This window comes from Fundulus heteroclitus, chromosome 22 (assembly GCF_011125445.2).
Source record: "Fundulus heteroclitus isolate FHET01 chromosome 22, MU-UCD_Fhet_4.1, whole genome shotgun sequence".
Lineage (NCBI taxonomy): Eukaryota > Metazoa > Chordata > Actinopteri > Cyprinodontiformes > Fundulidae > Fundulus > Fundulus heteroclitus.
Genome location: NC_046382.1, coordinates 20,013,222 through 20,268,656, shown reverse-complemented (window position 1 = coordinate 20,268,656; position 255,435 = coordinate 20,013,222). Strand labels below are relative to the sequence as shown.

At 38.5% G+C, this 255,435-nt stretch overlaps 7 protein-coding genes across 12 annotated transcripts in view; 3 read left to right on the top strand and 4 right to left on the bottom strand.

Moving 5' to 3' along the window:
- Positions 1-31,640: 31,640 nt before the first annotated feature.
- fam83b (family with sequence similarity 83 member B) lies at positions 31,641-41,286 on the top strand. Its single transcript, XM_012877739.3, has 5 exons — positions 31,641-31,760; positions 33,392-33,877; positions 36,500-36,664; positions 37,984-38,108; positions 38,425-41,286. Exons 1-5 carry the CDS (start codon positions 31,701-31,703, stop codon positions 40,328-40,330), a joined length of 2,742 nt encoding a protein of 913 aa, XP_012733193.2. The 5' UTR covers positions 31,641-31,700; the 3' UTR covers positions 40,331-41,286.
- Positions 41,287-78,338: 37,052 nt separating this feature from the next.
- Positions 78,339-133,804, top strand: hcrtr2 (hypocretin (orexin) receptor 2). The gene is made up of 8 exons (XM_036126862.1): positions 78,339-78,738; positions 116,766-116,944; positions 125,885-126,128; positions 126,842-126,957; positions 130,286-130,506; positions 130,737-130,858; positions 133,112-133,294; positions 133,592-133,804. Exons 1-7 carry the CDS (start codon positions 78,522-78,524, stop codon positions 133,279-133,281), a joined length of 1,269 nt encoding a protein of 422 aa, XP_035982755.1. The 5' UTR covers positions 78,339-78,521; the 3' UTR covers positions 133,282-133,294; positions 133,592-133,804.
- A 2,110-nt stretch (positions 133,805-135,914) lies between these two features.
- On the top strand, positions 135,915-146,921 carry gfral (GDNF family receptor alpha like). Its single transcript, XM_036126016.1, has 10 exons — positions 135,915-135,926; positions 136,927-137,095; positions 137,286-137,408; positions 138,969-139,124; positions 139,296-139,355; positions 141,581-141,896; positions 144,794-145,053; positions 145,141-145,221; positions 145,333-145,414; positions 145,547-146,921. The coding sequence occupies exons 1-10, from the start codon at positions 135,915-135,917 to the stop codon at positions 145,608-145,610; spliced, it is 1,323 nt and encodes a 440-aa protein (XP_035981909.1). The 3' UTR covers positions 145,611-146,921.
- A 646-nt stretch (positions 146,922-147,567) lies between these two features.
- hmgcll1 (3-hydroxymethyl-3-methylglutaryl-CoA lyase-like 1) lies at positions 147,568-162,786 on the bottom strand. The gene is made up of 9 exons (XM_012853626.3): positions 162,529-162,786; positions 160,183-160,260; positions 159,738-159,845; positions 159,304-159,399; positions 158,994-159,142; positions 158,556-158,619; positions 158,068-158,256; positions 148,944-149,069; positions 147,568-148,604 (listed from the first exon to the last, which is right to left on the bottom strand). The coding sequence occupies exons 1-9, from the start codon at positions 162,622-162,624 to the stop codon at positions 148,500-148,502; spliced, it is 1,011 nt and encodes a 336-aa protein (XP_012709080.2). The 5' UTR covers positions 162,625-162,786; the 3' UTR covers positions 147,568-148,499.
- Positions 162,787-170,948: 8,162 nt separating this feature from the next.
- bmp5 (bone morphogenetic protein 5) lies at positions 170,949-182,714 on the bottom strand. Of its 2 annotated transcripts, XM_021311178.2 has the most exons (8): positions 182,393-182,714; positions 181,734-182,294; positions 178,380-178,572; positions 173,992-174,140; positions 173,520-173,717; positions 172,294-172,370; positions 172,036-172,146; positions 170,949-171,950 (listed from the first exon to the last, which is right to left on the bottom strand). In XM_021311178.2, the coding sequence occupies exons 2-8, from the start codon at positions 182,242-182,244 to the stop codon at positions 171,801-171,803; spliced, it is 1,389 nt and encodes a 462-aa protein (XP_021166853.2). In that variant the 5' UTR covers positions 182,245-182,294; positions 182,393-182,714; the 3' UTR covers positions 170,949-171,800. The 2 variants fall into 2 exon arrangements, with proteins under 2 accessions (XP_021166853.2, XP_012709077.2); XM_012853623.3 differs by having other exon boundaries at positions 181,734-182,714.
- A 3,618-nt stretch (positions 182,715-186,332) lies between these two features.
- Positions 186,333-228,472, bottom strand: col21a1 (collagen, type XXI, alpha 1). 4 transcript variants are annotated; one of them, XM_036126538.1, is made up of 29 exons: positions 228,373-228,472; positions 222,565-222,701; positions 221,826-222,386; positions 221,581-221,746; positions 221,271-221,499; positions 218,532-218,705; positions 217,620-217,697; positions 214,984-215,055; positions 213,868-213,930; positions 210,517-210,570; positions 210,371-210,424; positions 210,212-210,265; positions 203,739-203,792; positions 203,574-203,627; positions 203,437-203,490; positions 203,087-203,140; positions 199,175-199,219; positions 199,045-199,098; positions 198,916-198,969; positions 197,343-197,396; positions 197,098-197,169; positions 196,018-196,053; positions 195,697-195,741; positions 189,035-189,067; positions 188,796-188,942; positions 188,650-188,704; positions 188,385-188,567; positions 188,233-188,310; positions 186,333-187,378 (listed from the first exon to the last, which is right to left on the bottom strand). In XM_036126538.1, the coding sequence occupies exons 2-29, from the start codon at positions 222,668-222,670 to the stop codon at positions 187,191-187,193; spliced, it is 2,871 nt and encodes a 956-aa protein (XP_035982431.1). In that variant the 5' UTR covers positions 222,671-222,701; positions 228,373-228,472; the 3' UTR covers positions 186,333-187,190. The 4 variants fall into 4 exon arrangements, with proteins under 4 accessions (XP_035982431.1, XP_035982433.1, XP_035982432.1 ...); XM_036126540.1 differs by having other exon boundaries at positions 218,532-218,702; XM_036126539.1 differs by having other exon boundaries at positions 228,389-228,472.
- A 2,685-nt stretch (positions 228,473-231,157) lies between these two features.
- Positions 231,158-255,435, bottom strand: part of zmp:0000000760 (collagen alpha-1(IX) chain) — a 26,991-nt gene continuing 2,713 nt past the window's right edge. For both annotated transcript variants that reach the window (XM_012853622.3, XM_021311177.2), the window contains exons 3-27: positions 255,375-255,435; positions 252,218-252,611; positions 252,045-252,122; positions 250,589-250,684; positions 250,451-250,504; positions 247,002-247,055; positions 246,861-246,914; positions 246,728-246,781; positions 246,563-246,616; positions 246,411-246,464; positions 246,282-246,335; positions 245,846-245,899; positions 245,689-245,733; positions 243,390-243,443; positions 243,249-243,302; positions 243,108-243,161; positions 242,895-242,966; positions 242,774-242,809; positions 240,062-240,106; positions 239,936-239,968; positions 239,087-239,233; positions 237,415-237,591; positions 236,725-236,815; positions 233,895-233,972; positions 231,158-233,605 (exon numbers count right to left, since the gene is read on the bottom strand). The exon at positions 255,375-255,435 is cut by the window's right edge and continues 63 nt beyond it. In XM_012853622.3, the coding sequence (XP_012709076.3) occupies positions 233,403-233,605; positions 233,895-233,972; positions 236,725-236,815; positions 237,415-237,591; positions 239,087-239,233; positions 239,936-239,968; positions 240,062-240,106; positions 242,774-242,809; positions 242,895-242,966; positions 243,108-243,161; positions 243,249-243,302; positions 243,390-243,443; positions 245,689-245,733; positions 245,846-245,899; positions 246,282-246,335; positions 246,411-246,464; positions 246,563-246,616; positions 246,728-246,781; positions 246,861-246,914; positions 247,002-247,055; positions 250,451-250,504; positions 250,589-250,684; positions 252,045-252,122; positions 252,218-252,611; positions 255,375-255,435 (2,150 nt within the window). In that variant the 3' untranslated portion in view covers positions 231,158-233,402. The remainder of the gene's footprint in view (positions 233,606-233,894; positions 233,973-236,724; positions 236,816-237,414; positions 237,592-239,086; positions 239,234-239,935; positions 239,969-240,061; positions 240,107-242,773; positions 242,810-242,894; positions 242,967-243,107; positions 243,162-243,248; positions 243,303-243,389; positions 243,444-245,688; positions 245,734-245,845; positions 245,900-246,281; positions 246,336-246,410; positions 246,465-246,562; positions 246,617-246,727; positions 246,782-246,860; positions 246,915-247,001; positions 247,056-250,450; positions 250,505-250,588; positions 250,685-252,044; positions 252,123-252,217; positions 252,612-255,374) is intronic.

Sequence of the window (255,435 nt, the reverse complement as noted above, 5' to 3'; positions counted from 1 at the left end):
CATGTTTCATGTTCCATTCCATATCAGTGTCGGGAGATGATTCGGGTATGAAAAACTGTGACACCGGTGCTTGGGTCTCGTGCATTCTTGTGTTTCTGCAGTGTTGCTCTCCTGATCTATGCTGTCTAATATCAGACAGCCCCCCCATGAGCTTCTTAGAACGCATGTGTAACAGAACAAATAGCTATTGGTTCATACCCAAATGCTGAATAAAGGACCATTCCATATTTTATGGGATGGGTGGCAATCCTACCCAGAAGTGAACCACCCCTCCCCATGACCTTTCCTCGTCTCATTTGGCCTCCAGCCTGTCAGCCTCTGTGCAGTGTGCAGGGCTACAGCATCTTCTCACAGCAAGCAGGACGCCTGCACCTGCTAGGGGCGCCAATTCCTCACACACTGATATGATAATGGAACCCTCTTTTGGGGCACAGAATATTTTTAATTTCTTTTCTTTTTATAACTGCTTGTGCCACCCCGATGTGTCATTAAAAAAGTGTCGCCCCAGCTGGCTGCTGGTTTGCGCATGCCAAAAACCGCTACTGTTTGCATATTTATTATTTTATTTCTGAGGGGGCAGCGCCCCAGTGTGCCCCCAATTGTCGCCGTGCCTGGTTGGGTACGGTAATGATATACGGCTCTACCTAGTTAACTTCACTCTTGATTGGCTACAACCACATTTGGGTTGTACTCCAGTCACACTTCTCTTCTCTGTGCAACACCCCGACACAAATCCAATATTGTGGCTGGTTGAAATATTTGTGTTGCAGGATGTCGGACAGGTGAGGCCAAGCTGACCAAAAGCTTAAACCTGGTGGTGCGATTCATCACCCATACTATTGGACCAAAGGCCAAACCCAAAGGACAGCGGTGGAGAGCTCGCTGCACAGCTTCTACAGGAGCGTCATACAGCTTGCTGCATAAGAACCAGTGATTTAGCTAATCAATCAATCAATCAACCTGATTTTGATGACAGCATTGTGGTTGACACCTTCAGTGTTGATACAGAAGTATTTTTTCAAAATCAGTTTGTTTGAAAACCCTGACTTGAATTGCCCCATGTTCAGGAGACGGTCTTCAGTAAAGTGCGCTGAACACAGTCTGAAATTGGGATTAAAAGTGTGTGTTGCTTCCCCATAAATGAGCTTCAGCCACTCTGATTTTATCATCCTTCGGGAGTAAGTGGAAACCATCATACATTTTTGAGCACCCTCAGACATTAACAGCTCCCTTTTTTTAGTAGACATCCTCTTCTCAAGTGAAGTAGTCAAACAGGCTAGCACAAATTACGGCATTCAGTTATTCGGCTGGTGTATCAGCTGAGAGGGAGGAGGGAGAGGGGAGGGGGGAAGTCTGTTGGCTTGATGGTGTACTCTGATTGGAGAATGTGAATTACGTAAAAAGACAACCTACGTAGACAAATAAACAGCTCTCTGATTTATCTATTTGTGAGCAAAGAAACAAAGCTGACTGCCCATGAGCAGGGCCTTTGGTACCCGCTCTTGACAGTCATACGGCCTCAAGAGTGCACAACAGATTATGTTATACCCCCAAAAACACAAAACCTTTTCATTAAATAAATGAATTTTGAGAATTGTATTTTACATTTATTCAGGACTCTCAAAGCATTAGCCCCTTTTCATATGACCAACTTTCATCATTTTCAGATAACAGCTAGACCTCCTGTCATCAGTGTGGGAAACTCCAGAACTTTAAAGTTGACAGCACTGGCATCGGACTCATCTCACATTCGAATGAATCTGCCTTCGATGTAGGATCGAAAACCCATTGACCTGATGTAAAAATAACAACCTGAAGCTCTGTACTGTCAAAGCAGTCAAAATGATTGCAGACTTTGGGAAGAGCCCGGTGTTACCTGTTCTCATCATCCTAAGTGAAATTTAACCTGCCAAAAGAAACTGATGGTGCATTTTTACATCACCATCACCGAGTCCATCCTCCCCTCATCCATCACTGTATGGTACATGTCTGCCACTCCTAAGGACAAAAAGAGGCTCTCATGTGTCATTCAACTTGTGGAGAAGGTGATTGGACATAATTTGGCCAAACTACAGGACACGCATTTCTCCAGGACTTTTAGATTGACAGAGAAACAGTGGCCACCCACTCGGGTCATTAGCTGTTTGTCACTTTGCTCTGAGATGAGGCTGCGGCCCAACAGGACTTAAACCCACAACACAGCAATACATCCATTCCCACTTAGCTGTTTGGACTCTTCACACTTAGGTGGCAAAACATGCACACTGCATTTATATTTCATGATTTTATTGTTATTTTAAGTGTTATGTCTACTTATGGTAATATGTTTAATATGTTTTTGGTTAATTGCATTTTCAATGCAATCGTACAAGGCAAAGGCAATACAAGGTAAATGTATTTATGTAACACATTTCAATACAAGGACAACACAATGTGGTTTACATGCATAAAACATAGGAAAATAAAGACAGAATAAAAGTAAGTTCAAATAAAATGTAGAAAATTTGAAAAAAAAATAAAACATGGGAAAAGACTAACTAAAAGCAAATGTTTATGATTTTTAAAAACAGTGGAACTACAAACTTAAAATAATGTTTCAGTAAACAGCTTAAGTAGAACAGTCAAACACAATCTTAAACAAATGTGTTTTAAATCTTGATTTAAAAGAACTCAGGCTTTTAGCACTTTTACAGTTTTCTGGAAGTTTGTTCCAGATAAGTGGAGCATAGGAACTAAATGCTGCTTCTTCGTGTTTAGTTCTGTTTCTAGGTATGCAGAGTAGACTGGAGCCAGAAGACCTTAGTGGTCTGGAGGGTTGATACGCTGATAACAAGTCTGTGATGTATTTAGGTGCTAAGCCATTCAGTAAGTTATGGACTAACAAAAGTATTTTAAAGTCTATTATCTGAACTGGGGTGATGTGCTCTACTTTCTTAGTCTTAGTGAGGACGCGGGCAGCAGCATTCTAGATCAGCTGCAGCTGTCTGATCCACTTTTTAGGCAGACCTGTGAAAACACTGTTGCAGTAATCAGTTTGACTAAAAATAAACATGGATTAGTTTTTCCATATCCTACTGAGACATTAGTCCTTTAATCCTGGAAATATTATTTAGGTGATAGAAAGCTGACCTTGTAACTGTCTTTAGATGCTTTTGGAGGTTCAGGTCTGAGTCCATCACTACTCCCAGATTTCGGGCAAGAAAGGTGAAGCAGCTGAAGTGGTGTACTAGCTCTTGATTGCTCCTCTGTTAGTTCAAAAATGATTACTTCTGTTTTGTTTTTATTAAATTGAAGAAACTGGTGGCACATCCACGTATTGATTTCTTCTAGGCATTTACTCAGTGCTTGAACTGGTTCATAGTCACCTGGTGACATGGTGATGTAGAGCTGTGTGTCGTCTGCATAGTTATGGTAGCTGATGTGTTTTATTTTTTTTACCTGAGCTAGAGGGTGTCATGATTTTGTCTTAGATGAAACCCAGACACAGCACACACACACACACACAGAGCTGATTTCCAAAGTTTATTGAGACAGCAGGTTGTGGATGATAAAAGCCAGAGTCATTTTACCAGATGAAGGTTGCAGGGGTACAGGAACTGGCAGACGGGAACAGACCGGAGCAGACGGGAACAGGACCAGGAGACGAACAGGACAGGCATGGTGTTCAGGAGACTGCAGACGAACCGGTGATAAGGGAAAGACTAAGGTGAGTATATATAGTGGAATGAGCAGGTGGAATGAGTCCAAGATGATTGCAGCCTGCAATCATCTTGGTTCCCTGGGGGAGGAGCCAGCACTGGGGGAGGAGCCAGAAAATGTTCAGAATGCAGCCTTCAGGCTGCATCATGACAGAGGGAGCGTGTCAATATTGAATTGGTGAAAACCCAAGATGGACCCTTGGGGAACTCCACATGTGATTTTTGTCAGATATGTTCCAATTGGAGACAGCTTTGGTTGTTAACTTCATATGCATGTACAGACTGCCCCTCTAATCTTTTGAATTTTCTCAGTAAAGAAGTTAGCAAATTCATTGCAGGCCCTGGTGGAGTGGAGTTCAGAAGTAACAGCCAAGAGTATTTGCCAACCTGTTAGCAAATAAGGCAAAAGCATTATTAATGTTTTTGCTGATAATCTCAGAGAAAAAAAAGATTCTCTTGCATTTTTCAGTTTTAAGCAGTATCTGTAAAGGCTCTGTTTTATACAGTTGTAGTGAACCTGGAGTCTAGTCTTCATTGACCTGCGTTCAGCTTTTAAACACTCCCTTTTTTCACTTCTCCATAGAAATCTTTCCTTCCCAGAAACAACCTTCATTTTAATTGGAGCAATGAAAATTTAAATGCAGGTTGTCTGACCGAAGACACCTATGTACTTTCTACATTTCCTCGGTGGTAAGAAGCCAATAATTAAATGTCGAGACCTGATACCAGCAGATGCAGGGTATGTGCAGGTAGGATGTATTTATTTGGCTTTTTCTCAGTGGAATTTAAATGTCATACAATTCATGAGGGGTGTTTATGTGAGCTTCAGTGTTGCATAATCTGCTTGTTGTAAGCAACTTGTTTTTCTCTAAAGTTGCTTGCAACTTTCATGAGTCGGCAGTTTTTTTTGGGTTTGATTTAGAACTTGAAGTTGCTTTTTTGGCTCCACTTTTTTTTTCCGACAGAACCCTTCTTTCTAGTTATTGCGCGGTGGAGTTGTTCGCCCAAGACGCCACAAAGGCTAGGACCGCCACTGCTTCTGACCTTCAGACAGACTCAACATTGAGAATTATCAGGAACCAGAACTGAAACAGGGAGCCGCACACTGAGCCACTTAAGGCTGCCCACCTCCCCATCCCAGGAAAAAAAAAATGCTACACCCACTCCAACATTCAAACAACTCCTAGACCACATAAGACAATAAACACCCAGGCTGAGTCCCCCTGCCTGTGCACTGTAAGCAGGTATTAGACAATACAACACCCATCCTAAACAACCATTGACCTGTATAGTGTACTCGCTGAAGGATTTTGTATTGTGTTAGCTGTGAATTTGGGTTTCTAGTCATTTTGAAAGTTCTTAGACTTATCTGGGACCAGAAGTTTTGCTCAAAGCTGACTGATAAATCCACCTCCCATTTCATAAGCGGAGGATATATTGAATCATCTTAGCTTTGACAATGAATAATTTAGACAATACTTTTGTGCTGGTTGAGATCAAGGAACTCTAATACACTTGATGTTTATAAACCAACTTTATTGAATCTAAAATATTTTTTTTTCATTATGGATTTAACTGGTAGATATTCTAAAAAAATATATTTTTGTCAATACCATACTGTACCTTGGAAATAGCAGCCAGGGTATGGGTTTGGATGGGTTGATGTGATCTCTGAGGAGATGATAGGCTGCAGTTCATTCATAAAGAGAAGCCAAACAAAAAGAGAGAGACATAACCTTGGAGCTCCATGCAATAACCCCTGTGAGTTTGTAAGGAAAAAAAGGAGAAATCCTGCCAGGATTTGCAAAGATTTGAAAAATAAGGATTACAGAAGTGCGTCTGTAGATGCAAGTGACAAAAGGTGACTGATGATGACCGCAATCCTTTAAGTACTAATCTATCTAGGATTTGCTCACAAAGAACTGGACTTTTCATAGTATATTTTAATATGGTCTTTGTTCATGAAACTTTGTGAAGGCTTTTCAGATATTGTCTTTTTACTTTGGCTGATTTCAGACCAATTTTTAGTTCCCTTATTATTTTTGATCTGTTGTACATTATTTTCTAGAAATGATGCTACTTCTTTCATCCTCTACTTTGTCACTTCACCAGCACACACTGCACAATTAGCTGTCAGCATTCATTCTGAAGTTTGCTTTACATTTGGTTTTGCATATTTGTCTTTAACAGGAGAAAATGTTTTCTCTGTTTTTAATATATATATATATATATATATATATATATATATATATATATATATATATATATATATATATATATATATATATATATATATATATATATATATATATATATATTCTACTTTAAAGTTTATCACTGTGCTTAGGAAAACAGGAAAATAATTGATAACACAGAGACATTGTTGTTTATTTTGTTCCATTGTCAAAGTGATGAATTCATTATAACCATTCTTAACAGACATGCGTTAAGAAAATATCTAAAACTAAATAATCCAGGTTCCTTCAGTGTTTGGATGCAAAATATTGAACAAAAAATATTGTTGGCTTGTCTGCTAGTAGTACTAAACATTAAAACATTTAGCAAATTGTAATCCTACCCGCAACTAGATAATGCTCAAGAGATCGGAGCTCTGAAAACAAATTGGTGACATAACATAAAGGTGTTAAGTTCAAAATGACCAGTGGTTCTCAAATGTTTTCTGTTGCACCCCCTTTGAAGAAGGAAAGATTTTCAGCCCCTCATCCCCAACCTGTCGGATGAGAGGCATTTTATTTTTATCCCCAATAAAAAATGGATAATTTTGTTTTACTTTTATCGTTTTCTGTTGTAATGTATTCAAGCAGTCATTTATAACCTATAACAATGGTTTCTAACAAGTAGAATGTTTCAACATTGCCACACTTGTCAAACTATATAATGTTAAAGGGGCCATGACAACAAATTAAATTTTTCTGTTGAAGGTTTTTCCTTCCCGTTAATGGGGAGTTTTCCTTTCCACTGTCCCTTCATGTTTCCTCAGTATGAGGGATTGCTGCAAAGTCATCAACAATGCAGACGACTCTTCCTGTGGCTCTACGCTTCTCCAGGTGTGAATGCTGCTTGTCAAAACTTGATGCAATCTACTGGGTTTCCTTAGATAGGATTTTTTTTTGACTAATCTGTATAATCTGATCCAATCTGTATAATCTGATTGAATTTGACTTTGGAAAGTGCCTTGAAATGACATGTATCATGAATTGGCGCTATATAAATAAAATTGAATTGAGTAGAATTTTTCTGAGCTTTTGGGGGTATAATATGATCTGTTGTGCATTGATAAAGCCATGTGAATGTCAAGAGGGGGTCCCAAAGGACCTGTTAATGGGATGCCAACTCTGTCTCTTTCCTCAAAACAGTCAGAAAACAGTTTATATTGTTACGTAGGTTATCTTTCTACGTAATTCATATTCTTGAATTAGAGCACACCATCAAGCAAACAGCCTTTCCTCTCCTTTTCCCCTCCTCCCACCAGCTGATACCAGCCGGCTAATTTAATGGCGCGAGTCGCGCTAGCGTGTCCGACTGTTCCTCTTGAGCAGAGGGTGGCTGCTAATAAGAGGAGCTTTTATGTCTGAGAAATGAAAGAAAGTTAGTTTTAGGTTGGATAATGTTTATCCCCCTCCTATTCGCATAGTGAAGGGGGGGGCTGATCTCGGGCTGCTGCTCTCAGTCTGCTTGCTGGCCGGTGAAGTTGTGGAGCGTAAATATCCAATATCCAAATGAAGTAAATTTAAGTAAATTAAAGGCGGGGATTTCGGACTAACTGATTTTGAGAAAAAAACATCTGTACCAACACTGAGGGTGGTGACTACGACGGAGTATTAGGGCCACAACATTTCGAGAATCTCAAATTCAGAACTGCGAACCCGGGTAAGCATCACTAGGGAAAGACGCTACGTTATTGGTAGGCCACCGCTTCCAGTGATGATTGTACAGTTGCAGCACGGCAAAGACTACCTTCACACTTAATTAAAACGCAGAGACTGCAGCTGTGGAGCGCAATTGCTCTTTTCTCCAAACTTTGGAATGTCGAGATTAAGGTCGCCATGATATATCAACTTTATTCTCGAAATGGCGAGTTTAATGTCAACATGGCAACTTTAAAGTCGACACGTCGAGATTAAAGTCGACATGACATTTCAACTTTATTCTCGAAATGTTGAGTTAAATGTCGACATGGCAACTTTAAAGTCGACATGTCGAGTTTAATCTCGTCATGGCAAAAATATTTTTTCTCTTCATGTGTGGCCCTACTACTCCGTCGTAGGTGACCACAACCCTGTCATTACCTGTAAGTTTATTTATTTTATTTTTTTGGCTCTAGTGGCTCGCTTTTTCTGAAAGTAGGCTGACAGGAAAGAGGGTAGAAGAGGGGGAGAGACATTCGGCAAAGGACCGCGTGTCGGATTCAAACCCAGGTCGACCGCGTCGAGGACTAAGGCCTCTGTATATGGGTTTCGCTACCCGCTGCGCCACATGCGCGCCCCTTAAGTTTATTATTTCTAAATGCTATCTTGTCTGATAAATGTATGAGTGCTGTCTGAAGTGCTGTCTGGAACAGCAGAGCATTGCGCCGCGGAGGGCGCTCTACTCTCCAGCCTGCAGTGGAGAACAGAGCGTGGCCGCCGTGTTGAATCGCGCCGGCGGGGCGTTTGACCGATTTTCCAAATGTGGTTGTAGCCAATCAGAGTGAAATCAACTTGGTGGAGCTTTATATTATTACCATACCCAACACTTTTTATTGAGAAGGGACATTTGGCCTGACAAGACAACAACCTGGAATTATTTTTTTATGAAATTCTTTGGAAAATTTACATATGTAGCAATATCAAGTACATGAAATGGTTTGTACTGTGATGTCATGGCACCTTTAGCAACAATGTAAATGGCTTATAGCCCGAGTTGAACCTGCAGTCAACGTTAAACTAGCTATGACCCTCATATGGCAAAAATAATTCATCCATTTTCTAACACGTTTATCCCTTGTGGGGTCGCGAGGCGTGATGATGTCTACGTCCAGCTGTCAATGGGCGAGAGGCGGGGTACAACCTGGACAGGTCGCCAACCTAATACCAAGCCATTAATATTAAATACATGTAATATCAGTTACATTAAGTTTTGTACTTTCCTTGGAGTTTTCTAGGAGTACCCTGCATCTTAATAATTACAGTTTTCAGCGTGAGAAGTGGCTGAAAAGACAGTATTTGGGAATAATATCTCTGTTTCTCAATATTTATTCCGAAATATTTATCCTGAAAAAAAAAAAAAAACATATAAAGAACTCAGCGGTACACAACCTTGAAAAAGTTACAGTTTATACACTACACTTTCTTCATATTAAAATTTCTGAAATGAAATCAGTCAAAACATCACTGTCTCAGTCCTGCAGTCCATTGCAGCTCTGCATTTGTATTCCGATGTTTAGCCTTTAAGAAGTACAGGAGTAAAAGGACAGCTTTTCAGAGGACCTGTATTATAATTATAGCATTGATCAAATTAGTAGTGATTTACTAAGAGCACATTTTGTTTATTGAGGCTTAAGAGTAGGAAAGAAGAAGGGCCTGGCCGGTAGAAAGTTGCGTCTGAAAATCAAACCCTGAAAATCAAACCTTTATGTTCCTGATCAGTCTTATTGACATAAATGATGTGAAGGTTGCCAGAGGAGGCATTTCTGTGAGTTGCCAAGGTAAGTGTAATGACTCCATCAATGTAGTGACCGAACAATGTTTATAAATTCAGCTGACAAATCTAAAAATACCGTGGTCACAAGTAATCAACAAAAATGTATTTTCTTAGATTTTCTTGTCTTCTTATACTTGAAACAAAAAAGGTTAATTAAGCCATAATTTGCTGCCTTTTTATTCTATAAATTGATTTTATTTTAAAGATGAATGAAAGTCTTAATTTGATATGTAAAAAGTCAACAAAAACAGGAAGTATGTGAGCTCTGTTTATTTTCTTCAAATAGTAATTGTTACTAAAGAGTGTGTAATCAGTTTAAAAGATTTGAACAATCTTTCAATTGACACTGTAATCATTATGTGTTTTTGTTTTGTTTGGTGTTTATGTTCATTTATCTAGTTTCTGTTGCTTATCATCTATGAGCGAAAATCTTGTTTAAGGATTAATGTGATTCTTGATTCCATAAATGATTATCTCCTGCTGTGTCTCTTATTTTTATCCTTCGTTGAAGTGAAATTATCTTGGATGATTGCTAAATAAATTAAAGTCGTGAAAAATACACCAGAAGCTTATGATGATTCTTTTAGGTGATAGATTGTGCAATGGAAAGATAAATAAGTCACAGCAATTCAGTTGGTGGCCACCAATAGCAGCAGATCAATGGTTTTATGCATGTGGGGAAGAAGGGGGATTAAGGGAAGCTGAATGTGACAGATTGTTTGTTCCAGACAAGCGGTGGTGTGAGCATTTCAGACACTCTTGATATAGTGGGGTTCTTAGACACAACCATCTCTTGTGTTTGCACAGAATGGTATGGAAAACAGATATTGTCCAGCGTGCAGCAGTTACGTGGTGGAAAATACTATGTTTATGACGAGGGCAAGAGGGGACTAGGTAGACTGTTTGGGTTGCTCAAATAGCAGCTTTTAACACGTTAAACCTCGACCTGGATGGCCTGCTGCAGCAAAAGCATTCACCAAATGCCACTTCTTTTAAGGTAAGAATAGGATGGAATTGAGATGGAGATGGAACCATTTCTTAGTTCCAGTAGGCTCTATATTTAGCTGCAACATTTAGATAGTAGGTTCATGCACCGGAAATTCTGTATTTATTTAAATCATGGCGTTAATAATAATTGCAATGACGTTAAGGAGGAAATGCAGCCCTTGCCATTTACTTAAAGGTAGCACTGAGGTCAAAGGGAGTCCAACATTGCACTAGCAAAGTGTGGCTGACAAAATGGCTGTTGAATGTTTTTTTGCATCTCCTTGAGAGAAGAACTGTATCTCTATAATTTCTTGGTGCGCAAGCAGCAGGGAAACAAGCTATAATTCATTGGTCAACAATATCTCCTCAAGTGCCTGCAGCTAGAGTCTCCATGGTAACTGATTGTGATGCAGATATGCATCACGAATCTAGATCCCACAAAGAAACATCATTTACAGCAAAGCCCGTGGTTTACCACCAGCATAAAAGGATGCTGGCGGTGAACAAGTTCATGCAGCTGCAATAAGAGGTTACTGAGGCACCAGACAATAACAAAAACATACCAGTACCATAACTACAGATGCTGCATGCACATATTTACATCTTATCTAAATGATAGAAGATATTTGTTGTTTGGATATTTGATAGTAACATTTAAATCATTTGATAACAAACATTTCATCTTAAATACAGAATTCATGTTAGGTTAAGGATTCAGTTTGAATCTGTCAGGTAGATGTCTTCTGGAAGATGTCTGGGTTGATGGTGTTGAATGGCAAGCTGAAATTCACAAACAGGATCCTGGCGTGCGTTCCTGGTAGGTTGTGGTGGAGCAGGATGAAGTGATGTCCCAGGTTGACTGCAGTTTCTGCCGACCCGTTTACCCATTAAGCAAATTGCAGGAGGTCCAGCAGGGGGCCTGTGATCCCCTTCAAATGCTTCCCCAGCAGTCACTTACAGGAATTCATCACCACTTAACCCCATAATTGTTCATTTCCTGAGGACTCTGTGTGCCCAGTTAAGAAGTAACTAACTAACTAAATAATGGAATGATTTGTAATATGTGAACTATTCATTGAGCAGATTTTTTTCCCCTCATCATCAAGTCTCACAACCACTGATGATCACCTGTGTCAGAGGACACCCTGTTTTTGCTTGTTAAGCTCCACCAGTACATCATAATACTTGAAGACTTAGTTCAGGCAAATCCCAACCATCCAACATGCAGTCATTAGTTGTATCAAAGGAATAGAGGATACCTAAAGGCAGGCTGAGATAGTGTAATACTTTAGATGTCACACCAGCATTAACAGCATGAAACAGCATTTCATCATAATCCTACAATTAGACAAACAAGTTGGTATTTAGTTACAGGCTTATACATACGATCTATGACATTGCCGTATATTACAGCTCTTTGTATCTTATTTATCAAAGTCCTAGTAATGTACATTAATCTGGTGAGTGAAAATTTATTTTTATGTATACATATTAAAAACTGGAAATAATAAATCTATTGTTTTTATTTTTAGTATTCAGCAGTGGGTAGATGATATAAAATTAAATAAAAATGTATGGCTATGAATTTTGGAGAGTTAAATTAAGAATATAGTGTTTCTAATGAATTGTCTGTCAAGCCACATGTTTGCACAGTAAGAATGAAATCAATCAGTTCAAAAATATCATTTTGTCTATATATTTGTAGATGATTGATTCATGAGAAGGTGGTGCTGTAGTGGTGATTATGCACTGTTATCTGGTACATTAATTTAAAAGATAAATGTCAACGTAATGTCACAAGATAACTCCACGGTATTTTGTAGATTTACCTATACAATGTTCTGTAATGGCATTTGATAAGATAATAGGATCGTATCCACTGACTGTGGTGAAAATTAAGTAAGCATAAACCTTTATGTTCTTCACCCTATTGGAAGAATATTGGTAAATTATTGCATTCAGATATGATATCATCTGAGTTTTTCCATAGACAAACTTAGTTTTTTTTCTGTGTAATTGATCAACATTTCACATGAGTCCTTAAAGTCCAGTTCTTTTTTTTACATCAAAGATTGTATTTGTGTATATGGTCATAGCTTGCAGGTAAACTTTTTATTGTAATTTTTTTGTGAATATAAACGTCTGGAAAATATCATTAAAAGTATAGTGGATGATGTTTATTTCGGCTTAGAGTCTCGGGTGTAGGGTGGGGGTGGGGGGGTCTAAGTGCGTGCCCGTTCCTCGCTGGTTTCCTCATACCACTCATGTATCCTGTTAACTTTTGTAGTCATTCACTGTAGCTCAGCTGCTCTAACCGTATACTTTGAAAATGGCTGAGAGTCGCAAGAAGTAAACTGTCTTACAGGTTTATGAGAAGAAGATGAAGGCTTCAGAAGAAAGAAATAAGACCAGATTGTATTTGGATGATTCTGTCACGCGATCCCCCCGAGGAGTGGAAGAGCAGGTAGGATAGTCTTGCGGATGAAGAGTTATTCAAAAAGTGACTTTGGCGTTTTTTTTAACCTACATTTATGGGAAAATATCCACTCTACCTTTAAGAGAGAAATAGAAAAAGACACATATTTATTGACTTTGTCATTCAAGGTTTGCTCCCTCTAAGAACTACTGAATGAAAAATATTTTTGTTTGATCTGTACAGGCATGGAAATGTTGAATCATGGTAAAATAAAAAAAATAAAAAATGCCTAGAGCGTAACAATCCAGGTTTTTTTTGGGTGTTCGTCCAATCCTAACATCTATCCATCCATCGATACATTATACACCTGCTTACTGTCATGACCATGCACTCATACGTGAGGGCAATTTAGAGACTAAACCTGTCATGTTTCTGGACTCTGAGAGGAAGCTGAGGTACCCAGAAAGAACCCATGCATGCACAGGGAGAACATATAACCTACATGCAGAAAGACCCCAGCTCAAACCCAGGGCTTTCTTGCTGCAGGACAACAGTGCAACATCCAAATGTAAATACTTGCTAATTTATAGCAAGTATAACAGTTTTACCTAATCATTTAATTCCATATTATCCTGCCGTTGTCAGTGAATATTAAAGGAAACAGGCACTGTCAACTAATCAGCTTCAATTAGTGCTCATTTGCTTATATTATTAATTACATTACAGGTCTCAGTACAATCTGTCCAGGACAATATTATCAATATTCTACAAAGCTGCTGAGACTGATGAGGGGGTGGGGGGAACTGATTTCAGAGCATAACAATGGTAAAAATAGGGTGCTGCAGCCAATAATTTATTTAGATTTATTGTGTAAAAGGCTAAAATAGTCTGAATAGCCGCTGCATAAAGCGAGAAAACATGTAAAATGCTTTTCTGCCATCACCAGTGGTTAATTATCCCTCAGTGGAGTGTTAACCATATGTTTATGTAAGCAAAAAATGTGTTTTAGTCAAACACAGCCAAGAGCATTTGTTGGTGACATTTTAGAACAGTTTTTAACAGCTTTCACAACCAATTAGCACAATTATGGGACCTACTGTATCTGTCAAATCCTTCCAACAGGAAATTAACATTTCCAAATAATTTGAGATCAACAGCAGATGGAGGTTAAAAGTAAAAAGGAAATAGAATAAGAATAGTATTAATAAAAGATAGAAACTCATTGTTTAACGACTAGTGTCGGTGTTGTTTGCTGATATTGTTTGTGCCTCTCTATAAAGCAGAGGTTTCTCCTCAGTTTTTATTATTGTAAGTAATGTTCACCTCTCAATGTTTACATAAATCACATACCATACAAATATTGCATATTAATCTTTTGACTACTAAACCGTCTCAGAAGATGCAACTATAGATTTTATTAACACACACAACAATTTTTGAGTGACGGCTAAAACATCCATAGGTAAATTAGTGTAAAATATGACCTCCAGCAACAAAAGACCACACTGTTTAGATTATTGGATGCATTGACTGCCTAAGCCTAATATACAATCAAATAATGGCAGCAGTATTGGCTCTGTCACAGATACTGGATCAAATTGCGTAATATTTAGCTCTAGTAGATAAACTGCACACAGGCAGCGTTTCAATGCCGTCACAGCTCAGCTTTTGAAACAATACCGGTATGTTCTAACTCCCTGTCTTGTTAATAAGAAAAAAGAATAACATACCTTCTATAAATTCTTCTTGTCTCGAAGTTGAAGGCATGCTTGAAGCTGTGTTTCATTAAACTTTGTAAACTCTCAATGCTTTTTGAAAGTAAAACATCCAAGTTATCTCTGCCAGGTGAAAAGAATAACTTTCCAATTTTTTTCAGTCTGACTTACTGAAATGTGTGCCTTTAAAGTTTTTTTTTTACAATAAAACGAGCACCACCATAAATTATAATACTGTAAGGTGTGATCCCTTTTTTTAAAAAAAAAAACAAACCAAAAAAATTATTTTATATCTTCAGGCCTTCTGTTCTTGAAAACCATTCTAAGGAGCAAGCCATGGTGCAATTGCAAGACATGCTTTGTTTCTAAGAAGTTCTTTACCTCCATGAAGTTGAGCATCGCTAAAGAAAAAAAAAGGACAGCTAGAATCCCACCTGACCACGCCAGCTCACAATGTTCTGATATTTTACTATTTGTGAGTAAGTTAATGCTTAGCCTCAGTGAAGATGTATGTGACAGGCGTTTTAGTGGTTCTGAGCAACGTTTCAGACCCCCAAAAGGGCATGTCTTCCTTTTATAAACTTCTAGAAGCAGCTTCGTCTGAGGCTAAATGCTAAATGTGGAAACTCTGGTTGTCTTGAAGACATGTAGAAAACAATTAATGGCCCAACACGCTTGGTTTGTTCACCATGTTATTAGTTTTGTTACAAACACTAAAAACTGATCATGCTTTGAAGCCTGGTTATGCATTTGTATGTTTTAAATTAACTTTTTTGTTTAAAGATAAGATTTAATAGTGGTTTATTTGTTGCATTGACTGAAAGGATAAATTTCACGTTGTAGAACATGAAAACTTAAGTATTTCGCTACATCGAAACATACATAAATACTTAAGCTCATTTATTTTTCTAGAGTGGATAAATTATTCTAATATGCTGTTTTCTGACACTAAATGTCATGATCTTGCTGTGAGCCAGAGTTCTCTCCATCACCGGAAGATCCCTGTTGCAGGGCGGCGTACCTGCGACAGGTAGCACGCCTTGGTGCCATTCTAATCATCACCTGCAGGGCTTATAATGAGCAGCGTGACTACAACTCACCACCTGATGATCCCACTTAGAGGCATTATAAGTACTGAAAACTTGATTCTACCAACTAAGTATTAAGTGTCCTGGGCTTTATTGTGGTTTACATCCTCATCAGCGTATGGTTTCCTCTGCTGACTCCAGTTTAATCACCTCCAGACCTTCTCCTTTCATTCCCAAAGACCTGCTCATTGTCAGCTACTCCTGCACTGCAAAAACGGAACAAAAAATAAGTACAATTTTCTTAAAATGTGTTTCTCCCTTTCCTGATTTCTTATTATTTTGTTTAAGAACATCATATTAAGATATTAGTCAAAGACAATACAAGTAAATACAAAAGTGAAAGAAATCTAAACCTACACACCCGTGTGAAAAAGTGACCCGTTAAAACATAACTGCGGTTTATCACAGCTCTAAGAAATCACTTAGATCGCACCTGTCTGACAAAGTGAAGTACACCAAAGATCCTCAAAAGCTACACATCATGCCAACATCCAAATAAATTCAGAAACAAATGAGAAAGAAAGTTATCAGTCTAGAAAGGGTTACAAAGCCATTTCTATAGCTTTTGGACTCCAGAGCACACACAGTGAGAGCCATTAGTCACCACTGGTAAAACATGGAACAGTGGTGAACCTTCCCAGGAGTGGCTGGACAAACAAAATTACTCAAAGAGCGCAGTGGTGACTCAACCAAGAGGTCGCAAAAGAACTGCAGGCCTCCCCTAGTTCAGTTAACGTCAGCGCTCACGCCTCCACCGTAAGGAAGAGTCTGGTCATAAATGGCAGAAATCCAAGACAAAAACCACTGCTGAGAAAAAAAACAACATTATGGCTTGCCTCAGTTTTTCCAGAACACATTTTTGATGATCCTCAAGACTTTTGGGAAAATAATCTGTAGATTGACGAGACAAAAGCTGAACGTTTCAGAAAGTGTGTGCTCAATTCTGGAGTAAAAGTAACACCGCATCATTCCAACAATACAATATGGTGGTGGTAGTGTGATGCTCCGGGACTGTTTTGCTGCTGCAGGACCTGAACGACTTGCTGTGATAAATGGAACCATGAATTCTTATGTTTACTAAAAAATCCTGAAGAAAAATGTCAGACCATCTGTTCGTGACCTTAGGTTCTGCAGCAGATAATGTTCTAAAACACACCAGCTAGTCCTCCTCTGAAAGGCGGAAGAAAACCAAAATGACTTTGGAGTGACCTAGTCAAAGTCCTGTCCTGAATCCTATTGAGATGCTGTGACCTTAAAAAGGCCGTTCATGCTGAAAAACCATCCTAAATGGCTGAATTACAACAATTCTGCAAAGATGAGTGGGCCAAAATTCCTCCACAAGATTCATTGCAAGTCACAAACGCTTGACTGCAGTGGTTGCTGCTAATTGTGGCCCAACTGGTTATTGGGTTTAGGGGCAATGTAGGTTTGGGTTTTTCTCTTTTAATAATAAAAACCTTCATTTCGTGTTTGTGTTGTCTTTAACTGCTATTTAAATTTGTTTGATGATCTGAAACACATAAGTGTGCTAAACATAAAAAAAAAATCTGGATAAACAGTAACATTTTTTATGTAGAGAAAAAAGGGAGGCTGTAAGCTGTGAAAGTGCAATGTACTTTCCATTAATAAGAAATAAATAGATAATAATAATAATAATTTTATTTATACTACATTTTACATTTACAAACAAATCTCAAAGTGCTCCAGTCATTAAAACAATCAATGTAATAAAAACATCAACAGAAAATGCAGATAAAATACACTAGTAAAAGTTGTGGGTAGAATAATAGCAAAGAAAAATAAAACCAGAGTGAGCTTATTAAAAACACACTTGGTACAATAAAATGTTTTAAGCCTGTTCTACAACCAGCACAGGGAAAGGCCGGTCTCCTATGGTGCGGGATCGAGTCCTGAGAATGCAAAGACGGTGAATGTTGGAGGAGCGGAGAGTGAGTAAGGGACAGGTAAGGGTGCGGAGGTCTTTTAAATAAGATGGCCCTTTACCTTGCTGACAGTGGGAAGTGAACAGGGAGATTTTGTAGGTGAGCTGGACACAGACAGCAACCCACTGTTCATGTTCACCCACTCTCATCAGGATTCTGACAGCGCTGTTTTGAGCATACTGTAGTTTTTTTTTTTTTTACATCGTTGCCAGGGTCTATTCTGGTAATCGAGTTGTTGGGAGAAATGGGATCCCATGTCAGAAGCAACAGAAATGTACAGTTTCTACCTAAATGCTGCCATTGCTGTATGCAATTCATACAGAATGCTAACAGTCTACAGTACTTAACTTTCAGAGTTAGTGATTGGTAGCCCTGCCAAAGCACAAGCAGGATCTTTGGAGCGGCATGATGAATTGAAGGATTTCCTTATTGCAAAAGGCAAAAACTGACCGCATGGCACATGACGAACAGAACATGGATATAAACAAGCAAAGTTACGGACATGGTAACAGATGGATCTGGTGGGAAAAAAAAATTAGCAACAGAAAGCTTATATGCTTAGGGAGGTGTGGAGAATGACACTGGAAGCCTGTGTGTGAATCAGGAGAAAATATGGAGCAGCTGAGACATTCACACTGCAGGGAAAGGCGACCCAAATCTGATTGTTTTGCCCATATGTGACCCATATCCATCTTTTTCATGGCAGTGTGAACGGCCCAATTCCAATCTTTTCACACCCCGCCCCCCCCCCAAAAAAAATAAAAATCCAATTTGTGATACATATAAGATTCTTTTCAAAGCCTCCATCCTTCACGTTGCTCTCCTGTCTCTCATTACACATCAACACACAGCAGTAGCAGTTAGCGCTCCAAAGAAGGCTGTTGTTCTGCTTTCTTCTGACTTACCATGATCTGGTCTTAATAATGTCGGCTCCCATTGCTCAGCAGCTTTCTGTCATGATTTGTCGAGATGAACCGAACACACACACGGAGCTTCTTTCTGAGAGTTTATTGAATGAAGGATAAGTTGTGGAGGAAGGAGACCAGAGAGGCTGTACCAGACTGGATCTGGAGAATGTAGATGGAAGCAGGAGCTGGTGGACCGGAGAGAACTGGAGAGCTGCGGGTGCTGCGCCGGGAACCAGCTGCTCAGCAGAGAAACCATGACACTTTCTAATAATAACAAGGAGAGATGCCGACCAGTATCCACATTTGTTTTTCCTTTCGAGGGTTTATTATAACAAAACTTTATTGAACAACACTTCTAGAAACAATCACATTAACTATTACTTCCGCAAACAGCGTGCTGCTCTGTGACGTCTCCTTCTGTTATCTGCGCATGCAGGTCGCTTTGCAGACCACAAAGCGTTCAGACAGAAGTCTGATGGCGGTCGCATTTAAAAGTAGTATGAACGGCCACCTAAAAAAAAAGTGGACCATGAAGACCTGCAGTTAGAATGTAGCCAAATTTACACAGACGAGTTGAACAAAGACACAGGAAAACACCTAATCAAGGGCAAAGGACAAATAAGAACCCAAGGGAATAAATTACAATACACAGGGAACAGAACATGGGAATAAACTAAACAAAACAAATCAGACAGATGATGAGAAGACAAATACAAGTGAAAACCGAAACCTAACACCCAAAGATCATGACACTTTTGGCTATGTTCTTGGATGTCCTGCGCAAACCCAAATACAACGTAAAAGAAAAAAGAGCTGAAATGATGATACACAGATCCATCCATCCATACATTTTCTAACACGCCTATCCCTTGTGGGGTCGTAATGATACACAGTTGCAACCAGATATTTGCATAAACAGCAGGAAAACATATATAACTTAAGGGTATGAACATAACCTCAATTCTCTTATGACTGCATGAGTGTCTCACAATTGGGAACTCCTCCTGTATGGCCGTATAGGGAGCTGAATGTTATCAAAGCAGTCCTGAATGGCGCAGATGGAATGAGCCATTGTTCAATTGTCAGAAGCTTGAAGAAGGAGACCTGAGGCTGAAGAAGCCTTTTGGATGAGAAGTGAAACGTTTTTTTTTTTTTTTTTAAAGAGTTAAGTTGCCTTCAACTTAAGCATAATTGTCAATTCCAAGCTGTCTTAGAATCTATATTAGTGTGATACGTGAGTCATACAGTTTATAGGCAATGCTACAGATTACTAAGAAAATGTATGTAAGTCATTTACTTTGCTTTTACATCTTATGCTGAAGTACAAGTGAAAAGTGACGGAAAATGCTGTGCCCCTTATTATTTATAGAAAGGTCTGTCACCTTATAGATGACAAATTTGAAAATAGCATGATAACGTACGTTCAAAAGCATAAAAGGCTGCTCCGTGTCTTTGATTTACTTCCTACCTCTATACAATTTGTTTACAGGAATGGTTTAAAGACTTGTCAGATCCCCAAAAATGCTGTGGGGTGATATTATAAAAAACATTAAGGAAAAACAGCAAACAATCTGTCATCTTTCAACATCACAAGCTTCAAGAGCGCAAGGTATACTGTGAAGAAAGAGTAGAGGAATTTTCTTCAATCTTTTTTTTCCACCAGTGCCCCCTGCTTGTGTACTTAATGTGTTGATGAAACAATCCTGTTGCAATTTACCCTGGCTGCGTTTTTAAGCAGTTCTAATTTTGGTATGAGCACAACCAAATCCCTATTTGTCATTGTAAGAGACTAGAAGAAAAGAACATGGTGTTCTGGCAGAGATAGTACAGATGAAAAGGAAAAGGACATCTACACTGATGATGGCTACAAAACTGTTTTTTCACCCTATGTTTTGCTTTAATGAAGAAGCTGTGCAGTTTTTTTTAAATAAAGGTTTAGACATTGTAAGCACAGCAATTTATTGTTGCATATTGTTTGATTAAGAATCTGATTATGAATAAAATCATGCTAAAAAACCCCAGATGAAATGAGAAAACAAAACAAATCTATGGTTTAAGCGCACCTTACTAAAAATGGACCTGCACTCCACCCACTGAGTGTCAAACTGTGCTTTGATGCTCTTCTTTCTAACAAGGATTCTCAGCGGGAGATCTGTGTTTTCTGACAGAATGAGTTAGTAATGCTGTTTGAGAGCACAGCTTTCCATACCTGTAGCACAACCTAACAGGAATTTTGCATGTTTTATCTGATTTTGTTTCCCTTTATTATTTTCACATGTATTATTTTGTGATAAAAATGTATTTTAAATCAAAACTAATCTCAGAGCTAGACCCTTCCTTTAGTCAGATGAGCTGAACTTTTTATTCTTTGCTAGAGGCACGTGTTTAATTCAAACACAGGCACTTTGGAAAGCAAAAAGCCACCACCCTGATTATAGTATTGGATCTTAGGATGACAAGTCCTATACTGATGGTACTATCGAAAAACTCATTATATGCTGTAAATATCAGGGATCTTACAAAATTCCAAGTCATCTACATATTCCTTAGTACGGAGCCCTAGAGGGGTCATCGCAAAATGTGTTGCATGTTGAGAGGATGTGCGCTCATTTTACTACATTGTGCTCTTGTTTAACTATATTGTGCACTCGTTTTACTAAATCGTACGCTCGTTTTACTAAACTGTGTGCACAATTTACTATATTTTGCTCTCGTTTTACTATAGTGTGAGCTCATTTTACTAAATTCAGCTCTCATTTTAAGCATAGTAAAACGAGGGCACAATTTATTAAACGAGTGCACGTTTTACTCAAACGAGCGCACGATTTACTAAAACGAGAGCACAATTTAGTGAACATGGTTATAGAACATTGTGTGCACGATCTACTTAAACGTGGCCACAATATGTAAAACGTGCACTCAATATTGTCTTGACACATGTAAACATGAGCACGTTATAGTATATTTGAGATCTCGATCTACCAAAACGCACCCACGAATAATTAAAACATGTGCTCGAATAAATTGTGTGCACGTTTTATTAATTCGAGGACTCAATAAAAAGAAAACGTGCTCACAAATTATCACGACCTGAAAAAAAATATTACTTAAAGTGAGCTCTCCCCGGCTCCGTACCTTAGAGGAAATATTATGAGCTTTCTTTGGATCGCTTATTACAGATATTTCTTAAGCAATTTTTGCTTACTAAACATAATAAAGCAGCCACTGAATTTAATTGCGGCTTTAAAAAGAACCACCAGAACCAACAGTAAAAATAAAATCAGTGGCATGAAACATATTTTGTGAGAGTAAAACTGATTGTTTGACTGGTAGGACACTTTATCTGCTTGAAAAAAAAAGCACAATCCACTTAGTTAAAATATATTTTAGTTTAATCACTGACTCGCAAATGTTTAATCAGCTTAATCAGCCAGGATAGTTGAAAGTAATGCATAGTAAAGGCATCTATCTTATAACTTGAAAGTTTAGGAATTTAAATACCTCGGATATATTTTACCAATTTAAAGTTAATCCCACATAATCTGTATGATTTATGTTTCAACTGCTCTGAAAGGCTGTGGTTAAATTATCCTAACCATACATTTGATCCTGCAGCCATGGTTAAGTTAAACACATAATATTACATTCCTGATGCTCTGTGTTGGTCCTTGTTAAGCCTTTGAGTTCAATCAACGTGTTTCCCAAAAGTTGTCACATCGCCTATAAAGATCAATAAAAGAGATGGCTTGAATTTCCTCCTTCCCTCCTTTCTTCTTGCTCCTGCTCTGCTTCCTATATTAATCTGGGATTTGAGATATATAGTTCAAGTATTGTTGCAGCTTTTGAGATGTTAATTAGCTGCTCCTAGTTGTAAAGAAAAATATAAAAAATGGTTGCATAACAAATGTCCCTAAATAAAACAATTCTTTCAGTTGCACAGCATCCAGCACCAGAGAAGGAAATTGTCCAGAAAAATCAATTTTGATCCACAAAAGAAGGAACAGAAATTATTTAAAAAGAATAAATCAATGAAAACTAACAGAGCTACATCAACATGCAAATTTAGAGAATCCAGCCAAACTAAGATGCATCCTTTTGTTCCACCTTTCTTTCTTGAATTATAAACAAACTGACATGCAATTTCAACTATTGTAATGACAACAATAAAGCAATAATCACATTATTGTTGTGCAACAGTTCCTCCCTATTCCCCACCTCCCTGAACTCACCCCAATCTAGGTGCTGCAGACACTAACTGTCTAATTTGCCTTTATGTCAGGGAACAAAATGATGGTTTATACTGAAGACAGAAAAGGACTCCACGTTTCCCTCAATGTACTTATAGAACCCTTAAGTGATAATCACAGTTTTTATAGGTTCAGGTTGTAGAGTACTTCCTTCACCCAGGGGTCAAGGGATGGAGGAATGCTTATTTTCCATTTAAAGGGACATAGCATAAGTTCCAGTGCCTGTATTCGCAAAGATTCTCAGAGTCCTCTCAGAGAGTTTCTATCTTAGCGTCCTACTTAGGAGTCCTAGCATAAAAGAGATCCAGATAGCTGCTGAGAGTGACTATGAGTAAGGAAATGAAATAATTTTTTTTATCTTAGTGAGGAGGTGTGGTTGACCCCATTTTTAGGTGTGACGCTGTCTTTAAAGAGGTGCGATTGGTTCATACTACATGAAGAAATAAACAACACAAATGCAGTCCTACGGATCAAAGGAGAGAAATTAGACTGGATTAAGAAATGATGATGGAAACTAGCAAAATGTATTTACTGTCACACAACATCAATATGCTTTAAAGCACCTTATTTACATTCTCATCATTATTTTGATTTGCTTACTATTATATTCAGTCATTTTACTACCTTATCTATTTGATAGTAATGCACACTCACCTGTCAGCATTTTACTGGGATTGCCTGCTTGTATAAAGCGGTTGTGTTTAGCAAAATGACCAACGTGAAATGGAAAAAAACTGAAAAAAACTAACAGCAGCGCACCTGTCCGTTCTGCTCTGGTAGGAAAAGGATTGTTGAAAGGGAACTTGGTCCCTGGATCGTGGCACAAATACAAACTTTTAATCATCTTGCCACATATCAATGTGCTTTTTTCCTGCATGTCATTGTACTTTTACGCACCAGCCTGAAAAGTGAAAACGCTGCAGCAATCAGAGCGAGGAGAAGGCATCAGACAAATAAACTTGTAGATGACCATGGGCTACTAAAATTATCATGCAATATCGCAAATTATTTCTCACCTCCTTTATATATATTTTTGTAAATGTATCCACTTCTTATTAATGATTATCCAACATTTTTTCTATTATTTATTTATCCTCAATAACATTACATTAGGTAGAGCCATCTTTAACCCGATTTGGCTGCTGAAACCAATTAATTTCCTTCTATGGGAATGATGGAGTTTAACTTATCTAAATATTATAATTGTACGATTGTTATGAAAGTTTATGTCCTCATTCCTCCACTGTTTAGGTAGTGGATCAGCTCTCTCTATTTCTACCATCTTCCTTGCTAAAAACACACTTAGGCTGGCTAAAGGTCCTCTTTACTACTCCTAACATTTTTTTTTCAGTTTAGGAGTTCTCTTATGGCCCATGATGCTTTGTGAATAACTTTTATCTTACTGGGGTAAAATTCTAAGAAAAATGCTAGTGATGTCATTTTAGGAAAAATCGTAGTATTTCCTGAATTCTGAGAGCTATTTTTAGTCTTAGGAATCTTTGTGAATATGGGCACAAGATATTTGCACACATCTGCCCCCTATGGCAATAAGCTGAAATGACACCAGTGTTGTTTGTGCACACGCATGGGAGAAGAAGAAAACCATCTGCCACTGTGACAGCACAGGTTTTTGTGTAGAGGCGTGCCGTCTTCTAAGGTATTTTTTTTAAATAAATATTAAATATCACGTGTTCTCTCGCAAATGCTTCGATTACGGAAGAGTAACCAGGTGAACGAGAGTGTGTACGCCAAGCACACGCCCAGATGATTCAGCCCAAATCACTCTCTCATAAGCTGAATATCCAGCCTATAGAGGCAACTGCTGAATACAGAGGATAACTCATTTTACTCATTTTAATTCTAAGGACATGAGGGAAAGAAAGTACATAACATTTAACTTCAAAACTTGCACTATGCACCTTTAAGTAAAAAAAAAGTATATGAACCAAAAGGGAAGTAAAACCCAGAGATTGTTTCAGAGAACCAGAAAGGTTTGAGTGAGGAGGAATGTCGAGTATATCTGAGAGTGGATTGGGAAGGATTGTCTATCATATGTTTGACTGAGTGTCTGAAAATTATTTTCCCAGAACCTACTAAACATAGGGCAAACCAAAACATGTGGGCATGATTAGCCGGCAATTGTCCTCACCTACAGTGTCATTAACTGTTGAATAAATTTTAGATAATTTTGGATTTGTATAATACACTTTATAGAATATTTTTTCTCTGGATTAGACTTAGACTTAGACTTAAGACAACCATTCGTATGTGCAGAAATGATAGTGCAAAAAGGCATTTGTGCAAAAATGGACACGGGGCACAAACTAATGACGAGTGAACTAACTTCAAGGTGGCATCCCATTGTTCCTCTAACAAATTTGTACAAAGTTCTTCTTTCCATGCTATTTTAGTGAAAGAAATAGACTTTGAGACTTTCTTATCCGGTGTATTATACAATAATAATATACACTTCTTCTCTTGTCAATCTATTGCCAGGACAGTATCCACTAGCGTTTCAGGGGGCCTGTCAGGGATGTGGGGAAAAACATTTAAAAAAAAATCTCTAGCCTGAAAAAAAATGAGATGTGAGTTGGGCTGTTAATATTTGGATGAAAGTTCATATAAGGATAACAAGACACTTTCCCGATGCATGTCAATAACCCAGGTAAAAAAATCAATAATATTGAGGAGGTCCTCTGGACAGGTTATCCTTAGTTGAAACGTTTTGTCTCTTCGCCAAGAAGTCTGTGGGAAACAGACTGCCTGGTCGACTAAATGCTGCACCATCAAGGTTTCCCATCAAAGGCTCCGGGGTGAGACCAGCCTGTCAGTGGAGTTCTGCCACTTCTGACAAGTCAGAGCAGATATAAAATTGGCTCTTAGCCTTGATGAACTGACTGTACAGATGCAGTTTGGAAATGGTCCTTTTCACCTAAACACATCTTAAAACAACTTTTTGTGATAAATTATGAGTATAAAATCAATAGGTTTCTAAGCTCCTCGTCTCCTTACTGCTTCCGATACCCCCTTATGGCAGACAGTTTTTGTTACTGCACACAACCCCACCCATTGAACAAAGGTTCAGGGTTATTGAAAAGTCCTACCCACTTTAAATGATGTTGTTACCAAGAAAAGCTTTATAAATAAACTTGCCTTGTCTTGTCTTACCCTCAGACAAGGAACTTTTCCCCATGAAAGTCAGGAAAAGTGAATTCCCCCTAATGGAAACGCTAGTTGGGCTTTTGAGGTCTAATGGAAAAAGGCCTACAGTATGGTGATTTTGTTAAAAATTTACTGCAAATTGCACTTATATATTGCAATTATTTAAAGTTGCTAGGACTAGACAAATCTGAAATTCCACCACACGTTAGAACATCCAAATGCTTCTGGTAATTATTCATTCTAATATGTAAATAGCTGTTAAGTGTTGGTAGCCCAATCAGCTCATACCCTTAGTGTACATTAAAAAAAATTATTTGTAGTGGATGATTTTTGGTTGGGGTTCCAAATTATTAATTAGGATTTTTAATTAGAATTTCCGTATTCATAGAACCATAATAGCACAACACTGGCCAGAGACTACAATATCTCTGATTCCTAAAAAATTGAAAGATCCCTCATTGGCTATGTTTACATGCACTAAATTTCATAATCTGGGGTCCGTTCTTCGTACGTTGCTTAAAACATCCAAGATTAAATGACACATCCAAGCTGATTTCATCCGGATAATTCTGATCCGGCTAATTGGGTTCTTCCAACACACCTGTTGTTTACGATTAGTATGGCTGGATTGAGTTATCTGAGACAACTGCACGTTCATGCGTTTGTTTAAAAGGGGAAATGTATCGATAGTAGAAACATTGATCAGCAACGCTGCTATTGGCTGTTCAGCATTGACAAAGAACGCCCACAGTTTTTCTCCCAAGCAGAACAAGAGCTTTTATTGTAAGGTTATGCCGAATTTGAGTCATTAATTAAAACACCTAAAAATCTGTTAAAGCCAGGAGAGAGGGCTGGCAAAAAGCAGCAGACAAATTAATGCGTAAATACTGTCCATGGTAGATGTTTCTATCACTTTAGAATTTTGCATTTTAATAATCTCATATTTACTTTGTTCTTTTATGTCAGCGCCCCCACTGGACCCACTAGAACATGGGGACAAGTAAAAGTGAAATACAAGAATATTCTACAAAATGGTAGCCTTTAATTATTATACTTTATTTTAAAAAGGCACTTGTTATGTCAAGAGATCCAAATTTCAGTGTCATTCCTTAGACACTGGAAGTAAAGGACATGTGCAAACTGGGTATTTTAACAAAAGAAAAAATCTTTATCCATAAAAAATGAAAATTTTCCTTTTCTAAGTCATACACAGTTTACACGGTAAAACTGTATTGCTCAGTGGCTAGATAATCCATCCATAGTTTTTTCTAATACAATATACGGCTCGACAGGAAGCAAGCCTTTCAAAGTAAACTAAACTTCACAATAAAATGGCCCGAACAAATCTTCTTACTGAATAGGATAAAAATAAAAAGCAAACCATCATACAAATAACTTAAATATTTTAGATTTATGGCTCCAACACCACTTTTTCCTCTTTAAAAGCCACTGTTCAATGATGTGTTTGTCTGTTTATAACAGCCACCAAGAAAAATCTCTCTACAATTACACTGTCGCGCTGCGCTAAAGGATCCTGTCTACTGCGCAATACACGATTAATTAGAAAAACTCTGCAAATTATTCTTGCATCTTCCGCAACAGGTTGCTGTCGTAAATTCCAATTGTCGTGTTTACATGATGCATTTTTGTTCCGATTACTTTTGTCCATGTAAACATAACTAGTGTGTAGCAGGTACAATCCTAAAATATAGGTTTGGGAATTCTCTCTAAAGTCTTTGCATCATTTTGTTTTGTGAAAGCAAAACAAAAAGCAAAATCAGGGACTACCGTAACACCAGTGGTTGTGATGGTGGGGTTAACGAAGAGCCCAAATGCAGAACGTAGTATTGGCAAAAGTTTAATAAATAACGGAAGTCTTACAACACACGAGGAAGCAAGGCAGGAAACTTAGGAATTAAACGTTTCGGAGAGAGAAACTAAGTGGCTTGGAGCATAATGGAAAAAAAAACAGCGAATGTGAAATGACAACCAGGCAGCTTATATACAGGGGATGGAGTGGAGAAAAATGTGAGAATGAGAAACAGCTGAGATCAATGAAGGTAGAGAACAGGAAGGAAAATACTGAAAAGAGTGAAAAATCAGAAATAGTACAAAATATAAACAGAAGGAAATCCACCTAATCCACAAATATATTATCTAAACTACCAGCACTAGTAAATATAAACCGAAAAAAATAGAAACCCCAAAACATGAACATCTCAAGATAAGAAGCATGAAGGCATAACTAAAGAATGCACGCTCCAGGAAACTCAACAGCAAAAAAAAACAGTCCAAACTACACAAAAGACAATCAAAACACCTGAAGATCATTACTGTGGTAAATATCTTGATACATCTTAAAATTGCCTTAGGGGAATGCTAAGAAGTTAAACAAAAAGAAGATTTTTTTTATGTAAGGACTTTAACTGTGACCGTGAATAAAGCTGTGCACATAGCATACCTGTTCTATGATGTCCCCATGCTTTCAATTTTCAAACAACACAGAATGAAAATTAATAACTCTGCTTCTTCAATTTGCAGATTCAAGCGTCAGTAGAATACTTAAGTATCTTCCATTTGAGCTCTACAGCCATTATTCAGTGCAATTTGGATTTGTAATTCTCCTGGTGTTTCTGAGAGGTGTATGGTAAGTGAACCACTCAGCCTTACAACAGGTCTGTGTGCAGTCACTTTAGCCAATGTTCCTCTTGGGTCAACAAGCAGGCCATCTGATTTGGATGTAATTACTGACCAAGAGAGAGAAGAGGATATATAATGAAAAACTAAAGTTAACAGTAAGTGTGTACATTGCTTTCTCTTTATTAATTTTAGGTATTGGCAAGTGATCCCGTGGTTGTCTACTTTACGGAGTGCAGTCTTTCCACAATTACACAATGTACAAATCTAAGCCGTTCACATTCAAACCACTGTGCAGTCTGTGCCAACCATGTGCAGTAAACCGGTTAAACAGCTTTTGTTCCTGTATTTAAAAGTGCGCTCAGCAGAGAGGTACAAATTAAGCTGTGCCTCTTTCACAGTAATTGCAGGAGTCACTGTCAAACTTATATTTTACATTCGCTGTCATCTTTGATCGTGCTGTTTTTTATGGATTGTAAACAATACTCTTGGAACTTTAGGAATCATAATAAGTAGGATGGCATTCCTGAGTCTGTTATGAAGTCTGCAGAGGATGCATTTGTTTTTGCTGTCAAATACAAATCGTCCCAAAGAAGAGCAAATGTTCTACACAAAATGAGACACTCCCTTTCTGTTTCCTTACAACTTCATTAGAGCCATGTTTACCCAAATGCCAGTGCTGTAGGTTAACTGATCATAGGACTTGCTAAGACTTGCCCACAAACAGCCTGAGGACGTGATGACGACAGAGATCGGGTGTCACTAGAGGTGACTCATAAGGAAGACGCTTCAGGAGAAAAAAACTCCCCTTGACTTTATCAGCACACACCCAAGATTAAAGACATAACCCAGTGGCACTGCAGATGTCTTAGTCTTTCTGGCTTGTGCGTAGCAATACACCTGAGGTGCTTGAAGCACAGTGAAGGAATAGACAGCTGACAATATTACTGTTACTAATCTCACACTTGACTGAATTAAAGTGATTGAACGCTTCATGCCTGATCTTTATCATACAATTACCAATCAATTTTTGCCATAATTCTTACTCAAAACCGTGGACATCATCTACAGAATCAAACATTTCAGACTGATGATGTTTTAGGAAGAGCTTTGAAAAGTGTTTAAACGTATTGTTTTGTCTGTGCACTCAACGAGCCACTTAATGTGTCAATCTGTTTACAGTGGCTCACTTATCTATATGTACAATAGGAATCTTTATGGGGTTTCAGCAAGTAAGGATTCTACTTTTCCAAAATGTCAAAGTGCTCTTTTAATTATCTATTTGAACCTTCAGCTGCAGCCAGGAGGAGTGTCTGCATAAACCACCTACACTATCACTTCTCAGGGCATTTCATTGGGAGTTGAGAACGATAGTGGGTTATTTAACCACATGCTATGTGGAGCCTCTGGAGAGTTTAGAAATTCAAATCTGCATCCTTGCCCAAAGTGGGGTAGGGGGTCTCTCTCTCCGGTGGGGTTGGGGTGTTGGGGGGGGTAGTCTACGGGGTGGATAACATACAGAAGATAAGCATTTTTTTTTTTACCTCATGATGTTACAGAATTCTCCTTAGACAGCTGTCTTTTAAAGCAGCCTGTTCAACAGGTGAAGTGTAACGTGTTGAGTCATGTTTTGATTTATCCCTTTGGCTTTGTCTGTGTGTCTGTGTTTTTTAATATCACTAATTTAGCAAAAATTAAAACCTTGTGCTGATTTCTACCATAACTGTAGCAAATTCTTGAATAATTTGAAATTATCAATGAAAAGAGTCTAATAAACAAATCGGGCACAAGACCATGACATTGATTATCTTATCATCATTACAGCCGTTGATGAGTCGGATATATAAAGTAGCAAATTAATGTTATGTTCTCTAAGTTAATTTGTTAAAGATACAAAAATGGGCAAGCTTAAAGGAGCAATAAGCAAAAAATAAGCAAAAAATACTTTAGTGGAGAACTAAAGGTATCTTTTTAGATGGACTATGGTCAAACATCACACACTATCTCTCTGCGCTGTTCTCTAATCTCCTGTTTACAAGCCGGGCCGGCTGCTCATGCACGTACGTGTACGTGAACAGCTGCCTCTCAGGTCTTACCCACTCCCTGCCTATGAAATGACACCACCAGGCACAAAATGGCGTACTGGGCCCGAGTGCTGGAGCCAGGTAATGTATGTATATATTATATATATATATATATATATATATATATATATATATATATATAAAATAATGGCTGTGTGTGTGTGTGTGTGTGTGTGTGTGTGTAGAGAGGCAAAGATCCCTCAGATCGTCATGCAGGTGTGCAACCACAAACACAATATCAAATAATCTTTATAACTGAGGATGTTGTCAGGTAATGTGTTTAAATCGTATCAGGGTTTTATTCGGAAGAGGTAATTTGGTGAAGGACCAATATATGTCCAATATGTATAGACCCCATGAATTAATGTATTATTTAAAGTAAAAGTTTAGTTGATTAATATTTAGAAATGAGAAACACTTTTAGCACTGTTTTTCAATTATAGGTAATCTCTCTGTGTACAAATGACAAGATCAGGTTGTGCAAATCTCCTCTGTCCCTTCAGCAGAGCCACGTCAAGTGAAAAGGCCTTAACGTTTCCACGAGGAATGCAAATTCAATATCGCTCTGTCCCAGTATTGACAAGCTGGGACAAAAATGTCAGATAGGAATTCAAACATTGACACTTTTATCTTTTATTTACACACTCATGTGAACAAGAACTAATAAACAAAAACAAAAAAGTTACAGAGGTCATCTAGGATTTTTTTGTAACCAAGATAAATTATTCACAGCCTTGTGAACTAAAACATTTTCTTCATTGGTTAAAATAAATTCCTGGATTAATGATTTTAATTCCCAGTAGTCTCAGAACAGAAACTGTACACAGCCGAAAAGAGCTAATGCTGAGCCATTCACTCAAACCTCTTTATGCTGTCATTATCTGGATTTTCCTTCAAGTGAACTTTGTTCTTGTAGACAAGAAGGGGAGTGGCTTAATGTCTCAAACAGGTTTATGTCTGCCTGGGAGCCTGTTTCAAGCTGGGTCATTTGCATGCTGAAACAGGCATCCACACCCTCCCACTTCAGACTGCTTATCATGTTCAGTTACCTTCTGTCTTTGTCTCTCCTAGCTGGCTCTCAGAAGCTGCACCAAACACTGAGCACAAGCTAAATGGAAGTGGGATATTTTCCGAACAGTCAGGAGGATTTCCACAATGGTCTCTATCAAAATGTAAGTGATGTAAAGTGTAAGAACTGTGACTAGCTCATTGTGCTTTGGGAGTCTTAAAGAAGTGTTGAACAAAAAGTAACTACCCTTTTAGGTTGAGCAATTTCTGTCTCTGAACTGTGACAGTTTGAAATAGAATATCTGACTACTAGAATATCTAGTAGTCCGCAGGCTGTGTTGTAATTTGAGGCTAATGTTGCAACAACTTACAGACTGTTTCTTTGGACACTAAAAATTTCTGCTTACAAGGCGCATAAGTACCCCGGCCACCGTACATAAGAGATCTTTGACAGCTACAACTCAGCTTGTGTTTAAAATATGCTGCTAAATCAGAAAATGTACATAACTTCTCATCTAATGACCACTAGATGAGCTCTGAACAATTTTAAATCTGCTGATTGGCTTTGCCTATTTTGGCAGCCAATTTAGTGCAACATAATTTTGACATACAGATTAGCATATTCTCAAGTAACGTACCCTTACATTAATGGACACCAACACCAGCATACTAAAGAACAAGGCACCACTGTACTGACTGGAAAGTCAAAAGAGTGATACAACAGGACTTTGATTAAAATAAAGTTTTTATAATTTTGTTTTTTTTTAACATGTTGTCCGGGGAGACAGAAAGCCCCTAGTGGTCTGAATGTTACGTGTAAAGGTTAAGGAGGTTATAACCAATCTTTACCACTAAATCCAATATGGCTGCCGTGTGTTTAAAACGTAGTGGTAGCCGCAAAAAACAAAGTGGTTCATTGCCCTTTTTATGGTTTTTGTTTAATTGAAACTTTCACACCCATAGTATTGTACAATAAAACAATCATAAAACACAAATACATTGAAAATCAAAAGTGTGCTTTATTATTATTTGTAGTATTAGGTAGTAATTGAGCAGAGCAGTTATTATACTATCCCACATGTTTTTTGATGCTGAAATGTGATCTAGATGGGTTTGAAGTTACTCCCAGAAAGATCACAATTTGGACATTAGTAGTCAACTTCAATCTAAACTTGGAGTCCTTTAACTGTTCTTCACTGCACTTGGCTTTGGAATAGTTTCTTAATGATCAATGATTGTTTCTTGTTTTAAAAGCTCCCCTTTCGTGCTTACAATAATTATTTGTCTCAGAATTTAACCTGTAAATGGCTGATAGTGCTATGGGGTGGACCAGGTACAACTTATTTTAGTTGTATTCAGGAACAACAAGCTAACAATTCAGTAATTAGCTGAGATCTTATTGTTTCTCTCACATGTGAAAGTATTTAATTCCTGTATTCTTGGTAAAATGCTGCTATTTAAAAAAACAATAATCATCATTATACTTTTTTCAATAAATTGTTTTGAACAGGGCTGTGTTAATTTATATTTACCTGTATTAGAACTGTTTAGTTTTCTTCTCAAATCAAAACTATACACTGCACTAAAAGCTTAAATGGGTTTCTTTTAAAACCCTTTGTTGCAAAAAAAAAAAAAAAAAAAAAAAAGGATTAAAGAAACTGCAAGAACAATTTTTGTGCACTTTATTTTGTAAAATCACGACCACGGTTTTCTTCACACAGAGCCAACATTTTTCACCTTGTTTTGATGTTTGTTCTCCTCTGACATCATCCTGTGTCTTCATTACCTTTGACAGGTCCTAAAGAAACAGTCTGGGGGGATGGAGTCTCCAGAGTTTTCCCTGCTGTCATCACTGAGAGGCGACTTTAATCAAGAGATTTTTATCCAGCCTCATTATAAGGAGTCGTATCGCCTGGCGATCGATTGCCTCATTAAAGATGGAAGAGACCGCTACCAGGAGTTCCTCAAAGAAGAACACATTGGGAGCTTCCTCTCGGAAGAGGAGATTCTCTTCATTACATCCAAGGCAGAACAGCCGGCATCCCAAAACCTGACAGAAGAAGTCATTGGTCCACCAGATAACTCAACAGACAACCAGTCATCCTCTGGGACATACTGGCCCACTCACTCAGATGTGGAAACACCAAATTTGGATTTGGGTTGGCCAGAGCTATTGTATGATAACCACCCGACTAATATCAATCTGCTCTACCATCCACCTAGACATAACAGCCCGACCATAAAGGAGGTGATCCTGAAGAATATTCAGGAAGCAATACAGGTAATTAAAACAGTGTGCAACGGTGGACTTAAAGAGGCAGAAAACCTAAAAATGTTTTACAGTTATTTTACGACTGAGACTTTCTACTCTGTTTTCATCTGTCATCCACACCTAAGACAGTTTTTGATGGGAACAAAGTATATATTCAAGGTTTTTGCAATTGATCCTGATAAAGATGTTTTAAATGAGTTGACTTTCTCCTGGTGTTGTCTAGGAAAAAAAGTAATTTAACCGGAAAGGCAGGATTAGTAATACAGCTGCATTTTGTAGAAATACCTCCAACCTTCTTAATATTTACAGATTATTCATAGCATAATAAGACAACTGTAGATGCAGACCAAACAGTCATTTTAAAAAGCACCTACTTTGAAATCTTTGGCTTTGCTGATATCTGATATGGTCTGAAGAACTGCTACAATCAGCAGAAAAAAAAAAAAACTTCTGTAACAGTGGTAGCTACCATCAATTATAATTGATCATTCATGAGTGAACTCTAAATCATGTGTACAGGTGGGGTTAACAGAGGTAACTCCACACAGCTCAATAAAGGAGACAAAGTCAACATCCATCCATCCATCCATTTTCCAAACCGCTTTATCCCTCATGGGGTCGCGGGGGTCGCTGGTGCCTATCTCCAGCGTTCACTGGGCAAGAGGCGGGGACAAAGTCAACAAACGTTGATAATTACATTTTTTAGAAATGTTTTTTTTAAAAACAAGACATTATTATTTCATATCAGAGTCTTCAAAGAACTTCCTAACATTCAAAACTACGAGAGCTCCATGGTTGATAGACTTTTAAAGTAAAATGAAATAAAAATAAAATAAAGATACATTCTATTTTTGACTTTTCTCTCGTTGTAACTGTAATAGTCCAACATGACTGTTCTAAATGTTAGCAAAAAAATCATAGACAGTGTCAACCAACACCAAACTGGCATTTTCTCCTTTTCAGACCCAAATTTCAGACCAAGCTGATTCCAAACACAATACAATCACTGTCAATCTGTGTGTGTCTATATAACAGGCTTACCTCCCATGTTAAAGTATCAGCACAATCTCCTAAATCTAAAACGTTATGTCTATTTATATATTTAAAACTTGTCTATAGATTATATAGATTAGCATGTATATTTTATTCACGTATGCAACAAAAGCTTACACTTCTCCCTTAAAATTAGTCAAAATATGACCTGAAGTGACACACGTCTATGGTGTCTGGATTGGTGGATGGAGCAGTGGTGTCAGTCTGATATTTTTTTAAAAACATTTATTTAAGTATCAGGTCGGATAATCATAACTGGAGTGGTCCCATCTTAAAAGGATCAAAGCATGCATGTAGAATGGTTATCCAGAGATTATCAAAAACATAAAACAGTATACCGGTTAGAGGCCCAGTTTGCACATTCCCTCAGATTTTCTTCTCATATTTGTGTCCCATTTTGTATCTGTTTCTATTAAACTTGTCCTGTAATCAGAAGCCCTTAATGCCAATGTCATTCACTAGCCTTGCTCAGCTTCTTCTGAATTTTGATGTTGATAATACCTGCATTATCCACACCTGGAAGTCTTGCAAAGGTATTACAGATTGCAAGAGTTTAGATGCAAACTTTTGCAATAAATATATATAAAAAAGAGTGGTTTAAGAAAATATCCATAGTATTGTAGGTGGAGCATTAACGTGAGAGCTCAAAGGACAAATTCTGTCTCAGAGATCACCCAATGTGTGTTGTAAGCTCTTTTCTACTCTAGGCAGCTACCCAGACTACTGCCGTTCTTCATTTCAGAGTAAAGGAGTGTCTGCCGGGATGGTCCAGGGAAAATCTGGTTTTGCAACTCAGTTTCTTAAAGCAAACACAGATAACCATATTTCCAGAAAAACCACATGGTTACAAAGCAAAATCCTTTTCAAATTCCCATTGTTTGCCTTCAGACTCAGTCAAAGGAGCTTATAACCCAATTCTGTTACACAAAAGTGTAGTTAGGAGATGTGGGGTATTCTAGAAGTCTTTTAATTACAGCTCGAACTTCTGAACTAACAAACTCCTACGGAAGAAAAGGCTCAATTCTGCATGGATCAGACAGCTTAAAAACAACCTTTTTTTGCTATTGGTGAGGTAATCCAAATCAATTATTTGTATATACATATAAACAATTTCAAATGCTCAGTTTTCTGATAATGATTAATATCTGTTAAGGAATATAATCAAGAGGGACTGTCACTTCTTGGTCTACCAGAGGGAAAACTTAAACTAGACTCAAACAAAAAAGCAATACATTAGTACAACAAATTTTCACTTTACCCACAACAATAAATTATATGCAGCATATTTACGATTATTTCCAAGCTTTACTCTAACATGTACTACTTGTAAAAATAATCTTGTTACGTTTTACGCTACTGAAATAATTAATAGTATTTGGTTTCAACAAATACTCTCATTAGTGATACAAACACATCTATCACCCTTTCCTATGGTAAACTTTAGCTTGTTGTATGCACTGCACATCCTCCTTTGCTCTAGACTAGAGCAAGTTTTCATTTGTTATTCATTGTTCTCGTTTTCTGCTAATTGTTGAGTGATAAAATGCTCTTTACTCAATCTGCTCTCTGTCTTTAAAGGTCATTGCTATTGTGATGGACAAGTTCACCGATGTCGACATATTCAAGGAAATCGTGGATGCTTCTATACGGGGTGTACCAGTCTACGTGCTATTGGATGATAACGATTTGAAAAGTTTCCTCAAGATGGCTGATAATCAAGATATCAAAATACAGCAGCTCAGAGTGAGTTCGTCAAAATAATCTTGTGTCTAACAGTCTAGTTAAGAGATTTTCTGCTTCCTCTTCTGCTTCTTCTTAGTGTTCTCATTATAATTATGTGGTAACTATGGAGGACCAACACTGAAATATATTAAAAATAAATACATAACTAAATGCTCTATAAATAGTAAGTATACAATTAAATGCACAAAAACGCAGCAAATAAATGAATGCAAGCACTGTTTAAATCATACAATGATAGATAAACATAAATCTGTCTTTTAATTTGCTTTTTTATTCACGTTTGTAATAATTACCTCATTTATTTATTATTCGTTAAAACGTTCTGTCTGCTGCGACCAACAATCCACCCTCCTGAGTGCATCAATAAACAGCTGAAAACAGCTGTCGGCTCTATTGTAAAACAGATTTTTCTTTCTAAAAAATCTTTCTAGACACGCATAAATGGAACATATGAAACAGATCCCAAATCTAATAAAATAAACACTGAATAAAGTTAGACCCAAATTATTCTTAACTCTGTCAAATCTAGATTTAATCAGATTTTCATTCAATCAAGAAGTAGATAGGAAACGAGTTCTTCAGTGGTATGCTGTTATTGTTTACTGCCATAATAATGAAAATACCTGAAGCATATTCTGGCTGTTGTCTGGAATGTCGTGACTCCTATTTAGTTTTACAAGAAAGTGTATTTTGTTTTGATATATTGCTCAAAAAGAATGATCTCTTCTTGCAATTCCTATTTTATAGTCAGTTTTAGCCTGGTAATTTTGCAATAATTTTCAAGTTTCAAAACATCTATTTTTTTAATTGCTCTTTTATTAGAAACATAATAATAATCATATCTACATCAATACATTAGTGTTCAATGTTTTCAGATGTTAACTTCTTTTAAGTAATTATTATGCATTTTATATTTGATAATTGAATTCCGTACTAGCTCCAATGACATCATCCAAATTCATTGAGAATTTAGATAATTAAAAAATAGTTACTTTTGGAGGAAGTAAATAGTAACAAAAGTTGGAGAACTGTTCTCTGAATCAGGCCTTCTGTTTTTATTATATGATGAGAGGATTAATTATTTGTAGGCACATGTTTTTTTCTACTGGGTGGAGTCATAATTATTGGCAAGGCATTCAAAAGTTTGAAACACACCCTTAAAATTTTCCCACTGAGAGCACGTTACACGCCAACAACAACGGGAACTCTGTGACTCAACAAACTGACAGCAGCCTACTTCTGCTCAATGTGAATTTCTGTTTGTTGTTAACTGCGGTGATTTTACCAATGACACGATGCTTTCATTTCTCCGGCAACAGAACATGAGGGTGCGCACCGTGAAAGGTCGGGATTACCTCTGTCGATCAGGAGCCAAATTTCATGGAGCAATGGAGCAGAAGTTTCTCTTATTCGATTGCTACACAGCAATTTATGGCTCATACAGGTAAATAATGCAACAGTACAACTGGGGAAGTGGGTGAGTGCATTGAGGCGTGTGCTGGGCACAGTATTGCATTCAGTGGCTGTGTTCAAACACTGCAGACATGATTTCTCACTGATCATACAAAAACATATATATATATAGAACTTTTAAATATAAGTTATGTTGTTATTTTTGAGGCTTTAGTAATTATCTGAAAAAAAGGTTGTATAAACTAACTTTGCACCTAAAACCTCAGATGGGTCCATTTAAATACGTACTTGAATTTGCAAAAGCTCGAATCAATTGAGTTAATATTTGTTTTGTCATGTTTTTACAGTTTCACTTGGTCATCTGAGAAGATCCATCTGAGCATGGTACAGGTCATCACCGGCCACCTTGTAAGGTCCTATGATGAAGAGTTTCGGACACTCTATGCCCAGTCAACTGTACCGGCTGAACTAGATACCCCGGTGGAAGGGTTGCACAGCAGCGGTCTTCATGGGCAACACATGTTGCCAAGATATTCTGCTCCAAAAACTGGATGGAGGGACCAGGTGCGGCATTCTTTGGATAGAGTCAATCGGAAAACCTGTGAACTAAAATCTAGCATGACAGGCTTTGAAGAGAGGCTCATTAAAGAGGATGGTAAAATATTCATGCCCTTGATCAAGGAACCACAATATGACCTCAATTTCTTAGATGACACAAATTTGTTGAAACGACACAGCTATGCTGGGGAAAGACAAGATGAATGCATCCCACAGAACACGAGGGCCAGAGGAAGCAATTGGAATATCCCTAAAGACGCTGGAGTTTTTCCAAACAACTACTCGATGGATAATTATTTGCAAGTGTCACAGCTACACAGAGGTCAAAATATGCGTCAGTCTTACAATGGCATTGACAAACAAGTCCTCTCCGTGCAGCAGAACATGCCAACATTGAAGAACACTTCAAAGGCGTTCATGCGCACATGGAGGATAGACTCATACCTTAATAACCCTGACACTCAATATCCGGAAACCTGTGACTATTTAGACCCGTTTGAAAACCAGGATAACACCAGCTCCTTCCTTCAGGGACAAATGCGAAACTCTATTGCTCTCAAGTACTCCGTACCAGGACAAACAGAGCCAAGCGGACTCAGAAACCCCTCTTCGCGCCTTGCTGGTTCCTCAGCAGCACCCAACAATTCTTTTCACTCAAATTCAATGCAGTGGCATTCTGCTGCAGCATCTGAGAAAAAAATCTACTCCAAAATGTTTACGTCAATGTTGGACAACAGTGATAATGCAGCAGGCCATGGCCCAGGTAGAAAATCTTACCACTCCACGTACTCCAGTTTAAGCAGACATAAACAGGAAAATATAATTGCACGCCCAGACATGCTGGCAGACAATTGGCAAAAGAGGCACAGCGTAGCTGATCCACGGTCAAGAACGGAGCACACATATGAACCCTCAGGTCACATGTATGGGCATCTTGTAAGGCCAGAAGTAAACAGGAGCACTGTGGAAGTCCATGCTCACAATGGAGGATATAGAGCAAACATTAATGAAGATCAGAGATCTGTCTCCCACCATGATGTTAAGAATGTCACACATAAAATAGTGTCAAGTACTCGTATCTGGCAGGAACCCCCATCCAGGACTGTCTCTGCAGCAGCCTTGCACCACAATAGCAAAGATTTGCCAAATAAATCCAGGAATGGGCAATCTTTGACGCACATATCAGAAAAAAAAGAGAATTACCCGAGGACCATGGATACACCAAGTCTAAATTCAGGTGACAGTAGTGACACCATTACAGCTGAGGATGACACTTCAACAACTGTAGGGGGAGAAAAGCATCACCAAAGTGCAACCAGTTCTGACAGGTCATCATCAGAAAGCCATCTAAAGTCCTCAAAGCCGCGATCCGAAACAGAGGAACATAAGCGCCAACCATCGAACTCTCCCTCCAAAACCACCACACAGAAGAAACCCTCGATTTTTACAAAAAACACTAAGCCTGCTGCTGAAAGTCGCGTATACAGCAGATTTGAACCTTTCTCCTCCTTTGAAAAGAAAAGCTCTCTGCTGACTGGCTCCAGGCGCACACAGTCTCAGGAGAGAACGAAAAGCCTTTCCAAAGGCGAGGCAGCTGCTGAAACCAGCCACACTCAGGCAACACGAGGACACCAGGAAAACAAGCTGGGAAAATTCTTCAACAGAGTAGGAAATCTGTTAAATAAGAACAAGTAGGGTCGGCTGCTTCAGTGGCACATTCAAACTACGTGGGTTGCCTATTAGAGATGTTCATTAGATTGGCAATGGTTCTGAGCGTGGCAGAGCAGCTACGTGCATATGCTTCGCAGTTTGAATTTTGATTTTCTACCTTTTGTTTTGCACTGAAATATCACCCTGATATGGCGATTACAGATGGGTTTTACTTGATGTAGAAATACTGCTTCTACGTTCTGCTGTTGTTCGTTTGTTTGTTCTTTACTGGGGTTAGCCTCTGCTATAAATTGAAATGCTGTCAAAATGTTTACATTGGCAAATGGTGGTGTAACAAGGTCACATGTGTATCCTTTATTATCCTGGACCTGCAAGTGTGTGGGCTGATCATACCTCGCTAATCCCCGCACAACATTGGTCCGCTTGAGTGTCGACAGCTGCTGCAGAAACACACAGAACAAATACATTAGGCATTCAAAGTGTTCATCGGACATCTGAAAATGCATTTCTTACTTGTTTATGTTTCACAAAGGTTTCACAAAGGCTGTGCAGAGTGTATTGACATTAGAAAGTGTTCACATTGTGTATTATGCTCAGCAAATTCGGATCAGGTCAATGTTCCATTAATTTTAGGAAAGATCAAGGAGCTTGTTAAAATTACCTTTTCTCCAAAGACTTCAGTAATGGGATTGTTTTTTACACAGAGTGCTGCACCTTGATATCAAATTAAATGACTGTGCAAGCAGAATAGAAAACACAACAGATCGACACATTGAAGCGTCTGTGAGATGACTTAACAATTTTAGAGGAATTCCATGCCTCTCTTATGAGGTTTCACTGGATTAACAAAAAGTAATATAATTGACCACTGATTGTGTTTAGAGGTAAGGCTCTTTTGAATGAAAGTACTGTAAAGGGGTGCAGGTGTTTGTGAGGGATTGTGTAAAAATGTTGCTGTATATTAAAGAGACTTATGTTGAGTTTATTTATTATTTCAGTAAAAATGTCCTAAATAATTTTGGATCTCAGTTAAAATGTTCATCTTCTTCAATGGTGATTGATTTTTCTTTTATAATCTGTGGCCACATTAAGTGTAAAACACACTAAAGGAGCCTGTACATCACAGGCCATTGGAATTTAGTGAAAATGAGGCATACACTGTGTGCAGTCAGACTTTTGGATACAGGTGAACTTGCTTTCTGCCCAGAATGGCATTCGGCTTGGGGTGTCACCAGGGAAGAAGAATTAACTGTGATTTGCACATGGAATGGGTTTTATAAAACCTATTTGCCTGTTGAGTCAATAGACACCGGGATAGGCTTTACTGGGAACTTTAAATTGATCTTAAACCAAATCATAACAACACTGAGCATTGATACAACTGTTACACTAAAGTCTTAGCAAACCAGACAATCATTGTATGACACAGTCATTTTCTTTAGAATAAAGTGATATATAAAAATATCAAATAGTTTTAAAATCGCTACAGAGGATTCTTGAACTGCACAGTTAGAATCAACAATTTACTGAAGATTTTTTGCATCTGTCATCTTTAATCCCATCACATGAAGATATAACTTGTATGTTGAGTCTTACGCATTTAATGAAAAGAACAAGATCCATTTTGTTTTATATATTTGCACTTTAAAATGTATTTACATTTTAGGGCTACTTTTGGTTCCATGTAGCAATTCAAACCAATTGTTAGTTAATAATCCATTCTTTCCTGCAAGTGCCTGCCAACAATTTTCTGTATTTTTTATGTAAAAATTATAACTCTGGGTCAATTCACAGAAGCATTTGTACTTACACGTTACGTTTTCATGGAAATTGTTGTCCATTTCAAGCTCCTGAACACACCGTTCAGTATCTACAGTTTGAGTTGAAACAGAGTGTCTATCATTATCTTGACAGTTAAGTCATATAATTATTTTTTCAAGATAAATAACAATAAAAAAAGCTCTAATCACAAACAAAATATGTTTTCTTCTCTGTTAACTGTGGTTCTGATCTCTTTTTGGCCCAATTGCTCGTAGGAAATATGATAGAATATAACTGCTAATAAAACCAAAATAGCTCTGAGTTACTGCCATGATATATTAAAATCATATATCTGTATTCCCTTACAGTGGACTGTGAGCCAATTATAGGAAATTATTTGAAATGAAGGGCTGTAAAATGTGAAATGTCACCTAGGTATTTAAGACCTGATGCATGGGCAGAAATAAAAAAACAAGATAAGAAAGTAAGAAATGGTGAAGGAGCAAAATAAACGTCTGGTAACAAACCTTTAATTTGATCGAAGGGGTACATCTAAAATACGTGCCGTCCAGGGACTGGACTCAGGGAGCAGTATGCAAAACTATTCATACCTCTTGAATTATTTCACATGTTCTTATTTTACATCCACATCCATAACTCTTTTTTATTGGGGTATAATAATAATAATAATAATAATAATAATAATAATAATAATAATAATAATTATTATTATTATTATTATTATTATTATTATTATTATTATTATTATTATTATTATAGAAAACAGCAAATAACAACATATATCCATTGTCAATACAATAACTGCTAATCCTTGCAGGATGATGCAAAAGGCTGGTGCCTATCTCCAGCAGTCATAGGGTCAGCGGTAGGTACACCCTGGACCCTGGACCCTGGACCCTGGACCCTGAAGTCAGCAGGCATCACATTGCAACACAGAGATACACAGGACAAACAACCATACATACACACTCACAGCTATGCGCAATGTAGAGTAACCAATTACCATAACAGTCATGTTTTGGAGTGTGGGAGGAAGCTGAAAACCCACAACTGTATAAAGAAAACATGCAAAGTCAATTCAAACCTATGGACCTTCTTCTGCATTTTTATTTATCGCTCTTTACTCAGATACCCCTTCACAAATTCCACCGTGATCAACAAGTTACAAGTATTATTATTATTACTACTGTATTATTACTACTATATATTAACAGTACATAGACTCCATCTCTGTGTTATTTAATTTCAGTATAGATATTATAGCTATTAGCTACTATAGCTATTCTGTAAGACCTGAGCAATTTCTATGGAGAACATTGTTGACATACAGCATCATGGAGAAGAAAGAACACATCAGAGACGTCAAGTATAAAGCTAAGGAGAATTTTGGGTTAGATTTTAAACAGTATCACAAGGTTTGAACATCTCACAAGGCTCTGTCTAGACAGGCTACAAACAAAGATGGATTGCCACCTGAACTGACAGGCTAGGCAAGAACTGGCTTAATCAAAGAAGCAGAAAATAGGCTTAACGTAACTCTGGAGAATCTGTTAGTAAACCACTATTAGTCATGCACGCTATAGATCAGGCCCTAATGTATGACTGGCAAGAAAAAGCTATTATTAAAGAAAGCCATAAGAGGTACCTTTTAAAGTTTACTACAAGCCATACATATCATGAACATGATCTATTTTGGTTTTCATTTATGTTCATGTTTTTCAGCATTTTCTTAGTTATTTACTAATTTCTACACGTCTTGTGATATACCGCTATTTACCATATAGGTTATTTCCTAGTACTCATTATTGCCAGGTGTTTTTAGTGTCTTTACTATTCCTGTTTCTTTTCCTCTCTCTTATCGCAGCCATGCTTATTCAGTCGTTCTAAATTTAATTCTCATTTGGTATAATTTTATGTTAGATTATTTTCTGTGTTTGTTTTCTTCTCCCACTCTGTGCTAATCACTTCCCTTCTCCCTTAGCTCTCTGCCTCTTTGTCTTCAGCTGCAACTCATTCCCTCTGATTAGCTCCTCTGGCTATGTATATATATATATATATATATATATATATATATATATATATATATATATATATATATATATATATATATATACATGCACCTAGGTTTCTCTGCATTTCACTGCTTTGCTTCTGTTGCCTGCTCCATGTCTGTTTAGTTTCTTTTCATTAAACTCCCTCCGCTGAACTTTGCTCCTTATTTGGGTCCTTTAAAATACCGTGACAATACAAAGTTGATCCAAAAGTAGTCTTGCCCCTGATAGATTGAAGTTTATAATAAATAAAAAATAAATATTTCCGGTAAGAAGTTTATTTCCTAAAAATTACAAGACAGGAAAAGTCCTCGAGAACTAAACTCTGTGCTGTAGGAAAAATGTTTTGCATGGACAGAAAACTAACATTGTACATCCTAGATATAGGATAATATTTGAGAAAACCCTTTTGAGCATGCAGATGTCCCAAGATTGGGCCTGAAATTGCACTTTCCGCAGGACAAGAAACCTGAACACAGAGCCAGATCTATATTAAAGTTGTATAACACTACATGCAGTGACTCACTCAAAATGCCGACTTGAAAACAACGGCACTTGTGTGACAAAACTTAAAAAAAATTGATGTTCCTCTCCAGCCTTGCTGAGCTTGAGCTATTGTGCAGAGGAAGAGCAGAAAATATTTTAGTCACTAGATTTGAAAAGTTGGAAGAAGCAGACATGCAGCTGTAATTGCCGACAAATGAGGTTCGACAAAGTATTTGCCCAAGGGAGGCGAATACAGACGTACATAAAAACTTTCAGACTTTTATTTATAAACCATTTTTAAAACCATGTACAATTTTCTTCCATTTACAAATATGCTCTACTTTATCTTGGTCTATCAAATAAAATCATAGTAAACTACACTGAAGTTAGTGGTTGGAGTGTGACAAAGTAAATGTGATTGCTTGAGCAAGACACTGTGTGCTGGAGATAGGCCCTGAGCTCCATACTCAATTTAAAGGATTATACCAGAACACCAAATGGATGGCTGAGCAAACTGAATGTTTGACTGTACTGTATGGTCATCAGGAGCCCACACAGTGACATTTGTTAAAAAAAAATATATTCACTACATCTCCCATATAGACGAACCCCCTCCCCTCTTCACTCTCAGTGCACTGGAGTCTTTGATGGTAATTAAATGTTTTAAACAGGGAATTTGTAAAGTGTCTTTCAAATCACAGTCAGAACAACATAGTCTTTGGATATGTAATTGCATTTTTTCCTCGTTGATTCAATTCAAGAATTTTCCTCTTTAATCAGTATGTTGTCAGACATAGCAGTTTAAGATCATTTAAAGTTGAGGGTAAAGTAGTCTTCAGACAAAGGTTAATGCCCTGCATTTGTCTGACAGGGTTTGATTCGGTTATATTTTTAACTGAAATTTCTCACTTTGTTAAGTTCAGGGAATAAAAAAACCCTAAATTAAATATATTTCTAAAAGAAATAGCCAGGCTTAAACACTTTGAAGGAGTTCAGACTCAGCAGAATTACATTGTACGGGTATGTCCTGTTTCAATAATGAAAAACAGAGAAACTCCCCAATTTGCAAGGCAATACATGGAGGATGAGGAGGAAGCAAAAGCACTGGTTAATAGTTATTATATGATTCTATAATGGTCATAAGGTGGCCCAAAAAGTTACCTAAGGCTTTAGACCCCCAAATGTTAAAATAAATCCATTTTGGATTTTATGTACATGGTGACTTCTGACAAGATATCTCTACTTGAATTCTGATGGTTCTTACTTATCCATAGCCAAGCTGAAACTAATAGTGAAACTAATAGTCCCATATATGTACAAAACCTTTGCAGTTTGTAAAAATAAAATAAAAAGCAGTAGGTATTTTGTGACCCAGTTACATTTGAACATTTTTATAGATTAAGCAGACAGTAGAAGTTTCCTAATCAGGTCCAAACGGGGGCTAAGAAACAAGGATCAAAAAGAAGCTTAGAAGCTACTGCAGAGGGCAAATGTTTAAAACATAATAAACGGTTTGATGGATTTGTGAAGAGGGCCCTAAGATGATTAAACTGGTAATTCAACTTAAATAGCCTGGGTGAAGATGTTTTTAGGTCTTTTCATCATTTTTTTTGTGAGTTAAATCTTTCTTTGACTCTCTGTGAGGCACTGTGAGTGGTGTTTTATGGTAAACATTTTATTTCAGACTCTTACTTTGGTACAGATTCATTTACAAATTCATTCTCGGTCTTGTTCCATTATACTTGTCATGCTACATCTCACATACAGGAATTTATTGCATTTAGTGTTCCATCAGTGAACTCGGCAAAAAAAAAAAAAAACATTTTCCTTTTCCGACCCTTCCACGTGGAACATGACCTGAAGCTCTCCAATCTCGTCACACTTGGGGAGTTCAAAATTTGAATAAAAGGATTGGTAAATTTGTTTGGGGCACTTGGACTTGTTTCCAGTGAAACCCCTGCTGGTGTTGTATGGTATTTATCTTCAGAAGTACTTAGCAGTGGATTGAATTATTATTGTGTTTATGTTAGTTTTAATATTGTTGTTTTACTATCATTACATGTTATTGCAGTTAATGTAATAGGTTTCTCTTGTAAATGAGACCACGAGTATCAAGAGATTTTCTCATATAAATAAATAAAAAAAAGTGATATTTGTAAATATGTGCTGTACCATAAATGTAAACCAGCGGCAATCCAAGCATATGGGAGCACAGCAGAATCCCAACTACCTCTGATTTTACATTACATTATCTTAAGAAATCTTTGGGTATTCATACACTGAAAATTAATAAGTACTGCCATAATACCAAAAGAGTGCAACTTCTCAACTGCACAATCCTGATTCAAAAGAATATATGTAAGTCAATTACTGATGTTTGTGCAAACCAATCGTTCTCCAAGAATCCGTCCGTCCAATATCTATACCTGTTAACCTTGCAGAGTAATTTGCCGCTGGTGCGCCTCACAGGGCAACACAGAGACACACAACCAAGCAAGCACACTCAAACGTATGGTCAATTTAGACTAACCAATTAACCTGCATGATCATTATTCACGTTTTCGAGTGGTGGGAGGAAGCTGGAGCACCCGCAGGGACCCACACAGGTGAAAGGAGAAGATGTGAGACTGCAGGCTGGGATTAGAAGTCAGGACCTTCTTGATGCATGGCAAAAGTGCCACCAAATGTGCAATTGAATCTTTCAAAGGATGCATACATTAATCATAACAAGTTTGGTTCTCATCATCTGTGTACAAGAGGAACTGCATAGGCAAAAATATTTAACAAATTCAGTTTGTGAGGCAGCCCAACCAGAAGACGTCATCCTGATATACCTGTGAGCAGAAAATGTGGATCCTCTGCTGCTGCTTTACTATTGAGCTTTAGTTCCCATAGGGTAAATGAGACCTGATTGTTGTAACATGTAAGGGAAAGGGGAAAGACAACGTGCTGCTCAAAAAGTCTCCTGGTAGGTGGAATATGCAGGGACCACAAGTATGTTCCAAAAAACAAAGTAGACAGCAAGAAAAGGCCATTTTAGCCTTTATTTTAATATGTAAACAAACAGCTACCATCTACTTTTTTTCCTCACTATGCATTGATGTGAACACAAAAGCTATTTCTCCAACTATAATCCTGAATCTTGTCACAAAACTCAGTAATCACCTGAAAAACACTGTTCTTAAAACTTTGCTTATAACCAACCAATGTTCTGAGATGATTTCGGAAAGCAGTCGAAATGAAAACACAGTGTTCACTGCAGGGCACATTTCTCCTGGCGAATGGATTATCGATTACAATATTGTCATGGTTTAGCATACAACACTCTGGTGGAAGCGACAATTATGGACACAATGATGAAAGTTCAGAAAATCATTTGATATAAGACATGTGTAGGAATGGTGTTCTGCAGTTTTCGGGACAGGGTTCCAGTATGGCTCTAGGAGGAAAAGTAGGTGATTAGAAATGGTTCAGGAAATGATGAATAACCATAATCAGTTATTCAATAATTGAATAATTGCTATGATGTGAGTGGCGCTTACTGATGTGGAGGTAGTCAGAGTTCTTGGAGAAGATGAGTTGTTCTCCAGAGCAGAAATTTTAAAGGTGTTAGATTTCTACCAGGTTGGAGATGGCGAGTGATTACATCAAAGGGAGAGGGATCCAGGTAGATGTTCTCCAAGCAGACGCTAGGAACCAGGAACAGGATCACTGGAGTTCAGATATCTCAGGGATCCTGTTTCTGTCAGGAAAAACAAGGGAGGGAAGTATCGGCACTTTGAGGAGCAAAGGACATAAAGAGGTGAGTCTGATTACCATTCATGTGAGCACAACAATCTGGCATCTATTTTAGGAAACCAGATCTTCATCACACTAGTCCTGATGAGTCTTAACCACGACTGTGGAGGCTGCACCCACTGGTCACACCCAGGAAAGGAAGGAGGAGGAGAAAAAAACAAAACAACCTGCATACATCTCTGGGAATATGACAACTATATAGTGTCTAATAAGAAGGAATACCAACAAAAAAAAAAGCATGCAGGGTAAACAGACATAGTTCTGAATTTACAGAAATGCAAACAGAAAGTCTTGTGGGATCATTGGGAAATCAGACTATATTAAAAGATGGCATAATAGTAATTGCCTACTGGCCTTCATGGCGTTTTTTGGCGCATCAACACACAATCATTTTGTGTTTCATGTTTTACATTCCTGGGTTAATTGTGCCTTATTCAAAACATGTTTAAAATGTGAGTTTTACAAAAGGCACTAAGCTGGAATCAAATCTGTTGTCTTGGCAAAACAGAGAATAACTAAACAAATCTGTTCATGCCATTGGTTCAAAGAATAGGGTTTAACATTTATGCAATTGTAAAATGTGTGTAGACAGTACGTATTGAACATTTATTCAGATTCTTTTATTGTGGATTTTTTTTTCCACAAGAAAATTCTGGTTTTAACTCGTACATGCCTTCAAAGTAATCTCAAATGGTCAAGCCCTAAAAAAAGCAATTTTGTTGAAGATAATACATTTCTGTCTCTAGATCCCACTTGTGAATATACATTCCTGCTGACACTTAGTCAGTTTTTCTTGTTCTGCTCGATATAATGTGGCACTTTGAGTCTTGCAAAATTCGATCCACTCTCAACATCCTGACGGTGTGTGGGAAGTCTGAAATTGCATTTTCCATCAAAACGCTTCCTTTTCTGCACAAACTCATACTTTCCTCCTTTTGATTTTCCATCACAGGCTTTAACTTTTTGAACTTCTACAACTTTTAGTTTTTTTTTCAGTTGCCCTTTTCTCCACTTCAGGTGTAAATCAAGTTTTCACGAAGTCTGCAAAGGTTAATAATAGTAGCTCACCAAATTATTCATACACCTGGGAAGGTTAGATTTAAGTTTAAGCGAAATGACTTTGATTTAACCAATACATTGTTATTTTAATAGGAAATTAAACATACTGATTGGCAATTTTAATGAGATTATTCAAAACTTTAATCTTCTTAGAGCATAATTGTTTTGGGACTTATTCATAGGGAGGGAGTGATGGCTGGTACAAGGTCCACATCGGTCTAATTATTATACTGAATATGTTGCAGTTGTATAGGCAGCATGACTGCAGGGAGCTGAGGAATGACCTACTGATGCAGAAGCAATACAAATGGAACAAGGGGACCAGGGAAACCATTTAAAAAACTGCAAAACATTGTTAACAAGATTGAACAACTACGTAAAATTCTGAGGATGAACAGAAATACCAGCATAACAAAATAAATGAAAGCAACATTGTCAAAACTAAGTCCAGTGGATTATGAATTACTTAATTGTGGGCCTTCCAGCACTCACACCTATTGTACTCAAAAATCTTGAAATATGGAGCACACGTTGTATTTCCGGTGTATCTAATTTGCCTCATCAAACACCTATCTAGCTAATCTGTTACATTTACTAAATAAGCAATTTCACTGTGAGCAGTACATGAAATCACACACAAAGTTGAAATAAAAAGGTGCACAGTATGAGAAATTTCTAGTTTTTACATGCTCTTGGTCATACCCAGATGGTGGATTTGCAAAAGAACAAGATAAAAGTAAGACTGTGATGTATCGCCAAAGAAATTTCTGGAATGTCACTCAACTTTCGCTCTTTCTTCCAGTTAACCCAGAGTGGCCTTCACCATGTTTAGCACAGCAGTCATCCACTTTAAAAAATGACGGTGGTAAAGCAAACAGAATTGTACACATCTGATATTGCCTGCAGACTTCAGAAAACAGAAAGAGCTGCTGTAGACTGCCTGCAGATATGAAATCACAGATTGAACTTCACTCTACTCTTTTCACTTGACGTCTCTGGCCATTATGGTAATAACCCTGTGAAAACACCTTCTGTAGAATAATCAGCAAACACATGAGAAATTTAAATTTGTTCTGCATGAGTTTAATTCAATCCACGAGTCCCATCAATCGTCAGCGAGAACATGACTCTTGTGGTGTATCTGATAACGGACATTTTCATGAGCTCCCATCAAAATAAATTTAGATATTCTTGATAAGTGCAAGGCAGCTGAGATACTGATGACAAACTGAATAAATAGGGTGGATAAATTCTTATTTAAATAATAGATCACAATGCTAACCTTACAATGAGCAATGTTGCAAAAAAGGAACATTTACAACCATTAAAAAAATGTTTGGGACAATAAATCATCATTTTTGTGTTTAAAATCACTAAAACTCAGTTCCAGATGTCACATTATGCTCTTATAAGACTTCCAAGTTAGAAACAAAATGCAAAAAAGAAAGCAAACTTTGCTGGTGAGATTCCTGATGCCAGTTTGCAAGAGTACATGCTGCATGTGCCCAAGTTTCACTTATTCCTCCGAGGAGCTACAGGAGACCTTTCCATGGTATTAGCTGGTTCAATCTTCCTGCTGAACTCAATTTGTGTCAAGCAAAATGAAAAAAAATATGCTAATATTTGTTTTAGACTTTAGCAGCTTACTTAGCATAATTGGTTTCTGCAAAACTGATCTGGGGGTCCTCAAGCATCACTCTAATTGACTGGAAATTTATTGGTGTTTATCTTTAAAGGCTGGACTTCAGAACATTACAAACGTCAGAATCTCCAAGTCCTATTCTTGACTTTACACTTATTGTTGAATAATTTGTCTTAAATAGCATATTTGTTTTTAGGAATCAAAACTGAGCTCATGAGTAGAATTAGATGGCTACATTTGATATTTTGAAGAAGTGCGTAAAAGAGGTATCCTGTGGATTTAGATCATTATAATTTGGAGATAACCTCCTTGGACTTGTGCTCATCAAACCATACCGGAACTTTTTTGGCAGCCAGCATTCTACTGAAAGAGAAAATGCACTTTCGGCTAAAGTGTGTGCATGCACTGCAACAGTGCTTAGGAATGTGATGAAAGTAAAAGTGCAAGCCAAATAAATGGCAGGACTCCAACAGCAGATAATCCTACGGCCTCCATCTACTTCCCCTGTTCTTCCAGTGTGCTGATGCGCCTTTGTCCATTGTTGGAACCAGCATTAACTTCAACAGTTTGACCCAGTGGCTCAGCTTCTGCATTGCACCACATGTGCCAGACTTGACATCTCCTCCTTTTGTGCATCAGTCAGCCCATGACTCGCTGCACTTTTGGACATGGCCTGACCCAGTCCTCTGCCCATCGCCATTTTTGTCCATTTCTTCTGCTTACAACAAATGTATTAGGAGGATAAAATGTTGTCTTTTATTCTGTGTTCATCTACTTCAGCTGTCAGTGGCCACAATATCCCTCACCGGTGTACAACACAATGCAAAATGTATTGAAAAAAGGGGAATGTTAATTGTAAATAAATGTTTTCTTTTCAATAATACATATATTGTACAATAATTTCCTTTGACAAAACCCTACTTATTTTGCATTACATACATGTGTAATGAAGGAAAAACAAAATGTAACAGCTGGGCCCATCATAATTGCAAGTAATTTGCTCACATTCAGTTTAGCGCAGGAACTGCAATTACTGAGTCTGCAGCCTTCACGGGAACACTGTGTGTAGAAGCATATCTGGATTTTTCCTCAAATTTATCTTTTGTCTGGTCTTGTTTCCTTGAATCGGTCGTCATGCTGAGTGCAAGTTATGCTGAGAGAACAAAGATCCCAAAGATTACAACTTGTTTTCCTTTTCTAAGGCTGTTGACACCTCACTTTAGTGCATGGTATATTCTATATTACACCACACAGTATTAATGATTGTGGGGCTTTAGTGACCTCTTTTAGCTGAAAGACAGAATGTCGACTAAATAAAGTCAAGTTTTCAGCATACTTTTTCTGTGTTGAATAGGAAGAGCAATTGGTTGTCTGAAAAAGGCATAAAACGATGTCTATAGACATCCAGCGTTAGGAGAAAGTTACCGTTGGTAGATTCTGTGTTACACAGTTTCAATTATTCTAGAGCTGAAGACCAGCTGAGCAGCTTTTTCATAAAACCTTCTTTGAAAAAGAAAAAAATGTTTCAACTAATGTGTTGTATTACAACGTATAACAATGTATTTTTTTTGGGAATCTGTGTGACAGGCTAACACAAAGTATTGTGTTAGCAAAGTATTGTGTTAGCCCATTTATTGTGAAACAGGAACTGATTAACTTATACAAATCTAAAAAAGGTAGGCATGTATTTGTATGCAGCTCCCTGAGTCAGTACTCGGTAGTAGTGATGTTCGATGCCACCGTTTTCCTTTCCAATTCAATATTGAATAAAATACAGCATGGTGTCAACGATACCAGTCTAATACTGATACTTTGTGCAAATACATCTAATGTGCCTCGTAAATCTTTAAAAAAAATGGTGCTGTTTTATGATACTGGGTGGCTCCAACTGAAATTGCCATTAAGATATGTAATTAATAAAAAAAAAAAATACATTATTGTCCATGCCTACATTTTTAAATATTTTTTAACCACTGAGAATATAATTTTCAAATTTCACCATAGCTTTTTTATTCATAGATGCTCTGTATAATTCAATGACAACTAATACATGTAATCCACTTTAAATAATTGATTCTTTGGGAAACCATACCCAACATTTGCCTGTGTAAGATGACCACAGTGATAAACATATTATTACTCCACGCTGAACAGTTGCAGCTATTTGTTAAAGCGTTTATTCCTTTTGTAACTTATTTCACAACCATATTTATCAATTAATAATAACAGTGCTGCTTAAAGCTCCACATGTTCTCCCTCTGTAACTTAATTATACCTGCCTGCAGCACGGACTCCCCCAGATGTTGGTCTTGCCCCGGTAGCCGATCCTCACACAGTGCTCTTCTCCACTGTTTTCCTCATCATGAACGCCTCATGTTCTGTGTTGTGGTTCAACCGGAGGTGTTTCAAAATGTTTTGTTGTCACAACACTGTTTTCCTGTTAATGATATACATCACCACCAATGACTGACCTAATAAAATCATCAATATTTGGATATGAGAATCGTTTTTAGGCCATGAAGATCTGGTATGAGATGCATTGATAGCATCACTACTTGGCAGAACCACCTTTCATCACAGTTTCAGCCACAAATCTTTTTGGGGTATATCTTTACCAGCTTTGCACAAGTAGATTGAAAATTAGTGTCCATAATTCTTTGAAATATAGCTCAAGATCAGTCAGAGAGTGTCTGTAAACAGCAATCTTTAAGTCAAGCAACACATTTTGAACTGGATTTTGGTCTGAATCTAAATGGGCTTTTTACCACATGGATATACTTTAATCTAAACCATTCCATTATAATCCTGACTATATATTTAATGTTGACGCCCTGTTGAAAAAACAATATTAATGTTCCATACTCTTTCCACTTTACAATTTTGCACTTCTTTCACGCAAGTTCCCAAAAAATGCACTAAAACGTATGGCTGTAACTTACAAACACACACACACACAAAAACAGCAAGTATCAATTATTTTTCAAGGAAATAATTTACAGTAGGTTAAATTAACATACCTTGGAGCATTTATTTTTATGTTGTTTATGAGAATTTCAAAGAGAAACACTGATAGAAAAACCTCACAGAAAGCAGGGTCTTGAGGGCTTGACATTTCAATAATTGACTTTAGAAGCCCAGAGAGCCAAACCTTTCTACCTCATCCAAAGAAAATGCCAAATAGTGAAATCACCCATGCGTTCATCCTTTGACAACAAAAGACAGAGTGTGATAAAAATAGATTAATAGAATAAGCAAGTAAATTGCATAGCAAGCAATTATCTTGTTTATTTGCAACATCAGAAATAAACAACTTGATTATGAAGCAGGGGAAGAAGAGGAGCTGAACTGAGCCTTCTTTACGCATATAACATCAAGTCTGACTCTGAGCATTTCTGAGGGACAAACTGGGGAACTCTGGAAAGGCAATGCATGCTTTGGTCTACTGGAAATCCTCATATATTCTTATGCGTGTTACCTCATATATGCTGTAATACACAGCTAAATCAGGTTTACTTCCTTCATGGAAGCTGATGCTTCCTGCAATAGGATCACTTGCTGAAAATATGTTGACCTGATCCAAATTCTTCAATTCACAAGACAATCTGCTTGACATAGGTTAAACTCTCAGACCCCCACCTCTTAGTGTAATGTAGAGGATTTTTAGGTATAATTCCTAAAGTACAGAAAATTGTTACCTGTGATTCCCCTAACTTTCTACACCTTTGGGTCTTTGACATTCCTTCCACCTTTCATCCCGCTTTCTTCAACCGCTCTTCTTAGGTTGCTGATTGAGGTCAGACATCCTGCCACAATCAAGCAAGAACTACATTTACTTGGCCCTACCGTGCCTTTAAATCATACCCTCTGCTGTCTGTCAGTAATACTCTGTTCCAGCCACCCATTTTGCTTGTAATTTTCAGAAGCGGTATTTTTTCCCTTTTTGAGTTTTCCTCCATACAGATTTCCCCATATAAAGTCCAGCTCACAGCGATGATTTTCTCCAGGGAATTCGGACCCCTCTACTCAGGAGCAAAGCTTTTTCATGCTTTATTGGATCCCACTTCATCCAGCATCACAGTTTCTTCCTCTATGTGAAGTTACATCGTAGCATCACCTGCTGTTTATGGATTACAGTTCAACCAGACTTCTTTCTTCAATCCTTACCCCACAGAAATTCCCTGCAACATGTATTTACATTAAATATTCTGACAAAATTATATGGCTTAACCCCTTATGATTATTTCAGGCTGTGTAGTTCGACATTATGACATGATGAAAATGACACAGAATGAAACAAACAAGGGAAATCTTAGATCCATGTTCAAAAAACAAATGGCAAAAAATATATATCCAGTTTTTTTGTACAACCTTAAAAACGAATCATGTTGCTGAATACTTTTCTTCAACACTTCAAGATCTTCTATCGTGTACCGTTCATGTCAACAAAATTTAATGTTTTTCTTTCAAAGCAACAGCAAACATGCCCTAAAAACAGGATTTTATTTTGCTGGTGGAACTGATGAAAGTGACTGAAAATTATATTTGTGACGTGATGCTGGAAAATAATTTCACTTGTTTTCTTCATGTGGTGGTTGAGGCATGTTGGGTGAGTTTATACTTTTTGACGTATTTTTTTTTTTATAAGCAACTTCAGTTTGAATTCAAAAATACATTCTTGGTCAGTCTGAGATGTAAAGAGTGAAAAGGTGCGGTGCTGTTGACCACCTGGTTAGACGCAGGACTCTTTTAGTCTAAGAAAGTTGTCTGTCTTTTTATCATTGTCTCAGGGGATTTCTGAGGCCTTTTAAAGTTGTTTCCCAGTACTTCAAGTGTTGCTGGAGTTTTTACTTCACCGGATCTTTGGCCCTCTCTATACTCCTTGGGGAATCTGTGAAGTTGTGCCAGAAACTTTTGTATCTACGTCAGTTTTTGAAGTAGTAAATCACGGTGAGTTATGTTAAATGCTGTGGAGATGTCAAAAAATATGGTTCTCATAGAGCTTCATGTTTTCTCAGTGGGTTTGTTGAAGCACGTGTAAAATGGAATCTTAACATCCAACTCTATGGCAATAAGCAAACTGCTGGGGCTCCTGAACTTTTCCTGTTTGCTTAACAAGGTAGGCCAACACCAGTCTCTCCAGGACCTTTATGATGTGCGATGCCAGGGCAACAGGTCTATAGTCATTAAAATTTGATGGACAAGCAAGCTCTCTTTGATGTTGGAACAAGGCGGGATGTCTTCCATAGCGCTTGGATCTTCTCCTGGGTCCGGCTAAGGTTGAACAGGTGCTGCAGGATCCCACTGAGCTGGTCTGCACAGGACTTCAGAACTCTGCTATTGACACAAATTGGACCTGGTAGGCCTCTCTAGCTGCTTCTTTACCTGACATATAGGCATGCTGAATGTTATTGTTAACACCCGGGTATTTTGCGCATGTGCACAACATTGGAGGGCAAAAAGCTGATTCTTTCACTTGCCAGCCATAGCCGCGCTCAGGGCCGGCCCGAGGCACAAGCGAACTAAGCGGCCGCTTGGGGCCCCTTTGTGGCCAGCCCCCCCCCCCCCCCATTAATTAATTTATTTTCATTTTTTTGTATTATTTTTATTATTTTCACATTTTTACAATTAACAATTCAATAACTCAAACAAGTGATATAAATGAATGAATGAATGATAATAAAAGAATTTATTTAATATGTTTTGTGACAGTTTGTATTCAGAAGTTTAAAAAAAGATTGAAGTATTTTTTTGTATCATTTATTAATTTATTTTATATTAATACATAACCTCACTGTATTCGTTTAAAATATTCGCTACAGTCACAGGCTATGATTTCGGTGACCCTTAAAAAAAAAAAAAAAAAAGCCACTTAAATGTGAATCATTTCATCCAGTGAGTCTATTCGGATGGCATCCATCCATTCCATCCATTTTCCAAACCGCTTAATCCCTTATGGGGTCGCGGGGGTTGCTGGTGCCTATCTCCAGCGTTCACTGGGCGAGAGGTTGGGTACACCCTAGACAGATCGCCAGTCTGTCACAGGGCAACACAGAGAGACAAACAGGACAAACAACCATTAACGCACACACTCACATCTAATTTGAAGAATTTGAAGAAGCCAATTAACCTAACAGTCATGTTTTTGGACTGTGGGAGGAAGCCGGAGTACCCAGAGAGAACCCTCACATGCACAGGGAGAACATGCAAACTCCATGCAGAAAGGCACCAGCGCTACCCACTGCGCTATTGTGCAGCCCCTGTTTGGATGTCATTATAGGATATTGACCAAAGTACTAGCAGCAGGGATTGAGCCTGTTGTAAGTAATATAATACATCCTGACCAGACAGGATTTGTTGCTGGTTAACAACTTCCCATTAATCTCCGTCGCCTTTTTAATTTGATATACACTGCTGATGATAACATTGATTAAGAGATTGTAATACCCCTAGATGCCCAAAAAGCCTTTCATAGAATACAGTATCTTAATTTGCTTAACATCCTTGAGAGATTGGGATTTGGTCCTAAATTCCGTTCGTGGATTGAGTTAATATATGCGAATCCCCAAGATATGGTAAGAACGAATAACATAATATTTGACCCATTCCCTCTGTTTTGGGGGGAACAAGACAGGGGTGTCCTCTGTCACTCCTGCTCTTTGATGTGGCAATCCAGCCTCTTCCAGTAATGTTGAGAAATGCTGCTGAACTGGGGGGAATACGCAGGGGGATGAAAAATCATAAACTTTCGCCATAGGCTGACGGCCTTCTCCTTTTCCTGTCACATCCTGCCACTCTGGTTAAATATGTTGCCATAGTTCCTGTTCTTATTTCAGGCAATACCAATTTTTATTCCTACATATCTTTTTTAAATTAAATAAATGTACATCTACCTTTATATATATATATATATATATATAAAAAAACAGTCCCCCGGATAAGAAGGGAGTTTCTAGAGAGACAGAGAGAGGAGGGGGGCCTAGGCCTACCAAATTATATGCATTATTACTGGGCAGCTAATCTACATAAGTTGCTATTTTGGGTCTCGCAGCTAGATGATGAGGAAACCCCAGTATGGGTACATATGGAAAGATATGCATCTAGCCCAATATCCCTGCGTTCCCTGATTTGTACCCCTCTGCCCCTAAGCAAGCACCTATACACAAATAACCCTGTTGTATGAAACTAGATCAAAATCTGGGTCCAATTCAGAACTAATTTTAAAAACAGAAATGCCTCCTCTCTGCTTCCGTTTACGGCAATCACCTGTTCTCTCCAGCTCCGGGGGGAACAGCATTTAAGGAATGGTATAGAGCTGGGGTGGAATCTGTTAAAAATCTGGTTAAAGATGTTGTACTTATGTCTGCTGCTCAGCTGGAAAAGGAATATGGAATCCCCTTAAAAACTAATTACTTCAGATACTTTCAGATTAGAGATTTTGTGAAAAGACATTCTCATCCCTTGAATCACCACAGAGTGGGTGGATAGATTGGCTATTGGATATGAATCTGACTACTAAGGGGTCAGTTTATATGCTCTATGTAAATATCCAGAGGGTGGCTTCCCCATCCCTTGACCACATAAAAAGGAAATGGGAGGAAGAATTAAAGCTGGACATATCAAATAATGAATGGATGTGGGCAGTAGAATATATACATTCTTCGTCTGTATGTGTTAGACATGGACTAACACAGTTTAAAGTGGTACACAGACTTCATTTCACAAGGGACAAATTGACAATAATTTACCAGGGAGCTGATCCGACATGCCCTACATGTAAACATGTTCCAGTCAACACATCTCAAATGTTCTGGTCTCTTCCCAGGCTTAAAGAATTCTGGATCAAAAATCTTCAAAACCTTTTCATCCATTTAAAAGAAAATTATTGAAGCCGTTCCTCTGGTAGCCATTTTTGGTGTGGCACCGGTGGAAACAGAATTAACGACTGTCAAAGGAAAGCAATGGCATTTTCGTCATTGTTGGCAAGGAGATTGTTTTTATTTAATTGGATAAAGGCAGCACCGCCAACTCACAAAAGATGGGTAGAGGAGGTGATGGCACACCTAAAGTTGGAACATCTTAGAATTACTTTACAGGGCAACACTAAGAGATATTTCAAGGTCTGGCAACCTTTTATTTCCTATTTTGAATCTGAATTTTCATCTGCTTCAGCATAACTAGCAGCCTCGCCACCCCCATTTTTTCCCCTCAGGTTTGAATGGCAATAACAACCACAATGATAATAATTATATATATATAATTTTAACTGGAACCCGGGTGGTGTGTATGGTAGTAGGATCTGTCTTGTTGTTAGTTTGGCTGTGTTTTTTGAGCTGTTTTTGTGATGTAAATTTTGAGTCCTACTCTTTCGTTCTGTATGTTGTGAATGGGGTGTCTTTTGTTTCAATATGAAAAATCAATAAAAACAATTTGATTATTATTATAATATTCCCTATAACATTATAGCATGACATTTGTATCAATTATCTTCTAGCATAGGTGATTCTGCATGGTGGGAGGGGGGCCCCCAAATCAAATTCTGCTTAGGGCCCCCAAGAGGCTCGGGCCGGCACTGGCCTCGCTGATGCGATAGAACAATCCCGTGAACAGAATGAAACCTGGAGATGTAGGTGTTATTACTTCAGATCATCTTTGTGCAGATTATTGCAAAAGATACACAGCAAAAATAACTGTATTTAGCATAAAGCTTCCAGACCCATTTGAAATAGCTATGGGGACACTTACAATTAGCACATCAACATGCCTGGGCTTTACACAGCAGAGGCAATGAAGTCATACAAGTCATTAAAAGGCTATAACTTTTTTTTATGTTGGGCAGATATTTTACCATCGCATGAACGCAGTGTGCTTCATGAAGTGCGCTGTGCTGCCAGATAGCTAACAAGAAAGGGCAGCATGACGTGTGGGTCTGCTTGGACAAATTAAAAGGCTACATAGTGTCTTCCCACTGCACATGCAAAGCAGGGTAAGATGATTTAATATTTGATTTGAATCCATATGAAAATAATAGATGCAAGGCATATGTTTTCCTGTTTTATTTACCGATTGTGATTACTAACTGTAATACTGACTTTTAACACAATGTGAATAAATTTAAAATGACATGTACCTACATAGACCGAGTATTAATTTCTGTATCATACAACTTACTCTCTACTTGTTTACAAATGTAGTCACATTGCTGCAATGCTGTTCCAGACTGACGCAGCAGTAAAGCTTGGACTCAACCGTCCAAAACAAGCGCAGCATGTGTTTGGAAGTGCTACTACAAAGAAAAGGAGAGAAAGGTTATCTTCTTTTGTCTATCATCATCTTAGAGATACTAACATTATCAAAGTGAGTTTTTTTTTAATTATAATGCAACTATTTGAATTAGCCTTTTGTGGTTACATGTGTTTAAAGCTATATTAGTCAATTACTTGTTATTAACTGTGTTTGAATTAATATTATACATGTACTGGTTAGTCTGTGTGATATGATAGCATTCATTTTATTTGTTTTATGATGTTTCATGGAGACTTCAATTGCGTTCAACACTGCATTCTTTTGTATTGAGACACTCTACATTGGGCTGAGGAGTAGAGAAGGAATGTCCAAGGTTTTCTCTCTAACTGTAGGTCTGTTGCAATTAGATACCCGCCTGAGACCAACACACACTTTTTGTGTATAATCCCCTGAAAGAATGTGTGCAGATGCTTGCCTGCCAACCCTATTTGCATAGAGCCAATTAGACTGCGTTGCGTGCCTAAGCCCAGCCCATTGTACAGGGTGCTCGGCCCAAGAAGATAAATATGCAATGCATTCTGGTGACAATGCTAATTCTACGGAGAGAGTCCAGCGCTGTACAAGTGTATATGTGGCCAAAATAAATTAGACTCTGGCTTCTAAGCATTTAAGTCTCTGATTCCATTCCTCAGGCTGCCAACAAAAGTAATAAAAGCTAAAAAAAAATTATATATAATAATAGCAGGGTCAATACATTAAACATTTTATGTGAATGCTTTTCACAGGTAACGTCTAAAGGTGCTGCAGACGGGTGGGTGATGAAGGCAAGGCCGAATAGAAAGAGAACTGTGTTCAGGTCTTCAGACAGAGAAAAAGAGCTAGCTGCACTTTGTGGATTGAAACAAATCTGTCCTGAGGCGGGTATCCTGACCAAGGAGGATTCCGACACAGACACAGCTTCCGAGGATGAGGATATACCTCCAGTATGTCAATTTCTATAAGACATAGGTTGTTCCATTCTAAAATATATAAATAGGAAGTTATATGGAGTTTAATAAGTTCAAAATACCTGTGTGGTCCTTTTTTATTTTTTATAATTTATTAACAAAGTAACGATCATACTGTGCTTTTGAAATATTTAAGTCTTACTTATTTCATATGAAACACTTTTTGCACGTCTTGTTAAGAACATCCCAAATGACAAAGGCTGTGAGCAGTCAGGGAGAGCTGATGATCCAGTGTAAGGATGTCCTAAAAGACGTCAGTGTGAGTGTAGGACAGGTAGCCAGCATAGAAGCTGCAACAAGAGGACAGACAGAGTACACTTTGTGGAAGTGACATCGGGTAGGTCGAATAACATTAACAGTGGCACATGATGTTAAAGCAGCCCGGTAAATTGTTTTAAAAAAATATTTAAGGATACCCAAAAGGACATTTCTGGGCTCGCTTCCATAAGATATGGTGTGTCCAATGAACTAAAAGCCAGATAATCAATAAAGTATCAGATAATCAATTCAGACAGAAAACAATAACTTTATGTGTGAAATCCTTGAAAACTTCGCATAACGACACTGTGGGCTGGTTGTGAATGACGCTTGTTCATTATTTGCTGCTTCACTCAACATTGTTAGACCATAAACATGATACAGTGAGGGTTTACTAGGGGTCAAGTGTGCCTTCTCGCACAGATGAAACAGTGGTAGAAGCAGTCAAATGTGACAGGACCCTTTTATCTGAATCTGGGATCCTTAGCATTGAAGGAAAACCATCGGTATCGTACGCAAATTCAGTGGCAGATGTATGTTTGCAAAAAAAAAATGTTGTGACTTTGTGACAATTCTGTACAACTCTGAGTTTGTACAAGAGCTGGCCAACTAGTTTTTACAGTTTTATTATAATCGCCTTCTTCCAAAAATAGTGCAAATAACACTGACAGACTAATAAACTATTGGACAGTTTATTGTGCATTCTCCTTATTTCTCTAAATTCTCCTTTGGTGTGAGTGTGTGCGTGAATGGTAGTTTGTTTCGTTTGTCTCTGTGTTGCCCTGGGATAGACTGGTGACCTGTCCAGGGTGTAACCCCCCCTCTCACCCATTGACAGCTGGAGATCGGCACCAGCACCTTTCGCGACCCCACAAGGGATAGTCGTGTTAGAAAATGGATGTATGGATGTACCTTTGTGTGTTCCTTGTTTTTCTTTAAGCTATTTTACTTAACAAGCCTACCCATGAGATTTGGATCTGCACACACTGTGACAATGTCATCTGCATATTTTACCAGACATATTGGTATTGTGTGTTGAAGTATTTGAAAGTTTTTCATGCACCCAGTGGCCTGTTCAACATGAATCTGCAGCTGGGAGAGCTTTCTTGCAGTCTCAACTTCTTTTTGTGACAACTGCATTTTAGCCACTGTGAAAGGTGTCATTGCTAATGAGGCCCCATAACAGCTAGTTTTTCAGATATAAAAAAAAACTTTGTCTGCTAAAACTAAATGTCCATATTGAAGTTTGTTCAAAAAGCCAGACCGTATTGTTAACTACTTATCTGATATTCCGCCTCCCCACGCTTGCAGCATAAAGCTTATTGTACCATTTAGTGTTATGCCAACTAAAAACTTGATTGACTTGTGGCTTTTGTAGTTTGAGTATGAAGTCTGATGCGTGTTTAAATTTGTTGGTCGCTGAATAAATATTTCTGTACAACCAATAATTACTCTATTTTTTTTTTTTTTTTGTATTGTGTCAAAAACAGCTAGGTACATTTTTAAGTACCTTTGCTTTACTGGGCTACTTGATCAAAAAGTGAAGGTTTTCAGAAATTATAGACTTATGTCGGACAAAATTTTAAATCTGGAGGTAAGGTCCGCATTTGTTAAACAAAGCCTTAATTTCAACACCAAAAGAAGTTGATCACCAGGGCAGATTTTGGCTGTGGGTTTGAGAAACACTGAAATAAGCGATAAAAGTCATGCAAAAACAGCAAATGGTTTTAGACCAGCAAGTGTCCTTATTTCTGCATTGATCAAGTTTGTGTGCATGAATTGTCTCTTCTGAACATTGCACTTCAGATCCTGGTTTTCTGAAAGCAGTCGCTGGTAGTCTGCCTGAAGACCACCGTGTGCTTCCTGCAGTTCTGTGCACTGGTCTCTCTCAGTTGTGTCTCTGAGTGATCTGGATCAGTTCCTAAAAACTGAGACCTATGTTCAAGCAGGACAGAGATACTGTTTAAATCCTAATGAAAATAAAGATTTATAAAAATAAAATACTGTTTAATTTTTATTAAAATAAAACAGTATTTTATTTAAAACACATTTGTATAATACATGTACTTATATTGCTCTGATATTACTAGCTTTGGAAATTATATTTTTGCCTTTTCTAATTTTACTTTTGTCACAATATGGTGTATTTTGAAGATCCAGGGGGGGGGATCTGCTGCTGGCTGGACATTTTCATTTACTGACTTGAGGACAGCTCCCGGTGCTCGACGCTTCATACACCTCTCATATCGATCAACAGCAAACACAATTTAGCCAATGTTGTGAAGCTAAATGTGGAGGAAATGTAGCCAGGGTTCTTTGGATCATCAGATGGCTGACCTGAACACGAATAACACACCAACTGTTATCCCTGATTTGTGACACATCTACAATGATAAAGACATGTATGTATTACGCAGTTTCATGGCCTTATAAATGTTGCCGTGTATCTGATGAATATAGCTAATTCTTAGTGTTCCATGTTAGTAGTAGCAGTGGCTTTGCACAATAGCTGACTATTTTGAAACATTTAAATGTTCTCATTATATGATGTTATTTAAACTTAAACATACCTCCTGTGAAGTGAACTGAGCAGATTCTATCATGAGACTTTGTCTCCGAGGGTTTGTATGGATCATCCAGTCGAACTCTCTTCATGGCTACAAACCATTAACCTGATTATCGGCAAATAGATTTTATTCCACAGAGCTCCACATTTCCATCTGGGAAAGCTCCATTGGAGATGTATTTCAGAAAGAGGGGCCTTATGAAAAACCCTTGCATGTGACTGTATAAACCACTTGTCCGTCATCTTTACTGACGTGCTACTTCAACCACTCTTATCAAAACCAACATTAATACCGAAGCCATCATTTCCACTAACAAAAGCCTTCAAAGCTGTTCTCTGGTGTCCTTTTAAAAAAAGTATATTCGGTAGATTGGACAACACTGATGAAATAGCAGTATCAATGTGACCAGATTTCTCGAATGAAAACCAGGGACGTCTCTGATTTTGCCAAGTGTGCAGATGGGCTCAGAGTCTCTGTCAGAGTTTAGTTTGTTTTGCCCGATCTGCAACGCTGTCAGGGCACGTTTGGCTCAGCTCTTCTGCTACACCGGGAAAATATCTCTTGCTGCGTTAAACTTTTTTACTCCATCATGATACACTGGGACATTTCTGGGGACAGCTTTTACCCGGAACAGGTCATACAAAACGGGCTTGCTTTCTTGTTGCGAGCCGCTATTTTTCTCTGAATCCCACCTGGCGATCCTAATTGGATTGTCCATTTTACGTGGTATTGAAATTCCTCTCAATGGCAGCGAGACCAGATGGAATCAGAGGAGCCGTGTGGAGCTCAGCGGATCTACATCCATCGGCGAGAAGTAGGTTAATTAACCATTGCATTCGCCTTATTTGATCAGTTGGAAACCTAAGAAATTTGCCATTACTGTCTTTCTTTCATCTATTTTTGCACCATGCAGCACTGCATGTGTTAACCATATCGATTAGATTACGTCACACGTATATTTAAGATTTAGCTCATTGTGTTAACAACTTAAAAAAGGCAGTTATTGTTAGCAAGTGTGCAGTTTTTTTGCCCTACAGCAGGAAGCTGCCTCTAATTACTGTGAAATAAAAAGCCAGTTTAAAAATATGAGTTTTAAAAAAACAAACTCATTTATAGTTCCGGCAGACTTTGCAGGAAGAGGTAGATTGTTCCCGAACAAGCTGAAAACCTGTCTACCTTGGTCACAAGCCGTACCTGGGAACAACTGAAAACTTTTGGTCTTAAGAACTTAAGAGTTTTACTGAAGATTTGTGGATGTGAAAGATCATTAAAAATAAAGAGGTGCCAGACCATTGGTACATTTAAAAACTGAAATGAAAACCCATAAATGCAGCCAGTGGAAAGAATAGAAGGTCAGCGTGATATGTTCATATTATTTTGTCCCTGTTAGTAGGCAGGCAGATACATTTTTAACATTTTTAACCAGCAGAAAACTGTGAAGAAGAAAGTGGTTACTCACTATAGCGGGAGTTGCAGTAATCTAGCCAAGAGGTAAAAAAAACATGAGTAACTCCCTCAAAGGCATCATGAAACACATAGTACTTAACTTTGCACTCATAAGCCTCAGATGATAAAAGCTAGTCTGGACTATTGCACTAACCTGTTTATTGAATTTAAAATGTGTATCAAGGGTCACCCCAAATTTCTAACAGACACACAGGCAGAACAGTCCAGTGATCCAGCAGCACTCCAGCATCCTTTTATCTGCATAGAAATGGAAAGACACATTATATTTCTAGAGCTAATATGGAGCCTTGAAGTACCCCGCATTGAAGAGAGGCAACAGAGAATGTAAACTGTCCCAACTGGAAAGGGAAACTTTAATTGAATAAGCTGGACTTCAACTATTTTATGGCAGTGCTTTTATTAACCAACAGACTGCTCCAGCCACGAATAAAACTCAGGATCTATCGTGTCAAACGCAGTATTAAGATCAATAAGAATAACAAAATTAATTGTTGCAAACCCAGAGAAGTGCTGTTTCAGTACTTCAACAAGACTTAGAGTCGAGTTGTATCCAACATGTTCTAATTATAGCTCCTAGCTCCTGCTCCTAGCTCCTGTTCCTTGACTTTTCATGGGGTCAACACTAAGAACACTATCATGGGGAGAAAAGGAGCTTAGGACTGTTGTGCTGGTTTCGGACAGCCTTCAACTCCGACGTTATTATCGACAGAAATGCACTTGGATGATTCTGGTCAAATCTGAGCCTACAGCCTTCCGAAATTGAACTACAAAAACACGCTCTCTTCTCTCCGGACATTTCCGTTCATTTTCATTAGGTCCGGTGTGCTTAATAGTCATATCCTGCAAAGAATTGTGGGATTTCTTATAGCTGGTAAGGGACATCGCGAACTCCCTATGCTAAAGGAGTTACGATAGGAAGCATACAGGCTGCTTTTCTTATCTCATTCCTTACTGATTGCACCATTCAGACAGCACGTAGCATGGCAAACACTGACACATGTATGCTTTGGCTGAAGAGTCCTTACCGATTAGACCCTTTCGGATGCTGCCTGTTTCATAAATACCATGAAGCAGCTGAATAAAAACAAAACACCTTTTCTAAAGGTTTTGAATGAAAGGGCAATTTGGAAATCAACCTAAAGTTTAAGACATTCTAAAAAATATATAATTATTAGCAGATATCTAAAACATAATAGCCAAATTGCTTCTTTTAGGAAGAGATTGGACCAAAGCATGTTAAAAAGCAGCTGGAACACAAAATAAAGAATGAGAGGTGTTAACAAAATAAAAAATCCAGGAACCTACAACACTAAAAATATTTAACAAAAATGCAATCATAATCTAAACCAATCCCTGACAGAAAGTCTGTAAAGTCCTGAAGGAAGTTATTATTAAATTTTGCCAGCTGGTACATCTCTGCACACAACATCAGAAAATCATATTTTATTTCCATGAATTGGACTTTGAAGCTGGAAAAGCTGTCTGCTGGAAGCTGTTCGACAGCTTTGAATTTCGGAGTGAATTTCTGTTTCATAAAATTCATCTTTCATTGTTCATAAATTATTACGGAGGAGACAAAGAGCTTTATATTACATCAAAGAGAGAAAAACCACACCACAGAAATGTAGATAACCTGGGCAACAGCTGTTCAACATGAGGTGCATCTCAACGTATTCAGAGCACAATACTCTTTCCACATTTTTGTATGTAACAACCTTATTCCAGAAATTGATAAACAACACTCAATGTGTATCATTCTTCAACTTGAATATGCAATATACATAAATAATTGTCAGGACTCTGCTGGCAGTGCCGTGCAGTTTCCTGCCGGCTCTGCCTTTTTTCCACTCTCTTCCCTCTCCGGAGTTGACAGGTGGGCGTGGTACACACCTGCTGCTCGTTCAGCAGCGTGCGGCCCCGCTATATAAGCAGCGCTCTGACAGCTGATGGACGCCAGAGTGTTAACCTTGTTGGGTATGCTTAGAGTCCTCTGTCGATGACAGCTTACCTTTCTATAGCGCTAACCCTTGTCTCCTGTGTCTCCCAGGTCGCTTCTCGTTTTGGAAAACCTCTCCAGCACTCCCTCGTGCTTAGACGTCTCAAGTTAAAGACCCCTGGTTCTGACTGTCCCGGATCCTGCTCCAAACAAACCCTCGTGCTCACTTGGTGGTACCAAGCCGGGCTAGAGACCTTGTCAGATCCCTCTGGTTCCATTAGCTGTCTCCGGATTCCACCTTCGCCGCTGCTACTCGGGCCCCTCCTCACAGACTTCATCAACCTGCCCACCAGTCACTCAGTCACCTTCTAACATCTCAGGAAGTCACCCACTAAGTCCGTCTCTCCACTCCACTCCCCCCAGCCCAGTTCCATCATCCAGCGGTAGGTTTCGTTCACGTTCTCTCTCTCTCTTTCTCTCTCTCTCTCTCGTTCTCTGGTTACCGTAGATGTGTCTAACTCTCTTTGCTTCTCACCTGCAGATCGGTCGGGCCCCGTCTTGCACTGACTTCCTCGATTGCTCAGCCGAGCCTGAACTTCGTATGTTTTGTGCTTTGCAGTTAGTTAAATAAATATCTGAAACTGCTCTTGCCTTCCGGTATGAGTTCTGCATGTGGGTTAAACATCTTAAAACCATGACAATAATATAATTAGAAATATAAATCCATACATTGGATCAAAAAGCCAAAGATGAGATTGAAGAAAACATGTTAGTATAACTGGTTCGATCTCAATTCTTTGTTCCTTTTGGATTACTGTTTATTTTTATTTATTTTTTTATTTCTTTAACCCTGATAAAACATTAAGTGAAAAAAAGCATTCTGAGTCAAACCAAATACCAAACCAAAATGGAGGTAGCAGATATTATGACAGATACTTAAGCTGCAATATATCTCTTCAGTGTTCAGATGTAATTTTTGTAGGTAATCCATTTGTTTTTTTTAGTTTTAGGGTGAAAGTCATCTTTCCTTTACAAAGGTTTCTTGTATAATATCAGTCTATTGATTATGAGTGGGTGGTTTGGGTTTGAGCCATTTCCAAGTTGGAGCATTGCTTGCTGCTGTCAGAAGTACTTTAAGTAAGTACCAGTCTTCTAGTCTGACCGATGTTGAGATATTGCCCAGAAATACATAATATAAATATGCACATCTCATGGGAATAAAGTATATTCATATTTTCTTTTGGGAGAAGTAAACAGAATTCCAAAACGCTTTCATTTTTAGACAGGTCCAAAAAGCATGGGTATAGTTTGCATCCTCAGATCCACTTTGTCTACAGCACGTTTATTGTGTTGATAGTTGTTTGCGCTTAATAAATGGAGTGATAAAAGAGCGAATAATCCATCCATCCATCCATCCATCCATCCATTTTCTGGGGATCTAACCGGGTACTGTATCCTTCTCTGAGTGTAAGCGTGCTGCTCTAACCACTCGGCCACACCTTCCCCCATTATTTCTTATTAAGGATGAAGAAATAATGTTTGGAGGATGCAAATGATTTTATTTTTAACAGAATAAATTTTATTTATGAAGAGTCCCATAAAATCATTTTTGTCCATGTTTTCTTATTATATTCTGCCAGCAATATTTCCAGAACTGCATTTGGGAAGGCTGTTAATGCCAATGAGCTTGGATGTTCATTCAGGATTAGGATTAGTGAAGCCTTCCCCCGGGGTTCGGACACTGGTGGTGGAGGCTGTAAGAGAGATGGGGTGGAGGAGGGTCAAAGCGCAGCTGACGAGCAGGAGACTCAATGGGTGGAGTGTCTTATAAGCACGCTTGTTAGATGGGAGAATGACGACTTGATGCAGATTGGCTGGTGCATGGACACTTGACAAGATTGTGGATACAGGTGCACAGGGGGGTCTTCCAACTTTCATTTGAACTTCATTTCTTAAATGTAGAGTTGAGGATTCTTGGGCAGAATGCTTCTTTTTTTAACAAGAGTCTCTCCATCATCCCATAGTTTGGAAGCAGACACCATTTTGTTATTGAGAACAGGAACACTTACCACACTGAGTATGAGGTATGTTTATCTAAATTCACCCTGTGGCTTTCTGTACATTGTTAGAACTAAAGGAGTAAAAAAAAAAAATAAAAAACAGGGCTTTCTAAATTACAACAAATATTGTTGGAAAATTTACTTTGTTTTTAGTTAAAAATATTTACAGTATTAAAAATGCTGCAGATGAATTCTCCAGATCCTTATGTGTGGGTATGTATTTGTGCATGTGTGAGCTTTCCTTCTAAACAATGGCTTGCTGATGGGAGGCGTGGGTGGTCTGCAGCAGATGACACACCTGTCTGTAATTTCTGTATTTAACTGCTGGGGATTTAAGGAGTTGCTGAACAGCTAAACTTTGCCTGATGACAAGCCTATTTGGTAGAGTTGAGCACTCTGTGGTCTTTGTTACAACTTTGTATTTTTAGATGATCTCTGAGGAAAGTCATTTCCATCATGGCTTACCTCTGCTCAGCCACCCCTGTGCTCTCTGTAACTTCAGGCTGAAGGCACAGCTGGTTTCCACACAACTCAGGATTCTTCCATTAAACCTCTTAATGACAGATCCTCATTGGAACCTCGCTCATGCCACGGTTGTCCCCTGTGGCCCTGCCGTCTTCAGCCTTCATCTGCCTGCCCACTGTCCAGCATTCAGCTCACTTGTCGTTTGGATCTCTGTTCTAAACAGCTGTACTCTCAACAGGAGACTTCTAGAGCTAAAAAATCCACTGAGACATTTCCTTTCCTCCTACCCTGAAAAAAACGCAGCTGAACCAAGACTTTGGAAAGCATATTATCATTTAAGATCATTGTAAAAAAAACTTCTTATATTCTGTGTATGATTCTGCATGTATAACAGAAACATACTTTGAAACATGATAGAAATAGTCTTAAATTTAAACAGACTTTTTATGAGCATTTAATCAAATTTGCAATGGAATAAAAGTGACAGTAATTGTGGTCAGATTTTATTTCATAATAAAATCAGTAAAAAAAAGTGTGAGAGTAGTATTCAAGATGTATTAATGAGACTGCAGTAGCATGTGATGTCTTAGAGATAAAAAAAATATCAAGACAGTTTTTAACAGTCTAACAATTACTTTTAATGCACCTGGACTTTATCTATTTCCATACAACACTGTGTCGAAGCATAGTGGCCTGATTTGGTCAGTTTTATTGTCACACCTGCATTGAATTTGACTCCAGTTTCACTTTGCATCCAACATACAAACATCAGACAGATACTTTGGGGATGTAACTGCCTCAGCAGATCCCTCTGCCTCAGCAGATCTGGGCTCGTTGTTTGTCTGTAGTGCCAACCTGAAAGTGAAAAAAGCAGAAATGCTTGGTAAACAATAATGTTATTTAACAGCTCCCAAATTGTTAACATACAGAAAATGCCTTGAAGGTAAAAATAAAAAAAAATAAAAAACACCACTTTTGGTGCTGAATGCAGTAACTCCCAAACATTTATTGGCGCCACATCAAATTTCCGTGTTTTATGGAGCATCATTAACTGATTAAATGTTTCAGGTTCCTGAGGGATCCTGAAAGATATCGCAGCATTGATAGATGATGTCACAGGTGTCACATTCTTTGCTGAGGTTACAGATAATCCTGTATCAGGGGCAGGGCTAAATCTGAGTTGATAATCAGTGGCAACCGTTATTGGTACTTTTAAGGTGAAAATGTTACCAAACATTGTAGATAAACAACAGAGCAACCAGAAATGCCATACTTGGTTGAAAACAAACAGGGGAAGTAACATTAAGCACACCATTGTCAGCTGGACTAGAGGAATCACTGGATTGCTCACTACAAGCAACATGGGTAATCTGGAATTGGCAAAGAAACAGCAGAAATCGAGATTTGTATTTGCAACTCCACAAAATGTCATAACCAGTTGGAGAGTCAGCAGTCCACCTGCCCCCTTAAGCTTAAATTGTCTAAATATCTTAGTTTTTATGCTTTGAGCAAATGAGCAAACAAACTGTAAACTAACACTTTACAATTTAGGTGCATCTGTCAGTATACATTTCTTCAAGGACTTGTTGACTCTGTGATCTGCTGTCTAGATGACATGATCCATTCAATGACAAAATGTGACCATTGAATTCTTGATTATATTTAGTTTTGTTGTTTTCTTTCCCTGCGACAGACTGGCGACCTGTCCAGGGTGTATCCCGCCTGTCGCCCAGTGAACGCTGGAGATAGGCACCAGCAACCCCCGCGACCCCATGAGGGATTAAGCGGATCAGAAAATGGATGGATGGATGGTTTCTTTTCAGTTTTTCTTATTCTTAAAATATATGTTTCACACACAAAATATATAAAAAATAGGTCACTGGTTCATCATTTTATTAGCAATTTATTTGTTTCACATTTTAATGTTTCTGTTATGATTCTGCCCCATCTGACTGCGCAGATCTCTGACCCTCCTTCTGCTGCAGTGTAATCAGCTCATTTACATTCCCTTGCTCTCCTGTCTTTATACTGAAACTTTTCAGTTTGTTGGTGCCAGATTATTTAAAAGCCAATGTGTGAGTAGATGTCTGATGTTCTTTGCTGCCTTGCTTGTTTATGATCAAGTTCTTGTCTTCTGCCTTGCCTTTGTCTAACACCTCATTGACTTTTGATTTCTGGATCAAGGCCAAGTATACTGTATGCCCCACAGCTCACACATCATAGCCCTTGGGATTTTCTATCAGATTTTGCCTTTACGTGTATAACCCTGGACTGTCTAACGGAACAGGCTCAGCTATTTTCTCAAGCGCTGAAGTTTAAGCTGCCTGCTGTTTCCAAGACACAGCCTGGTGTGACACCATCAGTCTCTTGACTGTCACTTTCTGGATCCCAATAAAGCTCAAGGAACCTCAGATCAAATCCATTACTTCCATCTGGATCCTGAGAGGTTTAGTAGCTTTTATTTTTAAGCTTTTCATTATTCACCCACTCCTCAGCAGCCACTAACCTATGTGTCTCCCTCACAGTTTCCTGTTTCCCACCAGAGAGTTTACTTTAATAAACCTTTTGAAAGACTCTTTGTTCGGCTGAATTTTCAGGTTCTCTGTCTTTTGCATTATAGTTTCAGGCTTGTGTCAGGCCTAAATTGATAAAGTGCTTTGAAGTGAGAGGTTTGTTAATTTTCTCCAGAATTTGCCCTTTTCAAAAGAGATTCTACATATTTCAGTGTAAAAGATACATATTTAGTTCAATTAAGTTAAACTGTGATGTAAAATTTGGCAGACAGAACAGTCTGTACAAGCAGAGGGTTATTTTTCTGACTACCTCCATGTTACAAAAGGACAGAGGTAGAGAATTAGGGTTCAAAAAGTAAAATGTAGGTCCAGAGATTTGCATTTTGCTCCACAGCATAGACAGCAATTAATATTGCCTGGTTAAGTGGACAGGGTGAAAAAAAACTAGGCAAGGTTTTTACTTTCCTGAAGCTGGATTCCCCCATTGCTGCAAAAGGAATGGTTCAGAGTTAGGGCCACTTCTTTTTTATTAGTTTTATTAATAATATCCACTAAAATGTGCCCAAGGTAAACTTTAATTTGTATGCTGATGATAATGTGATGTACTGTATAGCCCCCATCATAATCCAGGCACTTACCCAGTTACAATTGGCTTTTAACATAGTTCTGAAAAAACTCTTCTGATTTAAAAAATCTGCTGAACGCAGATAAAACCAGAGTCATGCTTCTCTCAACAACCAAGGCGGAATCACAGAACCTGCCCCCAATCGTCACTTTGCGGGGTTCTCACATTGTTTGTGTCATGCTATGGACATCTTGTTTTTTTTAATCAATGAGTCTCTTTCCTTTACTCTGCATATTCAGCAGCTAGTAAAAAGGTTGAAGCTGAAGTTAGGTTTTTCTTTTAGGATAAAATCCCGTCTTTCATTTCATTTGAAAAAAAAAAAGAAAAACGGCTGCTTGCTGCTATCTTCAATGTCAGTTTTAGATCATAGAGATCCCTTGTACATGAATGCCTCGTCTCAGAGTTGTCTTTGTTCCCTGAATGATGTGTATCAAGGAGCGCTAAGGTTCATCACAAACTCAAGATCACTAACTCATCAATGTTTGTTATATAAACATGCTGGTTGGTCCTCATTGGCCTTAAGAAGAGAGAGACACTGGCATGTAACTATGCATTTACAAAGCGGTCATTAGTCTTCTTCCCTTGTACTTCTCAACTCTTCTCCAATTGAAAAGTTTAGGGATGTGCAGTCTTCACTCTTAGGAGTTTTTCCTCCTCCTGCTTTGCGCCACTCAGCTGATGGCGTGATCAGCTTCACCTGCCACTGTTAATTTCCTGTTAGTCTTTCCACCTGGGACTCTCTCTACAAATACCTCCCTCTCACAGCCAGTCAGCGGCAAATCATCATCTTGCCATGTGTGAGTTGCTATCCAGCGTTAGTGGTGCATCACCTGTTTCTGACCCTGCTTTGTTGTTTCAATTCTCACTTTTGCTTTGCCCTCTCTGGATATCTCATTGGCCTCAAAGTGCCCATTTCCCACAAGTGGAATTATAAATCTTTAATGAAGGCATATGGAGAATATTAAGCCATAACTAACAAAAAAGAAACAATGCTGTTTCTGCAGAAAAAAGCTAATTAGTGGCAGAGAAATGCTGAAAAAGTCATTGCATGTGTGATATGAGTGTTATTTATTTGACAGAATTAAAGCTGTATTCTCGCTGTAACCCGACAGCCATAAAAGGTATGTGGCAGCAAATCAAGATGAAGTATGAAAATACAGTTTAATCGGGTAAGTTATTCTTATGTTTAACCTAACCAACTAAAGCATCCAGAGATGGGACCAGAGATCTCCCATCTCTGGTGCTGAGGTTGCCGAGGTTGTTAAAAAGCTCCTCGGTGGCAAGGCCCCGGGGGTGGATGAGATTCGCCCTGAGTACCTTAAGGCTCTGGATGTTGTGGGGCTGTGTTGGTTAACGCGGCTCTGCAACATTGCGTGGACATCGGGGGCAGTTCCTCTGGATTGGCAGACTGGGGTGGTGGTCCCCCTATTTAAAAAGGGGGACCGGAGGGTGTGTTCCAACTACAGAGGAATCACACTCTTAAGCCTCCCTGGTAAGGTCTATTCAGGGGTTCTGGAAAGGAGGGTCCGTCGGATAGTCGAATCTCGGATTCAGGAAGAGCAGTGTGGTTTTCGTCCTGGCCGTGGAACACTGGACCAGCTCTATACCCTCAGCAGGATTCTTGAGGGGGCATGGGAGTTTGCCCAACCAGTCTACATGTGTTTTGTGGATCTGGAGAAGGCATTCGACCGTGTCCCCCGAGGGATCCTGTGGGGGGTACTCCGGGAGTATGGAGTACCGGACCCTTTAATAAGGGCTGTCAGGTCTCTGTACGACCGGTGTCAGAGTCTGGTCCGCATTGCCGGCTGTAAGTCGGACTCGTTTCCGGTGAGAGTTGGACTCTGCCAAGGTTGCCCTTTGTCACCGATTCTGTTCATAACTTTTATGGACAAAATTTCTAGGCGCAGCCAAGGTGTTGAGGGGATCCGTTTTGGTGGCCTTAGGATTGCGTCTCTGCTATTCGCGGATGACGTGGTCCTATTGGCTTCATCAGGGCGTGATCTACAGCTCTCACTGGAGCGGTTCACAGCCGAGTGTGAAGCGGTCGGGATGAAAATCAGTGCCTCCAAATCCGAGACCATGGTCTTGAACCGATAAAGGGTAGAGTGCCTTCTCCGGGTTGGGGAGAATGTGCTGCCCCTAGTGGAGGAGTTCAAGTATCTTGGGGTCTTTTTCACGAATGAGGGGAGGATGGAGCGGGAGATCGACAGGCGGATTGGTGCAGCGTCTGCTGTGAAGCGGGCGCTGTACCGATCCGTTGTGGTGAAGAGAGAGCTGAGCCAAAAGGCGAAGCTCTCGATTCACCGGTCGATCTACGTTCCTACCCTCATCTATGAGGGACACGCTGGAGGGACTATGTCTCCCGGCTGGCCTGGGAACGCCTTGGGATTCCTCCTGAGGAGCTGGCCCAAGTGGCCGGGGAGAGGGACGTCTGGGCCTCCCTACTGAAGCTGCTGCCCCCGCGACCCGACCCGGATAAGCGGAAGAAGACGGATGGACGGACGGACGGACGGACGGACAACTAAAGCATTAATTTGCTATAACATATGCAATTAATGCTTGTGGGTTATTGAAATAACTATGTTAATTGATCTTATTTGCAAGAATTTGGCTTCACTCATCCTTGTTGACGCAGATTTTCTTGTAGGTATATTATTTGTTCCAAACTCACTTTATGTTAATCATATAGGCTATGCATATATTTTAAGTAAAGGTGGCATAAGTCACAACATTTTAACAGAATAAAGGATTGCTTTTATTCTGTTTAGTTCTTTTATTAATCGTGTGGGTCTCTGACATTGAAGCACCTTCAACTTTGACTGTAACTGAGTGCAACAGTAACATTTCTGTCAGCGAGGCATATGTTTGTCTCAGAAAGATTTTTAGTGTCACCTACGTTATTAAAAAGCTGCCGTTTGCATAAAAAGGAAGAGCAGCACAAATAAATTGTTCAGAACTGAGAGAGTCCCCTCGTTGTGTTAGTAAAGCGATGTGCAGGCTGAGAATATTAAGATAAATTATTGACAGTGGCGAAAAACAGTAACTCTTGAAAATATATTAATCTAGAAATGAAAAAAAAAAAACATTTAATCATGGTCTCATCAGCTTCTTCCAACAGAGATTCCTTTGGAGTATTTGTGCTCCAGCATGCAGGCTCCTCCAGAAAAACACACGCCTTTTCAGACATTTCCTTGTGCAGATCTCTGCTAAAAAGTAGGAAAAACTCAGGGTTTGGCCGAACAACTCTGCTCAGTAGCAGGGTTGTTTCACAGAGTAATTTGTTGTCATAATTTGACTCAGGTTAAAGGCTTCCGAGCTTTCTGAAATGGAAAAGCCAGAGTATGCAGGAATTTACCCCAGAAAATACTCTGGATATCCCTTAACCCAGCTTTCTCAAATGGGGCCCTGGAAACCACCCTGGGCTGTTTTGGGTTTTGATTCCTGCCTTGCCCCTTGAACTGTTCTGCCTGTTCTGTTCTCTGCCTCCTGCCACCAGTCAGTTTAACCACCTGCACTTGTACAGCTGTCATCCACCTTTTCAGTCTGTCACCAGCCTGTCATAAACACAGCTTTTACAATAAACCCTTTAAGCACATCCAGCCCCGGCAGCATGGGCGGGCATTGGGGGGGCCGTGCCCGCCCAGGACTGGAAGCTGTTATTTGTTGTTGTTTTTTTTTTTTACCTGATTGTGGCTAATTTTGTTATTCCTATGACTATTTGTCAATAATACAATTCAAACAATCAAACCAGCGAGTGAAGGCAACACGCTAACCAACTATGGACAGAGATGGCTGTGGTCACAGTCGCTAGTGCAGCATGGATATTTGGACTTATTTCCGAACAAATATAAGAGGTGACAACGGAGCAAACGAGAGCGAGCAGGAAGAAGCGTCATTAAATTATTTTGGAAATGTAAGCACTGGAGTGAACATCCCACGTTCATGCTAGGAGTGTTAGCTACAGCAGCTCGGGAGCACAACGAGCAGAATCGAGCAGTAACTCAGCCAAATTAAAGAAGCTTGGGTTGTAGGCTGAATGGTAACGCTGCTTTGTTCGGATCCTTGCGCTCATTAGCTGCCGCGGTTATCACCCCTAATATGAATTTTCGGCCCAAACACAAAGCAAAACCTTCGAAGCAAAAAAAGTAAAAAAATAAAAAACAAACAAATAAAAAACACAAAAGTATTACACACTTATTAAAAAAATGCCATTAGTGCATAACTGCACTGGAGCAGAGAAAAATGTCGCACATATAGGCTCCTGACAAAATGTGCAATCAGGCAACCAAACCTAGAGGCAAGACCCCTCTCCCAATCACGTTGTTATAGCAACCACTTTCTTTATCAATAGCCTCCCAAGATGAGTTGTAAATCTAACTTTATATAAAATGTGTAGATCAGTCTATGTTTCACGTCCATGAAACATTTAGATGTAGAACCCAAACCCATCTGGGGCATTTACAATTGACTTTGACCATTTCATAGTGACACTTGATTAACCAGAAAATATTAATCATGATTATTTTTATTTATTTATTTTATCTATTGGTTTGTTTGTTGTTATATTTTGAGATTTCATTGAGCAATTTTTTTTCTCAACACCATAGGGCTAGTCACAGAGCTCCCTTTCAGTCAGAACTGTTTGCTGAAAAAGCTTTTATTTGTTGTTGCACCAGGGTCTGAGCACAACAACGTGTTTGGCTTGAAGATCAGGATCTCTGCAGATCTGAGCGTAGGCCTACTGTGAAATCTCTGATTATATTGTATTGTTTCTTTCACTTTCCTTTTCCGATAATAAATTAAATAAACCAATAAACTAAACTAGTATACTGTGATCCACTCTGTGAATCGAGTTAAATAAAAAAAAATGTATATTGTTACATCGTGTTATTTCATACATAAAACTCAAACATGTATCTGTAGGATAAAGAAGAAAAATGAAATGGAAATAAAATTTATCAAAGCTTATAGAATTTCTCACATAAGAAAATGCAAATTTAAAATATTGACGTATGCCTGCTTAGAAGCACCAGTTTTCCATTACCTTTTAAAGCTCTACACCGTCTGCAGCCTGGTGTATGGTCCTGTAGCGGTCGTGAGTGGAGACAGGGGGGATGCACCATCGTCATTCTGACGAGCTCGGTAGAACGATGTATCGCACAGTGCCGCGTCCTCGTTGCCAGTCGGCACCACAGCCTGCGATCAGTGCAGACGCACGGTCCATTCGCAGTCTGTCAGTGTAGATCAACTCCAAGCATGTCCGGAACCACGGAGAATTCGTATTGTGACGACTGCAACTCTCCAGCCCACGGGGGCAACGGCACGGGGTCGCGCGTTCACTCCACCATGGATGAGGACGACGAACTTCTGAGATACATCTGGACTGAATATTTACACCCCAAGGAGTACGAGTGGGTTCTAATAGTGGCTTACATAATCGTGTTCATTGTCTCACTGATCGGAAACTCACTTGGTAAGTGGAATTTACATGCTGCTTTCATCCATTCATGCGTAACGAATGTTGTGGAAAGCGTTAAAGCTCACTTTCAAACAACACTTCAAACACACAAATTGACTTAGAAATCAAAGGGAAGTAAGCTCTAAGTCCATGTTGATGAAATCTTAAGGAGTTTCAGATTATTTTGATCAGAGAAAGTCTCAGCTCTGCGCGTTTGGTGATGCAGAGGCACGCATGGGGTCTATGAGCCACAGAGCGCAAAGCAGCAGAGTGCGGCTCAAAATAAAACGAACCGGCGTGTTTAAAGACGGCCGTTTACACATAGCTGCACTCATTTCCCACATATAAACGGGCTCTCGTTCTGGTTGGAGGATCAATTTAACTTCAATTTGACAACATTATACCATCATTTAACCTCAATCTTCTACCTCTCTGCCCTCATTTCCTCCGCTGGTGGGCTTGTTTTCTTCAGAATGTGAGAAAAGTTCAGCGTCAGGCGTAATTTGTGTGTGAGAACAGGCAATTTTAGCATGCAACACTGGCAAATGCATTTTGTTCATACACACCGAAAAGGCATAACATTATGACTAGTTTGGGAAACCTGATTTTTCAGCCAATGCACGTCTTTATGTCATAGGCAGGGTATCAGAAAATCAATGTCATTCACTGGTCATAGCGTTAAGCATGATAAATGTGTATTTGAAGTATTATGCCCACCTTTCTTCTTGTCTCTGTACATGCAAATAAGTTTTATGTTGGCTCCTTTAACCCTCGCTCAAACTTTGACTCCAAATGCTATTTTGTTAATTTGTATGTCCTTCATTTTATTTAGAAAGCCTAACTAATGTCATTAAAGCTTTTTTTTAACACTTATGTTTTCATAAATGATCTGGAATGGAGCTTTATGTGATCTCTTTTTATTGCAGTTCTCTAAGAATGCAGAGATAAAAAGCCTAAATAATTGGCATGCAACAGCTAAATTAAATGGATATGTTTCATATAATTCAACTAATGGCTGTTAATGCCATATTATAAGCCACTGAATAGTGAAATGAAAAAGAAGACAAATGCCATTTCAGAAGTATTTAAATCCCCACCCCATCCTCTCACCAGCTCCTTCTCTGCACCAGCAGATTTTTCATGCAGTTTTAGAGATCAATCTTTGCAATTTTTCCAGCTCCTTCTACAGCTGCATGTCCAGCTATTCTAGAATATAATAACTCACTTAATATATGGGTGTGATTAGTGTGTGTATAGTTTGATATGGCAATTTTGCAGGGCCAGTAATATTTACCAACCATTCAAATGTCAAGTATAATCAATTGGCAGGACCTTCACAAATCAATCTTTGATTAGTTAATTTCACTAATAATACCATAGATTTCCTTTTTAGACATAATGAGATAGTTGGAATATTTAGTGGGTAATTGAACCACAACCATAGGGACTATTCACTCAACTATGTGGACATCCAGTGTACTTACCATTGTGAATGTCACAGTAACGGCAAATACAAAGAGGTGTTTGATTGTGAACTTGTCAAAGAGAACACTAGGTGTTTCAGCATATTTCATCACTGTAGCCAATAGCGTAAGTGCTGACAGGATGTGATTACGATTGTCTCTGGTTGCTAAAAATATGGTTAAAGAAAAAATGTTAAGGAAGAACCGCAGTGTTTTAAAAAAAGTATGCCTTTTCTATTAGAATAATGTATGACTAAAATCAGGATGCTAACACAGACAACCTTGTGTTTCAAAACGATAAATTAAATGGAGAGATTTCAAAGACACTTTAGCAAATTATCTAAAGTTTATTAAAAATTTTACTAGTGTCGCAAAAACACCTACTACCAGTCATTGGTGTTAGCAGAGCTGCAGCTGTAGCTCTGTTGGATGAAAGGGAGTTCTTTTTGATGCCTCACTTTTTGTTTCATCAAGACACTATCAACACTGGGGAAGTATGCAATTAACTATTAGAGTGCTGTAAGGAAAAAAAATCTAAAATTCTTCTGTTATTAGAAAAGTATTTGACACTGTGGCACACATAACTTAAATATTTCTGCAGTAAGAGCATCACATTTCAGGGACGGCATGCATACTCCACGTAACCAACAAAGCTGCAGAATAGATGCAAGAACGACAAAACTTTCTAAGCAATCAGCTGATAATGAGATCACTTCATCTCTTGTTGCGATAAATGCCCTGTCTTTACAGGCAAACATAAACTCACTTCCAGATGCTAAATGGTATGTTCTTTGACCATTGGTGGGACACTCTGTGTGAAGCATATTAAACATACATTTTTATATCATACACCTTGTAAGTATCATACACAATGTACGAAACTGGGTTGGATCAGAACCAGAGTTAATGGATAACAGAGAACTTCATGTTCTTTATGCAAAGATAGTGTGAAGGGAAGAGGAGGGTAGAAGCTACTCATTTAGAAGCTTTTAAACGGTGTGGTATTGGAGTATGAATAGTTTAGGTATGTTTCTCCCCCAAATCTAATTATTTCATTATTCCACAAAATTAAGTGGCAACTGTCCACCTTTAATAAGGGAGTGTTTACTTAGTATACATAAATACTATGAGCAATCAATGTCTGTTTTACACAGATTATGTTTTTCATGGCTAATTTGTTATTGGTTAGTTGTAAGTCTTTATAATCAAATGAATGCTGGTTTTATGAATGTCCGCTGTAGTATTTAATTTACCCACTTTGTCTTACTTCTAGACAAACAAATGAATTAGCTAGTGAAGATAACTATCCTTTAGCAAACACCATCCATTCATTTTCTATACCCACTTCTCGGTCAATGGGCGAGAGGAGGGGTTAGCCGACACCACAGAGATACAGGAGACACTTCAATGATTTATGATCCCGACAACATAACTCGCATCTGCATCATGCATAACTAGTCTGGTTTTACCCACAAGGATTTTAGTATGCAGCTACGGTGAATAATAAGTGCTCACCACACCGCTAAATACAATACCACAACCAGACCCCTCTGACATGAAAATTGGAATGACCTGGTCTCCCAGAAGGAGTAGGGCTTTCCCCGGGACATAGGCATTTACGCATCTACTGTAAACTTCGGCTGAGCTTGTTTGTAGGAGACTAATGTACTGTAATTATATGGCAAACCTAGTGGTGGAATTGTGGAGAGCTAAAGTATCTGTCAAATGCACGCTCCAAACAGACTCCAGGCCACTTCTGGATCAGCAGTGAAACATTTATTTTGTTTAAAAATCCAAAGACTGTCCAACACTGCACAAGAATAAAGCTCCGACTGAGACACAGACCGTCAATCAAAACCCAGTGTGCCAGTAAGCCTGCCATTCAAACCTTGTGACACACACACACACACACACACACACACACATGCGCATCAAGACATCCACCACCCAAGTGCCTCTGCTTCACGTTCACCTGTCACATTGTACTTTTGCTAATTTCACCCATATGGCTCTTGCAGACTCTATGTATTTACCTGCTGGCAATTTAACAGCAAATTGTACCTTTCAAACTGTCAAATAAAAGCCACATTACTAAATCTATGGGAATGAGGAAAAAAAAGGAATCCAAAATCAACTTTAGGTGCTCGGTTTGATCGGCTCTTATCGGTGGAAAAATCTGATTTTGGATTTTCTTTGTTGATTCCTGCTGCCTCCACATGCCAAGGTATCCTCACACCTATTGAATGTGCAAAAAAAACATGCTCATGTCCATCCTCTGTTGCCTCTGATAAGAAAATAATGTGGTGTCTGCAGCAAGACAGAAACTGATGGTGGAGGGCACAGAAAGGAAATCCAGTAGTATTAAAGAGAGTTTAATACTACTACAGGGAGTTTTCAGAAAACTGTGAACTAGGCCAGAAAATTTGATCAGCACACCTCCCCTTGTACCTGTAGTCAGGATGACTATGTTCAAGACAGAACATAATTTTACTATTTTATCCTAATGGATACAGGGCATTGTACCTTCTCTTACAATGTTAGCAATACCTTATAATTGCCTTCAAATTCACTCACAACATTTGGAAGAAAGTGTAGTTGAATATAATTAAGAAAAGCTTTTAGCAAGCAGGGTTAACTTACCGTATGACTTTGTTACACATTGTTCTCGTATGGCACAGACATTTTATGGGGAAAATATGGAACAACTTGTTAAATCATGATCACACCATATATGGAAGATTTAATTATGTACCCAACAGCAGCCGTATCACCGTACAGCATCACAAGCAAAGGTGCAAACTTAAGTCAATCATAGAAAAACCTATGTCTCTGCTTAGTCTCAGAACTTTTTCATTCTTCAAAACAATGCAATGTGTTAATTATAGCTCTATAAGTTTAACTGTGCGGCAGTTTTTCTTCAGCTTTTGTCACAACAGACAACAGCAACAAAACATATAGATTTTCCTTTTTCTCCGATATGCAAAACCTTGCTGCGTCTCTTCATATTGTCGTCAGTATTATGTACCATACAAGCTAAACTAAAGTTCAATTGACTATTGCCTGATTACCAGAGTATTGGACGAAAATGTGTGAATCCACACGGTTATTAATTTAGGGGAAAGAATAATAAGCTAATTCATATGCAACCCTTGCTCAGGATGGGATCTGCGTTTTGCCTGGGAATTCTGATTTCACACACAGGAAATACAAAGGCGCATAACCTTCAAAAGAAGGTGTATTCACCAGTATTTAAAAATGAAGGTGTGTTTGAATGTGCTATAAAAGTGGTTTCCAAAAGGTTCATGGTTAGATTATGATAAAGAAAATGAAAGGTCATAAAATTAGGAACAAAAGTTGATATCATGAAGAAAATGCTAAAATTATAACAACATCGGGGATTGATGATAGTTAAGGTTTTAGTTGATTTAAGCCTGTGTATTAATCTAAAACGTGTTACCATGCATGAGACTGAGGTTAAAGAAATATAATGTACAAACACCTTATTTAAAGGAGGATAGACACAGCCACTACCCCAACTTCACTAACTGGATCAGATCTGACTTTGCCTCTGTGGGCCCTGAAATGGACTTTTGATAGATCTGCCAGTTGTCTTAATGTTTGATGAATCTTGCTGGCCTCCAGCTGGATTTTCCACTGGCCCGCCAGGTCACCGGTCTGTCAGATGTCATTTGGCTGTGGGGGTGCGGTGTTTTCAGTTGAAAAAATGCATATAGTCTAAACGCCGAGGTGTGCTCTGCATCTCCAAAAAGCTCTGAGTTGTAGTCAGGACCAAATAGTGGAAAATATAAAAAATAAGTCTTCTTGAATCAGTAATAAGTTATTACTTGTTAGGCATAGCGCTTGGGAAAAAATAAAGGATTTCCCCCAGAAAATGGACCAGTCCTGGTGGTAGGTGTCGCTGTGGCGGTGCGCACGCTACCGTGGCGCAAGATGGGGTGTGTGTTGGAGGTTGTGAAGTGAAGCGCAGGGAGCATTGCGTCACTACCGCTGTAGTCTAATAAAACGCCGGGGGAAACAGCTTACACTAACCTGCTGTTCTTTACAGCAAGCAGAGCTGCAGTTGGTGTCAGTAGATAGGGAGCACAGAGACTGTCCAGTCACGTGGGGTGAGCGTTAGGCTCAATTGAGTGATCCTCCTCAGTCCGTGAGAAACTGACACCAGAGGCCGTTACCCAGTATCCAAAAGTGAGGTCAGTAATCAGGTAATGGTCATTCACAGAGAGGCAGATGAGGCAATACATATTAGAGGGTTTTGGCAAGAATCAGTAGTTGAGAGGTATGGTGTGTTAGATTTTTTTCTGTGTCAAAGTTTTTAGACAAATAGACATCTACATTTCAATTTAACATATTAGTCCTCTTGTCGCTTCTTACTGTGCTAACCAGACATTTTGCTTTCAGTTTCATGGCTTTGGGTTTTTGTGTTTATTTTTTAACTTTTCTACACTGTTTATTGTTACATTCCTCTCTGCCATCAGCCACCATCCAATCAGTTCAGTCCACTCCTCAGTCACCAGCCAATCAGCTCAGTCACATCCTAGTTACCACTCTGCACCAGATCAGCCCCACCTGCTGCCGCTAATTAAAGCCAATTCTGCCCACCTGCCACTCTCCCTATCTATACCTGCTTCACTCTGCCACTCCCTGCCAGAACGTCTCATCACACAACCTGCCTGCATGTGTTTGTTTGCTCCAGCAGCTTCCTTTGTTTGTTGCTGTGTTTTCCCTGGCTCCAGTCTTTGCTCTGCCTGCACTAGTTCACCTGCTAGTGGTTGTGTGCACCGCCTATTGAGAGGATTCCTGTGGGATTCTGTTGTCCGTTCTGCTTATGCTGGAGACACATCTGTGGCTTCAAGTCAAGATTCAGTCTACAGCTTCTGGTCAAGTTCTGTCTGTGAGTTCCTGTTCAGTCTGGTTCTGCCTGCTTGCCTCATTATCGGGTTCTCCAGCACTACTCGTTACATTCAGGTAACATTTCCCCCAATGGTATTCCAGCTGCCAAGTTAACCCTTCAATATGGCTCTGTGGTTGTTAACGCTTCAAATGTCAGGTATCCACTCTAATAAGAGCCAGTCTGACTGGCTGTTAATTCTCCCACGAGAACTTCTCTGAACTAAAGTAATTCAGAATGCTATCTGCCTCAGACATGAAGTTGACATTCTGTAAGCTCTGCAGACATTAAGTTAAAGTTTAATCTTAACTATATTTCTTATGTATTTCTAGTTGTAGGATACCATGCTGTAGTATAAAAAAGTATATATAATAGAGGATGATATCCACTGCGAATGTTGTGTTACCAAATGTCAGCCAGGTTCAAATGTCACTATCATGAATTTTAGTTTTCTCTGGCTTTGAGGATGAAGGTCATTCTTTTAACTGGGTCTACAATACTGTTGGATCAAAGAGGTTTGGAAGCAGAGTTGTGATAGAGTCAAACAAGTGGTATTGACTCCCCCAGCCATTGTTGATTGATAAACCAGTGGTGATCATTTTTTAACAAATTTATTCAGACGGGTAGCAACTGGTTTGGCCTTTTTATGGTTTAGAAAACATCAATGGAATATAATTTCTTTCAATTTCTGATTAAAACAACACATTTCAAAAGGATTCTTTTCCTTAAGGGAGCTCACCTTAGCTATAACCATAAGATCAGTTGAAAAATTCTGACTGAATTTGTTTGAAAAGATGAAACAAATAAACAATAAAAAATAGCACCACATTTTTTTTTCATTTTACTCTACATCGACAGCTCATAAACCTCAGTCCTTTCCGCCAGGAGTCAGTGTTTACCCTACCATTCAAACGGTACACCAGCAGAATTGCCCACTCCCCAAAGAAGTTCAGGGCATACAGTATATTATTATGTCTGTGCATGTTCATGGTTAATTTTATTAAAATTACCCTTTCTAGCACCAGATTACATCCTGAGCTATTTCTATCTCTAGGCTCCCACATAATAAGGAGTCCATGGAGAGGTATGAGAAGAGCTCAATTTTACAAGTGCATAGGCGATATCACACTATAAACTGCTCTGTGGGCAGAAGTCTCCAACAGCCAGTTGCGACTCGCAAGCTCCTGCAGCCTTTCTGCACCATGGACTGACAGGTGTGCGGTGGGTGCCTGCTGTGTGGAATGTTGGAATTTGTCACAAGAAATAGGCAATAATTGCGCTCAACTATGAAGTTTAAAATGACCATGGAGAGTCTTCGCAGTGCCCAGTACAACCAAGTATGCAGCCGCCTTCAATGTTTCTTCTAGGCAGAGTCATTGCTCCTTTCCTTTCAGCTCAGAGTCACTTGCGTTCACACGCAGGTAAACTCACACTCCCGCCAGGTGAGAGTTGCAACATAAGTTTTTACCTTCCTTGGTAAATGTTTCTGCATTTTGTAAACAGGCCCAGTTTCTGAGGATCGCTGCACTAAAAACTCCCGCCAAGTCTGGAGCACTGAGCGTCTACTAGCCGTGAAGATGTTGGCGGAGTCTGTTCTGATTTAGGAACATGGGGTTGTTCAATAAAGAGAAACGCTAAATGACCAGAAGTAGTATCGCTTGCGTCGGGAGCGCGGGATCCAACGGGATAAATGTGTCCATCCATCCATCCATTTTCTAACACGTCTATCACTTGTGGGGTCGCGAGGGGTGCTGGTTCCTATCTCCAGCTGTCAATGGGCGAGAGGTGGGGTACACCCTGGACGGGTCACCAGTCTATCGCAGGGGATAAATGTGTCATTTGTCAGTTTTTTTCTGTTGTGTTACAACTGAAAAAGGACACATTTGTTTATTTCACGTGGTGCCCTGATTACTTCAATATACTGTGAACTTTTCCAGTTTTGAAGGCGAAATTGGGTCCTTCCCAGCAGTAATAAGGTGTCTCAAATAAAGTGGCCAGTGAGTCCATAAACAGAAACACTAACTCCCAGTACATAAGGGTTCAGGTTTTCACATTCAGCTTTTGCTGAGCGAAGTAATCAAGAGAAGTCCTTAACTCTATGATGGTAAAGGCAGTGTCCTTTTCTCAAATGAGTCTGGAAATAAAGATCCTTTAAATCCTTTAAAGTGTGTATGTTGATAGGTCAGGGAGGTTTCAGATTTTGACAACCAAAACAAGGTCCATTCATCATTTCTTCAAGGACACAGTCCTGCAAAATCTTAATGAAATTCCCACTTGTTTCAGTGCCATTGTAATTCATGCCAATAGAAGACATATTAAAATATAATATCTTAAGCCACAGCTGCTGCCAGTGAGGAGCAATAAAAATTATCTCCTTCTCTGGGATGAGTCCATTACTCAAGATTAAACTTAGTTTAATCTGTGTGTATGTGCACGTGAAGTCTGACTGCCTTGCTTAGCAGGGATTTGTTCTTGGTCGCCAATAAAACAGCATTTTTAGAAAGAGAAAGCATCCAGGACAGGAATTACTCATGTATCGTAAAACACATTTAGCCACTGGCACTGGAGTGTGTCCAAACCTGAATTTGCATCAACTGGTTGTGGCCTGATTGTTTTTGGACGGGATTTGCATGTGTTTCACTAATGTTATTGCAGAGGATTCTGTAAACAAAACTGCCTTCATATGATTTATAGGAAAGACATTCCATGGGGATATATGTTTAGAAATGCTTCTGTCCTGAAGATAAACATTAAACTTTAAGCTGAAGAGACTTCTTTTTTCAAAAAGAACAGGGGTCTGAATAATAAAGCTTGCGTACGCACAAAATGAGGCCTGAAACTTGCGTACGTCACTTTCCACACAAAAGGTGGGATCTAAAAAAAAAAAAAAAAAAAAAACTTGACGGGCAAATGTGCAGTCCCAACAGCAACTCTGACCCATGCATACGCTCATTTTTGAGACGGGAGAATGACGACCAGATGGTAAAGTAGTGAGTTGCAACCAAACTGCTTGATGATTCCCGATGCTGAATTTCATTCCATATCAGACTTTAATCATAGATCGACTTCATCATAAGCATTCAAAACCGCTGTGCTATTCATGCTTGCACCGGTGACACATAACTACACAAAACCACCCTTCAAATAATAAAAAAAAGATTGCCTATAAGTCGACAAAAGTCTAAAATAAAAGCATGCACAACATTTCTTCAGGGTTTTCTACTATCCCTTTCCTCTCCCTGATAAACAGATAACACTGCAAAAAGGTAACTAAAAGTAGATAAGATTTTCTTGAAATGAGTGTATTTGAGTAGGTAAATAAGATAATCTGCCAATGGAATGAGTGTTTTTACCCCTAAAATGAGATAATTAGATATATTCACTTGAAATAAGATGATGAAGGTGAGTTGTTCCTATTTTAAGTGCAAACATCTTTTCCTGCTCATATCGTGGGCAAATACACTCATTTCAATAACATTTTACGTACTTTTAGCAGTTAAGTTGTGAAACAATTACTTTAATTGCTGTTAACAATATTCATGAAGTGCTTTGCATTGACCATTTATGGTTGAATGTGGGCGTGTAGAGGGCTGAACCTGAGGTGAAACCAGGTACGCAAACGTTCAGGTACATCTCTGATCAATAAAGGGAAAATGCGTGCTTGGTGTGCGCCATTTTCTTTTTCTTGGCATATGTACACTTTTGGATTCCATTTAAAGTTGTATAAATGAGACCCCATGTTCACCTGCTGCTGCCAGTCTTCACCAAGCTGATTCACCTGGGACTTTGCCTATTTATACCTGCCTCCCACAACCATTCTCTGCCAGATCGTCTCACTGCATACGTGTTTGTTCTCCAGTGGTCGTCTGCTCAGGCTGCCAAATCTGTGTTTCAGTGTGTGACCTGCCCTCACTGGGTTGTTCTCCTGTGACTGTGTGCATCGCCTTATTGCCTGTGTTTCCTGTGTTGGTTCAATGCTTGCTTTGTCCTCTCTGGGGGCTCATCGGCTGTTTACTCTGGTCAGGTTCTGGACATTCTCCGGATCTCTGCCTAATCCCTTTGGACTATTGCTCCTGTCTTTGTCATCATCACTTGGTCAATCCATCTCTGTCATTATCACCTGTTCAGCCTGTCTCAGTCATCCCCTGCCATCACCAGCCTGTCCAGCCATCACCTGTACTGCCTGTCATTTACACTCTTTTTAATAAATCTTTTAAGTGCAACGCCATGTCCGGCCTCAATATCGGGTCTTCTGGCTAGTCAGCATTACATGTATACAAAATACCTCAGGGGCTTTGGTCATATGATCCACAAAAGACTTCCTCAGCAATTCTGGGAGGGTGAAGTTCTGGTCCATTGTTCCACAGCCAGGATAAAAGCTGCATTGCTCCTTCAGGATCTCCAACACCCCAGTGTAAGCTGTCCCTAGGAGGTTGATAAGTGAGATCCGTCGATAAATGGAACACACTCTCCCAGGATCTGCTGGAGAGACTATGGCCTAGTCCAAACATAGCCGGATATCTAGGAAAACAAAGTTTACATGTGGATGAAAGACCTAACCACATAAAAATGCATTTTACATCTCTAAAAATGTATAATTCTGAAAACTGAGAGCAAAGTGGAGATTTCTAAAAACTCTGTGAGCCTCCGTCTATACGTGACAAAACAGAGTTTTAGGGTTCGACACATCACTGTTAGCGACATAACGCAGTGCGGACATCACATGTGATGGTGATTATTGACTTGGTCAGACAGTTGAGTAATAAATTAATGTTATCAGAGAGGTGCTGATTTCTACAATATGTCTCTACTCAATATTAAACTGGACAAATCCCCTGCTACGAAATCAAGAGCATCATAGGAGCTGCTGTGGCTCAGTGGGTAGTAGCTTTGCAATCGGAAGGTTTTGGGTTGCATTCCAGCTTCCCACTGTCATGTGTCGATGTGCCCCTGGACAAGGCACCAAACACCAAGTTGCCTACCATTCCGCGTATTGGTGTATGAATGTGTTAGTGAGTGTCATTGTGTGAATGTGGCTATAGTGTAAAGCGTTTTGAGTGGTCAGTATGACTGGAAAAACTCTATATAAATTCTGTCCTTTTACCATTTATCTCCATTTATCTGTCATTTATTTCCAACTGACATTACTGCGGCACCACACAACAATTCCTGTCTTTGCCTTGGCATCGAGACGTCAAAGCAAAAGCGTAGATGGAACATTTTAACAGTTGGTTCAGACGCTTTCTGCTTGTTTGTTTTTACAAGCCCAGCTGCTCCAGAACGTTGAGGTGCAAAGGAGAAGGAGGTTAGCTGTTTTACACCAACTCTCACTCCCAATACAGAGAAACAATGCTGTTCAACATCGCCATTATTTTGAGGGATTCTGACCGGCTGACAGGTTTTACCTTATCGGTTCACTGCCACCTATGCATTTGGCATGTTTTAAACAACAAAGTGGGGTACTTGTGCGGGTTGGTGTGAATGGAAATATTTCTAAAAATAATTGTGTGTATATGATATTATTTTTAAAAACAATTTGTGGGAGAATCTGTTTTTATAAAGACCCAGCAAAGTGTGAACAAGGCCTATGTTTTTGAACTGGCCTGGGAACATAATGGGCCTGGAGGAGCTAGAAGAGGTGTCAGGGGAGATGGAAGTCTGGGTGTCTCTGCTGAGTCTGATGTTCAGACCTCAAAGTTAAATGAAAATATCTCTTGGCAAAAAAAAAAAAGATGGGTGGGAAAAAAAGGAAAAAATCCCCTGCAAGCAGCACAAGGTCTTAAAATATGGTCACAACGAAATCAAAATATAACCGACAATTATTCTACTAATGCCTCCCCAGATGTAAACAAAAGAACTGAAGGAGGTCTTGTGAAATTTGACTGCATGAGGTAAAGGGTGACTACACGCTAATTGCAACCGCGGTGACAACACACTAGTAATTGTTGTCTGGAATATAATTATTCATAATGGCATCAATTACTATGAAGATTTCTACTGATTTTTAAACACTCAGTGGCTTGCAAAGAAAACAAAAATCACTCCCCAAGCTGAAAATTTCTAGCTGAAACTTTTATTTTTCTTTATGAAGGGAAATGGTAAAAATGTTCCAACAAGCAATAGTTCAGCTGGCTGAGAAAAAAAATTACATTTGTGTGATGGGGCTTTGGACAGACCAGCAGGAATGTTTTCATTGAAAGCGAAAGCCTTTTTTGATTTGGCATCAAGCCATGTAACTGTTTTCGGAAGCATTGAAAAATAACACTGATAAAATTGTTGCTTGAAATTGGACACCACAGGCAGTTGAGCAGGGAAGCAGCCTCTCCAGCAGTGGTTACAAGTTGGGATCATAGTGTCTCCTGCAAAAAATTGTTTTCTAATCCTTTTACTGATACTGCCATTTAAACCTACTTTCTTTGCAAAAGTTGGGCTTTCATAGATCTACGACTTTGCCAGATATCCACGGACAGATCTGAATACAAATAAGTTGGTTTACACAAATTCCTTCTAGCTATTCAATTTCAGTGTGTGCATTTTAAGAGCTGGAGCCAATCTTGGGCTACGCTTTACCAGGAGACTGTCAGCCATACTCATACAGTGTGCATTGAAACCAGTGGACCAGAGAAAGCTTGTCATTTTATTAAAAACAAACCTGCTTACTGTTTAGGCTTATCTGATATTTATTGATTTACTGTACCTCCTTACTTTTTTTGCAGAATGAAAATGAGAGTAATATCTCGAACCAAATCAGCAACAGCAAATGAACAAGGTCTTACAAGTACATTTTGCACAGTTGCCATAGCCTGTTGTGACAATTTATGCCATTCAGAGTCAGGCATGGGTCTGACAAATTCTGTCAGAAGTTTACATATAGACTTGATGAGCTTAAATGTGAATTCATTTTTGAGTTTTGAATTGTTTACCTGAACAATTCTTTTGACAGGATTGGAAAACTAGACAATAGACAATTTCAATAATTTTTTGAAAGCAAAAACTGGATGCAAAAATTTGCATATACGTAGTAATTGTTTTATGACAAACATGGGGCAAAATTCTACAGGTGGAGGCAAATGTGTACATATACCTCCACTAATTATTAAATTAATCTCCGTTAGCAAGATTCATGGAAACCACCTTTATTTCGTAACCATCAATGGGATCCTGACATGATTAGCTATATAACCCTTTTTCTAATTGAAAAGTGGTGGAAATTCATACATTTGTTTTGTTTTCTTGGCATTGAAACTGCTATAAACTATAGTGAAAAAATTTCAGGTGTGGCCATTCTTAAAGTTTTACATTAGCCTGCTTTACTCTTTCCAAAACCAGTTTGTCTTTATTTGAAATCATTGCACAGCTGGAGTACCCATTCTTGTTAATGTATCGGCTATTTCGTTCAAACTGTGACCCTCAAGCTTGAATAAAAAGAAACTGAGACAAAGACAATGACGAGAAACATGTTTGAATGAGTCAAGGCAAACCTTTTAAAACAAGACCACAGGAAAAAACAACAACAGCAACAGTCAAGTCCGGTGGTAGTAGTCTCATGCTGTGTGGCTGCTTTACATTAAATGGGTGGGATAATGAAGACCGGACGTCGAAATCCAAAGATAACATTCTTTGGTGAATTCTCACGGTATTTGTTGGTTCACACAAAACCACGCCGGCTTAAACTATTTGGGTCTGAACCAAAAATGGTTCAGACCAATCATGTTGCAGTATTGTGGTTTAAGGCAGGACATACCGATGCAACAAAATCAAGAGCTCACAAGCCCCCAGCTGAACCAACATAAACATGGCAGCACAGGAGGATGCATACAGAGCTGATGCTATCACTGCTGCTATCTGTTTTGTAAGAATCCACGATTTAATCTTTGAAAGAACAGCAAGGAGTGCCTTGACTAGTTTACCTTGTGGTTTCACATGACGGTGTTGCTTACATCTTAATTTGATACCGTGATTGGCTAAAACCAACTTTTGGTGGGTGGGCTTTTGGTGCCAATCAGCTTGGAGAGTTATACTCCTTTCCCCAAACAGATTAAATGGGAGCAGTCCCAAGTTTATAATGTGCAGAAAGGAGAGTGCTACACATTATCAATCTGCAATCTTACAGTGATGCCAAACTTATACCAAAACTGGTCTTTGGCCACAACCTTATCCTTTCTTGTACCCACCATTGGTTAAATGTTTTGTACTTAATTCCTCAAAGCTATCAGGAAAAGACTGTAAACTATATGAGAACTATACATATGTTTAGATTTTTGATCAAAACTGACACTTGGTTTGTTTCCAGAATAATGCCATAATTGGACATCTTCCTGCTCTGAACAATTAGTTGGAAGAAACACAAGAACTATCTAAGATGAACTTAAAAAATTATTACCTGCCTCATTAATGTGGCTTGTCATCACAGGCAGCATCTTTAAGTAAATACTGTGTATAATGCTGTGTGTTTAGTGTATACAAGGAGTAGGGATGGAAATGAGCCACCTGGCTATAATCTCACATAATAACATACCAATTTTCATTTATATTTATTGCCCAATCTTTTACAATAAACTGATTCAACTAAACTGTAAATTGACAAGGCCACAAAGGATTTTTAGCAACAAAGGAAAGTAAAAAGGATATGAGAACCACATAGAATGAAACCTGAAACATGTTTCTGTTGAATCTTTAAACAGTGCACAGGTTTTGAACTAGGTCGCAGTTAACACAAGAACTTTCCTCAGCAGAATTAGCCTATGAAGTAGGTTAACTATTGCTTTTATAGAGGGCAGTTTTGTTCAGTGTTGCTTCTTTAGCTGTGGTATATCCCCAAACGAAATTTTTTTAGATCAAAGCATGAAAAGGAAAAGGAAATTAATACCAGGCCCCCTTTTGTACAAATTCCCAGAGCAAACAAAAGTAGTTTAAAGTGTTTTTCTTGATGATCAATTTCTCAGAACATCAACTCCCCATCAGGCCATAAAATAAAGCTTCTACTAAAACCAGATATGAGAGCTATTCATATGTTTGAACCATAGTTTTCCACATTGGCCATTGTTGTTGATCACCAAATTGAATAATGCTATTCAGTTATATCTTTCTTTATATATCAAATATAATTACATTTAAAAAGGCTTGCATTGATCTGCCAAGTTTATTAGAAATGACTAAAGTAATTTGAATGATAAGGATCAGTTACCACGGGGAGGACCTAATTTAAATCACTTGTCTGAAGAACCTATTGTTGTTAGGGTGACAAAAGCTTTGTCACTGACAACTCAGCTGAGTTTCTCATTTCCTGTTCTCTACAGTGGTCATATTATGAGCATAGCTTGTTTCCGGACTTTGGTTTAATAGTAAAATATAAATAATTTAAATAAATGTGGATAGTGTCGCAAAAGCTGTAGCACTTTCAATGGTGTTGTGAACAGAGCACTGGAAAAAAAAAAAACTTCTGTTGCAAGGGAATTTGAAAAACAGAAGCATGGAGGACTTATATATATATATGTACAATCCACAAGTTATTTTGTGGAATTAGGATTATTTGATTATAAATAAATAGACTGGCAACCTGTCCAGGGTGCACCCCGCCTCTCGCCCAATGACAGCTGGAGATAGGCACCAGCACCCCTCGGGACCCCATAAGGGATAGATGTGTTAGAAAATGGATGGATGGATGGATTAACTAAAAATCACTATGAATGTAACTATATTATCAGTTAATCAAAAAAGGATGAAACGAGCAGGAGCCCCCGGCAATAATCCACTTACACAAAATAAGCAAAAACTGTTCATGTATGTGTGAATTAACTAAACAGTTCAACTTAAAAATTAACATTAAAGAGCTAATAAACTTTCCACCTACACTTAACTATTCACTTATCTTCTGAAAGGATAAATAATGTAAAAAAAATGTAAAGGAGGAAGAAGATCCATTAAGAACTATGAGCAGATGGGGAAATCCTGGATTGTGAAGCGGACAATTAGGCAAAATAATGAACTCGCTAATGAGTAATTAGTAAACTGGACAATGAGCAATAATCATAGCTTCAGGATCAGATGGTAATATGAGGCAAAGTAAAAAACATCAAAGCGACAGCAACGCAGACATGTATTTAAGTACGTCTGTGTGTCTGAGCTGAGTGGCAGTCAGCAGGCTTGGCCACCAGCAGGAACTGGTTAGCTGGTCAGACAATAACACAGAGGTCATATGAGCTCAGATTTTGGGTCATAAAACTTGTATGAGGCTAATATGTGTGCGTACAGAAAAATACAGAGTCCCATTTGTACTCAACAGTCAGACATTTTAACTGAAATGCTCCCTACAGTCAGAATTACAAGACAGAAAATTGGAGCAACAGGACCATGCCAGACTTCCACATAGAACAATAATGCGTCTCACAGCAACAATAAGTTTGTTTTTAGTAATTCTCTATTATTTATACATATTACTTTTCCATGTTCAAAACAAAGGATGTTTTAGCGTAAAAAAAAATCCTGTGTGGAATAGTTATTGGTTCGCTGGCCTGGCACGGTCCGCTTAGGGATCGCAAAGGTTTGGATCGCTCCTGATAACAAAAACAAATCATGGCGTTCATGCGGCTGGCTTGCTCTCACAGATTGCAGTTGCGAGAGGGATAAGACTGTTAACTCTGTTATTGTCTGTCTCAGCACTGCTGTTGCCAGCAACTTTTCATAACCCAGCCAGGTGTGGGTAAAGAAACAGCCGAACATACTTCTCGCCCCGCCGTTTTTCTCTTGATTGGCAGACGAAGTGATTCTTCTGAAGTGTCATTATGAAGAACAACATTGGGAAATAAGAGGACTTTTAAAAAAAATGACATTTTGAAATGAAAACTGATGGAATTAATTAAAAATACCTAAACAATAATTTTATATTGGAAAAAATATTAATGTGAAAGTATTTTTTTATTTTAAAGAATGAAACATATTTCATCATGATAGGCTGGTAATTTTATAAGCATTCAGTTAATTCACAATTTCACTGTTACTTTTAATGTTTAGATCTTATTTATTCAAGTAAATCATAATTTCATAATGTTTTATTTATTTAATTCATTTTGAACACTTTGTTGTTCCATACGAAATAGCTTCAAATTGTAAAAACCCACTGGTGGACTTTCTTAAAGATGCATTTAAGAAGAGGGAGAGCACTTAACCCAAAAACACATACGACACAAAAATGATCATGGATCATTTATCTAAATCCAGCATTAACCTTAGAACAATGCAGTTACCCTTGTTCCTTGGAGGCAGGATTTGCTGGGTGGCTTTGTCTTACTGGCACAAGCATCCATGCTCTGCAGAGCTGCAGCCGCTTCCTTTCCTGTAGGGAAAAAAAAACAAAAACAGAAGGTTAGCTGCTCCTTTAACTACAAAGGGAGGAAATGCTGTTTCTTTGTGGAAACTATGTTCAGATTGAATAACATTGGATGACAAAGCTGCTGAGCTAAGTTCTTCAGCAGGGCATGAGTGAGAGCTGCCAAGGTTTGCATACAGCAGGAACTTTTTGAGCTTCTTTCAAGCTCCTTCGAAGGTCAAAAGGGAGTGTCAGATTTGCTGGGTAAACAGAATGCTAAATCTATAAAGCTTTCTTAAAGAAGCTATACTTGAATTTATTTTTGTCTAGTTAAGAAAAAAGCTTTTAAATCAATATATTATGAGTTGAATTACCTAATTTCATAATAACAATTGCCTAATGATTGCACGATCAAGCAAGTCCTGATTTTTTTAGTAGGAGAAAGCAGTGAGCTGGGAGCAACCCGGAACAACTTTTCTCTACCAATGGCACAACAAGGTGTGGAGCCCTTGCTAAGCAGTAGCTTCTCCAGCGCGTGCACAACAGGGTATGTAAACAGAAGTGTTTACCATTCACATGAAAAAATAGAATCTACCCAAGACTTCATATTAAGCCATTTATATTAAAGAAAACAAATAAGTCTTGTTGTCTTTGCTCCAGAGGATTGTGTGCCAGCTTGAGGCATGTGAGCTACTTACAGATGCATCTCAATAAATGAAAACATCAGAGACAAAATTTCAGCAATTCAATGTAAAAATTAAACTGATATACTGTATAATATAGATTCATAATAAGAGTTTATTCCTGTTGAGACCATCGTAGATCACAAACTGCTGTTTAGGGCTGTCATTTCAGCGTTCCTCAGCATCACTCCGTGGTTGATGACATGGTTGCTTAGTGCTGTACAGATAGCATTTGACAAAATCAATCTCTGCGTCTATAAGCCTGCTCTTTCCAACAGTTCATACACTTCCCAGTGTATGAACTGAATAGTTCCCAGGGGCGCTGGTTGCCAATAGGAGGGCCAGGCAATTGCTTGGGGCCCCCAGAGGGCCAACAAACTTTAAACCAACTCAGACCCACAACAGCAGAAAAGCTGCATTGACAGTGCGGTCCTCACAGTCCCTGACGGAGTCCTTTTGACAGAAAGGGCTGCATGTTCATAAGTAAACAGACATGAGCATGAGCCCTGGGCTGCACAGCAGCATCAACTCTGTCAAAATTTAAAGAAGTTATCCTTTTGGAAGTAAAAAAAGACAGAAAAGACAAAAAAGGGGAAGAAAATGAATTTCAAGACATTTTACACAACAGTGGTGAGTGTAACCTTGTGGCTTATAATTATGCTTTGAGCTAAATAAGACCATCTTGTTTGCTGCACAAGCACAGGCTGACAGCAACGTGCTGTCAGCCTGTGCTTGTGTTCTTGAAAAGAAAGAGTTATCCTTCTGGAAGCAAAAAAAGAAAGTAAAAAAGGAGAAAGAAGAGAAAATAAAACAAGACTGTGGTGAGTGTGATAGCTTGTGGCTTATTTAGCTTAAAGTAATAGATCTTAATGCAGTTTTAACCTAGCCAGGCTCATGCTATGTACCTGGCTGGAAAGACTATAACTTCTTTAGCAAGCTGGTTGTATGTAAAAAAAAAAAAAAAGCTTTCCATTTTTTTACTTTACGCTGTAAAGTACGCTCCACAGCTGCACGTTTCTAAGCAGAGATGAACCTTTGCCTCATGGAAAGTGCATCAAGTAGAAGGTGCACCTTGGCCTTTGTTCCTCTAGTAAACAAAGTGTTGCCAGAGGAATGGCACAGTGCTCGGCAAAAATGGGTGCATCCCATGAATCAGCAACGTCAACAAAGAGGTGAGTTCAAAATCTAAGTCTAAGTCTACCACCTTGTGGGCGAACTTCGACTCGACTATCATTTTGGGATACTTTTGGAAGTTAACTTTGACACAAGATGTTGATTTTCCATTTATTCCCTGCCAAACAGGGGCGTATATGCGTCTCAAAATAGAACTTCAATCTAATTTAGGTGTCTCATGGCGTAAATATATGTTGTGCTTCTAGCGTAAATTTATTGACTGATTAAAATGAAAAGCTAACCTAAGCGTAGGACGTGCGAATGCCGCTTTTCCTGCGCTCACGCGCCGGTGACACATCTGGTGTGTTTCCTCCTTAAGACTGAATTGAAGGATTATGGTTACACCTAATTAAAAAGTGAATTAGTCCCGAACGACCATTACAAAAAGGAGAAGTCAAAGAGTCATTATTATTCAAGCTGGCTGTTCACAGAGTGGTGTGTCCAATCATTGGGTGAGAGGCGGAGCACACCCTGGACAGGTCACGGAAAATCATCATTAATGTAAACAGAGGCTCAAAAGCAGTCTTTGTTGAACGACTTTGTGTTTCATTTACTGAAATGAGTCACTAAAATAAACTTTTCAAAAATATTTGAATTTATTTAATATAACTGTATATTTGTTGAAAGCTGATTGCTTGTTTAATAACATGCGTAATCCATTCACAGTAAACTCTTTCCATGCTGTTCATTGGAAGTTAAAAATTTATCTGATACATCACAGCAGCTACATAAACATAAATAAATCAGGGTTATATGTTTATATGTTTTATTTGTCAATCCTGTAAATCATTTTAAAATGAGGTTTCAGATTTAACTAAGAATAACTTTACAAGAGTCTACAGCCACTATGTCAACTTGGTTTTATTAGGAGCATTCTCTTTTGTTGTGGAGCGTCCTGATGGATTCATAAAAATCATTTAATGCTTTTTGGTTTTCACAGCTTGAGAGTCCTCTCCAAATTATTTCATTAATTAAAAAAAACCTTTCAGACATTAGATCTGGGATATTATTGGTTTTACTTGTCTGATAATGTGAAAGCATTCAGATGTTGGAAGCTTTTACAACATTGATTCTCACAGCTTCATTCAGACACCCATGAGAAAACAAAGTGAGAGTGACAGTGTGTGTTATTTACAGTATTAGTACATCTAATTCAAATTTTAAACAAAAGCCCTTACAAATTAAATATCTAAAAAAATTACAAAGATATATATACTTGTATAAAGCATCACATAATCATTAAAAATGTGCAACTGATATGGAAAAAACATATTTTTACCATTAAATATTTAATACAGAAAACTACACAACATCTAAACTTGTTTCATCAGTGGAAAACAAAACTATATTCTTAATTATTTTAAAAAGGTGTCATATAGAGGCAGCTTGGTTGGATACAAATGAATAAACCTTTTAAGCATTTACATTTGAAGCAGACCGTTGTACTGTTGATGTTACCTTGTTTTTGGGTTAACAGCATAACAAGAAAAACAGGGTTATTTAACAGATTAAAAGCTTTGTGGCAAAGTAACACTTGGGAGTATGCATTATGGCAAATCACTTTATTCCCTGAACATAAAAAGCTTACGCAATTTAAAAGAGCAGACTAACACTTTCTTAACAGCCTGGGCTGTATATCGGTGGCGTCAAGATGCCATTGGCAGCATAAAAACCTAACTATGGTGGTATAGATAGGATACATAAAGATTTGCAGGAAGTCAAAAAATTAATAACCATCTGATCACTACCACTGCTATACACCAATCAGGTGTATAGCAGTTCCTTGCAACATTATTACTACCTCCTGAACTGTCCCACATTTTTGTTAAATTGCAATTAGAAATTTTAATGTATTTTATTAGTATCTTATGTTATATAAATTCCAAAATACTGCATAATTGTAGAGCAGAACAAAGTTGAAACATAGCTTTGTATTAAGAAAAATCCAAAGTGTTGTGCACATCTATGTAGAATGGGTATGTACTTTATAGAATCACCTTTTGCTACAATTACAATTGCAGCAAGCTAAACATCTAGTCTTTGTAAAGTAGCAGTTTATCTAATTTAGACAATAGACAATATCTTATAGTCAAACAGAAGTCAACAATCTTTCTTTATACAGATGCATTAATTAGATTCAAATTTAAGTCATAATTATTTGCCAAGATTGAAAAAATTAAGGCAAAAGATTTTCAGCCTATAGGTGCCTACCCTTTAAGTCTTAATTTCCAATAAACCATTAAAACTCTTTAAAGGAGCAATAAGCAAAATTTCACCACTAATGCCGCTTTTCCAGTAGTACCAAATTTGAGCGGTTCACTAGGGGTCTTATTATTTCAGTTCGTTTCCGGTGGTTTTCTACTACAACTGAATGCAGCGCAAATGTGGGTGGGGTGGCTTCAGCAGGGTGCCGCTGAGAGAGAAAGTTCTGCGAAACAATAACAAACCGTGGCATGGCGTTGCTAACAAGCGAGCTGACAGAGTAGGTTGACAAGCGGGGATGAGGAGTTGACAGAGAAGAGAAAGACCGGAGAGAACTGAGAGAGCAGAGGAGATGAATAAGGCTTCTGGAAACTTACTGGGCAAGTTAAGGCTAGTTCTAGCTTGCTTTGTTGTTCTATATATATATATATACACAGTAAGCTGTGGTTACAATTCTGAATTGTTTCTGAACTATATGTGCTGTGTGTCTGTGCCCTGACAATCTCACCTACTCCTCCTCTCCCATCCCTTCCCTTGAAACAAGGGGCTCTTATCTGCGTCCAGCCTTCAAAACGTGCGCCTTTACATTTAATGTCCTTCCGCTCATAGCAAAATATCCCAAGTGAAATCAACAGGAGTGTTAGTAGTTGTGTTTCATGCTACTTTGTTCAGTCTTAATGACATAGGACGAGCGGTGCTTCGGCGGGTTGATGCGTCGCCTTGCACTTGATTCAGGTGTGCATTATTTAGTCGGTTTGTAACATTGGGGGGCTTTAGCCCAAACCCCTCATTCCTCCTCCTCCTTTTCTGAGAGTAATTTTACATTCCTCTCACTGCTTTGTGTAGGGCGCACATTGGGCTTCCTGATTAGAAAATTTACCCTTTAGACAGATTTTAGAAAGATATACCAGTAATGATAAAACATTTAATTAAACTAATGTAATTTGACAGAAACAACACGCACAAGAGAGGAATCTGAGAAGCCAGACTGTAATAACACAGCAGAAACAATGGGAGCAATCCCAAATTGATAAAGTTTAGAACGTAGAATTCTGCATATTATCTATCTGGCTGGCCTGGTCAGGTGTGTTCAGACTGATGCGTAGTGTTGGTTTTTAGTGAGTGGCTGTGTATCGCTGCAGTTCTTCAAGTGTTATCATGGCTAAATAATGATTAATTTGCTCCCAATCACGCCTTTACATCAGGCTAACATGTATATTACTGGCTCCATTCATCTTGTTCGTGTTCGGTGTGAACACACCTTTATAGGAAAGCCGACGTAGGGAAAGAATCAAATAGTGTGAGGATTGGCATGGCCACTTCAAAAAGCAGCAAGCATGCATATTTTTTGCTGCAGTCTCAAGCTATGGATACAAGCATTTACAGATGGCTGTAGGTTGGTGCCTATAATTACCAAATGGCTCCCTCCGTGTATGCCTGACCTCCAGCAGCTCCTGGAACCAGAGGCAAAAACAAACCTGAAGACCTTTGTGATCCCTTTGGACACCTTTGCATTCCACCACCTCAAGCTATCACATAGTTTAAAGCCCTTCCAAATCCATTCATGTAAATTGCACCGTTTCTTTACATTGTTCTGTAAATTGCTGTTTTTCTTCTTTTTTCCAACTTCAATATTTCATTTTTATCCAGATATGCCTTATTTATTAATAACTTCACAGCATTTTCCCCTTCTGACAAGTCATTTTTGCTCTTCTCCTGCACAGTTTAATGTTAAATTTAGCTTTTTTATTATGAGCTTTCATTAATTAGCTCTTTTATTGCTATTACTTAATCAAGTGTGTAACTCTAGTATAAGCCGTCTATGTATTTTTGGTCATGTCAGAATTTCTCCATTGTGGGTCAATAAATATATTTCTATTATATTCTATTTTCTTTAATGTGTTTTTACAATTTTGAGGGTTTTCCCTAGCAAAGATATTTTTTTTGTTTTGTTTCCATGAGTGTTTTTGATTTATGTCTGTGTGGTAAATGTGAATTCTGACCCGGTTTCTTACCCAAATTTCACTATGGTCACATAATTACAATAAAGATTCTTGATTCCAAGAATGATACCTCTTCACCCCAGTTTGAGACTCTTCCTCTGTCCTGTAAAGTAGTTCTGGTATGCATAGAAATGTATTGATCTGCTAGTTTTAGCACTAGTGTGTTGATGTAGATGTCAGATGAGATGTGTCCTAACCTTGAAGATTGCAGAGATCAGCAAAGTACTTTCTTTGGCCTTCTTCGTTTCTGTTTTGTGTGTACATCCGGCAAGCTTCTTTACATTTCGTGATTTTTATTTTTGTTACTTTCAGCAGTTTTAGAATTGTTTATTCTACCATATACAATGATGTAGAGTCTGAACATTAAAAATAAGAATTCCTTTACAGTCCCGCATTAGCTGTTATTAGCTTCATGGTCAGCCCAATAGCAGAGTTCTGTCTTGGGTTTTCTCCACCGTATTATATGCCTGTTCCGCCAGGCTTTACTCACAATCTCGCCAGGCTGAGCGTTTATTTTAAATGCCTCGACGATTGAGAGAAACAAAACGATCAGTAAAAATTCCGTCTGGAATAAAACCTCCCGTTCAACTAACCCAACACGCTAGTTATTAGCATATTGGCCAATAACAGCTCCTCGTCACGCACCTCCCGCGAGCCACTAGACCTTTACCACCAGGATTACCCCATTTTCTGTGGGAAATCCTGCCAAGATATAACCCCTCCAATACTGAGGAAACGAGAAGGGAGGGTTGAGGAGACAACGATGCACCATACTGAAACCTTTTTGCTATCCCGTCTCAGAGAGATGAGACGGAAACACAATGGGAAATAAGTAAGCATGCCCACACCAATTATCGAGATTATTTTAATTAATCAAGAGATTAAAATTTATCGTGCAATTCATTGATTTATTGATTATTGCAACAGGCCTACACACAGGTCACACTTAATGACACATAATAAAAAAGGCAGATACTTTATACCAAACAATTAGACCAAACTACCTCTTGCTAGATAAAAAAAAAAAATATTCGTCTGTTGCGGTGAGAAGTGAAAAAAGGTTTTACAAAGCAGTTGTCCATGTTGAGGGCATGTGCCCTCCTTGACTCAACACCAAGAGTTGCGAGATGACTTGACCTATGATCAGTCATTGTTGTCCTGAGGTGAGATTTAATTAGCTTTAAAGCAGAGAAGCTTCTGTCACAGGAAGCAGTGCTGACTGGAGTAACAACCACCGTCTTGCAAAGTCTGAAATCTTATGGAAAACCTCTTTGTGAGGTTTAAGAAACACAACGAAATCGAGCAAAGTAGATGGTGTGTTTAATCCACTTTTCAGAATCAGAAACACTTTAAAAATCTCAGAGGGAAATTACAGTTCCAGTACAATCATCCATTACATACAAACATTTCGGGGAACGATTGACTGAGGTCTTGGTGCTGAGGACCCCGCCTACGCGGTTACCATAGTGCGCTGCCTTTCACTCTGTGGAAAGATAGGAGCCACATTTGGGGAGGGAGAGGGAAATAAAGACATATTTCACACTTTATCCTATTCCAGGATACAGTTTGAGAGATAAAAAAACCTTGCACAAGAAAAGCACATATGACGAGACAACATTTATGCAGGGGGCTCATTCTCCTATCAAGGAGCAGCTTTGTTTGGTGAACCTGAACCTGTTTGAGGTAACCTAAATCTAATTTAAAGGTCTGTGCAAAGGCAAAAAGAGCCTCCTCATGTCCGACAGTGCTCATCACTAAGGAGTCAAGGAATCTTGAGCTTATTCTAGGTTGTCTTTTGTTTGTTTGTACACTGATTTTTCTCTCATCAGCAAGCCCCGCAACCTCTTTCCATACTTCAAAGTATTTCTCATTTCTGTAGTCCTGGAAAGTGTCTTGAAGGGCACCTACAAGATACACAGCTCTAGTTAGGTCAAGCTTGCTGGACTGGAGCATGTCCAAAAGACATCTGGCATCACCAAGCACTTTACAAAAGGCAACAAAAATCCCTATGAATCGTAGATTTATTTGACAAAGAAGACCCCTCACCTCTACTGAGCTTTCGCCATGTCTTTCAAGTGTAAGCATCTGCAACAGTCTCAGAACTGCTGGACGTCTGTCTCTCAGATTATGGCATGCTGTGTCTCTGCATGCCCACCTTGTGTTTGTGAGTGCCAGCAACTCCCTTGGTATCTGCATTGGATACAGCTCTTTCTGTACAACAAGCCACTTTAAATGCACATAGGAGCCAGGCTCAATGTCATACAGCATCTGCAGAAGTGCAAAAAAGTAAACAACCACAGGGATTGCTTTTGCAGCATCAACAAGAACTAAATTCAAGCAATGTGCATTACAATTGAATTTGTGCAGATACACCTGACTGCTTCCCACTCATGACTGAATCACCATCATAACCTGGACCAACAAGGTCATTTCTGTAGTCCAGACCATGTTTATGTAGACAATTTACGAGCTTTGCACTGAGACCTGTTACATAGAGACTTTCAGCTGCTGGAAGCATAGGAAGCTTTCGTCGATGGCACCATTGTAATAATACCATGCAACCAAAGACATTTGTTCCTTATTTTGCTTGTTTCATCTGCAATAACACTGAACACTTTCACTTCTTTTATGATTTCAGTCTATACCAGCTCAGCTAAGACTTGAATTTAATTTTGGATTTGATGACTTGTGTATTTTGCATTGCTAAATGAATTCAGCCTTTTTTTTTAAATCATCATACTTCACTATTTCATTCAAAATGACCTGCAAGTTTTACTTATTAGAATCCTCAGACTCTTGGTGACCCCTTTGAGCGATATTTTGAGTTGCAGTCAATAGAAGTACATTTGCTATTGTTTTGACACAATGGCGGTTCTCTTCCACTGTCTTTTGCCGGTTTGCATTTATAGGATCTAGCATTGTTTTGTTTATCTCATTAGCTCTTTTATATTGACTTCATGCATACATTGCATTTATATAGAGCTCTGACTTTGTGTTAAGTTTAAAGCCAGACTCCTTGGATAACACCTTATTACAATTAGAGAATCCTGACTGTGAACCAAAGGCACATTCTGATGCATTAGGCAAGGGCAAAATGCCTACAGGCAAAGCAGTACGAAGAGTCTTTTAAATATAAAATATTCAAGCCAAGAATTGTCTTTGTACCAGGAGCTCTTAAATGACCTCTTCTGTGTTCCATGCATAGTTATGGGAAATTTTGTAAAACATGGCTGAACACGACCCTCCTCTTTTGACCTTGAAATATAAAAAATAGAATGGTCATCTCAACAAATAAAAAATCTTGGTTTGATAGCAATAAAGACTTTAAATCAAACATGGAGCTAAATAAGGTGAATGTTGAAGTAGTACATGAAAACAAATTTATTGGTGTTATTGTTGATTAACAAATTTAACTAAGTACAGCGTTTCTGCACTGAACAAAGTCCACATTCCAAAGAGATCTGTACAGAAAAAGCAGGTATAGAACATAGATGGAGGAATTTATTTAAAAAAAATTATCAGTAAAAAAATAAATTAAAGCAGTAACAGATAAGACAGCCAACTATCAGGTTTCAGTTAAGACAATTACCACTGGGTCCTTTCAGAGAAGCAAACGCAGTATACAGGACACAGCTGGGAAGAGTTCAGTGGTATCTTTGGTGACAGGTTCTTCTGGCTCACCATCATCCTGGTCAGAGGCAGAGGCCTCTATGGCTTCAGACTCCTCCCTGAATAGAACTACATTAAATAAAAAGTATTTTCTGAATAAAACCACAATTTTATCAGAAACACATATTAGCAGCAAACATTCAAAATAATGTAAAATTTAAGGCAACTACTGAACTGGGCGACGACTGTTTCTGTAGAAACTCTGACCTGGCGATGGTTGGCTGGCTTGTGTCTGACATTCCCATCCTGGGACCAATCAGGGCTGCTGATACCAGAGTGGAACACGTTTTGATTTGTGTCTGATTTGCTTCTTTTTTAAAGGAAGTCGTGTGTCTTGTCTCCTTGCCTTTTGATTCTCTACTGACTCTATGCAAAAATAAGCACATTATATCACTACATATGCTACCTACAAAATGTTATCAGTTCTCCTTTTCCATGAAAAATTTATGGCAAATAGGCTGTAGCTGTAAATTATTAAGTAAACTGTTAGTAAGTAAAGTTTATTTCCACAGATCTTCTAGAAAGTTATAAACCTTTGAAAAAAAATTCAGCTTCTTGACAGGATAGCACAATCCTTTTATATTTCACTCAACCCTCAGAGCAACAATCCGCTAGCAGGCTGATTGTCAGCTCTAAAATCATTTGTGAAACACATATTTTATGTGCAACAACCTGTATTAAATGTAGACATATAGATGTGGAGCGGCTCTCTGTAGACGGCGGTTAACATTAGTTTGATGCTCTTGACTTGTAGTTCTTGCCGAACTACCAAAAACTATCTCATATGTGAACACAAAAGTTTGTGCAATTTCTGTTATCTGGGTCATTGCTACAGCAAACCGGCTTAAATTGGAGGAAACCAGACAACATAATGTCAGGCCAAATTTGGCTACTTTAAAAAGGAAAAAAAAACAGACGAGAATATAAAGTTAAAAGTGGAAATAACGGCAAATAATACAACATTGGAGATTAGTAGGGAAATATAGCAGAGTAAGGGATAAGGGAGCCCATATAGCTTTCCACCGGTGAGTGAAATAAGTCGCAACAATCAAACAAGGTACTCAGCTCGGCAGAAAATGCCAGGCTACCAGAAGTAAGCAAGGAGAAAAACAATGGGGACACAGAAGCTACCAACTTCATACAACCACACCTGTACTCAATGCCCCTGTGCACGAGAAGAACAATGGGACTGAGCCACCGTGTGATGTGACTATATAGACTCACACCGGTAGGTTACAGGTGACTGTCATTAATTCTCGTTATTCGCATGTGTAACCATGATTTAGTGCTTGAAGCACCACCTCTGGCGGTCAGTATGCTTGAAATGGGACTGTGTCAGTCCTCTGTAGCTGTTCTTGACTGTAGTTCTCTGTGTTCTCAACTAACATATGTTAATGTTATTTAATAAATAAAACCATCATGAGCTACAAGCTTGAACATAGTCAATAAGACAAAAGAAATTAAATAATAAAATGAAATAAAGTTACAATTGCATGAAATCGGAGTAAATGTCCATATTACTTACCTTGGAACTAAAACGAAAGCTAATTTGTTCAACATCTTGAAACATATCACTTCCACAGGACTTATCACAATTGGCACTTAGTTTTAATGCATTAATTTTTTTCATTTTGCATTGTTATTTTGCATTGTTGCCCTAGTTTACTGTGTGGATGTGGTCAACAGAGTTACAGTGGCAATTCATCACTGGCAAATCAATGAACTAAATCCATCTTCGTCATCACTTTTCAGGTCTGTATGCCTTATGAAAATTTGTTAATGAGCGTTTCTTGTAAAATAAAACATTTGGATTGTTTAAGAAGGTAACGCTATAATATTGTTGTTCCTTGAGAGGGTTGGGTAGCATTAATAAAAAATGCTGTAGTACAGCCAACATGTGAGGCAGCCTTCCATCTGGTATAAATAACATATTTCCAGCTCACATATATTTTTTTCTCTCTCTTTTTGTCACACAATGTCAAACCCAATCAATGCACACACAGTCCTCTTATACCCTTGCTGCCAATAGCTTGCAATATAGATGAAACCCTTGACTCCATCTGTCAGGGATTTCTCTCATTTCTTGAAATAAACTTTGCTCACCTGTCACAGCAATGCCAGGTTCAAGGTCACACTGGACTTGAAATGGTTTGTTATTGTGTTGTTTGCAACTCAAGCAAGCCCTGCAGGGAAAGTCAGCATGCTGTATAAAAAGTTCAAGGAGCGAGTAACTTGGTTACTTACAAGAGACCAGAAACAGAGATTGCCGATGAACTAACCAGACAAAACTGACAAGAATTGTAAACAATTGTTGTATTTTGAGACCCAATTGGATATTTAACATTATTTCTGATTCTTAATAAGCCAGTTAGATGCAGAGATTAAGAAAAAAGTTATGGTGTAATTGTACTAAAGGGTCAGATGGTTTGTTTGGCCAGAACCCTAATGCAGGTGAAACTAGAGGCAAAGAGGTGAAGTGAAGGTTCATTTTATAACAAACAGGTTGGAATGAGAGGAATGGAACTGGCAATATGATGGTGAAGCAACAGGTATGGCACAGGAAGGATCCATTGGTGAGAAATAAAAACGCAATACTGAGGCTGGGAAGAAGAAATAGCAAGCAAACCAGAAGAGCTATTCAGATGGAATGAGAAGCAGCTGTGGCAGAGAGAGAGATGGAAGACCGTCTGAAATAGGGAGCTGAATTAACTAGAGCAGAGCAGAAACAGAGATATGAGAAACACAGGAGAAATATCTAACAGAGGTATTATAAAAAAAACTCTAAGGCCTTGAACACACACAACTGTCTTTATAAACATATACATGTCCCCCACATTGTTTTTTTTTAAATAATATTGTACACACAGGATCGTTTTTAGAAAAGCTTTCATCCACACAAACACACCACTGACTGTCATTATAAACAGACTAAACGCATAGGTGTCATGGTTTTTAAGTGTTTGGCCCACATGCAGAACACAATCGGGAGGCAGAAAGCAGTTTAGGATGTTTATTTCAGGCACGGAGGTTCACAGAGAGGGAGGATCACAGAGTGAGCGGCCAACCGTAATGGGAAACCGGGACTGATACTCTGTGGAAGAGAGGGGACAGGTTAAACTGGGCAGAGGAGGGAGACCAGCCGAAATGTGAGGTGCGCTTACTGAAAACCTAGCCGGGGGAAGTGGAGCAGGAGGACGGATTCAGTGAAGCTCTTCTCTAAGATGGTACTAGGTGACTGAGCGACAGGTGAACATGTAGATGGGACTAAGGCGGAGCAGGAAGCAGTGAGCAGCTGGAGGAACAAGGGAAAATTCAGAGGAGTTCTCTGTCCGGCTTGGTAACACCAAGGGGCCATGAGAGGTGGTTCCAGAGCCGGATCAGAACAGAGAGAATCCAAGGGCTTGACTTGACACGTCAGTACTCGAGGGAATGCCGGAAGAGGGATTCTAGGCGTGAGGCAACCTGTGAGAGACAGGAGAGAGGAGTTAATGCTGGGAGAAAGTTAACTGCCATGGGAGACAGTGGCCACTAAGGTGTACCACAACGGTTAACGCTCTGGCGTCCTCCAGCTGACTGAGCCCTGCATTTATGCTCCAGCACCGAGCTGCCGAACGAGCCGTATAAGAGCAGGTAAGACAGGTAAGGTCTTGCGCATGTACAGGTATTCAGAAAGGGACTTAGGTGTTTCTCACTCACATTTCTGGAAAATTGCCTTCTCCACCTTTAAAGTATTAGAGCACCTGTGCCTGTAAAAACAAACAAGCATCTGCACCAACAGTAATGTTTATAACAGGCCATGTATACTTTTACATTTTAGATAAGTTTGATATCTAAATGCACATTGCTGTAAACGAAGCATCAAATCATTACTGTATAATAAGCACCTTACTACCTCATTATCTCTTATCTTGTGACTCTCCTGAACGCTACAAAAAAAAACTCTGTAACCATTGTTCATTGCCTGTTTGTTTGTTAGTTTGTTTTCATTATGTGTAATTTGAACTGGAGTAGCTAACGAGAAATTTAGCCATGGTAACACGTGGTGATAATAAAAACCCTCTTGACTCTTGATACCGAGGCAATACACACAGGCTCAAAAACTGAGATGTTAGAAAGCTCCACTTTGGCCGGATGTTTGAGCATTATTTGTTTTTAGAGATGCAAAACAGAGTTTACGCTGGGATGAAAGGCCTAACTGCCAAAATATTCGATTTCCCAGATATCCGGCTATGTGAGGACTAGGTTTAAAAGTAAAGAACATGAAAAATAAAGCTAGTAAGCTAAACCTAAAACAACACACCAATATAGAAAACGCTTAACAGATGTGAACAGAGACATTATATATGACAAAACCTGACTGACAAATATAGCAAAGTATGACAAGCCCTGTTAGAACTTAGAGGAATGCTTAAAAATAAATGAAAACCACAACTGAATACCTAGATATGACATAAAGATAACAGGTTGAGGGATATTAAATAGTTTGACTAGATTTTCGGACACTTCTTTGCAGGCCACGATTCTATCCTTAAATCAATTCTGCACACTGTTCAGAGTTCACATCATAACTAAAGGTGGCACAAGTACTTATACTCTTTGCTTAGTTAGTATGATAGTTGTGTAAATAAAGACTGTCAAAGTGAGAATACTGACTTAACTCCTTTACTAAAGTAAAAAAGGACAGGTTCTGAAATCTAGCCCACCCAAGTACAAAAGTGTTTGAATCTTCAACAATACTAAACGCCTTAACTCTACTAAGTATGTTCTAGGCACACGTAATACACTTTTCTGTTGCTCACAATGTGCCCTAACAATACACATTCATTGTGATTTGCCTGAGAATTCTTAAGTGGTAGAAGATTGTGGTTTTTAGGTTAGCACAAAACAAAACATTCTTGGAGCTTACAACATCAGAGTTGTCTGAAAGAAGGCCACTTATGGGGAATGGTTTGCTTCTCCTGACCTGTTCAGTCGTCTGAAATGTTTTCCAGTTCATCAGCTTCATCCCTGTCGCTGTTAATCTTTTGTGACCCAAACGGCGCTCCCACTAGATGCCTTCACTTCACGTGGTTCATCTTCCCTCTTTTTTTATTACAACTTCAAGTCATTTCATTCAAGATGGAAGTAACACGGCTGTTTTGAGAATGTAAGTAAAAAGTACCGATATTTGCATTCAACTATAGAGAGTGAAAGTAAAAAAAGTTCAACGTTATCACAAAACGGCGGCAAAGTTATTACATAAAGCTCTCTCTGGCAAAAAAAATATGTTGTAAATAATTGTGTTTTATTTTTGAATTTCTGAACAGGAGGCTGGATAGCTATTTGAATAATTTCTCATGCAAAGAGAATATAGCGAATAGTAGCCCTGCAGATGGGGCCAATGAAGGTCCACAGAAATATAACACAGGGAGAATGTATTAAACCAGACAAAGGACCTGAAAATTCAGCCAGACACAGAGCACAGGTTGCAAGATTTATTGTAAGTATGAAAATGGTGGGAGTCAGGAAACTTTTGCAGGAGCAAACTGGAAACTCTGTAAGGTGAGAGGACACTTAGTGCCTGCTAAAGAGTCTGTGAATCTCAAAAGACTCAGCCACTAACCTTTTAAGGATCTATATGAGGGGTTCGATCCAGACATAATGCTCCTCCAGAGACCAGTCTATTCTAGGTATCCAAAAAAAATGTGACTGTCTCCATCTCCAGACAGTTCCTCTTCAGCCTGAACACTCCAGAGAGAAGTGAATGCCAAGCCGGGGCAATAAACACACAATAGATAACGTGGAAACACAGCCTTGGGCAGGCTTGATTCTGTACACAGATGTCAGAGAATATCAATAATGAATCCAGAGTGTCAACCAGGAGGAAGGGAAGGGTCATACATGGAGAGACCGAAATCAGATTACTTATCCAAGGGTTTGGCAAAACTAGGATGCCGGTTCGCAGTCTGACAAGGTCAAGGCCAGGCAGGAGAGCCAGGGATGCAGAAATGTGACGGTAACAAGGAGATCAATCAAGGGCAAGACAAAACAGTGGCAGCCGGAAGCTTTGAAAAATCTGGCAGAGAGTTGAAAACTGGAGAGAGCTTAAACAGAGGTGTCAGAGCAGACTGACATGAACCATAACAGACAAAGCTGAATTTTGACATGGACAGAATATGGAATTTTATGATACAACATTTTTTTATTATCTCTTTTACAACTAAAACAGCTAACACCACAGGTCCTGAACTCATTTAAAATGTGTTGCGAAATTACATTAGCTTGATTCTAGAGGTCAGCGAGGGTCCTCAGGATGAGGATGTTGTCACAATATTTGTATATCATCTTCAGCTGTGTGACAAACAATCATCCATGACATCGACATGTTGTGGCAGCCCTGATAATTTTTGAATGGATTAGAAATCAACTCACACAGTTGTGAAATGCCCTCCGGTCACACAGTTATTACTACCCCGTCTACATAAAATTAGCTGGTTTTCTGTCCGTATTTCCAAAATAGAACTCTTTTTAAGTTTTCAGCTGCTAGAAAGCTGTCAAAAGACAAGAAAACGGTTCTTCTGAAATATGCACAAAAAATGCCTGCACCTAAACGACCCAAGATGTTACTAACATGGAGCAGAGGCCTGGGTGTAGTCTCCATTACACCTGGAGGGAGTCACCGTTTTTTGAACTAGGCCAATTTCTTTAGTCCCATTGTTCAACAATTTTAGAAAGTGTCCGTCTTTGTAGCTTTTCCTTCATGTGCAGTTTTGTTAACAAGCAGCTGCTATTGTCCTATCAGCTAAACTTTGCTAGTTGTTTTTATTGTCTGGTGGGGCTGTGTTTCTATTTGAAACCTTTTGTAAACTGATTGTTTTAAAAAATCTTTAACATTTACTAGCTAAATAGTTGTTGGATGATATTTCCTTTGTGACTGGGCCAAGTAAAACAGATCCAAGGGCAAAATGAAATGAATAAATGTTTCCAAAAGCCCCAACAAATGTCTGTTAATACCAGACATTTGCAGCCCAGCAGTCCTTATTCTGCACTCTGAATGCTTAACCAAACAACAAGCTTTTTTGTTTTATCTTTTAATTAATGTGGACTCATTAAACGTGATCAGTGTGTAATTTATTTTGTATATGAAGAGTTTTTCATTACAACCCTCTTTAAATGCTTCTGTTTTCTTTTTTGCACTACATTATTATTATTATTATTATTATTATTATTATTATTATTATTATTATTATTATTATTATTATTAGTGCTGCTGCTGCTGCTGCTGCTGCTAGTGGTACTACTACTTGAAGCAGCAGCTCCACTGGGTGCTTCTTGGGTATTAATACTTTTTTGGTCACTTCTTACCTGACTGTTTCAGGAACAAAAAGGTGTCGTATCCTGCAGGTTTAATGTGGATCTGTTGTGGGAAATAATGATATCTGATACCCCAGTCACTTACTGAATAAAAGGAAATGGTGAACTGATCAAGTTCCAGCACTTTATTGAGAATCAGAGCAGAGAATAAAAGTAATCGCATCCACAGCCCAGCTGCAGCTTCAGCCCTAAACTGTCCCGACTCTCACTCCGATTGTGACTGGCTACCCACTCTTGCACCTTGCTAGACCAGGCTGCAGCTTAGCCATGAGACATAAAAAAAAACAACTCACCGTCTAAACATTCCCAATTCTGCACAGAAAATACACAAGCAATGACCCCAGCGGATAGAGGAAACTAGGGAGGGTGGAACCGATGAGCGGGCTCATGGCTTTAGGAGCCAAGCTGTCATTTTTCCATCCACAGGATCACACGTCCTATGATTTTTGACATGGGCTTAATTCATACCCACTTCAACAACCTATGATTTGTACATATTTCCTATATTTTTTGTGTATCGTATGGAAATATGGTTATTTGAATCCATTGAACTATATCAGAGGGATTTAGTTGTTTTGATTTGATCAAAAGTTTTAATATGTCATTTCTTAAATGTCAGCAAGCCTAAACGTGGATCCGAGCAAACATAATTGATGTGAATTTAGAGTAATACGAAGTTATGACATAATGTCATACAATTGAAATAAATTACAGGTGCAATCTAAGCATTTTTTCTTCATATGTCAAGAAAATAACTAACTACAATGAAAAATGTATTTCCAGTTTCCAGAAAGTGCAAATTGGAGTGAAAATTATATTAGTGTTCCTTTTACTCACATGTTTACTTTCCTGCATGCACACAGACTGCCTTTTCTGCCTAATATTACATTACATTAATATATGCATCAGCGGTATCTATCTATCTATCTATCTATCTATCTATCTATCTATCTATCTATCTATCTATCTATCTATATATATATATATATATATATATATATATATATATATATTATATATATACACCCATTTTCCATCACGAGGGGTACTGGTGACTATCTCCAGCATTCAATGCATTCCAGCATTCATATATATATATATATATATATATATATATATATATATATATATATATATATATATATATATATATATATAATTACCACTATTTATGATGTTATCTGAATAAATTAAGCTGGAATTGAAGTTACATTACTTTATATTAATATATAATTTAATAATGAAATAATATAATTTCTGCTTCTGAATAATTATAACATGAATCTATTATAAAATGGGGGAAAAAAGACAAAAAAATATATAGCCACCAGCCCAACAAAAACTAAATAAAAGAATAAGGTTCTTTATTTTCTGTGTACGTGCTCCTTGTGAATGCAAATGTCAAAGCAACAGCTAACGAGAGGTCGTCAGCAGTTCTATTTTATTCAGGTCAGTTTATTTACCAATACACAACACATTAACATTAGTTAAGTTTTTCATTGTGTCCTTCACACGGTGACATGTTAACTAAACAGGGAGATCCATCCCTGTAGATAACCTTGCTTAGTTTGACAATTTTGTCTGTCTTGGCTATAGACTAAAAACTTACTTAAATAGTTTCCAGTCGGGTTCAGTCACAACAAAAGGATCCCTAGAATAGCGTTTCTTTGAAGAATGACAAGTTTCAATACAACAAAGAGTGCGACAGGTTGCTGCTGCTAGAGCTGAAGGTCAGAGCAGCCTGCAGCCTCCATCTCAGTACTGCAAAGTGGTTCAAGGTGCTTTTATTGTATTTTATCTTTCATATTAAGTTTCTAACTCACTAAATGCCAAAGGAGATTTAGATTATCTTACCGTTCTTCTCTGTGGTTGAAAACTGTTTGACTAACAAATTATGTTGAGACAAATCTAAATTTGTGCAAAAGGTAAGTTGGACTGAAACAATACAGAGCCGAAGGCAAGTGTTTCTTTAAGATGTAAAAATAATTAACAAAACTAAAACATTTTCAGACTGTAGGAAGTGGTCGAATGACTGGAGGAGATGCTCCAAAGGCTTCATTATACAAATCCCTTTGATTAAACAAATTAACCTACTATATAGTTGCAAAATGTTTAAATTAATGTTCTGTGACATAAAATACAAATTTCAAAGAAAATAACACAAACAATATTCAGTTGAATAGCGGACATCTTTACTGTCAGGACCATGAACACACAATACATCCGGCCAACTGCAAGCGGTTTCAATTGGCTTCAAAATATGTTAATTAAAGTTCAGAGTGCTGCATATTTGTTTAAGGTCCAAAGGCTGTTACTTTATCTGCTGTCTATGGTGAGGAAATAATAATGACGCTCATCAAGCTGCTCTAGGCATGAAGCCTTGAGTGATTATTTTGACTGTTGTGTCGAGTATAAGGAGAACATTTGCTGCTATAATGGTACTCCAAGGAAAAAGCTTGCAACAAGTGCAAGAGACAAAACACTGTATTATTAGGAGTGCAAATATCAGGCTTAAAGTTCATTTACCTTTGATTATTTGCTAGGCAGTTTGTCTCAGCTGGAGTCACTGGACTTACATGTAATTCCTTCTGCATGGTGTGAGGACATAAACATCATTAAAAGTCATCCTTGCACGGTTATAGGGTCCTAATTACAGCAGCAATTAGCACTTAATACTCTTTGACCAGTAACCATTTCATTCGTTGTGCCTGTAAAGTGCAGCAGAATGAAGCTGAAATGTTAAATGTTATGAAAGGAAGACTATCCACAGCGTGGCCACTTTCTCCCCGACTGTTTCTTTGCTTCGGGTTTCTTTATTGTTCTCACCTCAGCTGCTGTGTGTTTACCCATTAAAACGCAGATTCTTTTAACTCACATGTTTTATCTTCTGTGCACTACATGAAAGTACTTGCAAAAAGGAGGGTGAACATTATAGTCTGTCATTCTTAGTGTCTCAAAGATAACTTATAAAATATGCTTTCTGAGTATTTATATTGTCTTTTTAAACTTGGTTGTTTTATAAATTTAAAACAAATACAAATAAACACAAATTATGTGCAGATATTTTTGAGTTTCCCAACAAATTTGTCAACATACCTCACATAGTTTGTATCATTTGAGAAGCATATTCATTTTTTATTAATTAATGTTTTGCATCTATGTAAGTAGAAATGCAGTTACATTTTAAGTCAAACTCTTTACCTGTCAGCATGCCGTCTACAAATGTTTGAGTTGTGTGATTGAGGTCTTGAATCATCTTTGATGGTGCATCCTTCTCAGTTTGTTTTGCAGTGTGGAAAAATCGTCACATGCGCACAGTGACCAACTACTTCATAGTAAACCTTTCCCTGGCGGATGTGCTGGTCACCATCATTTGTCTGCCTGCGAGTCTTGTGGTCGACATCACAGAAACTTGGTTTTTCGGCGAGACTCTTTGCAAAGTCGTCCCCTATCTACAGGTAAGAGATTGTAATAAAATAACCATCAAAAACGTAATTTATTTCCATATGAAAAAACTTTCTTTATATGGAACTTGAAAATACAACTCAGTTGGCTAAAGTGCTTTACACACCTTAAACAGCAAATTATTAAGTTATGGTCATAAGGTTCCTGCACTTCACTTTTGCCTTCCACTCAACTTTCCAATAATATACAATTGGCTAACTGCTCAGAGTGTTATGTTTAAAGATATAAGTAGGAAATTGGGTGAAAGTGAGAAAATGTGGTGGAAAATCCTGTGTAAGCCACGGGTATAACCACAACATGGTTCCCAATTCTGAAAGAATGGCCAATCTACCCTGAGTAGAAAGCAGCTACTCTGAGTAGTTCTACTTCACGCTGTCATACTCAGCGTTTTTGGGTAACAAACAGATGGTATCTAATCAGGTAAAGTAAACTCGATGTCCAATCAACCCTGAGTTAAGCACGAGCACGAGCATGAAAGAAGCCCTCCTAAGTGGAACGCAGACAACGAGTTTCACCATGGCAGCGACAGGAAATAAGAAGCCTCAAAGTGCCCATTTCCCGCAAGTAGAATTATAAATCTTTAATTAAGGCATATGGAGAATATTAAATCATAACTAACAAAAAGAAACAATGCTGTTGCTGCAGAAAAAAGCAAGTTAGCGGCAGATAATTGCTGATAAAGTCAATGCACGAGTGATATACGAGATTTAAACCTGTATTCTCGCTGTAACCAAACAGCCATAAAAGGGAAGTAGCAGCAACTCAAGAGGAAGTATGAAAATACAGTTTAATCAGGAAAGGTCCAGTTGGATCCAGATGTTTAACTCTTATCCAGAAATGATAAGACATTTAATTGTGGCCTGATCAGCCTCTCCCAACAGAGATTTTTGTGGATTTGCGGTCCAGCATACAGGCGCCTCCAGGAAAACAACATGCCTTTTCAGACACTTCAATGCACCAGATCTCAGCTTAGAAGTAGGGAAAAACTCAGAGTTTGTCCAAACAACTCTGCTTGGTAGCAGGGCTGTTTCGATGGATCAATTTGTTGTCATAATTAAACTCGGGGTGAAGGCTTCAGAGCTTTCTGAAACAGAAAAGCCAGGATATGCAGGAACTTACTCTCAGTCTCCACTAACCCAGCTTTCTGAACGGGGCCTTGGAGAGGATTGTGAGGAGATGCCCATTTTAAAATTTGGGTTAGATTCACAAGGAGTGTTTCAAAAGGCCACCACAAAATGAAATGGGATTAATTCATTGGTTGAATGTAGAAGTGTGGTAGGAAAGCCTGACTCACATAACAAGGCCATCAAAATGTATTTAGGAAAGTCATGTTTTAAAAGATGTTATGCAATACTTGTTTTTTTTCTTTGAAAAACTAAATTCTGTGTTTTCATAAGCAGTGAGTCATCTTAAAGTTTAGCTGAAATAAACAGTTGAAGTATTAAAATTAATCACTGAAATAACAACTTGGCTTTGAAAAATAAACAACTTTTCTATTACAGTGTAGTTTAAAAATGTCCAACTGCCCGTTCCTTGAATCAATCATTTTTTTATTCATTCGCAGACTTTTTATGTGACATAATAATTTATTGAACTGATTAATTTTGTTGGGCTGCACAGTTGGGCTGCACAGTGGCGCAGTGGGTAGCACTGTTGCCTTGCAGCAAGAAGGTCCTGGGTTCGAGTACACCACTGGGCCTTTCTGCATGGAGTTTGCATGTTCTCCCTGTGCATGTGTGGGTTCTCTCCGGGTACTCCGGCTTCCTCCCACAGTCCAAAAACATGACTGTTAGGTTAATTGGCTTCTCCAAATTGTCCTTAGGTGTGTGTGAATGGTTGTTTGTCCTGTTTGTCTCTCTGTGTTGCCCTGCGACAGACTGGCGACCTGTCCAGGGTGTACCCCGCCTCTCGCCCAGTGAACGCTGGAGATAGGCACCAGCAACCCCATGAGGGAGAAGCGGTTTGGAAAATGGATGGATGGATGGATGGATTAATTTTGTTGCATTATTTTATTCTTTTCTATTTATACATATGACGACGAGTCTGTAGTTTATGAAAACTTGTGTGAGCAAATGCTTCAAACTATAACCGAGAATGTCATTGAAAATCTATATATACAGCACTAAGCCATTTCATTTTGCTGGAAGAGCTCAATTATAGATATACAGTATGTGTAACGGAATTAGAAGCTATTTTAAAGGTCTTCGTAGTTATTGTTGCTATCCCTCTTGCCTCCTGCTGCTTTTAGGAACCCAAGAGGGTTCAATTGAGTAATAAACCTTATGTGACATTTCCATATGTTTCTCATGCTGTGCTGCCTAATGGTTTTAAAGGGCTGCATTACCTTGACGGTGCCTATCAAGTCCTCTTAAAATGCATAAGACCTGGAGCAACCAAAACCAAAATAAATTAGGTTCTTTGTTTCTGTCTGACCTATTTGCCTTCCAGCTACAGTATTTAAATGCAGCTTCTTATGCCTGTTACTGAACCATGCGGGATTTGCTCAGAAAATAAAGGATGCTCTGAAAATTAAAAAAAACAACAACAACTTTTATTTAAAAGGCAGTAAAAAAGCTGTTTGTAGCTGATTGTTTTGGGTAAAATAATCTTACCTGTTCACACATCAGTTGAATTTGATGTAAACAGAAGCTGCAAAGGCTAAACTGGGGGGGCCTGCAAACCAAGTATATTTTCTGAAAACAGTTCAAGGGGCTGCTGGAAACCCACTCTATGTTTGGCTGCATAAATCGATGCTCAGAGGAGCTACAGTCACAGTGAGTGGTGCTGGGAATGGTTTATTGTTTTAAAGAAAAATGAATTCAGTTAGTTTTAGGTCTACGGCCAGCAGCTTTCTTTCATTGCTTTTTTATCAGCTATTTCAACATTAAATTCCATTCAGTAAAAGATGATCTCTCCTTTGCAAATAAAGGTTTTCCAATGACTTGTTTTTACTTCTCAGCATTACACTGGGTGCTTATACTGCGGTTAATTGGTCTTAGAAGTCAAAACTTTTATATAGGAATAAGATCACACCTAAATGATTGCACTTTTGTAATCCACTTTCAGAGAACCCGAAATTCTAACCGGACACAATGTTGCGTTTTAAAGGTTTATTATTTAAAATAAATAAATAAAGGAACTGAAACAAAACCAGATGCAGGCAGGAAAATCACCATAGCGGCGCAGGCTGCTTACAGCAGGAGATGACGGGCTGAATAGTTTGGAAGCAGAGAGCAGGTCCGAGAGGCGAGCTAGGGTCATACACAGGTTGGCAGGCAGGAGAAGGCAGACAGGAACTAAGTGCTAAGCTAGAATCATGGTCAAAACAATCAAAGTCGGGTCCAGATACAGAAGGCCGATGAGATATTCAGTGAGGGCAAGGCATGCAGGGAATCCAACACAAGAAAAACTAATCAGAACCAGGGATGCACACTAATGCTGGAAAGCAACTCACTCAAGACTTAAAGACAATCTGGCATAGAATGGCTGTGGATGTCTGGTATTTAAAGGTGCGGAACAGGTGGAAATAGTGGATGTAATCAGGGGTAAAGGAAGAGTCCAAGGCAAAGCTCATTCCAATTGATGGAGTGGAGCCGAGCAGAGAATAGAAAACAGCCAACCCATAGAAATAACTTAATGCAAGACAACATTAGTTGCAAGCTAGACAATAAGTGGACTTTGATTATTTTTGTAGCTTTTGACAAGACTCTTTTTAGGATTTGACTAAATGTTTAATATGTCTGGATTCTGTGTTGCTACCTACATGCTTTGAGTTATTCCAGAGAGATTTGTTATAAGTTTTCTGTCTCTTCTGCTTCCTCGTGTTACGTTACATGTGCCCATGTCTCCTTGTGTCCATTTTTAGCAATCATTTCCCCTGTGTTACCTTGTAGTGTTCAACAGTGTTGGTCCCTCTGCCTCTGATCCCCTTCACAGCATTGTTACACTAATGTAGTAATAATAATTGTAATTCACACTCACCTGTGCCAACAGTCACACGCCTCAGTATTTACACTACCGATTTGATTTCAGTCATTCCCAGATCCACCTTACCATCATCCCTCATTATAAAATATATAAAGAAAAAACACAGTTTATGTCTTTCGTAACCCTTTTCACTTTATCCTGCCTAACACTATATTGTTAACGTTATTTGCAACACAAATCAACCCTGTACTTTTATCACAATACACCAGCTGTATTTATTTAGGACTTTAATCACCCACAGGACCAAAGTGCTGTACACAGAATAAATGGAGCAGTAGTTGCCTGATACAATGATAAACATAATAAAATCAATGACCTGAAAATAATTAAAACAGCTCTGTATTAAAAATAATAAAACAGTCATAGATTCAATCAGAAAGAACATATAAAACAAAAATATACCAAGAAAAGAAGGGATTCAAAACAGGTAGGGAAGAAGCTTGTCTGGTGTCCCAGAGGAAGGTCATTCCAAAATTAATTAGTTGCCTGTCGTGATTCTTGGGTGTTTGTGTTAGTTATTCTGTTTTTTTTTTCCTGTGATTCCTTCCTGTGTGCCACCTTGTGTCCCACTCATTCAGTTCACCTGCGTCAGCTCATTGTCCCTCATGTCACTCACCTCTTTTCCCCGTTATTTAAGCTCCCGTTGTTCCTTGGTTCTCTGCTGAATTCTGTTGGGCACCCTGTTGTTGTCACCATAAAAAGAAGTTTCAATTAAGTTTCAATTAATTATTAAAGCTACCACTATTCATTATGGCACTGTGTCCCTCTTTTCTGCACTTTGGTCCTGCCAACAACCCGTCAGTCATGACACTGCATGTTCTCCTCTGAGCTTATGCCCTGTCTTCGGCACACTTAGGAGCAGCGGATAAGCTTACTTAAAGGGAATGAGGGGGTGTACAGATAGCACAGGGAAAGGCCATTAAGAGCTTTAAAAGTGAATAAAAGAATTATAAAACAAATCCGAATATTTACAGGTAAATCTGGTCAAACCTTTGTGTGCAACAGCATTCTGTTTCCTCTGAAGCTGAGAGAAACATGAATCACTAATTTCTATATAAAGAGTATAGCAGTAATCCAACCTAGTGATAACCAACATGTGGATTACTGTTTTAAAGTGCAGCTAAGTGAGAATTGGGTTTACTCAGCTGCCTCAAATTAGAAAAAAAAACATGGATTGACAACTACTGTGATGTGATTTTCTAAATTTTGTCCACCATCAACTCTGACCCTAACATTTGGGCATGACTTAATTTTTTTGTTTTTTTAAGAAACAATAGACTGAATGTTTTGTATTCGGTTTCAACACCACTTCAGATCTCAGTGCTTTGAATTTTAATCTCAAGAACACTGTTTAAAATTCGGGGGTAGTAATTTGAAATAGTAGATGTAAAAATCAAACTGACTCTGTGGTCAGGGACAAACTATGATTCAGTCACATCTTTTGTTGCATCTTTTGGCCAACACTAAGCCTTTTTTAAATCACCCTGATCCGGAGAAGGCCATTCATCCTTTCATTAGCTTCAGACTCGATTATTGTAATACTCTCTTCGTCTGTGTCACCCAATCAAGCAGAAATCGCCTTCAGCTTGTCCAGAATAGCGTCATTTATCTTTAAACCTCCTTAGCTATCTGTGCTCATATTCACAAAGATTCTCAGAGTCCTCTAAGAGAGCTCCTAGCATAGCATAAAAACTCCAACCTAGGAGTCTTAGGTTAAAGGTGCGTTCGCATTGAATTCAATGTGTCAGGCCGAGCAACAGATTTACATGATGGGGATGCACAGGTGCCTCACAGGAGCGAAGCTACGAAAAGCGACACCACGCAAAGCTAAAGAGGCAATTGTAGCGACACAAAACTCATAATTTTGTCAACTAAATCAAAGCCAGAGTGACACGACACCTGCGATGGATGTGAAGCGACAGTTGCTGGAGTTGAAAAGCTGAACTTTTGTGTCTTGTCGTGCTGCGACCATTGAGGAACTAGATGGGGCTGTGACTTGGAGTTAGCGACTGCAGCAGAGACGAAGCATGTTTTCATTCAGCATGGAAGAAGAACTGATTGTGATGTTCTGCGGTCAGCCTGAGTTGTATGACTCAACCAATTATTAGTACCCCAGACAAGTCCAGAATTGACTAAGCCTGGAGAAGACTGAGTGAGGAGACTGGAGTGGCAGTTAAGTGAAAATTTAATGGAGATTGTGTATAAACACATTTTATACACAATATATCTATATTGAACAATCAACATCTGATCACAACTCCACTTAACATTCAATTTTCTTGCTTGAAACTAAAATTCTGATTCAACTTCAAATCAAATTCCTCAATAAACCCATTCAAAGTGTGTTTTATTAATTAATTTATTGAATGAAAAGGATCAAACGGAAAAAAAAAATCTGGTATTTTTTTTTACAGTCAAATATTCTTTGTCTTTTCTGGTGTTCTTTGCTGTGCTTGCTACTAAATATCTTATTTGAGTCTTTGAAAATAAGGGGCTTGAGTATGCATCTACAATCGTAACATGTATTTCCCTCAGAATTGATCCTACTTTTCAAAATCCTGCTACCACTGTTTTGAACAAACTCATTTGAATTCATACTGCCTAGAGGTCAGTGCAAATTGCAGAAGTGCACCTTCAAACTCTGTTGGTTCCAGTCCAAGAAGCCCTGGATCTGTCCAGTTTTGCAGATTGGCATTCTCCTAAGTGCCTTACCCACCAAAGCAGGTGTGCAATTTAGATAGTGGAAAGAGCAGTGTTTCCTCCATCAGGCAGACAGGAAAAGGGATAGAGAAGACAACTGTTGATACCTCCTTGCTCAATGTCAGACTGACTTAATCCTGGTAAAGCGAACTCAGACCTGTTCTTTGGTGAAACTTCCATCCTCAAATGTTTCTACCTATGTGCATCCTGGGATTCACATAGGCATAATATCTCTGTGTGCATAGGAAGATGGGAAGAATACTGAGTATGATTATTTAGGACCCAAACATTGAGATAAGGAACTGGATATGCATGCTGATAGCTTATTTTAATTGTAAATGAACAAAATAAACCATCACACAAGGGTGGTGGTGCCAATAGGTGCGCTGATACTGACTAAGAAAATCAGGAACCACTTAAGCCGGGGCACTTCATTACTAGAATGCGTCCAAGTAAGTTAATGGGAAGACGAGAGACAGCTGTAGGTTGTACAAGGAGCTGAGACACTGAGGGACGGTACCAGATATTTCAAGGAACACAGAAAAATAGATACCAGCAAAACATGGTAAAACACTAGTAGAAATGGAAACTTTGATTTATATCAATTGCGTTGGGCCTCTAAATATATTTAGATGAAACACCATGGGCCATTTTCAGTGTTGATTTCTGAAAGAGAAAAGAAGATGTGATTCAATAATCCAATCCAATCCACTTTATTTATATAGCACATTTAACAACAACAAACATTTCCAATGTGCTGTACATAACAATAAATAAATAAATAAATAAACTAAAAAGGACACAGAGAACCACACAACTATGCAGTGTTAAAAGCCAAAGAATAAAATTCAAAGGCTCTCTGGTGTTTCTTACCACATTGTTTGGTCACAACAATCCATCAGTCAAAACCAAATTGCTTCTTTCACTTTGGAACTGTTCACTGATGGTTTCTGTTTAGAGCTTTCAATATTAATTATTTTCAATTACAATTTGTCCTCAAAAAGGGAAAAAAAAAGCCATTGACTTCAGGGATGAGGACTCTTAAACACTAAAGACTAGAGTTACGTACTTCAGTTCTCACACCCAATTCTTATTTCATGTAATTAGAAGTAAGGTAAGCATAGATAATTTCACTAAATTATTAATGTTGTTGCCTCTGAGTTGAGGCTAATACATTCTCTGCATGTATTAGCCGGGATGTATGTGGACCCTGGACTCTTAGCACATGGCAACCTGTCTACTATAGCATCAAAGTAATGACTATTTGGGCGGTTCACTCAAATTGATCTCTGTACTAAATGATTTTGGGTAACTTCAAAACAAAATAAACTTAACTTACATCCAGCATCTTGTTCTCTTGCTGTAAAGATACCTAAATAAGACACTTCTTGGTTGTCAAAAACAATGCACTTTCTTACATTATTTAAAAATTCTATATTTTCTCCTATTCACCTCAAAAATTATTTACATTTTTATGCACAAGGTGCATTGTTCAGATTTGACAACAATGCTTTTATGTGCAGATTTATCACATGGTTTTGTAATAATCTTGCAAAAAAATTAAATTAAGGAGAGGAAATGTCTCTACAACATATATATTGTAATTTAAAGTTACAATAAGGAGGATACAGTTTAAGCGCAAGGTTTAACACTGATGACTCTTCAAATTAAAAGCAGTACTGCTTTCATTCATTCAGAAATGGAAAAGAAAAAAACCTTTTATAATTCATTACTAAAAGCTTTCTTCAAACATATATTTATATTTTAGTGGGGTATATATAATACCAAATTTCATTTTAAAAATATTTAACAGAGGGTATCTGTCAGTTTTGATATTTTGAATAATAACAAGATAATTGTTAAGTAATCATCTGCTAAATTGGATGACCTCAAGTGAATTAAAACCCTAAACAAATGAAGTGTTCTGGGCAGAAATGATATGGATGTTGTGTGGAAATCTTAATTCCAATCATGCAAGGCTGCAATGACCATTTACTGTATGTAAGACCAAAACTGGCAAAAAGCATTGCTGTGTTGGAAATTTGTTAGAGAGAACAACTTAACAGTAGTTTTTGGGTTGTACGAAACTGCCAGTTACAGTTAAATATACATTTGTTAATATCCTAATCCAGTTTCTGTATTGTGATTTCAAGCAAAACGGTATAATTTGTTGTCTTTATATTTTAAGTGCATGACATGTACGACGTTTGAATTACCAACATATTTTTATTTCATTTTTTTCACAGACTATCTCTGTTTCTGTATCAGTTCTGACCCTGAGCTGTATTGCTCAAGACCGTTGGTACGCTATCTGTCACCCGCTTATGTTCAAGAGCACGGCAAAGAGGGCTCGCAAAAGCATTATTGCCATCTGGGTGGTGTCCTGCGTCATCATGATACCGCAGGCCATCGTGATGGAGTGCAGCAGCCTGCTGCCTGAACTCACAAACAAGACCAGCCTGTTCACAGTTTGTGATGAACACTGGGGAGGTAAGTTGTTGTTTCTTTCTCCAGGGAAGATGTAGAATATTTTCTCACCACCTCACTTGTTGCTTAAAATGTGACACAATAATTCAGTAAATCAAATAAAGATCAAGTGTATTTTGATTTGTTGTTATGATGAAATTGGGCCTAGACACACCAGAGCAGGAAGGAATATATGCAGCAAAGTGCTGTAGTGTTTGTACCGTGATAGCTTTGAGCAGAGTTCAGAAAAAAAGGAACAAAGGGTGGCTTTCAAAGGTCTTAGGGTGATCTAGTCACCCTTCTTCTATAATTACTGCCCTCAAAGAAAGAAAGGCTTTTAAACCAATTATCTGCTAAAGTGACTGCAGGAAAGCATTGTATTTATACACCAGAAACCTCTTGTTTCATGTTTCTATAAAAGAGCAAGAAATTACTGATGGCTCCATAAACAGAAAGTTTTTTTTTTCCTGGACTAACATTTCAAAGTCCATATCAAATTCAGTTAATATTTAATTACTTTGAAGTTTTTATTATTGTACTCTAACAATAGAACACAGAGTTGGAAATTATTCTTAACACAATGGCTTATATATGCACCACAATCTGACCACCTCTGCTGTCCAAACGCCTTTTATTAAATTGGTTTTGGCCATAATTGTTCAGCAGCCCAATGTAATTGATCTATTAGAACAATGTTTCTGATTATTTTATCGCTTTGTGTGTTTTTGTTTTCACAGCTGAGATCTACCCAAAAGTCTACCACACTGGCTTCTTCATCGTCACATACTTTGCTCCATTATGTCTGATGGTGTTGGCTTATATTCAGATTTTTCACAAGCTGTGGTGCCAACAGGTGCGTGTTTCAAAACATTTAAAACCATCTATTCCTCACAAGCCTGAAACATATAAAGTGACTTTAACAAAAACATTGACTTTTGACCTGCATTGTAAAACTCCCAGATTCCTCCTTGACCATCTCTATCTGTTGTTGGGGCAAACTTTAGGTAGCTGAACCTCATCATTCGTCAGTGACTCTTTAAAATACTGTACATTTTGGTAAGCAGTTTGGCAACGATTGAAGGTTCAAGGGTTGTGTTAATAACCTCAATTCACCCTAGAGAAGACCTCCAAAATGGCGAAGCAGATGGCAGCCTCTGTACTTCACTCTCTTGTACTTTGCATGTTTTTGTTTGTTTATTCTACTGTCTGTCACCGTTCTGTGGTCACTTTGAGAAGACAGATTACCTAAACATCAGACAATGTAAACTTCATTGAGCTCTTGGTTGACAGCACACTGGTTCTCTAAAGGATTTACCAGAGAGGAGGTAAACAGGCAGACTTGCTTGTGAAACTTTGGCAAAGGAAACCCTGCACATCCTTGCCCTCAATCCACCTGGCCAATGTCCACTCCCTGACTAACAAAATGGCTGAACACCTGCTTCTTGCTCAAAAAGTTTGACGTCTGCTTAACCAAAACCTTTGCTTGCTGAGAAAACCCTAGACTGCAAACTATATACTCGGCACTTCCAGCTGTTTTGAGTCGACAGCAGCATGGAACTCCTGAGCGAAAGGAGAGGAAGTAGAATTTGCTTTTAGATAAACATAGGTTGGTGTACAGATGTCACAGAATTACAGCAGACATTTAGTCATTTTTTTGTTGAACTTCTGTGCAAGGCATGGAATGCCCATCATAAACATCATGTTTGAGCACAAGGTTGTCCATAAGTTCAGCTAATTTCAACGTTTCATGAAGCAAGTTCTAGGAGGAGGGCGAGTGAACAAAAAGCCTTGTTGCCCAGCACAGTCCAAGCAAAAGCAGACAGAAATAAACAGCAAAGTGTGTGAGCAAAATTATACCATTCAACATTTCTAAGTGAGATTGAAAGACAGATATATGCTGGCAGAAGTCCTGGTGATGCCTTGTAAATAAAAGTAAACCAATGGGAATTCCTTCGAGCTGCCACACCTGGCCATCCCACCGTGAATATAAATCACAATGGTGTGTTGACATTTAGCATTCTGTGAAGAACCTCAGATAAGAGAGTCCTAAGACATTGTGACGAAGCAATCACAAACAAAAGATCTCCATAGTCCAACACAGACATAAAAGTTGAGTTACAAACTGCTTTTTAGCAGCATATGAAAAACACAACTTGTTTCCAAAATAAAAACCCAACTTTAATTTCAGCCTTTTTACAAGATTTTCCACATGGGTTTTAAAAGTGAGGGAGCCATCAATAACGATGCCCTGATATTTATATGTGATTTAGTGTCAGATACAGAGCTAGTAGTGATAAGGGGATTGCTTCTCTTAATATGGAAGAAACAGATGAGCTGTTGTGAACAACTGTTTTCTATACCCAAACAATATCAGTAACCCGTTATGTATATTTTTTATCATTAAAAGTAAGATAGCAAATAAACGAAGCCCACAAGTGAAAGGAAATAGGACGAAATATGAAATAAATTATAAAGAGGTCATTATCTTAAGTGGGCTGGTCTGAGGCATGAAACTCCAGGGCTGAAAATGACTCCCACTCCCGCCTTGGGTCTGATCATGGGAAAAGAGCAGCTAACATCTCTACTGACCTCACATACTCTGGACACAAACTGCTTAGACTTTAACCTTCAGGTTATCAATACAGAGCACTATTTGCAAAAACCAGCCGCCACAGTGACAGATTATTTTCCCTGGCTGTCAGTTTGATGAACAATTACATGCATATTTGTACAAATTTAACGATTTTTTTCTCTCTTGTAAAAACACTGCAAATTTACAAAAGAATAATTTTTTTTTACAATCTATATTTTCTTAAAGATGTATATTGTATATTTAAAATGTATTAATTGATAGCAAAATGGATGAATGAATTTCGTTTGTGACGATGTTAGTGTGCAAATCACAACTATCTTATTTGAATTCTGAAAATGAGTTTTTCAACCTAAACTCTTGCTAGCTCTGTTCACCATTCACATTTAGACACTGACCTGGCCACAAAATCAGTGTTAACGGGCATTATTCAACATTGTGCTATATACTGATTAATCTTTCATATCATGTTTTAATTTTTGATTACAATGTGTCTTACTGAATATGTGTTTGTTGTTTTTATCTTTCCATGACTGTTCTTGGAGCACTAGTGTATTTGTTAGCACCGTTGTTTTACGTTGATACTTGGTTCAAACTACTCTCTGAGGAATTAGTGTGGTCTTCCTGTTGATGTGTAGGTTCTGTCCAGGTACACCAAACACACACATGAGGTTGATAGAAGCCTCTAAATGATCTGAGAGTGTGCATAGTTGTTTGTGAAATATGTCTTTGTTAGGGATCAGGGAGATATGCAAGTTGGAGTCGTCATTCACATTCAACCCAAGGCATTGTCTGCCACTTAATTGCCAATCACTGGATGATTTCTGTTTCTTGGTCCATCCGCTGTAACCCAGAGATAAGGCTGTTTGTTTAAATCCCAGTAGAGCAGCTGGTCAATACTTAGACCAGCCAACAACATTGGCATGTTCACAGTAACGTAAATCCTATTTGTTCCCCAGTGTGATGGTCACTTCGGACTTCAGCAAGTTGCCTCATGTCTAGATGCCTAAATGCATTACGTTGCTGCCATATGGTGGATTTGTTATTTATGGTTAATGGTTATTGAAGAGTTGTACCGAATAAAATGGCTGTTGGTGTATTTTGTTAGAGAGTCATACAAGATTAAATATAAAAAGAAACCAACAGGGTTCTGGAATCTTTTTAGATTTTATTGTATCAAAATTAACCACAGTAATTATTATTTTTCACTTGATTACAGTAAAAAAGTTTTAAATGAAAATCCTTTGTAGGCTGTGGCTTTAACTTTTCACTTTATACCCTTTAGTGTTATCAGACCTTTTAATAAAGCTGAGAGAGAGGATTTACATTTTTATAAAGGCACTCATCAGGGAAAGCTAGATGGTGTAGATTACATTGGCAAAAAAGAGACATTTAAAAGTCAATATAACTTTTTTTTTTTGCTGGGCTGAGGTTATCATGGATATGAAAACTTAGCCAGTTTCATGACACCGAAAAGCCACACCTTCCTGGTCTCATAAAGCCAGATATAAATATTGCATATTCTGTTATTTTTTTAATGTTTGTATTATTGGTTTTAAGGCTCTGATATTTGCATATATTCAATAAACAGATTCCAGGAAACACGTCAGTGATTCAGAGGAACTGGAGGACTTTCCGATGCTCGGCTCCGGGTTCAGGATCGGGAGAGTCTGTGAGGGTGAGGACGAGCACAGTTACCGCTGAGATCAAACAAATCAGAGCCAGACGCAAAACAGCTCGCATGCTGATGGTTGTGCTCTTTGTGTTTGCTCTCTGCTACTTACCGATCAGCGTGCTCAATATCATGAAAAGGTAATAATCTCTCCGGCTCTTCCTTTACAGCATCAAAAGGCAATGAAAATGAAGACTAAACCAAAGTAAAAGGGACTTATACATCACAATTATTATTTTGAATAATTTCTCTCTCATCTTTGTGACTGATGCAGGCTTTTGAATACAAGACAGATTTCTTTTTTTCACAATGCAGCACATGCAAAAAAAGAACTCTGTACCTAATCTCATCCTACCTTCTATTCCTCCAGGGTCTTTGGGACCTTTAAGAACACAAACGACAGAGAAACAATATATGCATGGTTCACTTTCTCACACTGGTTAATATACGCCAACAGTGCAGCAAATCCCATCATCTATAATTTTCTGAGTGGTGAGTCTTTCTATCTCCTTTTTCTCTCACAGTTCCTTTATAGGAAGAACAGGTTTATTACTGCCCTCTAGTGAACAATTTTATGTCAACAATACTCATTTTTTCAGAGTACCCCTCCATAGTGTGTCGATAATCAAACTTATGCAGTATTTTATTTATATATTTAGTCTTTTGTTTGTTTTTTTTGTATCCTGACTCTCATACTGACATGATTTCAAGCTATTAACGATGAGCACAGAAACATACGTAGAGTCTCAAGGGGATTATGAAGTTACAATGTCAAAATGTGAACATTTTCAGATTTGTTCATATTACAAGCGCAAACTTCACAAAACAAAAAAAAAAGTGGAAAGAAAAGGACAAATGGCAGTCAAATATATTTTACAAATATGAATCTGAAAGATTCATATTTGTAAAATAATTTATATTTAAAAGATTCAGAGCCCCTCTGAGTCAGTGTTGTGTAAAGTTACCCTTTTCTGTCTTTTTTGGGTATTTCTCTAACAGGTTTGCACATTCATGTATAGAGATAAATTGTTTCCCAATGCTCTTTTAAAAATGTTGCTCAAGCTCAGTCAGATTGGATGTCAAGTGTCTGTTAACATCAGTTTTCAATTCTTAGTTATCACAGCTTATCAATAACATTGAAGTCCAGACGTTGATTGGGCATTTTAACACCTGAATATGCTGTGATCTGGAAAAAAAAATGGACAAATACATAGTTTTGACTGCATGTTTAGCATGAAATATTTTTTTTGGTTTTGCAGCTTCTTGCATGTCTTCCAGGAACACCTTGTAATTAGTTCCATCCATCTTCCCATTACCTCTGACCAGCTTTCTTGCAATGAGAATATATTGGGTGATCAGTCTGTCCTGGGGCAGGGGCTGCCATACAACGGCGCCACCAGGCCCTCTGAGTACCGCCAGCAGGCAATTCTGCCCAAGGACACAACGACTGTGCCAGTCAGAGCAGGGGATTGAACCGGCAACCCAGTGTATACTAGGTCCTAGCGTTAGCTCCATCCAGCCAAAACAGCAAGTCAAATTTAATTAAATAAACTTTTCAGCTTGAACCAGAGCGCTTTGAAATTGTTATAATAATAATAATAATAATAATAATAATAATAATAATAATAATAATCGATAATTGACGCGTTGCAGCTGTAAATTCCCTGAAAAAAGCTAGGATCTGGCGAAAAAAATCTTTTTTTGTTGTTGTCCAGATAAATAAACAAATACAATTAAAATTAAATCATGAACACCGAATTCCTTTCAGAGTACTTGTAAATTATCCCTTAAATAATATAAATAAGAACTTTAAAGCAGATAAAACACCATCACCATTAGCGTCCCAATGGACTGGCTTGCTCAATAAGCAATGAAAAGCCACTGATTTGTCTCCCTAACATAATCTCAGCCTGTGGTGTGACCTTGAGCCAGATTGCCCATATCTAAAACGGCTTGTAATCCAAAATTTTGTTTTCTTGGTAATGTGGCATGCTTCCACCAGAAGACCACCTGGCATGTTTGCTAGATAATTTCCAAAATTAAAATTGGACTAATGATTGCCCTATTGACAGACAGACACTTTAGAAATTGGTGTCTGCAGCTTCTCCAGTTACCATGCCCCTCTTTGCTGCGTCTCTGGTTAGTGCTGTCCTTATCTGGCTTCCTTATCAGTTTAGGTAGATAAAAATGTCTTGTTTGATTAATAATTGTAGCATACCATTTACAATTTCTGATAATGGATTGATTAGTGCTCTCTGTGATGTTTGAAGTTTGGGATATGGTTTTATAAACTAACCCTGTTTTGAGGTTCTCCACAATTTCAACCCCAATGTTTCTGGTGTGCTCCTGCTGTTTTTTCTCAAACAAAATGTTGAGCATTTACAGAGCAGCTGTATTTATACTGAGTTTTATTCACACAGAGATGGACTGTACTTACCCTATTTAAGCAACACATAAAGAGAGACTAGATAGAGACTATCTAGGAGTATCAGTGACGATCTACATATTAAAACTGCTTTTCATGAATGTTTTATTTTTCTTCCATCCTACAGTTATCCACTAACCTGCGTTGATCTATGACATCAAATTAAAATTGTTTTTTTTTTTTGTGACAAAATGTAAAAGAAAAAAAAGGTAGACGGATGTGAATACTTTTGCTATTACAGAGAAAATTAAAAAGCACCAATGTTCATGATCCAATGCATAAGGTAAACTAATTTAGTATTCTTGGCTTTTTTTTTTCAGGTAAGTTCCGTGAAGAGTTTAAATCTGCATTTTCTTGCACTTGGTGCGGGCAACGGCAGGATTACAATATGAGAACGAGGACCACAGCGAACAGAGACAGCCGAAAGTCCATGTCAACTCAAGTTAATAATGCAGACAACCTGTCACGGTTATCAGACCAGATTGTGTAGCCTTTTATTCCAGGTGAGAAGTTCATAGGTCCAATCCCAGGGACATGGGGATCATTGAGGCTCACATGAAGAATGTGCAAACTCATTTTTTTAAAAGGACTTGCTGCTACAAAAGATGAGATATTAAAGAAAAATATGAGATGTTAGGAAAAATAACTCTTTAGAAATGTATTTTTTGAAAAACACACAACATGGATGTCCAGTGTTTATGTATTTCACTACACGCACAGATAACAAGATCTCTTTTCTATCTGTATTACAACTATGTTCACTATACATTTATTTACTGTATAAATATCTTCTGTTTCAGAAAACAATGTATTTATTTGTTTCTGCACTAGAGGAGGAGCTGGTGCTGGACCAAGAGAACTTTAACAGGTTTTGCTTGTAAAAGGCTACAGATGGGACATGAGACTAAATGAAATTATGGAAACAGTATCAGGGTAAAACATGCAAAACTCAAACTACAGCATAAGCGATGGTGAAAAGCTGTAATCCCATATATATATTCCAATATATATATATATATATATATATATATATATATATATAGATATATATATATATATATATATATATATATATATATATATATATATATATATATATATATATATATATATATACAGATCACAGATAATGTCACAGTTCAGAAGGGCCCAGTTCCAGAAAGATAGGAAATGCAAATAAAGAAAATCAAAGGTTCAGAACAGGCAAACAAAAACACTAAATAAAGGGTTGAACTCAAAGAAAATCTCAGGAGCAAACTGCAGCCAGGCAGTCAGAAGGATCTGAAAAAACGGTCAAAGGCATAGCTGCAGACTGGTGGAGAATTGTGTTTTGAGGACAAAACTTATGCAGCCTTCTATGAACTTGTCTTTATTTACCATTAAGAAGATTTCTGTCAGAAAAAAATTCTTAAAAAATATTGTCAAAAAAATCTGACGAATGATGGGTTATCATGTAGCTTTTTGTTTTGTGGAAGATATTTCACATGAACTCAAAACACTGAACTGAACAAAATGAATAGAAATTACATTGATAATTGTTTAATCAATGATATTTATGAATGAAATCACTGCATATGATGAAATGGGGGAAAAAAAGGATGGGAAAAGCATTTGTCAAATACAAAGAATTAGACTTGAAAGGAAAATCAAGTCAAGTCATGTTGTAATCAAAGAAAACAAAGAGGAAAATTAACTTCAATGGACCTGCTTGATTTCTGTTCATTGACTTGTGCTAAACCTGCATTTCTTATCAGCTTGTTAAACTCTCTTTGTTGAGACTAATTGTGATTATATTAATTATTTTTTTTTATTTATTGCTTTATATTTGTTGGGATAATTATACCTCAATGTTAAATCTAAGGTTTAAAAAAATCATATTTTGATTATTAGCTATCTAGATTTTTGATGTTAATGCTTTAAGATTTTGGCATCCATGTAAAGGTTTTTAGTATTTTGAGATTTGTTTATTTAAACACAGATTCTTGTATCTCCTCACTGAGAGTGTATTTTGTTACTTAGTCTGTTATTTTGTGTTGTACTTTGATCTTTTCCTAATGTTTGCAATTTATACAGTGTTATTGTGATTGTCAATTTGCTTTATAGCGTTTTACCTGTTCTTCGTTCAAGTTGATAAGTGTTAAGCTCGCTGATCAATGTGTTTACACAGTATGTCCTTTATCAATAAATTATTTTTTTCAGTGTATATTATTCCTGTCAAATCAGTTCAGGGTTTACTTTCACTTTCTTTTACTCTAGCTCACTCTGTAGGAGTTTATTGTGTACACTATGAAATTCAGCTCATGATTTCCACTGTGTTTTATTAAATATTTTTTCCCGAATGACTTGAATAAGTACAGTTTTCAAAATCCTTTTCTCCACAGTGAGAAAGAAAACCACACAATGCTGCAACCAACAAACTGCACCTTACTGCTTGTGCTTCATCAAGATCGTAATCAGAATGTTCTCCTTTCATTGGGTGCCATGTGTTCTTGTGAAATCATGCATAATCATACTATTTGCTTGCACCACATGTGGCTCAGCATGAGCTATGCTGCAGAATCTGATTTTATTGTTTTTCAGTGCTTTATGGTGAATTGATTAGCATTTACTTTGTAAATTCAGATATCTTTTTTTTATTAATATTTGTAAGATTCTTTATCCTGGCTGTATTTAAATCATTCACACTACGACATGACATACCTAATGTCTTACATGTTCCTACATGTTGTCACGTTACAACTACAAACATAAACAGCGTTTACCCTAAAATCAAGCTAATTAATTGCCTTGTAGTTTATTCTCAGTGTAAATACATTTGTTCTGTGAAAGCCTCAAAGGCTTGAGAGAGAGCATTATTGAAAGTCAAAAAACTTTGGACATCCCATGGAGCACTATTCAGTCCATCACCAAGAATGGAGAACTGCTAGCGTGTGAAGACATTCGTATCCAATTAAACTGACAGGTCAGACAAGGATAACATTAATCTGAGATACAGATGGGAGGCTCATGATCCTGGACGATCTGGAGAGATCTGCAGCTCACCTGGCTGAATCAGTTGACAGGACAACAGTTAATTGTGCCCATTAAAGATTTAACCTTTATGGAGCAGTGGCAAGATACAACATGTGGAAGAAGGTGCTCAATTGGTTCACTTGCATAAGGCTATCACCTGGAACACACCATCCATCCATCCATCCATCCGGTCTCCAATCCATCACAGAAGGACACAATGCCCACTGTCAAGTATCTTGGAGGAAGCATCATGTTCTGGGCATTTTCTGCAGCAAGAGACAAATCTGGTGAGAGTCGAAGGGATGATAAGTGGAGTTAAAACCCAGGGCAATAGGAAAACCTGTTGGAAGCAGCAAATTACTTGAGACAGAAAGAGCTTTATCTTCAAGCAGGGTAACAGCCCTAAAAATACATCCAGAGCTGAGCTTGAAAAATGTTTTAAGCCTCATGATTTCTTTTGCGTCATGATGATGCCTTACTTTGTTTTGGTCTGTCGCATAAAAGTTTAATAAAAGACTTTGAACCTTCATAGTTGTAACATGACAATACCTAAAAATGTCCAAGGAGTATGAATAGTTTAACTAGGCCATGTAATTCGAATGGCTCAATCACGTGAAACAGGTAAGTAATCAGGTTTACGGGAGCACAACACAGACAGCTTTCCAAAAGCTCAAAATTAAGACAGAGCCATTGATTCTGAAAATACATAAATAAAACTCTTGGAGGTATCCAAAGGAGAACAATGAAAGTTGAATTACTTCATTTGGTGAGAAAATACATGATCGATCTATCTATCTATCTATCTATCTATCTATCTATCTATCTATCTATCTATCTATCTATCTATCTATCTCTCTCTCTCTCTCTCTCTCTCTCTCTCTCTCTCTCTCTATATATATATATATATATATATATATATATATATATATATATATATATATATTGGGGAAGTTGAAGTGTTGAGAATAAAAGTGAGAGGATACAGGGAAAATAGCTAGATAAAATTGCATGTATTGATCTACAGAATACTTTACTCAAACCTCTTAAAACTGCAGTTGCAACTGTGTAAGGAAATTTGAAATGTCTCCCCTTTGGGTTTGTTTTGTTTTTGGGTGACAAGTAGCGGGTTCAGGCTGTAATAAATGTGTTACATCCTGTTGACTCTGTGGGTGGTGAATCTCTGCTTAAGCTGCAACACCACAGAGAGGGATGGGTCAGGTGCAGGGAGGATTCAGTCGTCCTCACAGCAGCCAACATGCAGCTGATACATCTGGAGGCTGCAGTCGTTCTTGGTGAGTAAACTTCATCAGAATAGGTTATGACAAATTAGGAAAACAAACTTTGATTGTCTTTAGCTGCTAAATGTTGTTACATTACAGCTTGTTAACTAGACCAGCATTTACTTTTCTATGTATTTATCATCAGTATAGTTGAGTACCAAAACTGAAAAGAATAAACAAATGATTGCGATGTGCATTTCAGGAATTGTCTTACTTCAGATTCCCAGTGTAAGCATCTCCTCTTCAGCTTCTGAATGTTTGGCTTCAGTGGAAACCTGCATGTCAGATTTATGCAGCTGTGAGCAGGCGTTGGACACCGGCAACTGTGAGTGTAAAAATGATAATAACATAAGACTTATTATAGGCTTGCAGCTGGATTTGCACAATTAAAAACTGTCCCTTTTTATAAGAGATTCAGGAATTTGAAACCGCTGAAGAAGGGATGAAGTGACGTAAGGATGTTGCGTCAGTTTGAGTCAGTTTTGTTTTACATTAATTGAAAATATGCAAGTAATATTGCAACCTGAAGTTAATACACTAAGATTTTTTTTTGGCAGTATATAAATGTAATGCTCAACATTGTATAATTATTAGAATTATTGTTGTTAGTAGAAACATTGTATTACATGTTATTTTGAAATAGAATAGAATAGAATAGAAATACCCTTTAATGTCCCATCAGAGGGAAATTCAGATGTACCAGAAGCAAAGTGACAGGCATATGGAAGCATGCAGATACATACAAAGGAAAATAATATAGAAACAAAAAATTTTAATTAAGGGATGTCTTAGTTTGTCTACATTGCACTGTTTTTTTTCTTCTTCAACAAAGTAGACACTCTGGAATCTGAAAAAGAAAAACAGTATTATTTTGGCCATCCTACTACTGCTCAAGTTACCCAAAAAGTCCTGTTTTTGGTCCTGTTTTTAATCCTGAGGACCTACTCTTCTACATGTTTTAAATGTGTCTCTGACCAAGCACACTTAAATTAAATGATTGCATGACGTCCCAAGCAGCCATCATGGGCAGCAGAGGCCCCTTCATCACCAGTTTATTTAAGTTGGGTGTGTGTGGACGCAGGGAACCACCTAAAGCATGCAGGGCAGTGGGTCCTGATGACCAGGAATGAAAACCACTGTGTTTAAAACTATGTGAACAAACAAACCTGATCCTTCTGAACAGGTTAAACATGTGGCTAAAATGTACTGACTCTGCAAAGGCTGTGAGCTGCACAAGTGGGTAGACTGCAACCTGTTAGCAAACTAGCACAGTTGCAAAACCCAAAACCACATTTTGACATTTGTTGTTCTTTGGTACTTAAAATATATCCAATTTATTGCCAGTCTGGGATAATACAATTACCTGAAATTTTGAAATCCTTGAACTAATATTGCTGTCATCACCCACTGGTTTATTGGTAATTGTATTTTAAAATACACTAACAGGAAACAACAAACAAAAACAAAATATAAAAAGAAAACAATTATTACTGTTATCATAAATTTTTTTATAATTTCATCCCCAATCTGAATATACATGGTTAAAAAAATGGAAGTCACCTACAGCTTCAATTTTGTAAGTAACTTGTGTTTTCAGGACTGTACTAAATCAGAAGTCAGCCTGTACTTTTTAACCTCAGCTTTTTTAAATGATTAATGTCAGCGTACAATGTGTTCTGGGGCTGTTGTGGTGGTGGCGGTGGGTTATGTTTGAATAATGGTAGAGCTTTATAAAGACCAGATCAATAACATGTTACATCGCCAAAACTGACATAACGTGTAAAGCAGCTGGCACATGAGGTACAAAACACCTGTTACCCAAAGACCTCACCAGCTTATGAAAACCCTGTTTATCTGCCTTACTCCACTGTTTGTGATATTCAAGATGACAGGTGCCAAATAAAGGGCTCAGAGGGCTGTAACTTGACCATCCAGACTGCACTGGACCAATTTCCATCCCTGCAAGGGTGTGTGTGTACATGGGAGGAGGAGCTCTGTGACTCCATACAAGTACTGGCCACACAATGCCTCCAAAAGCCAGGTGCTGAGTTCTCATTCATGCTTTTGTTTAGCATTAATGTTTGGAATCATGTGGTTTTGTTTACTAAAGGTTATATGATATATAAACAATGCTTGTTGTATTGTGGAATGTGTACAGAAAAGCACAGTTTAATATATATTTGTTGTTTGCAAACCAATCCTGTTTGAACAGGAAACCAGCAGAGGAGGATCACACAGACTGACTGGAAATCGAGTAAATTGGCGGACAATGGTGAAAATGATTCATTTATTATGATCTTGATAGAACAGTGGGGAATACTGTAGATGTATTTCTAACTGGCATATTGATAATGAACTTCAAAGCAGATGTCTGTAACGACCTAAATAATCGGCACATATATTATTTGAATTGGACAGTTTTGGACAAGCTTGTTCATACTGAATAAATGCGGAGAAAATATTTTTTTAGTGATGCCAATTTATCTTGTACATTTTTAAACTAGCCGTAGACATTGTTCCACATACGCAAAATCCGTACACGTGCAGAGGTGGGTAGAGTAGCTAAACATTTTATAATCAAGTAAGGGTAGCACTACTTCAACATTTTATTTTACCCAAGTAAAAGTAAAAAAGTTGTCAGCCATGAAATTACTCAAGTCACAGTAAAATAAGTATACAGTAAGAAGGCTATTGAAGTACTGAGTAACTAATCATAACAGCTGATGATTTAATATCTAAAAATGATATAATCGCACAGACAAAAATATAAGGTTATACACAAATTTTAACTTTTAAAGACAAAAATGAAAAACTATACCGAGAATAACATTATTGCAAAATAACAAATTCAGGCAGAAGACACACTATTCTAAATCTTTTTTTCAACATTAAACTCGAAAGCAACACTTACAGCAGTTAATGCACATACAGCATGTTAGAACAGTGAAAACTACGTCCAATGACAATATCTAGCTCAGCAGATAGAAAATAACTTTAAAATAACAAAGTTTGTGTAAAAATAAGAAGTCTCACTTTAACATAAACTCTAGGTTTTTGTCTCTCTGGTCCATTTTTAGTTTAAACAAGTCAGTTCTTTATTCGTGAAGTTACTTGCAGTAGGTATTCTCACAGTAGTCAGAAATCTTAGTCAAGTAAGAGTAGCGATACTTGAGTGATAATATAACTCAAGTATCGCTACTCCTTAAATTACATATTGTTCATAAAGTTACTCAATTATATGTAAATGAGACCAGTTACTACCCACCTTTGCAAATATGCACATACGTTAGCTTATGTGTAAAAAAGAGGGAATGACACAGGGGATAAATGTTACACATGCTGACCCAATTTTATTAAATGCTTTGTAGAAAACCCTTTGACAGCCATTGATAGTCAAAGTCTCAAGTCCTAAATAGAGAAAGAGCTTTCATGCATTGCGCAGATAAGATTTTGGACCCTTTCTTCCACACAGACTGTCTTTGAGTCCTGATGGTGCCATTTTTGGGGAAATTTAAGTAAGAATCGCCAAAGTCCCTTTTTGAATAATTGCGTGCATGCACAGGCAGGGGGGTTGTGTGAAGGAATCCACCATAAACTCATTTCTTTATACTGAGGCCTTCCTCTTCTTCTGCTAAATTTGTAAGACAGGTTGCTTCTTGCAACTCTCCGCCATCTTCAAAGTATACAGTGAGTGCAGCGGTGCTACAATGAACGGCTAACACCGAAGCTAACTGGATACATAAACACTAGTGGTGCACAATGCAGCAAGCAATTAGAAACTGCCAAGGAGCGTGCATGCACACTGCTGTTATGTGAGCGCGTCACAATGATTGACATGTTGGACAACCAATAGATACAGCAATACTCTGGAACTCAAAGCTGAAAAAGATTGTCCACTACACATTTAATTGAAATCAAGTTCAATGAATTACTGGACCATTTGCGCAGCTCCATTTCTTTTCTGTGAAACCATAGATTCAGCCACAAAATGTTAAGAATCTTTCAGTAAATCTTTCTGTTATCATTCTCTTAATTGAGCTTAATGCAATATCATGTATGCTATGGATGATGTTCCCACTCCAAACTTCATGTTAGTGTGGTGCTTTATGGGTGATTTGCACAGAACTATTCCTCCTCTAAACTCCGCAATGGCATCATCCATCCATTGTTTTTTTCTGTTACATGTGTACATTAACTCCACATCTGGAATATTGCAATCTGATGTTAATTTGTATTAATAAGGAGCAGGACTCTAAATACAGAACATTTTCAAAACTGTTCTTGTCTTTTTTGCCTTTTTCCATTTTCTTCAAGTTCTTAACAGTTAATACTGCTGTCCTTTTATGTAATGTAATATTAGGACTAATTTGAATAGGTTTTTCCAAACTGCTTCAATTGTTACCGATATCTGGCTCAAAGTTCGTATTAATAAGCCCAATGACATGTTCATCACTAATTCTCCCTGTATGACAACTGAACATAATATCCCTTTTGCAGTGTATGAAGGTCCTGGATCCTGTGTGGACCGAATCGGTCTTTGCGTGAGTGAGTCTGTTTGCAACAGGCACCTCACACCTGTTCTTCAAGCATGCATGGTTGAACAGTGTGACAGTGAAAGGTGTCGGCGGGAAATTCAACAGTTCTATGGAGGAATGCCCCAACAGTCTGCCGAGATGCTGGTGATGTGCGACTGTGATAATTCAGATCAAAGCTGTAAGCAAATGAAATCCGGTCTGCAGAGCGGGGCGTGTGGAGTGGAGACAAGGATCTGTCAAGAAAGGCTCATTCAGTGTGTTCAGGACAGTAACTGCAGGTACGTGGTTCTCCAGTCCAAGAGCAAAAAAGTGCCAGTGGTGAATATGGTGATAAGATGGATAATTTATGAATAGAGGTAAACTTGTGTTGTAATGTGGGGGAGCATTCACAACACAAGCTTACCTTGTGGGCTGCTACTGTACGCCGCACAATGTAAATGCAGAGGACACATTTCGTTGGAATGCATGTTGCAATGACAAAAATGACCATCAATGTTAGTATTAAAAATCCACACCCTGAGAAAAACCCAAAAGGAAATGCCAATTATTTGTTGGGACACAATAGATTTATATGCAGGATTTTTAGGAGCCTGCCACAGAGAACTGATGAAGCAGGAAGTAACATTGCATCAGGAAATAAGGCTCGAGCAGCAGAAATAAAATAAGCTGAGATTTAAGAAGAAAGGAATCAGCCAATTATTATAGATAATCAGGAAGAAAATTAACACCAACCCCAGTTTTAAAGTACCAAGGATTTTAACAGGCAGGAAAAGGGGAGAACCACTTTGAGTACCAGTGTCTGAGTGTTAGTTAAATACGCCTTTGGCTGTGAAAATGATGAAATCAATAATGAATATCTTTTTTATCTCTTTGCAGAGACCCATGATAATGTTGTTGAAACTATCTTTATATGCCTGTCATTAGAGAACCCTCTGACATCTTAAAAGCTGAAACAGAAATAGGCTTTTGACATGAATCTTTAAAGCAGGGAGTGGGAGTCAGAATTGTTAGAAGTAGAAAATCAGTGAGATCGAGTGGAGTAGTTGATTTGACAACCGGCTCTCTGTAGTAGGAGAGCCGGTTGTCAAATAATCGATGATTATGAGCTCTTTTTTGTGATACTCAACTAAATAGGGAAAATCCCTTCTGCCTGTGGCAATGCCTGTAATACTAACCCTTTTTTTTAATTTTGCTGTCCATTCCCTCTTTCCACAAGTAGATGGCAGTGACATAACATCAAAGGTCCAGATCAGCAGAAGCAACATTTTCTGGTTTTACAAAATGTACTTGATTTGTTATCTGCATCCATTAGAAAATCTCCTTTTAGCAACTAGAACTCATATAGAAAGATTATTTTATTTCATTTATTTATATCAACAATTCAAAACCGATGTCACACCAAGGAATTTTACAAGACAAATGGGCAAAATTCATACACAAACTATAAAACCAATACAGTCCAATACAATCTTGTTCAAACCTCAGTACAGTGACAAAAATAAGTCATTATACATAAATATAAATAGATTTTTAATGGGTCTAAAAAATTAATTGACACTAGATAGTAATTTGCAACAAACTGGGTAATATATACATACACAGGGCATACAAAAGCCTTTGCTGAAAATTAAAGTTTCAAGATTTCTTCTTTGTGGAGAAGCTGTACTCATTCATTACTCAGATGTGACATTTAGCTGTCTTTAAACCTTGAAAGATCTTGGGGCCTTCCTTATGCACCCTGATCTTCTGCTTTTCTGTAGATTTCCAGTTGATTTGAAGTTGGATAATTGCCTCAACAATTCTAGTTGCTTTAATTTCTTTCTTTGTCAGCAATTGAAAGTTTCCTTGGCTATTTATTTGCAATTCTTGCCTTGCTTAAAGATCTACCTTGTTTCATCTTTGGATTTGTATCAAGAATATCTCACTAAATATCTCCATATAACCGCAATATAGTAAAACCCAACTGTACACCATGATATTCCCATTTCCAAACTTCATTGTTGGTAAGACCTGTTTGGTCTGCCAATCTCTTTCTCCACCAAATAGGTGTGTGCAATGATTTCAGTTCAATTCTGCTTTTACCAGTATTTCAAAGTCTGATGCTCTGCAGCAAACTTCAAACATGCTTAAACAGGCATTTTCTTAAGCTGTGGAGTCTTGACCTCTGTGCATAGCCAATGCTGACAGATGTCATGAATATCATATAAATATAATACTATTAGAAATATAATACTGTCATGTCATTTGAACCAAACATCAGTCTATTTCCAGTCCTTGATGGGATAATCTTACCGTTACATCATCCCTGACACAAAACAGTCTAAAGGTCATTTCAGTACAGTGTATAAGGGACAGAGTAGGCTGGACTTCTTGAAGAAGCTTAGAGGGTTCAGTGTTTGTAGCAAGATGCTGCAGATATTTCCTGTTGTGTAGCATATTATCTCTTCTGCTATCATCTGTTGGACAGATGCAATTGACTTAAAGAAAGCTTGTTGAGCTTCTTCAATAAAGAAAGCCGGCTCTGTCCTTGGGACTCCTATAGAACCTCTGGAGATGATTTTTACAAAATATCTTTATACTGATAAAGGACGGATAACTCCATAAATACTGCCTGTTTTTATTTTGTGGCACTAGTGACCTTTATTTGAAAGTGGACTGAAAGGAAAAAAGGTTGCAAGAGTGGTGGAAGACACGAAGCAAAGGTCCAAGGGGCGGGAGTCGAACCTGGAATGATCACGTCCAGGACCATGGCCTCACACGCCCTGCCCCTGCACTACCGCCACACTATGATTTTAGCTTTGTTTTCTTGGCTCTATAATGTTTTTTTTTTTTTTTTTTTACAGCTTTCATTCTTCATGAGTTCGAAACATATTCCCTGTGCTATTCCACCTAATTACTCATAACTTAATGTCTTTATTCTTCTGAGAAGTTTTCCTTGTATGGTGGGATAACCTGGGTTATCACTGGTATCTGATGGGAATCTCAGCCTCATTAGAAATATAGTTACTAAGAAATGTATTGGTGTTTTCAGTACCTTTCTATATTACAATGCAGACAAATTCAGTTTACAATGGAAGTTGGTAGAAATCCTTTCTTAGAAAAGTAGAATTGTTATAAATGTAGAAATCTTAAAATATGGCTGACATTATGTCTCTTTTTCCCTCTGATTTATCAGATATCTCTTAAAAACTCTCCAAGTCAAGTGTTGGAACCACGAAGAAACACTGTGCAGTGAACGAAATCTCCAAGAAGATGAATGCTTCACACTTAAAGATCCATCTCTTATCCTTGGAGCAAACTCTGAATGTAAAAAGGCCTTCTTGGCTACTTTGGGCACAGTGCTTCACCACCCTTGCACTTGCAAAGGAGTGCACAGCGATCATCTACGGATGTGCAACATGATTCTTGAAGTATTTCATAACAGACTCCACTTCAGTGAGTAGGGTTTTTTATTTCCAAGAATCCGTTCAAATTGTAGTTTGGGATAATTGGATAATTTCAATAACCGTTTTTGTCTTTCAGTCAAATTGGTGGAAAACAGTGATGGCCCTTCAAAACCACCTGTGGTGAATCAATCAGATCAGCCTCAGATGTGGTGGCATGGTAAATCCCCATTTAAATTTCTACCATCTTAACTAATTTTACATTTTTATACTGAATACCAAAACAAATGTAAATGAATTTTGTCAACAATGTTTTGTTTTTGTTTTTTAGGTTACCTTTTGTATCTTTTTTCCGCTTTGTTTTTTGCTGGAATTTTCATATTATCACCACTGGTTTTTCTCAGCAAGATGTGGTATGTCAATTATTTTCTAAATTTATATATATATATATATATATATATATATATATATATAAATCTGTTGTTCCTCTGATGTAGCAGCAAAAATAACAAACGAAAAACCTTTTTCATTGTTCTTTCTTTTAGGTTGAAAAGGAGAGATCAAACAAAACTTAACCATCCCATGAAGGCGAATCGTGTTATTTTATAATGTAATATACCCACAAAGTTCTTTTTTTTTATTCAGCTTGACATTTTATGTGGTTCAGCTTATTCAATAAATTTTATTCACTTGCATGGCTAACATTTTCGTGATGTTCAATGGAACATAAAGTTGAAAGGTTTTATGTATATAAAAAGAGAGCCCTTGATTTAGCAGTTAAGTTCACGCAAACTTAATTAAACTGAAAGAAAACACATTTTCTATGACTTGAAGCTGGTCCCAGTCGACTCTGTTTTGTCTGAGGACTTTTCATAAATAATACCATCTGTCACTAGACCTCTTGATTTTAACTAGAAAGATGGTTGTGTTTGGACTTCCTTTTTAAATTTTTACGAAAATATATTTTTGAGGAGTTTTTTTTCAATACAGTGACACAAGTTATGCATAATTGTTAAGGGGAAAGAAAGAGATGTATGGTATTGTCTGATTCACTGTCCGCATTGAGTAAACTCTTCTTGTGCAGTGTGTACATGCCTAAATCACAAGTTCATCGCCCAATTCTGTCATTGAGTACATCATACCCTATACAATTTGGCACATAAACAATTTCCAAAAAGGAACTGGCTGACAACATAATTTAGATTAGTCAAGGTTAGTCAGTCAAGGAATGCACATCTTTATTTGAACAAACTTCTGAAACTTTGTTTGGTTATCAGCTTTTGATTACAAATAAAACCGAAAAATCTTCAGTCAAAGATGAAAAGTAACTGGTACATTTTTAAAATGCCTTCAAACATAGAATATTGTTGTTATCATATTATTGTAATACTGACATTGTGTTGCATGTGCTTTATAGCTTACAGATCACATGTTTATTTATTCATGAGACAATAATACTTGAGGGAATTTTAAAAATTAGATTTTTACATCATTGATGTATATTAAAACTGCAAGTGTAGAGTTAATAAAGTTATTACTTTTTGTATATTTATTCAATTCATATTGTCTAGTGTACAAATGGACTTGATTGCACCAAGGAGTTAAGACCATGAAAATTTGTTTGAAAAAGCAGCAGGCAAAGAAATACATCCAGATAGCAACCTCAGTTCAACCAAAGCAAACGTCTGATCTGTTTTAAATATGTTCTCTGGCCCTTTTTCTACGGCCCTGGGACTGACCTCTATAAGTGTCCCTGTCTTCATTCTGCTATTTGTTCACTAATGTGTCTAACAAGCATTTGAGTTAACAGCACAGCTGTCATTTTACTGACATCAAATTACAAAATAGCTCAGTTCAATTCAATTTTATTTATATAGCGTCAATTCATGATACATGTCATCTCAAGGCACTTTCCAAAGTCAAATTCAATCAGATTATAACATATTGGATCAGATTATACAGATTGGTCAAAAAAAAATTCCCATCTAGCTGGACTTTATTATTATTATGTTATTTTGTTTTGGGGTACTGGAATAAAGAGGCATGATTGAGAACGCATGTCATACTTTTCCATTTTTGTTATATGTGAACAACATACATCTTCATTTCAATTACATTCAGTTTATTCATATGCCGCCACTTCCCAACACATATCGTTTCAAGGCACTTTCTAACAAAAAAAAGCAGTCAATTCAATCAAATCATACAGATAATATGAATATCCTTACACTTAAAAAACATGCACAACTTTGTATTATTTTATCACATAAAATCACAACATAGTTTTAATTATAAATGAAAAGTTCTGTCTTTTCTGATACCATGTTTTATTCATATTTTGCAAGACAGACAGAAGTGAAAGTAAATGGCGCTTAAATTTAACCTCTTATGGGATAGCAGTCATTTAAACTAGGGCTCAAAAAAGGTTAAATACAAAACAAGGAAGGAGCTCTGCTTTCATCGTTTTTGGCAAAATGGATGGCCAAACTTTAACTATAAGTTTGGAGCTGCATAATGGAAGCAGGTATAAGATTTTGTTTCTAATCCGTTGTATACTACTGCTGGGATGCACAGTTGCAGATCTAAAGCCTCCTATAAATCTGCATATCTTAAAGCAGCAGGCCCCATCAAATCTGAGTACAATAAGATACTAAAGTATTATGATTGTTTATGAGGCTAGTGAGGTATGCAAAGTCATCAAAGAGAAAGATTCTCTTTTGGGGAGGCAAAGAGAAAGGTATATGTGTTGTTAGAATGGAAATGTATGTATTTATTTGCAATTCAGTTTAAAAACCCTTCATTACCTATAGTCAATCTGTTCTCTGTTCTGTACTCTAGATTTTTCAATATGAAACTAGAAAAAAGAAAACAGAGCTATTTTCCTGTATTTACATGTCCAGTGAAGGTTGCAAGACATGATGAAAAACATGGCAGGGCTTTAAAGTTCATAAAATACCTCTCTTTATTGACCACTTTTGAAACTGTAGTCGCTTTAAGATGGTAGAAGTCCACTTTACTTTGGTCAGGGCTTTGATTAGCTTGACTTCCCACAAAAAATCAATCTAAAAAAAAATAATTAAAAGGCTCAACAGAAACTAATTTCAAATATTCTGGAAAATCATTTCAAGGCAACAATTGTTGGGTCACTGGTTACCTTTAAAATTAGTTGCGATGAATGCCGAATGAATAAGCGCACAATCCATTAAAAAGCGAGCTTAATTGGAGGTCAGTGGGTGATAGACAATCATCTTATTTTGAAGTGGGTCCCTAAATCGAATTCTACCTAGGCACAAAAAAGAACTTGGACTGGCTTTGAACAAGATAAAGCGGTCAGACTGAACTCACTTAATTGAATAGATATTAAGAAAACAGATATATCTAGATGAATAGCAAGAAATAATAAATTCAATTACAAAGCATTAGAGAAAAGATCTGAAGACAAGAAATACGGGGCACCCACTTTAAAAAGCAACTGTTTTATGAACTGGCGAAGCATCTTCAAAGTGTCCCGCTTCTTGCCTGAGCCACCTTGGAGTTTGTCCTGCGCCCTAAAGCGTTGCATATAAAGTCGCCAGCTTCTATGAGTCTGTCGAGGTTCACTCCCTGTGAAAGAGACAGAGCATGCTTAAACAAACACAGGTTAGGTTTAAGGTAAATCCCAGCGAGAGGTAGCAGACATTTTAACTGCAATAAAAATATTCTACCAGCAGGGGTAGGGATTGCTAAAGAGTTCAAGGGAGCATGTGTGCAGTGCCATGCGCTTGCATACGATGTGTAAAGCCATTCATATTAGAAAAATAAACTTTTACAGAGCAGCGTATTTGAAGAGCAATCAGTTTATGTAAATGTGGTCTGAAAGATTGTGTGAGTTTGGGTTTTTGGGGATTACTGCGACATGACATACAGCAGGCCTGCCAACGTGAACTGTAAAGACAAACTCACAGTTTCGATGCCCATGCCATGGAGCATGTAGAGAACATCCTCTGTTGAAACGTTGCCAGATGAACCCTGTGCGTAGGGGCAACCACCAAGGCCTGCTACTGCGGAGTCCACCACAGAGACTCCCATCTGTGAGGACAAACAACAGGGACATTCAGCACCTCCGAGCAAGCTTCGCCTCATATTAAATCCAGGAACAACCTTGTTCTGTTTGATTGTTCTGTCTGCCGCCCTGCACCTCGCCAAAGCCTGCGGTCATGTTTTACGGCTGTTCCGGAGAACTGCGGGCTCCACTCCTGAGGATGAGTGGGCAAAGAAAAGTCCCACAGTATGGCTTAGTCATCCTCTCTGCCAGCGTTCATTGCCAGTACCTCACAATTATGGTCTTTTTCCGAAGAGAGGAATATTATAAAGACCGAACAGAACATTTTATGTGTTACTGATCCTCCTGGTTACTCGTGTTTTTACAGGACTATTCTGCCCTCGGCCACGGGGATTCTCTTTCCTGCCACAGCGGGAATTTTTTTTTTGCTTCTTAAACCATCCCGAAATCCAGATTTGTCAATGTGACATTTCTCCGTAAATGAAAACCTGAAACAAACCAATCCTTGTTGCAGTTTAGAATTTGTCTGTTTAGCATTTTTTTTAACCTCTGAATTTTAAAAAAAATGCAATTCAATTCAATTACAACCAATAACTACATTGTTTAAATATCTTGCAATACTTGTAGGTTTTTTTATTGAGATTTTATATGATAGATCAATACAAAGTAATGCATAACTGAGAAGTGAAAAGAAAATCATACATGCTAAAAATCTAAACAGTGTGGCTTTGTATTCACTATATTTTGGATTTTTCTTTGGAAAAAAAGCTCAAGCTCAGTCAGGTTGGATGGAGAGGATCTATGAAGAACTATTTGGATGTCTTCCTATAGCATCACAATTGAATTCATGATTAGACTTTTATCGAAATCTTACTTTTGTTTTTAGCTCTGGCTGCGTGTTTTTGACGCTGTGGTCTTAGTGAAGGTAAACATCTAATCACAAACTAAACTATATGCTCCCTCTAACAAGTATTCACCCAGGATCTTCCTATATTTAGCTGCAGCCATCCTCCCATCAGCTCTGAGCAGCTTCCCTGGTTCTGATGAAGGAAAGCATCCCCACAGCGTGTTGCTGCTACCACCATGTTTCACCCTGAGAGTGTGTGTGATCAGGTTGATTTGCAATGTCCACATGTGCAAATTTACATTTAGGTAAAAAGAAGTTTGATTTTGGTCTCATCTGAGCAGAGCACCTTCTTCCACGTCATCGCTGTGTCCCCTACATGGCTAAGGGGAAACCACAAATTAGATTTTCTTTCAACAATGTCTTTCTTGTTGCCGCTGTTCAATGAAAGCCAGATTTGTTCAGTGCATGAGTAATAGTTGACCTGTTGAAAAGCTCAGCTATTACCCATGCACTGAACCAATTCTCCCACCTGAGCTATGTATCTCTACAACTTATCCAGAGTTACCATGGACCTTTTGGCTACTTCTCTGACTAACACGCCCCTTGTTGGTTTGAAACTGCTTTTGCCTTCCTAGAAGAACTGTAATTATATGTAGATTAATCTCCACACGGGTGGACTCTTTGAAGGCAGTCCAGTTTCACAAAATTTTATTTAGAGTTTTAGAGAAAAGGCCTTTGATACAAATATTGACCACACTTTTACTTCTAAAACAACCGAAAGATAAATTGTCCTTTTATTTCCACGTCACAACCATGCACTACTCTGAGTCAAAATCCCATTAAAATGCATAGATGTGGTCATGGTGTGTCACAATGTTCAATATTTTAAGGGGTATGAATAGTTTTGAAGTATGTGGGAACCCACAGTCATTGTTGTTTCTCAGACAAGTAGAATGTTAATATGTTCTTCCACTACTTAAATATAAAGTCTTTCATGTGCACATAAATATGAATGGCACATTTTCAGCTGCTATCTTGCATGACATCTTATCCAATATTTTCATACACTGCCTGAGAATGTTGTTTCTATTTATTTGCTCTGATCTTTAGTCATTAAAATGAATGGGAAAACATACATAATTCTCCTTGAATGTTATAGGTAGAGTAATTATAATAGTATTATGTACAACAGACAAAACTATGCTTTTTCTTCATGCAAATGTACCCAGTCGCTATGAGTTTGTTTTCACACCACGATGCCAAAGCCAGGCCTTCTGTTTTCAGTCAGTCTCAGGATGTTTTCCACATGTCCCTGGGACTGTCATGAGAATATTAAAGTTGTTTTCCAGCTTCTCTGTCAGAGCCAGATGTCGGAGGATCCTACAGTGAGATTAACACAGTGGTCCTCTCAGTGGCAGTCGGGTCATGTGGGGCTTCCACCCCGCAGAGCACGGCCAGGCAGCTTAAATTAAAAAAAAAAAGACCTCTACAGCTATTTTGGAACAATGCAGCTAATTGGCTTCAGACAAGAACCTGCTTCTTTCAGGGTTTCTCTGAGCCAGCAGTAATTGCTGTTTGTGTTGGCAAATGAAGAGGAGGAGGTGTACCTTACCCGCGCACCAGATTTCCAGACCTTGGTGTAAGCCAGAGGAGGATACCTTTCAAGGAAGATCTTTTTTTTTTTTGTCGTTGTAGTATAAACACAGAGTTGTAATCCTTCATGCTAACCGTGCTGCTCTAGGCTGCCGACACTGTAAGGTCACAAGCCTTCAGCATGAACGTACCCCCTCAGCAGCGTCTCCTGTACCTCTAATCATGCAGGAACTGGTGGTCAGTGCTTAAGCTTTCCAATGCTCAGGTTGGTTTACAGTGCCCAGAAACCAGATGTGTGCTCAGCATAGAAAGCCATATCCACAGAGCTGTGGCTATATAAAAACAATGCATTCCTGGATAAAGACACAGTACCTTTTTCACACTAGACTGATTCGGGGTAAGCTTGTTGACATTCTAAAGTATAAGTGGATGAGGCAGCAAGAGGAACATGCGCCTTTGGTATAAAAGATGTCAAAGGAGAGAGAGAGTGTGTATTTAAAAATGGATATGAAGCTGTGAGATACATAAACTAAAGGTCTAAAATTAAACTGACAGATATCCTAAGGTGACACATGTACCACCTATTTCTAGGAATGTCCTCAATCCTATTACAGAAGGTCTAAAGTAAAACCCAGGGTCTTTCAAAACTATTCAAAAGTTCAGTTGCAGTTTTAAAAATTAGGAAATGCAGATGTTAATTAATCAAAATATCTGGCTATAGTTATATACGCTATTGTTAAAGGTATTTCTTCCCCGTCCAAATCATTGAATCCAGGTGTTCCAATCAGTTCCATTTCCTGAGGTATAAAAAAAAATCACCTAGGCATGCAGACCGCCTGGACAAACATTGGTGGAAAGAATGGGTCATTGATAAGTACCATGATATGATGCCACCTGTGCAATAAGTCCAGTCGTGAAATGTCCTCGTGACTGCATATTCCACAGTCAGATGTTGGTGGTATTCTAAAAAGAACAGCCATGTGAAACCACAGAGCTGGCAAAGCCAATGCCGTAGTGCATATAGTGTTCTAGGGTCGGCAAACTTTGTAATCATAATAATCCCTGTTTTATTGACTACTTGCATTCAGAGCTTCATGCAATGGATTTCCATGGTCAAACAGCCACACCCAAGCCTTGCATCACCAAGCGCAATCCAAACCATCAGACGCACTGATGTAAACCACCTCTCCACCGGACTCTAAGGCAATGGATACATGTTTTCTGAAGATATTAATCTTGTCCACCTGTCTAGTTATCCAATGGATGAGTTTGATTACCTGGTTGGTGACATGGGCATTTAAAAACAATGTTGTTTGATGTATTCCCAAACCAATAATCTTGTACGCAAGTTTAGGATGAGTTCTGTCACAGTGAAAGTGGCACTTTTTAAAGCATGTTGTACCCCTTTGTATACTGCCCACTTATGGAGATGTTTTAAGCAAAGTGGTATGCAGAAACTTAAAGTGGCATATAATTAGTACAATAGTGCAAGTCAGCTATTTGTTGGTGTGGGTATTTCCACTTTTTATGTTGTATTCCATAACCTTGTTTACAGCTGCACGGGTAGATTAGCCAACTCTTCAAATTGCATCATCTAAGCACTGACAAATCCTGCACGAAGTTCAGTCAGGTATATGTTCAGGATATGGAATCATTGGCGTTTCAGTCTTTTTTAGATATGTAATTTCTTTAATTGATTTTACCTGTATCTTTTGTTTTTATTTTATTGTTTCTTTTCATATTTATTCATTTGTTTGTATGGCTGTTAATTTGGACCTATTTGTGTCTTCAATAAAGTCATGATGATGATGATGATGACTTGGAAATTGCCAGAAGAACTGTGGTTTTCTGTATTGTATCAAGTGTAAAGCTTATGCTGGGCCATTTTTAAGGAGTTGGATTGAGCCCCTTGGGTCTAATTAAACAAACTTTCGGTGCATCACAACATTTTGGATGCATGTTTGGCAGGGAAAATCTTCACTGGCGCGCACAGTGCACAGTGCACAGTGCACAGTTTTATTTTTGTTGAACCCAACAAAAATAAAACTACTTTGTTATGAATTAGACAAGCATTTTTGTCCAACATCAGTGTCAGATCTAACAAACGCACTTCTGTAACAATGGTCAGACATTATTTTCAAGATGTGCAAATACTTTTAGCAACAACATGTAATGTGCCTTGTATCATAAATGACAAGTGTTCTGAAAGGTAGCTATAAATACGATGCATTATTATTATTAGAGTAATAGTTAAAAAAAGTACACCCACTGTCAGTTCAGGTAATATAAATTTACTAAATCATAGAATCATTAAACTCTAACTTTCAGTGCAAAAAAGACAGCAAACACCACAGATCCCAGAATGTGATTACATTAAAAGGTTATGTGGTTAGAAAAAATGTCTAGATTGGATCAAGTTTAGCAGTTTTGATGAACTGGGTTTGAAAGACTTTTTTGTCATTGTTTGGAATTTTCTGATATTTTGATCCAAAGAATGTTTCAAAATTATTTTTAACAGAATTTCACTCAAAATAAATTCTTTTCAAAATTTCCACTGTCAGGAGGCAACAGCTAACACACTGATACTCCAACCATTGCCTTCAATCTTGCAAAAATATTTAAAATGTGTACGATGTTATGAACAAATAAGGCCAACAACAAGCTGCTCTGCCACCACACGTTACAGAATATACTGTATACCCCAGACACAGTAGTAAACATGACACCTAAATTGCAGGAAAGTATAAAGAATTTTCCATGCCAAGCCTGTGAAATCTAAGCACATACATTGTCATTGTGTGACCTGCCCCAGTAGGTTTCAGACAAAGCTCCCCCCGACCTCCTGAAAAAAAAAAGAAGTTACAAAGACTGAGGAATGTCTTTATCAGGAACAAAAGAGGTGACTCAGGGCTGACAGCACTGGGGGAATTCATTTCTCTCTCTGTTGGTGGTGTGGAGTTCTGGCACAAAGTAATGAAAAACTATGATAAAATCTTTCATTTCCTTCTTGTTTATGGGTGAGCAAATGGTAAGCTAAATATCCCCGGCTGCTATTATTTTCTCTGGGTATGCCACAGCTGTGATGAATCACGCCGAGTATGATCCGCAGAAGAATTTTAAAGACTTGCAGTGCCCTTTCACTCCAATGTAAAACATTACGACTTTAAAAATGTTTTGCTAATGATAACTGACAACACAGAGCTTTTCTACAGCCTAGCTTGCGACTTACACTGACTGCAAAACATGTTTCAGCATCTACGCATTTGACCAAAATGTGCCTATTTTCTTCTGCACAACCCAAAAAGAAGGTGGTTTGAAAACCTTTGGGTTTGAGTCTGCAGCACTGTTCACCACATTCTCAGCACGGAGCAAATGAAAGGATCATTTTCCAGTAGCTTTAAGCACAGCATTGTCAGAGTTCAACAGCCAAGCGACAGACGAGTTAGGAGCCCCCCAGGGCCCTTCCATCCACCTCACTCCCGGTTGCTTTGTCCAACAGACACCGAATATGTGAGCCTTTGTCCTGACCTCCTCACATCTGTTGACCCACCCAGCCCCCACCCACAATGTGCTCCAGAGAACTGATACAGCCATATCTCAGTTGTCTCTGTTTTATGTCTGGATGTACGTCAGGTTTGCACTTGCTGCAGGCAAAGTGGTGAAAAACACCTAAATGATGCCTTGTCCGTTGATTACAATTATGCTTTTGTGAGTTATTATGTGTACATCACATTGTTTTCCATTGTAAAGTTTATTCTAACTGGTATGGTGTACCTGGAAATCTTTAAAATGCTGTATTTCTGTTCATCTTATTGTTTATGAGTAATGTTGTTTTTTGTGGAGGGTGTCGTGGTTCTTAAAATTTGTTTCACTTATTGACCATTTGATTGTTAACCTGAACATATTAAGAATGAACAAAAATGTAAAGATGACACATTGTGTTCAAACCTTAGCCAGTTTAGTAACTGGAAATTTTAAATTCCTTTTGTAATGTTGTTTCAGTATTTAAGGGAGAAACTGAGAAACCAAACAATTTTATTCAGGTACTTAATAAAAACTACAGAAATAACTCTTTCATTAAATGCACTGCAACTTGAAAAAAAAAATGTAACAAGATTGACGAGGAGAAGTTTAGCACCAACCGGGATGTTAATCCTATACCCGGCTTCTTGTTGTTATCATCATAACTACAAAGATTTCTATGAGCTTGATTTGGATCATCACTGCCCTGTGACAGCAAGAGTAGGTACTTATGCAGAACACATAAACTTTCCATAAACCTTAACCCCAAACATCTGCATCAGCAGTTTACTCACATTAGCTGGACTACAGTCATAGCCCACAAGTGAAAGACGTTAATGTTACTGCAGAAACCTGTTCATTTTAATCATCGTTGGGAAACGTGAAATAGTTTATCTGAACTCAAGAAATCATAAAATGCTTGTGTTTGATTGCTTGGATAAAGTCTAGCAACAAATGTCATCTTAGGATCTTTATCTGCTTAGTTATCTAGTTCATTGTTCTGAAAGTCAGGGATCCCACATTTTCATCGGATAGAAATTCTACACTTTTACAGACTCAACTTTCCAGAGTTTTACATTCATCTTGACAGGACATGTAGCAGACATTGAAAACAAAGAAGGAAGGTCAAAAGGGAGGGAGGTTGGACACAAGGAACCAAAGAGGAAAGAAAGGAGTGAAGAAGTACTAAAAAGAAAGGGAAGCAATGGCACCAAAAAGAAATGAGGACAGACTGGATGTAAGTAGGATAACAGGAATGAAGAGGAAAGGAAGTGAGGACGTAATGTAATAAGGAATGTAATAAGGGAGGAAATGTGGAGGACATTTAGAGCACAAGACAAGGAAGGAAGGAAGGAAGGAAGGAAGGAAGGAAGGAAGGAAGGAAGGAAGGAAGGAAGGAAGGAAGGAAGGAAGGAAGGAAGGAAGGAAGGAAGGAAGGAAGGAAGGAAGGAAGGAAATACACCAGGAAAGGAGGCATAAAAGAAATAAAGAAGCGAGGTTTGGAATAGGGAAGCAAGAAAGGACAAAAGATAAAATTCAAGAAACATTTAAAGTGAAAAAATACGTGCAAATATTTTTCAATATTTTCCTTTTCCAAACTTTTCCAGACTGTGAAGGAAACATGGAACCTCTCTTGTGTACTTCACCAGCTCACTTCTTGTCTGTGTGAATCCCCTCAGTTTCCTTCTCATTTTCTTTGCCTGTCTGCTTGAGGTGTTACCATAATAATTTTGTCTGATTATTGCTTGTTCTTGCTTGTTGAATTTTCCTTTAAACTTAGATTATCCGGCTCATTTAAAATGTCTTCACACAATTCGGCCCACATTTCTACCAAAGCACTGCAGCTCACAACTACTATTTCATGTTAAGCTTTCTTTGTGTTTTTTTCTTTAAAAACAAGCTATATATAAACATGTGTTTCAAATAGATTAAAATGGTAAATGGCTTGTACTTGTATAGCTCTTTATCAATTCCAATAACCCCAAAGTATTTCACACTATAAGTCATTCACCCATTCACACCCTGACGGTGGTGAGCTATGTTAGTAGCCACAGCTGCTCTGGGGCAGACAGACAGAAGCGAGGCTGCCATACATCGGTGCTACCAGGCCCTCTGACCACTGCCAGCAGGCAATGCGAGTGTAGTGTCTTACCCAAGGACACAACAACTGAGACGGTTGGAGCCCGGGATCAAACAGGCAACCCGACAGTTACATAACAAACTCTTTAACTCCTGCGCCACTGTGATTCAGTTGTATTCTTCACATTTGGCTGATTCCTTACAGTTTGAACCCAATGGCAGTAGGCAGTCTGGTGCTGCTGAGTGTGCACCATTCTGCACAGTTTTACTTTCTTCTGAGATATATTAGGGTTGGAAAGGAGGAAATGTTCAGTCAGTGAACATTTAGCGCAATTAAAAGTATTTTAAATACAGTTCTAAAATCTGAAGAAAGCATTCCCAGAATATACAATGGAGCAACAACAAGCTGCTTTGTAACAATATTTACTATCTAGAAAGTGTGCAAAGACAGTGCTTTTATAGTTAGCAAAGCTAACTGTGCTGACAGCCCTTATTGCTAATAAAAGTTGTTAAACAACTTTCGAACTATCACCATCAAATGTTCTTTGAAATAAGAAACTTATCTTCTATTGAGCTGTTTGTTGTTACTTCTCTCAATCTCACACAATTACACAATCTCACACAATTACACAAAAACACAATTATTAATTATTGACCATTCATGACAGGCAAGCTCAATAATAAGTAATTTGTCATTTTAAACTATCACTAACTTTTAAAATCGAATATACAAACCATCCCTCCCCTCCACATGCCCAATTTCTGTCTTCAGTCTTTATTTAGATTCAGCAGTTGTGCAGATAACAAAAACAGACAGGAATGGATGATTCTGAGGCTTATATGTTGATCTTTTAGATATTAATGCATTAATGCATAATGCCACAAAGTGGGGTCTAAGCTTCAGTGTGAAAGTAACCATTATAAGCAGAAAAATTGGTACTTCTGAGATATTACTCTCCATGCCACATATCTGAAGGACTTACCTGAAGTGCAGTAAGGATGTTGGGAAGTGCTTGACCGTAAGTGTCATGGCAGTGAACTGCGAGAGCACTGAGGGGTACATCCTTCATCACCTTCTGCAGCATCTTAAACATGGAGCTGGGCGTCCCAACACCAATAGTATCTCCCAAGGAAATCTCATAACAGCCCATATCATATAATGTCTTTGATATCTAAAGAAGGGGGGAAATGTGGTAAAATATTCTCACAAGATGACAATTACACTGAAAGTCAATAATCCAAAAAAAGACTGGATGCCAAATTTGACTTGGTTCTTTTCCACTCTGTTGTTTCACAAAATGTAAGAAGGAATGATATACTTGGGCTGCAAACTTTACATTTTTATTAAATAAACTAGAAACAAATTGGAAGATATTCATAAAGTAAGTAATAAATAATTGTAATCAGTTAAGTAATTCCATTAAGAAGGTCTGTGTACATTTTTATTTTTATAATGTAAAAATAATTATACCTCAGCAACTTTGGTGGGTTCGATGTGTCCTTCATGGGGGCATCCGAGGGCACATGAAACATACCTGAAATAGAAAAAAATGTTTTCTTATCTACGCTTAAACTGTCAAAAAAAAAAAAGCTATAAAACATCTATAAAACTGATTTCAGTTTAAGCTAACATGAAAAACTTCGGAAGCTGTTGTTTATTTGGTTCTGGAGACTCATTGTTGTCTCTGTTGGGAAAGACTCAAGGCCCATTTGGACTTGTGGCTCACGCATAGTTCAAAATAATCTGGTTACCATCTGGAACTGTGCTGTGTTCTTCTTTTTATTCCTTCTTTAAGGAAACCGTTTTTGTAATTTATGGTAAATTTAGATGTCAGCGTGAAATTGGAAGGAGAGTAAGAAGTTTAATTCTTCTTTGTTGTAAGTGACAATAGATGTTTAGAGTACAAACCCACGAACAGGGATTTGTCGATCTTTGGCAGCACTAATGACTTCCTCAAACCGCAGCATGCTTTCAGCGATAGAACAGTTGATATTTTTTCTGCTGAAAGTTTCAGATGCGGATCCAAACACAGCCACTTCAGTGGCACCAGCTGCGACCTTTGCACAACAAAGAGTATTTTCAAAATTGTGTGCATCATATTTTTGTATAGACAACAAAAGACAAAAAAGTGAGTAAATTGTGACTAAATGGTGACTAAATTCCATTCCTTACTACACATTGCACTAATCACTGCACTAAAGTGACAATGAAAGCTTACGGCATCCTGAAAACCTTGCATGTTGGGAGTCAAAACAGGGTATCGAACATGAGGCACTCTCTGGATTCCTTGGAGGACATCGGTGTGGTCTGCCATCTAATTGTGGGCACAAAAGAGGTGAATAAGTGTAATGCATTTATAGCATGACCAAAGCATGTTCTGAGAGATAAACATTTATCACAACCACCACATCACAAGTTTCATGTGAAGTTTTGTGGAACAAAACCTTTTTTTTTTTTTTCAATAAACAAATGTGGTGTAATTTATGGCAAGTAATAAGATGACAGGCACACCACAAACTAAAAAAACAAAAAAACATCAGTGGATCAAACCATAAGAACACATTTTTCTCAGTACATATGCAGGAAGAAATAGTTCCTTATAAATCCCTCAGCGCTCTGCTATTGTGCACAACAGGCTTGAGCTATTATTACCTGCGGTACCCACTTTGAAGAGACAAAGCTGGTGGCCTCAATCACAGACAGGCCTGTGGTTGAGAGCATGTCTATCAGCTGGATTTTCACCCTTGTTGGAACAATATCCTGGGGAACAATAAAACTGAAACAGGTCATTCAGGATTTTACTCCAAAAACATCACCTCTTTAACATAAAGGTCATACAAATGCTATTTGCATTTGCTATTTTTTACAATGTATATTTCATCTAACAGGAATTTGAAATAAAAATAAAAACTAATCCACAAAATTCAAAACTAGTGTTTAATAGGGCAGTGAAGAAGGTAGAGCATGCTAAACACTTCAAACTGTTTTCAATAAATACATATATAAAATACCCAATGTAGGCAACTCAGATGTCTAGTATTGTTAAGGTATAAAATAAATATTTTTTCTGGGGTAGTAATAGTAAACTGTGGTATACCTTTTCATTTTGAAGTCCATCTCTTGGCCCAACTTCAACTATTTTCACAAACTCTGGATACTCTTGTTCTGTAATGATCTGTAGAAACATCATAGAGGAACAGAAATAAGACTAAAGGAAAATATAGTTCAGAACCATAATGACAACATATAACTTCTCCCGTTGTGCTGTGATGGAATGCCCCAGGGCATGTTATTCGGAACATAAATAACTTTATATCTCAAAGCCATGTGAAATCTGAGAGACTAAACACAAGCCTGTCACCTGGTTATAAAGTAAACTCAGGAGGTTTGTAAACAGGGAAGGACAAAGGAAAAGTGATAAAGTAACTCCACTCAAACTACAATAAGAATTCTGCTTATAATACCATGGGTGTTGTTGTGGTCAGAACCTTTTCAGCACTTGAATGAGTGAGTTTTTATTTATTTTGTCCCATAGTAAACAGAGTACAGTGAAACAATTATTACACAACATGAAAAAGAAAAAAAAGAATGGTGCTGAATTAATTTAGCAGGTTACCCGTGAAGCCTTTACACTTTGCTTCCTACCTTGCAATGTATGCTGGTATGTTAAAGTGTGTCAGATGGGACTACATGTGAGGGAATTAAGGTGATTTATTTTTCAACAAATAATTTTTCAAGTGTATGTTTCACTTTTCCTCCACCCCTGTTCTGAGTACCGTGTGTGTATATTCAATTGCATCAGGACAGGGTATGTCATTTTTGTCTTTACGTCACCTTCTTGTTGACTTTTTTCATAGGGCTGATCATCTGAAAATGAGATTTCAACTTTTCTAATTTTTACAGTTGTCAGATAATTATATGCCAAAAAGTTTTTCAGAAAGTAGGTCAAAGTGTCAGTACTATGTTAGGTTTTAAGGAAAACATTGTGTTGGGTGAGATTCAGTGATATTATTGGTGAAATATACACTGCATGAATTGTGTACCAGTGGCACAGATGTGTGGTATGCATGGTATGTGAGAGTTTTAGCTTTAAACTAAGACATTGTTTTAGCAAAAAATAACAAGAACTAACCTACAGTGTTCTTTTCTTTAAGATACATGCTAAATTTAAGGATAAACCTGATGTTGTTGTTGATGGATTTTTTTTGCCATATATGGAAAGTAGCACTTATGGGTAAATGAAAAGCTTAATTTTGAACGCACTGTAATTCTTAAATATTAGCTTTTTAAAAATATTGTCAGAAGGTATTGACAATGATTTTAATCAATCTGGAACTTGGACATTACCAAAGAAGTAATGAAAACTTGGTAACAGATAATTATGTCAAAAATATACTTATCATATTTGGCTTTGTACTGTGAAAGCAGTTGTAGAAAGAAAAAGAAAATTGTTTCCATCTCACGTTTGGTGTATGAACTCTTTTTCGGAAGAGCCAAAAACCACCTCAAGTATAAAAAAATATTTTTGGTGAAATCGAGGAAGCTATTTCAAATTTTGCCATGTCCTTTAACCTTTTCTAATGTAACATTTTAAAATACTGATAAAAAAAACATTGATGACACACATAATAATAATACATTTTATTTGAAAACACCTTTCAGAGCACCCAAGAACACTGTAGTAATAAATGATCAAAAGTTACAATAAACATGCAATTACAGTGAGAAGGCATTATTGAACAGATTTGTTTTGTGTTTAAACTTGAAGTCAGAAAAGGTTTCAGTATTGCAGCTGCATTTTGGGAGAGAGTTCCAGAGTTTGGAAGCGGAGCGAGAGAAAGCTCTGCTCCCCATGGTGCTGAGACGTGAAGGAGTAACAGCAAAGTGGATGGAAGAGGAGGCTCTAAGGGTGCAGGACAGAGTGGCGATGTGAAGGAAATCAGAAAAGTAGGGTGGAGTGAGGCTGTGGATGGACTTGAAAGTGCACAGAAGAATTTTGAATTCTATTTTGGATCTAACCAGAAGCCAGTGGAGCTGCTGTAGGACTGGGTTAACGTGGTGAAATGATGGGTTTTGGAAATAATGTGAGCAGCTGAATTCTGAACCACCTGAAGGTTATGGAGCGATGTTTTTTAGGGCGACCATAGAGAAGAGAGTTACAGCAGTCAATACGGGAGGTTAACATGATCAGTATACAAAATTTGTGCCGAATTCCAAACGGCACAAATTCAAGCATTTACTAAATGTGAAATATACAATTACGTAAATAGCCATAATACAACCTGAACAAAATCGATCAGTTTAGTTGTTTGTGGCTAGGCAGCTTCAGCACTGTGACGAGTGGCTGCTTTGAGGCCTTTCTGCGATGAGATGTGTGGCAGAGCATGTGCAGCAGATAAACAACAACAAAAAAAAAAACAAGAAATAATAAAATGATGCTCACCTTCTCTTCCTGCAGCCAGCTTCTGAGCCAAGGGTAATCCTCGATGATTTGCTTATAGCTCAGGCAGTGCTTTACTGTAGTGGGTACGTTACCCATCAGGCTGACTGTTGCGCAGCTCTTCGGGAAAAAGAAAAAATGTATCAGAGCAAATTGCTGAGCTGCATTTGTGTACTAACTCGGGCCTGTATGGTGGACAGCCAAGGCGCGTTGGAAGATGACATTAGAGGAAGGCTGCTGACTGGCTGGAGAGTGATTCAGCAGTCGTCATGGCAACCACATCTCTGGCAGGAAGTATACGTGCGAGGCAGGGAGGGAGGGAGGCTGTCATAAAAGAGAAACGGAGAGGGAAAAGAAGCGTGAAAATGCAAAGAAAAAACAGGAACAAATGAAGAAAGAAAAAAGACAAGGAAAAGAAAAAACAGGAACAAATGAAGAAAAAGACAAAGACAAGGGAAAAAAAGCAAAAACAGAGAAAGGGAAATCATGTGGAAGAATTTTAAGGAGCATATTTTTTTTTAAATGGTCAAGCAAATTAAAAATATTCTGCCAAACTAGGCAAATTAAGAAAACTCACGAAAAGTAATTCACAATGACTGATTATAAGGTGACTTATTCACACTTACTATGTGTTTATGTTAAGTTAACAAGATGAGAGACTTTCTGTTCCCTGCTCTGCTTGGAGCTGAAGGCTTCAGGGAAACAGCCTGCTTAGATTGATCTCATGTGACCTAAATCATTGAAGGCTTTCATTGCCAGACCTGCCACTGCTGCCAATGTCAACTGCATGGTGTAATAAAACCTCCAGTTAAAGCAGGTCAACATTTACCATAGAAAGGGTCTTTCTGAATCCAGATGTTAACAATAGAGGGGCTTAATGAAGCCCTCGCATTCAACCATTGCAGCACACTAAACTGTGCTGTGATGAGAGGCCTGTTCCTTTCTCTCATGGGGAGGAGAGAAACTCTTGGGATCAGTATAAAAAAGGAGGGGTTTGGGAAGAGGTACCAGACCCTAAATGTTAAACCCCCTGTGATTTTTGACTTTAATCACTTGTTTGGGCTCTTAGGGTGCTGAAAAAGTGCAGCAACTCAAAGGTTATTTGGATCTGATCTAATTTTCCTTTTTTTGTCTTTCATGTTGATGAATTTCATGTTTTCATTTTCAGTATAACATCTGGCTGTACAAAACTTGAACTGTAAATCAATAAAAACAGATTTTTTTCAGATTCACTTGAAGTATAATTACATTTGACTCTAACTGACCTGCACTGTAATGAGTTCAATAAAACTAAATTAAACTGAATATTGCTGAACCAACAAGAATAGAGCTGAAATGAATTAAAAAGGAATTAAAATCAATCTGAATTAAACAGCAATTAAATCACCTGGAATTTAAGTTAATTAAAACTAAATTAAACTGAAATTACGTTCATTTACTTGAACTGAACAGAACAAAATCAATCTGCATTGAATTAAACTTAATATTTTCAAACTGATCTGTAGTGTCCTGAAATAAATAGAATTAGATTAAATTAAAAGTTATTCAACTTGGATTTCATTTTAATTAGAAGCAAATCAAATCTGTTCACATAGTGCAGCCTCTAGTGGAGCACTGTTCTAGTTTAGTGCTTGTCCCAAGCATGGGGCAACAGTGGCAAAGGAGCTAAGGAGTTTGTCCTGCAATTGGCGGGTTGCCTGTCCGATCCCCCGTCTCAGTCATTGTGTCCTTGGGCAAGACATTTCACCCAAAATTGCCTGATGGCGGCGGTCAGAGTGCCCAGTGGCATTGATGTCTTGCAGCTTCGCCCTTGTCAGTCTGCCCCAGGGCAGCTGTGACGTCTAACATAGCTCACCACCGTTAGGGTGTGAATGAGTGAATGACTATAGTGTAAAGCGCATTGGGGTCGCCTGACTAGTTAAGGCGCTATACAAGTGCAAGCCATTTACCATTTAAATGCAGATGGTTGCTTCAGGAAGGAAATCCAGCGTATAACATTTGCCAAATTTACCATGCGAATCAAAAACATGATCTCCATGTCAAGGCTGCAACTGGTGTTAGTGACCAACACGGTACAGGTGGAAATTAGGATACTGTTGGTCACCAAAAGAATGAAGAAGAAGAGGAGAGAAGCAGAAAGGCAATGCTCTAGGACTGAGAGTAGCGACTTTGAATGTTGGGATTATGACAGGAAAAGAAGGTTGGCTGACAAAATGCTGAGGAGGACGGTGGGCATACTGCGTATTTAGGAGGCCAAGTGGAAAGGTGGCAAAGCTACAAGATTATAGGAGCAGGGTTCAAGCTGTTCTACCATGGTGGGTGTGGGAAGAGAAATAGTGTTGGAAAGGGTGTGATAACAGAGTTACAGCGAGAATAAAATGAAAGGTGTACAAGATGGTGGTGCGACCACTGATGTACTTTGGTTTAGACACAATGGCACTAAGGAAGAGACAGGATGCAGAGCTGGAGGGAGCAGAGATGAAGATGTAGAAGTTCTCTTTGGGAGTGGCGAGGATAGATAGGATGAGGAATGAGTACATCATTCCTGAGCTCTTGTTAAATGTTTTGGAGACAAACCCAGAGAGGCCAAACTGAGATGGTTTGGACATGTACAGAGGAGGAATTGTAAGTACATTGGTAGAAGGTTGTTGAACATTGAGGCTGGATCTGCCAGGCAGGAGGCTTACAACCTGGCCAGCCAGACTAACTTTTGCCTCTCTTTTTGACACGGGTGAAGTTAGTCTGGAACTCCTCCCAACGAGGCTTTTTTCTGGGGCGGGGTTAATATATATATATATATATATATATATATATATATATATATATATATATATATATATATATATATATATATATATATATATATTTTTTTTTTTTTTTTTTTTTTTATAAATAAAATGCAAAATATTTCAGCACATGACTTTCTCAGTACTTGATAGATTTAGAACATAACATAAAAGTATATGGCATTTTACATTTTAAAAGTTTTAAGCCCCCCCTGAACATGAGAAAATCCTTGTTATTCGATGCTGTAGTGCACATATTCCCTAGTTACTGGGGGAAAACAGGGAGTACCAATATGGCGGCTGGTGGCTTCAAAGCGACTCGTTTTAACAGCGGGCTATTACCACTCCAGTGTATAATATAGCTCAGTGTATGGGAGCAGTTCCGGACTCAGTTCGCTGTATAGCAAAGCGAAAGTGAAACTGAGTCTGGTCAGCCTAGGGGGCCAATAGAAAAACCAAAGAGGAATTTTGTGGATGGAGTGAAAGAGGACATGAAGTTAGTTGGTGTGAGAGAAGAAGATGCGGATGACAGATAATTAACAGAATGAGTAAAAGAAACTAAACAACCCACGACAACCATGGACACAAACACACTGACCAGTGGGGAGTTGTTTGTGCTAGTTGCTTTCTCCTGTTTTCATGCAAAGAACCTTACTTATTTTACATTTCCTCTGTGCTTTGTGTACATAGCAGAATATTACTGTCACATGTTATCAGCTCCCTGACTCTTTCACCCCCAGTGAGTGGTGTTCATGGATAAGTTTGCTTGTCACACTTACAGGACCAATTTGAATAACAAGTTGTTGTCACAAGGTCACCTGACAAGGACCCATAAAAGAGAAACAGATAATGCCGTTAGGCAGGGTAGACCCACTAAAGCTCACTGTGATCTCTGTCTGTTCTCCTCATGCATAAGCTTCATTAAAGGTGTGTTTCGATCCTTGATAATTATTGTTACACTAAACAAGATTACTTTCAAGAGGGACTTTTCCTCTGTTTAAACATAAAATACATTATTCGGGGGAAAAAGGTAGGAAGCAAAATGTACAGGGGATATTTTTATTTATTAATTACATTTTTTTGGAAGGTTTGTAAAGATGTATTGTTAACAATTTATTAGGGGAAGCTCTGCAAAAAGAGTTGTATTGTATTGTATTTTTTATGTTGACAAATGTTCATTAAATTAAGGTTTAATGACAAGAGGATGTCTTGCTGTTATTTTCTGGTATCATTCCCAGATATGTCCTGATTCTAACAATGTAATATCTTAGCAGTATAATAAAAGACATCCGGCATACAGTCAAATAGCACGACTAAAGTCAAATATAGTTTTGGCCTCAGGGATTGTTTAACATCGTGATTGTTTGCATTTGACCTTTAAGCCTTTAGTTTTATGTGTTGTTTGTTGTAAATTGCTGCATAGTTTGGAAACCGATTCGGAGATGACTAACCAGTAAATAAGGAAGCGTTCAAGCATGGTAGCATATCATTTGAGGAGCTTTTATTGCAGACCTAAATGCTTTATGTGTTGTCAAGGCAAATATCTTTCTCGAACGCTGGCATGCAAAGGAGAGAAAGTGGGAAAACAACAACTGTAAATCTGTTTTACAGGGCTTGCAAAACAATGAAATATGAGTCTTGCGTTTTTATTGAACTGGCCGAGGAGTTCGAGTCTTAACCCATGCATTTAAATGCAATTTTAATGCCAAAGGAAAAGGAAACAGTTTTAAAAGACAGATACTGTTTGAATCCACAGGTGCGAGGGCTAATGTTAATGGAAAGCGACAGCTCGGTTCATAAATAGTCCGTTGTAGCTCAGAGAGCCCTGAACTCTTCCCCCTCAGCGCACGTATGAATAACAAGCAAGTATAACCGCATTTCTGCGCCACCCTCTGTGAGGACACATTCCTCGCTGTCCTGCTGCACCCTTGTCATACCAAACAACATGTAAAAATGTGACCCATATGGTCTCCCTTTGGAGAAGCACTGATTGAGCTGTATGGAAGTTATAGCCCACCCACAGAAGGCGAATAAGGAGAACCATATGTGGTGAGATGAATTAGGTAAACTGCACAACATTTTTAATAGATACAATTTCACTTGCCATGTGGATGGACTGGAAGGTGACACTTTGAAAATAAACGTAGAGCCCCGGAAAGAAAGGGATCCCTGGTTAACACAGGAAAAGCCAATGAAACACTGTTTTCAGTAAACTAAATGAACAATAACTTAGTTTTGTGCCTAAAATATGATCTAAATTAGCATTATCTGCATCATTTGAGTTGCAAAGATAGAGTAGAGACAGTATATTAAATACATTTACTAATTTAATGGTCTGCCATGAAATTGATAATGCACTCTGACAAAATACATTTCAGCTTAAGTTTATTTGCGTAAAGTCCAACCGCCCTCTTAGGGCCTTAAGGCTTTAATAATTCCCGCTGCAAATGTTAACTTTCTGAATACCGCCTTTCAAAAGGGAAGTGTACAAATAACTGAAATGCTCTCTAAACAAGTTAAAGAATGTTTTTAAAAATATTTAAACAGGAAGAAAGAACATGGACACATGCATTACATAATTACAACAGTCCTATATTTTTTACATTATTGTGTGCTTTCAAAGACTTCAGCTCCTCTGAATCTTTTCTTTTTATGTGCTGCATTTAGTTTACTATGAATCAGTGAGACGTTACTCTGCTTTTGTGCTTAAAAGACAGAAACAAGAAAACACATCATTCATGCTTGTAATCTCTGGTTCTTATATCGTTCAGGACATCTCTGACTCGCCTCCGGCACAGATGCCGTCTCTGTTGGTGGTCTGATAAGATTAGTTGCTGTTATGTCATCATTTTTTTTTTGTATTGGATTAGCTGAATATTGTCACTGCAGTGCTACTGGAGATGGTTTAAATCATATAAAAAAACGACCTGAATCTTCCACCACTTGTGGCTTTTGACAGAAGGCCAGGTCCAGGAGGGTCAGAGCTCTGAGGTCGACTGAATGAAAGCACATGTTTTTAGCAGCTGTTGACATGCATGTGTCTGTTTTCTTAATTATTCAACAAGAATAAATGAGTTTGTGAAAAGAAAAAAAAATGATATCAGTACTTGGAAACTTGCTGTTTAAGCGTTGCCTTGCAACATTATTCACACCCCTTGACCATTTTTATATTTTGTCATGATCCAGCCACAAACTTTGAATGCAATTTAATGGGGTTTTATTTGATAGACCAACAAAGTAGCATATGCTTTCGACATATAGGATGGAGGATGCATTATCTTTTAAATCTTTTATTAATTAAAAACTGAAAAAGTGGGGCAGTGTGTTTGCATTTACTCTGATTCCACAAGATTGAATTCAGAGCTGCTTTCAGAAGTGAATTTAAAGAAAGTGAGGGAAAAAAATCACCCGTCTCTTATTGTTCTGACAATTTGCAAATAGAACTAATTCTGTTTATTTTTACCTGACCTAACACAATAAAAGCCTTTACTTATTTAATGTCAGACTGTAGGGAAAGAATGGTTCGGTGTCGCTTTACAATGTGTATGTACATTTCTGGCTTCAGCAGGATTAATTCATCAACAAATTATGCTAACATGCAGGTTTTTGGACTATTGGAAGAAGCTGGAGTGACAGAAGAGAACCCATACGTGCACGGGCAGAACATGCTAACTCCAACCAGAAAGAACTTTTTGTTTCAAGGCATTAAGTATCTTTTTCCTTTAACTTTAACTGCACTACTTTGTGTTAATCTATCTGATAAAATCCTGATAAAATACATTGGCTTTTGTTGCTGTAACAAAACAAAATGATAACAATGGGTATGAATACCCAGTGTGAGGTAGTTTAGAAATCCAAGGGACATTAATACAAATATATATGAAAGAAATTAAGGAATATTCAAAGAAACAATTAGCATAAAGTATAAACCCCAGGGTTGTGACCTTTCCCAGTTTGTTTCAGAGTTGACTACATGAATGTAAAGGCTCTGCTGGTTCACAGCAGATTGTTAATTAGCTGCAGGGTCACCATAGTATTTTCCAATATATATTTGCATTGTTGACCCTTTCTTTCAATGTCAGCACGAGGTCAAAGTCATAAGGGTCGGGTGCTGCTGTGGTAAACTTTAATAGATATTCATTCACAGCACTTCCTGTATTGCTGACACATACAAGAAATCCTGCTGAATTGGAAGGAATCCATTAATTAAAACAGTAGATGGGATTGTTAAGTGCAGAGCAGTGATCACGCCAGGCAACCGGCCGCAGGAATGCAAATCAGGCCTCAGGCCAAAGATTTAAGCTAGCAGGTGGCCTCTTCTATTCACCGAATGTCAACACTTCTTTTAGATGGAGCCCATGCAACATCTGGGCAGGTCAGCCACCGATTTTAATTAAATGAAATACAGTTACTCAATGTTCTGCCATGTCAGAGAGAAAAAAAGAACCTGGAAAGAAGTAGGAAGGAATAACATTGACAGTACATATTCTCTGAAGGTCAGAACAGTTGTGCAAACAAATATTAAACCTTCAGCTAATCCCAACATTTCCAGGATAATTTGAAATCCCTCTGTAATCAGAATACTCCTCTGGATGCAACACGATCCCTTGCACCGTTTTTTTTTTCTCTGGAAGTTATGTTTATTCTGAACGAAAGGAAAATGCGATAACCCTCACTCCTCACCTTTGCTTCAGAGGTTAGTCTAAGCTTTAAACAGAGTCCAAAATACAAAACGTCCATTTTTACGACATCCATTTAGGCAGAGGTAAACATACAAAATTAGATAAATACTGATGGAGGAATACTGTGTATGTTTGGCATAACTGGACACCTAATAACACATGGTTGTTCAGCTAAACTACGTTTTAACTTTTTGCCCAGCAAGGAGAACATAACTACAGAAGCAGCCGAAAGGCCCATGGTAAGTCCGGATGGGCTACAGAGATCCAAGGTGGGAAATTCTGTAGGGCATTCATTAGTTGTCCACTGGACCAAACAAACCTTTAGGGAACTCAGTAAGAAGAAAGCCACTTGTAAAAGAAAGCCTTAAGAAGCCTTTTATAGTTTGTCGCAATCTATTTCTTGTAGGAGATAAGACAACGTGTTCATGTTTTCAAGTGGCCTAGTCAAAGTCCAACCTTACAATTCAGAATTAATTCCCAATAAAGTACATTTAAGTTTAGTTGCAATCGATCAAAATAAAACAAAATAAAACAAGTTGAATGTCAATACTTTTGTAAGGCAATGAAAGTATTGAGATAATATATATATATATATATATATATATATATATATATATATATATATATATATATATATATATATATATATATATATATATATATTGCCCTCTACAACTATTACCGCACTGCAAGAACATGCCTGTGGTCTACGTCAACGTTGTAAAACATTGATAAATCTGGGACAGTAGTCCAGCAAAGGAGTGCAGAACAGTGAGGGAGCTCCGAAAAGAATACAAAAGGCACAGGATGAGTTTGAAAAGGTCTGGGTGAGTTACATCTGGTAAAGCAGTGAGGAGTGGAGAGGGCTTTTCTTATAGGGTTAATTTTGCACGTGTTTATCAAGTTTAAGTTGATAATTTAAGTAAGGAAAGCTGCAAAGTCAAACAAAGCAAGATTTTTTTTTCTAGTGGAACATTTATTAAAAATACAAAACATTTTATCATTAAGTTATGCTTCCTAAACACAAGTTAGAATTAGCGTGGAGCTAAGATGGTTGTAGCTATGAAAAAGTTCACAGAAAAAATGACAGTGTTTAGGTGGAGAGGGTTACATAAGCAGTTACTGTTTAAAATAGCATTATTGGTCAAGTTTTCATATTTAAAAATGTGTACATATTTTATAATTAAAGGGTAAAACCTCATTATAAGGCACAGATTTAGAATTATCTATTCAAAAAAAGAATCAGCTCGAAAACATGTTTATGTGGTTTGCTTTAAAATAATTATGAAAATCTTGACCCAGTTTGATTTTAAAGTGTTCAGCTTTGTGATATTTATGCAAAAAGGAGCATACTGGGCACAAACCAGTGTTAATTAAATTTATATCAGCAACACCATTCTTTCCGGTTTAGGAATGTATTAATGATCCAAAGCAATGACAATGACCATCTCACACAGAATTCATCGCTGATGTAAATTTTCTCTAAATATTTACAGCACAATTTTTCAACTGAAACGAAAAAGGCAAAGTTGTCATCATGACTCCAGTGAAGTGTTTGATCAAAGACGATTACAGATAAAAGTATATGCCAGCGGACGCACAAATGAAATGATAATGCACATAAAGTCAACTCAACAGTCTTTACTAATCACTTAAATATTACAGTATTCAGTGCTATTCTTTTAAAGGGAAATAAATTAACCAATAAAACTTTATATACATAATACTGTACATCAAACCACACCTGCAGCAGATGTGTTTTCCAGCAATTCTCAGCTCAGGCTCCATAAATTAAACTGCCTCAAAACTAATGGCACCCACAAGATCTGACCACCATATTTCTATATTTTTTCAGAATAACGTTTGAGCTGTCATCAAAGTAAAGCACTGATATTGCGTTGAGCTTGGTTGGGGCACAGCAGGGCTTTGGCACGTTGTCAGGAAACATTAAGTGGACCTATAAATGAGAAGTAGAGGTCTTTTTAATGATACAAATATTGCAAGGCTAAACAGGTGTACAATGCATTTTAAACAACACTTACCAGGGTTTGCACAATAGCATGATTTGTTGCATTCATTTGAGCATTGAGCGGAAAAGAGCATTCGCCGTCACAATAAAAAGCAGCATAGCCCTCCGGTGCAATGATCCAATCCTTGGCAAAAATAAATAAATATCCAACAGTTAGCTCCTGTACTTTATAGCCTGGAGATGCTTATCCGTGTTCTCGTGATTTAATGTTACCATCATGTGGCGATCGTGTCAATATTTTTCCAAGAGATTTGAAATGTTAGTGTCTTACCTGCCAGCCCAAGTCTCGAAAGCTGACATAAAGCTCATGCTTCTTGCAGGCTTGTTTCTGTTCACTGGTGTTATAGTCTAAGAAAAAGGGATTAAGAGAAAAGAATTACAATTTAATAAAATATTGCATTATAAACCCATCACACTACCTGTTTTGCATTTCAATGCCATAGGAGGATAATAATGCTTCACTATTGCCTTTTTACACATCTTGTCTTGTGGCATCTGCGATTTGATCTCTTGCCATGTCAAAAACTTTAGCACCTGAGCCTCACCAATCTGTCATAAACAGCATGTAGGTGTCACCAGAAACATATGTACACCTTTTAAAGAGACTAATAACCATTTTTTCCCCACAGTTTGACATCAAATCAATAAAAACCTTTCCGTTGTTAGGTTAGTCACTAACTTAGGTAACCAAAATTAGTCCAACCTATTTGGACAAATAGGTTGGGTTTTGTCTGCAGTAACATGGTAGCTGCTCTGGTCTGTTGTGTGGAAGAAAGAGCTGAACCAACCGGTAAAGCTCTCAGTTTGCCAGTCTATCTACGTTCCAACCCTTGCCTATGGTATTGATTATGACCAGAAGATCCCAGATAGAAACGACCTAAAAGGTTGGGATGGTTTGGACATCCCCATGGGTGCCTGCCACCAGGGGTTTTCTGGGCATGTCCCACTGTGAGGGGAGACCCCAGGGAAGACCCAGAACTCATTGGAGGGGCTATATATATCCTGCCTGGCCTGAGAATACCTTGAGATCCCCCAGAATAAGCTGGAGGATGCAGCTGGGGAAATGGATGTCTGGATTTCCCTCATGGACCTGGTGCCCAAGCAACCTGATCTCGAATAAGTGAAAATGATGGATGGATGGATGGATGGATGGATGGATGGATGGATGGATGGATGGATGGATGGATGGATGGATGGATGGATGGATGGATGGATGGATGGATGGATGGTATTGGATTGTAATATTGGCCCTTGGGATTTTGTTGAATATAATAATTTTCTTAAAGTAGGCATTTTTCCATTACTGAAAAAAATTACTGAAATAAAAGTTTGGACATCCTGGGAAGTTAGCTTTAAAATAAGGTTTTAATGTGAGATCATTGTATTGCGATAAACAGCATACCCTTATTGTAAAGCCCTTTACCCATAACCAATAACTGTATAAAATAAAGAAATGATCAAACCGATTAACATCATAACTGCGTGCTCAGTGCTCACCTCCAGGTTTTGGAATCCTTGATGATTCTTGTTTATTAGTAGATTTATTGCGGTTTTGGTTCTTTTTCTTCCCACCCACAGCTCTCACCGAGCGAAGCAGAACCCCACTGGCCTTAAAGAAAGCAACGACGAATGGCTGTTTGGACTGTGGCCCATTCCTTCCAATGATTCCAGCAGATTTTATGTTGATACTCCGTCCTGTAAAAAAACAACACAAAAAGCAAATGAAAATGTATCATTTAAAATTAAGGCTTCACTTTATTACTTATTTTATGGTGAGTCTTAATATTAGTCCAAAATAGCTGTTGGTGATGACTTTATGACTTTCTTTGATCATACTACTTTTTTATATTAAATGCCGTCATAGTAGAATGTGTCACAGGATGTAAGTAAATCTGTGGAGGATTCTAAGATAATCCTATACAGAATACTGTCAAAAATATAGCTTAAAGTAAAAATTAGCTTTGCTTACCATCCATTGTTTCCACACAGAGCTGAAGCCCAAAATTTTGCTGCGGGTTCATCACCCAGTGGTTACTGGTGGCTGTGATATCAAACACAAGCCAGCCCCCGTTAGAGGCCTGCACCTTTTTGGAGTCAAGCAGGAAGGTCTCGGCATCTCTGCAAATGCAAAAAAAAAAAAAAAAACAAGCATGTTTGTAAACTGAACAACAAAAGTAATTTTTTTTTGCAGGATATTTAAATCGTGATTTTTCAAGCACTCCTTTTCCATGGTCTGCCAGTAAAAACAAACTAAACTGGAAAAAAAAAACTTTGCAGCTATTGTTGAAAAGCTGTATACTGTGACAAATTGCACTTTTGTTGTAAAATCTGTGCCAGCACTTTGATTAAAAAAAAGTATTTTGAGGGCTATGAATCATGTAAGCTAGCTTTTATGTATTTTTACCATGAATTTGACAGAAGGCAACAATCAGCCCTCACTTCCAAATTTTATAATTAAAAAAACAACAACATAGTTTTCCTCCAATTCCTTTCAAGTGGTAGATCGGATAAGGCAGCAGATGTTAGTTTTTTTGCGGTTTCACAGAGCTGTTTGGAGACATTTGAGGTTTTTCCATGTGGTCTCAATTGTTTTGGAACTAATCATATGTTTATAGAAAGGTGAAATAAAACTGAAGATTAATTCTTTAGAGGGATTAAGTGTTGAACTTCCTCTTTAAAGGGCAGTTTACTTTGTGCCGTAATTTGAACCGTAATGGTGAACATTTACTGATCCAATAACCATATTTATGAGGTAACATATTTTTCTCAATCCTTATTGAGTGTTGGAAACCACGATCAAATGAGAAAAATGCTGTGAGTGGAAACAAATGCAAAGCGATGAGCCTTCACTTTGACACAAATATTCCCCCGTGTGCTAAACTGAAGTCAGTCACTTTTCTTTATAAGGAGTTGTGATCAAAAGCAAAGTTAAGGAAGCTTTATGAAAGATATATATATACAAAGTGAAGTGATATTGGGCTTCTGCGATTTAACAGTATTTTGTCCAATAATGTACGGGGGATGGTGGCTTGGCTAATTCAGCAAGATGACATCAGTGAGGGTAATCTGTGTTACTTGCTACCAGGGAATGCAAAGTTCAGCTCAAAGTAATCTCTGGAGATTTAATGTGGGGAAAGGAATATTCGATCTTGAGACGAATTTGAACCTCAATGGTTTTATATATCTTTTACCTGTCAAGACTGTTTTTAAATGATTTCCTTTTTCCAAAACCATAAAAAATATATAAATACGTTTCAGGGTATAATCTAAAAAACTTCCTCTAGCCTTCTTGCTACAAGTGACCATAAAATATTACGTGTAAGACAGCAGAAAGCAAAACAAAAATCTTATGCTAGTGAGATTTCCAAGACTGCAAATATTTACCAATCCTGCATGTTCCTTGACAAACGGAGGGTGAAAGTCAAAAAGAAAATAAGAGCAAATGGCAACTTTTTGCTGTGCCCTGATCAACCTTCCTGGTATCTGACCTGAGTCTTGCTCTCTCAGAGGCGAAATGAACCACACATATGTCTCGACATGTGGTAGAAAATTTGTTAGTTTCTAGCGTGTTATAGTTCTGTTCATTCGCTTTCCTCATCATTTCAAACACCTGGTGCTGAAAGGGGTTAAGCTTTCTTAACTCGGCGACAACGTCAACACTGAACAGTGTGGTTATCAGTGCAATGTAGTAGCACTAAGATGCATTTAACAATTAGAAAAATGTTCAATTTTTACAATTTATGGCTTGTCAAGGCCAAACAAGCTGAAAACTAAAATAAAACTAGTGTCCCATGTTTCAGATAATAAAAGCTTCAGACCCAGTTTGAGATTTGGTATTGAGGCAAAAAAAATGGCTTAATGTGTATTTTCACCCTGGGAACATGGACACATTCATTTTTAAAACGTTTCAGTTTCACATTTGTTCAGCTTAGAACCAGTTATGTTCTCATTGCCTATTATTCCATCAGTGACTGCTGGACTAATAAAATGCTTTCAATAAATAAAGGGAAGCCAACCCGCAATAATTGTATGAACTGCAACTATACAACTATAATAATTAAATGAACTAAAGGGTGTATCTATAAATGTACCATATACTGTAGTATCGGTAAAGTCTCAATCCCGCTTTTGAACACCAATCAAAATGAGCAATTCTTGGTGAAAACACGTGTGAAAACATGAACTGAGCCCTCTTCACCTTTGAGATGGCCGAGTCCATTGACTTGGACCTTTTCAACTCCCTGGAGGCCCATATCTCACCTTGGATCACTCACACACATTTACGGCAAGCAAATGTGAGCCCACTTTTAAGCACACCCTTGTGGATTCAGCTATGTCATGCTTTCAACTTCCGTAATATTCTTATGCAAGGCAGGTGGTGGGCAAAACAGTGATCATTGTCTCACCCAAGGGAGCGCCCTCTGCCCCCACATTAATGTGGTCCCTAGTTCTTCTAGTTGGAACACAGCCAGCTCGGTAGGCAACACAAGACGGGTGATAAGTGATGGACTTTCCAAGCTATACAGGCGCTCGACTTGCTAATGGGGTTCTCTTTATCCAAGAACTATATTTACCAAGGCAGACACGGTGCCAACAAAAGGAAAGCAGACTCTCTGATAGAGTCTGAAAATTCAATTCCTTTTTATTCCAAGTGCCTTTGGATGCTTTTAACATAACAAATAAAAAACATTGAAACATCACCTTGTTGCAAAGATCGGAAGGTAGCAGAACTGATTTTAAGCCTTTTCAGACCTGATAATCTCATCTTCCCAAGAGAAAAGATACAGATGAAACCACATATTTAAATACACTGTATAAAAAGGCACATAACCAATTGCAATCTGTTCAACTTACCTAAATGAGTTCTACTTATTAAATGCCAATGAAGAAGATTAAATCAAGGAAGATGGTGTGAGGAAGAGAATTGTAGAACCCCACAAGTCTGGAATTTATACCATTCAACAAATAAACAATTTTGTGAAAGTATAAACACCCCGTGTATGTCTAGCCATCATAACATTCAAGAAAGAGATGGGTTCTGTCCCGGAGATTAGCATGTTTACAGGAGAAACGTGAGTATGGACCCCAAACAAAAGCCAAAGACCTTGTGAAGATTCTGGCCATACAGAACTTACACTATGGATAATGATACTTGCTTACCAACATATCACACTAGGTTCCAATGTGATGGATTTATTGTGATTTATGTTGGTAAGAAAGTGTCATTATCCAGAATGCAACAAGTTCTGTTTGACCACGGGGTGAAAGGCAACACAGACAGGAGGAAGCCTTTACCCTGGTGAAAATAAAAGTGAAGTGTCAGGTCACAATAAAATTGTCATGTGGTGAAGAATGACATCATGTTGTGTGGTTGTTTTCCTTCAGCGACTCGCATACTTCACAAAGGAGATGGTTTTTTAACTAAAGAACATCACGTGAAAATATTGAAATACATCTCAAGATGTCAGCCTTGAATTGGCCGCCAGCCTTCTGACTGGCCAATGACAATAATCATGTCACCAAATAAGATGCAAAGTGGCTTTAGGATAGAAACATCAGCTCACACCAGTTCTGTCAGGGGGGAATGGGACCAAATTCCACCACTGAGAGCAACTTGTTGAGGAATAACATTCTAATACTTTCAACTCATGCCATACAGTTAAAAAACAATGGTATCAAATGTTAAGGAAATTTATGCAAACTTAATTTGAAGTGTTTTACTGTCAAAAAATTGAGGGACTTAAGTTCAAAAACAAACAATTATAGGAATAACGGGCAATTTATTTTAATTGGAAGTGTTAAGAAAAATAATAAAATATATATTTACAAAGGCTTTCTCTTTATGTACCAAATTTGATACATTAGATGTTTATCAGCCCAATCAAAACCCTGTTTTCTGTATGCTTTAAAAACACACACACACACACGACACAGTGTTTACAACAATACATTAAGCACGTCCGGTTTTCACTACAGTACAAACTCTGTTGACGAGTTATGGTCTCTGAAAAATATATTTTATAAAAATTATAGATTTGTCATTATATGATTATTTCTGTCAAACTACTGGAATAAGTCCCTGGAATGCATTACATTAGAGAAAAAGCTTTTAGACTCGAATTTTAGGATAGATAAGAAATACTTTAAAAAGCATGTTATGATGCTGTAAATAGCTGGAGAGTTTACTCATTCGGAAAAGTATAACAGCTGCATATGAAATGGTTCACAGTAAAACAGTTAAGTGGCAGAAAACCAAAATCTTTTGGTAAATAAAAAAAAAAAAACACGTTTGTAAATTTACCAAGTTTCAATCCAACAGTGCCATTGACGTGAGCGTTTTAGCTGACTTAAACTTACTTGTTCTGATACTCTTTGATGACTTGATATATGGAAACCTTCAGGGTGATATTGCTGTGGCGAGCGTGACTGCGGTCCTTATAGATCCTAAATTCTGCCGCCGTCACTGCCTCTCCATCTGGGATCTGAGTCAGGTCAAAGCGGAACTCCTTGTAGTGTCTTCTCTGGTGAGAAAACTCCTTATCTTTCTCCACTGGGAAAAGAGAATAGTTTATGATGAACTTCTGTATTACTGCCAACGAAATTTCAGCAGAAAATATGAGTTCACCTCCTGAACTCATGAACCGCTTCTTGTGTTGCATGACAGAGAAAAGACGGCATGAGTTGCAGGGGAGAAGAAGAAGAAGAAGAAAAAAAAGAATATTTATCGCATCTTCTTTTACATTCAAGGTCCTACCCAAACATTTTGAGTACCAACAAAAGCACTTTCCAGTTCATTAAATCAGTCAACTGAATACAGGTAGCGGTTCCCAGACAGGCCCTCTACTGTGCGCCTTACTGCATTCTCCGGCCGTGATGAATGGGCTGTCAGTTAAGAAAAACAGGCTGATTTCAATTAAAGACACTTTCCGCTGCAGCAGAGCAGAAAGAAAAGAACAGACAGGATTCTTCATAGCCCAAGTGAGTGTCTGCTCTGACCTCCTTTCTGACCTGCAGCTCACCTCTACTAAAATCCCCCGAGGACTTGTTCATGTTTTTAAGATAAAAATTATATACCCCTCGCTGCAAGAGGATCCTGACGTATTTCTGCGCGCAGAATAAAACCTACGACGCAAGCGTTGTAGATAACGAGCTGTTCGACAGAGTGACTTCAGCCATCTCTCACATCCCTACCTGGCGCAGAAGGGAGGAACGCGGCCGAGGTCAGCGGATGTCCTGAGGACTGGTGGTGATATCATGTGGGGTGTTTGCTTGATATTTTATCAAGAGAGAGCGCCTGTGGTTACTTAGCACAACCAAGTCAGAGGTCAGGCCTGACTTTAAACCGCTGAGTGGCTTCTATTAAATTAGCCACAGGCTGTAATCTGAAGCAGAAGTGCCACCGAGAAGAAAGAGCTTTTAACTGTTGAATGGCTGAAGCTTCAATAACTTTCCTCCATGCTAAGACTGAACAGCGTGCAAGCCGTTCCCCGATAATTGAAATCACCAGAATTGCCGATTGGGGCGCATTTTCAATCCCTTTAAAAAATAATTACTATAGTTACAGTTTGGCATGCGCTAGTTAATAGTATCAACGTATTCTATGTTTTAAAATATGGGTTAAAAAACCTTTTTGAAACGGAGAGCTACTTCATTGGTACTGTGTCACACAAAGGGCTACCTGAACTGACCTTTGAACTACAAGAGTCAGCACTCACCAATAAACATATTCGCAACGCTTTTCTTTTTAGATATTGTCATTTTTAAATCTATGCACGTGGGATGGCAAAAGCAGAGCAACAGACTAAAATAAAATTTTGGATGCAGCTAACTGGAGGGTTTTGCTAGAGCCCGCGGGCACCATGTTGGTGACCCTTTGTTTTAAAAGGTTACAATTTTTAAACCCCTAAAATGTTCCGTAATACCGCTCCAACACTTTAAAGTTATTTTAATGAGATACTCAGGAAAATACAGGAGAGGCTGGAATTTGCTTGAGATGTATTCACAAGTCTTGACCCTCCCCTACGTGTTGCTGTGAATGGCTGGTCATCAAGCTAAAGGAAGGCTGCTACGCTTCTCCCTCACTGACTAGAAAGACAGATTTGGCTGAGTGGAGAAAATTCCAGTCACAAAAAAACAAGTGCAACCACTTTCAAACTTAATCCATATTTTTGCTTATGTCTGTTTATTGAAATAAAATTATAAGCACATTATTCAATTCATAATAATCAGTATTTTAAATAATTTTTCTAGGAGCGGGAATATTTTTTTCAGTTTTAGATAAAACCAATTAGATCATGTTATATATTTTTTTTGTAAATACAATCAAACAGTGAGAACCGCATAGAGGCCCATGCCTCGTTACAGTATTATGCTGCATGAAAAGAGCCCCTCGATGTTTTTTTTAAAACAGTTTAGCTCGGCCGCTGCATTGAGCGTACTGTAATAAAGACAAGAGCCTCTTTCAGAAATTCACTGAAAGTCCCCCAGAATGAGAGCAGAACTTTCAAGGCTGACAGTGTACATGCCCGGGTAGAGTGGTAAGTGGAAACAGATGGCCTCAAACTAAGGTGAGGAGTTATCCTTTAAGGCAACGCTACGCACATTCACAATTTTATTTTTAAATGTTTTTATGTCAAATATGATGCTCCACCCTGAGATGCAAGCACTATTTTACAAAGTAAGCTTTGTATATGTTTGCAGGATTCTTTTTTTTTAATCCCTGCTTTCTATGTTCTGACCTCCTGCTTTTTTGAGAAATTCACCAGGTGCTTGAATTCTCTTTACAAGGCAAGAAATACATAAAACAAATACATAAAATCTCACAACCGGTTGTACAGCTCTGTAACAATGACAGAATATCGCATGCAGGCATCCATCAATATCACCCCTCCCTCTCTCCCTCTCTCTCTCTTTTAACAACAGGAAATAATTGAGACCAATTTTCTCAAGGTCAGACAGTCATCTGATAAGCTGCTCTGAACCGCTGGGTTAAGGGTTGCAGCTACCGAACAAATACAATCATTATACAAATCCAGCGCTATTTTCACTGGTTAGACACACAACTGAAAAAGGCGGAAAAATGTTAGACTGGAATGTGTAAAATACATCAGCTACCAAGGTATAAGTGGTGCTTGAAATAATCATTTTTCTCAAGTTTTATATTAAAATGAATAAAAAATTCCAATTAAAAAAAAATATGGCCTAATCAGGATGAACACTAATTTTATAGTAGAAGGGAAGAGTCTAATTTATTCCTGCTTTAAGTGACATGTTGCCTTTTTTTAACAAGTTTATACACCATTTCATATTGGCAGCTCTAAGAGATACAGCTGGTGCAACTGTTGGTATACCAATTTATTAGAATAACGCAGGATGGAAAGATTTTTCTTTGAATTCGTTAAGAGCCTATCACATTCTAAAAATTAAAATGCTGTAAAAGTGAAGAATATTTTATTTCCTAGCGTTTTATGTGACCTGTTTTTTTTTTTTTTTTTTCAAGTTTATATTCAAGTCAAACACAAGCGGTCAAGAGACGCAGCGCAGTGAATAGGTCCTCATGTGTTAACCTTCATAAACGGAACTGCTTCATATTAAAACTGGAAACAAGAGTTAAATGTTTGCCATTCGAGCACTAAAAGTCGCCTCATGCCTGTTAGTCGCTGTTACCGTTTTGAACGCATCCATCACTGCACGGCCCAGGCAGACACTCACCCAAATTGACAAAGCTCATAACCATATCAGCATCATTGAGGAAATTGGTGTCGTGCGCGGTGGTTAGTGCGGGACTGTGCCCCAGCAGAGGGGCCGCTCTGTAGGGCTGCGGCACACGGGAGTACCCGGCATGCTGCGGGTTGTAGTAACTTTTCTTGGAGTGCCCTTGAGCCTTGGCACTGAAGCTCTTCCCCGCGTTCCGGTTCAACACCGCCACCCCCTCCGCCTCCTCCTCCTCCACGGCCATGGCGTTGTACAGGTCGAGCATGAAGAGCGGCGCGGAGGACGCCTGCTTCCCGGGAGAGAAGGGTCTCGGACGGTGAGGCAAGCCCAGGATGGAAAGGATCTCTCTCTGGATCTCCCTGCGCTCGTGATTGCGCAACCTCCTGTAAATAAAGCTGGAGTGCACATGGTTGTCAGTGAGAGCGCACTGGGCGCAGGAAAGAAAACTCAGACTGCTCCACGCGAGTGCGAAAAGCGCGCGGTTCAGAGGAGTATGCAGCGCTGTCATCCTGGCAAATGGCTCTCTTAGAGATGCGAGGATGAGCTACATTGCATTTTCTGAGGGGGAAAAAAAACAAAGCACAAAACAAAAATCTTTCAAAGTCTGCCAGTACGGATTCATAGGCTTTCCATAAAAAAAAGTAGAGCAGACGCACGTTTCACGGTGATAAATCAGGAGCCAGTTTTGGTACAAGTCTGCGGGAGAGAGAAAAAAATCGGCGCTCCTGTCCTGTGTGAGAACTTTCTCTGGCAGTAGGCCCTTTTACTCCTCCGAGGTCTGTCCACAGTCTCCGAGTATTTATGAAGCGGTGACCCCCGTCCCTCACCTTACTCCTCTGACTTGAAAAAAAAAAAGAGAGAGGTAGGTACGCCCAGGATGTCGGGGGGGATTATACGTTTCCAAGTGGATGAAATGTGGTGAACTGTGTCAAAAATAAGGAGAGAGAAACAGTCGTCTCTTGCCCCGGCTCGTATATGATATATATAAATTTCATGAGAATGTGCAGGAACTGGGGCCACAGTTGCCCTTTGGGTCCATCCCACACTCGGCTCTTGTTTTCCCATCCTCCTCTAGCGGCCGCAGTAAAATTTCAGGCCGGGTCCCATGATGAATGTGGCGGCCTCGGAGTGTAAAAGGAGACACTTGAAATACGAGAGGCCAGTCTTAACGAGTGAAAGAGTAATGACAGAGCCTTTTAATCACCTCGACTTATTGAAGTCGGAGTGTTTATAGGTGAGCCCTCCAGCTGCATTCACAGTTTTTGTGACCCCACTGTAAGTACTTTAAATGTAGAGGATTCTTTTTATTTTTTTTTTTTTTTTTTTTTGCCTTTTTGCCTTTTTGTAGTTGTCTTACAAGGGCACAAAAACGGCATTATATACTTCGTTAATTTGGCGAACTGTAGGCTACATCCGCTGTTGATTTAAATGCAACAGCGAGCTTCAAATGCGTTTTATTTACTGTAAACAAAATTATCTCTGCAATAAAAAAAAAAAAAAAGCCTTTATGCAGAAAATGCATTCCACCGAGCAGCTTAAACCATCATGGAGAAAAGCGTAATAGCGATGCTAGAATAAATAAAAAAAGATAAAGCTTCCAAATGGATTAAAGCGCTTGATTAAATTACGCGGCTGGTGTTGTCCTATCCTGACATCTAGTGGACAGTTAAAATATTATTAGTTATTAATAATCATTATTTCAGCCTTTTCCGCGCTATTTACTATGGCTTTCAAAAGTAGCCACACCCATTGAGCATTTGACATTTTGTCACATTTGAAACACAAATTTTGATGTATTCTATCGGGATTTAACATGATAGATCAACACCATTAACTCAAAACTGTGAAATGAGAAGAAATATATAACTAGTGTTCAATTCGTTTTTCCAACAAAAACCTGAAAAGTGCGTTGTGCGAATCCATTCAGCCCCCTTTTATCTAAAACTTCTTATTTATTCAAACCCACCTCTTAGTCATGCACCCAACCATTTTCTTTAGGAGAGTGTCAAGAAGAAAGCCATCGTGGAAAGAACAACGTGTAGGTAACAGAGCACAGCTATAGATTCTGTATATATTTTGTCTGCACGATCAACACCAAGTCAAATTACTTGTAAGTGTAAACCTACTTGGCAACAAACCTAATTCTGATTCTGAAAGCATCGCTATATGGTGAAAACATGGTGGAGGTAACATGACATTTTAGGGATATTATTTTTTTTTTTGTATGGAGAAGGAGGCTGGTCAGAGTCGATGGAAGGTTGGATGGAGCTAAATGCGGGACAATAATTGACCAATAAAAAATTATAGGCAGCAAGATACTTGAAACTGTTTGAAATTTGCTGTAAAGCTTTAAAAAAGGGTGCTCGCATACTCTCTTCTTCCTATCTAAGAACAAGCAAAACTGTTGATGCGAACCTCTGCAAGAGACATGCCCTAAGATACTTGCTGGTGTAACCGCAGTGAAAGGTGGTGCTATGAGCTGTTAGACTTCATAACCATCACTGCTCCCAACACACTGAATAAGTGTTTATATCCCTGCTGTCTTTGCATTTTTTGTCATGTCATGTCATGTCTTGTTTTTTTTTTTTTTTTTTTTTTTTTTTTTTTAACCAGGTTAAGACACAACCATTGAGACCAAGGTCCCTTTTACAAGGTGGACCTGAGCAAGAAGTCAACAGCACACACTTCAGACACACATAACATAAAACTGTAATTTACACAGTAAGTGCAATTTGTTACAAACAGTAATTCTGAAAAAGCGGTACAGGATGTTAGAAAGAAGATAAAGTGCAATAACTGTCAACAATATAACAAAGTACAGTTGAAAATCAGCTAAAAGGTGCACTTTCCTCTGTAACATCTGTAAGACACTGGCAATGTTTTGTGGATGCCTTTTGCCTTTTATGTAAGAAAAAACTGAAAGTTTTAAATGAGACAAGTTTAGACATTTTCAATTCAGCTTGGACAATGTTCAAAGCAGAAGAAGCAGAGTAACTAAAAGCATGATTTCCAAACATGAGGCATTCGCAGGTGGAGAAAATCAGTAGAGCCTAGAGCATAATGGCTGGCGGTTCTTTTGAGAAGTACACAAAGAAATGATGGGGCCAGGTCAAGTAGTGTCTTATAGACCAACATCATCCAATGAGTGTACCTTCACATACTTGGGGAAGGCAGAATTAACAATGATGGGTGAGGCGACCGCATCCTGTCACAGACCTCAGAGCAGAATGATGAACAGTGCTAGAGGACTGAAGGCATTTGGATAAAGCAGACATGTACAGAGCATCACCATAATCAATCAGAGGTAGAAATGTTGCTGTAAATAGTCTGTGGGTGTTTTTTATGCACAAAGAGCCCTAAACAGCCAGGCCCCAGGTTACTTGTTTTGTCTTCTAATAAAATACACACCAAGGCTGTGGAACAGCCTACCTCTATAGCTTTAGTTGACGTTTAGTTGACTCTGTGGACTTTCCTGTTTAAACAGGCTTTTTGTTGACTATTTGTTTTCATTGTGTGTTTTATTATCTGGCTCTTCATTTTAACAGCTATTTGGTTGGTTTTCTGTGCGGCGCTTTGTGATGGTTTCATCTGTAAAAGGCGCTTAACAAATGAGCTTACACAAATACACAAGCATGTTTTTCTTTTTCCAATCGCCTTTCTCACTTCCACACTTCTTTAATCTGAATATATTCTTAACAACTGTGCTGTTTTTTTTACCCATGTTATAAATTTGCCTTTAGTGTTTTTTTAATTTGTGTCTTTTGTTTTCTTGGGGGGGGGGGGGTTGTGTGTTGTACATTGTGTGTATCTACAGGCTTCAATTAGCCCTTTGCATTGCTGCTGTTACACCGGAATTTCCCTACTGTGGGACAAAAAAGGATATTTTTATTCTACCATGTTCTATTCTACACCATCTCTTTTTTTACTTGATAAAAAACAAAACAAAAAAACTTTGGATCTGTTTCCTTTCAAGTCACAATCATGCGCTCTATAAAATCTCAATGACATGTTTTGAAGTTTGCGGTTGTAAACATAGGGTATGAATACAAGGCACTGTAGTCACTGCCTCCAAAAGCATTTTAGGCAGTTGTGCTGACCCAGTTTCCCAAAATCCTGTAAAAGTGCCATGAGAGGAAATGCCTGATGGGGAGGGTTTTGTTTTGTCCTCAGTCACCTTCATCCTTTTACATGTGTCAGTAGACATTACATCCATCTTATGGATAAGATCAGTAAAGTGGCAAAATGCAGCTCTATAATACAGGTACAAAAAAAAAAAAAAAAAAAAAAAAAAAACAGTAGGTCTTCAGAACTGTTTCTTTTTTGTTGAAACATTCCATCTCTTCTCCGAGATACTTCTTCGGTCTGAACAGTTGTGGATAAACTCAGCCTTATAAGCAGTGCCTTTGCATAGTGAATCAACAAGTTTAACTGTGACAATCAAAACTGGTTGTTCACATGCAAAAGAGGACCATCAGGCCGCCAGCCAATTGTTAGTTTACTGATGGCTACTTACTGTTCCCATGGGGCATTGGGATATTAATGTGACATTATGTTAAAATGCAATTGTATCCATGAATGTAAGCATGAAAAAAATGTATTTCTTAAAATGACTTTGAAATTTTAATTCTATTTTTTAAAATGACAAAAAACATACAAAGGTCACAAAATATCACCATTACAAAAGTGTTAAACATGTATAACTTCTCAGATGCACAGATATGACTCTTATAAATAACAATAAAATACCTAATACAAAATTAAAACTGATTCTGGGGCGTGGAAATGAAGTAATAGGTCAGACATTTTACATTACAACTTTTTTTAAAATCATGTCTATCCTAAATATAAAGAAGTGACATTTTAAAATCTTATTTTTGTGGGGGCAGTGCTATTTTATCTCAGGTATACACAATATAGCTGCTTAAATAGGTAAAAAAAAATGCTCACAGAAGATCAGAATCAGTAAAAGGAAATGAAAACATGTCAGTTTTATACAGAATGTATGTTGATACTGACAACAGAACATGTAGTTGATGTAAAAGCTTTATTTTGTTTCAAACATGAAGTATCACCCACTGACTGTGCAGTGGGGTTGATAGCGAGCATCATGCACCAAAGCAACACCAGGGGGCACTATAGGGAAGTGTACCAGCCACAAGGACATACAAGAATTCAAGGTTCTCAGACAGAGGTATTCAAAGGAGCCAATTTTCTGGTCTCGCAACACCCTGAAAACCTCAAAAAATGTTAAAAGACATAAGAAGAACAATATTCTTCTTTATATTTAATATATTAAAAAAATACAATGATGATGCATGAGATCACAAAAATAAATGTCAGAGGAGGTACTTTGTTTCCATGTTAGAGAGAAACTGCAGAGATGAAATCTTCCTGAGAATGGCTGTTTGTTCCACATCAGCTTCAGATTGGCGCCGTTAGCGACACTGTAATCTGTCAATAGTTTGGGCCTTTGCTGTAGGAGCTCCTTCTCATTATGCTAGCATAGCACATGGATGGGTCACATACCCCGGGCTGGCCGGGGACACCGGGATTACCTGGTTTACCCTCCGCTCCATTTTGACCATGAAGCCCAGGCTTACCAGGAGGGCCTGGTTTGCTGTACCCTTGGGGACCAATGGGCCCTGTCAAGATAAAAACACATTATCTGATATGCATGGGTAACAAAGCCACAATGCTGCTCAGAACCAGGGCAGAAATATCAAAAACTAACTTCAATACCCTTCAGAAATTAAATGCTTTGATTTACAGTTTTTGCCACCAAAGGTCTTTGTTGGGTGCTTTGGGCTCCCAAAGCATTTCATGCTGCTGCAACATAACTAGGTTATAGGTTGAGCTTCAAAAATTTAAAAAGAAGAACCAGGAGCAAGAGACAAAACAAACAGAAAGAGCATTTTATTAAAAATGACATTTAAACTCAAACAGGCTGTTGAACAGCTGATCAAACGTTGAAGACCACAATCCCCAAACAAAGCTAAAGACGTCAAAGAAGGACTCAGTGAGTTGCCCAATCACTCTGATTCTTTCAAAAATGGCCTTAGACATGCTTGTTGTAAGTGTTTCCAGCTGGCTGGTTTAGATGTTGCTCCATGTGAAGATAGCTTCATGAAGGGTGCCTGCAGTCGTTTTGTAAACTGCTCTTGCCATCCACCCCACACGTATTTAATAGAGTTTAGAGAAATAAATGCCTACTCTTTGCTTTGAGTCTTTTATCTCATGTCTTCTTTTTGCATTTTGAAAACATTTGTTTATGATCCACACACACAAAATGTGAATACTTGTAATTACTTCATGGTCTTTGATCAAAAGTGCATAGCTATGCTGAATCACAAGCCTCAACACAGTTGAGAAAACATTTTAAGAATAATCATATATACATTTGAGACGTTTAATCAATGTGATGAGACCTATAGAATTTCCCAAGATGCTATGTCCAAAAGACAATGATATGTACAGAATGAAAACAACATTTTCTTACCTGGAGGCCCAGGAGGTCCCTGGTCGCCAACCATGACTTGACCTGGGCTCCCCTTTTCACCTTTATAACCTGGTTCTCCTACAAACAAAGTTCTAGCTTTAGAGAAACAGGGCAACATACTTTCTATACTGCTTATAGGACTCTGCTTTTACCTTTGAGCCCAGTAATTCCCGGACGCCCTGGCCAACCAGGGTTTCCTCTGGAACCACTAAGTCCTGGAAGACCTCTGAGTCCCTGGGGACCAGCTGGACCTTGTGGACCAGGTGATCCAGGCTGGCCTTGACATCTTGTACAGCTACTCTGCTGGTTGCTTAGCAATAATAAAGGCAGCTCACCTAGGACCAATGACAATAAAGAGATTTCCCATGGTGCAGTTGTGTAGAATCAGCTCATTAATCAGTCTTTAGAGCTACTCACTTATAAGAATGTCTCTGCAGATTTGCCGAATGTGACTGTCTGACATTCCATTTGTCTGCAGTGGATCAACATAACTTGTAAGTCATCCCTGCACATCACAACATAATGACCGAAAACCTTTCGTTTTCAAAAAGTGTCAAACTTACAGCTCTGCCTTCTGGTCCAGGTGGGCCTGGCGGGCCTGTGTCCCCTCGCACCCCTTGGGGCCCAGTTGGGCCTGACTGGCCTGGTTGTCCAGGCCGTCCCATTTGACCTTCTGGCCCTCTCTGCCCTGGGTCCCCTGCTGTCCCTTTCTGGCAAGAATACCACCCTCTTGTTAGAAATGCATATAGTTCTACATGTGGCATTGATGTATACTAAACACTTTGTCTTCATCTTAACATACCTCTCCTTTTATTCCCACTGTACCAGGTGATCCCTGATAATCAGAATAAATCAGCAAATACATTAAAAAGCTATGAAAGCTAATGTCTCATTTCAAAATATTTTATCATCTACGTCAACATGCACAACAAACAACATTTATTATAGTTCTCGGAGTCAAGATGATGAATTCATAACCACAGGCAGCTCCATCACCCTTGATTAGATTTTCTTATGGACAAAAGTACTAATAACGCTAAAATTAGCAGAAACTTTTTATATATAATGCCTCTGAATGATGTCAGCCAGTTATGGTGCAGATAGTTGAAATCAGATATTTCCATACAATATATAAAAACACACGTGGCCATTTTATATGCTCTCTAACATTAAATCAGACACAATATTCCTGTTTTAGATCAGTTTGTAAACTAGGTCTATTTACAAATGGTCAGAATAATCAGAAAGAGCTTTTAGATTATTTTTAAAAGATGACAAACACTAAGATTTTTACACCTTTAATCAATTAAAGAAAGCTTTGAATCATTTTGTTACTGAAAAGCGCAATATAAATAAACTTGCCTTGATGATGTAATGGCTTTGGAAGTTTATGGAAGTTTACAGACTTCAAACACATAGCTTCCTTTTATGACTTTACAGCAAAATAAAAGATAAATAAATAAAAAAAACAAAATCAGGAAGAGAATGAACATCCACAAGTCCTTATCTTTTGGTGTCGTTTGAAATGCCTGAATGTGCCACATGCTTAAACAAAGATATACAAGTATAAATGGCATGGCAATATCCAGCCATCATATTTATATGCTTGTGTAAAATGTGCTCATCAACCCAAGACCAAGAGAAAAGGGCCATCTGAAGATGCTGGCTCAAGCCGGTCTAAGAGTGTCACTATTCACAGTGAATTAAGTGCTGTACCAACATAGGCTAAAAGACCATGCAGAGAAGTCACTGGTCAAAAACCAACATAAAAAGTCAGGGAACAAAAAACACAATGGTACATGGCCATTATGACCATTGTAACATTTCGAGGAAAAGGGGGAAACCTTGCCTGACACCATCCCAAAAGTGATGTATGGAGGTGGCAACATCATGTTGATGCAGAAAGAACATCTTGTGGAAATATTGAGGCAAGAAAATTACAGCTTGAGCACAAATGCCTCTTCCACATGGACTAAGGCTCTAATTATACCATGAAATTAGTTACTAAGTAAAGGACAAAAAAGTCAGACCTGGAGAAAATTTGTGAGCAGGGCTGAAAAGTCTTTGTGAGTAAAGGTCCCTTTGAACCTGACCAAGTTACACAAGTTCAGTCAGTATAAAGCAAACCCTAGTGAGAAGCTCTGGGAATGATACCCGAAGCATCTGGCTCAACTCATTCAGTTTAAACGCAATTATATCAAATACTGAAGAAATGCAAAGTGGGTAAAATAAGTAGTAAACACATCAATGTTCAGTCTAAATATTTCTAATGGGGCCACGGAGATAAAATGCACACAAGACATTAAAAACATCCCAAGTAATCCAAACACAAAATGTATGTCCAAAAAGGTACAGACAGCTGAAACCAGCTGAGATCTGGCAGTGTTTAGAAAGCATTCCTACAAATCAGTATCAGTTAGTTTAATATTAACTGATAGCCTGTAAAAATGTTTCTTATTACCAAATTATTGCACAGATTGGTGATAGATAAGATGTAACTGTACACACACACACACACACACAAACACACACACACATATGTTAAAAATAGGGACCATACCTTGACTTCCATTTTTTTTCCAAGCCGTTCTATGGCCTTACCCCAACCTTTACCAAATATATACCTAGCCCTAATCCTAACCTGAACCTATTAGACACCTAAAAATAGGTTCAGGTAAAGTGAAGACCAAAAAAGGCTCCCCACTTTACATCGAAGACCTCACTTTACTAGTAAAATGTGCAAAAAATGTTATCGCTCAGCTGCAAGTACAAGAACACACACATATACACACAAATCCACTTACTGTTGCATAACACGCAAAGGGCAAAAGTTACAGCTGCATTTCAAAACATCTGAATGATCAAGTGACTGGTGTTTGAGCTATCATCTGGAAGTGGAAAGAAGATCATTTTGCCATAAACCACCCACGGCCAGGTGGCACTCGAAGGATTTCTGACAGTGGAGTAAAAGAAAAATGAAAAAGTTTGTCCGAGAGCCAGACATCAGACACTGCATTGCTCCAATTAAAATGAAGGGTATTTCTGGGAAGAAAAACTCTCCATAGAGAAGTGCTCCAGTAGTTAGAAGTGAAAAAAGGGAGTTTCGAACGCGAAATACAAAAAGCGAAAGACTAGACTCCAGGTTCACTATGACATCGAGAAAAAGAGACTTTATGGATATGACTTAAAACTGAAAAATGCAAGGAAATCTTTCCTCTCTCAGGTCATCAGCAAAAACATTAATAATGCTCGTGCCTTATTTGCCACCATCGACAGGTTAACAAACCCTCCGGTGTCTGTGGCATCTGAACTCCACTCCACCAGGGCCTGCAATGTATTTGCTAACTTCTTTACTGAGAAAATCCAAAAGATCAGAGGGGCAGTCTGTACATCCATGTCAAATTCAGTGCCAAAGTTGTCTCCAACTAGAACTGATTTTGACAAAATGTCCCTGTCAGGTGTTTTCCCTGAGTTCCTAAAAACAGCAATTGTCAAACTGATGTTGAAAAAGAACAAGTTGGACAAACTACTACTGCAGAACTACAGGCACATCTTAAACGACCCCTTTATCAGCAAGATTACTGAAAAAGCTGTATTTCAACAATCTAACATATTCTTAAAGGGGCATGACAACAAATAAAATTTTTCTAAGGTTTTTGGAGTATAATATGATCTGTTGTGCACTGATACGGCCGTCTCAATGTCAAAAGTGAATAGCAAAGGACCTGTTTAGGGTCGGTCAGCTTTGGTCCAAAACGGTCAGACCAGAACGCGGGTTGTCTTCCTATGCATTTATTATTCTCCAATCAGAGCACACCATTAAGCAAACAGCCTTCCTCCTTCCCCTCTGCCCACCCCCCCAGATAATGCACCTGCTGTGAATGACGCTACAAGGTCTGACTGCTCCACTTTAGAGGAGGAAGGTGAGGGAGTCAGCAGACGGGAGCCCCAAATCAGTCTCCCTGTGTCAGCTTGAACAGGAAGCAGACGCTGCTGAAGCCGTGGAGAGCAGATATTCCTACAATTAACTTGAAGCTAACTTTACAGCGGTTGCTAAAAAGGGCCGTTGATGTGTCCGATGGTGGTCTTAAATGCATGCACTCAATCCCGAAGGACGAGAGAATCACAGAAGAGTGGCTGAAGTTAGTTTATAGGGACTTTACTGAAGACAGTTTTCTGTGGGGCAATTCAAGTTGTGGTTTTCAGACAAACAGATAAAAAAAACATCTGCTGTACCAACATGGAAGGTGGCGACCACAACGCTGTCATTACACATAAATTTATTTATTTTCTAAATTATGTCAAATCTAAAAAAAGGTGTTTTTATAACTGAAAAACCCAGATGACTGAAGCTAAACCGCTGCCAGCTGCATGATTTTACTGTCGCTGCCCGGGAGAGGGCTTCTTTAGGTGGGTTCACTTAAAGGAGCCCAGAGGCAAAGACCACCCTTGTCAAGGTGTTTAATGACATGCATATAAATGCGGAGTGTGGAAGAATCACAGCACTGGCATTATTGGACTTCAGTGCAGCATTCAAAACACTCCATTCTGTTAGAGTGCCTGGAAAACTGGGTCAGTCTTTCTGGTACAGCACTGGACTGGTTTCTTACTTAAAGGACAGGGACATTTTTGTGTCAGTAGGTAACTTTACATCAGAGAACACAAAAATCACATAGAAAGCTTCCCCAAGGGTCCATCTTGGGCCCCCATCCACCCATCCACCCATCCATCCATCCATCCATCCATCCATTGTCTTCCGCTTATTCGGGGTCGGGTCGCGGGGGTAGCAGCTTCAGTAGGGAGGCCCAGACGTCCCTCTCCCCGTCCACTTGGGCCAGCTCCTCCGGGGGAACCCCAAGGCGTTCCCAGGCCTGCCGAGAAACATAGTCCCTCCAGCGTGTCCTGGGTCTTCCCCTGGGCCTCCTCCCGGTGGGACGTGCCCGGAACACCTCACCAGGGAGGCGTCCAGGAGGCATCCTGACCAGATGCCCGAGCCACCTCAACTGGCTCCTCTCGATGTGGAGGAGCAGCGGCTCTACTCTGAGTCCTCCCCGGATGACTGAGCTCCTCACCCTATCTCTAAGGGAGAGCCCAGACACACTACGGAGAAAACTCATTTCAGCCGCTTGTATCAGGGATATCGTTCTTTCTTCTTATTTCCTGCGGCTGCCATGGTGAATCGCGTTATCTGCGTTCCGTTGATGAGGGCTACTTTCATGCTCGGGCTTGACGCTGAGTTTTGTTACCTGATTAATACCACCTGTTCTGAAACCAAAAACGCTAAGTATGACAGAGTGAGGTAGAAATACTCATAGTAGCTGCTTTCTCCTCAGAGTAGATCAGCCGTTCTTTATAAAATGGGGCCTGGTGACTATGAACCCATTCAAGCACTTAGTAAACACTTGGAAGAAATCAATGCACTGATGTGCAAAAATGTTCTTTAGTTAAATAAAAACAAAACTGACCAATAACTGACTTTTGGACCAATAGAGGAGTGATCAAGAGTTAGCTCACAGCTTCAGCTGCTTCACTGATCAGGCCTGAAATCTGAGTTTAGTGAAGCACAGAGCTAAACCTTCAAAGGCGTCTAAAGACAATTACAAAGTCCAGCACCTGAAGAACATTTCCAGGATTAAATAACTAATGTCTCAATAGGATCTTGAAAAAAAACTTATCCATGCATTTATTATTTAGAAGACTTGATTACTGCAACAGTGTCTTCACATATCTGCCAAAAAAGTTGATCAGACAGCTGCAGCTGATCCAGAACTCTGCTGCCCACATTCTCACTAAGACGAAGAAAGTAGAGCACATCAACCCGGTTCTGAAGTCCTTACACTGACTCCCTGTTTCTCAGAGAATATACTTTAAAATACTCCTGTTAGTCTATAAATCACTAAATGGCTTAGCACCAAAATACATCACAGACTTGTTATCAGTGTATCAACCCTCCAGACCTTTGGCTCAAATCTATTCTGCATTCCCAGAGCCAGAAGCAAACATGGTGACGCAGCATTCTGTTCTCAACTTATCTGGAAAAATTCCCAGAAGACTGTAAGATTGCAAAAACCTTGAGTTCCCTTTAAACAAAGTTAAAAAAAACTACTTGTTCAGAGTTGCCTTTGAATGGTTATGTTGCCCTTTGTTGACTTCCCTACATGTACAGCATTCTGAATTGTCTTCTTACTGAAATGTGCTATTCAAATAAATGTGCCTTGTCTTACCTACTCTTACTTGAGTCAAGTTTTTGGCTACTCTACCCACCTCTTAGCCTGGCAAGCCAGATTGATCATGTGTAGCACACATTCAGCAGAACCTACCAAAGGTTGGTTTTAGCCAATCACGGTATCAAATTAAAATGTAATCAGCAGGTGTAATGAGAAACTACAACAAGTTATGCCAGAATAACTTAGCTGACTTCCTGTAGGACCAAGGGAGAGACATACCAAGACATGGATCTTGATAGGAATATGAAGATGAGATAAGTGTGGATTTTTAAGCCAGACAACCGTTCCAAACACACAGCCAAAGACACTCTTAGCTTAAGAGAAAGAAAGTAAAACTAACCCAGTCAGTCAGCTGACTCGTATCCAAAGGAAAATCGATGGTAAGGAATGCTCAAGCAATAATAAGTCCCATCTGAGCATATTGACGATGTAGTTACCAGAAAATGCCTTTTAGTTCTATTTATGAATGTCAGTAAGAGTGTAGTACTTGTCGCCTGTGTCATTAAAAGTTTTGCCCGTTCTTAATTTTCGAGCCAATTTGAATTGATTTCTTTGTGAAGGTGTGCTGGCAATATCTGGTGGGAATTTTATGTCAACGTACCCCAATAAGATGTTTAAACTGACAAACACTTCGACTTGTCTAATGCTTATTTCAACCCGCTGCAGAGCACCTGCTGACTTTGAGCATAGTTGAATAATGTTATTCCTAACTGACCTAATACAGAAAGGACAATGAGAAAAATATGTAAATAGTCAATTTATGCAGTGTCTGTAAATATGTGGTTTCAACTGTAGATCACAAGATATACATCTTCATTACATCTTGAGAATCACATTTAAAGAATAAAAAAATAAGAAAAGTCTTTTACAAAATATATAAAAATTTTGGTAAAGTGAAGGAAAATATCTCACCAGACCAAACAATTTTAGGAGATTTAGCTTAACTTTTTGATTGGTGGTAAACAAGATTTGAAATATTAGGTACATTTATTATTTTATGATAGAGTTAACTGAGTTTTATTTACCCTCCCCCCAACCCCAAAACATTAATTAATTAAAAACACATTTTACAGTGCACATATAATTCTTTTGAAATTTGCACCATATAACAATGTAAAACAACATATTATCTTGTTGTTGTTGTTGTTGTTATTGATTTTTTTTTTTTTTGTCTTTTGTCTAAATATCCATTCTGAGTAATCTACAACATTACATTAGAATTGAAACAAAAACTCACTGGAACTCCTGGTCGTCCATGTTCTCCTTGATCACCTTTAACTCCCTGGTGAGATTAGAGATTTAAATCTCAGTCACTGCTTTGATTACAATTTATGGTTGAATTGACGGACCTGTGGGGTAAAACTTTATCCAAAATACAATTGAAGCATTTAAAAAAAAAATTAAAAAAAACAACAACACAGAATGAGTTTTTCAGCATGAGTTGAGTTTCAAATAACTGAATGTTTAATGTGTGTGTGTTTCTTTCTTATTGGCATGTCCTGTCTTGGTTTAGCAGCCTTTTGTGACATGAAACTGTGCATCTATGTTCAAACCTTACCATTGCTCCTGTTTCACCCGTACTTCCTCTTTCTCCCTGAAAAAAATAAAGATGTGACAGAAAAGCAAAACCAGAAAAAAACTTTAAGCTAGCAAATTCTATTTTCATGAAAGCACACACATGTAACCTGGGCAGCCAGACTATTAATGTGATGCACTCAACATTCTGCACATTATCAATCTGGAATTACTCCTATCGGAACCTGTTGAGAAGGGTATAGCTGCAGCGGCAGCCAGCAGAAAACACGCCCCCTAACACTAACCCTAAAGTCAGTGGGCATGTTGCACATATGTAGGCATGTTGTGCGGGACAGGATGTCTGTTTTTCAGTCTCCAAAGCTGCAATTATTAGTAATTAAAACCGTTTGGGGAAAGGAGCAGAACTCTCCAAGCTGATTGGATGAAGCGCCACCTAGTGCCCGCCTACCAAAGGTTGGGTTTAGCCAATCACGGTATCAAATTAAAACTTTAGCAGCTAGTCAAGATGCTTCTTGCTGTTCTTTCAATGATGAAATTGTGGATTCTGACAAAACAGGCGTGATAGCAGCAGCTATGCGTGTGTCCTCCTGCGCTGCCATGTTTAGGTTGGTTCGGCTGCGGACTTTTGCTTTCATTGCACCTGTATGTCTCGCCTTACACCATAATACTGCAGCGTGATTGGCCCGAACCTTTTTTTGGTTCGGATACAAATGGCTGTAGCTGGAGCGGTACAAGATGGATTTGTGTGTTTCTGAACGCACAAATACCGCGAGAATTCATCTTGCAGGCAAGGTTAACGTATATATATTATTCAGATGTTTTATCACACTGGGTTAGTACCTACAAAGAATTATGAAGAATTATGAAAGGTAAAGAAGCTATCCTGTAATATTCAGATTTTTATTTATCTTTTTGTCTGTTTACTTAGTTTGGATAGTATATAATTTGTGTCTCTAGTGTTTTTTATCTGTCCTTTGTGTTAACCACTTTGTGTTAAACCGGCTATATGAAAGGTGTACTTGATTGATTGATTGATTGATTGATTGATTGATTGATTGATTGATTGATTGATTGATTGATTGATTGATTGATTGTAAAATACCTTGCTTCCTTTCAGACCTGGCATGCCTGGGTGTCCCGGCTGACCTGGTAATCCTGGTTCCCCTGCATTCCCCTTTAAATATATTAATTACAAACCAATTTAAAAGAAATAAAAGGAAAACAAAACTGAGTTTACTAAGGGAATGTTGTTTACAAATGAAATATTGCATTTATTAGTCATTAATTCAGTAATCCTATTTGAGCAAGAAATCAGGTCTAAATGACAATGTTTTGATAGTAACTCACCACAAGCCCCGGTGATCCTCTTGTCCCGGGGTTTCCACTTTCACCTTTGTTGCCCTTTGTTAAACAGGAGATTCATTATTTTACAGAAAGTCATTGTGTTACATGCAACAATTGACTGAAAAATCGCTGGCATTTTCACCTCATCATAATTCTGTTTCACTTATGCAATCTGGTTGATTTTAAAGCTTAATATTTAAAGGTGTAAAGATACAAGCCTTCTTTCCCCAGTTCAGTGATCGTCACCCCTAAACGATCAGAAGACAGACCATTAACCCAAGAAAAGTCTAGACTTATTGCATTTAAACTAAAATTACCCAGAACAGAGAAGTGGGTCTAGAGTTCTGTTTAGATTTGCTCCACCAAGAGTGTTTTTTTGTTACAACATATTTTAGTAGAACACTGACCAAGCAAAATATCTAAGGCTGCTGAACCACATAATTTTCCACAGATTTTCTGGTCTGGTCTCCTAGAATGCTCCAAAATATCCAAACAAATAGGAATTTAGGCTGAAATGTATTTTCTGATGGCTATGCAACATTTACTTTGAGAGTATAATGTCCCTGAACACTTGGCTGCTCTGTACTTTGTTGCGGGGCAGATTTGAAAGTGACAGAAATCCCGTTTTTCCACGATGTCCCCACTTATATGTTGTGTTGGAAATTTATGGGGCCAGGTTGATAGGAATAGCAACTAGTTGATGAGTTATTAGCTGTAAAGTCAAAGAAAATGAATAAGTTCATCAGTCACTGTTTTAGCCCTGCCTTAAAATTATTCCCTAGCATCCTTACAAAAACCTCATCATTAACTCAAGTCATTGTCTTAGTGAGGGCTTGGTGGCTGACACTCTGTGTCTAAATTAAATTAGAGGATAAGAATGGCTGCTTTAAAGTGGAGAAATTCTTAATATCATTCTTCTTTTGCCCAAAATGACTAGCTGTAGGGAACACATGCTGACATGCTTTTAGAAGCCAGGGTATTGCTGCTAAAAATATTGCACCCTTAGTTATTAGCTTGCCACCAGTGCAAAGCTTGCTTAAGAATAGCAGCAGGCAAATGTGAGAGGCTTTTCAGGTTACACTTCAAGACAATAGCCCAGAGTCAAGAGGGGCACTTTAGAAGCCATTTCTAAATAAAAAATGGTAATTATTAAATGTTAATTATTAAACATTAGCACATCACAGGAACGTCTGAAAAAAGACATCTAACAGCACTGAAAAATAAAGTTTGTAAAATAAATGATTTCTTTCAATCTCAAATATTTGCCGAAACCTGTGAAATTTGCTTGGAGTCAACTGAAATTGAGACACAACTCTTAGTTTTCCTTCTGCTTGTTGCAAAAGTTAGCATGTGAGATATATGTATTTGCAGGGCTGATCTCTTGATCCCACTAATGTCACACAAGCATCCTAATCCCCTCACAACTTACCTTTTTTGTTCTTTAAAACTGTGCTTTTCAGGTTTTTCTAGCCTCTCATATGAAAGTTAATCTCTTTTAAGGTTTTCCTTTACGATAACTTTGCTAACACTTTGAGAAAGGTTGAATATTGCTTTCTAACAGTTCTGAATTGCTTACCTTGGGTCCAATGGCTCCCTTTACACCAGGTTCACCATGTAAGCCCATTTCCCCCTGCAAGAGAATACATTTTTTAAATAGAGCCCGCCAGACCTAAAGTTGCATGTAGGTACGGGACCATGCTCTCACAGGTGGGCCTGTCGATCCTTTGGTTCCTTTTGGTCCAGGCTCACCACTTTCCCCCTTAAATAAGAATCATTCCAGTCAAAGTCGATTTTAACGCATGATGGTTTACTTTAACACAACAGCAAATTTTTACCTTTTGTCCATTCAGGCCTGCAATTCCTGGCAAACCAGGAACACCCTGGAAACAATCAAATGTTACATATCAGTGCGTTGGTAATAAATACAAAAAGTCCAAACATAAGAAGCTAAATCTCCATAAAGAAATGGTGAAAAAGGATGTATCCTTTTGGACTTAGCTTTCATAATGTTTATAACCTGGAAAAATTTACCTATTTTCAGGTTTTAATTAAAGTCATTGTGCGGTCGGTTTACAACAACTTTAATCTTTTTTAAATGCACAAAGTAAGTTTGAGACTGGGACTTTGTACTGGCCAATGTTTATTCCTAAATACGCTCAGTTTAGTATCAGGGACAAAAAGTTTAAGTTTGGTCAATTTACCAAAACACTGACATCCAAACAGATTCAGTCGAGCTTTGATGATTTTTGTTAGTAGAGAAGATGGCCTTTTATTTAGTAAGCAAACATAAGATGTGTTTCAATTGAATATACTTCCAAAGAAAGATGAAATAAAACAGGCGTTTCAACAAATTATGATCTCTTTTTTCAGCAACTCCAGCCCCATTTTAGCGTTTCCCTAAAAATAGAGTGCTGCTCTCCAACATGGCGATCCTTAAGAAAAAGAATATAAAGTTATTTTTGAATTTATGTGCACCTCAGGGGCGCACTAGCCATCAAGAGCACCAGGAGTTTTTCCTGTCAGTGTATCACCAGCTTCCTGACTGACTGGCAGCAGCAGGTGATACTGAGGAGCATCTTCTCCTACACAAGAACCATCAGCTACGGCGCCCCCCAGGGGTGTGTTCTCCCCCCCACTCCTTTTTTCTCTGTACACAACTGACTGCACCTCAGCGGACCACTTTGTACAATTCCAGAAGAGTGCAGATGACACTACCAACATTGGCCATATCTAGGACGGTGACAAATCTGCATATAGAGAGACTGTGGATTGGCTGGTCTACCAGAGTCAGAACCACCTGGGGCTCAAAATGCTCAAGACAGTGTAAATGATGGTGGACTCCAGAGCACTGGAAGAGCACATGCATTTATGTGTGTGTGTGTGTGTACAAATGAACAAAAAGTATCTTTTTTTGTTTCTACTCTTATATATTCATACTTAAAGTGAATTCCCTGAGAGCAAAGTGGACCCAAAGTCAGTTTCCTTGTGTGCACAAATTTCTCTATTAAAGCTGATTCTGATTACTACAGCAATGATGGCAAGATCTATTTAAGCGTTTCTTTAAGCATGTTTTTCTGCCAAGAGTAGTAAAAAAAGGAAACATGCATTAACATTACAACAACAGCAACAACGAAGCTAATCAGGGCATGAGAAGCTTGGTCAGTTCTACAAAAAAAAAAAAAAATTCTGCGCAACTTTAACAAATAATTCTGTATAAAAATAAGACAATGCTAATTTAAATTAAAAAGCAGAACATTGTCTAAGGAACATAAAGGTAATAGAGGTGCAAAATGTGAAGAGGTTATGAGGTGAAACTGCTTTATGTCATAGTTAAAAGCTGGCTCCATAATTCTGGAAACTGTGCTTGCAGCTTTCCATTCTTTAAAACCAAGGCTTTGACAAAAATAATATTAGTGAAACAAAAGATGATGACATTATTTCTGCTGTTTATAGCAATATATTTTACACTTTATATTTAATTATACTATTGTTTGTTATGGTGGTTTATTTCTTTATCAGATATTGGGGTCATTATCAAAATGCTACATGTTGTTTAAACTTAAAGAAGTCCAGCACAGTCTTATCATTCTTGTATAGATGACTGCTTCTCTGGTTCTCATCGGGTAGAAATGAATTACATGCTTCTGGAGCTTTTGACTCATCTTTTGTGAATCTGTCCCAAACTTTTAAATAGCGGCATTGACCAAGATCAGCGTGATGGCTCCCCAGCTGGAACAATTTGTTCCTAAAACAAAGTTCACAACAGCCTGTCTTAGCTTTATTTCACTGTCTAAGATTGAAGCCAAAGTGCCGGTTTGTTACATATCAGGGGGAACCTGGGAAGACCTACTGGAGAAACACTACAAACTTACTGGCTGTCAGTGTTAATCTTTGTAGTGGTGATGTTAACACAATATATTCTTAATTCAAACCAATTTAGGCAGGCTGTTGTTTTCTTTTTGTGATTCGTAAAAAACATGAATCGTGACTCACCAACCAGGTTTTGATTTGTTTTGTTTTTTTATCATTCTTAGATACAGGTCAATTTTGCTAAAGTCAAAACACCAAGACTTTAGAAAAATGGACTGAGCCATTCAAAAGCATTTTTATCTTTTGAACCTTTCACGTATTGTTGCACAGCAACCATTTTATAAGATATGTCAAACTGCAGTACTGCATATATGTCACAATGAAGGAAAAGGATACATTGTTTTTGGTCCTTTTCAAAAATATGAACTGGAGCAGTGTGGCATACACTCGTATTCAGCCACAGCTCTCAACTGGGTTTAGAATTGATGCGTAAGATCACTCTGACCACACCAGAGGGTACCCCAGGCAGCTCTAAACCCAACATCAAAGGTGTAGAAATGGTGATGATAGAGAAGTTGACAGTGTTACCAAAGGCAATTTTGCCTCATCTTCCAAAATGAAGGCAAAAAAGACAGGGCATTTTTTTCAAACGAGTCGTACATGAAGTCAGTGAAGTTATTTCAAGTTAACCACAGAGAAATCAATGATAAAGCCCAAGTTTTAATACCCAACTTATACCCAACTCAGAACATGTAGTAGTAACTCAAAACAGTTACTGCTGTAGATGTTTTCTTGCTGCCATTGATAAATGGCAAGAATGTACAGTGAAATGTTGTATTAGGATTAAAAAGTCTACATTATTCTACCTGTTAAACACTGTTCAAAATCAGAATTCTGTTCCTGGATCATAGCCAACAAAGACTGAACTTATGCACACAGAAGCTGCAACATACATATCTGCAAGCATGTCAATTGGATATTGACTGGGTCATTGAAACACATGAATATAGTTAGAGCTTCTGGTGTGCGTGCGTGCGTGCGTGCGTGTAGATCTGACGTCCTGCTGGAAGGTGAACCTTAGTTCCAGTCTTAATGGGTTGTTTTGGGCCTCTAACAGGTTTTTGTCCAGGGTTGTCCTTTAATTAAGCTCCATCCATCTTCCCTGGCCTGCTCCCTTGTTCATGTGGAAGAAAAGCATACCCACAGCATGATACTGTCTACAATATGTTTCACTGTGGGGATGGTATGTTAGGGGTGACATGCAGTATACGTTTTATGCCACACGTAGCAATTTTTGGTCAAAATGTTGAGTTTTGGCCAAATTTGACCAAAAACCTAGTCCATGTGTTTGCTGTGTCCCTTACAAGGCTTTAAACATAATTTGCCACCAGATGTTTTTGAGATCATGACTAACTGTTGTATCAACTGATTCTTCTACTGCTCACACCATAGCCTTTATAATGGTTTAAAGTTTTTTGCAACATTAAATCCCAGGCCTGTTTAGTATGTTTCTTGCCCTTCATAACGCTGTTCATTCTCTAATACTCCAAAAAGAACATATTAGGTCTTCACATAACAGTTTAATTTGTATTAATTTGTATTCATATAGAAAACCCATAAGCGGACTGTTCTCTAATTAGCACAGTTAGGCATTTGGTTGCAATAGATTCATTTTAGGGGTGCTGGAGGAAAGGGAAAGGGTACTGAATACAAATTCAAACCAGACTGTTCAGATTTTTGTCATTACGAAATATTTGAAAACTCTGTATCGATTTCCTTTCATTTTATAGTTAAAAACTAATATGTGCTGGTCTATCATATAAAGACCCAATACAAATCATTAATGTTTGTGGTTGTAAAAAGACAATACATAAAGAATCCAAGTGTTATGAACACCTTTGCAAGGAACTATATACTATTAACACATGTATACTCACAGGATGACCTTGCCTTCCATCAGAACCAGGAATACCATTGTCTCCAGCTTCACCCTAACACAACAGAAAAAGCATATCAGATTTTGTTGGAAATGCATCCCTGAATACTTTGCAATGCACTCACTGTTCTATCTATATAGAAAAATAAAGGGAAAAACTGATGTTAATGAATGTCCCCCTGTAGTGACTGGACGTGGACATGAGTTTCCCTTAGTTTTAGTTTTAATATTTGACAAAACTCAACAGCTCTTTTGTTGGCAAGTTACTTATGTGCACTGTTCTGCAACTACTTGCCTCCTCTTATTTCTGAATGACCTTTATAATGTGCAACACTGTCAATGCTACCAAACCTTTTGACCTGGATTTCCTTGAATCCCATCTTTCCCATCTCTCCCAGAGAAACCCTGAAAATAACAGATAATTTGCATTCAATACTGTATGGAATAAGTGGAATCTGGATTTATAGTCCTGCAAGCTGCAAACGTACAGGAGTTCCAGGTAAACCAGGTGGCCCGGGAGGTCCTATACTTCCTTTTTCACCCTGAAAAGATAACACCATGCATTTAAAAGAGTAAATATTGCATCTCATGTTTTGCATGTTGGACTGTTTCCTTGAGCTGTTTTAAGCCAATAGGACAAAATATATCCTTACCGTTTTACCAGGTATACCAGGTAACCCTGTTATTCCTGGTAATCCTGTTGATCCCTATAAAAGATAATAAATTAGATGTTTTGCAAAGATAGGTCCTTCTTTCCATTTGTTGAAATAGCTTAGCTAGTTTTTCAACCTCGCAATTATCTGATTAATTTGACGGTAGTTTGCGAAACGGTAAATCTACATAGCAACAAACATTCAGTCAGTGTTTAACAGGTTGTATTCTGAGAACTGAAGAACTATTAGAAAACATCAGTCAGTTATTTGATCACACTGACACAACTGTGTTGTGGTCTGGGGCCTCATTTCTAAAGGCTGCAAACGCCCAAAAAGGGGCGAAAAACTTGCATACGTCACTTTCCACACAAAGGTTGTGTTCTACTAAGAAAAACCTGGCGGGAGACTGTGCAGTCCCTCACACAAACTCTGACCCATGTGTATGCCCGTTTTGGAGGCAGGGGAAAATGGCAATGCAGATGTTAAAGTGGTTAGTAGCGGCCAAACTGCATGAAGATTTGTCTCAGATGTTCAATTTCACTGTAGATCGACTTCATCATAACCACTTAAAACCACAGTGCTATTTATGCTAGCACTGGTAGGCCATAACTATACATAAGGACCTTTCAAATAATTGAAAAAGGCGCAAAAACCAACATGGTGCTTTGCATTGATCATTTATGATTGAATATGGGTGTGTAAAGGGCAGAACATGAGGAGGAACCAGGTACCCAACATTTCAGGTGCAGCTGTGATACATAAAAGAGAAATTGCTTGCTGGTGTGCATGCGTATGGTTTTAGAAATCTGGATTTTCTTTTATTTTAATTTTTTTGCCATATGCCATTTTCAGCCTTTGGTCATAGACAAACTTTTCACACAGATCTTATGCAATGGTTTATAAATGAGATCCCTGGTCTGTCTGCTGTTTTCATCCTGCCACTCCTCAGACCCCAGTTTAATTAAGCCTCATTGGCTGCACCTGTGAGCCTGCTTCTTCACTACTCTGCAATCAGGCTCATCACCTCCACCTGTTTCTCCTCCTTTAGTTACCTGCTGCTGACAGAAAAACAGAGCCAGATTATTTTAATTAGTAGATGTCTGGCGGATTTTCCCTGCCTGATCTTTGCTTATGACCTCAGCCAAGCTTCTCAGATTTTCCTGTCTTGCATAGTCCTTGTGGGACATCTACTGTTGCCTTCTGTTTTTCTGGACAACAACCTTGGACTGTTCTCATGACCTCGATCTTAGTGTGTCCCTTGGATTTGTCTGCCTGTCTCTGTCTTTCTGTTATGACTCACGCCTGTCCAGCAGAACTGATCCCAGTCTATGCCGACCTGCCTTTCAACGTCCGCTGAGAGCAGCCAGCTCACAGCATTGCCAAAATACTTAGAGCCTAATTGGACTAATTGGAAAAATTAGGCCAATAATGCATTTATATATTACCATTTGAGACAGAAAAGTGTAATGTTGAAAATAAACGAGATATTATTTAAAGGGATAGTTCAGATTTTATTAAATTGGATTCTGTTAAAAGGTTATAAGGAGTTTTACTACCCTACCTTCATTTGAGAACTCTTCATTTAGAATAAATCCAGATTAGTTGGACCCAAATGTTTAAGCTGACGTCTAGTCATGGACGCGCAAAGGCTGAGGTAGACTTGTACTGCCCTAAAGCATAAACCACTGTAATTTTTCTGGAGATTGGAGTTTGTTTGAAAACCATTTAAGTCCTCTTTAGCTGTGGCCCCTCACGGACGAGCCAGGATATTTAGTCTAGCTATATTTATACACTGTATATTTATAATCTATATTAAAACACTTCATAAATTCAGAACTATCCATTTAATTTACTTTCCCATCTTTTAGTCTTTTGCACTACGTTAATTACATGCAGCTTGTATGACTACACGGAACACATCTTGCTTTTAGTGTGAGCAACGAATTAAGTACATCTCCGTTTTATAAGTGCAGACATCTTGCTTTCATTAAGCAAGTAATGGGGAACTTTTCATGAACAGGTGTGTGTTCTTGATGGGTAGGCACTGTTTTTTTTTTCCACATGAATGCCACCCATGTTCCTATTTTATGAGCCCAAAAACTGTTCATTTGACAGTTAATCAAATGGTCATTGCATACTCTAAATACAAATGGTCTTGAATTATGCACTAGTGTGGTTTGATTTGACGGACAACTATGACAATATTGGTTTTCTCAGCATTCCAAATGTCTGACATATTGGAACACTTTGGAGAGGTAGACACAAATGTGTGCGTAGGCAACAGGGGAAAAAAGACTTTAGTCTAAAAGGGCATTGAACATAAAGAAATTCTTAAATGAGTCCTTGCTGTTTGGGAAAATCAAGTCTCAAAACCAATTGTTTTTTTTTTATTATTATTATTATTCTGTCATGCATAAAGGGTCCTTTCGAGGGGCAGAGAATTGGACTCATGCAAGTGGAAAATCAGTTTTATTTTTAAAATGTGTTATTTTCACTTGGCTCCTATGAAGACTAGTTTAAAAGCGGATGGCAACAGTTTTATTTGTGGAGGACTCAGAAGCACTGGAGCCTGCTGCTGTTTTAAGTCAAACATTTAGAAATAAAGATTGAAGAACCACATATAACTCGGCTTCGACAAGACTGACTTTGTTTCCTAGCTGAAAACTGTCTATCCATGTCAAAAACACAGATAGTTAATTAGTTAGGTAACAAAACCAAAGATCAGAAGATAAAGCCTAGAAAATACTCAATCCAAAAGCTGAACATGTATAAAGTAAAAGAACATAATCTTGTTTGTTACAGTCCCATGACCCACTCGAGTTTGAACACAAGACACCCTACTGACTTCATGAGCCCATAAACAAAGGTTGACAAAAACTTTCTTTTACAGTTTCCAGTCCCCAACAACTCAAACAATGTATTTGCTTCCACAAAAAAGGAAAATACCACAGGAAGAATTCTTGCTTTTCTCCAAAAACGTTAAGCGTTGAATGCTAATTGCGTGAAGGAAACCGATCACTCTCCTTCAAGGAGTCTAATCAAGAAAAACATGTGATTGCTCATTAGAGTAAGTGTCTGCAGGAATTGTGCAGCACTTTGTCACAGCCATGGTTGTTTTAATGTGCTTCATGATTAAATAAAGTAAGTAAAGTAAATAAGGCTTGACATCCTGAGCTACATATTCCTATTCTTTGCACACCCAACCCCTACGCCAAGCCCTCAATGTCTATCTGAAAGTACTGGGATAAAAGCGAAACCACTGTTAAACCAGGGTCAACACTAACCTATTATTTGCACAGAATCCATTTCTGCTACGCCCCGCCCTGCCGTTTGCCACGATTCCTTTAAGTCCTGATTAACTGATTTCTCCAATGTGAGATCAATAAAGCCTATCTTATCTTAACACTAGACTGAAACCTATGAGTTTAGAGGCCCCACTGCAAAGCCCAGAGGTGCTCCAAGAAGCGTACATAGATTGCACAGTAAAAGCCAGACAAAAATGCAGAAGTCAGACAAGTCAAAAGTTATGTTCTACAGCGGGTTAGTACAATGAGTATTTTGGTGCATTTACTGTTTGATCGTTAGGCTTTGTTTACCAAAGCTAATGTATATAGCCCAGAAGTTGATCTAATTGATCAAATGTATATAATTGTTAATATACACACAAATAGATATATAAGAGTGTGCATCGTCATTAATGTAGCGAGGTAGTAAATCTAGGTTGTCTTTAGTGAACTATTTTAAAAATATGGATGATGTGATCATTTATTTTCCTGTTGGTGAGGCATGATATTTTTATATTGACAAAAATAGAATCAAACCTATTTTTAGCAGATGGCCAACCACACACTGCCATCATATGCCCCCCCCGCAGAGACTGTGTAAACACTCCCCTTGAATATAATAGGGGGTATTCAAAACAGAGTTTGCACCGGAGCGGAGACGGACACTGATAAAATTAGGCGGAACCCCTTTATCTAGTACAGATTCTTGTATCTTGTATCTTTTTCGATAATTTTAAACAATCCAAAAATAACATGTAAGCTCATGTAAGATGGCATAAATCAATTCACAGTATAATGAATGAAGGCACCTTTATTTGGAAGAAACCTGATATTTGATTTATTAAATCCCCACAGATTAATCTATCTGCCGTGCTCCTTTCTACCCCCAATAAGATGCCAGCCTGGATTGTAAGTCCATATGAAAAACCATCACTGTGTTATATATATATATATGTCTATACAATCACATTTTCTTGTCATGATTTAGGTTTTTGTTTGTTTTGCTTTTGGACTTTTCTGGACTTGAATCAGCCACCACCCTATCAGCCTGTCACCTCTCATACACCAGCAACTATCCAATCAGCTCAGTCTCCAGCCAATTAGCCCAGATCAGCTCCACCTGCTGCCAGGAATTACTGTCAACTCTGCTCACCTGTTCACCTGCCTACATATACCTGCTTCAGTCATTCACTCACAGCTAGAACGTCTCATCTGATCTCATCTCATCTGGTCTGTTATGATGTGCTCTGCCTTTACCAGTTCCTGTGTGCTCTGCTAGCTGGACCTCTTCTGTTGAAAGTTTCCTGTGTCTGCATGCTGCACAAGTCTGCCTGTTTCCCCATGATTTCCAGCCACTAACTCTGCTCATTCTGGTGGTTCCTCAGTTCACTTCGCCTGTTCTGATCAGCTCCTTCCTTCTTCACAGGCTTGTCACTACCTGCATCTGGTCAAGTCTGGTTCAGCCTGCCTGCCTGCCTCATCATCCTCTACTCATCATTTCAATAAACCTTTTGAAAGCGTAACTCTGTGTTGGTTGAATATCGTGTTCGTTCTTGTAAACATTACAATTCTATACCAAAAATCAATGTATCTGGAGGTGAAATAGTTTTTAGCCAACTTGAAGGGGCAGTCACAAAGATTACACAGTAGGCTGACAATAAGATTAGGTGCTTCATCTCTCAGATATCATTAAACATAACATTTTGTTAAATGTTATCATGAAAGCCTGTAGTCTCCATTGTTGTTTCAGATCTGGTATTTATCATTGCAAATTACAAGCTTAGCTAACCATTGCTGTGGTAAAACCTTACTGACTGCATGCTGTGTTTTTACTTGTCTCGATGAGACACACCATGTGCTTTGATCTGTTTTTCTTACCCTTAGGTTTCATGATATTAAATAAGAAGTAATTAATGAACAAAAGGTTTTTTTGGTCTTCAATATTGATTGTTCTGAACATTTTTGATGGTCTGCTACAGATGAGGAGCTGAGAGAAAAATCTTTAATAAAAGAAAAACATTCAGAGGTAAAAAAAAATATTAAAAAAAAGATTATCTTGTTTGTATCTCTCGAGGAAAGGTGCACCAGAGAACATACAAAGAAGTGTATGTAAACCATTTAGTTGTTACTAGTGGCACCGATATCTTTTTAAGCAAAGAAAACAAACACAAAAAAAACTCTTTCCTTCATGCTACAAGGGTATTTTTACACTCTCAAGAGATCTTGCTTTATATTTTAAACATGTGGTTTTCAGTGTGATTGATGCAACCATTTTCAAATCTGAAGTAATGTGTGTAGCAGGAATTTCCTGAAAGTCCGACGTTTGATCTCATAAAAACCTTGACAGGTAAATGTGCTTTTGCACTTGAGATGAGAATTACGGCTCTTTCAATGGACCCGGATCTTGTGGATCTGTTTTCCTTTTTATGCGTTTACATTTTGTGGTGTGGTTTCAGGAAGAACTTTCTTGGATGGCCAGACCAGAGGAGGTTGGCGGTTTTTGTTATCAGTTGTGAAGACCTCAAATAGCTCTCTCGATCCTAACAGGGTGTTCCCCCTAACTTTAATAGTCAGAATGTACCAAACTAAATATTTAAACAGTACAAACCTCTGTCAAAACTCTGTAATGATGTTCCAATGATGCAATATGCAGATGTGATTTTAGTTATCTTTAGTTGGAATAAATGTGAGGGTGTTTTCAATCATTCCTGAGCAGAAATCACACTTTTTTTCAGTTTTTATAGTTTTTTTTATACTATTATAAATTTGTAGTGTCACTACATTTTATATTCAATATCCACATGTCAAAATATGTTAAAAAAACAACCTTTTCAATAAAGCGCACAAATTGTTTGCATGACTGTATCCAATTGGTTCGAATTCTTATGAAATATTGATTACAATATAATCTGACCAGATTTAATTGTGATTTTTTTAGATTTTTAATTTTTTTATTTTTTTTTTTACTTTAACCTAAACAAGAACTGGTCAATAGATTTATAGTCATGAACAACAAAGCCCTACTTTCTTTAACTTGTTCTTTTTTCTTTTTTGCAGAATTATTTGGTCAGTGTAATCAGATTCTATATAGGCTTTTTTTGTATGAGTTTTATTATATAGTTAAAAAGCTATTTAACTACATAGGAGCAGAAATAAACTCAATATGTGTAAATTATTTAATATTAGCACCTTCTCTCCTTGTTGTCCTGGCAGTCCAGGTAATCCAGATGTACCCCTCTCACCCTGAGCGAAGAGAAAAAAAACAGATTGCCACAAAAAAAAGTCGGAAAGCAGAAGAAGACTTCTGTTCAATCCACTTTGCCATAAGCAATGTTTTGACCTTCCTACCGAAACACCCGGTCTCCCTTGCTCGCCTTTGTATCCATCTGCTCCGCGTGCCCCCTGATGAAATGAATACAAAAAACAGACTTTTTCACCACAGGATAATGATCAAAGGATAGATGTTTAGGTATACCAACACAATATCTATTTACCTTAGGTCCTGGTGGACCTGGAAGCCCAGGAACTCCTCTTAGGCCAGGAATACCCTTCAGATTCAACAAAATTACATTGGGTTGGTTAAACAGCTATTCCCCTTAACTGTGTCCATATCCAAGGCAGGACACAATTCAGGAAACTCAATTTTAGACAGCGTCAAAGATCAATTTACTATAAGAAAAAAACAATATTATCAGTATGATTTCATCACCAGAGCTCTCAACATTTCACATATACTGTATCTGATACAAAACACTGGAAATTGTGAAGAATGATGTTAAAGGTCCACTCTCTCTTGTGGTAGTACAGGAACTAATCTAATAGCAATCAGTCATATACTGTAGGTTACAATATAAATACTTTGTAGATTACAGGTGTGGTTGTTTAACTACGCTTATATAATTGTTGATTTAACGCAGCTGAAATAAAGAGCTGTCTAAATATTAATTTTTGTCACATACATTCTGTTCACCAGGCAGCAACCTTCCTTCATGAACTCTTGACCAATTCAAATATTTGGCATACATAGCTCAGTATGCCACTTTGAACTTGTTTCTTCATCAGCGCAGACAAAGTCTCTGCTTAGAACAGTAAGAGATTGAGGGGTTCTATTATCGGGTCCTTGAGTTAGCATTTATATGAAGATTATGTAGGGTCTGTACCACTTAAAAACATATGTGGCAGCCTGGCTTTATTTGAAATTAAAATTACATATTCAGGATAAAATGTATACAAAAGCGGTGCTCACAAATTGACCACAACCTGTGTTTTATGTGGATTTTTATATTTTACACCGAGTCACACATTATCTCCTTTGTGATCAAGTCAGATGATGTTGCTGTCACTCACTGACAACCTCAGAGGTCTGTCATAGAACACAAGAGAATAGACAGCTTTGCAAACGCCAACAAGCACAGTACACAGCATATTGGCTTATAAAACAATATACCAAGCTTTGAACATCGCATAAATACTGTTTGATCAATTATGTGAGTGTGGAAAAAGGTGCGCCCAAACTGCAAGCCAATATGGCTCCTAACAAGAGTAGCAGCCAAGAGACCCAGGGTGTTTGTACAAGCTTGGTGACAGGACACCTTTAAGTTGTACATTTGACACATCAGGCCTTTGTGGAGCTTTAAGAAACCATTGCTGAAAAAAAGTCATAAGGCATTTCATTTAATATTTGCCAAAAATCAATGAGAGGATACAGCAAACATTTGGAAGAATGTCTGTAAAACACGGTGTATCTTTTTCCACCACAAACACAATATTTTGCATGTAGGCCAAAAAGTTATACTTTGGTCTCGTCTGGCACTACACATCACCCTGAGCAGCCTATGCCCACTGCCTAAGATGATGGTGTCAGCAACACGCCGAAGGGATATTTTTGTTTCCCACAAGCACAGTAAAGAGGGATAGAGTAAAATACATCTCAATCCTGGGAATAAACCTGTTGGAGACTTGAGACTAGTGTAGAGGTTCACATTCCAAAAGGACAGAGATTTAAAACATGCAGCACCAGCTACAATGGAGTGGTTTAGATCAAAGTATATGTATTTGTTGGAATGGCCTAGTTAAATTCCAAACTCGAAACCCATTGATAATCCAATGTGGGACTTGAAAAGTGCTTTTTAAAGTACTTTCCAAAGACGAATGGGCAAAATGTTCCATATGTAAGTGCAATGCTAGTGGCACAATCATGACAAGGGCGACAGTAGCGCAGGAATTAGGAAGTTTATCCTGTAACCAGTGAGTTACTGTTTCGAACCAGCTTGCAGTGGTCAGAGCGTCCGGTTGCGCCGACTGTATGGCAGCCTCGCTTCTGTCAGTCGGCCCTAGGGCAGCTGTGACTACAAATGTAGCTTATGATCTTCAGTCTGTGAGTGTATGAATGGCTTAATGACTGAATGTAGTGGAAATCACTTTGGGGTCCTTAGTACTTCATAAAGCACTATACAAGTCCAGGCCATTTCCCGTAACCTAAAAGAATTACAACTGTTTTTTTGAAGTGCTACAAGGTACTAATTAACTCAGGGGGACTGAATATACAATGAATTTTTAACCTATCACTTAAAATCCCAATTAAATACAATCACATTTTGTTATAAATGTAAATGTGAAAAAGTTTAAGTGCTAGGAAATGCAAAGCACAAAATGTTCTGTGCAATACAACTACAAAAAATGTCTTTGTAAAACATTTAAAGGGACAGTGTGAAACTAATTTGGCTTTTTATTGTTAAATATCAAGTGTTGCTCTCATAAAAAACATATGCTGCCAAAGTCTAATAACAACCACATTAAAAATTAAAGCTTTCTCATAGCTTAGAATGAGAAGTTTATAAATACATAGGTAGCGGTGCACCCACTGGGATTTGCCGTTTTCTGTTGAAATGGAGGACCATCCATAGTCCTTAACCAGCGATAGGGAAGATAACTTAAAATCCGTAGAAAACGAGAGTCTAGATTGGCATAGCTATTACCAGGTGCAGAGCCTAAAAAAGCAACTTTGCGTTCAGAAACAAGCCCAAAGAACTGAAACACGTGACTCACAAAATTTACAAGCGACTATAGGAAAAAAGAAGGCCAACGTCACTTTTGCGCTTTAAAGCCCCAGTTAAAAGCCCATTGTGTACAATTTACACACTGATGCACCATCTAGTGGTGCACTGAAAGAATTACAAAAAGGCCTCGCTGTCAAGCACATTATAACTACTGCAGAAGGCGCAGAGTGTCATAAATGTGACAACTGCTGTAGACTCTTGTTTTCCTGCAGTTAATTATTTTTCTTTTCTTGGTTACTTTTTCTTCCCTCACACTGGGCAAAGAGTATTGATGGTTCTCCATTTGAACAGAAAATGGCAAAAAGAATGATCTACTGTCATCTTCGTTTGTTTTATGCTCCTCCTCCACTGACAGAATGTCTTCATACAGAAGACAGCTAGGGAAACGCATAAGGCTGACAAGTCTGTCCCGTTTTGGCTACAGTAGTCAAAAATGGCAACGTCACATGGTGTCTCCCATTGGGTGCACCAACTCCCATGTACTTATAAACTACTAATTCTAAGTTATTAAAACACTTTTATTTTTAATGTGATGTTATTGGACTTTGGCAGAATATTTATTTATGAAAGCAATGATTGATTTTTGCTAATAAAAAGCCAAATTAGTTACACACTGCCCCTTGAAGACAAAACCATATGAGCTTCGATATTTCAAACCAAAAAGAAATACTTAAAAATACCTTGTACATTAAATCAGCAATGATTGTTTTTATTGTTGCTTTTGATATTAGAAATAGGACCAGTTTATTTGCTGTGTGTTTGTATAATTATTTATGTAGTACTCACAGGCTTACCATCAGCACCAGCGGGTCCAGGCTGACCAGGGATGCCGGTGGTTCCTGTTTCCCCCTGAAATGTGCAAAGAGGTTTTTCAGCCATTTTGACCAGAAACCATTATCTTTTATTGAACAATCTTTATGTACAATGAACCAATTACAGACATCCACGGTGGCAACATGTTTCTGTTTGAGCTGTTGTTTATTTATCCATAAACTGCTGAGTAAGCTGGTTTGTCTAATGTAAGATGTACTGTTAGGAGCCATATGGAACATCTGCCAGCCAGTAATGCTCCCAGCATTTTGGATCTATTAGTAAGCGTTGTAAAAGCACACTTGGTGACCTTATAAACAAAAAAGCTGCATGAAACCATGTGTTGAAGGTTTTAATTAACAAGTTTGTTTTTTTCTTGGCCAACCTGATATCTAAGGATCTTGTGAATTAGCTGTTGCCTGTGTAATTCACTCATCAGCTTGCACAAACATGCACGTTTTGTTCTGTGCTGTTTGTGATCTCTTTTTTTTTTTCTTCGAGCATCGCTTCTTTTTAAGCAAGTGGTCTGGAGTTTTCTTTTCCTTTTTTTTTGACAAGTAACACAGAGCATCATGATCTGAAAATACCAACTTCAACTTAATCCTAATGGCCAGCTTCAGTGTGCTTAACTGGTGAAAATGTGTATCCATCAAAAACATTGAAATAGTAGGGCTCCCAAACTGTTGTACATAATAATCTGATAATTACGTTGATTACATCTGTTAAATTTGACCTATTTGTAAAGTGCAAATTTGTGGGCTCATTGGATGATTGCAGCAGCATTTAAACGACTCTTGGGAGCTCAACACAATTTCAACAAACCTAGAGTGTGAGTAAGCGAGCTGGAGACCCATTTTTCTAACAGAAATCTATTTTTTTTTCTTTGCACAGTTTTTAGGGATACATCAACAATTTAAGTTTATTTGTGCGTGATCTGTATTAACAAACAGGAATGTTTGATCTGAAAGGTTAAGATCATTGTCAAGGCTTTGCATTAAGTGTTGCATCATGTGCATGTTAGACAACTGAGCATCATCCCGACGCAGGATAAAAAGAGGGAGGGAAGAGTAATAAAGGAGAAAAGAAACTGACTGTTTCTCCTGGAGGTCCAGGAGGTCCAGGAGGACAAACACAAGGTTCCCGTGTTGGCTCAGTGTTGGAGCACTGTAACAGGCAAGCACAATAACTTAATACCATCTTATTCATATCCAATATTATTACAACACATTCTCAAAATCATGGGGATTTATTTGAACTTACACATTAAAGGAAGCGGATATTGAATTACATATAAATAGATATATTGGCATCAAAAAGCCTTTACCCCTTACAAAGTTCTTTTGTTCTGGCTTTTATGTCACACTTAAATATTTCGGATCATGAAAAGAATAAGAAAACTAGACAAAGATAACCCGAGTATACCTAAATACAGCGTGTAGGTTTAAATGCATTATGTAATTTTTTTAAAAGAAAAATTTACTTTACAAACCAACCTGATCTAATGTGAAAAAGTAATAGCACCGGCCTAAATCATGAATTAAATTTGATTAACTGGGTTCAATTTCACTTGCTGCACACAGGCCTATAGAATCAAGTAGTCCCTCAAAGCTATGGTTGGTGATAAAGAAAGTAGTTAATGCATTATGTGTTCACAAAAAGGAGGTTTAAAATTGTTCTCTGTGGGAGCTGCATGCCTGTAAAAACCATAAGCAATCAATGCCGTTCGGTCCAAAGGGCATGGATTTGTCAGAGTTTTGTTCCTGCTCTCACCTCCCATTGTCCCTCAAGTTCTGTGGGAATAGCCTTATCTATTGGTCGTCCCACATGCCAATCATTCTGACACGCTCACATAACGGCAGCGTCTGCGCTCGTTCTTTCATAGTTTCCGCTTGCTGGCTGCGCATGTGCACTTCTAGTGTTTATGTATCCTGTTAGCTTAGCGGCTAGGTTAGTGGTTAGCATAGCAGGTAGTCCTTCATTGTAGCTCTGCTGCTCTCGCCGTAGACTTTGAAAATGGCTGAGAGTCATATTTATGAGAAGAAGAGGAGGGACTCAGTAGAAAGAAATAAGAACAGAGTGTTTGGGATATTTCTTTTCATACAAACCCCCTAAGGAGACTCTAGCTTTAAATAGAAGCTGTCCAACAACATGAAATTGGCTAAAAGCTCTTGGAAAACAACACACCATTGCCTGATCTAAAGAAATTCAGGAAAAGTTCAGGGGGAAAAGAGGGATTAGCAGACATCAGTCTCGGAAGGATTGCAAAGTAATTTCTAAGATCTTTGGGCTTCGCTGAACTCTGGTCAGATTCATTATCCACAAATGCAGAATACACGGAACAGTGGGGAACCTTTCCAGTAATTTACTTCAGAAGATAATTGACAACTAATGCAGGAAGCCATAAAAAACCCAGAGCAACATAAGCTCTGTAGGCCACACTTGCCTCAGTCAAAGTCTGTGTTCATGATCTGACAATAAGAGAAAGGTAAACATGGCATCAGTTTGAGAGTTCTAGGGCAAGACATTATGATGATTCCCAAAAACCTTTGGGAAAGCAAAAAGGTGTGCATCCCCTTACTGACATCCAAACATGGTGGTGTCATTGTAATGATCTGGGGCTTATTGGCTGCTGCAGGACACTGGACAACTTGCTGTAATCTAGGCAGCCATAATTTCTGCCCTCTACTAGAAAATACTGAAAGGGGTTGCCTGCTCTGCAGTTCATGACGTCAAGTGGAACTGGTTTTTTATAGTACGACAATCAAAAGCACACCAGGATAAAAAAGTGAATGTTGTTGGAGAGTCCTCGTCAAAGTCCTGACATTAATCTTTTTGAGATGCTGTAGCATGAACTAAAACAAGCCATCTGTGCTCCAAAACTTCCAATTTGGAAAGCTGCAACAGTTTTTGGAATAAGAGTGTCTAAAAATCCCCCTTGGAGCGATGTAAAAGACTAATTACAGTTACTGCAAACACTTGATACTGTAACAACTGTTGCCTCCAAAGATGGCAGAGCCAAGGAGCAGTTACTCTTCCACATCAGTCAAGCTTTTTTCCCCTTCATTAATACAAAAAAAAACTGCATGTGTTTGCTTAGGTTACCTTAGCCTAAAGTAAAAGTTTGTTTAATATTCCCAAACGTTTAAGTGTGAAAGGGCAAAAAAAAAGAGAGAAGAAATACATTTGTCTTTTTTCAGAGCCCTGTAAGTAGACTAGAAATCATGGAAAACAGACAGAAAAAAGAAAGCAGTCTTAATTAATGGGAAGAATTTTAAATGTAGACTTCACAACGTATCCCTGCTGAAACGTCTTTTTAACATCTTCACATTACATGCAGTGATTTGGCAATAGCACTGTGGCTGCAGCAGTTTGAAGCCAAGATAAAAAACAGACCAAATCTTCACAGATTTACTGCCAGGAGGCAATAAAATTATACAAATACAGAATGCAACATGTTTGACTCTGAGCCATGAGTCTTCCTTCAGCAAATCGACTCATGTATGCCAGATGTGACTTTAGAATTACACGGTGAGTTTGCAACTTTCCTATAAAGAACGTCAAAACCTGCAGAGATGAAATATAAGGAAATAAAGCTCCATGCTGTGCAAAGCAGTGGAAATGGAGAATTTAGCACATCCTGAGATGCTTTGCCATCCTTCTGGGCCAAAAACCTCAGAGAAAAACGAGTGAGGTTAGAGAAGGTCACAGGTAACTAAAGTTATACTTACAACTCCTGGTATTTCACAAGCAGTCTCCCTCGTGTTCTGCTCAGGGTCACAGTAAATGCGAAGTTTCTGGATTTCAAACTAAACATACATGGTGTAAGGGGGAAAAAAAAGAATGTCACATATAAAACTTTGACTGTTGGGGATCCCCAAAAAGACAATGTAAAACAAGATGATTTCAACATAAGAAATGATTGTGTAACTTTAGGCTGTGTTTTATATGTGCAGTGCCACCAATGAATTTAAATTACCATTTTTTAAGAGCTAAAGAACAAAATAAGTGCCCTCGCTGGGCACTGGACTGCTCCATATTGCCAGACCTCCCTAGCTGTTCAGGCAACATTACGCTATTCTTCCATGAGTTGGTACTTTGACAACGCTGGTGGTAAAAAGGCAACAGAAAATCTGTTTCATATGAGCCCCATGTGAACAGAAAAGTGATCCTCGGGCAAGATTTGGATCATTTCTAGCCTCATAAAAACGCACAAACGGCTGCATAATCAGGGGTGTTGTGCAACAGATAAAAAAAAGGACTAGTCACAGTTAAACATAAGCAACGGTCTTAGTGTGTAAAGGTTGCAGGAACTGAGAGATGTTTAAGGTTGATATTACAAGACTCAATTCAGTAATTCAGGGATTTAGTGGTTTATTTAAAATCTGGTTTCAGTTACAAAAATCCAAAATAATAATAACTATAATCTTTTGGTGCCAAAATCAGGTTCATTTGAACAATGTACTGTTGTAGTGCAGTCAAGCTTTGCAGGGCTGAACATTTGGGGGAAAAAAAAAACATTTTTTGGGATATATTATGCTAAGTAAGAGTAATGAAATAACAAGTACTAAGCCCTTGTGGATACGATATTTAATTTATAATCAGTAAATAGGTCAAATTACAAATGACCAGGATACACTTACTGGCACAGTTGTTTCTTTATTGACATATTTTCCAACTTGGGTTTGTCCATTGATGAAAATGCCAACAGAGGGCTCGAGCGGCTGTGTCTCCATTTCCAGGTCATCGACATAAAGAGTAACGTCTTCTTCGGTTACCAGTAGCCGCAACTGGTGCCATTTTTCATCGAACAGCTTCTTTTGTCAGATAAAACAAATAGAAAGTAATGAGTTTACTGGCTGGTTGTGACCATCTGATTGACAAGAAATGGTTAAAAAAAAAAAACAGCAGCACATATTGGTTTGATGTTACAGAGAAACCAAGATATACTCAGTAACAAGTTGAAATTCTTTGAAATATGCAATTTTCTCAGAGCCAGAATTAAAACATTTAAATGTTACATGCTGAAAAGTTTTGGTTGACATTGAAAGATTAGATATAATCTGGTAATAACCAGAACAAGACATCCTGTAAGTTTGCATGAATTAATCTTAGCCGAAAGAGAAAGTGATGCCAAAAGGGCTATGCCCATAAGACAGTTTACCATCTAATGTGACTTTACATTATTATTTATCCTGCACTTGCTGCTATTGCACGTCTGGTTAGACCTTGTTACTGTTTCACCGTGTCCCGTCTACGGTGAAGCACCCTCGGTGGACCCAGTTCGTTTTACCCAGTCAGGCGACCCCCACTTACTTATTACCTGAATGGTAGGACCTTGTACCTGTACCTGTGTAATGACAATAAAGTTGAATCTAATCTAATCTAATCTTACTATTAAAATTACAAAATGATTGGGATATACTGTACAGATCTGATGTAATCCAAAATATATTTATTTCTTACGCTCTGCTGGCGTTTAAAAACTGTTGACCATAGAAGGAGACAATTGTTTGAATATCTGAACGGGGTTAAAATACAAATAATGTGCGAGGCTTCACAGACAGGTCAGACAGGCCTCGGAGACAACAGGGCTGCCGGTGAATGATAACAGATGCCCCAACAATTGGACTGGCGCAATAGAAAACAGAAAGTTATCATTATAAATGTAATGCATGCACCCATAGAAAATAGGTCTTCCAAGCCAAGTCTTTAAACTGCTTCTCAGAGAGTGTGGAGAATTTAGATACCTTGCCATTGCATTATGTGGGTTCACTTTGTATTGAAAGCCGAAGCCACAAAGTACTAACAGACTCAGAGGGCCGTAGTCAGAGACTTTGCTGTTTTGTGGTTATAAGTTGTTGATCTTGTGGCCCGCTACAATATTACTAAAGCCACACATTACTAACATGTGGACATGCAAGTTTTTCCTCCACCAATACCAGTCTGGGCCTCCATTGTTTATCCTTTCTACAGCTTTAGGTTAAAAAAGGCAGGATTTTTTTTCACAGTTTACATACCATGCCTTTATAAAAATTTAAAGTGTAACACCCTGCCAGCGAAGTGTTGTGTCAGCTGGAACTGCAGAGGAGAGCCATTGTGAACATTGATTTGAAATAAAAAAATGGAAATTTATTGGGCTTAGCAGAGTGGAAGTGTTACATCCCCCAAAGTGAGCGAGTTGCATTTAAGTAAACAGGGTAGCATCTTTTGTTGTAAATGCTTCTACCCCTTATATAAGCAAACAATATTTGCAGTGAGGTAAGGAGAAGCACACAGCATAGTCTATCTCACATATAGGTCACCCCCACCCCCCCTTGATATTTTCTAGTTGCTCCCATTTTAGTTTATTCTATGAACAGTAAAATACAGGGTGGTTTTGGGTTCCTTCCTTTTTAAAGGTCAGTTGTTACTTTCTATTTTCAACACATTGCTTAGGTTGAGGGAAGTCAATGACCCAATGAAGTTATACAGGCTTCCTTGAATAAATAACTTTTTACCATCTGGCACTAAAAACTGAATTTGACCACACAGTAATAAATCTAGGTTATGACTGGAATGTATAAAATTGAGTTTGAATCTGTGTATACGATTGGATTTATTTGATTATTTATGCAATTTCAATTTATGCATATTGAAATTATGTATTGACTTTAAACACAGGGATAAATATAACCATTGTAATATACAAGCCTAAACTGATGAAAATAAGGAAACACAGTATGACTTTTAACATCTCCAATCGGATACAGAGCCAACCCTATAAGAGAAGTGGACATATACTTTTAGACCTGAAGGATGTACTAAAGAAACAGAGAGGCTGCATCGAATGGGTCTAATTAGTAATGACTCTTTAGCCAAAGTGGAAGTGCGTCATCGCTCGCCATGATATGTGTTCTCTGAAAAGTGCAGTCAGAAAGGAAAGAGGAAGGAAAAAGAGCCTGTATGCTTCCTATCATAGTTCCTTTAGCAAAGTGAGCTTACAATGTCCAAACTAACAATAAGGAGTCCCACAATCCTTTGCATAACTTGACATATAAGCACAGCCCACCTCACAGAAATGAAGAAAATGTCTGGAGAGAAGAGAGTGTGTACGTTGTAGTTCTTTTTCAGAAGGCTGTAGACCTGGATTCGACTAGAATCATCTATGTGTGTTTCTGTCTCATAATGACCCATTAGATAAAGACTGTCACACAGCTGTCCAAAGCTCCTTTCCTTCCCATGACAGAGTTCTTATTGTTGACCCCATGAAGGTCAAGGAACAGGAGCCAGGAGCTATAATTAGACCATTTCAGATGCAGCCAGAATTAAACCATTTAGCATTTTTTGTAGACTTTCAAATTAAAACAGAAGATCTCGTTTGTGATACAAATGAAACTTACCCTTGCTGTCTGTTGTGAAAATGTAACCGTTTGGATTTCACTTGGTGCATTGCTGGTTGTCGTGAACATAACGGTATTATCCAGACCGTTAAGAGTCACCGCCATCTGAGGCTTGCCATCACGGGTCTGTATTCTCCATAGATCCCACTGCTCTATGGCTACAGATCCTTTATACCTCAGTGTGGCCACAAAAACATACGATGGAGGGAGACCATCGGGGAAAAGGCTCCTAAGAGACCAGGGGAAAAACGTAGTTAACTATCAAATGGATTAAAGATGAAGAAGGAATTCAAAGGGTAGCTGTGATTACCTTGTAGCCTCGCTCAAGTCAACAAAGGATGTAACTTCATATGCCTTTGTGCCATAAAATGACCCTTGTGTCTTTTTGGCTTTTTTAGCCAAATTTAAACTTAAGAGGATGTCAAAGCCCTTCTCACCACGGGAATCTATGGGAATTCTTGCTGGACAAACCGTTTCTGTAACAGGGAAAACTCATGACCTAACAAAGAAGTATAGTGAAAATACATGCTAATCCGCAGAAGAAGAGACTCTTACCTTCACATAGTTTCTGACGTATGACCTGTATAATCCTGGAAATTGCTTTGTAGTCCTCAACAGAGAACACATAGGTAGAAGAAGGTTTGTTTGCAATGTCCCTCAACTCAGCCTCTTCCGTCTCTGGCCCGACTCCAATTGCAAACAGAATGACCCCTTTTTTTCTTGCTGCCTCGGCCGCGTTCATGACCACATCTTGAGATTTCCCATCTGTGAGGACAACAGCAATTCTGGATATCCCTGATGGACCCCTTTCAGAGAGTCCAAACAATCTGTCAGTGGCAAACTTAATGGCAGTCCCAGTCCTTGTGTTTCCTCCCATGTACTCAATATTCTCCATTGCTTTGATGAGGTCTTTGTTTGAGGAGAACTTCCCCAGAGGTATTTCTAAAATTGGGTCATCACTATACTGGACCACACCGACCTGAGTAAACTTCTGTCCAATGTTGAAGCTGGTTGTTATGTTGACAAGCCATCGCTTTACTATTTCAAAGTTGACATCCAAAACACTCCATGAGCCGTCTAAAATGAAGACTAGATCACACGGTGCGGTCCGGCAGCCTGACACGAAACAGAAAACAGTGGAAAACAAAAATAGTGTCAAGTCATAAGTGAATCTGGTTTATTAGGAATTTGCTAAACTCCAGAAGTCTTTTACTAACTGAATGCGATTCACTGATTAGGACACGTGGACAAGCATGTTTTAGGTGCAACAAAAATATGATGGAAGTTCTCTTACTTCTTAAATCTTCATCTTGAGCAGTGCTGAAGCAGTGCAGTGCTGACAGAAGCAGAAAGCACAGGCATCCTGGGATCCAATGCTTGGAAGGAGCTTTGTAGCCCATTATACAGCTGTCTTGTTTTTTAACGGTGCACCTAAGGTAAAAGGGAAATCATGCTTTCAATTCCAAGCAAAAAGAATGGACATATAATCGATTTCCTGACATGTGGTTTCTGTTATTCTTGATTTGACTAACACTGTTATTAAGGAGCTTGAAAGGAAAAACATACATGCAGCATGTCATGTTTAAGTGGGTCATTCCTGATCCAATCAGCCAGTGGTCCAGATCATGGCGTTTTTAAATGACCAGTATGAGGTATTCCCGACAGAACTCAACTACCCATACATGTTAGTCCACCGTCAATGAGAATGTTTGCCGTACTCAAAGTGAGACACAATGCTGAGATTTGCCTGGCCATTCTCTCATGACTTATTTTCATGCTCATAGCTTACAAAAGTATACTATAGTTTGCACATGTTATCTTGAAATCTGTTTTCTTTATTTTGCCTAATATTTCAGATTATTCTTTTCTTCCGTGATCTACAAATCTATGTTACGCCTTGTCACAGAGGGGAGCGGAAACTTACTCAACCAATATTATGCCCTTTGTGCACCTCAGGAAGTTGTAATAAATCTTCAGCCTCTATGAAATGTAAGGGGTGATATAAGTTTGAAGCATGGATGTGCTTTAATACAAAGGGAAGGATAGCTGCAGCAGCATGAGTCTACAAGTGTGTTCCAAGATGCCTTAATGTGATCTGAGAAATATGTGTATTAGTAGAATCTGGTGAAGATAATGTCATGCTGAGAGTCACACACAACCTGGTTTACATTTAAAGTCTAACAAAATCCTGGAAATTTTCTTTTTTCATTCATTATATAATGGCGAACTTGAAGTATCATCACTAGCAATTTTGTATTAACATGTGCTTATATGGAGTAGAACTGTATTTTTAAAAAAAATCATATCTGTGCTTTTTCCTGGGCCCTGCCATCCTGGCATCCTGTTACTCAAATCAAGTAAAAAATATTCATAATTGTGACGTGCCAACCACACCAGGCCCCGGAATACCAACATGCAATAGATTCAAGGCAATAGGCAAAGGAGTCTTCACATCAAAATCTTTTATATGTGACACTGTGCTTAACACATTGATTTGCTCAAAGCAGGCAGTCGCAAGGACCCGCGGTGTCAGAGCCTCTTCTTGTTACACACTGACAGGTATGTGGTGGGTTCCTGCTGGAGAAGAAACGGCTCTAGGTGCTAAACTAGCTCACGGAACTTGCTGCTATCCATTCCCCACTTTGTGCCACTGGAAGAAGCTGTGGGAAATATAGGAATTTGTCACAAGAACTGAGGGCAACAGGTGCACTTGACTATGAAGGGTAAAACGTCCGTGGAGAGTACGAGCACAGTATGTGAAAAATGCAGACTGACAGAAATCCCTTACAGTTAAAGCCTGCACTTCATAAGCCACACCCCTTTGACTCCCTACTGTGATCTTTTCTGTCCACTGCATTCAAATGTCCAGAGAGTGTAGGAAAGAGAACTGCACAGAGTGCAGCTGAAGCACCTGTCATTGAGTTTTATGATATTTAAAATTACCCCCTAAGTGTCTTATGGTTGTGAAAATCTTTATCTGTGTTTCTTTTTTTAATTTATTTTGGTCCCTACACGATTAACTGGAGCCTTGCTCAAATAAGCTGAATTATTTAAGAGTCATATCTAAACAGAGTAAACATGTTTGTAGCAGCCTAGCACTAAAATAGCCTTATATGTCAAGTCAGACCTATGTTAATCAAAATCCATTGTTGATGCCTTGCATTTAAAACTTAGTGAAATACACAGCAAAAACATCTTCATTTGCAATTCGGATGATTTTTTTCTCATGAAATCTTTCACACACCAGAAGAAAACAGACATTTTTGTATTGAAGCTCATGTTAACATAATTAGACAGGAGACTATGTTGCTTCCATACATAATCATGGACATTTATATTAATAAAGACTGAAAAAAACTATTGTTCTCCACAAGATCACAAGAAGTACCACCTCAGGATCATTGTAAAGCATCAACTTTTCTTTTTACCTTTTCCCCTGTTGTGTTATTTCATTCTAAAAACTAATTTGAAAATCTCACATCATGTGTCTGCTACATATCCAATCAATCAATAGTTGTTTCGATTAAGTCTTAATCGCTCACCGCTCTCACGGATTCCTCATGACTTTTGGGAAATCTCAGTTGCTTTTATTGCTTGTGTTTTCCCAAGTATACATTCATCGTATTTGTGCTAAACTTTGTCTTTCCAGTGAACTCTGGCTGTCCTCTAAATTTCCCCGACTAGAATCATCAACCACATCCTCGCATGGCAGTGCCAGCCTTACTTAATAAACAGCTGTTGGATTATCAGCTGTTTCCTCAAATCGCTCCTCATCCTTGGTCCAGATGCAACGCAGCACTGTAGGAAAGGTTTACTCCTACACTTTACTTGGAAATTGGATTTTCTGGGGGGTTTTCTCCTGATGCACAAAACCACTTGTAGGACTACATGTTCAGAACATGAAGTTATTTTAAGCTGTACTTGTTGCACAGTGCAAAAGAAGTCGAAGAGTAGTATCGTAGAATGGCATCTCCACAAATATTTTTATACTTAGCAAATTCTTTCTAAAATATTGGCAGGTAAGGGACAGTCAAAATTTGGGAAGATATTAGAACAATTTCATTTGCTTCAACCAAAATCTAAACCTAAAACAAATCTTCTTCCCACCCCTCCCTCCCAAAGCAGGCAGGGAGGGAGAGAAAAGAAAACTGTACATCATAATGAGACTTTCTTTGGTCATCTGTGATAGTAATTGTGTTATACTTAGAATTACAGACAAATAAATGTTCATACACAATTAAGATGTTGAGGTGCCACGGGGTCCTCTGCGTTATGTGATATGATCAAGAGATGGTTTCCAAATTAGATAGAATCTGGTTAAAAATCCGATTTGATAACTCTGTTAGCCAGGCTTCTAAACTTGAAGAAGAAATCTTAGTCGTATTGGTGCATGGTAGACTATTGGCTGGCATTTATACTCACATTCACAAAAGGAAGGTAACCGGTTTGAAGTTTGTGCTTGTATGTAAGCGTCGACGTTTGAAGTGTCACAGAGAACAAACATCTTAAAAGTCTAGCAATACTAACTGAGTCTACTTTTACTATCAAACTGTCGAAGGAGCAACATTTTGGGTTACATTGTATGTTAAAAATCATAGGGTCAGTAAATCATAATTCAACCGAGGGTAAAAATATTTTCAGATCTTCTAACACTTTATAATAAGGGGTATTAATTAAATCATGATGCTTAGTGATTTATTTCTCGGTCAAGCAAAACTTATTCATTCATCAATCAAATTGGGTCACTAGTAAACTCTACAGTGGCACCGATGGCCTTCGAGCCAGAAGGTTTTGGTTGAAATTTTCTTCAGCAAAGGATAAGTGACAGGGGATAACCTGCTTTATCAGGAAGTGGGTCCCAACATAAAATTGTGCTTAGAGCCTCAATCCCAAAGTCAGTTCTGGTCCAAAATCATGCACTTTTGTTAAACTGTACTAGCTTAGTTATCTGCCTAATCGCTGTGTGTCTACGTCGACCATGTTACTGACTGATGCCCTGCCTCTCAATGAGTAAATTACTTCATGTTAAAATGTTAGAAGGAAGAAATAAAGTTCAGTGTAAAGAAAACACATTGCCGTTTTGACAGCATAATAAAAAAAAAAAAATTTAACTACTGGATGCATTGTTGTATGTGCTGCATTCAACATGTGTGATATTAATGGAAAGCACGGCATGGGAGAGTTCTGTCAGCAGAAAGCAACTCCCTTTGCAAGTTGTTTGTTTGGCTGTATATTTTATACTAGTTTCCAGTTTGTGAAACTGCTGACTTCCCTGAGAGAAAGCATTTGTAAATGAGGACCAGATACGCCACACAGAATAAAACACAGGGAGAGGAATGTTACTGGGGACAAGTCCCCGTCCTCCTTTTAACTGCGTTAAATCATGGCACGTGTAAGTCACCAGAACCGTGGCCAGATACAACCCTTGCCCTTCCCAAATGCTTTTATTCCAGTGTAGCCAAACAGGGGTTAGACCCTACTACATGGGTGCATTTTTTCCACCATGTAAACTCAGCGTGGAAGCAGTACTGTTTGAGGGGGCGTTCAGCTGCTGTAGTTGTGTAAGACGTTTTCCTCAGAATTTCTCCCCCCCACTAGGGACCTGGAGGAGGCTGTTGGAAAACCCCCTTTCTGGCGGCATCCAGCTGCAGGGATGAGTTTCTCCTCGACTGACTTTCCCCAAACCAAGAATTTCTGCGCCTCGGCTTCAGTCACATGGAATTCATTTATGCTGTCGGACAGTAAAATTCCTGCTGCCAACGGTGACCAAACACATGTAATCATGGCAGAGGGAATCATTCTTCATCGAATAATAATAATAATAATAATAATAATAATAATAATAATAATAATAATAATAATACATGCAACATTGCAGGTGCAGAGTTTTATGTCTACCTTTCAAAACATATGCAGAGATATTAAAAATTCTCAGCAAATGCATCAAAGCGACTTTCAGTAAACAATTGTAGAATTATAATTTTATAGAAATGTGGATGACATCCTTCATAGGCAGACCCAAGCCTATGATGCAACAGTACAAAATAATTTCATTAAAGTCACTATCAGATACTGATGATTGGTCTTTTAACTGGCAAATAAAGGTTTAATGTAAATAAAAAACAAAATGCTTCATATTCTTCAGCAGCAGTTTTGTTTTTTCGCTCAGGACGTCATTCACGAAACTGCTGAACAAAGGACTTTTTCCAGATTAAGACTCATCTGCTCAGGTTGGGTGAAACCAAATGATCAGGCTGACTTAACGGCTCCATCAGATCTGACGTTTAGTTCCATTTGTCATAGTGACTTTGACGCAACCTTTGCACCAAAAGTACCGAGCACTAAAACAGCTTTTCATGTTCTGCAACAGAGGATTTGAACTCCGTTTGGACCCCTAAAGTTACACATATCTGCTGCAAACCTGGCAAGAGGAAGAGGTTTCTTTCCAGAAACAACAACCGCTGTCCAGCACGTGCAGTCCTTGCCAAGGCCAAGGGGGATTTAATGCTGCCAAATCTGTTCAACATATCCCAACAGCTGAATGGTGCCATGTGAAACATTTTCTCGTTGAGCTCTTGGCTTCTTTTTCTCAAGCATCTTTACAATTAGATGTTTTCAGGTTTCAAAACAGTTAACCGGTCTTGCTGCACACGCAGATCCCTTGCATGAAAACACACATGCTGATACTAGTCATGCAATGATGTGGTGCAACGTTGAGAGCATTTAGACGGAGTTATCAAAAATGAAAAAAAAAAAAGCAATTCCAGGACATGAAATAACGAGTAAAAAGATCCAGATGACGCCGTTCGTTCTTGACATGGTGATAGAGTGAGAGGCGATGACAGACTTGATATCTTTGGTATGAAGTGTTTCAGTAACATTAGAGAATCACACATGCTAAACAAAGTCTTAATACATCTTTGTAGCATCGGTGATGCATTTAGAAGATATAGCACAAAAAGTCCCGATTGTTTTTATACATTATTGCATATACCACAGTTGCATAATAATGCAGGACTGACATTACAAAAGTGTGAAAAGAATCTTGCTAAATGAAAGATAAAAATCAGAAGAAATTACACAAAAGAAGGCCAAACGTTACCATCAAGTGTCCAAACCTTTGGCTGTAATCCCGGTAATCTTCTCATTGAGAGCCAGTGATCAATACTGCGCGCAGCCCACTGGTTTACAGAAACTGGACTTGGAAAGAAGTGCACATGTTTCTCAGCTGAATGAGAGCCTGCCCTTTGTAGACGCTCTCTCTGTCTTCTGTTTCTGTCCGTCTTCCTATCCACCCTCCCACCCCCCTTTAACTCCTGACTTTTACTGGCCCACAGCCACAGTCAATTACCACGGGTGGAAAGAGAAGCTAACAAGGGGAGCATGAAAATAGTGAAGCAGAAAAGCCCATCTTGGTCAGCCTAAAAGGAAAATAATAGTAATCGATGCAACCCTCTTCCAAGACTTGATGGTTTAACTACAGAGTGAACCTAATAAAAGGAAGGTTGGTATTTGTTTTTTTTTTCAAGTAGGACAAATATCAGATTAGCAGGAACATTTTTCTACAATTTCACACCGTCTGATATCCTCTGCTCTACATTCCACCACTCTTTCTAAGTCCACTAGATCACGCAAAGGAATACCAAATTACATGGGATGAATTAGGAGGGGACAAGGTGTGAAGGGGCTTCCACGAACAGCTGGAAGACATTAGAAATGCAGATCTGCAGCTGTTATCTGCGGAGCAGGCAGATTTCATGTTAATCCTCCTCAAACATGTTTTATCACGTTTGGACTCCGGGGGCCGCCTGCTGTACCTCATCAGATAACAACAGCATCCGATTCTGCAGACTCTTCTAAAAGCTCCACGCAGCCTTTACCCTGTGAATTACGCGTTTATAGCGGAGAGCAGTTCACAGAAGCAGACAAGCTGCTCACAAGGCTGACGTTAATGACCATGAAAATATCTAAAGAGGAAAATAATAATGCAGAAAATCATGTAACCGGGGTGAGATTAATTTCCAGGATCTACATGCCCAAGTCCAAAGTTATATTTGGTGAACTACTACCACTAAATAATATTTCCAGATCCTAATCAGCTACATATGAGAGAAAAATATCACAACTCACTTTGTTATCAGAAGAAATTTAGGCCCTGCTTTGACCAAACAGGAAACCAGGCATGCTTAAACATCAGCAGTAATTATCCACTGTAAAGATCTGCGCCATGTTTTTTTATCCAGCATTCTGACACAAATTGAAATGACTTTCTAGATTGATGGTCCTAAAGGTTTTCCCATTGTGTGAGCACGGCAGGGATTTCATGCTGACGGACCGGTTGACCCTGAGCCTCAGCACACTCTGGCGGCTCTCGAAGGCAAATACTGGGCCAGTGTCCTGATCCTGGGTGTGGCCAGTCTGTTTGAGACACCAGACTTTCCAATGCTGAGTAATTTTCTGTCTTCTCTGAAGAAGGTGCATGTGTGAAGGAAGCGACGGTGCTGAGAACCAGTGTGTTTACTTCTGCTGAGACGCTGGCTCTGATTTTTTTGTGGTCAGATTTGGAAGTATAACGATGGGGAAACAATGGAGAAGGCATTGCCACAATCATATTTCAGTTAAACCACTGTAATTAGGTAACATTTGTTTGGAGCTTAATGGAACCCGTTTATGATGTTTATTTGTAACGGCCTACATAAATCATGCACATTTGACGTAATTAAAGGGAGGCCAGAGAGTAAAAAGCTGTAATCACATTGTGAAACCAAATATTAATGGCAACATGACCAGAGACATGATTTCAAGTGGATTTGTGGCTTTGTAGGAGTTCTCCATCTTACATGCTTCTCAGACTTTTAATTGAGAACACCCGCTATGTAGAGGGAACCACATTTTGTACGGTTTTGATTTAAAAGTACATCAATTCATGTCGCACTGTCTTTCAAAAGTATTCATAGTTCTTAGAGCTTTTGCACACCATAGCAGCCATAAACTTCAATATACATTTTTTGGTGGTGGTGGGTTCGTGGGGGCAATTTATGGAGCAATACAAAACAGAGCATGACTGTGAAAAAGTAGGAAGAGTACATGGTAATACATTCAATGCTTTTTATCAAGAAAAAATAGATGTTAGCTTGCAGTTTTACCACAAGTCTTTTGGAGTATGTTTCTACCAGCTCTGCTCAATGATAGACTTTTTTTCCTTCTTTGCTCAAGCTCGGTTTATACTGGATGGACAGCACATGCTAAAATACATTTTTAAGTCTTGACACAGACTTTCAACTGGATCTGGACTTTGACTAGACCATTCTAACACATGAACATGCTTTGAGATAAACCGTTCCATGGCAGCTTTGGCTGTGTGCTTAGGGTCATTGTTCTGCCAAAAGTTGGATCTCCGCTCTGTCTGAACTTTTCTGGTATGGTATAATTATAATAATAAATATTAATAAATAATATAATAATAAAGAGTTATATGTTAAAACTAATGCTTTATTTGAAAGAACTTTCAATCATAATAAAGTTATGGATGTATTTTTAAAAAAACAAGACATCTGCAATGTTTTCATACCGTGACACCTGCAAAAAGCTGTGTCCCACAATCACACATTGCTGAAACTTATTTGTCTTTTTGTAGATATAAAATGTTGGGCAAACTATATTTAGCTATTTCTTTGCCAAAAAGTAATGCTTTGTATCATAAAATATATTTCTTTAACCAAAAAAACAGACAAACAGCGTTTTCTGCCTAAAACAAAAAGACATTCAGCTTGCACTCTTATAGTTAAATCTTGAAATCCAAATATTATTAATTCCTATTTTTGATGCAATCTGGACCTTGTGGTGAATAATTAGGCATGTGCTCATATATCACAATAGATGATTTTTTTTTTTTAAATATAGATACAGTATATAAAAACAAAACTTTATTCACCTTCAGGTAAATCAACAAAAACTTTTGTACTTCAGCAATAAGCTTTGGCTATGTCGCCAAGAGTTAAAAAAAAAGCAAAAAAACAAACAAAATAAAAAGACACACAACACAGAAAACTATGGGCACTTCTGGAAATTCTTGAAACTGTAATACACTGTATCAACTAAAGATCAGTTTTTGATGCAGCCAGTGGCATAATCACATATCATAAAGTAACTTATTCTGGGTATTGCCCTGCATTTAGCTCCATCTGTGCTGATCAGATTGTTGCCTGTGCCAACTTTGTTCCCACAGCATGACATTGCCACCACAATACTTCCTGGTGGGGGGTTGCGCTGATATAAATGCTGTTTAGGAGCAACATCCACCTTTTTTGTCACGTTCATAAAGACTTTTGGATGTAGTACATTGTGTAGGTCTGTCCAGGATCTGTGTTTTGCATTTGCGCTTATGGCACCCAAATGGCTAGCACTGTCCCTGGGTGTCACCCTCTGATTATTAAGCATGTAGAGAGTTACAATTATTTATCCAAAGTTCTTCCAACAGAGGGCACCAAGTTGTATGCTTGTATTTTGCATTAGGTATGCCTTTGAGCTGTCATGAGGCCATGCTGAACTTCTGATTCATCCCATGACATTGCCTCTAGGCCTAAAAAAAACTCCTAAAGTAATGTCATTCCAGTTTGTTTTTTTTGCCCTCTATTCCCTTCATCGGCAGACCAATTTTTCCAGCTAAAACTGAACTCGCAAATTTTACTTTTCGTTGTGTATAAAACAAAAAACCCTGTGGGTTTTTTTTGTTTTGTTTGGAAAACCAGCAAATGAATGTAGATATTCAGAAAGGTAAGATTAATCAAATGGCTCAATGATACAATTTGTGCAAAAAAAAAAAAAGAACAACATGTAGTTACAAATTAAACCAGAAAAAACGATTTATGGTTTAATATATTTTATCCACCCAGCAGAATCTTATTTTGCCTGTATGTTTACATAGCAATGTGGTCTAGCTTGTGTTGGTCTAAATACACAGATCTAAAGTTGTAGTTGCAGTAGCAGCCTCAAAGCACTCCCACTTTCACTTCAACAAAACTACTGTGTTTTTTTTACATGCACTAGCTTACATGAACACAGTCTGGCACTTGCTCTGAAACGTTTGAATAACCGTCTGGATGGATGACATAAAACCTCAAATAACGTCTGATTTAGCACCAATAATTTAAGGCTCAACTGTACAGGGACTTTTCAATCAACTTGTATGAATTAAATCAAGTTTATCATAAGCTTCTCTGGTTTGCCATAGAGATAAATAGTGAGCTTGTCTGAAGCAAGTCGTTGAGCCCAGAAAGCAAATTCAGGATTATAAGTTAGTCAAAGTTTCCATGACAGAGGTGGCTACTTTGGTGGAATAAAAGTGGGCTGCTAAAGGAAGGCAGTTGTGATGTAACAGCAACAAAAGGGGTTGGGGATGACTATCTGCAGCTTATCAAGTAACACATTTGGGGATGAAGCTATCTGTGAAAGTCTTTATAAATGCGTAAATTTAATTCTAATAATGAAAGGAAAAAAGTAAAACAGCATCAAAAAGCACATCCACTGACAAACCCACTGCCTTTTTTTTATTTTTTGCAAATTCAAAAGAGTCCATAGATTTAAACCCAATTGTGATAGCTTGTACTTCATCCATGCTTTGAATCTTAATCAGGTTTTATGTAGTTGACCTTAGATTGATATTATATTCTAAAAACAGGACTGTCAGCAGTTTACCTATTTACTATTTTTATTTACTCGAGTTAAACATCATATAGTAATATTTGTATAAATTATTTCACATCTCCAAACATGATTTACCTGTTACCCTTGGAATGACACACCATGAAATACATTATTTTATACTCTCAATTAAAAAAAAAAGCAATTGATAAAAGATTAGTTAGAGATGGGTAAATCATTTTATATAAACTTCAAAATTAATCAGTTAAGGACTTGTTTTCAAGCCATCGTATTTTGTTCTTTCAAACGATCGGTTGCTGTTCTCTAGAAACAATTGTTTTGAGACTACAGTTCAAGTTAATTTGAATATTTACATGAAAAGGTAAAATATAATGAAACAATTACATATTAACAAAAAAAAAAAAACTAAGAACTTTCTGCTTTGAATATCGGAGAAAGTCGACAATCCTAAACAGCCTCTTTTTCCTTTTAGGAGCGATTTCTCAGCCTCCGTGGTGCTGGCTGCCGTGTCCCACTGGGGGAGTTCTGCTCAGCACACCCAGAGGTGATACAGACACCAGGGGGTCCCCTGAGACCTGGGTGGCCCCCGAGGCCAGGCCGGCCTGCGCGGCCCCTTTCACCCGCTTTCCCAGGCTGACCATTAAAGGCTCTGCCAGGACGTCCACGCTGACCTGTAATTGAGGCAGAAATGCTTGGTCATCATGTTTCAGTCTGCTCGGTTAGCTGGGTAACGCTGTTCTTACAATTTCCTGAAACAAAGCATTTTCACAGGACTATTCTTCCATTTTAGCAAATAACACATCATGACTCCTCAACAAAATAACCCCACGCTGTTTCACCGGTACTTAAACCTCCAAATCAGTAAAACACAGTCTGCAAATTACAAGAAAGCACAAAAACACATAGTTTGATAACTTATTTCAACTAAATGAACCAAAACCCATTATCAGGTTAAGTTACCTTTTGGTCCCTGTTCTCCAGTGAAACCTGGTATGCTGTAACCTTTGGCTCCTTTATCACCCCGTTCTCCCCTGCCACCTGCAAATTATTCACAATTATCAGTCCTTTAGCAGAGAATCACAGCAGGAACAAGTATTGGCATCCTTCATGGTGATAATTATCTGTGATCACTGTTAAATAAATGTTTGGAACATTTTGGGAATAGGCTGTTATTTCATTAGCTTGCACGCGAAGGTGAAATGTTTTAGACATGATAGTCAGGCCTCAAATAACAAACCCTACATTACATTCACATGCTGTTTGCAACTATGGGCATTTAAAAAAAACATTTCAAATCACCAATGCATGTTTCTAATAGAATTCCAACAATTAGACTTTTCATGATTGTCTCTTGGTACATTTTGTAAAAATATTGTGGCAAAAACACCCAAATAGCTGCAGGCATGAATCCCATGTCTATGTTCCATCATCCTTTTTTATTGAAAACTTAAGTCTCAGATTTACCCCCTAGGCTCACATTACGAACATGAAAGCCGTTATGGAACTGATTTAGCATTAGCCGAGTTATTTTTTGCAGACTTTCATACCAGACAAAGACGGTCTTTGCGAGGTCCCCGTCACCATGAAGTGGCCTGAGAGTTCCCAGACTTCAGTCTGTGCTCTAAACATGTATAAACCGTCTGTGGGGATGTTGTGGTAGTTCAGTATTATGGTGGCCATATGCAAGGGGCCTGGCTAAAGGCCTGGAAGAGCCACCTAACATAACCAAACAGTTGGTTATATTAGGTGGACGATACACAATAGCATAGATTAGAGAATTCGAAGGAGAAAAAGGGATGTTGGCCCCATTACACCCACATGGGGCAGTAGTAGTCCAGGTAGTTCATTGCAATACTTTAGGCAGCACTAACGTAATAGGCATGGCATTACTTCACTGTTTTGGCTTTCTCACCGTTGCAGGTAAAACAAATAATCTTCTGTCTCCACAAAATACAAATACAATGTTCTACTGTTCTACTGTTGTAGTAAAGCTGCCTCCAGAAAAATATCTTAAAGACTTAAGAAGTAAACGCCTACTAATTTCTTTTGGTTTTTAATGTTTTTTTGGATTTCTTAATGTTCCTAATGATCTAATGTGCATAGACCAATGACAGTACAGTTAACATTTTGAGTTGAACAACAATTCCTTTTTATTGTGTGATTATATTCATTTATTGGAAAACAAAACGGTTACTAGGGGAAAGTAGAAACTGGCAGATACAAATAAAAGCGCGATAGAAGCTCAGGAAGAGCGGCTGCCTACAATTTACACTGGCCAGTGGGGATGGCCAGTGGGGGTGGCCAGGACATGGCACTGGGGGCCATGGCCACCCCCTGGTGGCGCCACTGAGGATGAGGTGTTGAAGGAAGAGGCCAGGGGGAAGAAAATTAAGCGTGAGAACAAATAGTTTGTAGTATACTTCTTTGTTATACCCTCTCTTTGTTCAGTGTTATAGTCTTTCTAATAAACATTGATTTCCATTCACATTCCTTGAATCTGGCTGTATAACTTAAACCTTGCGGTAAATGTCTTAGGACAGAGCTCCAAAGACCGCACATTTGCTTTGAAAGACAGAGGATCTTTGAAACTTCCTGGTCACATGGAAGAAGTTTTGAACTCCAACACAAAGCAAACGTGCTACACTCCCCGGTGATTTTATTAACCCCGTGATTATTGCCTTCAGAGCATAATCACGTAATTGGATCCAGCAAGGTGTTGGAAACATTTTTGGGAGAATTTGGTGCAAATTGACTGGAAAGCATCTTGAGGTTATTGCAGATTTTTCCAAAGCCGATCCATTAAGGCCAACTTCACACTCCACCACATCCCAAAAATGCTTCAACGGATTGAGATCTGGTGATTGTGGAGGCCACGGGAATAGAGTGAACTCGTTGTCATATTCAAGAAACCAGTTTGATTTGATTTGGGTTTCGTTAAACGGTACATTATACGGCTGGAAGTAGTCATCAACTTTGTATGCCAAGAAAAGATCATCCAAACCACGACATAGCTATCATTAGCCTGAATTGTTTATACAAGGATGCATCTATCTGTGCATTCACGTTATTTATGTCAAACTAACTCTAATGTGTATTGTGCTGCCATAAGTGAGAATCAGCAGAGCAGGCAACATTTTCCCTATCTGTTTGGCTGCTTTAGCCCTGCTGCTTCAAGGTTTGACAGGTTGAGCAATCAGAGATGATTTTCTTTATAGCCTGGGTTTAACTAGTGGTGATTTGAGCTCCTTTGCTTTTCCGTCCTCTCAAACCAGTGTGCCCATTCTCATCTGACCTCTAACAGCAACAAAAAATTTTTTTTCCACACCACCACTACTCACTGGATAGTTTCTCTTTTTTTCTGACCATTCCCAGTAAACCTCAGAGATGGTTGGGCATGAAAATCCCATTAGATCCGTTTCTTAAGTACTCAGATGAGCCAGCTGTCTCCAACAACCATGGCACACTGAACTGAGTTGCTGCTGTGTAATTAACTGATTTGCCATTTCTATAAACAAGTCGGTGTTGCTAAGAAAATGATCCATGAGTGTTTATCTATCATACACTTATCGCGCCATGTGAAACATATCTATGTGAAGTGGTGGTAGTGCTGAGCACTCATGGTGCACATGTAGCTTGCTTTCCTCTGTTCACAGCTCAACGAAAGATATCAAGGACCTCTGTTTTTTTTTCCTGCATCCCTACTGAAACTGGGATTTACTGAGTTAACAAGTTTAATGTTTTATGGTTTAGCTCATAAACAAGCTGGGTTTCCAAAGCATGATCTTGGTACCTGATTCTCCTTGTCGACCTGGCTCTCCGGCTTCTCCGTAGAATCCCGGTAGGCCTGTTTCCCCAGCAGCCCCATCCATACCAGGGTCCCCCTGGCAACACCATCACACAACCAGTTGTTAGAGATATAGCCCTTATTAAAAAATAGTGTTGTGGACTTAATGCAAATTCTTTACAAGACTTCCTAAGAGAGAGATGCTGTTCAGGTACTGTGCATTTGTCAATGACCAGCCAAACATCAGGTTAACCGACCAAAATCAAATATATTGGAACATTTTATAGAGTCATGGCTTTAATAATATTTATCAGCTTGAGTATCCCTGTGATGAGGAGCTGTGGAACATGAATTGATTCTGCATTGTATAATAATGTAGGGAAGGCTTTCCAATTGAAAGAGAGCCAAGAACCGCTCAACACAGACAAAGTGTCTAGTCTGTGACTCCTTATTTGTCCTCATGGAGACGTGGAAAATTGTAATGTTTTCATTCCAAGCTTTTCTGCCAAATACTTCAGCTCTCCCAGTCCAGTCCAGACTCTTGCAGTGTGGTTGCGTGTTGTTCAGCCAGGAAGAGCAAAACTGAGCAATGGACAGTATACATGTATACACTCAGACAGGGCTTCGATGCCAAAGGTCTGCAGGAGTTCAGCAAGATACATCTTCGGCAACACACATTCAAACTGCAGAACTCACAGGAGGCCCCGGGGGTCCTTTCTGTCCGGGGGGTCCAGGGGCACCCATGGGGACATTCCCGTAGAGGGGGCAAACCGCAGCACACGTCCTCTTTACGGAGTTAGCGAAGGTGGACATCTGCTCCAGGACTACTTTCTTGCAGACCTCAATCACATGTTCAGCAGGGAGCGTTGGGCCCTGTATGAGAAATCATTACCACATCCATCACTGTAGGTCACCTGGCTATGAGACAGGTCACACTGGCGCAATTACTCGTGTCTCTGAGGAGATGTAGTGAACAAAGCCAGTAATCTTTCCTGCACCTCATTGGAGCGGGTTTACCGCCACACTAAATGAAACTGGTGCTGTGAGTCACACACAACTGCATGATAACAAGAGGCTGTCTACATGTGTTCCCGACAGTAAATGTGTTACCAAAGAATGTGTGGGCTGCTTAGCGTTAGCATTACGGAAAATTATTACTCTGTTGCTCTTGGAGCCATTATTCAGTCCTAGATTGGAAGGTTATTACAGTTATACCTCAGTAAATTAGAATATTACCAGGAAGATAATTCATCAAAGCAATACAGTTCAGAAGCGGAAACTTGTATTTTAGGTAGATTCACTGCAGAGTGATTTCAAAAAAAAATTATGTGAGCTAATTTTGATTATAAAAGCTTACAGCTAAAATAATTTCAAAAATCGGCTTTCAGAAAAAAAATATTTTTCACAGAAGACCAATAAAAAAGTATGTTGGAAACAAAGATTGCCAACAGAGATAATTGCAGTCTTGAGAAGATTTTGAAGCCAAGCCCAATAAACAGTTATGGGAAGATTCACAAGGCTGAGGTTGGTGGTTGAAGAGCCTCCATGCACAGAAGTATCTATGACCTGGGCTTCAACTGTTTCATTCCTTGTTTTAAGTTGCTTCTGCACCAGAAACAGCATCACATGCATCTTACCTGAGCAGAGAGGAAAATTACTAAATTGTTGCTTAGTGGTTAAAGCTCCTCTTTTCATTTGAAAGTACATTTTGCATTTCATCCTGAAAATCAAGGTGCCGGAGTCTGAAGCACAGAATGCAGGTTGTCTCAGGTCTAGTGAGACGTTTTTACAGTTGTTAAAGATTTGGGGAGCCCTGTCGTCCAACTGTGTTTGTCAATTGTATTTTCTCAAGTCCAAAAGCAGCATAGCCATCTACTAGGACATTTTACAGTGCCTCCTGATCCTGTCAGCTGGCAAGCTTTTTGTAGATGCTAATTTCCTTTCATTACCTGCCACACTGCCAAAAATAACAATACCAGCTCTAATGACCATAGTATTACTTTGCTTCATTGGCCAGGAAACTCACTCAACCTGAACTCCATCAAGAATCTCTGAAGCATTGTCAAGAGGATGATGAGAGACACGAGATGAGTTGAAGGTAGCTATTAAAGGAACCTGAGCTTCTTTAATGCCTCAACAGTGCAACAGGCTGATCGCCTCCATGCCACTCCACACCGATCCAGCAATTCATAAAACAGGAGCCCTGATAAAGGTACTGACTGCAATTTTAGAAGGCCAATATTTTTGAATAGAAATATATATATTTTTTTAAATGAATCTTTTATAATGGTGCCATTGCCTGAGAAACTGAATTTTGGGTTTCTCATTATCTGTAAGCTTAATTGAGCAAAACAGGTTAATTACTTACTGGAGGTCCTGGGAGCCCCTGAAAGCCGTCGGGTCCTCCCTCACCTCGGATCCCCTTTACTCCAACAGGACCCGAACGACCAGGCGGGCCTGTAGGACCGCGCTTCCCTCGACCTCCCTGAGGACCTGGCTCACCTCTGTCTCCAACCTACAGAATATTAGTAGCACAGGGACAAGACAGAGAATCGGAAAAGGTAGAAAATTATGTCAGCTCAATATTTCAGCGTTTAAGGTACATCTTTCACAACTGCTTTCATTATTAAATATACCAAATCTGAGTGGATAAAAAACTCCAATCTTGTTATGAAAGCATAAAAAAGTTTTTTTTTGTTTTTTTTTACAAGCTTAGACGTTTGTAAGAAAGTTTCAAAACAGTAACTAAATGTGACAGAGAACATTTGACAAATGTGCAAAACTCATTTTGTTGCAGTAGTGGGCGTTTCTGCTCTTATCACATCTGCAGATGCTCTGGATATGTAAGGAATGTTATTTGATGGATTCATATTGGACCATTCCAACTATTAACTTTGCAAGTACCATCAAATGAATGGAGAATATTCCAACCAAAATATAGGCAGGAATGTCATATTTGGATACGACATGCCTGTATGACTTCTCTGCTGACTGGCAGAACCCATCATTGACAATCACTACTACTTTATTTTCATAAACAGAAATCAGAGCATTAGGGTCAGTTTTAGCCAATGAGTACACCCCGCCTACACAGCCAGCTATAATCTCTTTATAATGGATCAGTTCTCCTCTTTCGGTCATAAATTAAATGGTCACTTTATGGGATTGGTCACAATGTAAAACAATTGTTTATTCAGCAGTTTTGACTGAAGCTCACCCTTCCATTTGGACCCTTTGTTCCTTTTTCCGCCTGTAAAAGCAAGCAACAAGATGTTGAAAGGACAAAATTAAGAGGACTGATGCCAAACAAACAGAACAGAATATTTGATATTCAAGTTTTTACCTGTGCACCTTTAACTCCTTTAATTCCTTGGATTCCTGTGTCGCCCTGTGCAAAGCGAATGAAATACAAGGGTTTTGCCAAAACATTGTACTCAGCTTCCCAAAATATGTTGATTCAAAGTTTGCTAATTGCAGCTTTCACAACTTTACAAAGGGGCTGCTATGTTTGTATGTTTGAGCACAAATTAACTGAGTATTTAATGCAGGAGGGTTGGTTATATGGGCAATATCAAGGCACAAAATGCTAACATTCATTCTTAGCCTCTGTACAGATGACTTAATTAAGAAACTTTTTGCTAATAAGGTTGCTGGTACTCTTTCCTTTTAGGAGTATCACAATATCTAAACCCAAGTATCAGGTCCAAATCAATGCAGTTTTAAATTGTAAGAGTCCCTGGCTAAACTCAGCTTCTCTACCTGTTGTTCGTCTGTTGTGTGTTTTTATGCTGGTAGCACCTTCAAGCAAGACATGTAGGCTGTAGTTTGAGTTGTACATTTTTATAACATTTAATAGCTAAGTGAAAACAACAGAAATTTGCTAGGAAAACACTTTGCAGCGGGTTTTCATAGATTGTGGGATTGTGTGGATAGTGTCGATGTGTTCTGAACCAAGCAATCAAGCAGATTTGATGCCTCCACATGATCCGGCTTTGTGGTTAAAGCTCCACTTTTCAAATGAAAGTACATTTTGCGTTTCATCTGGAAAGTTAAGGTGCCGGAGTCTGAAGCGCAGAATCTAGGTTGTCTCAGGTCTAGTGAGACATTTTACAGTTGTTGAAGGTTTGGGGAGCCCTGTCGTCCAACTGTGTTTGTCAATTGTATTTTCTCACGTCCAAAAGCACCATAGCCATCTACTAGGACATTTTAGAGTGCCTCCTGATCCTGTCAGCTGGCAAGCTTTTTGTACTTTGCTTCATTGGCCAGGAAACTCACTCAACCTGAACTCCATAGATATTCTCTGAAGTATTGCCAAGAGGATGATGAGAGACACAAGATGAGTTGAAGGTGTCTATTATAGGAACCTGGGCTTCTTTAGCCATTGCAAGGCCTTTGTTGGGCAATGGTATAAAGCTTGTTACTCATCATTACTCCAGACTTTTTGAATTAAAAAAGCTTCCGGGAGAGGAAGCGAAACGTCTTCAACTACTGAAAACAAGTCCAGTTATCAACTTAACTCCCACCCTCATTTGGGTGATCAAAACATTGTTCCTTTAAGCCAAGCCAATAACAACCCTAATGACTCCTCGTTACAGAGGAGTGGACCAGTTTCGGTTCAATCTGCTGGTTTAATGGCTTTAACGACCGCCCATTACTAAGGGGTGGACCTGTTTCGATTGAATTTGCATGTTATCTAAGCCATTGCAAGGCCTTTGTTGGGCAATAGTATAAAGCTTGTTACTCATCATTACTCCAGACTTTTTTAATTGAGAAAGCTTCCGGTAGAGGAAGCGAAACGTCTTCAACTACGGAAAACAAGTCCAGTTGCTTTGTTTTTTTGTCTTTTTTTGGAATGACCATGACCTGGATGACTGAGAATCTTCACCAGCCTGGGCTTCTTTAATGCCTCAACAGAGCAACAGGCTGATCGCCTCCATTAATCTCCTGACAAAAAGTGTAGCAATCATAAATGGGACACTTGAGCCCCCGCTAGGGAAGTTGTGTGTTTAATTGCACTTTTGCATGAAGAAAAAAAAAACACTGGGCTGACAATTTTCCTCTTTTTTTTCCATCCACTGTTCATATTTCCACCCTTGTTGCTCTAAGTTTAGCTAATTGTTGTAATCCATTGTAATCACCATAAAACCTAAACGTTAAAAAAAGACCTGTCACTCTATTCCACCGTCCAGTCCTGCAGCTTTTCGAGTGAAAGCATTCAACAGATGTGCCTTGCTGAAGCCAAAATGTGTGGGACTTTGGCTCAGCCTGACAAAGTGCAGGATTTCAGGTCTGTGGTCAAACTATCAACTTTGTATATATATATGTGCAAGTTCATGGAGGAGTAACACTTAATACAAACAACAGCATTCCGTTCATTTCGCCCCCGATGAACGTTATCAGCTTTATCTTTTCACCGCCTGCCAGAAAAGTGTAAAAATTCATCTGTAATATCTGTCATTCTTTTTCAATCAGCAAAGAATGCTCCTGCATGCTCTGATGAACTCGTGTTTATTCACTCATGCTTGTACACCTCTGAATATGTCCTCTGATTGATTCACATGCCAGATGTATATGCAGAGGCAACTCTCTGCTCTGAGTGTTGGTTCTGTCTGATCAGATTTGTTTACTCTTGCCAAAGCATGCAAAGGAAACACAAACAGCTGTTTCTGCTTTCGGGAAAATCTGTCATTTTCATTGGCTTGGGTCAGTCTGTAAATATCCTGAACAGGCCCTGAGGAGAACTTCGGTAATTGCGCATTTTCATTACAAGCGACGGTCATAAAACCTCATCAGCAGTTATGTATTTACCATTTGCGTGCAGAGATTTAGCTCAGGTTTTCAAGTCGTCTGTCTAGCAACGCAGCAGCTCTTTTGTTGAATTCCTAAAAATGCGACATTTCTTTCCAAACGAGTAAAAAGCCTTGAATGGAAAGAGAGTACATCTGCAAAACCTGTAAGGGCGACTCAATGACTCAGGAAATAATTCCTGAATAGCCACGATGTTTGTGCAACAAAACATTTTGTTCTCTCTTTAATGGGGTCGAGGTTCTCTTACCTTGACTCCTGGTTTTCCGGGTACACCCACGTGACCCTGTAGAGAGTTGACATGCTTTTATCGTTGGAGGAAAATCAGCCGGTGTTTGGAAGACCAAAGAAATCTCCTTTGGAGCACTTACAGTAGGTCCAGGTGGACCAATAAATCCAGGTCTTCCTGGCTTTCCCGCCGAACCTTTGTAACCTCTCAGGCCCTTACAAATAAGACATTTATTAACCAATGAAGGGAGTGCTTTATTCTTTGTTCCATCCCTATAAGATGCCAAACTACTTTACGGACAAAATGTATTATGTGCTTGTCTACAGTGACTGAAAGGCTTGAAAATGTAACTTACGGTTCGGCCTTGGGGACCCATTTCTCCCGCTGGCCCATGGGGGCCTTTCTCCCCCTGTAAAAAACACAAATGACTATAAATGGATCTGCCAAAAACAACTCCATTTCCCATTTATTTACGGAACTGAAAAAAACATCAGACCTTTCCGCCGCTACGCCCAGGTTTCCCGCCGAGACCCTGAGGTCCTTGATATGCCTGCAAGAAAAATGATGACATTTACAGGACAATGACAGGACATTACAAAACACCCAAGACAAATGTGTAAAATAGAAGCTAATATACCTCTATTCCTGGATCGCCATCTCTGCCAGGTGAACCCGGATCCCCAACAATACCCTGGGCATGTCAGAACCATAACTATGAAACAGACTCATTATTTTGGATGTATGTTTAAAGCCCATTATCTTCAAACAGTGGTCATAAGAATACATTTTAGTATTAATTGTATGCATAGTAAACACAATAAGTTGAAATGAGATATAGAATTAATTAAAACCAACAACTAAAAGACGAGCTGTTCAGATAAACAAACTACTACAGTAAAATATATAAATACACATAGAAAATAGGTTTTAATCAGTATCATAATCTAAATTAAAATATAGAAGCATTTTTCTTTTACTTTTGCTGCCAAACGATTTCTATAGCAAATTCTAAGAAGCAAGTAGATTCAGTATATTTCTCTGATTTCATGATTTAGTGTTACTAAAATGATAACAATTAAGGATTACAATTAAGCATCACAAATGGAAAAGCCAACAGAAATTGTTTCACTATTACAAGTGATATAATCAACATTTAGTTTTATTGGTCAGATGTGTTCTATTTCCTGACAATATAAATGAGTAAAAAGTAAAACGAATCCAATAACTAACATAAATGCCAAACTAATACCTGTCAGAAGTTCAGTTCCCTCTCAGAAGTTTAAAGACAGGGTTAACATTAAAGACTTCTGAGATCTAGAGCCTAATATCAAATTAAAATGGAGAGTTAGTGGATAAAAAAAGATGTATTCCAAGTTTCTGAACCACTTGTGCCATCATGATAGAACACTCCTTGAGTGTCTCTACTTTGTGGGTCAGGCAGCTGTTTATCATCGTGGAACAAACTGGTGTTTCTGCTCTGAGGTTCTGTCACCTTTGTCCCGCTTTCGAGAGCAGATCTTTAGCTCCATTAGCGGTTCTAACTGCACATATAGGTCACTGAGACTAGAAGGCTGTTGGTTCTTGTTCAGTTCTTTGGATGTCTAAGAGGTTTCTCACTTTGGCTTCAGAACCAGGTCATGAGAGATAGAAGCTCACACCGTGACTAGAGCATGTTGGGCGTATGGAAGAAAAGCCTAATTGTGCAGGCGCTTCACACTAAGACTTTGCAAACAAAAACATTTATTGTTTCTTAATCTGGCAGTCTGTCCCAGTTGGGTACAGACTTCTTGCTGATTTTCTGTTAGTCTAAGGGCTCAGCTTCCCTGGGAGCTGGCAGCTCCATGGAAAAGGAGGAGTCAACAAGAGGGCCGATCAAAAGAAACACTTTGAGAAACATGTGGCCGTGTCACACTACAGAGTGAATAAGAAAAATGATTTTTGTTGTCATTTTCCTGCCACTTATTTAAACTAGAGAGAAGCTTGGAATGCAAAAAAAAAAAAAAAAAGAATCATTTTTGTTGATATAAAAGTGTCTCCAGGCTGAAGATGTTTCCCATTAAACGTCTCAAACAAGCCAAAGGAATAAAAGACAAACACGTTAAAGCTTTAATGCACTTATCGATATTTAAAGTTATGACTATAAATTATTTTAAAGGCTTTTCAGAATGCGTAAAGCCATAAAATCCAGTCATAATTCACATGACAGATACTTCTTTTGCATATTGCTAAATTCTGATAGGACTTCTTAGGCATCAAACACCTTAAAGATTAAGTATGGCAAGAGGTTGTAGTAGATAATCCTAAAGCTCCAATAAGGAGATCCTCAAGGGTGGTGTTGAAAATAACTGGGTTCCTTTAACCTTTAAATCCAGAACTTAGATCTGAGAATGACAGAAAATTAAACTATGTTGCAGGTCAGTGTGATGTATTAATTGATCTGTTAGTGATCAGGCTATCTACAACAGCAACGCAAGTTAATAATGATGTATTTACTGCTTTTTGTACTCTGCGGTAACACGTTTATTGAAGCAAGTTGAGTAGTGCTGGATGTGTGAAAGACTTAATGAGATAGAAATGAAATAGAAATCAGATGTGCAAATAAAGTAAACTTATAAAGTTTTAGAAGCGAGGCAGCCACATTGGCTTTAAAGTTCAGAGCTGTGAGAAAATCAAACTTATAAAAAGCTTTCTGGTCACTTTTCACGGTTGAAAAAACAGATTCAAATATGCATCCTTTAACCAATAAGGCACAGACCGTTTTTTAGGACATTTCGCATCACACTGAAAAAGTCCACCTGCAGTTGCGATGTCAAAAAAAAAACATGGGGTGAAGTTGGTGATACTTCAAAAGCTGGGTATTTACTGACACCTTTGTTATAAAAACATTGAGAACCATTAAGTAAAGGGAATGCTGTGTTTGCTGTATAGTGTGTTACTTTTGGTCCAATGGTTCCAGCTCTGCCCACAGGTCCTTGGATACCCTGAAATTCACAAGTTCAAAAAAAAAAAAGAAGACAAGAACATTTTAAAGGACTCTGCATAACATGTTTTTTTTTATTCATTTGGATCATTTTGATGATTTTTCATACTCACAGGCCTTCCCTTCTCTCCAGGAGTTCCCCTTTCTCCAGGGTCCCCTACGATCCCCTGTCAAGTCAGCATGTGAAACAAACCCGATTAGGCTTTGACTCCTCTGGCAACATCCACAAGGCGGCGTAATGAACAGGGGGAGTCCTCTGTCATTTACAGCAGAGTGGATTATCAATGCGGTTTAGGCTCTTCTTGCAGTGACTCATCCGCTGGTGTTGATACAGTTCAGGCCTTTAGATCTCTGCCAAAATCCAGCCACATGAACTAATGCTGTTTATGGAAACGGCACATTGGCCAAAAAACCCACTGCACTCTGATTCCAATGTTTTACCCCATCAGAAATGATTTAATAGCCCTCTGCGGTCACAAAGGGGGGATTTTGAACATAGGAACAAAACATTAAGCGTGTCCCACTGCAGGGAATCCCACAACAACGCACCTGCTTTCCTCTGGGTCCAGCCCGCCCCGTAGCTCCAGAATTCCCTTTTTGGCCCTGAGAATGAAGTGCGATGAGTTTGGTCGATTTAAAATGAGAAGCAAGTTCTGACTTGGAAAGAAACGCAAATACCTTCACTCCTTGAAACCCAGGAATACCTGGATGTCCTTGGAGGCCTTTTGTGCCCTTGAAGGAGTAAAAAAAGAAAGGAAGTAATACAGTAGTTTAGCAATAACGATTGCTTTTGAAAGGACTTTCTCCTGAAACTGAACAAGTTAACATACAACTTCTCCTTGATTCCCTGTCTCTCCAAAGTCTCCAGGAGGTCCTCGAATTCCCTTTAATTGCAAAAATGTCCAGTTAAAAGAGTGCTTTAGAGTCATGCAACTGCAGCAACAAATGTGTTAATTTATGAAGCCGCTGCATTTAAAGAAAGCGGAGGAGTTCACCTTAAAGCCTGCAGCTCCTTTCAGTCCTTTCAGCCCTTTCGGACCTCTCTCTCCCTGTGAACGCAGCATCTCATTCATGCACATTTGTAGCGTTTCACCATAAATGATAGGGTAAATCTGAGCAGTAAATTACCCCTTGTCCCCAAGGCCCTCTCATCCCTTTTTCTCCTTTGATTCCTGGTTCACCCTAAGGATGTGCGAGAGTTTTCATTTATTCAGTGCATGCATGAGCCTGAAACAAGCCGTAGGACTCAGGTAAAGAGATGGAGCTCACCTTTGGTCCCGTCTCCCCAATGCTGCCGTAGTCTCCCGTGTTTCCTCGGACTCCCTACAAGTAATCACAAGCATGACTTGTTGCACTTCAGGATTTTTATTTCGCTTTTTATTGTTGAGCCATGCTCTTGAAAACAAGAGCTGGATGGTATTTGTCATTTTTCTTGCTGGTATCAACCAAAAACTTGTAGATAAGTTCTGTCTTTCCACTAAAAACTGAAACTCAGACATGTATTGTACATGGAGTGATATATTTCAAGGGTTTATAATCTACGATTTTTGTTTACAGCTGATGAAAAGCCAAGAATCGGGTAAAGCAAATACAATAAAATGACTTTTACAGAAATGTTTAAAGATTTCTCTTTTTCACAGAAATGGTAATGGTGAATTGCAGAAGTTCCAGAGTTTTTGCAGACGTCTGCCCCCTCTGGCGACAAGTTAAAACGACACCAGTGTCTGCAGATGTCTTTTTTTTTTAGATGCGTAATGTGTTCTGAGGTAAGAATGTTATAAATATTGAAGTATTAGGTAGGTTTCTACCAAATGCATCAGTGGCAGCAGAGTAGTGAGGTGAACGAGAGTGTACAGAACGTCACATCCATGTGCACGCCCCGAGGATACGACCCAAATCACTCTCTCGTGAACTGACTAATGGAGCCTATAGAGGCAACTACGGTACACGATGCTCCTTTAAGTTGTAGTCTACACGGTCATGGGAAGACTGCTAACTTGGCACTTCTCCTCCAAGTTGTTGGGATACCCTTCTCAAATAAGGTAAGTCTTAAAAGTTAATTACTGAAGAAGCTGGCTGTTCACATAGTGCTGTATCGAAGTACATTAATGGAATGTTGAGTGGAAGGAAAAACTGTGGAAAAAAGAGATCACAAGGAACAAGGATAACGTCAGCCATTCAGGAATTTGGAGGAGATTTGCAAGGCATGGTCTGCACCTGGAGTTAGGGCTTCAAAAAGCACCACACACAGATGTATCTGGAGCATTGATTACAAGCGTTGGATTCCTCGTGTTGAGCCACTCGTGAACTGCAGACGTAACTTGGGCTACGGATGGAAAGGACTGGACTGTTACACAGTGTTCTAAAGTCTTCCTTTTGGACAAAAAAAAAAACAAACTTTGCATTTTATTTGGAAATCATGGTCCCAGAGTCTAGTGGAAAAGCGGCGAGACATAGAAGCCAAGTTGCTTGAACTCCAGTGTGAAGTTTTCACAGTCGGCCGTGTCATCTACTGGTGTTGAGCGACTGTGTTTAATCAAGTCCAAAGTCAGCTCAGCCATCTACCAGGACATTTTAAAGCACTTAATGCTGGCAGGCTTTGTGGCAATGCTGAATTCATTCTCCAATGGGATTATTCAATAAATCAGAATAATATTGACAAGTTAATTTATTTCAATAACTCAGTTCACTAAAAGAAACAGATTATCTAGATTAACACAATCTATTGTAATTTGTTTTTTCACCACCTACCTCTAATAAAAACACAGAATGTAAGATTTGAATATTGCATCAGACCAAAAAAAAGCTGTTTTTTTCCAAACAGGAATGGGGGCTTAGTAAAAAAATATGTTTAATACTAGTTTAAAAGTTGTTGTTTGCTTTTTTATTTGTCAAAACGTACTTGTAATCTGACAAACCAGCCTCTAGGAAATGCTTATTCTAATTTATTAAATATGATGTATTATGAAACCTTTTTCTTGGCTTTATGCAATATTTTAGACTTATGAGATACATAATTAAGGGTTCAGTTTATTTGCTGTAAGCCATAATAATCAAAATCAACATGAACACTTGAAATCTGTCATGTTGTGAGCGATGATTCTACGCAATACGTTCAGCATTTCTGATGTTTTTCTAATTTAGCAACATCTGCTATTGCGCTGTTTCTTTTTCGTTTCACAAGGGATCCCAACTTTGTAATGAGCAGGGTTGTATTTATCACATTAATGGACAAAATAGACAACCCGGATTCAGGAAACATTAGTCATAAATGCAACAGCACAGACCTGAATTGTTTGCACAGATGGTGACTTCCTGAGTAGTAGATGGGAAAGCGCTTTCCACCGCTCCGCCTTTGTTCGACTGAGTCAACAAACAGCTGAAACAAGGCCCGGACACCTTTGTGTCGTCAGTTTATTTGACCATTTCACCAGCAGCGTGCATTCGGCAGAGTCAGCTGGACGGAGGTTAGCCTCAGAGGTGCCATGACATTTACTACATTTTATGTGGGCAGCACAGCTCGTCCAGTTGAAGGACCACCCACCACCTGAGATGGGCAAATTGATGTACCTGTGCCAGGAAATGCCCTCCTTGGATGCCGTCAAAGAAGTACAAACAAGTTGTGGCTTTGTGATTCACAAGCTGGCAGGATTTCAAAACTCTAACCAGTTACTGGAGACAGATGTTTCCTCCCAGATGAGCTGCAGCAGCAGATGAAGACATGAAAACGTAGCATGCGGAGCTCTGGAAATGTGCTGTGGGTGTTATGTCCACCTCCGTGTGTTTCTTCGGGCAGCAGAAGGAGCTTTCGTTTGAGTGCATTAACCAGATGAACGCCCAAACCATCACATGTTTGAAAAAGAGAAAAGTCTCCATCTCAAACACGTTTTCTCCCGGGTGCTTTTAAAAACGCTGAGCTTTACTGCTACGCATCAAAGGGATTAACAAGACATAATTGGAAAGTGGAAATAACAGCGTCTGTGGGTTCTCTGTTGAATGTGCAACTAGCTTATTCAGCAGGGGATTTTCTTCTGTAATAATACATTCCATGTTATTCCCACAAGGTCTTCCTGAGATAAATTAGTCTGATTACCCACATGAAAATGACCATAGGAAAGTGTACTAATTTCTCGCAGAGTTAAGCTGCTGAACTGCACTCACTACCAGATCATTGGAGGTTATAGTCATTGCTCAAGTGGAAGGATTTTGCCAGGACCTCATGGTTACTGTCTGGTTTTCCTGTGTGTGGGATTCATTACAACATCTGGCTTGGTTTCTTCCCATTGCAAATTCAAAACCATTAGAAATCCTCTTATCTTGGGCCAATTTGAGAGAAATTCTACTTCCAAATCCAGCCGTACCGGCACTTTGATATCCAAATGGCTATTTCAGAACTGCGCAAAGAAATTTACTATCAATCTGTGTTTATTTGTGTTTATTCTAAACTCCTTAAAAATCTTGTGTAAACCATGCTAGAAGCCCCATGTGTTTACAGTCGCTAAGGGCTTTAGCTTCCAGATCTGTTTCCATCTATTTGTGTCTCCATTGAGTTTCTTACTTGCACTTTCCACAGCTTCACAGTGTCACTTTAGAGTCGGCCTAGCTTCTCAGGGTGCAGCGAGAACAACTCAGTGGTGCACGTGCTGAGAACATGAATCATTCGTTGTGATGCAAGGCTCGATGCTTGCATGACAGTTAAACATATTGTATTTATTTACCCATTTCCCCGCTCTTCCTTGGTCTCCGGGTTTTCCTGGAAGCCCTCCGTGACCCTGTTGAACAGGAGGCATATATGTCAGCATAGTTTCGGCTCTTGTATACATGTTCTGCCATTTTTCCCACGCAGGTGCACTCACCTTTGGCCCCGGTGGGCCCTGAAGGCCTGGTTGTCCATGCATACATTTGCAAGTCGCTCTTCCAGCTGTGAGGCCGATCTCTGCGTATCCCCCGCACTGCCATGAAAAGGCAGACACCAGAGTAGGTTTGAAGCTTTATGCTTTTTTGATAACAATTGAAGTGCATCAGTGGTAGAACAAACAGTTCCAGTCAGAGTCGACATACAATCAACATGAGCATGGACATTTTATCAATGCCGGGCTTTTAATCATGCATGATTTTACAACAAATTACTGGAGCTAGAATTTGGTGTTCAAGTTTGAATTTATTGAGAATTTCCCTATAATCACATTAGGTCAACATTGCACACACAGATTCCAATGGATACACACACCCAATTGTGATATATAATGTACTGTATGAACGAGCCTAACCGAGTGACAAAGAAACCGCACAATTCTGACTTGATGATTGACCAGTATTTCTAGTGAGATTTCAGATAGTGCCAATCCAGAAGCTTGGCATTGTTGTGCTGCTGGAACACTGATCTACATCCAAGTTTCAACCGTCTCACCCAAACTGTTCTCATCAGATGAAATGAAATTGGTCAGAATGATCAAAAACAGTCAAGAAACCACAGAGACGCAGGCTTGTCCTGAAGTGGAAACTGCTGGAGCAGCAGTGCAAATGTCCATAGCAAAGAAAATTTTGCATTAAAAAGAAGTGCCTGCTGCAAAGAAATCTACTAAAACAAACCTACTTACGCTAAACTGCAATTTGTGGTTACCCGCACAGACAAGCCAACTACCTTCTGGAGAAGAATGTATGCTCCGACCAGGTAAAGACTGGTCTTTGATTACAAGAGGACTGTTTGGAGAAGTCAATGGGAGGCTTAGGCACAATTTGGTGTTCTAACAGCAAAGTTATCCCAAAAAAATGTCACAATGGTTTTAGAATCAAATCTTCTTTGGAATAGCTTCCGAACTCAAGAAATTTAAAATCTACAAGGCTGTGCTTAAAGCCTGGATCCATGCCAGGAAACAAACTCAAGGGAACCACTTGAATTTGTGGTTCCCTATATATATATATATATATATATATATATATATATATATATATATAAAAAACATAGTTGGACATCCTGCTGGAATTTTGCCAGGACGTCATGGTTATAAAAGCAATGTAGGTTTTCTGCAAGTTGGTAACAGACATCCATTTTAAGACTTGTGTAGTACATGTTTGAGCCTGTATTTTGACCATGAGTGTATTATAGAAATACCACAACAACTCCAAACGTGTTGAAGGTTGTTTTTTTTAAATAATGAAGTTGTTTGTACTCCACCCTGGAAAAAATGGATGAAATATCTCTTCAAAAGATTCAACCCTGTCTGCCTTTTGATCTTTTCAAAATGGCTGAAATTAAAATGAAATTCATGCCCATGATGAGTGTTTGTAAACTTGTCTTCGATGACTCACCACACCGGAGAGCTCACAGCAGCCCTCTGAATAAGCCTGCTCCGGATCACATGACACTTGCATTTGCTGGAGATCCACCTAGATGGCAACAAGAAATGATGGGAAAGAAATGAAAATATCACAAAATCTTGGACCAATTCTAAGCGTTACTCCGATTCAAGATTAAGACATACAGAAGTTGAGCGGTCTCTTGCGGCTCGTTTGACGATGGACGTGTAACCTCGCCGAAGGACTGGCCTCGACTCATCGATACTCTCCACTCTGACCTCCTCGCAGTCTATCAGCAACCTGACCTGGCTGCCCTTCACGCTCAGCGCCAGCTTGTGCCACTCTCCGTTAAACAACTTTTGTAAACCATGGAAAGTTCTCACCATCTGTGTCCCCTGGGGACCGGTATAGAAAAAGTCTAACGACCGTGCATCAGGCTGGAAACGTAGGCCGGCTTGTTCTCGTCCCTTCGGGTCACTGACTTGCCACAGGTCCCAGGACGTCTGAGCAGTGTCATTGGGCACTTTAAATGTTGCGATGATGGAGTATTCGGAGGGGAGTCCATCTGGATACACGTCACTGAGGAAACAAGACTGAGTCTAAGATTCAGAGAGCTGGATAATTGTAAACAACACTGCTTTTAACACAAAACAGTGAAGAGCTTTTCCTGAAACAGATTAGTTTGTTAAATAGACTAAAGGCAAGTCAGAAAAAAAATGGACACACCAGATTCAACGTTTGGGCTATTGAAACATCTGCTATACTCACATTTGTTTTTTTTTTTGCAAACAGCAGCAATTTGAGCTATTTAGCAGCAGGCAAACAGGCACTGTGTTCTTGTAAACTTGGAGAAAGCATATGACAGGATGGCAAGAGAGGAGCTCTGGTATTATATGAGGAAATCTGGAGTTACAGATATATATGTTAGAGTGGCGTAGGACATGTACGAGAGCTGTGAGACAGCGGTGAGGTGGGCTGGAGGTGTGACATAGGAGTTCAAGGTGGAAGTGGGACTGCATCAAGGACTGGCTCTGAGAGCCTTCTTGTTTGGTGTGGCGATAGGATGAGATTAAACAGGAATCTCCAATGGTTTAAGCTGTTTGCAGATGACATTGTGATCTGAGGTGAGAGCAGGGAACAGGTGGAGGAAAACCTAGAGAGCTGGAGGTTTGCCCCGGAAAGGAGAGGAACGAAGGTTGGCTGCAGCAAGACAAAATACATGTAAATAAGAGGGACCCGAGTGGAGCAGTGAGGTTACTTGGAGCAGAGATGAAGAAGGAAGAGGGTTTTCAGTACTTAGGGTCAATAGTCCAGAGCAATGATGGGTGTGGAAAACAGCTGAAGAAAAGTGTCCAAGCAGGTTGGAACAGGGGGATAAAGTGTCACGTGTGTTGTGTGATAAAAGAGAATCAGGGAGAATGAAAAGAAAATGTATAAGACAGTGGTGAGACCAGTGATGTTATATAGTTTAGACAGGAGGCAGAAGTGGAGGTAGCGGATATGAAGATGTCGTGGTTCTCTTTGAGAGTGACGAGGATGAATAGGATCAGAAATTAGTACATCAGAGGGACAGTTCATGTTGTTTTGAAGGTAAAACCAGAGAGGCCAGGCTGAGATGGTTTAGACATGTACAGAGGAGAGATAGTGAGAACGGCGGTGGATATTGAAGCTGGAACTCTCAGGCAGGATGTCTAAAGGAAAACAAAAGATTTATATATGGAGTTAAAGAGGACAAGAAGGCAATCAGTGAAGGTTGGGTTAGATGGAGACAGATGGCCCCTGGAAGGGAAAAGATGAAAGACATGGTATCAGCAGGCAAATCTATCCACGATCTAGTACTTATTAGCTGTCATTTCCGCTGCGTAATCTCATCACAGGCCATAAAATGATTGTCAAAATGTTGGACTACTTTGATCCAAAGTGGTTAATTGCAGCTCTCGCTGTATGTTTCAGGGCGTTGTCCTGCTGGAAGGTAAACCTCTGTTCCACTCTGAAGCTTTTTGCAGGCTCCAAGGTTTTCTTCTGGGATCAGCCGCTGTATTTACCTCCACCTATTCATACATCAGCTCTGATCAGCGTCCCTGTTCCTGCTCAGGTAACTGTCTTCACAGAACGACGCTCCCTCCTCAATGTTTCACTGTGAACATGTTGTGTTTCAGGCAATGCCCGGTGTTAGTTTTCCACCGCACAAATCATATTAAATGTTCAGTTTTGGTCTCATCTGATCAGAGAACCTTATTCCATGTGTTCTAAAGATGACATCTTTTAGCTTTTGCTCAATAGAAGTTTTCTTTCTTGGCGATCTCCTGTAAAGTCCTGATTTGTGTAAGTGCACAACTAACAGTTGTCGTGCAGAAATATTCTCCCACCTGAACCGTGGATCTCCCCTGAGTTCCTGCGAGCCTTTTGGCTGCATCTCCATCTGTTGATCTTCTCTTTCCTCTGCTTATTAGTTTAGGTAGATAACCATGTTTCAGGAGGCTTTCCTTACTCTTTCCCTGATGGACTGAGCTCTCCACGGGATGTGTCATGCCTGGGACTTTGTTTAGAACCATTGTCCCAGACTCAGGCTCTTCACGAAGGTGTTTGTTCGCTCTAGGGACTCTAACATAACTTAGATGTTAACTAAACAGCTGGATTTAGGATTTTGATTAAATTACCCACAGGGAGACTTTTTGTTTAACTCTTTGCTGAAGGCAGTTGTTTGCACTGGATTCTATTTAGGAGTTTCAAAGTAAAGAGGGCTGAAGACAATTTTACGTTAAACTTAATTTTTATGACTATTGTCTATTATATAAAATCCAGATAAAAATGCATTGAAGGCTGTGGTTATAACAGGACAAAAATGTGAACAAGTTCATGGGATACACAACTTGTGCAAGGCACACTGAAAATCATCTGAGCTTGCCGTGTGACTTGCTCAAAAGACATTTGCATATTTAAATCTTACAAAGGAATAAACAACAACCTACACCATCTGGCTGAATTAGTGGGGAGGTCTTGGCCTATGGAGAGAAGACCTTAAACAGAGAGAGGCTAAAATACAGTCTGTCAGAAGGGGATAACAGATGGTGCAGCAGTGTATATACAGTGTGAAACGTGTTGCTTACAGAAACAGAAAATATGTTCGTACATTTGAATGAACCTTCCTTTTTTTAAATGAGACAGAAGGGCCCCTGAAATCTCAGTACTTAATACATTTTAAGTATTGTGCACATAACTGTCTTTTTTAAAATATGTATTTACGTGATGGATAAACTAAGTCAGCTAATGGAAGAAGAAAAAAAAAAAACGTGATATGTCCCATTCCTGTATTATCTTGGCTCCAGTAAAGAACCATACCTCATGGCCCTCTTTAAATGAATGGAGGGGTTGACGCGGTAGGCCACTGCCTCAGGTTGGG

What these genes read in the sequence shown, in the direction of transcription:
- fam83b (XM_012877739.3), top strand. Translation starts at nt 31,701, where the DNA reads ATGGAAGTGGGATATTTTCCGAACAGTCAGGAGGATTTCCACAATGGT. An exon ending in TCAAAATACAGCAGCTCAGA is followed by an intron (nt 36,665 to 37,983) that starts GTGAGTTCGTCA and finishes CTCCGGCAACAG; the next exon opens with AACATGAGGGTGCGCACCGT. An exon ending in GCAATTTATGGCTCATACAG is followed by an intron (nt 38,109 to 38,424) that starts GTAAATAATGCA and finishes ATGTTTTTACAG; the next exon opens with TTTCACTTGGTCATCTGAGA.
- bmp5 (XM_012853623.3), bottom strand. Translation starts at nt 182,244, where the DNA reads ATGACAGCGCTGCATACTCCTCTGAACCGCGCGCTTTTCGCACTCGCG. An exon ending in TATGAGCTTTGTCAATTTGG is followed by an intron (nt 178,573 to 181,733) that starts GTGAGTGTCTGC and finishes CTCTTTTCCCAG; the next exon opens with TGGAGAAAGATAAGGAGTTT. An exon ending in AAGGATTCCAAAACCTGGAG is followed by an intron (nt 172,371 to 173,519) that starts GTGAGCACTGAG and finishes CCTTTTTCTTAG; the next exon opens with ACTATAACACCAGTGAACAG.
- gfral (XM_036126016.1), top strand. An exon ending in GGAGGCTGCAGTCGTTCTTG is followed by an intron (nt 137,096 to 137,285) that starts GTGAGTAAACTT and finishes TGTGCATTTCAG; the next exon opens with GAATTGTCTTACTTCAGATT. An exon ending in GTTCAGGACAGTAACTGCAG is followed by an intron (nt 141,897 to 144,793) that starts GTACGTGGTTCT and finishes CTGATTTATCAG; the next exon opens with ATATCTCTTAAAAACTCTCC.
- col21a1 (XM_036126538.1), bottom strand. Translation starts at nt 222,670, where the DNA reads ATGGGCTACAAAGCTCCTTCCAAGCATTGGATCCCAGGATGCCTGTGC. An exon ending in CTTGTGAAATACCAGGAGTT is followed by an intron (nt 215,056 to 217,619) that starts GTAAGTATAACT and finishes TGCCTGTTACAG; the next exon opens with TGCTCCAACACTGAGCCAAC. An exon ending in GGGAATTACTGGGCTCAAAG is followed by an intron (nt 188,311 to 188,384) that starts GTAAAAGCAGAG and finishes CTTTGTTTGTAG; the next exon opens with GAGAACCAGGTTATAAAGGT.
- hmgcll1 (XM_012853626.3), bottom strand. Translation starts at nt 162,624, where the DNA reads ATGGGTAACGTACCCACTACAGTAAAGCACTGCCTGAGCTATAAGCAA. An exon ending in CGACAAATCCCTGTTCGTGG is followed by an intron (nt 158,620 to 158,993) that starts GTTTGTACTCTA and finishes TTTCTATTTCAG; the next exon opens with GTATGTTTCATGTGCCCTCG. An exon ending in ATGGCATGGGCATCGAAACT is followed by an intron (nt 148,605 to 148,943) that starts GTGAGTTTGTCT and finishes TCTCTTTCACAG; the next exon opens with GGAGTGAACCTCGACAGACT.
- hcrtr2 (XM_036126862.1), top strand. Translation starts at nt 78,522, where the DNA reads ATGTCCGGAACCACGGAGAATTCGTATTGTGACGACTGCAACTCTCCA. An exon ending in AAGTCGTCCCCTATCTACAG is followed by an intron (nt 116,945 to 125,884) that starts GTAAGAGATTGT and finishes TTTTTTTCACAG; the next exon opens with ACTATCTCTGTTTCTGTATC. An exon ending in ACAAGCTGTGGTGCCAACAG is followed by an intron (nt 126,958 to 130,285) that starts GTGCGTGTTTCA and finishes TTCAATAAACAG; the next exon opens with ATTCCAGGAAACACGTCAGT.